The following is a 288,358-nucleotide window of genomic DNA, read 5'->3' on the forward strand; positions in this document are numbered from 1 at the left end:
ATTTTATATATCCCTGGTCTCCCCAGACTGATATTTTCTTTAATGGGACCCAGCATAGTTTGCAATCTTGCTGGAGAGTGGAAGACATTTCATTTGATGTTTCTTGAACAACCTGCCAATCTTGAAGAACACACCCCCAACATAAGGCAGAAAACCATCCTCATGGACTTCTCCATTTCTTCTGATTGTTCTTGAGCTTTAGTACATGTAGGTTGAAATGCATTACAGATCTGATATATCAGATTACGTGTTTTGTCAAACACTGACTGAAGATGGCTAAGCCCTGTTGATAAGCTCCATGCACCTAAAGTAACACTAACCCTATGATCAGGAGTCCGTAATATGCCATTCCATTGGGATGGGTGATGGCAGCTCAAAGCTTGTAGATACAGGTCAGTGAGAGTTGGTTTACAAAACACACTGTGACCCAAGGAAACATCATCTTTTCTGCAGACCAAGATGTGTAAGAACGGATGGTCTACATTTTTTCTCCACTTACATGGTGAAGCAAATGCTTGGATGGAAGGAGTTAAGGTGTTCCAGAAATGCAGGAACCATTACTGCTCCATAAGACCAAACTACAAGCATTTAGGTTTCAACACAGCTGACTGAAGTGCTTTTCCCTCAGTCTTCCATAATAAGGTTAGCTGCTATGGCAGACAAAGGGTTGCCCATAGCAACACTGACAATTTGCTCAAAATATTACTCATTGAATAAGTAGTAAGTCGAGATAAGCACATGTTGGAACAGATATAAGATGTCCTCTTCCAATTTTCTTCCTATAAGATGTAATGAATCCACCAGTAGTACTCATGTGAACAAAGAGACTACATAAAAAGTCACTAATATTTCAGCTGGTTTGAGATGCAAAGTCTTCAGTCATTGTACAAAATCGCCTGAGTTTTGAATGTCATGTTCACATTCTCCTACCACAGGGTTCAGAAGAGAAACCAGGTATTTTGCTAGATAATATATTGGGGCTCCAGTATTGCTCACGATGGGGCAAAGCAGAACCCCTTCCTTATGGAAATTGTGCAGCTCATAAAGTCACGGTGCTAGTGGCGCTTACACTCTTAAGCTCTTTTTAAGATGTTCAGGAAACTGACTGGATTTGAGGATTGCAGATGTATTCTGTTGTACCATATCAGATGGATCCTTCTGGACATGATGATATGCTGAGTCCTGCAGTAAATCGATCATCTTGCCAAAGTAAGATGTTGCAGGCAAAAGAACAGTAGGATTTCCCTTGTCAGCAGGTAAAATTACTATTTCCGTGCCTTATCTTAATGATCGACCCAGAGAGTTGTTTGCTCTATAGACAAGAGAACATAACGAAAGCTGTTAGAGGGGGAGAGAGGGCTGACAATGTTAGTATGAATATGCTGGAAATGCCCAGGAGGGATCAAAAAGGTGCCGAAGGGGGGGTGAAGTGTGCTTGCATACTTTGCAGCGTTGGCACGCGACGCAGGACTGTGCTCATTGCTGGCAGTCCTTGTTCATATTTCTCCACACAAAGCGCTCCGCTACGAGGCGGGTGGACGCACAAACACCGGGTTGGGCTAATTTATGTAATGCGTTGAAGACAGCTCAACAGAGTGTGGCTAGGATGAGGGGGCATAACATGCCCATACTGTCGTCGCACCAGACCTCAGCAGAAATGCCAGGGAAGGTGGTGCAGACGAAGTGTAGGGAAGAGGTAGAGTCTGAAATCAGGTTTTGTGTTTCCTCGTCGGCGGGTTGGAGGTTAGGCAGTTCAGAGAGGTCTAACAGTGAATGGACGGCGTCGACTCGTGAAAGGAAATTGGCAACTACATTGTCAGTACCCTTTATGTGTCTGACATCGGTGGTGAACTGAGACACAAAATCCATGTACCTGAAGCAGCGAGGAGGCGGGTCAGCTGGCGGGTTTGTAATGGTCGCTGCCAGGGGTTTGTGGTCTGGAAACACATAGAAAGGACGCCCCTCTACATCAGTCTTAAAATGCTTGATCACTTCGTAGACTGTGAGCAACTCCCTGTCAAACGCAGAATATTTCCATTGTGCATTGGTGAGCTTGCGTGAGAAGAACTGCAGAGGCGAAGTTTGGCCGTCGATTGTCTGGCTAAGGACAGCGCCAATGGCAGTATCGCTCGAATCCATGGTGATGAAAAGCTGCGCATTGGGATGAGAATGCACGATGGGCAGGTCTCAGCAAGAAGATTTTTGAGGGCAGTGAAAGAGTCAGTCATAGCAGGGGTCCATGGAATGGGCTGAGATCCAGAAGTGTTGGTGCCTGCCAAGGCATCCATCAGCAGAGCCTGAATCACCACAGCCCGAGGTAGATGTCGACAATAATAACTAACAGTCCCCAGAATGTGCCGGAGCTCTTTGAATGACGAAGGTCTGGGTAGGTTTAGTATTGTTTGTACTTTCTCAGGGGATGGTGAAATGCCGTCGGCAGAGACTCGAAAACCAAGAAAAGTGACAGTGGGTTGATGCAGCTGCAATTTCTCCTGGTTGGTTACGATGCCTGCTGCCGCAAGAGTGTTCATAACAGTTTGCACATGTTGAATGTTGTCCTAGATGGACGAGCTGAACACGAGAATGTCATCAAGATATGCAAAGCAGAATTTTTGTTCGAAAAGCACTTCATTGATGAAGTGTTGCCAGGTCTGGGTTGCGTTTTTCAGACAGGGGGCATGAATCAGAACTGAAATAACCCAATCGGGGTGGTGACTGATGTCTTCTTGATGTCTTCAGCTGCCATGGGGATCTGGTGGTAGGCCCGTTTGCAATCAGTGACAGTGAACGTGGTCGCACTCTGGGATGATGATGGCATTAAAACAGAGGATGACACGCGTAAAGCTGAAATACTGAACACCTTTTTCCAAAGCTGTTTCACAGAGGAAGACCTCACTACAGTTCCTTCTCTAAATCCTCGCACAAACGAATAAATGGCTGACATCGAAATAAGTGTCCAGGGAATAGAAAAGCAACTGAAATCACACTGGACCTGACGGGATACCAATTCGATTCTACACAGAGTACGCAATAGAACTTGCCTCCCTTCTAACAGCCGTGTACCGCAAGTCACTAGAGGAACAGAAGGTTCCAAATAGTTGGAAAAGATCACAGGTAGTCCCAGTGTTGAAGAAGGGTCATCGAGCAGATGCGCAAAACTATAGACCTATATCTCTGACATCGATCTGTTGTAGAAATTTAGAACATGTTTTTTGCTCGCGTATCATGTCATTTCTGGAAAGGCAGAATCTTCACCGTATGAATCAACATGGATTCCGGAAACAGCGATCGTGCGAGACCCAACTCGCTTTATTTGTTCACGAGACCCAGAAAATATTAGATACAGGCTCCCAGGTAGATGCCATTTTCCTTGACTTCTGGAAGGCATTCGATGCAGTTCTGCACTGTTGCCTGATAAACAAAGTAAGAGCCTACAGAATATTAGACCAGCCGTATGACTGGATTGAAGAGTTTTTAGCAAACAGAACACAGCATGTTGTTCTCAATGGAGAGATGTCTATAGATGTTAAAGTAACCTCTGTCGTGCCACAGGGGAGTGTTATGGGACCATTGCTTTTCACAATATATATAAATGACCTAGTAGATAGTGTCGGAAGTTCCATGCGGCTTTTCGCGAATTATGCTGTAGTATACAGAGAAGTTGGAGCATTAGAAAATTGTAGCGAAATGCAGGAAGATATGCAGTGGATAGGCACTTGGTGCAGGGAGTGGAAACTGACCCTTAACATAGACAAATGTAATGTATTGCGAATACATAGAAAGAAGGATCCTTTATTGTTTGATTATATGATAGCGGAACAAACACTAGTAGCAGTGACTTCTGTAAAATTTCTGGGAGTATGCATGCGGAACGATTTGAAATGGAATGATCACATAAAATTAATTGTTGGTAAGGCGGGTGCCAGGTTGAGATTCATTGGGAGAGTCCTCAGAAAATGTAGTCCATCAACAAAGGAGGTGGCTTACAAAACACTCGTTCAACCTATACTTGAGTATTGCTCATCAGTGTGGGATCCATACCAGATCGGGTTGACGGAGGAGATAGAGAAGATTCAAAGAAGAGCGGCACGTTTCGTCACAGGGTTATTTGGTAAGTGTGATAGTGTTACGGAGATGTTTAGCAAACTCAAGTGGCAGACTCTGCAAGAGAAGCACTCTGCATCGCAGTGTAGCTTGCTGTCCAGGTTCTGAGAGAGTGCGTTTCTGGATGAGGTATCGAATATATTGCTTCCCCCTGCTTATACCTCCCGAGGTGATCACGAATGTAAAACTGGAGAGATTTGAGTGCACACGGAAGCTTTCCAGCAGTCGTTCTTCCCGCAAAACATACGCAACTGGAACAGGAAAGGGAGGTAATGACAGTGGCACGTAAAGTGCCCTCCGCCACACACCGTTGGGTGGCTTGTGGACTATAAATGTAGATGTAGATGTAAATTTGGCAATGTTGGGTATGGGGTAGGTGTCCATAGTTGTTCGTGCGTTTAGTCGACGGTAGTCTCTGCACATGCGCCAGGACCCATCTTTCTTGGGTGTCATATGTATGGGCGTAGACCAGCTACTGGCAGAGGGTTCAATGACGCTGGAGCTTAGTTGCTCAGAAATCTGATTTTTAAGGTCGGAGAGACACTTGGGACAAAGTCGACGTGGTTTACTGGAGATTGGGGGACCTGGCGTGAGGCAAAGCTTGTGAACCGTGCCGTTGGTGACAACGGAAATGTTGCCGGCGGTGTGGGAGGTGGTTTGTTAACAATGCGTGGCGGACGAGGCGTGCTCGTGGTGATCGGAGCCACTCGGTGGATCCGACGGGAACCAAGATATCAAAGTGTCCCAGGAAGCAACGCGACAAGATGGCCGCTGGCCCGAAGAAGTGCCACCTTGGGCAGGTGAGCTCGGTAGAGCTCGTGAGCCGTTTGTGAGTCCATAGTCCGAGGACACAGCCTGTGGCAGCATGGTCCGGGCGAAACACTTGGCGTGAGTGCACTGTTTGTGTTGCCAGTGGCAGTCGCATGGCGCCATGCAGGAGCCGAAGTTGCATAGTTTCAAGTGCTGCCCGCAAGGGGTGGAGTAGGAGCCGTCGGTTCGGGAACACGTGATGCTCATCGGGCATGCATACTCATGTCCGGCCGAGTGCCAAATGCTGTCGTGTTAGGAGGGTGTGGTCCAGCGGATCTGTCAGTACATGTTATGGCAGTCTTGACAGCACAGTTGCGAGGGGTAGTAGGAGGTAAACACAAGGAGGCTCGATTGCTGGGACTGCAAGCAGATTCGGTGCACTTACTGACCTTGCTTTGTCCTTGCTGTAGTGTCTGTAATTCTTTTGCTGCATCGGAGAGCTGGATCTGAGTTTCATGGAGCCAGAGTGATAGCTCAAAGTTTTCCTTGCATTGGCGAGCGACGTTTTCGAGGCATTTGTGCCTTGTTTCTTGTAACATCGTCGACAGAAACAAGCATGTACAGATGAGATGAGCCCGGACCGATGTGTCACGGGGGAGGTTTGCTCGACGGAGCACAGGGGAAGTGAGTCTTGAACGGATGATGAAACACGGAGAGTGAGATGATGTGGGAAGTTGAACCCGAGCATTGTAGTTTAGTTGAATTCACGGCTTGCAATGAAGTATGATGAGGGCAGATGTTTGATGACGCTAAGGACGAAGGGAGCAGCGAAACATTGGCACCTGTGTCCACTAGGAAAAGGTATCCCAACGAAATGTCTTTAATGTAAAGTTGTCTGCAATTATCTGGTCATTCCCGATCAGAATGGAGCACTGGGGGGTGCCTGTCATGTTGTGCGCAGGAGGCCTGCGATTGGCGTTTGAGAAGCAGCAGGGTGGTCTGCAGTTCGGTGCCGCCTCACCAAACTGTGTGTGGAAATAACAGTACGGATGGTGCAGTTGCATTTCCTGCAGAAAGTTCGTTGCCAGTGGCGGCGGCCGAGGCTCTGTGGCCGCAACAGGTTTGGTTGCAGGAGGGGGCGTGACCGTGGGTGGAGCCGGTGGCGTCCAAGTTGCTTGCTTACGGCTTCCTGGAGCGAGTGGAATGATCCAGCACAGTACGGCCCCAGTCGCATCCGGCCGCAGTGCAATGACACTGAACTGGAAACTTGTCAGATAGGCAGTGGCTGGCGAAATAGAGCAGTGATGCATCATGCAGCTTGTCAGATATTGTCATTTGTTGCTCGATAGGGTTGAGAGACCTCTGGGTCAGAGCAAAGCGGATGTGAGGAGACAATTTATCTGACTAGATGGCGAGGAGAGCTGTGTCAGAGAGTAGATCGGCGTTGACCAGGGCACGTAGCTGTCTCCAGAGCTGGGGAGGTTTGTCGTTGCCGAGTTGCTCAACGTGGAGCACTTGCCGTATTGCTGCCTCAGTTGAGTGTGCAAGCCGACATAGAACTGTCTTTTTGGCTAGAGTGTACCAGGTAGCTGAGTCCGGGGTGTCGACCAGGTCAGCAATCAAGTCCTCCTGGTCGTGCAGGTGGGTGATGAGGCACAGAATCCTGGTTGACTCGTAGAGTTTGTAATGGTCGAACACTTTATCCACAATTTTGAACCAGGTTGTTGCTCTGTTGGGATTAAATGGCGGCAGCATCGGTAAGCATTGTAGAATGTTCGGAAGAACAGGTTGAGTTGAGTTCGTTGGGGCACTGCCCTAATCGAGCTGTTGTTGCTGTAGTATTCCAGGAGTGTGTGCCTCCAGGGGATGTGGCAACTATGGCTGTTCTGGTGGCAGCGAGAAGGTGACACATTGTGGTTGAGCGCGATCTGTTGCGACATGGAAGGCTGATGCGGGTGAGACACCGTAATGTGTCGATTGCGGATGCAGAAGCTCAACATGTTGCAGGTGTGTTCGCATTGATGCGTCGCGGAAGACCGACGTGGATGAGGCACCAAGATGTGCTGAGAACGGTAGTGGAAGCTCGACTGGAGCCGGTGCGGGGGCGACAGATGAGAAAAAGTTCAGAGTTTGAGAACGCGTGGTAGTCCGCATAAAGCTTGATGTATGATCAGAGCCAGGGCCACCTGTGTTGCAGGGGGGCTGTGGAGGTGCGGGCTGTGGAGGTGCGGGCTGTGGAGGTGCGGGCTGTGGAGGTGCAGGCTGTGCAGAAGCACAGTGTGGAAAATGATGTGGAACGTGGGACGGAATGTGTCAATGTTCACTGTTCATAGTCACTAAACTCAAAACGGTGTGCGGATAAGGTGAATGTCTTGGCACAAAACACTGAGGCATAGCAGTGGGACGGAGGTGGAGGTCAGGCACAGATAACAAGTTATTGTTCCTGTTGCAGGCCGAGGTACTGAAGTAGGAAGGCATGTGCAGATGCTGAATCGAGGCAGGCACAGGCGTGGTCGGATGCTGAGGAGGTAGACCTGTGAATGAAGCAGTTCCGGCCATTGTCAGGTATCCGCGTGGTACTGCACAGATTGCGGTGTGGCAATTCGTTGTCCTGGCGGAGGTTGGTTGCCCGATGAAGCATTTGCAGAAATCGGCATTGGTCACGCACTGCACAAAGATCCGTAAGAGGTAACTGCACAGTCAATGAGGGAAGGCACATGTGGCGGGAACAAAGGCTTTGGATAGACAGATTCATGCGCACTGCTAGCCTCACTTATTATTGCAGGCTCGAAAACATCCAGCGAAATCGGTGGAATCATCGAGTGAGAGGCATCATGTTGCAGTCCTGGCGGGTGTACATCGCCCGCAACACAATGCATGTCGATCAGAAGATACGGCGTTTGGCGCTGGGTCAAAGTCATTGTTCAAATGCTGTGTCAATGTAATACACGTGAAAATAACTGATGCGGAGGTCGTGGACACAGTAAAACGGCAAAAATGGAAGACGTTACTACTCGGGGTCACCAGTGAGCTGATTTTTCAGGTTTGGTTACACCAAACAACACCCATTTAGTAGTAGTTCATTTATTCACCTAAACATATGCAAGGCTCACAAAGAACTGAACATGGCAGAACAGCCCAAAGAAAATGCTCAGAGTCCAATGACAATGCTCAGAGTCCAAAGACGAATGCATATCGATGTTATTGTTAACCTCATCGGTGCCACACCCTCCTTCATTGTTGATATTCTGCTTGGGTGCAGGCATCCTGGTTATGGCCCTCCAAGCCTCTCACCTTATTTCTTCAGCAGTCTCAATCAGAAGTTTCAAGAAACCTTGGTCAGCATCACCAATAAAATACTTGATAGGCAAAGTCTTTGAAGTGGGTGCAAAATTTAGTCCCTTTTCCAACAGTGACATCCCAATGTCACTCAGTTGTTTGTCTGGGAAATTAAACACAATATGTCTACATGGTTGATGTTCTTGTGAATATTTCTGCTCAGATGAATGTAGGTTAATAGCAACAGTAGCAGAAAGTGGTATAGCAGAATTAAAATTTGTTATGAAATAGGAAGTAAGGTAGACAGTGAACTACTGTGTACAGTTCAGTGACAGGTTTGTACTCATCAGATATGAGAGCAAACCACCACTGACTATGATACTTTAGGTGTACATGCCTAAGTTGCAAGCAGCAGAAGAAGAGATTTTAACAGACCTCTTCCTAAAATTTCCACAGCCTATAAGTTGTCCTACTCCTTTGTCCACATGGTGACTTCAGGAACTACAGGAGATTCAAATTTATAGTCCGAGGTCATTAACAAATACAAACAGTCTGGCACTTAACTCATATCGATGGCTGCGTTGTTGTCTTCGTGAAGTCTAGAGGTGATTCCACTGTGAAGTTCCCACAGTTTTCTTTGTGTTTGGATGAGACTAACTGGTTTGTAGGGCGGCGTGGTATTTTGATTTTTAAAGAGGAAGCGTTACATTAGTTTTGTACATCACTATTTAATTCATTTATTCACATTTAACACTTCTACACTAATATGAAATAAGACATTGTTTTCCACCTCATCTGTATCACCACCTCCTCCAACCCACGATCCATATCAAAAGACTGCCAACCACCTCTTCCGAAGATCCACCTCCTTCCCACATGACCAAAGATAACAGTCTCTTAGTTATTAAACTCGCAGTCAAAGGCTATATTTACATAAAACATTACACGTAATGAAATTACAGACATGATTTTACATTCTGTTATAATAAACCCCCCCCCCCCCCCCCCCCCACACACACACACACACACACACACACACACACACACACACAAGTCCATGCATGGGATTTGTCACTATGGAATAAAATATATCTAATACACACATCATAATAAAATTTCCAGTTCCGAAAGTTAGTAATAAAATTGGTCTCCCAAGTGATCTTAGTTATATATATACTCTCTGTAATATACAATTTGAAGGTTACATTGGCAGTATTGAATAATAAGTGTAATGGACTTACAGCTAACAACAAAATATGGCACCTTATATTTGATTGATCATGGTAGCTGCAGAGCCATGTTAAGATGGGTACATAATTATATAGTATATGTATAAACTGAAGTTTACTTCAATACTGACTTAATGCATCTTAGTTAAACTCACTCTTCTGATAGCAGAAAACATTGTCAGTAGTTTCTTTAGAATATATTAAGTGAACTGTGGAATGAAGGCATCTCTCACAACCTTTTAATGTAAGTGTTTCAATAAAATACCTTATGGCATGGCTTGTGCCAAAACAACCATTAAATCTAAAGAAATCATTATTCTAAAATAAACAGTTTCTTTTAACCACATACATAAAATAGACATAGTTCAAAATGATGTAATACTTATACACAATGTTAAATGGTTGTCTCTTAGGGAAAATGCATGTATACGTGTTGAATGTATTCACATGGTGAATCCAGTGCAAATTCAATTATGTGTGATCAGCACTGTATTTTCAGAGTCAGACTGGTTTACATATTTATGATTTAATGTTTCGTTTATAATAAGGTAGCTGAGATGTTCCTTATATGATTGGGTCTCTATCATTGCAATATCCTCACATTGTACATCTATGTCAGCTTTATAGGTCAAATTATGACAAACTCTACACTTACATTGTGTACGATTGTTAGTATTTATACCTGAACTTTACATCATTATTAAACAGTGTTTCATTTTGATTTACTCTCCTGTGCTCGAACAGTATACTGCCATGAATAGAAATTATTTCAAATTGTGTAATGGAGCATGGGATAAATTCCTAACACTTTAACATTTAATTATCTAAACTATTACAAAATATTTTCCCACAATATAAACCTCAAAATTAGTATCACAAACCCTCAATCCATAACAAGAGTTTCAAATGTAACACATCAACAACCGTCTCCATAATGCTCTAAACCTCAATACATTCTTAATTCACATAATTAAATTTCATGACTACCCACCATATTTGTAACACACTACTACATACCTCGTCTTTCAAAGCACACTCTCATAATCTGACAAGTACCTCCAGTTTGCTTTATCCATTAAATAATGTTCCATCTGACATAGCTTACAAATGACAATGTTTTGTCTTCTTACACACAATCATTATTCATATCTTATTACTTTCAAAGTGTGCACATCATTAACTTTGGTTGCTCTTAAGAGACATTACTATGAAACAGTAGAATGGTTCGTAGTCTGACACACTGGTCTCATACCAAATTTAATGAATGGGTATATTGGAGAACAAAGAGAAATTAGTACAAACATAATTCACATTAACACAAAATCTACTTCAAACTTTTAGCTGACATATTACCACACTTTGACAGGAAGTTTTCCTTGAATGATAAAACAATAAAGTGATATAGTTGGGCCAGTCAACTAGTTCTTTACAAGCAGCATTTTACTTATTAATGATTATTTTATGGGTCATGTTTGTAGAGTTTTAACTCTATAACATTGCGCAGTCCAAATAACTTCTTGGATTTTGGGTAGATTAGCCTATAGGCATTAGGGTGCAGGTTTTCCTTGATTTCAAAGGGGCCTATATAGATCAAAAAATTGCTTTATTTCTTAAGTCATCAATTTAGATTTTTCCTGTGTTTTTACTAAAACTAGATTTCTTGTCCTGAACTTTACTCCTTTATTTCTTGCATCATATCTCCGTTTTCTTACCTCTCCTTGTCTTTTCATAGTGTTCCTAACAGCTGTCTCCCTTTCCTGGGGTGTCATAGTTTGACAAGGTGGGAAATCAATATTCTCATAAATCAAATTTGCAGGTCATCTATTAAACATTACTTCATAAGGTGAAAAACCAGTGGATGAATGCTGTAGGCTGTTCATTATATCCTCTAGGTCAGTAACATTTTCAATCCAATTAACATGATTTTTACTACAATATGTTCTGCAAAGCCTTCCAATTTCCCTCATGTACCTTTCTGCTGGGTTACTTGATGGGTGACAGACCGAAATCAAAATATGTGTTATTCCTGTATCTTCAATAAAATTTTTCCATAATTTAGATGTAAACTTTGACCCATTATCAGACATGATGGCTTGGGTTATACCAACATTTGTGAAATAATGATTTGTCAGCTTGATGACAATTTGTTTACTGGTTGCTCTCTTTAATGGATACAATTTTATAAATTTAGAGAAAACATCAACTATAACGAAGACGTAACTGTACCCTCCTCTTGATTTTGGTAGTAGTCCATATAAATCGATACCTGTCAATTCAAGGTTTTTATTTGGTAAAATGTTTTGCATCAATCCTTTAGATGTTTGGTTACTCACCTTTACTCTCTGACAATGATCACAGGTTTAAAGTTTTTTCTTCACTCCCCTACTGATATTATAGAAGTATACATTTTCCTGTATCTTCTGTATACATTTTGTTGCTCCGCAGTGTCCGAAGCTTTCATGTATGTAACTGATTACCGTAACGTGTCAATAATTGCTCATGCCAGCATAGTTTCCAATTGTCTAAGTCAGGTCTAGGTCTCCTAAACAAAATCCCTTTTTGTACTTTATAATACTGATATACCTTTTCTCCTCCCTTTTTCCCTATATAACTTTTAACCAACTTCCAATTTTCACCATGATTTTGGTTTCTACGAATATCATTACAGATTTTTAGTATTCCAGCTTCATCTTTTACACCCGTTTAGTACATAAGTTTGAACTCTTTCTCCTCTTTTCCATAAGTATTTTCAACATCTGCACCTACTGGTAGTCTGGAAAGGGCATCTGCAATGACATTATGTTTACCCTGAATAAATTTGATCTCATAGTCAAACTGCTGAAGGAATAAAACCCACCTTGTTATATGGTCATGACAGAGTCTGCACACCTGAATGTAAGATAGAGCTTTATGGTCAGAGAAGACAGTTACCTTGTGCCCTAGCAGATAATTTTTGAACTTATTGAATGCCCAGTGGATGGCAAGTAGGTCCTTCTCTGTGACGGTATATGATTTTTCACACTTTTGTAAAACACGGCTAGCAAAAGCGATAGAATGGTGTTCTAATTTTCCTTCTACTTCTATGTTTTGAAACAAGTGTGCTCCTAAACCTGTCTCATTACTATCTGTCATTATACAGAATGGTAACGACATAACAGGTCTATACAACATCTGACTTTGGGACAGTTGTTTTATTTCCACGAATGCATCCTGACATTCTCAAAATGGTTCAAATGGCTCTGAGCACTATGGGACTTAACAGCTGAGGTCATCAGTCTCCTAGAACTTAGAAATACTTAAACCTAACTAACCTAAGGACATCACACACATCCATGCCCGAGGCAGGATTCAAACCTGCGACCGTAGCAGTCGCGCGGTTCCGGACTATAGCTCCTAGAACCGCATGGCCACCGCGACCGGCCCTGACATTCTCGTGTCCAATCCCAAGCAGTATTCTTTTTTAGTAGGTTACATAAGAAGTTTGCATTTAAAGCTTGGGTACTAAGAAATTTTCTGTAGAATCCAGTGAGACCAAAAAAGGACTTTATTTGTTTTTTGTTCCTGGGAGTAGGGAAGTTTACAATGGCCTCAAGTTTATCCTTGTCAGGTAATATTCCTTTTCTGAAATATTATGCCCCAAAAATTTCAGTTCATTAACTCCAAAACAACATTTTTCCAATTTTACAATCATTCCTTCTTCCCTCAATTTTCAACAGACTTGTCTCAGAAGGTTTAGATGATCTTCCCACGTTTTTCCAGTTACAAGAATGTCATCCACATATACTATTAATTTTGAAGACAATTCATCACCTAATACAAAATCCAATGCTCTGATAAATTCAGCCACAGATACATTCAATCCAATAGGGACAACACAATATTGGTAACTTTTGCCGCCATACAAAAAGGCAGTATACTTCCTAGAATCAAGTTCAAGTGGTATTTGGTGAAAACCAGATGTCGTCTAGGCTACTCATAAATTTTAAATTATCAAATTTATGCAGAAGTTCATCCATATTGTCAGGATGGTGATTTTCTCTAATCAAAAACTTATTAAGGTGCCTAGAATCAAGTACAAGTCTAACCCCACCATTTCTCTTAGACACAACTACTAATGGGTTGTTGTATGCACTTCTACTTTTTTCTATAATCCCAAGTTTCCATTTTTTGGGTTTCCCTTTCTGCATCTTTTTTCCTGGAGAATGGAATGCCATATGGTTTTAGGAATAAAGGATGATGATGTCTGAGTTGAAGTCTGCACTGATAGTCTTTTACCTTCCCTGGTCTCTCACTAAATGTATCCTGAAATCCCCATAACACTTCTCTTAACTGATTTTTCTGACTTTCACTTAGATTTTCAGCTTCCTTCAATTTGACATTGATTAATTCTTCAAAATTTTGTTTATTTATAAGATCAAAGGATGTGTTACCACTTATGGCTTGGTTATCTACCTCACTTGCAACATCTTTGATATGGTTACAAGAATTTCTACAGCTATGGATGAACATTTCTGTTTTCAGAATACTATTTTTCTCAGGTTCAGTAATTATAACACTCTTATCTTACCAAGAGAAGCTCCCACCCATTTTTAAGACCCAATCCAGGCCTAAAATGATATTTTCTTCCAACCTAGGTACCACAAGGCAACCCTGCTCAAATTCCACATTTTCAATTCCAAATGTTAACAATACTTGACTCTTAACTACCTTACTTTGCTTAACAGTGGCACCTCTGATTTTTACCCCTACAACTGGCATTTCTACAAAGTTCTTACCGTCCCTAATTTTATCTCTAAATTTTTATGATATTGCACATATGGGGCTTCCTGTATCAATAAGACAATTTCCTTCCCACTGATTTACTCTTATTTTAATGTATGGACAGCCTAATTCCTTTTCATCTGCCTTCCCCTCAGGAACTTCATATAATAAATCTTTTTCAATTTCTTTATAATTTCCATCTACTTCCTCCCTTTCAGTCTTCATCAAGTTTACCTGAGTTTCAGATTCTAAATTACTAGTATCAAGTTTACACTTTGGCCGCACACAAAATAACTCACTACTGTTTATGTACCTTTCACTCAGACTCTTTCTTTTACTCTCCCACCAGCTTGGGCATAAAATTCTACTAATTATACCTAGATGATACCAAAACACTTTGCTACTACAACTCTCATTATACTAGTTCCACAGAATTTCTAAAAATTGGCTTCCTTTACTTTCAATAATATCACGCAAATCTAATTCTTTCACAATTTTTTCACTTTTGTTATCACCACTTTGATTAACCATGAACTGATCAGGACAGACATGTAACAATTGATTTTCAGCTGTCACTTCACTATTCTTATCATATTCCTTTGCTTTGTCACCACAACTATCATCAAGTTTCAACACTTCATTATTTATTTCAATAAAAAAATTGGTTTGTTTACCATACTTTTCACATCAAGAATACTAACATCATCATTATTATGGTATACTTTACTAGCAGTTTCATCTATTTCTCTCTGTTTCTCACTTTCTATAGTTGATTCTTTTTCCTGTAGCTTAGGTTTATCATCAGCTGACTCACTATTACCTTCTTGTGTGAACAACCCCCCAATTTCTGAACTAAAACATTTATTACTCTCTTCATTATTAGCTTGCTCTCCCCTTTTTGCCCAGCTGTAAAAATCACTTAACATCTCCTCATCCAGAATTGACTCAGAACTTTGATCTCTCCTATGTTTATTTTGTGGTAGTCTACTGTGCCATATAGCATCCCAAAATTTTTTATCAAAACTTATATAATTCAATTGATAGTCCTGGTTTTTAACCTGTTTGTTAATGGTACAGTTATTTACACTATTTGGTTTTGTGTGAAAGTTAGTGGTCCTATTATGTTTAAATCTGTTCGCCCCAAAGCTGTGGACCCTCATTGAGGCAGTTTGGAGTTTTCCGGATGGCTACCTCTATTGTCACTCCACCAATTTGTATTAATTCTGTTGTTACCTTCCCATCTGTTGTTCCTAGTGACACCATTGTTTTCCCAGTTTCTCCCTCTCCCATTACCATTGTACTCTCTTGTTCTATCATATTGGTGTTCATTCCGAAAATCTCTATCGTCCCTTCTAGGGTTCTCCCCCTGGTAATCAGAATTCCACCTCCCACTGTAATGGTTTCCATTACTAAACTGTTGCACATTTCTCTCCATTGCCCTGTCTAATTTGTCTATATATTTTAGAAACTGGTCTAAACAGTCGTCAGGTCCATGCACTAATTCCTACTGTATTCTTTCAGGTAACCTTCTTTTAAGGGCATCCATTTGCGCCATTTCATGAAAGGGTTTATCTAGATGCACAAATTTCCTAAGTTGATCACTGCAAAAGTCTTTCATTGAATGGTTTCTGCCCCTGAAACTAGGCCCATTTAAAAATTCACATTTTATCCTACCCTGTTTAGTCTCAGACCAAAACTTATTTAAGAAACTCTTCTTAAAATCATCAAACGTTTCCCACTCATCAAAATGTTGGTTTGCCCAAGACAAATTTAATCTTTAGATTATCAGACATACCAGGAACAAGACAGTCAGAGCAGTGTTGTAAGAAGTCTACAGGGTGTAAATTACCACAAGGAAAACTTTTTACAGGTGAATTACTCCACACACTTCCACCATTCGTACATAAATTTCTAGTCACAAAATTATCTTGTATTTCAGTGAATCTCTTGTCTATTACACTTAAATTACATCTTACAGACTCTTGTATCTTATTTAATTCAACATCTAAGGAATTGACTTTTGATTCTGTATCTAGACTTCATTTGTCTACCCTCTCCTCCACAGTTCTTTGAGCTGAGGTTAACCTTTCAATTTCTTTCCCTTGACTTTGAGCTACCTGTGGCCAATTTATTTTCTAAGCTCACAAACTTATTTTCTATAGCCTCAATTTTAGAGTTCATGCCCTTCAAACTTTCTCCTAACTGAAGTTTTAAATTTGAGATCTCTTCTTTCAGTACATCACCGTTGCTTTTCATTTTTGCTTCCAGCGATTCACTAGTTAAGTTTAATTTCGCTTCTAGCAATTCACTGGATGCATTTATTTTTGATTCTAGGAATTCACTATTTGAATTCATTGCCATTGTTAATTCGGACTGCATTTGTCCCATTCTGGGAAAGAGTAACCTTATCCAGTCCTCTTGATCCGGTTTTCTTTCAGTTTGTGAGTCATCTGGATCGTCACTTACACCACACACGTTTGAGTCTAACATTTCTTCCACTTCATTTTTAATTTCTTCTGATAGCTTCATTATGACACCACATGTTTGGACAGTCTTGACAAAAAGTTTAAAACAAAGAAGAATTGTACTTATCTTTTCACACCACGACGTCGATCACAGGTCCACCTCTCCAATAAGCCAGCACTTTGTTGGATCTCACACTACTTTTTTGGGTCCAGGAAACATGTACAATGTTATTCATGTTTTACAAATTATAAAGTTTATACTGTCCTGCAAACAAAGCACAATTAGTCTCATCGCACTTAACTGTAATATCCCGGACGAGCCCCCAAATTTAACAGACCTCTTCCTAAAATTTCCACACTCTGAGTTGTCCTACTCCTTTGTCCACATGGTGACTTCAGTAACTACAGGAGATTCAAATTTATAGTCCAAGGTCATTAGCAAGTACAAACAGTCTGGCACTTAACTCATATCGATGGCTGCGTTGTTGTCTTCGTGAAGTCTAGAGGTGATTCCACTGTGAAGTTCCCGCAGTTTTCTTTGTGTTTGGATGAGACTAACTGGTTTGTAGGGCGGCGTGGTATTTTGATTTTTAGAGAGGAAGCGTTACATTAGTTTTGTACATCACTATTTAATTCATTTATTCACATTTAACACTTCTACACTAATATGAAATAAGACATTGTTTTCTACCATATCTGTTTCACCACATTCTCCAACCCACGCTCCAGATCAAAAGACCGCCAACCACCTCTTCCAAAGATCTACCTCCTTCCCACATGGCCAAAGATAGCAGTATCTTAGTTGTTAAACTCACAGTCAAAGGCTATATTTACATAAAACATTACATGTAAAGAAATTACAGACTTATATGATTTTACATTCTGTTATAAGATGGAGAAAATATATGAGGATATTGAAAGGGTAATTCAGTATGCTAAGCGATATGAAAACCTAATAATCTGGGCAATTTGAATGCAGCTGTAGGGGAAGGAATAGAAAAAAGGGTTATGGAAGAAAATGGGCTTGGCAATAGGAATGAGAGAGGAGATAGACTGCGTTCTGCAATAAATTTGTATGGTTGTAGTGAATACCCTGTTTAACAATCACAATAGGGTGAGGTATATTTTGAAATGACTCAGAGACATGGGAAAATTGCAGCTGGATTACATCATGGTCTGGCAGAGGTTTTGAAATCAGATATGGATTATAAGGCATAACAAGGTGCAGATATAAACTCAGACCACAATTTAGTAATGATGAAGAGTAGACTGAAGTCCAAGAGAATTGTCTGGAGGAATCAATATGGAAGGAAGAGGGATACTGAGGAACTGATGAATGAGGAGATGCATTTGAAGAGTGCTAAGGATGTGGATAATGTGGTAAGCCATAGTAGGCAGTTCAGTTGAACAATTGTGGACATCTCTTAAAAAGGCAATCACAGATGTTGGACAGACAAACATATGTAGAAGGAACAAAGCTGTGAATAAACTGTGGGTAAAGATGAAATAATTCAATTTATCAACAAAAGGAGGATATACAAAAATGTTTGGCGAAAGACAGGAATACAGCTACATAAATTCCTTAGGAATGAAATAAATAGGGACTGCAGAGCAGTGAAGGAGAAATGGCTGCAGGAAAGGTGTGAAGAATTCAAAATGAAAACGACTGCTGAGAGGACTGACTCAGCATATAGAAAATTCAAAACTTCCTGTGGTGAAATCGAAAGGGAGGGTGGTAACTTTAAAATTACAATCAGAATTACACAGTTAAACACATAATGGAGAGCAGATAGGTAGAAAGAGTACACTGAAGACCTCTTTGAGGGGGAGAACTTGTCTGATGACTTGATGAAAGAGGAAACTGGACTCAATATGGATAATGTAGGGGATCCAGTATTACAGAATTTAATAGAGCACTAGAAGACTTGAGATCAAATAAAGCAGAAGGGATAGACAATATTTCCTCAGAATTTCAAAAATCACTGTGGGATTTGGCAACAAAACGACGATACACGTTAGTCTGTACAATCTTTGAGACACAGTATGCCATCAGATGTTCGGAAAAATGTCATCCACACAATTCTGAAGCTAGCAAGAGCAGATAAGTGCAGCAACTATCACACAATTGGATTAAAAGCCCTCGCATCCAAGCTTCTGAAAACAATAATATACCGAAGAAGGGAAAAGAAAATTCAGGATAAGTTTGATGACGATCAGTTTGGCATCAGGAAAGATAAAGATACCAGAAGGCAGTTCTCACATTGAGCTTGATAACACAAGCATGGCTGAAGGGAAATGAAAACATGCTCATACAATTTGGTGACCTACAGAAGGCATTTGACAATGTAAAATGATTCAAGTTGTTCAAAATTTTGGAAAAACAGGAATAAGCTATAGAGAAAGATGGGTAATATACAATATGCACAAGAACAAAGAGGAAACAATAAGTTTGGAAGACCAAAAATGAAGTGCTCGGATAAAAAATGATGTAAGACAGGGTGCAGTCTTTTGCCCCTACTGTTCAATCTATACATTAATGAAGCATTGAGAGAAAAAGAGCCAGCCGGTGTGGCCGAGTGGTTCTAGGTGCTTCAGTCTGGAACCACACGACCGCTACGGTCGCAGGTTCGAATCCTGCCTCGGGCATGGATGTGTGTGATGTCCTTAGGTTCATTAAGGTTTAAGTAGTTCTAAGTTCTAGGGGACTGATGACCTTGGATGTTAAGTCCCATAGTGCTCAGAGCCATTTGAGAAAGGTTCAAGAGTGGGACTAAAATTCACGGTGAAAGAACATCAAAGATAAGATTTGTTAGTAACATTGCTATCCTCAGTGAAAGTGATGAAGAATTGCAGTATCTGTTGGATGGAATGAACAGTCCAATGAATACAGAATATAGACTGAGAGTAAACCAGAAAAGACAATAGTAGTGAGATGTAGTAAAAATGAAGATAGTGAGAAACTTAACATCAAAATTGGTGGTCACAACGTTAAGGAATTCTGTTACCATGGAAGCAAAATAACCTATGACAGACAAAGCAAGGAAGACATAAAAGGCAGACTAGCACAGGTAAAGAGGGCATTCCAAGAGAAGTCTACTGGTAGCAAACACAAGTCTTAATTTGGGGAAGAGATTTCTGAGAATGCAGATCTGGAGCACAGCATTGTATGGTAGTGAATCATGGGCAGTGGGAGAAATGGAACAGAAGAGTGTCAAATCATTTGAGATGATTTTACATTGTCAAATGCTTTTCGTAGGTCACCAGATCCTATGCGCATGTTTTCATTTCCCTTTGGTCTTGCTTCTGTTATCAAGCTCTATATGAGAACTGCCCCTCTGGTGCCTTTATCTTTCCTAATGCCAAACTCACTGTCATCTAACTTATCCTGAATTTTCTTTTCCCTTCTTCTGTATATTATTGTTGTCAGAAGCTTGGATGCACGGGCTTTTAAGCTGATTGTGCTACAGAAGAATACTGAAACTTAGCTGGAAAGATTAAATAAATAATGAGGAATTTCTGTACAGAATTCATGAAGAATGGAACATATGGAAAACATTGATATGAAGAAGGGACAGATTCCACGGTTCTAAAAAGAGCTGTAGAGGGTAAAACTGTAGGAAAAGACAGAGATTGGAATATCTATAGGGTGCTAGTGCTACTCTAAGATGAAGAGGGTAGAGCAGGAGAGGAATTCGTGTTGGGCCACATCGAACCAGTCAGAAGACTGAATACTCAATAAATAAATAAATAAATCTTCGGCAATATATGGTAGACTGCTACTCACCATACAGTGGAGATATTGAGTCACAGATATGCACAACAAAAAAGACTGTCAAACAAGTAAGCTTTCAGCAAAAAAGTTCTTCATCGGCATTTCACACACACACACACACACACACACACACACACACACACACACACAGTGATCATGTGTGTGTAAATTGTATTTGTCTCATTACCATTAAAGCCTTTTCGGCCAAAAGTTTACTTGCTTGACAGACTTTTTGCTGTTCCTATCTGCGACTCAACATCTCCGCTATATGGTGAGTAGCAGTCCATTGTTTTCATAATATTGCCATTATTCCATCCTGGATCTTCCACTGTGTAAATAAATCTTCTTTGTCAATCATTTTGTCACTCTGCTCAAGGTACAAGTATCAGTGTGGCTCAGTATTGCTACTACGAAGGTGAGAATGCCTCCACCATGTCCTAGTACATCCTTAGGCCACTCCCAAACCCAACCCCTTACGACAAAGATCATATCCCTGTGGAAGTGACAGGTGCAAAACCTGCCCAATCCACCTACCCGGCACTTCCTATTCCAGTCCTGTCACAGGTTTATCCTACCCCATCAGGAGCTGGGCCACCTGTAAAAGCAGCCATGTCATTTACCAGTTCTGCTGCAGTCATTGCACAGATTTTTATCTTGGTACGATTACCAACCAACTGTCTGCAGGATGAATGGCCACTGCCAAACTGCACCCAAGAGCAAAGTAGACCACTCTATGGCACAACGTGCAGCTGAACATAACACACTTGATTTCAATGGCTGCTTCACTACCCAGCCATCTGGATCCTTCCCTCCACAATCAGCTTTTCTGAACTGCACAGATAGGAGTTACCCTTATAACACATTTACCGTTTCCGTAATTATCCTGGCCTCAATCTATGGTAATATACTGTCCCTGTACCCTCCATTCAACACTTTCCACCCCTTCTCTCTTATCTCCTTCTCCCCATTCTCATCTCTCACCTTGTTTATTTGTAGTCCTCTGCCAATGCATCCACCCATCTTTCCCCACGCTCTTTCTTTTTTGTTCTTTTTTCCCCATCTCTCCACTCCACAACCTCCTGACACTGTGCCTGTTGGCAGTCTAATCCCTGTGCACGCACCAGACAGCGTTTGTCTCTCTCCCCATCCGTACACCACTACTCTTCCCCTTCCCCAGACCCTCCAGATTGCTGCTTATGTCCCATGTGATAGTTGCATTCTGGCACATACTGTAGTTGGCAGCTTTATGTGAATGTCTTAATTGTGTCTGTCTGCATCTTGACATGTCTTCTTTATGGTAAGTAGCAATGTGTCTTTTCCTACACTGTTAATATTGTCACATAGAAAAAGGTGTAATCAGATGAATGACAAACACTAACTTCACTTAACGAAGGTTTTTTCAGCACTTGCACATACAAGAGTCCAGAGCGAACTGCCTTCGGCCAGAACACATACAGTATATATACAGTAACAGAATGTTCCAGTACAATCATTCTTGCCATTTGTGGATACTTTTAGAATGTACTCGAACCGAATACAGAAATTAAAATTGTACAGTCCAGGTGAGTATTGAGCTCATGACCCTCCACGCAACAGTTTACTAACACAACCACTACATCACGGTGCTACTCATCTTCTCTGTGACATTGCTCCCTCCATAAGTGTTATGTCCTCTTATTCCAGGAACGACCCCTGATGACTGATTCTCACCCTGGTGGTGAACTTCTTAGAACTTCTTTTGCCGATTTGCTCTTCATCACATTTCCGCTTGTTGCCTGTCACTGGAGCCTCAAATTTACCCTGAGTTGCAGGATTCTTATAGGACTTCATTCGATGGACGTGGACCGTATCTCTGAGTTTTCGTCATCTTGTGTCTAGATCGAAATCTTCAACTTCATAAGTAACATCAGACAATTGTTTTACAACCTTATAAGGTCCAAAGTATCGCCTGAGGAGCTTCTCAGAGAGCCCAACCTTCTGAACAGGAGTGAAAATCCAGACGAGGTCACCAGGATGGTAGACAACAGGGCGGTGGCTCATGTCATACCTTCAGCGATTGTTTTCTTGAGCATGCAGTGTGTGGAGTTGAGCGAACTGCTGAGCTTCCTCAACTCTGGTTAACACCTGGCTGATGTAGTTGTTGTCCATGTCATCAGGATGTAACGGAAACACAGTGTCCATCATCATAGCCACCTCACACCTATGCACCAGGAAAAATGGCGTAAATCCTGTGGGGTCTTGTTTGGCGTTGTTGTAGGCAAACGTCATGAAAGATAGCACCTCATACCAGTTGCTCTGCTCAACATTGACAAACATTGATAGTATGTCAGCCAAGGTCTTATTAAGGCATTCAGTAAGCCCGTTAGTTTGCAGATGGTAGGCAGTCGTCAAGTGATAATTAATGTTGCGCTGACAGTTTATCTCTGTCACAAGATTTGTTTGAAAAACTTTCCCTTGATCCATAACTAACAACCTTGGGGCACCATGTTTTAATACAATGTCTTCCACAATAAATTTGGCTACTGCAAATGCTTCGGCTGTTTTCACAGCTTTTGTAAAGGCATAGCATGTCAGATAATCAGTGCAAACAATAATCCATCTACTGCCACTAGCAGATGTTGGAAATCGTCCAAGGAGGTCAATCCCAACATACTGGAAAGGCGTTTGGGCTGGTGGAATTGGTATGAGTTGGCCAGGTGGTTTCCGAGGAACTGCCTTTCTCCTCTGGCACTCTCAACAGTGCGACACATAGTGACGGACACTCCTAAATACACCTGGTCAGAAAACTCTCTTGCAGACCCTATCATATGTCTTAATAAATTCTAAATGTCCTGCATCAGGTGTGTCATGAAATTTCTGTAGAACATCTAAGCGCATGTGTTTAGGAATCACTGGTACCCACCTCTTTCCAACACAGATCAAAGTTTTTCTTGCAAAGTAATGCATTAACTACCTTAATTGTTCTTTCACGTCCTTTAACCGATTTAAGGCAAGTATAAGTTGAGATATCTTGGCATCCTTCTTATGCTCAGCAGAGAGATCCTGCAGTGCAGCAAGACAGTCACTATCTTCATCAATGTCTTGATGGTTTTGCACAGGGTTTCTTGAGAGACAGTTGGCATCTTGGTATTTTCCTCCACTTTTGAACACTATGGTAATGTCATACTCTTGAAGACGTAGTGCCCACCTGGTGAATAGTCCTGTTTGATCCTTAAGACCTGTCAACCAACAAAGTGAATGATGGTCTGTAACAACTGTGAATGGCCTTCCATAGAGATATTGTCGAAATTTGCACGTGACCCAGATCACAGCAAGACATTCTCTTTCTGTAGTTGAGTAGTTTCTCTTGGCTTTTGTAAGTGTCCTAGAAGCATAGGCTATAATCTTCTCTTTCCCACCTCAAATCTGCACCAGAACAGCACTAATCCCATACCCACTGGCATCCACATGTAATTCTGTAGATGCTCCCTCCTCATACGGACCAAGTACAGGGTCAGTCGTCAGAGCTTTTCGCAGCACATCAAAAGAATCTTGTTGAGCTTCACTTCAGATAAATTTAGCATTGGCTTTTAACAACTCTTGGAGTGACCTGACTTTGATACATAAGTCTTTGATAAAACAACGGTAATAAGAACATAATCTGAGGAAGCTTCTCACATCTATAATACTTTTAGGAATAGGAAATTCCGTTATAGATCTCACCTTTTCTGGGTCTGACCTCACACCTTTGTTTGACACAAGGTGTCCAAGTATTTTGATTTCTTTTGCTCCAAAGAGGCACTTTTTTGGATTAAGTTCCAGTCTGCCTTGTTAGAGACACTTAAGAAAGGCCTTGGTCTTTTTGTATGGTCATCAGATGTATCTGAGAATACTATAATGTCATCTAAATAACAAAGACACATTGTCCACTTCAGGTGCCTTAGAAGATTATTCATCTTCCATTCAAAAGTTTCTGCTGCATTACACAAACTAAATGGCATTACCTTTAACTCATATAGGCCCTCAGGGGTGATGAACGCAGTTTTCTCATGATCAGCCTCATCTACTTCAATCTGCCAGTATCCTGAGTACATGTCCGTGGTTGAGAAAAACATAGCTCCTTTCAGACAATCTAGTGTATCGTCAGTTTGTGGAAGAGAGTAGACGTCCTTTTTAGTTAAGCTTCCTTTAATCAACACGTAAGTCCCAACTGCCATCCTCCTACCTGACGAGGATCACTGGTGATGACTGTGGGCTCTGCAAAGGCTGAATGATGTCATTCTTCATCATTTTCTCTACCTCATTGTGAATTATTCGACATTCCCTTGCTGACACATGGTATGCCCTCTGGCTTATTGGTTAATGGTCTCCAGTGCTAATCCGGTGCTTCACCATCAATTTGTCTAATTTGCTCTTCACCTGTGGCATGGGAGGTTTCTATGATGCTCAGCTGTTCTTCAATTAACAGCTCAGTGTTTGCTATGCACATGCGTCTTGGAAGGATCTGCGGTTCTCGGCGACAGTTAATTATCTAAAATTCCTCGAACCTGTTCTTAAACAAGAGGACAGAGCCTGGGATGACCATGTTATTCTTCAGTGGTATGCTTCTCTTACATTCCACTACAAGATCCATGGGTTGATGCATGGCATGACAAGTGACAGTTATCTTTCTAGTGCTGACTGCAGGAATGATCATTTCGTCCAGCACACAGTCTTCACACACTCGGATGCGCATCTTCCTGTCCACATTATCTCATCTTGTCTAGCATAATCTTCAAGCGACCATAATCTATAATTGCATGAGAATCTTTCACAAAGTTCCATCTGAGAATGACTTCATGACTACACTCTCGTAAGACGATGAATTCTAAGGGCTGTGTCTGGTGACCTATGTCGTCCTGCACCCACATCATCTTGTTCATCTTCGTTGTCCTGGAGTTGGCGTCAGCTAAGATCAGTCTTCTGGTATGGGCGTCATCAAATGTCCGCTCCCTTTCTCAACAATAGCGCACCACATGTCCCAGTCATCCACAGTGAAAACATACTGGTTTGTTAGCCTGGGTCCTCCAGATGTCAGTCTTCCTTGGTGCCCAAACAGGTTCCTCATGTGGCATTGTAGGAATGTAACTCTACCTGGGTCTCGTTTTTTTTCACTGTTTTAAAGGGAAATGAAGGACAAGAGATTGAGTTCAATGTCTTTTCCACTTCCTCCCTTATGACCTCTTGAAGCATCTCAGTTTTTTGCTCATCGTGCAATCCACGTACCTTCTGAGCTTCCTCTCTCACTATCTGATGATGAACACTTGTGAGATCAGTAGCTTCCTCAACCACAGACATCAATATGTTTGGAAGCCCTTAAAACTTCTTGCATGTAATTTTTGTTTATGCATTGTCTCAATATACTGGCACCATTTTATGAAGTTGTCTGCTGTCGAAACCTCCTTCAGGAGTAGGGCTTGATATATGTCCTCAGCAAACCCCTTCATGAGATGTGCAACCTTATCTTCCTCCTTCATTCTACAAACAACTATTTTACACAGCTCCAAGACGTCTTGAATGTAGGATGCTGTAGTTTCTCCTTTACGCTGTGCCCTGCTCTTTAATTTTTTATCTTCAGCCTTGCACTTCTTTCAGTCTGTGTCACCGAAATACTTGTGCAGTTCCACCTGGAATGCTTCCCAGCTTGTGAACTTCTCCTCATTGTTCTCATACCATCACTTGGCAGTGTCCTCCAAGTAGAAAAATATGTTAGCCAAACACACGGTGTCATCCCATTTGTTAAATTTGGCTATATGCTCATATACCTTCAGCCCCTTGTTTGGATCTTGGCCATCATCACCAGAGAACCTGGAAGGATGTCTCATGTGGTGGCACGCAGTTGTTGTCATCGTAATATCCTCCTCCTCTGTCTCCGAAAGACTGCGATATGTTGAATATTGCTCGAACTCAGGTTTCTTGCCACGTAAACAGCAGCTCTGTCATGACCTGATGGGAGCCAGTGTGTCGTCGATGATAATGTGCACTATCACAAGTTCCAATACCTGGCATCTCCACCAAAATAATGTCACGTAGAAGAAGGTGTAGCCAGATGAATGACTGAACACTAACTTCACTTAACAAAGGTTTATTCAGCACTTGCACTTACAAGAGCACGGAGCGAACTAACTCTGGCCAGAAGACATACAGTATATATACAGCAACAGAACATTCCTGTACAATGATTCTTGCCATTTGTGGATACTTGTAGAATGTACTAGAACCGAATATAGAAATTAAAATTGTACAGACCAGGTGATTTTTGAACTCACGACCCTCAATGCAACAGTTTAGTATCATAAACACTACACCACGGTGCTACTCAGCTTCTTCTGTGACACTATTCCTACTGGGAGTTTCCATTGCTTAATCCACAACAAGCAGTCAAATGAAAATCAGACAGATCAAGATGATTATTTCAAAAGGAATTGCATTTATCCCACTGTGAGAGAAGATAGTCAGTGCCTTTTTGGAAAACTGTTTTTGGCTGCCTATAGAATCATCCATGTACACACCTTTTTGTCCAAAGCAAATTGACTGCTATCCCTGTCTTCCTTCAGGACTCCAAAAATATGGAAAGTGCATGGGGAGAGATTGAGACTGTATGGAGGACGTGTGAGGATGTTCCAGTGAAACTTCGTCAAGATAATTGAAAAACCTTGACAACATGTGTGCTCAGTCTCTCCCCATGCAATTTCCATATTTTTGGAGCCCTGAGGAAAGTTTTTCATGGCGGTGAATTTGCTTTGACAAAGAGGTACACACCTGGGTACAATTATGGTCCACAGGCAACTGAAAACCTTTTTCCATTGACTGACCCTTGTACAAATCTCAACAAATGACCATTTCTCTGGACTTCCTTTTTGGTTACAGTGCTGGAAGAGGACTACTGAACAGAATCCCGACCTGTTATAAGACTTTGGTTTCAAATGCTAACGTGGAGACAAAACAGCAGCTAGTGGTGAGGGATCTTACTGCATTGCCCAGCAGAACAAAGAAAACATGCCGAACACTGTCAGGCAGGAACATTACAGCTACTATTTTTTGCAACTCTTAAAGTAAAGGAAACATGTTGTGGATTTTTTGGAATGTGGAAGGAAAATCACTTCTGAAGCCTATTGTGAGACTTTAAGAAAACTTTGAAGAATATTCAACTTTTAGTCTCTTGAAACTTCCTGGCAGATTAAAACTGTGTGCCAGACCAAGACTCGAACTCCGGACCTTTGCCTTTCACGGGCAAGTGCTCTACCAATTGAGCTACCCAAGCACGACTCACGCCCCGTCCTCACAGCTTTACTTCTGTCAGTACCTCGTCTCCTTTCTTTCAGGAGTACTAGTTTTGCAAGGTTCGCAGGAGAGCTTCTGTAAAGTTTGGAAGGTAGGAGACGAGGTCCTGGCAGAAGGGGGCGTGAGTTGTGCTTGGGTAGCTCAGTTGGTAGAGCACTTGCCCGCGAAACGCAAAGGTCCCGAGTTCGAGTCTCGGTCTGGCACACAGTTTTAATCTGCCAGGAAGTTTCATATCAGCACGCACTCTGCTGCAGAGTGAAAATCTCATTATGTAGTCTCTTGATTAACATTTTCATACTTTTGTATTAGAAAGCTCAACCATATGTTGTTCAGAAATCAAGAATTACTGCATCAATTCAAACATGACAGTTCTGAAGATTCATGCTATGATTTTCCTCCAGGTATTCCCACCTCATCATTCGCATGAAAAAGTGTCTTAGCTCCCAGCAAAGTCACCAGAAATTAATTTCAGTCATAGGATACCTGCAGTCTCAGTTAGCAGAATTTTGTGCAGTGTGACTGTCCTATTAAGACAGATATAAATGTTTAAATTTGAATGATGTTTTATTAGGGATGTTATACAGAAATGTAGTTTAAGATATTTATTATACATTTGCTTCAATTATTCCATTATTTAATTTATAACCTAATAGAGGCTACTTTCTTGACAGCCTTCATGTGATTCATCTCCAGCTGTGTCTTTTAGCAGGGCACAATTAATCAAGAAGTTTACCCCTTACGCTTCTAAAGGATTTTATTTTAATGTCACCATGTGAAACACATAATTTACAATCAAAACAGCATGTCAGACTATTTAAGTATGAAGTAGTGCATACAGTGTTACATTTCTCACCTTGTTTACTTATGTCACTTATGTATGACCACTTTGCGAATTTGTGTCCACATACAGTCACAAAAGCCACAATACACTGGTGTGAAAGGCTTATGGACAAAAGTAACTTTCATGTGATGCGTCACTGTCTAGTAACATAGCCCAATGAAATTTGGACCACACATACAATGAACTACTACAGTATAGTACAGAAGGTAACAGAATGAAAGAACAATGGGATGAACAGAAAAGACACTTTTATTTGAAGACAATAATTTCGCTGAAGGTATGTCCCCTGGACATGACAAAAAGGGGGGGGGGGGGTTAGATACTTAATAGTATGTATGATTGCCACACACAGCAGAGCATGCTCTGCAACATGCTCCAATGCTGGCCACAAGATTGGTAAGGAGTTCTTATAAGTAGGACATTCCATTCGTCCAGCAGTGCAGTTGACAACTATTCAGTGGTATTTAGTGCACGTTGGCATGCTGCAATATGTGTCCCAATGCATCCCACATGTGCTTCATGGGATTGACAGGCAGATCAGTTCAGTTTGCCGAAAACAATCTGGTTCCAAGAGCTGCCCCACTTGTGCAATTCAAAGCAGTTACGCATTGTCACCCATAAAAATAAAATCAGGGCCAAATGCACCTCTGACAGACACACAAAGAGAAGGAGCACAGTGTCACAATAACAGCCAGTGACTGTACTGTGTGCTAAGATTTGGAAGTCAGTATACCCAATCAATGTTATGCCTCCCCACACCACAGCATCAGCAGCACCAAAATGATTATGTCTCACAATGTTCTGTATTCATTATGTACCCGCACAAGGTGAGAGCTGGGAACACGTAACACAATGAGGAACTTAGTCAAACATGATTGTTTCAGTAGTCCAGATGTTATGGTCTGGGGAGGTATACTGTACTGACCATGTCTTCAAACACTGTACACTCACAGGTCAGTCTTATGACACTGTATGCCTTTCTTATGTACGTTTTATCAGAGGTGCATTTGGCTTCAATTTCATTTTTGTGATTGACAGTATGCAACCACATAAAACTGCACAAGTGGAGGAGCTCTTGGAACAAAAGAACATTTGGCAAATAGACTGGTGTGCCCATTTACCTGGCTTAAATCCTGTCTAGGATGGGTAGGTTTCATTGGGAGGGTATCCTGCAATATGTCCACACGCACCAATGACCATTTAGGAGTTGTCAACCTCATTGATGGAGGAATGAAATGCCCTGCCACAAGAACACCTTACCAACCTTATGGCCAGCATGGGAGCACATGGCAGAGCATGAATTGCCATGCCTGGTGGTCACACATCCTATTAAGAACAATGTTATACATTTTGTAATGCCCAGGGGACCATCATAAATGACAGTGACAGCAGTGTAATTATTGTGTTTGAATGAAAGTATTATTTCAGTTCATCTTATTGCATATTTGTTTCAGTTATTTTCTGTACTATACTGTAGCAGTTCTTTTTATGAGAGATCCAAATTTGATAAAGCAATGTTACTAGGCATGACACATGGTGTGAAAGTTAGTTTCATCCTTAAGTTTTGCGCACCAGTTTATATAATAGCATATCAGCTAATTTAGTTTTATTCATGTTCCTATGCATTTGGGGTCAAAATTATGTAGATTACAGAGGATCTTAAAACGGGTCCATTGAGGTAAGGGAATAACAGTCAGAAATCAATACTTAGTTTTTATTGACATAAAAAACTTAAACTTGATAGCAACAGCTTAAGTATTAATGAATACTCCAATTACTAATACGTTCTTTATTTTAGCTTATGACCGGCTTTTATGTTTCACCTATTTTGAAAGACACTAGAAAATAATTTAAATGAAAAGGCCAAAATAGGTTTTGGAATAAAATCTAGAATATATTAGCAACTACAGTGGCTCTTCATTAACTAGGAATACAGATGGAGAGCTCTCTCTAAACATGGAGAAAATAACTAAAGTTCTTAACAGCTGTTCAAAGTGACAATCTCTAGTCTCACTGCATGAATTACAATGCACACAATTTTCCTGCATTTTTTCAAGTATTCTTGTTGTCTGTTTATCAAATGATGAGTATACTGTATCTGTAGTTCAGGTCCTCATGAATAACAGTGTACCATATGGTTGCAACCATATCCTGTCATGGACAACAACAGGTACAGTCTCCAACAACTGTGGCAACACTTCTCAAACGAACACCAGGTAATGTGCTCCATTCAGACAGGTGGCAGAAAATCTGGTCCTGTTAGTTAATCTCTTAAATTACAACCCACAAATTGATATAGTCTCAATATTGGTAATTCAGAGAGGGGAGAATTCGACATACCTCTACATCTATGTCTACATCTACATCAATACTCTGCAAGCCACCATACACTGGTAAGGTGGAGGGTACCTTGTACCACTACTTGCCATTTCCTTTCTCTGTAACACTTACATGTTATTCGAATCTACTGGTAACAAATCTAGCAGCCTGTCTCTGAATTGCTTTGATGTCTTCCTTAAATCTGACCTGGTACGGATGCAAACCACTCAAGCAGTACTCAAGAATAGTTTGCACTAGCATGCTACAGTCTTCTTTACGGATGAACCACTCCTAAAATTTTCCCAATAAACTGAAGTCAACCATTTGCCTTCCCTACAACAGTTCTCAGATGCTCATTCCACCTCATATCGCTGTGCAACATTGCCTCCAAATATTTAAATGACTTGACTGTGTCAAGCAGGACACTAATAATACTGTATCTGAACATTAGAAGTTTGACTTTCCTACTCATCTGCACTAACTTATATTTTTCCACATTTAGGGCTAGCTGCCATTTATCACATCAACTGAAATTTTGTCTGATTCATGATTCTGAGAAGCTCAGAAGAGAAGGGTATCGCCTGAGCCTTCTCCACTCATTTCTGATAGAGGAAGGCAGATAGATAGTGGAAAGAGTTCGAAATTTCCGCAAAATGGTGATCCGAGGTGTTGGAGATAGCAATAGGGTCCACGATAACATCGTCTGCTACTTTCACGCCAGAAATTAGTGAATGGATCTAGGTCCCAGAGAGCCATTGGAAGTTGGTCCACACAACAGAGGAAGGGGTGGAACTGTTAAAAGAACTAGTGAATGAAATTCAGCTAGCTTTTTTTGCTTTCCCGAAGAACACAATGACATTTTGCACGCATGTGTTTATAATGAATGCAGTTTGCCATCATAGGACAACGGTTAAAAATGTGGAGATCATGTCTCCGTTTGTGAATTGCGTCATGGCAGGCCTCAGTCCACCAAGGAACTGAGAAGCGTCATCGTAAAGAGGAAGTGCAAAGAATGGAGTGTTCTGCAGCAGTAAGGATAATAGCAGCTGGTAAGCCTTTCAGGAAGTGAGGTCGTGGTCCATGTAACTCTTTCGTTCCTGGTGTTTCATCCAGGACTGTGCTAGGCATCTTCAGGGGTGCCCCTCCACTGAGTCTTGCTGACTGGTCAGACGTCCAAAGAGCGATGTATATACTGTAGGAAAGGGGGCGTGGTCAAAGTAACACGGGATAAGCGGAGATAATCCTTATCAAAGATAAAAATGTCTAGCGATTCTGCAGAGCTACTTTCCATAAGTTGCTAAGTTTCACTGCCTCCTCTTTTCTATTAAAATTATCCTGATGCTTATAAATTTCAATGGCTTCTCTACATCGTCATGGATAATAATTTGACGTTGTAGGTAAAATTTTGTTTCAGAAAACTTCACTTCATGGTTTCCTGACTGAAAAGCATGCTCTGCTACAGGTGATTTCTCTATTTTCCTAGTCAGCAAAGACTTTTGTGCTTTTTTTGCCATGTATTTACACTCCTCTTGGTAGTTCCAATATAAACTTTACCACACATACACAGAATTTTGTATATACTACATGTTGACAGAGGAGGGCGTTTATCTTCACAGATCGGAATATTTGACTTCTTTTCTTTGTTGGTCTAAAGGCTAGTCTGATGTCATGTTTCTGTAAAATCTTACCAATCTGATCCGTTACTTTTTTAATAAAAGGGAGAGAAACTGTATTTTTCCGTTGTTGTGATTCATCCCTGTCCTTCAGTCTTCTGTTCCTTGGTCATAAAATTCTCTTTACCTCTTTCCCTGAGTCGTCATTTTTATTGAAGGCTTGCTTCAAATGTTTTATTTCAGTGTCCAGGTGTTCTGACGTGCATATCTGCTCGGCTCTATTGACAATACTTTTCATGACACCCCTCTTTTGTTGTGGATGGTGATTGGAGTTTTTATGCAAATATCTGTCAGTATATGTTACTTTCCAAAAAACTTTATGTTCCAAACTTCCATCAGACTGTCGGCAAGACTCAGCAGAGGAGCACCTCTGAAGATGTCCAGTGCAGTCCTGGACATGATCAGAAGACTCTATGGGGAGGATTTCTCAAAATCAGTCACACGTCGAATTTTTACATAAGAACAGGGCACATCTAATATGTGCTTTAACCTTCTTGTTACACTGTAGAGACTCATCTTCTATATCGAACTTTTTAAAGCTGAAGAGGACGTTCTGGACAGCTCGGGTGCATTGGATTTGTGATTGTACAGAAAGAGCACTACTCCGAGAAAGGATACATTACACAAGATGAGAAATGGATTCTGTTGACTGTAAGTTACTGAAACTGCATTTATTCCTTGCTGGTAAGATACAGATAGATCTGTGGAATAAAATAAATTGCCTTACATTTACATCTATGGAAGCTATGATGGAAACGACTATGAGTAGACGTAAGAAAAAGTTACAAACTAATGTAGCGGCTACAAGCAATACGGTGATGTCTGATACTGTTGTTAACAATTTGGAGAGAGAGAGAGAGTTATCTCAAGACTAGATTTTCGTCCTTGCAAAAGGAGGAAACTATGCTGTAACACCTAACAGAGTACCAGTTGAAGATATTATAGCGATTATAAAAGTAGGTATATGAAATCTCCCCAAGGAATCTGCAAATGTGATTTGAATTGAAACCACTATGGTCTTATGCCACATTAAACCTTTGGAAAGTAATTTAACAAAAGGCGAGAGGAAGGCTCTCAGAGATTTAAATGCAGATGAGAAGATAGTAGTTCTTCCTGCTGATAAAGGGAATGTTACTGTTGTTATGAATACAGAGGATTATCGAAGTGAAATTCTGAACCTTTTAACCTCAGGACAGTACAAAAACTTACAAAGGACCCTACAGCCAGCATACTGAGGAAAATAAATTGTCTAAGTCATCTACCTCTATCCAAAAAGGAGATAAAAGAGCTTAGTTGAAGAGTGAAGCTATGTGTCCTAAGACTCTATGGTGTTCTCAAAATTCATAAAATAGATTTTCCTTCGAGACCAATAGTTAGTGCCATCAATTTCCCCACAAACAAAATAGCAAGATATCTAGCAACTCGTTTACAACCATATATTGGGAAAACTGACTAATATATAAAAGGCTGGCGTCATTTTATTGAGAAACTTGAAGGACTAATTCTGGCTCCTGAATACATTCTTGTAAGTTTTGACATAGTGTCATTATTCACTATGATTCCAGTTAACGTAGTTATGATTTTCATAATGGATATTTTTCCAGGAGATTTGACTGCTCTTTTTAGACATTGCTGTACATTGAGTCAATTCCAGTGGGACGATGAATTTTATGAGCAACTTGACAGAGTAGCAATGGGTAGCCATTAGGTCCGGTGATCACTAATTTCTATGTGGAGAAATTCGAACAATCAGCTCTGGACAAAGCAAATAAGAAACCATCTCACTGATATCAGTTTGCAGATGACACATTTGTGGTTTGGCGCCATGGTAGAAAGGCTTTGAACGAATTCTTTGATCATCTAAATAAAATTAATCCAAAAATCCAGTTCACCATGGAAATGGAAAATGATAACAAAATATCTTTCTTGGATGTTTTAGTTATGGGAAGATCCGATGGAAGTTTGGAACATGAAGTTTTTTGGAAAGTAACACATACCAACAGATATTTGCATAAAAACTCCAATCACCATCCACAACAAAAGAGAGCTGTCATTAAAAGTCTTGTCGATAGAGCCGAGCAGATATAAACGTCATAACACCTGGACACTGAAATAGAACATTGGAAGCAAGCCTCAGAGAAAAATGTCTACTCAGGATAAGAAGTAAAGAGAATCTTATGACCAAGGAACTGAACACTGAAGAACAAGGATGAACCACGACCATGGAAAAATACAGTTTCTCTCCCTTTTATTAAAAAAAGTAACGGATCAGATCGGTAAGATGTTACAGACACACGACATCAGACCGGTCCTTAGACCAACAAAGAAAATAAGTCAAATACTCCAATCTGTGAAGATAAACACCCTCCTCTGTCAACATGTAGTGTATACAAAATTCCGTGTACATATGGTAAAGTTTATATTGGAACTACCAAGAGGAGTGTAAATACATGGCTAAAGGAGTGCAAAAGTCTCTGCCAACTAGGAAAAATAGAGAAATCAACAGTAGCAGAGCATGGTCTTCAGTCAGGAAACCACAAAGTGAAGTTTTCTGAAACAAAATTTTTATCTACAACATCAAATTATTATCCATGACTATGTAGAGAAGTCATTGAAATTTATAAGCATCAGGATAATTTTAATAGAAAAGAGGAGGCAATGAAACTTAGCGACTTATGGAAAGTAGCTCTGCAGAATTGCTAGACAGTTTTACCTTTGACAAGATGACAATTTATAGTTAAGTTTTATCTTTGACAAGGATTATCTCTGCTTATCCCATGTTACTTCGACCATGCCCCCTTTCCTACAGTATATATGTCACTCCTTGGATGTCCGACCAGTCAGTCAGCAAGACTCAGCAGAGGAGTGCCTCTGAAGATGTGCAGCACAGTCCTGGATGAAACATCAGGAATGGAAGAGTTTCTTGGACCACAACCTCACATCCTGAAAGGTTTACCAGCAGTTATGTCATCCAGTCATGAAAGCCTTCATTCTATGATCAGTAAGGATAATGTTTGAGAGATATTCCACCTGGTCATCACAAATGTGGAAATCATGTTCTTTGAAGGTCGCCTGGGAGGAGTAAAGTTTCCAGTCAACTTTAGTAAGCTGCCATTTGGAAGTGCACACAGGTGGGGTAGGAGTCAGCAAATGGATACTACATGGGAGATGATAGATCAAGTATGTGTCAGAGAAAAGGGACCACTCAAGATGATGGGCAAGCTGGGCAGTGCAGAAGGATAGGTCCAAATGGGAATAGGTGTGTGAGGAGTCGGAAAGGAATGTGGGTGCCGCAGTGTTAAGGCAGAAGAGGCTGAGTAGATTAAGATGATCAGCCAAGAGGGCACCTCTGACACGTTCTGGTAGAACCCTAAAGGGGATGATGTGCATTAAAGTCACTGAGTAGCAGAAATGGGGTAGGTAGCTGCCCAATAGGCAGAAGGAAGTCTGCCATGGTGACATCAAATGATTGAGGGACATAAGCAGTACAGAGGAAAAAGTCAGATGAGGAAGGAAAAGGCAAACTATAACAGCTTGAAGATGGGTAGTCAGGGAGATGGGTTGACTATGAACATCATCCCATACGAGCAGCATGACACCCCCCATGAGATGGAATGCTGACCTCAGGGGGAAGGGCAAAACAAACCGGGAAGAAATATGAAAGCTCAAAGTGGTTGTGTTTGATGCAGTTTTGTACAAGAGGATGTTGTGATGCTAAAAGCAGCCATAAATCCTCTCTGTGGGAGTGGAGGTCACGAAGGTTCTGTTGGAGGAGAGTCATGACGAGGAAGAGATGAAGGGGTTTCACCTCGGCAGTTGTGTAGTGTTAGTCTGTGAAGAGTTGCTGCTACAGGGCACTGAAGCAGGAGAATTCTGCTCCATGGGGTCCACAGAAGCATTGATTTGCTTGTGCTGTTGGTCTGTGGAGTCCAACACAGAAAAACGGTTGGTGGTGTGCCCAAGTGACACGGAGGCTGGTTGGGCTAAGGTGTCATGTGCCAACACCGTCAAAGAGGATCTTTGAGGTAGCAAAGGAGACAAACATTTACCTTTGGTGGACTTCATTGAGCCCTTCCAGTTAGCAGAGGAAGACTCTGGTGTTGTTTAGCTGGAGGGACAGAGGAAGTTTTCACGGAGGTACTTTTTCTCTCCTTTCCGGCCTACCGCTTGTATAACTGGTAGTTTCGCCCATTGAGGCGAGAGTTCGATTGCTTGTTTCACAGCTGGACAGGGGGACAGTGATGCGACATTGACACTGGATGATTTCACAACCTCAGAGCTGAATTTGAGGTTCGTGTCTGCGTGGAGCAAGGGGTAACAAAAACAGAACTATAGGTGCCAGATGTGAGAACGCAGGGTCTGCCAATAACTTGTGAGTGACTGAGAAAGGCACTTTTTCCTCTACCTGGATCTCTTTGACAGCCCACTCATCAAGATACATGGGACAATCCCGAGAGCAGGCAGTGTGGCCGCCATTGCAGTTGATACAGAGGGGAGGAGGAGGTGGACAGTTGCCCTCATGTGCATCCCTACCACAGGTTACACAGTTGGTTGGGTGTCAACAAGACGTTCTATCTAGTGTGGTTGAAATAATGACATTGGTATCAGTGCAGCAGTTTGACTGTGATAATTTCATAGACTACTTTGATCTTGGACGGAAGCACACACTATCAGAAGTGAGAAAAAGAGTTCTGGTGGACACTAAGGAGGAATCTACCTTTTTCATCACCTGATGGTCAGCAATGACACCCTGATCAGAGAGGTAAGATTGGATTTCAGTGTCAGCCAGACCATTGAACGCCAAGTGTAAATAATGCCGTGGGAAGAATTCAAAGTTCTATGGGCCTCAACACGAACAGGGTAACCACGGAGGAGCGAGGCAGCAAGCAGTTGTGCTTGAGAATCAGCAGTAGTCTCCAAAGCCAAAGGGACATTCCATAAAAGAGAACAGGTTTTCACAGGGCCAGCAATTGCATCAATACCTTTGTATACAATAAATGGGCTTACCGTTGTGAAGGACTGACCGCCTTCAGTACGTGAGACCACAAGGAACCATGGTGTAGTTGGGAAGGTCTTTGAATTGTTAGTCTAATTCTGTTTATGTTTTGTAGACATGGATTGTGAAGATGTTTGACTCATTGCGAGAAAATCCCCATCATTGCCAGCAGTTCTGATGGCACTCTCCTTTCAAGTGGTGGCCCCCTTCACAAGGAGGCATACACCCACCTTAGGTGATTGTTCACATCTCAGGTCACACCTCCTGAGCACCTGACAGAGGGACCAATTGGCAATTTGGGAAGGTTGCAGCTCAGGCAATCACCCATCTTTGGGTCTGGCCTGTACCAGGAATAATGTGCGAACCCTATCTGTTGACCTGAGGCTGGAAATTGTGTGTTACTTAGTCACCTGTTACATGTCAGACATGTGGGCCGGCTTTCAGGAGTGCACACAGAGGAAGAAAAAGAGGAATCTCAAATGCCAAAGTGGAGGAACGATAGGGGGGGAACAGTGGTGAGACTTTTCTTTCAGTGACAGACAGTGCGGAACATTCCCAATAACACTGCAGACAGGTTCCCTAACAGAGGGGGAAAAGAATAGCAAGTGGATAGACATGCAGCATGGAAGGGAAAAGATGCTGCTAAGGCTGGGGCTCCAAGGTAACCAAACATGAACCCGCTGAAGAATGGCGAGGCCCCCCCCCCCCCCATACAGAAACATGACATCAGACTAGTCTTTAGACCAACAAAGAAAATAAGTCAAATACTCCAATCTGTGAAGATAAACGCCCTCCTCTGTCGACATGTAGTATATACAAAATTACGTGTACGTGTGGTAAAGCTTATATTAGAACTACCAAGAGGAGTGTAAATACATGGCAAAAAGAGCACAAAAGTCTTTGCCGACTAGAAAAAAATAGAGAAATCAGCTGTAGCAGAGATTGCTCTTCAGTCAGGAAACAATGAAGTCAAGTTTTCTAAACAAAATTTTACCTACAACGTGGGCGTGGTCAAAGTAACCTGGGATAAGCAGAGATAATTCTTGTCAAAGATAAAACTGTCTAGTGATTCTGCAGAGCTACTTTCCATAAGTTGCTAAGTTTCATTGCCTCCTCTTTTCTATTAAAATTATCCTGATGCTTATAAATTTCAATGGCTTCTCTACATAGTCATGGATAATAATTTCATTCACTAGTTCTTTTAACAGTTCCACCCCTTCCTCTGTTGGGTGGACCAACTTCCAATGGCTCTCTGGGACCAAGATCCTTTCACTAATTTCTGGTGTGAAAGAAGCAGATAATGTTATCGTGGACCCTATTCCTATCTCCAACAACTCGGATCACCATTTTGCTTAAATTTCGAACTCTTTCCACTATCAATCTGCCTACCTCCATCAGAAATGAGTGGAGAATGCTCAGTCAATACCCTTCTCTTCTGAGCTTCTCAGAATCATGAATCAGACAAAATTTCAGTTTATGTGATAAATGGCAGCTAGCCCTAAATGTGGAAAAATATAAGTTAGTGCAGACGAGTAGGAAAGTCAAACTTCTAATGTTCGGATACAGTATTATTAGTGTCCTGCTTGGCACAGTCAAGTCATTTAAATATTTGGAGGTAATGTTGCACAGCGATATGAGGTGGAATGAGCATCTGAGAACTGTTGTAGGGAAGGCGAATGGTTGACTTCAGTTTATTGAGAAAATTTTAGGAGTGGTTCATCTGTGCTAGTGCAACCTATTCTTGAGTGTTTTGTATCTGTACCAGGTCAGATTGACAGTTATATAATTAGTATTAGAGTCTTACAAAGTTATAATAGTAATTACCTTTTGGAAATTACAACTTTGTAAGACTAATACTAATTATATAAGTTGTCAGCTGTAGATTGTGTTTTCCTTCTGAATTTTCTGTCCACAAATATGAGGCACAAATATGAGGCACAAAAAGTGAACTGCTTATGATAGTGCACCTTGAATGGATACAAACTGCCTTCTTTTTCTCAAATAAGATTTGAGGATTGCCAGAATAGTACCTCCAATTCCATACAGAGTGAACTTGTTTAGAAGGAACTTAAAAAAAAGGAATGCAGTCAAACGCTTTACTGATGTCACAAAATGTCAGTGTTAGTCTTGCTCTTAAAACTTTTCCTTGTCCTATTCCCCAGATTCAGTGCTGCTATTGCTGTAGATTTGCCTTTCTGTAAACTATTTTGTCAATCTGTAACGAGTTCATTAATTGAAAAGTAATTTGGGATTGGTTTTTGTTATGGTGGGGACTGGAATTATTGAGATTGGTTTGAAGCTTCCCACTACTCAGGGCCACCCCTTTTATAACTTGTGCTGCCCTTGGAAGTTTCAGGAAAGTATGGAAACACCCCAGCAAGTAGACACTTATCACAGTTAATGGTTCAGCAATTTCATAGATAGTTTTTGAGATGACATTAGTGGACATCCCGTATACACTCTGACCATCAGAAAGATTTTAAGTTTATTATTATTATTTCCTTCACTTTCTCAGATGTTAAGTCCGGTTAAAAATGGAGTGACACGGACCTTGATCAAGCGTCACTTCCTTTTAACTGTACGGTATGTGTTATATTGCATTTAGGAACTTTCGGGTAATTGAACATGTATCAATAATTACGGATTTCTGTAGCTGTATATATATATATATATATATATATATATATATATATATATATATATATATACAGCTACAGAAATCCGTAATTATTGATACATGTTCAATTACCCGAAAGTTCCTAAATGCAATATAACACATACCGTACAGTTAAAAGGAAGTGACGCTTGATCAAGGTCCGTGTCACTCCATTTTTAACCGGACTTAACGTCTGAGAAAGTGAAGGAAATAATAATAATAATAAATAATATATATATAAATAATAAATAATATATATATATATATATATATATATATATATATATATATATATATATATATATATATATATATATATAGCTACAGAAATCCGTAATTATTGATACATGTTCATATATATATATATATATATATATATATATATATATATATATATATATAATGGAAGGAAACATTCCACGTGGGAAAAATTATATATAAAAACAAAGATGAGGTGACTTACCGAACAAAAGCGCTGGCAGGTCGATAGACACACAAACAAACACAAACACACACACAAAATTCAAGCTTTCGCAACAAACTGTTGCCTCATCAGGAAAGAGGGAAGGAGAGGGGAAGACGAAAGGAAGTGGGTTTTAAGGGAGAGGGTAAGGAGTCATTCCAATCCCGGGAGCGGAAAGACTTACCTTAGGGGGAAAAAAGGACAGGTATACACTCGCACACACGCACATATCCATCCACACATACAGACACAAGCAGACATATTTGTCTGCTTGTGTCTGTATGTGTGGATGGATATGTGCGTGTGTGCGAGTGTATACCTGTCCTTTTTTCCCCCTAAGGTAAGTCTTTCCGCTCCCGGGATTGGAATGACTCCTTACCCTCTCCCTTAAAACCCACTTCCTTTCGTCTTCCCCTCTCCTTCCCTCTTTCCTGATGAGGCAACAGTTTGTTGCGAAAGCTTGAATTTTGTGTGTGTGTTTGTGTTTGTTTGTGTGTCTATCGATCTGCCAGTGCTTTTGTTCGGTAAGTCACCTCATCTTTGTTTTTATATATATATATATATATATATGTTTGGATGTAGCTGTATTGCATTGATATACTGGTGGATATTGTGTGGTATGACTCCTGTAGTTGATAGTATAATTGGTATGATGTCAACTTTATCCTGATGCCACATGTCTTTGACTTCCTCAGCCAGTTGGATGTATTTTTCAATTTTTTCTCCTGTTTTCTTTTGTGTATTTGTTGTATTGGGTATAGATATTTCGATTAGTTGTGTTAATTTCTTCTTTTTATTGGTGAGTATGATGTCAGGTTTGTTATGTGGCATTGTTTTATCTGTTATAATGGTTCTGTTCCAGTATAATTTGTATTCATCATTCTCCAGTACATTTTGTGGTGTATACTTGTATGTAGGAACGTGTTGTTTTAAAAGTTTATGTTGTAAGGCAAGCTGTTGATTTATTATTTTTGCGACATTGTCATGTCTTCTGGGGTATTCTGTATTTGCTAGTATTGTACATCCGCTTGTGATGTGATCTACTGTTTCTATTTGTTGTTTACAAAGTCTGCATTTATCTGTTGTGGTATTGGGATCTTTAATAATATGCTTGCTGTAATACCTGGTGTTTATTGTTTGATCCTGTATTGCAATCATGAATCCTTCTGTCTCACTGTATATATTGCCTTTTCTTAGCCATGTGTTGGATGCGTCTTGATCGATGTGTGGCTGTGTTAGATGATACGGGTGCTTGCCATGTAGTGTTTTCTTTTTCCAATTTACTTTCTTCATGTCTGTTGATGTTATGTGATCTAAAGGGTTGTAGAAGTGGTTATGAAATTGCAGTGGTGTAGCCGATGTATTTATATGAGTGATTGCCTTGTGTATTTTGCTAGTTTCTGCTCGTTCTAGAAAGAATTTTCTTAAATTGTCTACCTGTCCATAATGTAGGTTTTTTATGTCGATAAATCCCCTTCCTCCTTCCTTTCTGCTTAATGTGAATCTTTCTGTTGCTGAATGTATGTGATGTATTCTATATTTGTGGCATTGTGATCGTGTAAATGTATCGAGTGCTTCTAGGTCTGTGTTACTCCATTTCACTACTCCAAATGAGTAGGTCAATATTGGTATGGCATAGGTATTTATAGCTTTTGTCTTGTTTCTTGCTGTCAATTCTGTTTTCAGTATTTTTGTTAGTCTTTGTCTATATTTTTCTTTTAGTTCTTCTTTGATATTTGTATTATCTATTCCTATTTTTTGCCTGTATCCTAGATATTTATAGGCATCCGTTTTTTCCATCGCTTCTATGCAGTCGCTGTGGTTCTTGTTTAGTATGTTTTCCCTTGACTATGCTATTTTTCTTACATTTGTCTGTTCCAAAAGCCATACTTATATCGTTGCTGAATCCTTCTGTTATCTTTAGTAATTGGTTGAGTTGTTGATTTGTTGCTGCCAGTAGTTTTAGATCATCCATGTATAGCAAATGTGTGATTTTGTGTGGGTATGTTCCAGTAATATTGTATCCATAATTTGTATTATTTAGCATGTTGGATAGTGGGTTCAGAGCAAGGCAGAACCAGGAAGGACTTAATGAGTCTCCTTGGTATATTCCACGCTTAATCTGTATTGGCTGTGATGTGATATTATTTGAATTTGTTTGGATATTAAGTGTGGTTTTCCAATTTTTCATTACTATGTTTAGGAACTGTATCAATTTAGGATCTACTTTGTATATTTCCAATATTTGTAGTAACCATGAGTGGGGTACACTATCAAAAGCTTTTTGGTAATCAATGTATGCGTAGTGTAGCGACCTTTGTTTAGTTTTAGCTTGATATGTCACCTCTGCATCTATTATCAGTTGCTCTTTACATCCTCGTGCTCCTTTGCAACAGCCTTTTTGTTCTTCATTTATAATTTTGTTCTGTGTTTGTATGTGTCATTAATTTCTGTTTAATGACTGAAGTTAATATTTTGTATATTGTTGGTAGGCATGTTATGGGGCGATATTTAGCTGGGTTCGCTGTGTCTGCTTGATCTTTAGGTTTCAGATATGTTATTCCATGTGTAAGTGTATCAGGGAATGTGTATGGGTCTGCAATGTAACTGTTAAATAATTTAGTTAGATGTGAATGTGTTGAGGTGAACTTCTTTAACCAGAAATTTGCTATTTTATCATTTCCAGGGGCTTTCCAATTGTGAGTAGAATTAATTGCTTGGGTGACTTCATGTTGCAAAATTATCACTTCAGGCATTTGTGGTATCATCTTGTATGTATCTGTTTCTGCTTGTATCCACCGTGCATGCCTGTTATGTTGTACCGGGTTTGACCATATGTTGCTCCAGAAGTGTTCCATGTCTGTTATGTTTGGTGGGTTGTTTATTTTAATGTGTGTGTTATCTATTGTCTGGTAAAATTTCTTTTGGTTTGTTTTGAATGTTTGGTTTTGTTTCCTTCTATTTTCACTTTTTTTGTATCTTCTGAGTTGTTTGGCTAATGCTTGTAATTTCTGCTTCTTTTCGTCTAATTGCTCTGTCGCTTCTTGTTGTGAGATTTTACCTAACTTTTTTCATTTTTTTTCCGAGATTTCATTTCTTATAAATTGTGTTAGCTGTCCGATGTCTTTTCTCAGTTTTTCTATTTTGATCTGTAGCCTGTGTTGCCATGCTGGTTTTGTGGGTTTCTTCTGTGTGTTGGTTGGTCCTGATCTCTGCCTAGTGTGTATATTTAGTGTAGCGCGTGCTCCTATATAAACCGGTAGTTGTAACTCTTCCATAGTTGTGTTTTCATTTATTTTGTTGTGTATGATTGTGTTGATAGTTTTTATTGTTGTTTCGACTTGTGGGTTATTTGGTGGTCTATGCAAGAATGGTCTAATGTCTGTATTTGTGTCTTTGTATTCTATATATGTTAGCTGAAATTTTTCTTCTGTATCTAACATCTGTGTCACTTCGTGTTCTATTTGTGCTTGTTCTGGTGGCTGTCTTAAGATTTCGTTTTCCTCTGATTGTTTAATTGGTGCATGTTGTTCTTTGTTTGTTTGCTCTGGGATGTTTGAGTCCATTACTGTATTTTCTTCTTCTTCTGATTGCACATTATTTCGTTCCAGTATTTGTTGTACTTGTTGTTTGATGTTTTCTAATTCTGACTGGGGTATCCTGTTATTTTTTATTATTACACGGATCTGATCAGCTAATCGTTGTTCTGTTAAAAATTTTAATTCTGGGTATCTGGTAATAAATGTTGTGTATACTTGTGATCTGTATCCAGTTGTGTTGGTTCCTAGGTTTGTTGCTTGGTAATAACAGAACATGAGGTGTCGATTAACTTCATCTGACCATCTCATCCTCTGTCTTTGTTTTCCTTCTAGGGTGGTTGCAGGAAGCATATCCTGCAAAACACCTCTATTTGGATTTAAATCATTTTCCAGTTGGCTAGCAGTGTCGTTACCATTGTGGGCGGGCATAGGGTTCAAGCGTCGTCCCAGACCATGACGGCGCTTGTCCGAGGCTTCTTTAGTTCTGTCCTGAACCAACTAATCACACTAAAAGGGGGGTTAGCCCTATTAGTGGTTTGTTCTTTTCGTCGCCTTTTACGACTGGCAGAACATACCGGAGGCCTATTCTTTTCCCGGGCCTCCACGGGATTTATTATTATTTATTATTTATTATTATTATTATTATTATTATTATATTATTATTATTATTATTATTATTATTATTAGTCCAATTCATCATGGTGCATCCTTTGGCATTTTATCTGCAGCGTCTATATTCAGGTCTGAGACTGCACTTAGAGTTTTCCACAATACCAAGAATATAGTTGTTAAAGCCGTTTGCACTATGCAAGCTTAATGAAGAGGAGAGGTTGCCTTGCTCAGGTTGTGAGCTTTTCTCATGGCTTCTTCTACATCCTTTCTGTAAAGTGTTTTTGCATGCAAATATTTACTACTAAACAATTTCTCTGAGTTGGATATTGTTGCTACTCTGAATAACTGTACAGTGCATTTTAATTTTTTTCAGTTCAACATGTTTTTCCCTTCCCACATTTTGCCTTTGTTTTGATAGTCTGAAAGAACTCTTTAAATGTGTCAGTTGCTGCCATTTTCTGTAATCCAGGCTGCCACTCTGCAGCAGACAGTGCTTCCTGAAAAGTACTCGGTGTTTTCTTACTCATGATCCTTTTTGTAAGTACATAATTAGAATGCCAGGAAACAGCTGGTTGATTAGTAACTCTTCCTATATACAATATTATGAAATGGAAAGTTGCCACTCACCATATAGCGAAGATGCTGAGTTGCAGATAGGCACAACAAAAAGATTGTCACAAATAAACCTTTCATCAAAAATTGACCACACACACACACACACACACACACACACACACACACACACACACACACACACACACAAACAAAATTCTCACACACTTGAGTCTCTGGCCACTCATTTCTCTTGGCAATCCAGCCTCTACTATGTGGAACAAGGAAGGGCAATCACTTCTGAAGCCTAATGTGTGACATTAAGAAAACTTTGAAGAACCATGCGAAATGCCATCTTATCATTAAGAGTGTCAAGTTTTTGTATCAAAGCTCAACCACACACTACCTGGTAAATACAAGAATTGTTGCATCAGTTCAAACAAGACAGCATTAAGCATTTACCCTACAGTCCAGGCTTGCTTCCAAGTATTTCCACCTTGACATGCATATAGGACACTGTCTCATGCAGTTTGTCTCCAATAACAAATTTCATGATGCTGTCATAGTATAGCTGCAATCTCAGGTGGCAGAAGTTTTTTGTAGTGTGAATTTATCAACTATTCAGGGAGACCAAAATATTTAAATCCTAATGATGATTTTTTTCTGAAGTAATACAAAATAGTAGTTTAAGATTTTCACAATACTTTTTTTAATTAATCCAGTTTTTTTCTTTAAGGCTACTTTCTTGTTAGTGTTCATATGTTTCATCTATGTCTTTTAGTATGAGCACAACTAATTTAAAAATTTACCCCTTACACTTCCGAGGAATTTGTTTTCATGTCACTAAGTGAATAACATAATTTAAACCAAAACAGCTCATCAGACCATTTGGATGTGAAGTACAAGTAACACATACAATGCAATGTAACATCAGTCACCATGTTTATTTATGTCATTAATCCTTCACAAATTTGCTGTTGACAAAGGATTTCAAATTGACTCCATAATTCTACATTTCCAGAAGGCTTTCGACACTGTACCTCACTAGCAACTTGTAATCAAAATTGTGTGCTTATGGAATATCATCTCAGTTATGCAAAGGATTTCCGATCCTTGTAATAACTGATGGGAAGTCATTAAAAAAAGCAGAAGTAATTTCTGGCATTCCCCAAGGTAGTGTTATAGGCCCTCTGCTGTTCCTTATCTATATAAATGATTTAGGAGACATTCTGAGTAGCTGTTTTAGGTTCTTTGCAGATGATGCTGTCATTCTTCATATAATAATGTAGTCAGAAGATCAAAACCCATTGCAAAATGATTTAGATAATATATCCGTTTGATGCAAAAATTGGCAATTGACCCTGAATAATGGAAAGTGTGAGGCCATCCACATGAACGTAAAAAGGAACCCGTTAAACTTGTTTCACAATAAATCAGTCAAATCTAAAGGTTGTAAATTCAACTAAATATCTAGGAACTATGATTACAAACAACTTCAATTGGAAAGAACACAGAAAATGTCATGGGGGAAGGCAAAAGAAAGAGTGCATTTTATTGGCAAAAAACTTACAAAATGCAACAGATCCACAGAAGAGACTGCCTACACTACGCTTCTCTGTCCTCCGAGTACTGCTGTGCAATGTGGGATCTTTACCAGATACGATTAACTGAGTATATTGAGAAAGTTCAAAGAGGGCAACACATTTCTTATTATTGTAAAGTAGGGTAGAGATTGTCATGGACATGATACAGGATTTGGTGTGGACATCTCATTAAAACAATGGTGTTTCTCAGTGTCACAGGATTTTCTCAGAAAATTTTAATCACCAACTTTCTCCTCCAAATGTGAAAATATTTTGTCACCACCAACCTACATAGGGAGTAATGATCATCATTATAAAGTAAGGGAAATCAGAGCTCACACAGAAAGATATAGGTCGTCTTTTTTCTGGGCACTGTTTGAGAGTGACAGCTGGTTCGATGAATGCCCTGTGAGGCACTTAAATGCGAATTTCAGAGTAGTCCTGTAGATGGAGATGCTCCTGCAGTGTTCTTGATGGGAAGTGTTTGATCACCCACAATACAACCTGTAAGTGGCTCCCTCTGAGTTTCAGCTATGCTCATATGAACTACTGGCCATGAAGACAGTACTTTGGCGCGCGCGCGCACACACACACACACACACACACACACACACACACACACACACACACACACACACACACACACACACACACCAGACATTTTTCTGATGGCATAACATTGTTCAAACTTTCCAGTACCCTTGTCATAGAAGGCAGTCACATGTGCTTTTCACCAGTTCTCTACAGCTCACTGTGTGTGTGTGTGTGTGTGTGTGTGTGTGTGTGTGTGTGTGTGTGTGTGTGTGTGTGTGTGTGTGCGCACACACACACACACACACACACACACACACACACACACACACACACACACACACACAGTGAGCTGTAGAGAACTGGTGAAAAGCACATGTGACTGCCTTCTATGACAAGGGTACTGGAAAGTTTGAACAATGTTATGCCAAATGTCTAAGTCAAAGCAGTTACTATTTAGAGAAATAGCTGGAAGGTGAAGCAAACTGTTGCAAATAAAATGCTTTTGATTTTCACAGTGGTTTCAATTTCGCAACCATCAGACCTTACTTTCCGAATAGCCCCCACATATGTACAAGTTCTGCACTAGTTGGTTGTGTTCTGCTCCTAAATATATAAGCAGATATGTAAATCACACACAAATGGAATTCATTAGTGCTTTCTATGTCTATAAATTCAGTAATTAAGTACTGAAAAACAAGAATCTGAAAAATGTATTTTTTTACTTGAAACACTGTAAGCAAAGTTACACCACAATTTAAAAATATCATTTCAGTGAAGTAGGAACATGAAAAATACATGAAGCACATTGTTATTTTGTACAATATGTTTGCATATATCACAGCAGCATTACATTAATGCAAAAGTCTGTAGTAATCTCCTAAGTCTTCATCTCTTTGGATTTCAAAAAAGAAAATAGTGTTGTTTTGAAACAATTTAGAAAATTAATAAAATTATATATGGTTAATGTATTTTTTTATTTTCCTCATATACAGTGTGTATAAGAAGAAAATTATACATCTGGCAGTGCATGCATTATTTCTATAGTTCTCTGCAAGGTAACTCATACAAGTGCTGAAGTGCATGGGCTTTTATTGTATTGCTTAACCCGCAATACATCCTAACTATTTCACATCAGTACAACAGATGAAAACTTTTTCCTTTAGGCTCATTTGACTAAAAATATCAAATTATCACAGACACTCTTAATAGTAACACCTCTTTCAAGTAATATTTTGTATGATTTTGGGCTCTTAATTCAGCATATTTACTGACATTTTGCAATGTAGCAGTTAATGATGCCATTCTGTTTTTCTTTTTCCTTCCTTCTCCTCCTGCTGACTATAAAAGTCATGTTAAATTTTTTTAATACTGCATAAGTGTTGGTTTTCTATCTTCATGTGTGTTGTCTTCTAGTGAATCATCATTGCATTTCAGCCTCCTCCATCCTTATGATATGTGCTACATATAAATTTTCTTTTTATATCTCTGGGAATAGACTAAATTCACTGTGCATGATTGTTGCATAATGGTTACACCACATGCTTTCAGTGGATCACTGATTTTTGTTTATAAATGTTTCCATTAGGTGGCAGCATCAGCAGAAAAAAAGCTGCTTACTGCAGTGTCAGAATGTCTTTGAGAAATAAAGGTAATTATTGTTCACGTTTAGTAATTTTGGGCCCGAATGTGTTCTGCATGTGCTCTAATATAGTAATAAAACCGATACCATTGAATAAATGCAGGAGGGAAGTTCTGGCAAAAGAACGTAAATAATTTAGGAGTAAAGGAGACTGATCACAGAATAACAAAAGCATTGATTTTCTGGCAGGTGCACACAAAAGAGAAAGAAAACCTGATGGATCTCTTAACTCTGAACAGATCCTTTCTGGTGAGCGCACGCGCACGCGCACACAGCCAGCCAAGGAATGTTGGAGGGAAAGGTGGCAAGTGCACAGGCTGGCCATGTGCTGTAGCTGCTGGTGAGCGGCACATCATGGAGGTGACATGGAGACTTGAATTGGGAGGTTCTGATTGGAGAAATGAAGGGGAAAATGGAGAGTGAAATGCATGGGGACTATGGGTTAATGGAGAAACAGGCCAGGAGGTTTACTGGAGCAAACAATGTGTTGCAAGGATAACTCCCAGCCATGTGATTCAGAAAACCAGGTGGTGGCCAATTGGATCCTTCCCTTAATCACCAGCTTTTCTGAAGTATGCATATGGTAGTTATCCTTGGGACACATCCTGCAGTCCAGTAACCCTTCTGGCCTCAATCACTGTTACCCTACTGTATCCACATTCTCCATCCAACAGCTTCCCATTCATTCCTCCAACCACCTTCTCCCAATTCATGTCTCCATATCACCAACATGAATGCTCCCCACCAGCCCTGGCAACTGTGCATCACATGCCTAGTCCTTGGATCTGCCACCTCTCCCTCCTACATTCCTTGCCACAAAACCAGCTGCCTCTCTCCAAGCCACTACCTACCAACCCCCAACTCCTTTTCCTGCCTGCTGCCAACCCCTCTTCTTGTCTACTGCGTCTCCCTCCCTCCATGCTTCCAAAAGCTAACACGGTTTCTCTCTCTTTTGTTTGTGCCTGTCGATGACTCAACACTTCTATTTGGAGATTGGTCTCCTTTACTCTTCAACTACACTGTTGAATAAGTGACTGTTTATTGCAGCACAATACAGTGATATATTTTTTCATTGTAGCATTGGGACTACATTTGACAATGACCTCTACCTTCACACTCCTGTGGCATTGTTCTCATCCTCCGTAAGTGTTTAATATTGGGTCCTCTGAGTATGCACTGATCATCAATATAAACTTTTCATTCACAAAATGTAAGCTCAGCACTGAGGAGGATAAGGCAGCTGAAGATATCTGTACTTCATATTTTCAGAAAACTCAGTGTAATTTGAAGAAATTGTAAACATATGTTGATGATAATATTATCCTTGAATGTTTATTGACTGGTTTCAGTGTTCAAGGTACATAGAGCCGTTCAGTGCAAATGATGTCCTAATTTATTGTGAATATGAGCAAATATGTAATTTCAAACTACTGTATATTGCAGTTGACTCTCCACTGGTAATAAAAAAGTATTATAATAGAAAGTTAACTAATTCATTTAGTTCATCATCTTGTGAATTTATCAATGCCATACCATCATTTTGGTGCTACTTTACTATACATTTCTGGCTTTGTCCAGACTCAATCTTTCACTCTACAGTGGAGTGTGCACTGTTCTGAAACTTTCTTGCTGATTAAAACTGTGTGCCAGACCAGGTCTGTAACCCAAAACCATTTCTTCTGCATGCAACGTTTTTACTCACGAGTTATCCAGGCAAGACACACAATATATCCTTCTGGCTACATTCTTATCATGACTGATGTAGTCTCATACTTTTATCATGAGATATAGTTATGCAAGATTTATGAATGTAGTTTAGAAAGGATTATCATCATGTTTTGGTGAATTGGTAGATGGTTTCACAATCATTCATGTTCTCAGCATCTGACAGTACAAATTTTCAGGAGTTACACCAATGGCATTTTTTCTTTTTTCTAAAATGGATCTCTTAATAAAATATAGTGCTTTTTCCAATGAAGTGCAGAGTTGTAGTGAAGCCCACAAAATTGATTAATCAGCATATAGGCTGTGCTTCAAACCGCCCCCCCCCCCCTTTTTTTTTTTTTTTTTTTTTTTTTTTTTTTTTTTAGGAAAATTCTTCAAGGGAGCCAAACAGTCTCCAAAATACACTGCATATGGCCACCTACAGGGCATCTTATAATTCAGGTATGCTGGGAAACTAAACGTTTCACAGGACTAGATGCCAAGGTTATTTAAGACTGCTGACCATTTTGTGGTTGAAGGCTTGGTCATAGCATCAGCTAAAATAAAATGACATGGTTAGGGGCCAATTTGTCACTCTGCGGAGATGTCTCTGATAGTAATTCTGAAAAGTGGTTGGTAAACATGGTCAAAATAAAACTGATAAACTGTAGTGTGTGCGTGTAAGTGTCATTACATCAATGATCACCACCAAAACTGTAGTCTACTGATCTTTCTTCTTTTTACCTTTTGTTTTGCTTTCTGTCTGTGGTTTTTGAAAACTGTGCCTAACAATGCGTGTACAGAATACAAGTATAACAAGAGACAGAACAGTACCAAGTAGCAAAAGTGCTGTTACATCAAGCAATAGGTACTGGTAACGGGGTAGATCAACTGCAGCTGAACGCAGGTAGGGTGCACCGTTGTGCCGTATGACATATTCTGACCAGAACACTGCAGTATCCAGAGGTGTCATTGGTGTATCTTTAAATGCCCGAGACAGTTTCATTGCCCGCTCTTTATATCTGTGGAAAGAGAACAAATCTCATGTAAAATATTGTAACAGGTACTTCGTATAACACAACAAATATTTGAATGATTAATGGAAAATCTCATATAAAGATGTGAAACAAATACTAACAAATAGGTAGAGGGGCTGGCCAGTACTTACCTCAGCTCAGTACAGCCGATAGATAGAACGTAAATTTTCGGTTCTGTTTTTTGTGTATATCGGCTGTACTGAGCTGAGGTAAGTACTGGCCAGCCCCTCTATCTCTTTGTTAGTATTTGTTTCACAACAAATATTTGAAAGAATATAATCTTATGCTGTTTGACACTTTCCCTGACATATTAACTTGTTTAGTAGTTCATGAGCATCACATCAGATAATGTTAGATTATGTTGTCAAAGCCACACAATATTTCAAAGACAGCTGTTGGTCATCATCAGGTGCTTAGTAACAAATAGCTGGCTCGCTAGAAAGGTGCAGGCACCAAGATGCGGGGTGGGAGCTGTATCATCATTGGACACAAATCATCGAGGATGTCAACATCCACAGCCCCCTGGCAGAGAAATGGGCCATAGTTTTCTCATTTGCAAAGTGGAAAAAATGGGGCTGCAAGTTGCAGACCCAGCATGCAAGTACGCAGTGTGTTGGCACTTCGCTTAAGTGTCCTGGCTTTGATTCACTGTCTGTGTTCAGCCATTGGTTTCTCTCATCTGTGGCCAACAAGTGCCTTAGTTATCACCAAGGCTGGTTCCCAAGCTTTGTTAAGTTGGAATCCCATGTGTCTGTTCATCACATGATTAGTTATATGTACTGTGACCACTTCTTTAGTAATGGACTCCCAGTATGCAGAGACAGACACAGGATCTTTCTCTCTCCATAGTTCATGCTATGTCCCACATCAGACAGTATTCAGCAACAGCAGATTTTTCTGGCTGATCTAATCTGGTGTGATGTGTGTGTTCACTGCAGCTATCTTTAACAGTGTGACACATCTAGCCAATATATGATTTCCCACATTGGCATAGGATTTTATTTATTCCTGGTCTCCTTGAACCTAGGTTGTCTATTACAGAACCTTGCAAGGTTTCCACTAGCACTGGGGAGCAGAAGAGACACTGTTTCTTGAATAGATTGCTGAGCTGAAAGGACACGCCACAAACACAGGTAGAAAAAACATCCTTTTGAGTTCTCCATCCATGTGAGGTCTGTGGCTCATTTCTCCAGCAGAGGGCTCTAGGTATCATCTACAATGGTATTATAGCCCCACACTTGGTGCTTGCACTTTTCTAGTGAACCACTAGATGTATTGGTGAGCCACAACAGCAGCACATTAGTAATCACTTGTAGGTGGCAAGCAGCTATCTCTCATTGAAATATTGTGCAGCTTTAACAACCTTATCTGACATATTTTCACGTAATTTAGTCTGCAGTAGTAAAATGTATCTTAACTACACAAACTGGAGGGAAAATGTACAGAATAGTTATGATTCTTCTTCTCAAGAGAAAAGTTGATATATACTAAATGTGTGTTATTAACATAAATTACAAAATTATGCTTAAACAATTAACAGAAAAAGCATGTTAAACAGTAATACTGAGAGCATTTAATTGTTTATACACACCCATGGTCATTCAACAGAGTTTTCAGGGCTGTCAGCAGTGATTCCTTTGTAATGTTTTGGTAGGGCACTACCACACTCACTCCTCGTTTCACACAGGCTGCAACATTATTTGGCTGATCTCCAAATAGAGGCATTGCTAGCATGGGAACACCATTGTATATAGCTTCCATAGTACCCATCAAGCCTCCATGTGTCATAAATACTCTTACATTTGGATGACCTACAGACCAAAATGGAAATTCAAATGATACTTAGTCATCAGTTTAAGTCTCATATACACACACACACACACACACACAGTGCACCATATGCAAAAGTTAAGAAAATGAATTTGAAGTGCTTTATGCTTAATAATAAATTTTCAGCACTTCGAAATTGCAACTTTCTGTAGACATATCAATTTTTTTTCCTTGACTAAAATATGGATAGTAACACATACTCTGCTCTGCATATTCAGTTTTCTTGCAGTTCTTCAGATGATAAAAGTTGAATTAAGACAATCGAGACAACAGTAGGATGGCAAATCCTCACTGTGTGCACGTGTGCGTTCACACTTAAGTACTAGGTTTTCTCTGTATAAGCACACAAGCCTCTAATCACATGCATAGAGCCTCCACTGCTCTATGTCTTTTCTATATAACAGTATACAAAAAGCAATAATGATGATAAAAAGAACTTCACTGCTTGGTGTTTCAAAGCAAATAATAATTTCATGCACCACTAGGTGATATGGATCACAGTGGAGCAGGAGACGAACGTTATTCTATAAAAGAACTGCCCAATTTCAAAAATTTGTGATAGATAGCACTGTAATAGTAACAAATATATGGCTCACAATTTTAGATGAACAGTTGGAAACAGGTAGGTTTTTTAAATTAAAATACAGAACGTAGGTACGTTTGAACATTTTATTTCAGTTGTTCCAATGTGATACGTGTACCTTTGTGAACTTACTTCCGAGACCGCATGCTGTTTCAGTGTGATTACCTGTAAATACCACATTAATGCAATAAATTCTCGAAATGATGTCTATCAACCTCAATGCATTTGGCAATACGTGTAACAACATTCCTTTCAACAGCGAGTAGTTCGCCTTCCGTAATGTTCGCACATGCACTGACGATGCGCCGACGCATGTTGTCAGGCATTTCCGGTGGATCACCATAGCAAATATCCTTCAACTTTCCCCACAGAAAGGAATCTGGATACATCAGATCCAGTGAACGTGCAGGCCATGGTATGGTGCTTCGACGACCAATCCACCTGTCATGAAATATGCTATTCAATACCGCTTCAACCACATGTGAGCTATGTGCCGGACATCCATCATGTTTGAAGTACATCGCCATTCTGTTATGCAGTGAAACATCTTGTAGTAACATCAGTAGAACATTACATAGGAAATCAGCACAGACTGCACTATTTAGATTGCCATCGATAAAATGGGAACCAATTATCCTTCCTCCCATAATGCCGCACCATACATTAACCCGCCAAGGTTGCTGATGTTCCACTTATTGCAGCCATCATGGATTTTCCATTGCCCAATACTGCATATTGCGCCAGTTTACATTACCGCTGTTGGCGAATAATGCTTAGTCGCTAAATAGAACTAGTGCAAAAAATCTGTCATCCCCTAATTTCTCGTGCCCAGTGGCAGAACTGTACACAACATTCAAAGTCGTTGCCATGCAATTCCTGGTGCATATAAATATGGTACAGGTGCAATCGTTGTTTATGTAGCATTCTCAACACCGACGTTTTTGAGATTCCTGATTCTCGTGCAATTTGGTCTGCTACTGATGTGCGGATTAGCCACGACAGCAGCTAAAACACCTACTTGGGCATAATAATTTGTTGCAGGTCATGGTTGACATTTCACGTGTGGCTGAACACTTCCTGTTTCCTTAAATAAAGTAACTATCCAGTGAACAGTCCGGACACTTTGATGATGATGTCCAGGATATCAAGCAGCATACATAGCATATGCTCGTTGGGCATTTTGATCACAATAGCCATACATCAACACTATATCGACCTTTTCTGCAATTGGTAAACAGTTCATTTTAACGCGGGTAATTTATCAGGAAGCAAATACCGTCCGCACTGGCGGAATGTTGGGTGATACAATGTCCTTATACATTTGTGACTATTACAGTGTCATCTATCACAAAGCGAAAAAGGTGGTCCAACTAAAACATTCATATTTCTTTACATACTACATGAGTATGTAATAAAAAGTGGGGGTTCCTATTTAAAAACAAAACGCAGTTTGTATCCGTTTGACCTATGGCAGCACCATCTAGCGGGCTAACCACAACGCCATCTGGTTTCCCCCTTCAAGCTAGATGAGCTTCGTTCTCTGTAGCTTTTTCATTTGATGCTTATTTCACGAGACATTTGGCCCAGTCACTATTAATGGACCACCCAGTACATGATTTCCAATTCATTTTTTGTTCTTTTAACTTTCTTTACTATTGCTGCTTTGTACTTATACTCCACGTTTTTCAATGTTCCCATAATTCATCTATTTCATTGTAGCTCCCTTTTGCCTTCAACTTGTGCCTGGATTTCTTTACTTCATATTTCTAACTGTTTTCTATATATCAACCAAAATAACCAGTTTTTGAGAACATAATGTAATTGGATGGATAAAAAATCTATTCACGAAGCAGCAGCAGGAGAAAATATATACAGAGGTACGGAAATATGCAAGCTTTCAGAGCCAGTGGGTCATCCTCTTAACAGAAAATATGAAGAGGAAGGAAGAGTGGTGAAGGAAAGAGATTGGTGAGGTTCAGGAAATTGGGAGCATTCAGGAAAGCTGCACAAAATCCCAGGTCAGGGGAGACTTACCAGATGGGATGAGAAGGAAGACTGATTATTTAGGACTGCTTCACATGAGATTTAAAAACCTTAGAGCTTAAACGTGAAAGATGTGGTAATAAACAAGACAGATTACTGACAAAACATTGTGCACAATTTAATAAGGTCAGAATGCTAAGTAAATTGTATGTGGTAGATATGGGGGTGTGGGGAAAAATATATCAGAAAATAAAAGATATAGAAAACTAAAGTGATGTGAAGGAAGGAATAGATACTCTGAAGAAATGCTGAGACTGAAGGAAAACTAAGGTTCCACATTCTGTTTCTTGAAACCTGATTGCCACTGGGAGTTACCCCCCAAAGGCCTAACACTGAAAGTCCCTATTTCTGAATGTAATCCTACTCTACACCACTTCCTTTTATAGTTTCCATACAGCCATCTGTACCACTTAACCAGCTAATGTGACCTACATGCCTCTTCTGTCATTTCCACTCCACCAGACTACTATCCTCCTACAAATCCAGCAGTTATCTGCCCCTCATATTTCCTTGGGTGGTATCAACCCCCCAGCTGAACTTCAGATTGCAACAATAGGCTAGACTTGACCTCAAAAAGCTATCCTACCTTCTAACTACCTTAACAGTGTTGTTTCCCTTCCCATATCTCTCCAGCTCTCTAGAACAACCACACCAACAACCACCACTCCTGTCCTACAAATCGAGCTTAACCAACCTTCTCATAATCGAAAGAACCAGTCACGACAGTGCAGTGCTCTCGGCCACTCATCTAAGGCACTGTCTCATTTTGAATTTCTTTATTATCTAAGGGCCTCATATTCATCCCTAAACTTCAATGTAACCATGCTTCTTTGGTGAAGGACCTACTTTCCTTCACATGTAATGTCAACTGGAAATATCACTTTGCAAACCCAATCCCAAAACATTTTGAGCAGTAAACCTGATATTGAACCCTGCCTTGAACAGTGCTGACCACGATCCTGACTTTATCCACCACCGCTACCTTACAATCCTTCCAGGAATTCCTAACATTTAGCACTACTTCACAGCCCTTCATCAGGTCCCTGCAAAATGACCCTAACAAGTCCTCTGCAGAACTTTAGGCTCTTCATTCCCTAAAAACTGACTCCCTCATTATCTTCCTGGTTGACAAGGGATCTACCACTGTGGTACTTGACTGAGGGAGTATGTAAGCGAGGATCTGTGCCAGCAGCCCGACATCTCTACATTCAATATCTGCCCTCATGATCCCATTCCTACAATACAAACTGACCTAGAGTCTCTCCTTAAGATCTCAGGCACCTCACAAGAATGTACACCTCAATCCATAGAAAGTCTTATCACACTCAAATCACAAACCCCCACCTTTTGCCTTCTTCCTAAGATCCACAAACTGAAACATCCTGGCCGTCCCAAAGTTGCTGGCTTCAAAGAACCCACTGAATGTATATCTGCTGTACTTGACCAACTCCTGCAACCTATTGTATAAAGACTTCCCTCTTATATTAAAGACACCAGCCAATTTTTAGATCATCCACAACGTGCACCACTCCCACCACACACCTTGCTTATCACCACTGATGCAACCTCCATTTGTACCAACATCCCAAATTGTATGTAGTATGTTTGCTGCTGAACATTTCTTCAATCAGCACCCACCTGATTCCAACCCTATAATGTCCATTAATCAACGTTATGCTTACCAACAACTACTTCACCTTCGAAGGGCAGACATACAAACAGTTCAGGCATGTGGCCACGGGAACCAGAATGGCTCCTTCCTAAGCCACCCCTTTCCTGAGTCACTGGGAGGGGGCTTTCCTGGGATCTATAAGCCATAGCCTCTAGTTTGGCTTAGATACATTCATGACATCTTTGCCATATGGACTCATGATGAGGTTGATCTGTTGAAATTCTTGGAATCTCTAAATACATTCTCCCAAATAAATTTCATATGGTCCTATTCTAAATCCTCTGCACTTTCCTTCATGTTGACCTCATCCTCACCGAGGGTAAGCTACATACTTTGCACATTAAACCTGTTAAGAACAGTACTTACATTTTGACAGTTGCCATCTTTCCCATTTCAAATTTTCCCTCCCAAACAACCTTGGCATTTGAGGCAAACATTTGCTCAGATGCAGACTCTTTACAGCAGAACAGCATCATTCTCACCTCAGCCTTCACTGGATGTAATTACCCCACCAGCCTAGTTCAAAAGCAGATTTCCTTGGCCATTGTGTCCAATCTTGATAGTGAAGATCCCTCCATAAATAACTTAGGAGTAGACCACTTGTTACTCAGTATTATGTATTAATCAGCTTCTTAAAATCATGTCCTGCAATGAGGTCCATCTGTGACATTTTGCCCACCGCAACTAGAATAGCTTTTCGTCACCCTCCCAATTTCTACGATATCCTTGTCAGTCCCTACACTACTCCTGCACCCAGTTCCCTACTCTATGGCTCCTACCTTGTGAAATGACACATTGTGTACCAGCTTTTATGTAAACTCTTGTTATGATGAATGGACATAGCCAGAGGGTGTATACTGACAAGACATTATGCTGTTGCAGAACATGCTCTACAACATGATCCAGATTCTGCCCCCAAGATACCATCTTCTTAGAGCTCCACAGTTGGGAACAGGTGTTGCAACAAGTCCTTGGTTCTCACCACCCATCTGGCCTTAATTTACATTAATTTCTTCGGTCTCTGAATTTTTTTCTCAGTAACTGTTCCCTTCTTCACTCCCCTTTAGTTTTCTATATTTGACCAGTATTTCTCTTTATCACTTTAATTTGGGTCAGAGTTCTCCCTAAAGTCTTGTTCTGACATGACACTGTGCACTGTTCCATAAATCAATACACTGCAGTAATGTTCATCATGTTCCCTTGAAGTCTTCTATTTCTCATACACTGTGAGCTGACGTTTAAGTTTTACTGTAGAAATCAGAAGTTTTTTTTTTACTTATGCCATAGGGCAGACATACACTATGTGATGAAAAGTATCCGGACACCTGGCAGAAAATGACTTAAAAGTTCGTGGGGTGCTCCATTAGTAATGCTGGAATTCAATATGGTGTTGGCCCATCCTTAGCTTTGATGACATCTTCCACTCTCACAGACATACATTCAATCAGGTGCTGAAAAGTTTCTCGGGGAATGGCAGCCTGTTCTTCACAGAGTGCAGCACTGAGGAGAGGTATCTATGTCTGTCAGTGAGGTCTGGCATGAAGTCGGCGTTCCAAAACATCCCAAAGGTGTTCTTTAGGGTTCAGGTCAGACTCTGCACTGTGCGTGTCCTTTCACATTTCCATTTCCCTATTACATAGGAGACAGTGGACCTATGGTTGTTTAGAAGTGTGGGAATCTCATGTACAGACATATGACAAGTGGCAATGACTACTGAGGTTGCTGATATGGAGTACCTGGCAGTAAGTGGCAGCACAATGCACCTTACATGAAAAATGTGTATTTTTCAGGGTGTCCAGATACTTTTGATCAAACAGCGTACATTCACTTATGTTCAGAAAAACTTAACACCTTGAATGACTAGAGATAGGATGTTCATATTCACAGGACATCTACATTAGTATATTTTGCAGAAATGATTAGCGTTTCAGTAACCTCGGTTCAGCAGGTGTCCTGTCACCTAGGCGGCACAGGGTCTGCCATGGCCCCTTATATACTACTGGCCATGAAAATTGAAAATTGCTACACCATGAAGATGTGCTACAGATGCGAAATTTAACAAACAGAAAGAAGATGCTGTGATATGCAAATGATTTGCTTTTCAGAGCATTCACACAAGGTTGGCACCGATGGCAACACCTACAGTGTGCTGACATGAGGAAAGTTTCCAGCCGATTTCTCATACACAAACAGCAGTTGACCAGCATTGCCAGGTGAAATGATGTTTTGAAGCCTCGTGTAAGGAGGAGAAATGCGTACCATCATGTTTCCAACTTTGATGGAGGTTGGATTGTAGCCTGTTGGGATTGCAGTTTATCATATCGCAACATTGCTGCTCGCGTTGGTTGAGATCCAATGACTGTTAACAGAAAATGGAATCGGTGGGTTCAGGAGGGTAATACGGAACACCATGCTGGGTCCCAACGGCCTCTTATCACTAGCAGTCGAGATGACAGGCATCTTATCTGCATGACTAACGGATCGTGCAGCCACGTCTCAATCCCTGAGTCAACAGACGGGGACTTTTGCAAGACAAGAACCATCTGCACCAACAGTTCAATGAAGTTTGCAGCAGCATGGACTATCAGCTCGGTAACCATGGCTTTGGTTAGCTTTGACGTTGCATCACAGACAGGAGCACCTGCAATGGTGTACTCAACGACGAAACTGGGTGCACGGATGGCAAAACGTCATTTTTTTGGATGAATCCATGTTCTGATCATGATGGTCGCATTCGTGTTTGGTGACATCATGGCGAATGCACATTGGAAGTGTGTATTCGTCATCGCCATACTGGCGTATCACCCGGCATGATGGTATGGGATGCCATTGGTTACACATCTCGGTCACCTCTTGTTCGCATTGACAGCACTTTGAACAGTGGAGGTTACATTTTAGATGTGTTAAGAGCTGTGACTCTACCCTTCATTTGATCCCTGCAAAACCCTACATTTCAGCAGGATAATGCACGACTGCATGTTGCATGTCCTGTATGGGCCTTTCTGGATACAGAAAATGTTTGACTGCTGCTCTGGCCAGCACATTCTCAAATCTCTTACCAATTGAAAACGTCTGGTCAATGGTGGCCAAGCAACTGGCTCATCACAATACACCAGTCACTACTCTTGATGAACTGTGGTATTGTGTTGAAGCTGCATGGGCAGCTGTACCTGTACACATCATCGAAGCTCTTTTTGACTCAATGCCCAGGCGTATCAAGGCCTTTATTATGGCCAGAGGTGGTTGGTCTGGGTACTGATTTCTCAGGATCTATGCACCCAAATTACGTGAAAATGAAATCACATGTGAGTTCTAGTATAATATATTTGTCCAATGAATACCCATTTATCATCTGCATTTCTTCTTGGTGTAGCAATTTTAATGGCCAGTAGTGTAACTTGTTCCATCTGTGATGCCATTCACATGTATGAGTCTAGTGCCATCCTGTGATATAGCCATCCATGTTTCATTCACCTGGTTCAAAATTTCATCTGTGGTATTTGGCATTGGGTCACAATGCTGCAACTGTCACTTCACTATATTCCACACATTTTAGATCAGTGACAAGCCTTGCCATCTGACAGGGCAGGAAAAAAAGACTGACATCTTGTGACATCAAGAAGGCATGTCTTGACATTAAGAAGGCACATCTTCATGCAGTAACACGTTGTCGTGCATTGTCTTGCTGAAAAATGGCATCTGGGGTGTTGTGTGGGAAGGGTATGGCTTTGAGTCGCAGGATGTCATTCACATATGTCACTGGTCACAGTACCTTGGACACACACCAATGGTTATTTGTGGTTGTACCCAATAGCACTCCACATCATAAGGCCTTGAGTTGCTGCTGTATGCCCTGTGCGAATACAGCCACTAATGACCCCCCCCCCCCCCCCCCCCCCGTCTGTGCCAAACCAAAGTAAGGCCATCATTTTTAAACAAACACAATGTGGATTCTTCCAAAAACACCATCTGGTGCCATTCCTGTTTCCAGTGACTGTTCCATATGCTACTGCCGTCTGGCATGTTTCTGCATGTTCGTCAAAGGTCGGCAGAGTAGTGGACGATGCACACACAACCCGTGCCATAATAAATGGCATGGACTGTCACCACTGATAATGTACAATGTGTTACACAGTTCTGCAGCTGTGCCAGAGCCAAGGAGGGTGCAGATCTGCTCTGCAATGTCATTCGGATGAGGTGTCAATCTTCTCCGGTGGGGGGGTTAGAAACCTAACCCATCTTGTCACGTTCTATGGCCCACTGTGAACCATTCTGTACACTCCTGTTGCACTACCAAAACACTTCATCCCACAAGAGCAGCAGCTTCCCAGATGGCTGCATCACATTCTCTCATGCCAATAATGCGCCCTCTTTCAAACTAACCGATTTGACTGTGCAGTTCATGCATACATCTACAAGACATCCTGCACATCTGTTCAAGTCACACTGATCCATTACTTTTGGTTTTAGAGTGGCAACGAGAGCTGCAGGCACATTTTACTGGTAGATGTTGTGCCATCATATTGATGTTGACCTTGAACCCACAGGCTAACATGGTTCAAATGCTGATCGTTTCTGCAGAACGTAGTAATGTACATATACTGTGCTTGTCTGTGGCTCAGCGATCATCTTCACAGTGAGCTGCTACCTATCCTCACATGAGTGGACTTCCACAATGGGCCAAAACCATGGGCCATTTCTGTGGCAGTCTCTAATGGATCAAGCCTGCTGATGTAAAGACCATAGTTTCCCAGCCTGCCCATCTGAAGTCCATAGTTTCCCACTAACATGCGGGCCCTGCCTGTCAGAGCTAGTCTCACCGATCTGCCCACAGGCTGGCTGTGTGGCTGTGTGTGTGTGTGTGTGTGTGTGTGTGTGTGTGTGTGTGTGTGTGTGTGTGTGTGGCAGATTTTCGTGATTTATCCATGGGCCCAGGACTGTGGTGCTCCTAGGCAGGCCAGAGGCCACGGATGATGGATTTCAGATTTCAGGAATTGCGAATGTCTCACTGCAAGTACATTGTTACAGTGTAGCATTTTATAGACATTTTATTTATTATAGTACATTTTGGCATTTCAGAAAGTAGTTTATACATTAAAAAGTATGGATAATAACATAGAAGAAAATTGTGGCAGTCGCTGGCAGTTTGTACACTGTCTACTCATGTATTTCTTGAAAGAAATAGATTAATTGATGTAACATAGTGGGTAATAACCAGCAATAATGAACACTGTAGAACCAACATTTTATTGGCGGTCACCTATTTTTTCTGAGGTTATTTCTGAAAGCAGTGAAGGTATTTTAAATCTGTCTTGTGACTCCAACAAAATGCATATTTTTGTCACCAAATGTGTTTCGCTTTGTTGAAATAAAATAACATCAGTGGTCTTAAGCAAACACATATACCATTTGGCTTGCTTTCTCCATATAAAAACAGTTCCTTGTTAAAGATGTTGATGTTAGTACTGAAGATTTTTGCTCACACGTTTAGGAAGTCAGAAGTCCTTTTTTTGTCAACTTATGTCTTTACTTACCCTTGAGATCTCAAAATTTGTCACAGAAAAATGCTAAAACTTGTCCGGAAATCAGGGAAATATCAAGGAATTTCATGTGGGGAAACTTGTGGCAACCCTGGGAGAACTGCTAAATTGATTTTCTCTACTTTTTATTTGGGATGTTCAAGTTGCAGTTGGTGCAGTTGGACATTGTTCTTGACTGTACTTTAGACCACAGTCATTGTAACAGAAACGCGAATAAAACTCATTGGCCTTACTGGATATTTCTGTTTCCAGGTCATACCATGGCAGCTGGTGACATTGTGTCTTTGAATGAGGAACTTCCTCAGTGCCAGCTAGCTCAAGAAACACATTGGCTGAGCAAACTTATTCTGCCTATCACTAGTCTAATGGAGAATTTGCAACATAATGTAATACATTTGGCAAATATTTAACCATCTTTTTGCTTCCAACAGGAACTGCAGCTTACTTCACCATTTACGTTGGGAATTCTCCATCTTAGCCATCACTGATACAATAAGGGAGCACTGTCTGAAGCAGTTGTATACCAGCTTAGTTGTAAAGTGTTTGCCCATCGAACAGAAGCCTGCAGTAGTTTTTGGTTCTAATCTTAATGGAAACAAGATTGATTCTGTACCCTGTAGATGAAAAGATGAAAAACTTGCTGAATTGCACACTTTATATATGATTTTTTTTCTTCTGTTGATTGTATTGACTTAATGATTTATTAACTTGGTTTTGTTATGTATTTACCCCTGTTGCCACATTTGCACAGTTCCACGGTAGTCCTGTAATGCTACTTTAGTGTGACTGGACTAAACACAGACACAGACTTTTGTGAAGCTTATAGTGAGTATTATCTTGCTAATATGTGAGAATTTAGGATACCTTGATTTAAGAAAGGCATTTTTGTAACATTATCGTAAGTTTTAATTCATTTGTATTAGTACAGTGCATACTAAATAGCATTTTTTCGTTAGTTTATTGAACACAGCAGATAAACTTATGAGATGAATTAATCAGCAGCAATACAGTCTCCCACATCATTTAGATCGTTGGTTCGGGGGGCGGACCAAACTGCTAGGTCATCAATCTCTTGTTCCAATTAAAATAACTCCACAAGGATTGGAGTAAAACCGTCAAGACATACAAAACAACTGTAAGAAAGGAGAAAACCACAAGAATGACAGAAGGGCAAACAAACACTAAACTGGACATAATCGGACAATAAAACTGCAGAGAGATCAAAACAAGAGCAGATTACCAAGGATGGGTGACCATGAGAATAAAAAGGAGCCAGCCACTCTCCAACACATTAAAACCTCCACCCTAAAAGCACTAGAGTGCAGAGGGACAATAGACATGTGCTAAAACAGATCAAATTATAAAACCCACCCTCACGAATAAAATGTAAAACTAAAGCTGCTGTTGAGGCATTGTCACCCAACGCCGAAGGTAGGGTGCTGGGAAAGTTAGAAGTCCGCTGCAGAGCAGCTAAAAGTGGGCAGTCCAGCAGGAGGTGCACAACCGTCATTTGTGAGCCACACCGATACTGAGGTGGGTCCCTGCGATGCAGGAGGTAACCATGCGTTAGCCAAGTATGGCCAATGCGGAACCGGCAGAGGATAACTTTATTCCTTGTGAGATGACCACAAGGAAGACTTCCACATTGCCTGGGATTCAAAAAGAGTCATGTGATCCACACAAACAACACTGAATGATGGGACCATTCCAGGGCAGAGATGGACTCTCGAATGGATGCCACCAAAGGATTTCGAGGGTAGCACTGGTAAATAATTTTACACTGCTTTAGTAGTCAGTACGCAGTAGAAATGACTCGCCAGGGCACGAGCGGATGTGCACAAGAGCATGAGATACGGTCACCAGCTCTGCTGTGAAAACACTGCAGCGATCTGGGAAGGAGTGCTGTTCAATATGTCCTCCAAGAACATACCCAAAGCCTATGGGACAATCAGCCATTGAGCCATCTGTGTAAACCACTTCATGGCCCCAGTACATGTTGAGAATTGAGAGGAAGTGATAGTGAAGAGCTGCAGGGTTAATGGAGTCCTTAGGGTGATGCATAATCTCCAGAAGGATCTGTGGCTTAGGTGTACAACATGGAGGTGTACATGAATGGGCCTTGAGGAGAGGTGGTAATGGGAAGGACTCCAGTTCAGAAAGAAGGGACCAGATGCAAACCACAATCTTAAGACAGTAAAGGCTTCCCAGTCTGCCTTGTTTAAAGCCCATCTGGGAAGACATCCATAGGCATGATGCCGGGGTAGTGATAGAAAGATGGAGAAGTGGTCACAACCACACAGGTTGTCATGTGCTCTCCAATGGGCAGATGGGAGAAGGCCAGGACTGCACACCTAGAGATCAATGGCCACGTATGTGCCATGTGCCACACTGAAATGTGTGGGGGTAGCCACACTGAAATGTATGGAGGCACCTGTATTTTAGAGGCAGAGGTTGAGTTGAGACAGTAAATTTACAACCTCCATACCTCAGCCAGTAAGCATGACACCATCCCACAAGGTGTTACGTGCATTAAAATCTCCCAAAGGTAGTAGAGGTTTAGGGAGTTGATCAATCAGTGCAGCCAATATATTCAGGGCTACTGCGCAATTTAGAGGAAGATATTCATTGCAGACAGTTGTTCCTGTGTTATCCTTATCCTGACAGCCATAGCTTCAGGAGGGAATTGAAGGGGCACAGGTTCACTACATACTGACTTCAGATCATAGACGCAAACTCATCTGACACTGTATTATAGTTGCTACGGTTCTTGTAATATCCACTGTAGCCACAGGGGGCAGGGGTTCGCATTGCCAGGAACAAGGTTTGCTGGAGGGAAATGCAGAAGACAGATGTAAAGCTTAACAGTTGCCATAGCTCAGCTAGGTGGTGGAAAAAACTGTCACAATTTCACTGGAGAATGACGAGATAGTGAGACTGGGAAGGCATGAAACACTCAATGAGGCAGTCTATGCCTCAGGGTCACCTGCTGCCACCAGATGGGTACCTGTGCGATCAATATCTAATGTGTCCGAGGGTCCAGCGAGATCTAGGTCCTCCGTGGATGCCAGAATCTCCACTTCATCCTCAGCCACAGAGCTTATAGGTAGTGGTGGTGTGGGTGCCATTGCAGTGCCTTGGTTCTTGTGGGTCTCTTTCTTTTTAGGTTTCTCTTGCTGCTCCTTAGGTTTGCCCAGTTGGGAGGACTTCACTGATCAGTCTCTCAGGGACTGGGGAGGACCGTGAAGCTCTACAACCAGCTGCCTGCTGCCTGCAGTTGCTTCAGCCACTGGCAGGTGTCAGCTTCGCCACTGGTAGGAACCTGGGAAGGGAGTGTCCCAAGGGATCCCTTCCTGGCGAGAGGAACTGAAGATGACTTACACTCCTCTGGCTGGGAAGTGGGGACTGATGTCCCTGATTAATTTTTTTTTTACTTCTTCTTTGGGGGGGGGGGGGGGGGGGTTGCTCCTGAAGTGGGTTGTGCAGGAGCAACAGAGAGGGAAGTGTCCCCCCACAATCAAGGGAGCAGATGGAGTCCAACGGCTCTGAGAGCCAAGTGTACGCGGCAGAACAGAAAATGGTAGAACCGTAGTCATAGCGGCGGCATAGGTTGACATCATATGCACAGGATGCAGCCTCTCATATTTTCTCTTAGACTCAGTAGGTCAGTTGGTCCAGGGTCTTATATTCCATTATTTTTCTTTCTTTCTGGAGAATCCTGCAGTCTGGCAAGCAAGGTGAATAGTGCTCTCTGCAGTTGACCCAGATCGGAGGCAGGGCACAGGGAGTATTTGGATGTGAAGAACATCCATAATCCTGGCAGGTGAACTGTAAGTGCAGCAGGAAGACATTTGTCTTAACTTCCAGCACTTAAAGCACTGCATCAGGGGAGGGATATATGGCGTGACATCACAGTGGTAGACCATCCATCACCTTGACCTTCTTGGGTAATGTGTCACCCTCGAAGGCCAAGATGAAGGCACCAATGGCAACCTGATTATCCCTCCGACCCCGGTGGATGTGCCAGATGAAATGGACACCTCACTGCTCTAAATTGGTGCGCAGCTCATCGTCAGACTGCAAAAGAAGATCCCTCTGAAATATCATACCCTGGACCATATTTAAGCTCTTATGGGACATTATTGAAACAGAAATATCCCCCAGGTTGTCACAGGTGAGTAGTGCCCATGACTGGGCAGAGGATGCTGTCTTTATCAAGACTGACCCTGACCGAATTTTGGACAAGCCCTCCACTTCCCCAAACTTGTCCTCTAAATGCTCCACAAAAAATGGAGGTTTCATTGACAAAGATTCCCAACAACTCTCATACATACGAGGTACCAGTGTGAGCAAGCTTCGCTGCCATCCTTAGCCTGTCATTCCTCCCATGGCCAAGGGGTGGGGAATGATTTGGGGTCATATTTCTTAGCATTGAAGTTAAACCTTGATTGTTTAGAGACTGCTGGTGTGTGACCACCAGCAAGAGATGATGTACTAAGCTTCGAGGTGTGTCATCCACCTTGATGCCACCCACTCTGACCAGGGGCCCTCTCCATGGACACCACCCAGCCACAGCAAAAGCCACCTTCCCGAATGGCCACTGCTGGGAGTCCCGATGCCCCAGGGGGATGGGCACCTCCTACTTGGCGTACGTCGGGAGTTAACAGTGCAGGCATCAGCAGTGCAATCCCTGTGGGGTCAGGGGGCTGCAAGCAACAGGATACATGGCAGCCCCACCACAATGGACTGCCTACTGTGCTGGATATCAGGTACAAAACAGTCCATTAGCACTGTCAGCGCAGAAAACGATAATGCACAGTGGATGGAGGAAAATGCACCCAGGAGGCTGACCCTGCCCAACAGCTGGAGAATGGGCAGAAGTGCAGATCCACATCAATGAAGGATGTGAGAGGTCTCAGTACATGATGGACATGATGCACCATGTAAGGTGCCCTTCTCAAATTGGAAGAATGGAGATCAAAACCTACACGGGACCATCACATAAAGGCCGAAGCATGTGAGACTCCTTTTAGTCACCTCTTATGACAGGCAGGAATACCTTGGGCCTATTCTAATCCCTGGACCCAGAGGGATCATCATTTAGAACTGACATTTCCCTGATAGTTTTCTTGACTTCATGCTTTTAGACAATATATTGGTGGCACTTCATCTCCTTGGATGTTGTGTTGTTTCAATAGACAGTAATGCTGGGCAGTTCAGTGTAATGAAGAGGCAAGGGGTCTCTCAAATTCTGTCACTGACTGTACCAACAGCCTTTCTGTGGTAGCTTCTCTTGACTTGATGAGTACAACATTGGTGCATAGTTTTGTAGTCTTTAAGAGAAATAACGTTTTAGGAGCTAAGAACAACTATATCACAAAATTCAAGAAATTTTAACAAAATGTGTCCAAATTATTTTGAGAGCATTTGTTTTATATAAAAGATAATACTTTATCTTTTTGGGAGTAAGTGATTTTAGATCAGTCAAATATCTCACAAAATTTCAAACACAATCAGGTCTAAATTGAGTTGCCAAAGAAAAAGTTTTGTCTGTACACATAAAATTATTCACAGAAGTGGCAGACAGAATGGGAAACCAGACAACAGAAAAAAATCATTAAGATGAAACTGAGTATGAGAAAATAAATGCTTAATGAGCAGCTCAAAGTTCGCTCTGTAAGTAAAATTACAACTACACTGGGAAAAACAAGTTCCACCATTCACTGTAATGTTTAAATTCTGCATGAATGAATTTATTACAATTTGGTTTTATATGTATAATGGTCCAAAAGAGATAAGTAGGTACAAGGTAGCTCGACCTTACAGTTGACAGAAGAAGCATACAATATGGTTTTACAATGGAAATTATGATTTGTTTCCCCCTAGTATTCAAGGAAAACTAGAACTCATAAAATTGCTGGCCTGCAGTTATGGAACTACATGATCCAGATGACTGAATGCACTACACTTTGCCTTGGTGTAATTAAAATTTAATTTGAGAAAAATGACCATTTTCTAATTTAACATTTTTTAATTTAGCCAAATGATACTATCATTACTGAAAATGATTTTGCATTTGGAGGAAAGAATTTGCTAATATGAGACAGCTAGATTCTGATTAAATTAAGTGCTCAGCTTTGTTAGGAAGTATCAGAACTTAGTCCTCCCAGTATCTGAGGCACAGAGCATGACAATAAAACATTGTCAAGAATCCTTGATTTTGGAAGTGTTAATTTCAAGTTTGGGTGTATGTGCTTGTGGGGCAATAATATTTGAAGTTTAGTAGCTGTTTCATCTATATTAATATGATTACTTTCTTTGCAAAATTCTCTTTCATTCATTCTAATTAATTGTCCTTCAAACCAAGCAGCATTACTATGAGGCTAGGTTTCAAACACTGATGGCCAATTCCTGATTTTCGATACCATGGGTATCCTAATATGTGACAGTATTGCATATTGGGACACACTATCTCTTATACCTTCAGCCTGTCATGCTAGTAGCTCATACTTTTACTAAATGGTTTGACAATTTTATGAATTTTTAGAAGCCATTTGTTGGTGATCTTGATGTGCTAATACTTTATAGGCATAGGACACAAAGCAAGAGAAAACCACGTCCACATCACCTCCACGTCCACATCATTACTCCATTCAGCACACAAAATGCAGCCTCTTGGGTGGAATTCTTGGTCCCCTTTAAAATGGGTCATCTCCAAGAAATGGAAACCTTGTGAATAAATAACCTAGGCAATCTCATTTATAATTACAAGGTTATTTGGAGTGGTCTACTTGAGAGCAAGAAAAATAAAAAAATGCTCTGAATGTACTTTTCCCCGATAACAGGGGTATACTTAAGAGGCAATGACTATTCAGTACCCCAGGAGTTTGACCTACAAGATGCAAACAACTGAGTAAATATGAGGGCAAAAGATATCCAGCCAGGTACAAAAATCAGCAAGTCACATGAAGAGCCATCAGCGATAGTAAATTAGCACAGTCAATCTGTTGAGTAGTTAATATATTCTCCATGACCTTTGAAATAATTCAAAGAAAACGCTGCTGTAGAATCAAGGGAGACTGAAGCGAAAGTTTTGTTCATGAAAAGAAAAAAAGGAGGAGGGGAGGCGAGGGGGGGGGGGGGGGGATTGGAGAGAGAGAGAGAGAGAGAGAGAGAGAGAGAGAGAGAGAGACAGGTAACAATCTTCCAGTCATTCGGAGTCTGATACGAACTTAACTGAGAACAATCCTTCAAGTGTGCCACCTGAAGACGATGCTGCATATTCTGCAGTGGTCGTGCCTCTGAAGACTGGTAGAGACATGGTCTAAGTATGTGGAATGCTATCCTTGGCCTCCTAAAGAATTTTGAATTGAAAAAGGGCTTTTGCATACCCTGACTGCATTTCTTTTACATAATAAACACAGAAAATGTTAGAGAGGCACTAAGCACAACAACATAATTACTTTATGGTTACCTGTTCTTATATTGGTCAATATTTAGTGTTTTCTCTGATGTTCCCATATTAGGACACCCATTATTTCCATTTGAATTAGCTTGTTTCTACTTTTTTCATATTTACATGTATTAAATAGTAGTAATCCATACATATTATGAGAGTGCGCATGTGTGTGCGTGTGGGGGGGACAGGCATTATGTTTAATACATTTATTATTAACTACTGAGACACCCCTACAACTGAGTCAACTCAAGAACATCTGACACCTGGCTGCACCTTTGACAGCTTTCAACTGTTAAGTGTAAATGGTTGTACAAAATCAAAGCTTTCTATTAGCTATGGAGAGGTGATACTATACAGATGTTTGTAAAAATTGTATTGTAGACACACGAAGCACCTGCACCAAGTGTACAGAAATTGTCTGGGATCATGTTTCCTTATTTGTATGCTGTACTTATACATTTGTACATTATGCCTATTTCTTTGTATGACTTTTTCTTTGTTTCAGAAGTGTTTTCATGAGCTCATGGAAATTTAATTTCTTCAGTACTTCACTACAAATGAAGTTCACTTTTTATTTTTGTGTCTAATAGAAAATTGGCAAAGAAATATTTGGGCAATGCTGGGTTTGTAAGCTAGTTCAATAAATAAAATGAAAAGTACAATGATTCCACAGATTTCCACTAACAAACACACAATTATGACAAAGACGAGTAATGCAAGACAAGGAAAGTTTCGCTTCAGGTATGAGGCTAGAATGATATCCAGCCACCATTAGCATAAATTGCCTGCCTCATTGAAGGTGGCATGCAGGTGGTCACACATGTCTCATCATCAAACACACTTCCATGTTTCCAACACCAGATCCCACAGTTGGTCAGGTGAGCATGGGGATGGTTCAAAAAATGGTTCAAATGGCTCTGAGCACTATGGGACTTAACTTCAGAGGTTATCAGTCCCCTAGAACTTAGAACTACTTAAACCTAACTAACCTAAGGACATCACACACATCCATGCCCGAGGCAGGATTTGAACCTGTGACCGTAGCGGTTGCGCGGTTCCGGACTGTAGCACCTAGAACCGCTTGGCCACCCTGGCCAGCCATGGGGATGGTGTCAGCCAGTCTAAGTTCATGTGACACTTCATTTTGGCCGACAAATTTTCAGTAGGATTCAAGTCTGGCACTCAAACAGGCTAGTCAATCAGATCAATGTCAGCTTGTTATGAAAACTATTGCTGAATGAGTCGACCCATATGAACTGATGAGTGGTCTTGCTGGAACTGGACGACTCTACTGAAATAGTACACTCTCAAGTTTGGCACCATTGTATGTTTCATGATGTGCACATACTGATCTGCAGTGATATGATCATAAATTCGATGAAGTATCCGTGCCCCATCTGATGACACCCCCTAATTGTCAACAAAACGGGAGCTGGAGGTATACATCGGGAGACAGGCCTCTATAGGGTTAATGTCAAAAGCAAGGAGGATGATGCTCAGGACGGAACACTGAGGCACACCACTTTCCTGAATAAAAGTGTCCGACGAGGCAGAACCCACATGCACCTTGAAAAACTCTGTCTTGTAAAAATGCCCAAAGGAAACAGGCAAGGCACCCCACAGAAGCCCCATGTGTAGAAAGTATGGAGGATACCAGTTCTCCAGCAGGTGTCATAGGCCTTCTCCATGTCGAAAAACCCGGCCACAGTCTGGGATTTCCACAGAAAACCGTTCATGACATGGGTGGACGAAGTAACAAGACGGGCAACTGCAGAACACTACGCTCTAAATGAACACTGTGCATTAATTAATAAATTGCAAGACTCGAGCCACCACACCAGATAGGCATAAATCATACATTCCATCACCTTGCAAATGCTGCTGGTAAGAGAGATGAGGCAGTAGCAAGAAGGAAGGTTTTTGTCCTTACCGGGCTTAGGTATGGGTATGATAGTGGCTTCACACCATCATCCGGTAAATGTGCCCTCTGTCCAGATACGCTTGTTTGTGTTAAGCAGAAAGTGCTTGACTGCAAGAGAATGGTGGAATATCAATGTGGATGGTGTCTGGCCCTGGGGCGGAGGATCGGGATGAACTGAGAGCATGATCTAGCTCCTCATAGTAAAAGTGGCATTGTAGCACTCACAATTCGAAGAAGCGAAGGGTATGACCCGAGCCTCCTCCACTTGTTTCCAATGGAGGAAGGCAGGGTGATAATGGGAAGATCTAGAAACTTCCACAAAATGGAAGCCCAAGGTATTGGAGATAGCAATAGGGTCCACAATGATATCGTCAGCTACTGTCAGGACGTAAATTGGGCAATGAATCTTGGTCCCGGAGAGCCGTTGGACATTGGCCCACACAACAGAGGAAGGTGTGAAACTGTTAAAAGAAATAGTGAATGAAATCCAGATAGCTCTTTTGCTATCCAGAAGAATGCAACGAGACTTTGCAAGCATTTGTTTATAATGAATGCAGTTTTCCATTGTAGGGTGTCGGTTAAAAACATGGAGAGGATGTGTCCATGCACGAACTGCATCGTGCCATGCCTCAGTCCACCAAGGGACTGGGACACGACGTGGTAATGATTAAGTGTGAGAAATGGAATGTTCTACAGCAGTAAGGATAACTTCGGTGTGGCAGTCCACTTGGTCATCACATGTGGGGAAATCTTGTTCTGCGTAGGTCGCCAGGGTAGAGTAAAGCTGCCAGTCAGCCCTTGTAAGCTGCCATTTGGGCATGCATGCTGATGGGGTAGTAGTCAGCAAATGGAGAGCATACAGGAAATGGTCGCTCGAGTAGGTGTCAGAAAGAACGGACTACTGAAGACAAAGGGCAAGCTGAGCAGTGCAAAATGGTAAGTCCAAATGGGAATAGGTATGCGAGGAATTAGAAAGGAAAGTGGGTGCTCCAGTGTTAAGGCAGAAAAGGTTAAGTTGGTTAAGATGGTCAGCCAAGAGGGCACCTCTCTGACAGGTCCTGGGAGAAACCCCAAAGAGGATGATGTGCATTAAAGTCACCCAGTAGCAAACATGGGTGAGGTAGCTGCCCAGTAAGCTGAAGGCAGCAATGACACTGGTAGCAGCACATCAGATTCAGAATGTACGGCTGGACTGTGTTAACTGCATAGCCTGTTTTGAGCTTGGACGGAAGCACCACTATCAAATGTGAGGAAGAGAGTGAGGGTGGGTACTAAATACACAATGGATGGCAATGACACCCTGGATCAAAGGGTTAAGATTGAATTTTAGCCTGGGTTAGACTGTCTAGCAGCTTTGTGTAAATTACATCATGGGAAAAATTCAAAGTTCTATGGGCCTTGACACGAACAGGGTAACTGTGGAGAAGCGAGGCAGCAAGCAGTAGTTGTGCTTGAGCATCAGAAGCCGTCTCCAAGAGCAAAGTGCCATTCAATAATCGAGAGCAGGATTTCACAGGGCCAGCAATTGCATCAACACCTTTGTTAATAATAAACAGATTTACTGTGGCGAAGGACTGACGGTCTTCAGTATGCAAGACCACGAGGAACCGTGGTGCAGTGGGAAGGTTCTTTGAATCATTAGCCTCATTACATTTACATTTTGTACACAGTGGGAAGATGATTAACTGATCGTGAGGAATTCCCCCACGACTGCCAGCATCTACGATGGTGTGCTGCTCCCAACTGGGGGCCCCCCTGCACAAGGGGGTGCACCCACCTTGGGTGATTGTTCACACCTCAGGTCACACCTCCGGAACACCTGACAGAGGGACTAATCAGCAATTGGGGAAGGTTGAAACTTAGGCAGTCACCCCTCCCTGGGTCTGGTCTGTACCATGGGGGGTACATGCGAACCCTACCTGTCGACCCGGGCTGGGAATTACGAATTACCCAGTCACCTGTTATACATCAGACAAGTGGGCCGGCCTTCGGGAGCACACACGGAGGAAAAAGAAAAAGGAGGATCCTGAAATGCTGAAGCAGAGGAACGAAAGGAGAAGGGAAAGCAAAGAAAGTAAAAGGGAAAGCAAAGAAAGTAAAAGGGAAAGCAAAGAAAGTAAAAGGGAAAGCAAAGAAAGTAAAAGGGAAAGCAAAGAAAGTAAAAGGGAAAGCAAAGAAAGTAAAAGGGAAAGCAAAGAAAGTAAAAGGGAAAGCAAAGAAAGTAAAAGGGAAAGTAAAAGGGAAAGCAAAGAAAGTAAAAGGGAAAGTAAAAGGGAAAGCAAAGAAAGTAAAAGGGAAAGCAAAGAAAGTAAAAGGGAAAGCAAAGAAAGTAAAAGGGAAAGCAAAGAAAGTAAAAGGGAAAGCAAAGAAAGTAAAAGGGAAAGCAAAGAAAGTAACAGGGAAAGCAAAGAAAGTAACAGGGAAAGCAAAGAAAGTAACAGGGAAAGCAAAGAAAGTAACAGGGAAAGCAAAGAAAGTAACAGGGAAAGCAAAGAAAGTAACAGGGAAAGCAAAGAAAGTAACAGGGAAAGCAAAGAAAGTAACAGGGAAAGCAAAGAAAGTAACAGGGAAAGCAAAGAAAGTAACAGGGAAAGCAAAGAAAGTAACAGGGAAAGCAAAGAAAGTAACAGGGAAAGCAAAGAAAGTAAAAGGAAGTGAATAACGAAGGTGAGACTGTTCATACGTCAGCGACAGAATGCAGAACATTCCCAATAATACACGAGACATGTTCCCCAAGGGAGGGGAAAAAGAATAGCAAGAGGATAGACCGGCAGCACGGAATGAAAAAAATGCTACGAAGGCTGGGGGGCCCGTGTTAGCCAAGCACGAACCTGCCGAAGTGTGCTGAGCCCCCTGGGGGAGGGAGGGGGGGGGGGGGTCTAATGCCAGCACTCCATAAGCAGTTGCTGGTGGTTTGCATGCATTCAGGAAGTTGGTCTCCTCCTCTAGTTTGACAGTGTTTAGAAACATACATTCCACAAAGGTGTCAACTAACATGCTGTCTTTCTGAGATGATACCTTCCCTAAGTGCAAAACTCAAAGCTGTCCAGTTACCTCTGTCCTGCACCACTGCTTCTGGGCACAGCAAGGTTGAAAGCTGCACCTGGCTGCTGTTTCACATGCACTGCAACCATCACACTGGATGAGTGCCAGGGCACTGTCTGTCTTGGGCCACATAAGCTGAGAAATTCTGGTAGTAAATGGCTGTTTGTCATACACCTGGCTGTGACATAGTGTTTTATCATGTCTAGCGTATCTCAGCTATATTAACAAAGTGAGGTGGCACAATGGATAGCACATAGGACAATGAGAGTTCAAATCCACATCCGACTATCCTGACTTAGGTTTTCTGTTGTTTCCCAAAATTGCCCCAGGCAAATGCCAGTATGGTTCCTTTGAAATGGGCATGGCCAGTTTCCTTCCCCAATCTTGAACCATTCCAAGCTTGTGCTGCTTCTCTAATGCTCAAATGCTGCCATGCCACTACCATGTAACTAAACATACATGCTCTTCTTTGTGTATTCAAGAGAAAAGCATCTCTGCCTCTCAAACAAATGAAAGTAAGTATTACAATTGTATATATAAAATAATATGTGGCAGTTACATGCAGTCACAAAGGATCCAAAAGGTCTATCAGGAAAATTGGTACAATAAGAAGGAAACAAAGACACTGCTGAAAGTGTGTGTTGCAGTACCACTTGTGTGAACTGTACATTGCTGAAAGTATCTGAACTTACTGAGATATGTAAACAGTTTTGTTTTGTTGACTGCATACCACCACCTGGAGTTGGTTATCCAGTGTTGCAATAGATTTTTGCTGTGAAGGTATGGCTTAGTACAGGTCATCTTGGTTGACCAGCTGCTATGAAGTGTGACTACTATGAATAGTAACTGCCACGAAAGACTGAAGTGATATCTTGTTTTCAGATATGTATTCCAACATGACAATGCACACAGTGTTATAGTATTTACTGTTTAATGGATTATATTTCCTCTCTGGCCTACCTGCTTACCCAGAATATCATCAACTAAGAAAGTGTTACAGGTTCAGTAGTTCATTCAATAGTTAACACAGTTGAAGTTTGAATTCTATTATAAACTATCAAGATTGTAATTTGAAAGCCACATATTTAATTTCTCTGTTTCAATGCAGTGATTGCACATTACAGAAGGCTTGTATGACTATGCTGGGAGCTTCAGGAAGTAATTTTTTTAATTGTGTAATGCTGTTCTGTTGTTCTGTACCTAAAATCATTAAGTAATATGTGAACTGAATTTTATTTGTATTTGATTCAGAGAGAGAGAGAGAGAGAGAGAGAGAGAGAGAGAGAGAGAGATATGAAACATTATTATTCAATAACCTACTCCATTGTAGTGGAAACAAGTACTTACTGAGAATGTCAAATTGCGGCAGCCAACTGCGGATCATTACATTGGGGGGCTTTCCTGGCAAATCCTCTGCTTCCCATTTCCATATAACATGTTGTGGCAGTTCTGCAAAAGCATCCAAAATAGCTTTTCTTTTGCTTTCAGGGAATGTCTCAGAACGAACAGTTGATCCATATGTAAAATAGATGACACCATGCTTTGCTTCAATAATGAATTGTTCTATGTCCTGGAACAACAATTGGATGCAAATATTCAGAGACAGTTCATAGAAGCAGAAACAATTTTGTTTGCAATTCTTGGCAAAAGTATTTCACAGAAGAAAATACTTTTATTGCATTGTAGACATAGATGAAGTAATGCCAAAAAGATTACTTACGATTTCAACAACAAGCAAAATTAAAAATTACATTTTCATTGGTTAAAATGGAGAATAGATCCATACTAAATGGCACATAGCTAGTTTATTATCAAGATGTGTTATATTGAAGTATATGTTGTTGTTGTGGTCATTAATTTAAAGACTGGTTAGATGCAGCTTCCACACAACTATCCTGTGCAGGCCTCCATCTCCAAATAACTACTGCAACCTACATCCATTTGAACCATAAATTTCTTATTTCCCCAGTTTGACTCATTTCAAATGCTTATATTCCTTTCTCGTCTAACTTTATCATCCATGTTTCACTTCTGTACATGGCTACTCTCCAGACAATCACCTTCAGAAAATACTTCTTAACACTTAAAATTTCCCATGCTTCCAAAAATGCCAACCTATATTTTATAACCAGTCTGCATTTTATAACCTCTCTACTCATCAGGTGTTTTGCAGCCAAAATAGAAAACTTCATCTGCTACATTTAGTATCATTTGCTGATCAAATTCCCTCATCATCTCCTGATTTAATTCAACTACATTTCATTCCACATTCTTTACTTATGTTGATGATCACCTTACAATTTATTTTCAAGATATTCATTCTATCCAACTGCTCTTCCAGTTTCCTTGCTGTTTCCGACAGCAAACAACAATGTTTTTATTTAGTCTCCCTGATGTTTTTGATTTCTTCTGCAAATTTTTCTTTTGTATCTTTTACTTCTTGCTCAATTTATGGATTGATCATCATAAGGGATAGGCTACAACCCTATCTCACTCCCTTGTAAACTACTGCTACCATTTCATGGCTTTCAGCTCATAAAAGCAGTGTTTCCTGTACAAGCTCTATATAACCTTTCACTACTTATAATTTATCCTTGCCATCTTCAGAATTTGAAATAGTGTATCCAATCAACATTGTAAGAAGATTAATCTACAGGTGCTATAAATATAGGCTTTAACCTATCCTCTAAGAATAAGTCATAGGGTCAATACGCCTCTTGTATTCATACCTTTCTCTGGAACCCACACTGATCTTCTGTGAGGCTGGCTTCAACCAGTTTTCCCAATCTGTAAATGTGTGTCAGCATTTTGCAGCCATTACTTATCAAACAGACAGTTCAGTAATGTTCACATTTGTCAGCACCTGCTTTCCTTGGTATTTTAATTATTACATTCTTCCTGAAGTCTGGGGGTATTCATCCTGTCTCATATAGCTTGCACACCAGGTGGAACCATTTTGTCATGGTTGGCTCTACTGAGAATTTGAAATTATATGAAATGAAATCCTTGATTTGATATAAAAGTGACCACTTTCAGTGTGCATTGGTGTGTGCACTATCCCAAAAGATCCCTGTCACTACTGGTGTCAGAGGGGATACCTTTCTTATATTAGAGTCAAGAATCATGTGTCCTGTTGTCACAAGAGTTAAACAAGGGAAGATCCAAACAATGTTGAAGGAATAAAAATGCTGAAGGAAGCACAGGAAAGTAAGGTTAGCTTATTTCATCAGAATATTAGAAGACTGAGTAATAAGATAGAAGAACTTTTTGTCCATCTGGAAAATGTAGAGAGCTCTGAAAAGATAGACATCCTGTGCCTATTTGCCACCACATAATCACAGGGTTAGAGAAGTTGCTCAATGTAGAACTAATATTGGGCAAATGACGAGCTGTTACATACTTTAAGACAAAACACAAGTTCATAGAATTTAAACAAGTAGACTTTGTAGTGATCTGTCTACAAAAGCTTGTGCTTGGGAATTAAAACTGAAAAATTGTTCATTTTAATAGTAACAATATTATGAAAAGGAAAGTTGCTGCTCGCCATACAGCATAGATGCTCAATCACAGATAGGCACAACAAAAAGATTGTCACAAATGAAGCTTTCGGTCAGTAAAAATAGGCCAAAAGTTTTATTTGTGACCATATATGTAAGCAAGCTTGCATCTTATGTACAACAAAGATAATTAGCCCTTTTGCCAATCAAACTAGTAATGTACAATCCATATATGCATATAGCAACAGAAAGAATGAGTAGCAATGTTCTTATAAATATTATTGAATTGTTTTCTGTAGATTCTCATTTTCAAAAAGGCAACATATTCAGTTCTGAACATCTAGAAGTACTACACAAGCAGTAAGTGTAACACCGAGAAGAAATAATAAACGAGGTGAAAACAATATATTTAGGTGCAATATTGATGGAATGTTTAACTGGGAAAAAATTTTTGAACTCTTAAAATAAGCCAGTTCTTCGTCTTAGGAAACAAGTGGAAGTCACTTCGTGCAAGACTGGGGCTGTAGGATGGATGAGGGAAAATCTCACATTTGAATAAATTAAGAAATACTTTAGTGCAGTTTGCCATTTGAGGTCAGGCATTGTCATGCAAAAACAAAATTTTAGATTTTAGATGTCGACGGGATCCGGCTGCATACCCAGAAATTATTAGAAGAAGAAATACGCCGGGAAAATTTCAGAAGTCACAAAATTTTAGATGTCTGCTTTCCTTGGCGTTTGTTTTCAACTGCTCTTCTAAGGCTGTACAAAGTTTAACAGTACTGGACAGAATTTTTGGTTTCTCCACATTTGAGAAAATCAATAAGAAGCACACCTTGCCTATCGCAAAACACTGTCACCAACTTCCTTGCTGACAAGGTTTGCAAACATTTTCTTGGTTTTTGTGGGGACCTTGTGTGCTCCCACTCCATGGACTGTAATTTTGTTTTGCAATTGGTGTGTTTCACCCAAGTCTCATCACTGGTTATGATTCGATCCATTAATCCCGCTGTTCTTTATGTTGCTCTGTAAGCATTTTGGGCACCCATCATGCACAAAATTTGCGGTAGCCTAGCTTTTGAGTGACAATTTTGAACAACAAAGTCCGCGAAACTTGTGGAAAAGAAAGTAAAAGCTCCATTATTGTGAAGTGACGGTTTTCAAGAATTGTTTCATCAACTTTAGTGACAAGATCATCAGTCACAATGCTTGGGCGTCCACTCTTCATCATGAACACTGGTTCAGCCATTTTTAAACCAAATGTACCATTTACAGATGGAACATTCACTCATTACGTTGTTTCTGTACACTTCACAGTTCATGATTAAATTTCTCTAGGTTATAGTTTTATTGCCAACAAAAACTTTATCACAGACTGCTACTCACAACTGGCAGGGTTTCCAATCACAGCACACATTTCAAACTTTAATATTGGAAACACCAGACACACATAGATGTTCCTGCTGTCACGGATGGATGCCAACTGAGCTGCTGAGAATTCACATACCAAAATATACATGTCAGTGCACACCTAGCAGCATCAGACAGAAATGTTCCCTACTTTCTGAATAGCCCTCATACTTCTCCTTTGAAGGCATTACCTACAAAGAAATCCGGGGTACCTCCACCCCACAGATGGCTACATCAGTACCTCCATCCATTTCACCAGCAATACCTCCACAATGACAGCTACCACCAATTCCATACCAAGAAGTCCCTTCCATACAGCCTAGCCACCCACACTCATCGCATCTACAGTGACAGGCGGTCCCTCACAATATATACCAAGGTTCTCACTGAAGTCTTCACACATTGTAATTATCTTCCCAATCTTGTACAAAAACAAATCTCCCATACCTTATCTTTCCAGTCTGCCACCATGTCCCAAAGTCCCACCATCCAGTCACAGACTTCATTCCTCTTGTGTCTCAGTACCACCCAGGACTGGAGCAACCCAATTATGTTATCTGCCAGGGTTTTGACTAACTCTCATCGTGTCCTGAAATGAGAAACGTCCTGCCCATTATCCTTTCCACCACTCCCACAGCGGTGTTTCACTGTCCATTGAACCTACACAACATGCTTATCCATCCCTACACAACCACTGCTCCCAGCCTCTTACCTCACAGCTCATACCTCTGTAATAGACCTCGATGCAAAACCTGTCCCATACATCCTCCCACCACCACCACCACCACCACCACCACCACCACCACCTACTCCAGTCTGGTCACAAACATTACCTATCCCATCAAAGGCAGGAATACTTGTGAAGCCAGTCATGTTATCTACAAGCTGTTTGTCAGCATGGAAGGCCACCGACAAACTGTGGCCAAGAAACAAGTGGACCATCCTGTTGCTCAGCATGGTGCCAAACATAACATCCTTCATTTCAATGACAGCTCCACAGCCTGTGCCTTATGGATCCTTTCTACCAACACCAGCTTTTCTAAATTGTGCAGGTGGGAACCTTCCTTGCAATATATCCTACATTCCTGTAACCCTCCTGGCCTCAACCTTTGTCACTCATTGTCCTCACCCATCCAGCCCCTTCCCTGTTCCCATTCCAGTACTACTATGCAGCCCTCATTCCACCATCTCACCCAGTTTTTTTACTTTTCTTTTCCACTCCCCCCCCCCCCCCCCCCCCCCCCCCGAATCCAATGGACCAGAGGGTGGACAGAATAAAGAGCTTGGAGACTGAGGAGAGAGCTGAGAGAATCTGAACAGATAACATACTGTACCCGCTGATGGCGACAGATGTATTGGACAGCCTGGAGAACAGCGTAAAGCTCCGCAGTATAAAACGAACACTGGTCCTTTCCATGTTTTGGAACAGGAACGACGATAGCGTCCCGCAATCATCTAGGAAAAGTACTGTCGGTCCAAATTCGATTATAAAGGCGAAGGAGGTAACGCAGACTATGGTATGATAAATGCAGCAGCATTTGGATGTGGATACCATCTGGTCCTGGGGCGGAGGAGCGAGAACAAGAGAGTGCATGTTGGAGTTCCCACATAGAGAAAACAGTATTGTAGCTTTCGCGATTTTGAGAGGAGAAAGCAAGAGGTCGCACCTCCGCTGCATGTTTCTTCAGGAGAAACGCTCGCTGGTGGGTAATTTGAAGAGCGTGAAATCTCAGTAAAGTGTTGACCCAATGAGTTAGAAATTGCGACGGGGTCCACTAATGTATCATGCGTGACAGCGAACCCAGAGACTGGGGAGAAACTAGGCGCGCCTGATAATCGTCGAATCCGACTCCAAACTTCCAAGGAGGGAGTGAAGGTGTTAAGTGAGCTAGTAAAGAAGTCCCAGCTTGCCTTCTTGCTATCGCAGATGACGCGACGACACCACCCACGGAACTGCTTATAGCGGTACAGTTGGCCAAGGTAGGATGGTGTCTGAAAACGCAAAGAGCACGTCGCCGCTCATGTATTGCGTCGCGGCATGCCTCGTGCCACCAAGGAACTGGGGGGCGCCGGGGCAATTCGGAGGTGCGAGGTATTGAACGTTCCGCAGCTGTAAGAATAAGTCTGTAATATGAGTGACCTCATCGTCGACTCTAGGAAAGTGACGGTCATCGAATGTCGCTAGAGACGAAAAGTGTCCAATCGGCTTGGGCAAACTTCCAGCGTCTCGGGCGCATATATGGCAGTTGTGGCTGCAATCGAAGGACACATGGAAAGTGGTCATTCAAGTGTGTATCAGCAAGGGCTAACCATTCGAAGTGCCGAGCTAGTGGAACAGTACCGACTGAAAGGTCCAAATGAGAGAAATTTGTCGTGGAGGCAGACAAAAATGTAGGGTCCACAGTGTTGAGGCAAACAAGATCCGCTTGGTGGAAGACGTCTGTCAATAGTGAGCCATGCGGACAAGGATGTGGAGATCCCCAAAGCAGGTCGTGGGTAATTGAAGTCCCCAACCAGCAAATAAAAGGGGGGGGGGGGGGGGGGGGGGGGGAGCTGACCAAGAAGATGAAGGAGATCAGCTCGTGTCGATGTGGACGATGGAATGTATACAGTACAAAGAGAGAAGGTGTATCCTGAAAGGGAAAGAAGGACAGCGAATGCTTGGAAGGAAGTGTTTAAGGGGATTGGGTGACAATGGAGAGTATTATGGAGAAGAATCATGAGTCCTCCATGTGCTGGAGTGCTTTCAACAGAGGGGAGATCAAATCGGACTGATTGAAAATGGGGGAAGACAAAGTGGTCGTGGGGACGCAGCTTTGTTTCCTGAAGACAGAAGATGACCGGCGAGTAGGATCATAAGAGGATCGTCAATTCATCCTGACTGGCTCGAATGCTGCAGATATTCCAATGGATAATGGACATAGGGTGGACAGAAAACGGAAGAATGTGACCAAGGCTGCCGTCAACTCAACGACTGCTCAGAGCTTGCGACCGACAGCGTGGAACGGCAGTCAGCCGAAAGCAGACGATCCTGATCCATAGGTTGTTCAGGACCAGCTCCGACCACCAGCGATCGGCCGGTTGATCGGCCGCCAGCAGTGCGCCTCGGCGACACGGAAGATGGCCGAGGGCGATTTCCGCCAGGTGGTGCTGTAGATGGGATGCCATGGCGGAGAAGGAGAGGAACTGGGTTTCTTACTAGCCTTCTTGGAAACATGATGTTTAGATGAAGGAGGAACCGATGGTTGTGAATTTGGGGCATGTAAAAAATCTTGACAAGTATGCTCTTTTTTGGAAGTCCGGGTGTCTGACTTTTGGGCTCGAGATTTAGCAGAATCCGATGAAGGGTGAGCCATTGAGTGAGCAGCAAGAGTGGGGAGGTTGAACGGGCGATCTTTGCGCTGGCTGATATGACGACCATGTCACTAAAGGTGAGATCACAAGTCTGCGTGGCCGCCTCCTTTGTTGGTCGAGGAGAGGCAAGGACAGTGCTGTATTTTCCTGCCTGAGGCACAGTGGGCTTTCGACTGGCGAATAATTTTCGAGCAGCAAAGGTCGACACCTTTTCCTTGACTCCGATTTCCTGAATGAGCTTTTCGTCTTTAAAAATGGGGCAATCACAAGAGGAAGCAGCGTGGTCACCCATACAGTTGATGCAACGTCACCGACTATGCATGAAAATGCGTGGGTCAGCCTTCAGACACGCACAGGGAGGAAGAAAGAGAAAGGGGAAAAACAAAGAAAGGGAAAGGAAAGAAGAGAGGTCTCAAACGCCACAGCGGAGAAAAGGGTAAAGAGAAGAGGTAAGGAAAAGAGAAGGACAAAGGAAGGATGAAGACATGCAAGCAGAGAAGGCAAAGAATGTGTTACATTTAGGAGGGTCCGTCTCCGGGCGTAGGCACAAACCATACTCCCAGAGGGGGAGAAGGGGGAGGAAAGAGGCGGCAGGGGGGGGGGGGGCAAAGATGGGGGATGGGGAAAGATGTGGAAAGCGAAGGTATGCAGCCTGGAAAGTAAGGAGGCCTACATTAGCTATTAGCTCGGGGTCCTGTGCTCGCTACGCACATATCCACAAAAGAGTTGTGGACCCCCCTGGTGTGGGGGGGGGGGGGGGGGGGTGCTGCAGGGGTGCATTGTGCTGCCACCTACTGCCAGGTACTCCATATCAACAACCTCAGTAGTCAGTAGTCGGACATCGTGAGAGCGAGCGGAATGGGGTGTCCTGCGGAACTCTGACTTCGAACGTGGTCAGGTGACTGGGTACACTTGTGTCATACATCTGTATGTGATATTTCCACACCCCTAAACATCCCTATGTCCCCTATTTCCATTGTGATAGAGAAGTGGAAATGCTAAGGGACACATGCAGTACAAAAGCATACAGGCCAACCTTGTCTGTTGACTGACAGATACTGCCCACAGTTGAAGAGGGTCATCTATCCAGACCATCACACAGGAATTCTGAACTGCATCAGGATTCACTGCAAGTACTATGACAGGTAGGCAGGAGCTGGTAAATGCCAAACAACGACTCACTTGGTGCAAGGAGCGTTAACATTGGATGATTGAACAGTGGAAAAACGTTGTATGGAATGACGAATCACAGTACACAATATGGTGATCTTATGGCTGGGTGTGGATATGGCGAATGCCCAGTGAATGTCATCGGCCAGTGTATGTAGTGCCAACAGTTAAATTCAGAGGCGGTGGTGTTATGGTGTGGTGGTTTTTTTTTTTTACATGGAGGGGGCTTGCACCTGTCATCGTTTTGCATGGCACTATTACAACACAGGCATACACTGATGTTTAAGCATAATCTTGCTTCCCACTGTTTAAGAGCAATTCGGGGATGGTGATTTCATCTTTCAACATGATCGAGCACCTGGTTCATAATGTGTGGCCTGTGGCAGAGTAGTTGCATGATAATAACATCCCTGTAATGAACTTTCCTGCACAGAGTTCTGTCCTGAATCCTATGGGACATCTTTGGGATGTTTTGGAACTTCAACTTCATGCCAGGTCTCACCAGTCAACATCATTACCTCTCCTCAGTGCAGCACCCCATGAAGAATTGGCTGCCATTCCCCAAGAAATCTTCCAGCACCTGATTGAATGTATGCCTGTGAGAGTGGAAGCTTTCATCAATGCTAAGGGTGGGCCAATAGCATATTGAATTGTAGCATTACCGATGGAGGGAGCCACGAACTTTTAAGTCATTTTCTGCCAGGTGTTCAGATACTTTTGATCACATAGTGTATGTGCCAAGGGAGTTAAATATGCTACAGTGGGGAAGTATTTTGAAGAATTTGGTCGGCAATGATTTGATATTATCTATGATAATGTGTCCCATAAATAAAAGGGGATCTCTCTAATATACTCACTACAACTGAACTGATAAGATCTGAATCCGTTGGACTGTGTCTGAATTTAGTAAATTTCTAAGTTCCTAACCTACCATCCAGAGTCACTCAGTTTGATTGTCCCCAGATACTAATTGTATTCAAGACTGTATCACACCAATAACATAAATTTGATCTTTTCTATCCATCAACAAACTATGATGAATCTTCATATTGACCATTAATTATTTTGCATTTTACTTCATTCTGTAGTGAAATTTCATCATTTTGTTACACTTCTGATAAAATAACTTAGTTTATGAAAACAAATACCTGGCTTCCTTCCTCTCATTAAGCACAAAGTTATGTTGCTCTGACCTTTAAGTTATTTGCTCTTGGCTACACCAAATGAATCCTTCCCGTTTCTTCCTAAATTTACAGTAACTGATTATGAATACATGGTACAGGGAATTATGGTTCTATTCAAACTGTCTGAAAATTAGTTCTGGCATTGAATTCCAAACTTTTAATGCTGTTTTCAGAAACAAATCAAATTTTATAGTACATTTCAATTACATTCTCTCATAAAACTAAAATTTCATCTTATAATACAAATCAATTGTATTGTAGACTATTCCGAAGCTTCTTATGCCCCATGTCAAAACCTTGCTGTTTTGTTGTTCATTTTATAATCTCTGTATGATGCCCTCAGTACTATCTGAATGAGACTTCTGAAAAGTAATTTGAACACAACAGGAACATAAATGACCTTTAGAGACTGCCCAAGTGTTATCCATTTTGATTTTGCCTTTGCAAAATTGTGAGCAGGCACGCCATGTATAGTTGTTGCCATTAACACTGCTCATAGAACATTCATGCTTAATGCAACTCTAGAAACACAGAATTTAACTAAGGATACATCCCACAGTATTGCACCCATAAAGTGCATACCACATTTTAAACAAGTGGTGATTAATGAATCATCATTAATTTTTCAACGTAAAATTTTTTTTCAAATCTTAGTACTTAATGTTACACTCAGAATATGATTAACATTTCTTTGGTAAAATTGCTGTACTAAATGACTGAGGTAGATGTTGCAGTACTTAATAAATTGATGTAGCCAGTCAGTCATTTGTATGGCATAGATTTCTACATCTAGGTACTACCCTGCAACGCACACCTGAGCATTTGCAGAGGGTTTATCAAAACACTTTCAGACTGTTCATCTACTGTTCCACGCTCTAATAAAATGTGGGAACAGCTGACACTTCAGTTTGCCATGTGAGCTCCAATTTCTCTTCTTTTATTATGATAATCATTTTTTCCCTATATTGGTGGTAGCCAGTGAAATATTTTCACATTTGGAGGAGAAAGCTGGTGATTAAAATTTCATGAAAAGATCTTCCCACAGCAAAAAGAACCTTTGTTTCAATCATTGCTACCCCAACTTGCTTATCAATCAATGAGGCACACTGCTAGTTTCTGAAATACAAAATAAGCTGACAGTTTATGATAACATCCTCTGCAAACTGTCTAAGAGAGCTTTCCTTGGGAAATGCCATATATCATTTCTGTTTCAATCTATTTCACATCAGTTACTATGAACTGTGCCTTTTTGATTTGAAATCATGAACCCAGTTGCACAACAGACAGCACTGTGGGTAAGCAGTTTGAGTAGAAGCTGCTTGTTAGCAAAGGTGCTGAAAGCCTTTTTTAAATCTATAGATATAGAATCAACTTGAGAGCTGATGTCTCATTACTTCGTGTGAATAAATCAGCAAGTTGTGTTTCAGAAGAATATTTTCTGAATCCATGCTGGCTAGGAGTCAATAAATCATTTACAATATATAATAATATTCAAACAAAGAAAATGTTCCAAATCCTACAGCAAATTGATAATGATATGGGTCTGTAATTCAGTGGATTACTTCTGTTACCTTTCTCATATATTGGTATGAACAGTTCAACTTTCCAGCCCTTAGGTATGGATCTTTTGTCAAGTGGTTGTATCTGACTGCTAAATACAGCGCTATTACATCAACATACTCCAAAAGGAACCTAACTGGTATACAAGACTCCCCTTTATCAAGTGATTTGAGCTGCTTTGCTAGACTGAGGGTATCTACTCGTACTAGCAGTTGTTATAGATTTGAATTCTGGAATATTTGCTGCATCATCTTTGATGAAGTAGTTTTAGAAAACTTTAGTAACTCAGTTTCAGTGGTACTGCCACCAGTAACATTACCACTGCCATCAATCAATGAAGCTATTGGCAGTGTATTGTCACTTGTGTACTTTACATACCACCAGAATCTTTGAATTTTCTGCCGAACTTGCTAGCCATTTCCTGGGCTGCTATTGGCACACATTGCTGGCTGCCCATATGCTGTGGGGCTGTGTTGACATCACCTGCCTCAACAAGGCTGCCTGCTGCTTCCAGCACTGCAGTTAACTGATGCCAGTGCCTCAGCAGTTCATGGCTCTGGTTGACTTTGCTGTATAGAATGCACTGTCAGTAACAGCTGTTTAACTTCTGCTTTCATGGTCCCCACCAAGACCTGGCATTACCCATTTCATGAAGTCATAATTATTGAACACCTTGATGGCCAGGCAGTGGTCCTGCAATCCTAGGGTGACTACATAGCAGTCTGCAACCCTTATCAATACACTTAGGAATGCATCAAGCAAATTTCTTTTGCTTTTTTTAAAAACAGATATAGTGGTCCTCAGTCTCACTACAATGACTTTGTGGGCACTAATGCCAGAATCTGCAAGATGCTCCCTATATATTCAGACTACTTGTTGCTAAGAGGTCAACTAAGTTATCAACTTGTTACATTATGTGTGGGTCCTGAACTAATTGCTCAAAATAATTTTCAGAGAAATCATTTATTACGATTTTGGACAATGTTTTATGCCTACCCCTGGATTTGAACATTTATTGTTATGAACATGTCAAGGGTAGACTGAAGTTACCAGCAACAATAAATTGTATGATTGGGGTACATTTTCTAAATGAGACTCAAATTTTCCTTGAACTTTTCAACAATTACATCATGTGAATCGTGTTGTCAGAAAATGGAATAAACTTTTAATTTATTCTGGTTGTCAAGTATAACCTCAACCCATATTCACAACTACTGTCTGCTTCAGTTTTACTATAAGTTTACTGCTTCTAACTGATACAAACCTGCCCACCACCAACAGGATAATGTATCCTAGTAAACACCCTTAGGTTCTTGGTAAAATGTTTGCCTGTACCTATCTCTGGTTTTAGCCAGCTTAGAGTACCTATAACAATTTGAGTTTCAGTGACATGCACCATGAACAAGTTGCCACAGATCTGGTAGATAATAGAAATTGAACTTGTGTTCTACTCAGGAAACTACTGCTCTGATACTGTGAGTACAGCAGCACTCTGCACAGACAATTTTGAGAAATATGATTATCTATGTCAGAGCAATTAGTGACTGTTTAATAATTTAAACAGCTGCTTAATAAATTGGCTTTAACATTCCTTGAATTAGGAAGCAACACCATTGCACTAAGAGTTCATGACATCCTTTCATAAGCAATGGAGTTTTCTTTAAGTGTTTAATCATATATAAACGTAACAATAATGTCTTGGAGACAGTTAGGAATATCATACTGTGATGAATAAACACAGTATTACAATCAGAAAGAAGGAAGTACAGGTAGTTAGCTACAGACTGGTTGAAGATGTCTGACAACTCAATGAGCTTTGGTTGACCACACAAAAAACATCTGGCAAGGAGGTGCAACCTGGGAAGCAAGAACTAGCAACAGCCACAGAGCCCACACACAGTGATCACTACTATGCCAAATGTGGTTTGCTTGATCAGTCAGCAATTTTTCTGTTCATATTTTATATGGATTTTGCCTTCGCTGAAGCTTTTTACTCATTCCACTACACCACTGTATTTAAACTTATCACAACAGACGAAGTATAGTGATTATATGACTATAATGGTGCATCAGAACCCATACAAAGTAAACTGACCCAGATGAGTCCCAAGTTAAATTAAACAATGCTAATGATATTTTCCCAAGAAACAAAAAATACAGTATTTACCTGATTATTGGAGGTGGTTTTCTCCCAAATTCACCATTCAAAAAATTTGGGGTGGCTGTACATTTGCAGGTTAAAGTGTTATTGCCGAGGTCAGCGTTTTCACATCGTGTAATAGATTACTACAGTGGTCAACATACATTTACTGATGTAGCTTTGGCTTGTGAGGTCACATGCAGATTTATTTTGAGGAATTCTGAAGGTTTGGAGGGGAACCAGTGACACCAGCTTGGCTGAGAAATAGGACGAATGTGAGGGAGAGGGGGGGGGGGGGGGCATGGAAATATTGGTGAGCAGGCAGCAAATTTCATTACTCTGCCAACCATGAGAATGTATTTGTGTACTTTGATTTTCATTAACATTTACCATGTTTAAACATCAGTTTGCCTGAATCCATTTACAGATGGAATGGAATTGACTTTAAAATTGGTTAAATACTTAACAGTAGTATAATTTCTGCAAGAGAGACTAAAAGTCTACGTAGGGGCAAATTGTGTACTTACATGTTTCGTGCAGCAGTGTTGTCAATGCTCACTATGAACAATGACAAAAACATAAGCAGTGTGTCAGCTGCTGGTTCTATGCAGTTAATGAGAGAGCAGTCAGTAGATGACATGTTTGGAAACAAGAGACTAAGGAATATTGTCAAATTATCCAGCCAGTTTAGATGAAAAATTTATTATATATTCAGGAAAAACAGCTATCTTAGATCCTACCATAATCAAAATGTTAAAAATTACAATGTATTCAGAAGAAACAGCCCAAGATTTGTAAGAACTAAGATTATAAATTTCATTGGTGCTCATAACAGAAATATATTGCCTCTCCCCTCACCTCTTATTCATCAGGTGAAAGTATCATCCCATATGTTGATACCAGAGATGACAAAAAGCAAAATAGCAAGTAGGGATAAAAATAAAGATAAGCCACCTGTTTATTTTATTTCTCCTTGTATTATCAAGATACGGATAGTAAATGTCTTAAGTTTTGAACAAGTACAATGTTAACTTTTATAGACAGATTCTTTGTTTCAATACGTGGTTCATAGTTTTGATTAGTCAGAATATGTTAAAAATAAAATTTTCGGGAAATGTCATATTCAGTGTCATCTTGTACTCAGCTAAACATGGTATCTGGTGCAACGTCAAGTGTGTGTATGTTAAGACTATATCATCAGCAGCAAAGAAGGGATAAGCTCAGAGTTACTTTACTTAGGATCAATTACATTAGTGTTCTTTCAGATGTGGCTGATTATTTTTGAATACTGAGACTCATGTGTTTCCGTGTGTACCCTTATGAACCATTTGTTAGTGAAAGAAAATGTTTATCTGATATATAACTGCACTGTCTTTTCTGAAATATCATTGAGAAAATGCTGCTGTGTCATCAAATTTGTGCTACAAAAGAACATTAACTTTATTATATGATTAGCATTGAAGACTACAAATGTTCTACAGAAAAAAGCCACTCTGTTCATTAAGTTTGTTGTTTTTATAATAAACTAGATTACTAATAATCAGAAGAACATAACACTACTAACCTTTGGCAATTTCTTGGCCGGTCGGATATGTATCCCTCCAACTTCAATGACAGCTGGTACCTGAGGCCTAGGAAGGTTAAGGACAGGACTTGTGTTGATAATAAGGAGGCTAGTATTTTTTGCAATTTCATGCAAAGGTGGAAGTGATTTCCCAAAGTATTTAGTAGCTATTGCATGTGTAGGTTGTTCCATGTATCTGTAATAGTACCACTTCTGCAGTTCAGAGTACACTGTATTCTTGAAACGCTCAGGGAGGTCCATCTGATCACTGTGGGGCAGAAAATGGTTTGGTATGTAAGAAGGGTTATCTGGATTTCCAAAACGGTCACCAAGCCAAGGCATAGGTATATGTGAGCAGAGAGCAATGTGCGGTGCCTGAAATTTGTAAACGAATGGTAACATGCAATCTGTATTAAATGCTTCTGTGAAAATTAAATCAAAATTCTCCTTTGAGTTTATAAGCTTTTGTACTGGTGGAAATGCTAAAACGTTTTCACAGTTTGTTATTGCCATTTCTTTCAGCTTGAAAACTGTTGAAAAACCTGAGCCAAATGAATCTTCTAATTTAATTGCATCAACTACTGTTGGAACAGACCCAACCAGACTGATGTCTATGTAGTTTGGTATGGGTGTTTTCTGTGGGAAATGACTGTACACAATAACTTCATGTCCTCTAAATGCAAGTCCTTTCATTAATGCTTCAAACATGATAAAATGACTTTTGCCAGGGTAAGGGAACAAACCCAGGATACGTGCAGAATTTGTGCCATCAATGGACACTGCTAACAATACAAGCAGCGACAGTATCTGCATCTGAAATAAATGAGAGATCCATCTAGTTTAGAATTTTTTCAGTTAATGTCGATACACTCAAAATTATTACTCTAAAAATAAAACTTTCATATCTTACTGAAGTAAGATAAAAGTTTTATACTGAAAAACTGTACAAGCTTAATAACATTGATAATCTTTTAAGTAAGCATTTAAAACACTAAGCATCTGTTTCAAGTAAGTATTTGTTTCGAAGATTTATGACAGAACAGGGTTAAATAAGAAAGAAAACTGAGAAATGCTATCAAAAAATTGACAAACAATCCAGTTCCAACAGTTAAATTAGAATTTTCTGAAATACCTGGACATCTTTATTTCTCACTAGTAGAGATAGAAATTAATGAGGCCACCAAAAGGCCAAAAAGAAACAAACCATGTGGTGAAGATTAACACAGCAGAATTACTAAAAGGGTCAGAGCCAGAGGTTACAAGAGATGTAACTTGCTTTCTGATAAATATGGTAACAGATAAGATTCTGAACAGAGCTGTGGAAACTTCATACAAACAGCTGGGAGGATATCACTGCAATGTTCATGCATGAACAGATTTGTGAGTTAAAATTAATAATTTAACAATGAAAATAATTTTTGACAATATAATGTAATTGGATGGATAAAAAATTATGTGGAGGCAGAAAACACACATACAAAAAGGTTTACTTATGCAAGCTTTTGGAGCAAGGGGCTCCTCCCAACAGAAGGGGAAGGAGAAGCGGCAAAGGGAAACGACTGTATAACTTTAGGAAAAGTGGTAGATTTCAGAAAAGTCACCCAGAACTGCAGGTCAGGGGAGGCTTACCGGACAGAATGAGAAGAAAAGACTTCTGCTGGCAGAAGGAGCCACTAGCTCTGAAAGTGAAGCTCCTTTTATGTGCTTGTTCTTCCTGCTTGGTGAGTAAAATTAATAGTTTACCACAGAATGTTAACCAGAAAACTGACAAAAGTATCATTTACTACTTTCAAAAAAGCATTTGGTTCTAGGGGGAGAAAGACGATAGATCATATCTTCAAAGAAATGTCGGTAGGTTTGGAGGCCATCTGCATGGGGAGGAAGGGGAGGGGAGGGGCCAGATGAAGGAACTCAAGGTGTTACATCCATCCCCTAACCAACAAATTTCATAGTGCTTCCACTGAAAGTGAACTTTAACCAGTGAAACATGCTTCACCCTTTGAGAAACCTGCTGTGCCCTCTGTCAAGGGAAGGTGAACAGAAAATGGTAATGGTATGGTAATCATCACCACTTCAAAAGTATGGCAAATAATGGTACAACTCAGAAATAGCAGCATGAGGTCACCTTGTGCATTCTGTGTGTTACTCTGGAGGCCTTATTCCACTCACCGAAGGTGTTCTGGCACCCACTCAGGGAACAAGGTACAGTCAACTGCAAGTTGTGATACACTTTGCAATGAATAAAGATTGTCATCTTATCAGAGGCCATATCATGCCAGTGATTGCCAGAAAAGGTCGAGACGACAAACGTTGCTCACTGAGTTTCAACAAAGCTCGCCGTCTGCAGCACTCTTCCCAAAAATAATTGGGGTGTTCTGGTTCTGAGCCATGTAGAAGGCTTGAACCAGAGACTTCAAAGGTTCTGTGTAGAGCTTTGCTGTGACTTCCTGGACTTGCACCATAGTGTTATTTTAGGGTCCCCCTAAATGTGTTAAGGATGAAGTGACCTACACATCAGAAGTAGCGATGGGGAAGAAATATTGATATACCTAAACGTCAAATTTTTTTCATTATAGTGTCAATATATCTTGTCAATATCTAGATTATCAATGTATCAATTAACTGATATTGAGTATCAAAAGTGATATTTTTTATTACCTGTCATTTCTTGATTCATAGACTATGCAGTTCTTATCTGCAGATTCCTTGCTACTGCCAATCTTTGCAATCTAACTGTAAATGTCTTACAAATGGCTTAATTTAATTTCATATTCAGTACTGAAAATGAGCACCAGACTTCAACCTGAAGGTATCTGTAATGCATATTATGGAAGTTTATTACTTTCATGTGTCCTTTTTACCATTGCAAATAATGGAAACAAGGTGCAAGATGAACTTGTTTGGTGGCAGCACTGTATGAAAATGGTGGAAATTCTACTCCCTGCTCCCAAATATAAGGCAGAATGTGTGCTCTCCTTATTCCATGAGTGCATCGATCAATGAAAGATAGATGCACCATAAAAGTAACGTACATCCAACACAAAAGTCACACACATTACTGCATTGGTATTTAATGGAAAACAGTTTCTTGTTGTCTGAAATGTGAATGTCACACATCAGAAGTGTTTCACTCCTGAGACACCTCTTGCATACGAATGGGCCAAAAATATTGATATATTAAAATGCTGGTATCTTTGTCTCAATAATGTCAATGTGTCCTTTAAATAATTGTATTTTTTAAAATTTGCCCCTCCCTAATCAGAGGCTGCTACCTACATAGCTAACTGTGTGTAGAGTATGCACAAGGTTTTTTCTTTCTTTATAGTTTGGATGAGTCTCCATCCATTGTACATAAAGGTAGCAGGAGGAGAGATCAAAGTATCAGTGTAAGGCTCAAATTATCCCCACAGATGAAACAATTAAAATTCCAAAGATCAAATGCTAAAGCAAATTTCAGAAAGTCCCAGAGTTTGAAGCAGTCCTAAAAAGCAGTGGAGCTCATATACATTATATTAGGTACTGAAAACTGGCTAAAATCAGAAACTGACAATAGAGATTTGTAGGGTAAATCTAAGTGTACACCCACATTGAATGGATAGGCTAATGGAAAAATGGAGGTTGTGTATGTGCCACAACAGTCAAGTAACTAATAAACCAAGATAGAATCTAGAGAAACCACAGGTCTGCAAATGAGCATTGTACAGCTTTGTGAGTTATTTTCTTACATCTACCAAAGGTATGATTGATTTGTGCTTCTATGTTAAGTCAGTGGGATGAAATGCCCAAATTGGTGGCATATGCCCTTTAAACTCACTCATTTGCCTTTATTGTGTTATTCTGGTGGGAATAAAAACTATCATGTTGAGACACTGTGTACGCAAATAGGTATCATCAGATAAATAGCCTGATGTTACAGGAGGAATTATGGCCACATGTCTTACATTTTGTAGTTAGTAAACAAAACCTTACAGATATTAAATATATGGTCCAGAAAATTTTAATGTTAAAGAGTAATACATAAGCAGTAGTTTTTACTTTTTTTGTTAAGAAAATAGGAAGTGAAAAACTTATTTGTTAAACAAGGTGTTCAAAGACAATTTGTGCGTTTAAAAAAATTCATTAAGTTTTTGTATAGTTACCATATCAACTACTTAAAAATTCTGAGTTATTCTGCTAACATTGCAGTAATTAAGTAAAAAAAAGACTATTAGCATGGGTCAAATGGAACCAGTATAAAAATGAAGGCAATGTACATGCCTTTATTAGACAAAGGAAGATCACAACCAGCAATAGAAGAGTGGCAAGTAGGAAGTACAACAACCAACTGATTCGGCAGGCAAAGGAGAAATTTCAAAGAAACATCTCTAGATGCTAATGCAAGGGCCTCGAACAATAAACAACCCCTTTTTTGTATCCTACTTTACATCTCCAGTGAGCAGATGGATCACTATATGTCAGTGACAGTGATGGCACAAAAACTCTAGATGACTACTTCTAGAAGCTTTTAAATGCTATAGCACCTACTCAGTGACTCTTCATTAGGGAACCCAGTAACTGAACGTCAAGCACTTCCCTCCTCCCACATAGGAGAAAGTCAAAGAGGTTGTAAATCTCAACCACAAAGCATCTAAGGGAAGATACTGAAATGCTGAAATTAGTCAGTGAAAAGACACACAACCATATAAATACAATACATATGGGCTACTGAGAAACTCAGATGACTGAACCTCAGCTGTTACCCACCCACTTAAAAGAAAGACCCCAGTAACTACAGAGGAACACCACTCCTTGCAGTCACATATTACATATTTTCCAAAATCCTTCAACGACACACTGGGGAAAAGCTGGACAATGAGATAGGAGAGTTTCACTTATCTTCAAAACAAAACCCAGAATTGGTTGACATAAAAGATTTCTTTTTATACACTAAGAATTCAGAAACTGTGCAAATAATGATTTTGCTATGAAGAGTTTCCAAATACCCCTACCAGTCACAGAACTTGTTCGCAACTAAATTATTTATTTAGCAACATGTCTCTAGGATTATACCTCATCATCAGGCTAAATTAACATTACAAAAGCATTTAACACATGTTTATACAGATATTAAAGTTTCTTTAACTGGCTGATATCATCCTGTGGAGAAGAGGAGGATAAACTAGTGAGAGGTGACTTCAATATGTGTATTTATGATCCGTTCACATGAAAATTTTATAGAACGATCACTCACTCTGTTCTTATGACATAGTTTTCTTGTGATGTGTTGAGGCATCATTATTTCCATGGTTCTTTACAGACTTCACCACATGCAGACTTCACAGCATTGTGTATTGTGCTTTAGAAGTACCATTGTGAAGTTTGTGTATGGTGAAGAGGTCCAAAAGAACCATGGAAATAACTATGCTTCAACACGTCACAAGAAAACTGCCGTGTCACAGGAACAGGGTGATCATTTTATGAAATTTTCATTTGAGCAGAAGATCAGTATGCAAAGTGACATTGCCTCTTACTAGGTCATCCTCACCCCCCCCCCCCCCCCCCCCTCACCACTCTCCCCATATCTTGAGTCCTTTTTGGTAGCGAGGACACAGCATGTTATCTGGGATGGAGAGTCATCATCAGATGCAGAAGTAACTTCAGGTGACCACTGGGAAGTGTTTTTTTTTGTTTTAGGGCGCAAAACTGCTATGGTCATTAGCGCCAGGTCCGTGACTTAGGAAACAGTAAAAATCCGAAATTGAAAACCAGCAGCAATGGGAACGAAAGTCATAAAATTGGAGAAACTAAAAGCAGAAGGAAGGCTTAAAAATCCACTACAGAAAGCGGTTGGTTGTCCCCAAAAAAGCTTCAAATGACTGACGTCATTTCACTGGCACTAATAAACTTGAGAATGCGGTCGGCTGAGCGCGTGTCATCTGCCAAAATCTACGATATATCAGGCGATAGCTGTAGACGGGAGCGTAACGGATTAAAATAGGGGCACTCAATTAAAACGTGTCTTACCGTCCACAGCTGAGAGCAGTGGGGACAGAGTGGGGGAGGATCGCCACTTAAAAGATGTCTATGGCTAAAAAGACAGTGCCCTGTCCGGAGTCTAGTTAAAATTACCTCCTCCCGACGACGCATTCGGGAGGAAGAGGTCCAAGCACAGGAAAGAGCTTTCACATCCCGCAATTTATTATAGGGAAGTGTCGACCAATGTGCGTACCATAAAAGAACAACTTGACGACATAAAACGCACCGTACATCGGTGAAGGGAATCTAATGAATAGCTGGCCGAAGAAGAGAGACTGCAGCCTTGGCCGCTGTATCGGCCGCCTCATTCCCACAGATACCAGCGTGTCCCGGGAGCCAGAGGAACGCCACCGGAACGCCACCGAAACGCCGCCCCCCCCCCCCCCCCCCCCCATGTGAAGCAAGCGCAGACAGTCCTGAATCCGGTGGACCAAAGGGTGGACAGGGTAAAGAGCTTGGAGACTGAGGAGAGAGCTGAGAGAACCTGAGCAAATAACATACTGTATCTGCTGATGGCGGCGGATGTACTGGACAGCCTGGAGAACAGCGTAAAGCTCCGCAGTATAAACCGAACACTGGTCGGGAAGCCGAAAGTGATTTGGGGTGTCGCCAACAATATAGGCACTCCCTACACCTAACGATGTTTTCGAGCCGTCGGTGTAAATAAATGTGGCGTCCGTCATTTGTGCACATAGAGCAGCAACTGCCCGACGATAAACAAGTGAAGGGGTACCATCCTTGGGAAATCGACAAAGGTCACGGAGCAGGCAGATCCGGGGACGGAGCCAAGGCGGTGCTGTACCCCACGTTGTCAAGAAGGTTTTAGGAAAGAGAATGGAGCAATTGACGGAAGCGGACTTCCGGTGGTAGTAGGGAGGAGGGGCGGCCTGCATACCCTACATCAAAGGAGGCGTCGAAAAAAGGGTCATGGGCTGGATTAGCAGGCATGGAAGACAGATGGCTAGTATAACGACTCAGAAGGACTGGTCGCCGATTGGACAGCGGAGTTTCAGCAGTCTCAGCATAAAGGCTTTCCACAGGGCTGGTGTAAAATGCTCCAGACACTAAACGTAATCCACGGTGGTGGATAGAGTCGAGACGTCGAAGAATAGACGGCCGAGCAGAGGAGTAGACTATGCTTCCATAGTCCAATTTCGAGCGCACTAAGGCGCGATAGAGGCGGAGAAGGACCACTCGGTCCGCTCCCCAGGAGGTACCATTAAGGACACGGAGGGTGTTAAGGGATCACAGACAGTGAGCCGAAAGATAGGAAACGTGGGAGGACCAGCACAGTTTTCTGTCAAACATAAGACCCAAGAATTAAGCGACGTTTGAAAACGGAAGGTTAACAGGATCTAGATGTAAGGAGGGCGGAAGAAACTCCTTACGTCGCCAAAAATTAACACAAACGGTCTCACTGGGAGAAAAACGGAAGCCGGTTTCGATGCTCCAAGAGTGGAGGCGATCGAGACTTCCTTGAAGACGTCGTTCAAGAAGGCTGGTCCGTTGAGAGCTGTAGTAGATCGCAAAATCGTCCACAAAGAGGGAGCCCGAGACATCATCAGGAAGGATACAATCCATAATTGGATTGATGGCAATGGCAAACAGTAGAACACTCAGCATGGAGCCCTGGGGTACCCCGTTTTCTTGGGAGAAAGGACGGGAGAGAGTAGTGTTCACCCGCACCCTAAATGTGCGCTCTGCCATAAATTCACGAAGAAAAAGGGGCAGCCGACCTCGAAAGCCCCAAGAGAACAGTGTGCGGAGGATGCCTGTCCTCCAACAGGTATCGTATGCTCTCTCCAGATAAAAAAATATTGCTACTGTTTGGCGTTTCCGGAGAAAATTGTTCATGATATAAGTGGAGAGAGCAACAAGATGGTCAACTGCAGAACGATGCTTTCGGAATCCGCATTGGGCAGGTGTTAAAAGACTGCAGGACTCCAGCCACCAAGCTAAACGGCAATTCACCATATGCTCCAAAACCTTACATACACTACTCGTGAGAGAAATGGGGCGATAGCTAGAGGGGAGATGTTTGTCCTTTCCAGGTTTCGGAACAGGAACGACAATAGCTTCCCACCATCGTCTGGGAAAAGTACTGTCGGTCCAAATTCGATTACAAAGGCGAAGGAGGTAACGCAGACTATGGTATGATAAATGCAGCAACATTTGGATGTGGATACCATCCCGTCCTGGGGCGGAGGAGCGAGAAGAAGAGAGTGCATGTTGGAGTTCCCGCAAGGAGAAAACAGTATTGTAGCTTTCGCGATTTTGAGAGGAGAAAGCAAGAGGTCGCACTTCCGCTGCACGTTTCTTTGGGAGAAACGCTGGCGGGTAATTTGAAGAGCTCGAAATCTCAGCAAAGTGGTGAGTCAACGAGTTAGAAATTGCGACGGGGTCCACTAATGTGTCATGCGCGACAGTGAGCCCGGAGACCGGGGAGAAACTAGGCGCGCCTGAGAACCGTCGAAGCCGACTCCAAACTTCCGAGGAGGGGGTGAAGGTGTTAAATGAGCTAATAAAGAATTTCCAGCTTGCCTTCTTGCTATCGCGGATGACACGACGGCATCGCGCTCGGAACTGCTTATAGCGGATACCGTTGGCCAAAGTAGGATGATGGCGGAAAACGCGGAGAGCACGTCGCCGCTCACGTATTGCATCACGGCATGCCTCGTTCCACCAAGGAACTGGGGGGCGCCGGGGCAATTCGGAGGTGCGTGGTATTGAATGTTCCGCAGCTGTAAGAATAACGTCGGTAATATGTGTGACCTCATCGTCGACGCTGGGAAAGTGATGGTCATCGAATGTCGCTAGAGACAAAAAAGTGTCCAATCAGCTTGGGCAAACTTCCAGCGTCGCGGGCGCATGTATGGCAGTTGAGGCTGCAGTCTAAGGACACATGGAAAGTGGTCACTCGAGTGTGTATCATCAAGGGCGAGCCATTCGAAGCGCCGAGCTAGCGGAAAAGTACCGACCGCAACATCCAAATGAGATAAATTTGTCGTGGAGGCAGACAAAAGTGTAGGGACCCCAGTGTTGAGGCAAACTAGATCCACTTGGTGGAAGACGTCTAGCAATAGTGAGCCACGTGGACAAGGATGTGGAGATCCCCAAAGCAGGTGGTGGGCATTGAAGTCCCCAACCAGCAAATATGGGGGTGGAAGCTGACCAAGAAGATGAAGGAGATCAGCTCGTGCCATTGGTGTGGCGATGGAATGTATACAGTACAAAGAGAGAATGTGTATCCGGAAAGGGAAAGACGGATGGCGACAGCTTGGAAGGAAGTGTTTAAATGGATTGGGTGATAATGGAGAGTTTCATGGAGAAGAATCATGAGTCCTCCATGTGCTGGAGTGCCTTCAACAGGGGGGAGATATCGGATGGACTGAAAATGAGGGAGAACAAAGCAGTCATGGGGACGCAGCTTTGTTTCCTGAAGACAGAAGATGACCAGCGAGTAGGATCGTAAGAGGATCGACAATTCATCCCGACTGGCTCGAATACCGCGGATATTCCAGTGGATAATGGACATAGGGTGAACAGAAAATGGAGGAATGTGATCAATGTCGCTGTCAACTCAACGACTGCTCAGAGCTTGCGACCGACAGCATGGAATGGCTTTCAGCCGAAGGCAGAAGATCCTGATCCATAGGTTGGTCAGGAGCAGCTCCGACCACCAGCGATCGGCCGGTTGATCGGCCGCCAGCAGTGCGCCTCGGAGACACAGAAGACGGCCGAGTGCGATTTCCGCCAGGTGGTGCTGTAGATGGGACACGCCGTGGTGGAGAAGGAGAGGAACTGGGTTTCTTTGTAGCCTTCTTGGAAGTATGATGTTTAGATGAAGGAGGAACCGATGGTTGGGAAGTTGCGGTACGTAAAAACTCTTCACGAGTATGCTCTTTTTTCGAAGCCGTGGTGTCTGACTTTCGGGCTCGAGATTTAGCAGAACCCGACGAAGGGTGAGCCAGAGAGTGGGCAGGCGAAAATGGTGAGGTTGAACGGGCGATCTTTGCGCTGGCCGATCTGACGACCGTGTCACTAAAGGTGAGGTCACAAGACTGCGTGGCCGCCTCCTTTGTTGGCCGAGGAGAAGCAAGGACAGTGCTGTATTTTCCTGTCTGAGGCATGGTGGGCTGTCGACTGGCGAGTAATTTTCGAGCAGCAAAGGTCGACACCTTTTCCTTCACCCTAATTTCCTGGATGAGCTTTTCGTCCTTAAAAACGGGGCAATCTCGAGAGGAAGCAGCGTGGTCACCCATACAGTTGATGCAGCGAGGGGATGGAGGTGGACAAGCACCCTCATGGGCATCCTTGCCACACGTAACACATTTGGCCGGATTGGAACAGGACTGGCTGGTGTGATTGAACCGCTGACACCGATAGCAACGGGTAGGGTTTGGGACATGAGGGCGAACGGAAATTATCTCATAGCCTGCTTTGATTTTCGATGGGAGTTGAACTTTGTCAAATGTCAAGAAGACGGTGCGGGTTGGCATGATGTTCGTGTCAAGCCTTTTCATAACCCTATGAACAGCCGTTACGTCCTGGTCAGACAGATAGTGCTGAATTTCTTCGTCAGACAATCCATCGAGGGAGCGTGTATAAACGACTCCACGTGAGGAGTTTAAGGTACGGTGCGGTTCCACCCGGACAGGGAAGGTGTGTAGTAAGGTACACAGCAATTTTTGTGCCTGGAGGGCACTGACTCTTTCAAACAACAGGGTGCCATTCCATAATCTGGAACAAGACTTTACAGGACCTGCAATTGCGTCGACACCTTTCTGAATAATGAAAGGGTTGACCGTGGAGAAGTCGTGACCTTCGTCAGACCGAGAAACAACAAGGAACTGTGGCAACGATGGAAGAACTGTCTGTGGCCGAGACTCAGTGAACTTACGCTTGTGAGCAGACATAGTGGAAGGTGAGGAAACCATTGCGGAAGAATCCCCCATGATTACCGGCGTCTCCGATGGCGCGCTCCTCCCTTGTGGGGGCCCTCTCTGAGGGCACTCCCGCCTTAGGTGATTGTTCACACCTCAGGTCACACCTTCCAACAAACGGACGGAGGGACCAATTGGCACTTTCGGAAGGTATCAGCTCGGGTAATCACCCGTCCCTGGGCCTGCCCGTTACCAGGGGGTACGTACGTGTCCTACCTGTCTACCCGGGGCGGGGAATTTCGCGTTACCCCATCACCGCCTACGCATGGAAGTGCGTGGGTCGGCCTTCAGACACACACAGGGAGGAAAAAAGAGAAAGGGAAAGGAAAGAAGAGGGGTCTCAAACGCCGCAGTGGAGAAAAGGGCAAAGAGAAGAGGGAAGGAAAAGAGGACAGATGAAGGACGAAGACTTGCAAGTGTAGAAAGCAAGGAATTTTTAACAGTTTCGAGTGTCCGTCTCCGGACGTAGGCACAAACCATACTCCCAGAGGGGGAGAAGGGGAAGGAAAGAGCCAGAGGTGGGGGGGGGGGGGGGCGAAGATGGGGGACGGGGAAGGATGCGGAAAGGGAAGGTATGCAGCCCGGAAAGGAAGGAGGGCCACATTAGCTCGGGGTCCCATACTCACTACACACGTATCCACAAAAGAGTTGTGGACCCCCTAGGGGGACTGGGAAGTGTGTTGGGATCCTTGCTGTTCATGTTGCATATTAAGGAACTTGCAGACAATATTAATAGTAAAATCAGGTTTTTGCAGACAATGAAGCTACCCACAATGAAGCTACCCACAATTAAGCTACCCACAATTAAGCTACCCACAATTAAGCTACCCACAATTAAGCTACCCACAATTAAGCTACCCACAATTAAGCTACCCACAATTAAGCTACCCACAATTAAGCTACCCACAATTAAGCTACCCACAATTAAGCTACCCACAATTAAGCTACCCACAATTAAGCTACCCACAATTAAGCTACCCACAATTAAGCTACCCACAATTAAGCTACCCACAATTAAGCTACCCACAATTAAGCTACCCACAATTAAGCTACCCACAATTAAGCTACCCACAATTAAGCTACCCACAATTAAGCTACCCACAATTAAGCTACCCACAATTAAGCTACCCACAATTAAGCTACCCACAATTAAGCTACCCACAATTAAGCTACCCACAATTAAGCTACCCAAAATTAAGCTACCCAAAATTAAGCTACCCACAATTAAGCTACCCACAATTAAGCTACCCACAATTAAGCTACCCACAATTAAGCTACCCACAATTAAGCTACCCACAATTAAGCTACCCACAATTAAGCTACCCACAATGAAGCACTATCTGAGAGAAGCTGCATAAACATTCAGTCAGATCTTGATAAGATTTCAACGTGTGCAGAAATTGACAACTTGCTCTAAATGTTCAGAAACTTAGAATTTTGCACTTCACAAAACGAAAAAACGTAGTATTGTGTGACTATAATACGAATGAGTCACTGCTGGAATCTGCCAACTCATACAAATACCTGTGTGGAACACTTTGTAGGGATATGAAATCGAATGATCACATACGTTCAGTCGTGGGTAAAGCAGGTAGCTTCATTGTAGCAGACTTCTGTTTATTGGTAGGACACTGGGGAAGTGCAATCAGTCTAAAAGAGGGACTACTTACAAATCACTCGTGTGACCAGTTCTAGAATATTGCTCGAATGTGTGGAACCGTGCCAGATAGTCCTAAAGGATAGTGAATGTATACGAAGGAGGTCAGTACGAATCGTCACATGTTTAATCCATGTGACACGACGGTCATTTGAAGAGAGAAATTTGATCGCGGGTTGCGCTTAAAGTGTGCCCACACGGCAACCAGTGAGGCCGGCTCAGCCAAACAGCGGGCGAGACGAGAAGGAAGACTGCGGCGAGCGAGTGATCAGCGATCGCTCCGCGTGGACCTGTCAGTTTCAAACGGCTGGCGGTTAAGTGACATCACGAGCACTTTTCCCGTTCCAGCACACGCTTTAAGACAATACTTTATCCAGTCCGGAGCTCGTGATCTCGTGCCTATTGTTGCTACCTCTGGATCACGGAGTCCTGGCTTCCATTCCCAGCCGGGTTGGAGATTTTCTCTGCCTGAGGACTGGGTGTTTGTGTTGTCATTTCTTCACCACCACCACCACCACTTGTGACAGTGGCTCGACTGGACTTTGTAAAAATTGGACTGAGTAAAAATTGGGACTTTGTACGGGCGCTGATGACCGCGCGGTTGAGCGCCCCCACAAACCATACATTATCATCCACGTTTGTGTTAATTATACGCAAATGCAAATTAGTACTACAATGTATGATATGACAAATGAAAGAGGAGTTTCAGACAAACGAGGCGGGACACCGATACGATTTATATTTTTCACTGATAAAATACCAATTTTATTAATTTCTTGTTAATAATTAAAAGAAATTATACAAGACACATACACGAGCATCAAGGTAGTGTATGACAGCGGGTGTTACACACATTTCAACACGATTAGTTTGTGATATTTGTAATCATTCTGATATGTTGTCGTTTATTAATATTTTTTGCTTGTTTTGCCCATATTGGTTTAATCTTTGTATCTACGTAAATTCTGATCAGTCCATCAGAGAGTGCTTCAAATCAGTACGGAAAGTGGTGCCTTATAAAGAACTGTGATGCTATTTAGTGGCACAAATGGGCAAACACTATTTTCGCACTCTGCACAGATTTGCAAAACATTGAAACATTAATTCGGGGCAAAGTACTGCAGCTACAAATTTGTGTAAAGTAAGTTTTTGATAAGAAGTTAAGCGCGCACATAATGGTGCAAACAGAATTAAGATTGCACTTCTATGTAAAAAGTTATGCGAAGAATTGGTGATCACTGAAAAGCAGTTACGTGACGTAGCTTCGGGAATTTCGGATCGATGGTATTTAAGCGGAGCTGACACAAAGCTCCAGGACAGAGTCCTGCGCGCCTTTGCCGACGGCGGACCTGCATTGTTCGTGCGCGCAAACGGAAGATAGGATATTTTCGGTGTGAAACACAACAGCGACTCTTATTCCATTCCGTCGACCGTCGCAGGTGGGAGTGTGACAGATACTGAAGGAACTCAACTGGCAGGCTCTTTAAGACAAACTATCCCGAGAATTCTATTGAAGTTTCAGGAACTGGTTTTAAATGATTCTCTAGGGATATACAACAACCCCCTACATATCGCTCACATAGGGACACTGAGGATAAGAATACTTACTGCACGCACAGAGGCACTCAATCATTCTTCTCGTGCTCCATACGTGAATGGTGCTGGAAGAAACCCTAGTAACTTGTACAATGGGATGTATCCTTTGCCACGCACCTCACGATGGTTTGGAGAATACAGATGTAGATGTAGACTCGCAACAGAAGGTCTACCACTCCTCTCTTGATCATGAATATTTGTTCCACCAGTTTAAAAAAAAATCTGACCCTTTGCCTCATAATACCTTCACTTATAACGTTAGGACCGTATAAAAGTACACAACTGACGATAAATGTCTGCTGCTGAAACCTTTTTTATTACAGCGCTGGTGTTTTGAGGTTTTAACAAGCCAATATGCGAAAGACCGAGATTCGTACAGTACTCCCACAGCTGGAAGTTTACTGAATCAGACAACGTGCAGATGTGACTATTACGGCGCTTCGCACGCAAATAGTAGTGCCACACTATTACGGTGGTTACTTTCCGAACTGCCCTCTACACCGAAATATGCACAAAATATTAACCATTTCTTCTTTTCTGACAGGCATCTCACCTAGAGGAAGTCTGTAGAATGTTGTAGTTATCAGAAAAGTATTCCGCAGTAACAGTTGCACTGTACTATAGTTTCCTGTATTATTCACTAGTAAGAGACAGTACTATATAGATGATTAGGGATTCCACTTTATATCACAAACATGCTGGATGCAGCAACAGCTTCATCTACCTCAACTTTTCCCCGTATAGGCCCATAGCCTCGAGTAGTTTTCGGTGTACCAGGAGCATTACGTAAGTAATGCAACGAATTTTTTCGTGAAAGCAGGTTCAACGAATTTTTTCGTGAAAGCAGGTTCAACGAATTTTTTCGTGAAAGCAGGTTCAACGAATTTTTTCGTGAAAGCAGGTTCAACGAATTTTTTCGTGAAAGCAGGTTCAACGAATTTTTTCGTGAAAGCAGGTTCAACGAATTTTTTTGTGAAAGCAGGTTTATTTTATTCAGGATTCCAATACACCATATTATTCCCTCTTTTGGCTACAAAACCCTATTTTTCATCGTAATCTCCGTTCAACACGACGGCATTACGCCACGTTACTCGAAGGGCCACGTGGTACCACTAACGATCAACGTCGGAGTCAATGTATTGCTGCATCAATAACCTCTCCATCATCCACATATGCTTCCCCCGAGTGCATCCTTCGTTGGGTGAAACAGATGGAAGTCTGAGAGTGCGAGATACGGTCTTTAGGGTGGATGAGGGAGAACAGTCCAATGAAGTTTTGTGGACGCTCTCGGGTGCGGAGACTTGTGAGACCTTGCGTTGACGGGAGATCGACAGGTTTGCGTGGCCTTGTTGAATTTGGAAGGCTACATACAGCGCCACATACTTAGACTATAGGGCTAGAGCGGTAATGTTTTATGTTCCATAACAAGTTCCTCATTTTTTTCAACCGAAGCTGCCCGAGAAAAAAATGTGTTGCATGACTAACTGAATGACCCTTGTATGAGTTCCCTGACATTGGACGTGTCAACTCATCAACCCAATCAATCATTTCCATGCTTCAGGCAATCAAAGGTGGTGGACTTGCGTCGGTGCTAGGCTGTGTGTACCAAGAGATTTGAAGAAGTGGTTACTGCGTCCCATAGTGGAGGGAACACTTTCGGGTGGTATGTCTGATCGATGACTGCTCTTGTCCAGCATTCAGTTGGTAAGTGACTTAAGTATTGTTTGTCCATTAGATGTTATAGTCTAAAACAATGAATTCGATCCCTTTCAACGATTTACTGTTGCCCATGACAGCTGACTGTCGCAGCGGCGATCTGCCCTAATTCACGATACTTACAGTATACTTTTTACGTGTTTGCACGCTCGTAGGAAGTCCAGAGTCTAAACAGCCTTGAAGACGGATTGTCCACTACATCGGGTACTCAGTATATGGCTGCAGTCTAATGTGCTGATGTGATGTAATGTCCATCCTGTGGCAGCTGACAATGTCCCAGTCATGTGACAATGAATTATTCGATTCGTATGGCGACGGCAGTGCTCTCAGCAACACAGCAGCAAACACTGTTCCTCATGATTGTATACTGCATAATGGCAAGTACTTGAGTATTGTCCGACTGTGAAAACTGATATCCATGCCGGAGGGACAGCACCGTTATTGTTTACAGCCACGAAAGAGATAACAGCAGCACACACTCCGATATTCTAACTTTAAGGTTATCAGGTATTAGAGTGCAACAGTTCAACGACAATAGGCTCACTCCTGATACACTGTCACAATCTATACAACCTCTGAATTAACTACAAGACTTTTCGAGTCTACTCTTTTTCGTAAGGATCTAATGTTCTGCTGGCAGGTTTTGTCACTGACGCAAAATCATTTGGTTAATTTGGCATCTTTTACAACAGAATAGCCTTGTCAGGATAACTGAGTTTCTTTGTTGAGTCTGAAGTCTAGTTTTGGTGACAGCAGCTGTGAACATTAGTTTCTTCTTAGATGTTTCATATTATTACAGCAATTTCTGCAGAACAGGGTATATTTGTGACTCATCAATGGATTAATTAGCGCAGCCACTTCGTTTCGTTTTCTTTGGGCTAGATATTCTTATATCTCATTCTAAGTATCATGCTACTCCTTCCCTTTTTGCACACAATAAAAAAAACCATGGAGTCATTCTCGACGGAATAGGAGCTCAGGACAAGGATGGGAAGGATATCAGGTCTGAAGTCCTGGTTTGGCAAAAATTTTCAGTCATCAATGCATATTTATTACAATGCAGTTTCAGCATATCTGAACAATTTGCACACATCCCCATCGATTCATTTGCCTCAATTCAGTGCTGATAATTTTTTGGTAGGACATGTTCTGAGGCATCAAGGGAACACCAATTTAGTACTGGAGGGCAGCGTGGAGGGTAAAAATCTTAGAGGGAGATCAAGAGATGAATACACTAAGCAGATTCAGAAGGATGTGGGTTGCAGTAGATACTTCAAGATGATGAAGCTTGCACAGGACAGTAGCATGGAGAGCTGCATGAAACCAGTCTCTGGACTGAAGACCACAACAACAGGGACAATTTTATATATGTATCTTCTGTGGCTGGGTAAGCCACGATACTACGCAGACTCTGTTCCCCAAGTGACCATATTCCCATGTGGTTTTGGCGGAGTAAAGGTGCTTCTGCTTATTGCACATGATCGCTGTCAGTAAGTCATATCTGTGAAACCATGTTGGCGCTAGAATATAATAGGCTAGTCATGGCGAAAGGCGAAAGGGATGAGGTAGGAAAGAGGCTATTCGTGGGCTAGCCGGCTTGTCAGTGATTGGCGACAGCCAGCTCTTGGTTTCTCGTGGGTGCGCGAAAATACACTGACAGGTTTCAAGGCCCGAAGCTTGTTGTCCGTAAGTGCAGCCCAATCGGCATGCCACAGCGATAAAATGCGCCGACAAATGACCCTGCTACAATCTGACGAAGGGACAACAAGAAGCTGTCCGATGCTGGAGGACCGCAGCCTTGGCCGCGGCATCTGCAGCTTCGTTCCCAGGGATACCGACATGGCCATGAACCCACATAAAGCTAACCGGAGAACCGTCGTTCACCAGCTGCTGAAGAGAGCGTAGGATCCGTTGCACGAAAGGGTGAACCGGATACGGATCACTGAGGCTCTGGATGGCGCTCAGGGAATCGGAGCATATGACATAAGCAGAATGTCGGTGGCGGAAGATGTAAAGAACAGCCTGGTAGAGGGCAAAGAGCTCAGCTGTGAAGACCGAACAATGGCCATGGAGCTGGTATTTGAAACTTTGTGCCCCGACAATGGAAGAACACCCGACCCCGTCATTGGTCTTAGAGCCATCTGTATAAATGAAGGTCATATTAATGAACTTCGAACGAAGTTTGACAAAACGGGAGTGGTATACCGAACCGGGGATAACCTCCTTTGGGAGCGAGCTGAGGTCAAGGTGAACGCGAACCTGAGCCTGGAGCCAATGTGGCGTGTGGCTCTCGCCCACTCGAAAGGTTGCAGGGAGTGAAAAATCAAGGTGTTGAAGGAGGGGATGAAAGCGAACTCCAGTGGCTAGCAGGGCAGAGACCTACAATCCGTACTGACGGTCGAGAGAGTCGTAAAAAAAGGAACGATAAGACGGGTGGTTGGGCATTGACAGTAGCCGACAGGCTTACCTACAAAGCAGTATATCCCGCCGGTAGGTGAGTGGCAATTCACCGGCTTCAGCATGAAGACTCTCGACGGGACTAGTATAAAACGCTCCGATCGCAAGACTTAAACCCCAATGTTGTATGGAGTTGAGGCGGCGTAAGATGGACGGCCGTGCAGAGGAGTATACGAAGCTCCCATAATCCAGCTTGGAGCGGACGATCGACCGATATAGGCGAAGTAGGACGGTTCGATCCGCTCCCCACGACATACCACTGGGAACACGGAGGACATTCAGAGAACGGGTACAACGGGCAGCCAAATATGACATGTGGAGACCAGCTAAGTTTCCTGTCAAATAGAAGACCTAAAAATTTTGTTGTCTCCACGAATGGGAGAGCAACTGGACCGAGTCGTAAGGACGGTGGGAGAAACTCTTTGCAGCATCAGAAGTTAATACAGACCGTCTTCTCGGCAGAAAAACGGAAGCCATTGGCGACACTCCAGGAGTAAAGACGGTCAAGAGAACGCTGAAGACAGCGCTCCAGGAAACCTGTACGCTACGCGCTGCAATAGATGGTAAAATCGTCCACGAAAAGGGAGCCTGATACATCAGCTGGGAGGCAATCCATTATTGGATTGATCGCTATGGCGAAGAGAGCGACGCTCAAAATTGAGCCCTGTGGCACCCCATTCTCCTGGCGAAAGGTGTGACAGGACAGAACCCACACGTACCCTGAACTGTCGATCCATTAAAAAGGAACGAATAAAAAGAAGGCCCCATGTATGCATGGTGCGGAGAATGCCCGCCCACCAACAGGTGTCTTAAGCCTTCTCCAAATCAAAGAACACAGCCGCGGTTGGGCGCTTCCGCAAGAAGTTATTCATAATGAAGGTCGACAAGGTAACCAGATGGTCAACAGCAGAGCGGCGCCTACGAAATCCACATTGTACATCAGTAAGTAGGCGTCGAGACTCGAGCAGCCAAACAAATCGAGAGTTAACCATTCGCTCCATCACTTTACAGACACAGCTGGTAAGCGAGATAGGTCGATAACTGGAAGGCAAGTGCTTGTCCTTCCCCAGCTTAGGAATCGGGACAACAATAGACTCGCGCCAGCATGCGGGAACATGTCCCTCAATCCAGATGCGATTGTAAGTACGAAGAAGAAAACCTTTACCCGCAGGAGAAAGGTTCTTCAGCATCTGAATATGAATAGAATCAGGCCCTGGAGCGGAGGACCGTGACCGGGCAAGTGCATTTTCGAGTTCCCGCATGGTGAATGGGGCATTATAACTTTCACGATTCGAGGAGCGGAAGTTAGGTGGCCTAGCCTCCTCTGTCTGTTTTCGGGGGAGGAAGGCAGGGTGGTAATGAGCGGAGCTCGAAATCTCTGCGAAAAAGCGGCCGAAGGCATTGGAGACATCCTCAGGGGCCACAAGGACGTCATTCGCGACCGTCAAGCCAGAAACTGGTGAGTGGACCTTAGTGTCAGATAGCCGGCGCAGGCTACCCCAGACAACAGAAGGAGTAAAACTGTTGAGGGTGCTTGTCAAAGCAGCCCAGCTGGCTTTCTTGCTTTCTTTAATAATACGACGACACTGCCCACGTAATCGTTTATAATTGATACAATTCGCCACTGTAGCGTGGCGTTTAAATGTGCGTAAAGCATGTCGACGAGCACGTAAAGCACCTCTACATGCTGCGGTCCACCAGGGGACCGGTACGCGACGTAGAGAAGAAATAGTGTGAGGGATGGAATATTCAGCAGCAGTGAGAACGACTTCCGTGAGGTGTGCGACCTGACTATCGCAGCTTGTGAAGGTTTGATCCTGAAAGGTCGCCCTGGAAGAGAAGAGCCCCCAGTCTGCTTTGGAGATGGTCCAACTAGATGAGCACGGAGAGGGGGTATGCTGCAGGAGATGGATAACACACGGGAAGTGGTAGCTCGAATATGTATCAGAAAGTGCATACCACTCAAACTGGCGTGCAAGTTGGGTAGTACATATAGAGAGGTCTAAATGGGGATAGGTGTGAGGTGTCCGAAAGGAAAGTAGGGGCGCCAGTATTGAGGCAGACAAGATTGAGCTGGTTGAAAAGGTCTGCTAATAGGGAGCCGCTCGGGCAGGATGCTGGAGAGCCCCAAAGGGGATGGTGGGCATTGAAGTCTCCAGTTAACAAAAATGGTGCAGGTAGCTGAGCAATAATCTGCATCATGTCTGCCCTGGTAACGGCAGACGACGATGGAGTGTAAACGGTACAAATGGAAAATGTAAAAGTGGGGAGAGTAATTCAGACGGCAACTGCCTACAGGTCGGTGTGCAATGTAATGGGATCGTAGTAAATATCATCCCGGACCAGCAACAAACCCCTCCATGAGCCAGAATACCTACCACAGGGGGTAGGTCAAAACGCACAGAGATGTGGTGTGCCAAGGCAATTTGATCGCATGGGCGTAGCATCGTTTCCTGGAGGGCTACAACGAGCGGACGGTGCAAGCGGAGCAGCAACTTCAAGTCCTCTCTGTTGGAGCGAATGCTGCGAATATTCCAGTGAATAAGTGCCATCGTGAGAAGAAAAGGAAGATGAAAGAAGGGTCACCTCAAAGGCCGCCGAGGGCCTGGCTTCGAGCGAGCACTGCCACCGCTATCAGTAGGCGGACAGTCATCGACCATTGGTTTTATAGGTTCATCGGCCATCTTGTTAAGATGGCCGGGAAGGGGAGCTTCCTCTGCAGGTGAATGGCCAGATGTTCGGCTACCAGCGGTGCAGCCTGGCGACATGGGTGACAGCCTGGGGCGGCAACCAAAAGCTGGGTGGCGCAGGAGAAGAAATGCGCCGTGGCGGAGAAGGAGAACGGTGCTTCCTCTGAGCCTTCTTGGAAGGTCGTTTAGTGGAAGTACTGGTCGATGGCTGGGAGTTCGAGGTACGTAGGAAGTCTGCACGGGACGGTTCCTTCTTGAAGGCTCATGCATCTGACTTCTGGGTCTTCGTCTTGGCAGAAGCTGATGAAGGTGCTTGTGTCTGAGGGGTGATGGGAGGAAGAGAAGACGTCGACCGCGCGATCTTAGCTCTGGCCGAACGGACGACCGTGGTGCTGAAGGTCAGATCGCATGTCTGCGTCGCCACCTCCCTGGTAGTCCAAGGAGAGGCGATTTTCTTTTTTTTAAGGGCGCTCAACTACTGAGGTCATTAGCGCCCAGTCACAATTGTTAGAGCACATAGAATCTAGTAAAACTCAAGGGGAGGGGGGGGGGGACCACCAGAAAGTTCTTACAAAGATGCAGATAAAATAAGTGAGTTAGATGCCAGTCAAACTAATAAAACGAAGAACACGAGCAGCTGCTCGAGCGTCATCAGCTAAAATATCCTTTAAAGTAGATGGCAGAGACAGGACAACACGAGATTGACTAAAACAGGGACACGACAATAAAACATGGCGCACAGTCAATGTATGACCACAAGGGCACTGCGGGGCTGGGTCACTGGAGTGCAGGTAGCGATGGCTAAACCGGCAATGCCCAATCCGCAACATGGTCAGAAGGACCTCTTCTCGCCGAGATTGTCAGGAGGAGGTTGTCCAAGCAGTTGGGAGCGGTTTTACTGCCCGGAGCTTGTTTCCTTGAAGTGATGACCAAGTATCCCACCACAATGACACAAGCCTATTACAAACAACCCCACTAATGTCACATGACGGGGAACAATGGGAGGCTGGCCGAGGCAGGAGGACGGCAGCCTTGGCTGCAGCATCAGCAGCCTCATTCCCAGGCACTCCTACATGGCCGGGAACCCACAGAAAGCTGACAGGAGAGCCATCATCAGCAAAAGAATGGAGGGACTGCTAGATCCGTTGCACCAAGGGATGGACCGGATATGGAGCTCCAAGGCTCTGAAGAGCACTGAGTGAATCAGAGCAGAGTACATACGATGAATGGCGGTGGCGGCGGGCATACTGAACGGCCTGATGGAGAGCAAAAAGCTCAGCCGTAAAGCTGGAACACTGGTCAAGGAGCCGGTATTTAAAGGTGACGGCCCCGACGACAAAGGCACAGCCGACACCATCGTCAGTTTTGGAGCCATCAGTGTAAATAAAGGTGTGACTGGCAAGTCGCGCATGAAGTTCGACAAACTGTGAGCAATACACTGCAGCCGGAGTACCCTCCTTCAGGAGCGAGCTGAGGTCGAGATAAATATGAACCGGAGTCTGGAGCCAAGGTGGTGTCGGGCTCTCAACCTCTCTGAAGGTGGTAGGGAGGGCAAAATCCAATTGTCGAAGCAGGCAACGAAAGCGGACTCCAGGGGGCAGCAGGGCAGACACATACAACCCATACTGACGGTCGAGAGAATCAGCGAAGAAAGACTGATAAGAGGGGTGGTCGGGCATTGACAACAGCTGGCAGGCATACCGACAAAACAGTACGTCGCCGGTAGGTCAATGGTAATTCGGCAGCTTCAGCATAAAGACTCTCGATGGGACTAGTGTAGAAGGCTCCGGTCGCAAGACGTATTCCCCGATGGTGGATGGAGTTGAGCTGGCGTAAGAGGGATGGCCGAGCGGACGAGTAGACGAGTAGACTAAGCTCCCATAATCCAGCTTCGATCGGACTATGGACTGATACAAGCGAAGCAGGACAGTGCGATCCGCTCCCCAAGATGAACAGCTAAGAACTCTGAGGACATTAAGGGAACGTGTACAACGGGCCACCAAATAAGAGACATGTGGAGACCAACACAGTTTCCTGTCCAACGTGAGCCCTAGAAACTTAGTTGTTTCCACGAATGGGAGAACAACAGGACCGAGACGTAAGGATGGCGGAAGGAACGCCAAAAGTTGATACAAACCGTCTTCTCTTCAGAGAACCGGAAGCCATTTGCCACGCTCCATGAGTAGAGGCTGTCTAGACAACGCTGAAGGCAGCGCTCCAGGAGGCATGTTCTCTGGGCACTGCAGTAGATCGCGAAGTCTTCAACAAAGAGAGAGCCTGAGACATTAGGTGGAATACAATCCATAATTGGATCGATAGCAATGGCAAAAAGTGCTACGCTCAAGACGGAGCCCTGAGGCACTCCGTTCTCCTGGAGGAAGACGTCGGACAATACGGAACCCACACGTACCTAAACTTTCGATCCGTTAAAAAGGAATCAATAGAAAGGGGCAGGCGACCGCGTAGACCCCACCTGTGCGTAGTGCACAGGATACCTCCTCTCTAACAGGTATCATAAGCCTTCTCCAAATCGAAGAACACGGCTACCATTTGGCGCTTTCGCAAAAGGGTGGTCATGATGAATGTCGACAAGGTCACAAGGTGGTCAACAGTGGAGCGGCGGCGACGAAAGCCGCATTGAACATTGGTAAGTAGCCATCGAGATTCAAGAATCCAGACTAACCGAGCATTAACCATGCACTCCATCACCTTACAGACACAGCTTGTAAGAGAAATGGGGCAGTAACTAGAAGGAAGGTGTCTATCCTTCCCGGGTTTGGGTATAGGAACAACGACGGCGTCACGCCAACGCATGGGGACTTTACCTTCGGTCCAGACACGATTGTAGGTATGAAGAAGGAAGCTTTTCCCTGCCGGATAAAGGTGTGCCAGCATGTGAATGGCATCTGGCCCCGGAGCAGAGGACCGGGACATTGCAAATGCATGTTCGAGTTCCCGCATAGTAAAGGGGGTATTATGATTTTCCAGATTCAGCGAGTGGAAGGAAGGTCGCCGAGCCTCTTCTGCCTCTTTCCTGCGAAGGAAGGCAGGGTGGTAATGGGCAGAGCTTGAAACCTCCGCGAAAAAGCGGCCGAAGGCGTTGGAGACATCCACAGGATCAACAAGGACCTCATTACCTGAGGTCAGGCCAGGTACCGAGGAGTGGGCCTTAATGCCCGACAGCCAGCGCAGGCCACCCCAGACGACAGAACAGGGAGTAAAACTGTTAAAGGAGCTGGTGAAAGAGGCCCAACAAGCTTTTTTGCTGTCTTTGATGACTCTACGGCATTGCGCTCGGAGTCGTTTGTATCCAATACAATTCGCCAACGTAGGATGGCGGCGAAAGGTGCGTAAAGCACGTCGTCGAGCACAGATAGCGTATCTACAAGCCTCATTCCACCAGGGGACGGAAATGCGACGTGAAGAAGAGGTAGTACGAGAAATGGAACGTTCGGCAGCATTGATGATAACAGCCGTGAGGTATTCGACCTGACTGTCACAACTGAGAAAATCGTGGTCCGGAAAGGTCGCCAGGGAGGTGTAAAGTCCCCAGTCAGATTTCGGTATGTTCCAGCTCGAAGGACGTGGACGTGGGGATGGGGTGTGGTGCAGGAGACGAACGACACAGGGGAAGTGGTCGCTCGAATAGGTGTCAGAAAAGACATACCACTCGAACCGACGGGCAAGAGTGGTAGAACAGATCGAGAGGTCCAAGTGGGAGTAGGTATGAGTAGAGTCCGAGAGGGAAGTCAGGGCGCCAGTATTGAGGCAGACAAGATTGAGATGGTTGAAGACATCCGCCAAGAGTGAGCCTCTTTGACAGGATGCAGGAGAGCCCCAAAGGGGATGATGGGCATTGTAGTCGCCAAACAATAAAAACGGCAGAGGAAGCTGAACAATCAGGTGCATCTTGTCAGCCCAACTAACTGCGGGTGACGATGGAGTGTAGACGGTACAAACAGAAAAAGTAAAGGCAGAAAGAGTAATACGGACAGCTATTGCTTTGAGTGGGGTGGTCAATGGGATGGGATGGTAATAGACATCGTCCCGAACGAGCAACATGACCCCACCGTGAGCTGGAATACCGTCCTCAGGGGTGAGGTCAGACTGCTCCGAGGTGTAGTGGGTAAAAGCAATACTGTCAGTTGGGCGCAACTTGGGTTTCCTGGAGACCAAGGACGAGCAGACAGTGCAGGCAGAGGAGCAGTTATAAATCCTCCAGATTAGATCGAATACCTCTTATTTTCCAATGTAACAAGGCCATCGCTAGTCAGAAAAAAGGGGAATGAAACGGGTGAAGAGCTGGTCACCTCGACGGCCGCGGAGGGCCAGGTTTCGAGGGAACAACGCTACAACCGGCGGGAGGCGGATCCTGTTCCATCGAGTCGTCGGCAGCTGCGGCCGCTTTCCCGGGTTGCGTAGGAGGGGCAGCATCATTTGCCGACGAGAGGCTAGCTGAGCACCTGGCAGCGGAGCGTCCCAGCGAAACTGAGGACGGCCGGGAGCAGCGACTCATGGATGGAGCGTCAGACGAAATGCGCCGGGGTGGAGAGGGGGATAAAGACTTTTTCTTGGAGGCCTTCTTGGAAGTCCGATGAGGCACGGTGATGGTGGGCTGGACCCGAAGAAGGTCCTCACACGCGGGGTACGTTTTGGAACGCCGGACCTCGGAAGCCAGGGTCCGGAACGTTTCCCTGATGGACGCCTGAGAAGAGGATCGCTTCTCAGGCGGTGGAGGAGGATGGTTGGTTGGTTGGTTCTTTGAGGTGTAAGGGGCCAAACAGCGAGGTCATCAGTCCCTTGTTTCAAATATACTCCATTCTGCTAACGAAACATCTCAGAAAAGTCAGAACAATAAAACGGAAAAAGGGAAAAACGTAAAAGGGCAGTCACGTTGTCATTGGTAAAAACAAATGAGAGAAGTTGGCAAGAGAAACGAACCCAACACTATGCTGAAACAGCATAGGCAAGACCACCTGTGACTTAAAAGGTACAACTGCCATAATGCAGAAAGTACGTATGGGAATAGAAAGACTAACCAAGCCTTAAAAAGAAGGGGTAAAAACAGAGTAAAAGGGGAAGAAAAGAGGATTCCAGTCAGGGAGGTGAATCGGGAATCTCTGAACACTGCCTACAGTGGGAGAAACCCAAACACTCACCGCCCTGCCCCAACACCAGAGAGAGATTAAAAACTTTAAAACTGAGAATAAAAACCACTCTCCCGGAGGAAACCGAGAACCAGAGAGACCATCCGTGAATCGTCAGCCAACATCAAAGGTAAAGTGTGGGGGAGTCTGTACTTAACACGCAGAGCTAAAAGAAGGGGGCATTCAACCAAAATGTTGGCCACTGACTGGAAGGCTCCACAAGCACAAAGCAGGGGTGGCTCATCACGCAAAAGAAAACCATGGGTCAGCCTTGTATGGCCAATGTGGAGACGACACAGTGTAGTCGAGTCCTTTCGGGAGAGGCGAAAGGAAGAACGCCATGGGCCTGGTGTCACCTTAATTGCACGAAGTTTATTAGACAGTGGAGTAGCCTCCCAAGAATTGGCCCATGACTGTGCGAAGTGGGATTTGATGTGAAGCCATAAATCCGCTGCAGGAGGGGTTACGGAAAACGGGGGGTAAGTAACTGCTCCCCCAGCCAAACGATCAGCGAGCTCATTACCCGGGATACCCACATGGCCAGGGACCCAAAGGAAGTCAATAGAACAAGCAGCACAGTGAATATCAGCGAGATGGTCATGGATGGCAGAGACCAAGGGATTGCGCGAAAAACACCGGTCAATAGCAAGAAGGCCACTCATCGAGTCCGTACATAACAGAACGCGATTGTGTTGGGATTGTTTAATAAAGGTAAGGGCCCGGAAAATTGCCATCAATTCCGCAGTAAACACCCCGCATGTAGGTGGCAGCAGATGATTTTCCGTTCCAACAGAGGACGTGAAGGCATACCCAGCATGATCAGCAGATTTAGAGCCATCAGTGTAAAAAACAACAGCATCCCGAAACTCCCATAAAATTTGGCGGAAAAAGGTAGGAACACCACCGGGGGGATGGAATCTTTCGGTCCGCGGCGGAGATCCATCCGAAGTCGAGGCCGAGGAACTAACCAAGGAGGAGTGGAGGGGAGGGAGCGAGGAAGACAGGACACAGAAGGAAGCTGAAAATGACGGTAAAGAGACGCAAGGCGCAGTCCAACCGGTAAACCCGCCCGAGGGCGGGAGTCGGGTGGGCGACGTCCATGGTCTGGGAACAGGATAGAATAGGAAGGGTGAGTGGGAGAAGAACGGATAGTGAGGGCATAAGACACCAGAAGCTGGGACCGCCGAACAGAAAGTGGGGGGATCCCAGCTTCAACCAGGAGACTATCAACAGGGCTAGTAGGGAAGGCACCGTTGGCCAAACGGATACCACGATGGTGGACTGGATCCAGCACGTGCAGTGTGGAAGGAGCAGCTGAACCATAAACTTGACAACCAAAGTCCAAACGAGACAGAACGAGAGCACGATAAAGAGGGAGGAGGAGGGAACGGTCCGCACCCCAAGAGGAGTGGGTAAGGAAGCAAAGGACATTGAGTTTACGGAGACATCCTACCTTCAGGAGTCTGATATGGGGCAGCCAAGTGAGCTTGTTGTCGAAAAGAAGACCCAGGAAACGAAACTGTGGGACCACAGGCAATCGTTGTGCGTCGAGATAGAGCTCTGGATCAGGGTGGACCGTAGTACGGCGACAGAAGTGGACCACCCGCGATTTTAAAGGAGAGAATTGAAACCCGTGTGAGTGGGTCCATGCAGAGGCACGCCGTATAGCCACCTGGAGCTGCCGTTCTGCAGATGCCATCGAGGAGGAACTAACCCAAATGCAGAAATCATTCACATACAGGGCAGGAGCGACCAAGGGACCGACAGAGGCCACAAGTCCATCGATAGCAATGAGGAAAAGAAGGACACTCAAGACAGAACCCTGTGGGATGCCCGTCTCCTGGGTCCGTGGAGAACTAAAAGCAGTACCAACTCGAACTCTGAATGACCAATGGAGCAGGAACTGGCGGATAAAAATCGGGAGTGGGCCCCGAAGACCCCACTGATGAAGGGTTAGTAAGATGTGATGGTGCCAGGCCGTGTCATAGGCCTTGCGAAGGTCAAAAAACACTGCAACCAAATGGCGGCGCTGGGAAAAAGCCTGCCGAATTGCGGATTCCAAGTGAAGTAAATGATCGATTGGAGATCGTCCCTCTCGAAAGCCACACTGGTAAGGGGACAATAGATCCCAAGATTCGAGGACCCAAGTGAGCCGATGGGCTACCATCCGTTCAAGTAACTTACAAACAACATTGGTCAAACTAATTGGCCGATAGCTGTCAACAGATAGGGGGTTCTTACCAGGCTTAAGGACAGGAACCACAATGCTATCCCTCCACTGAGAAGGGAAGTCACCCTGGAGCCAGATACGGTTAAACACCCGAAGAAGATGTTGCCGTTGTGGAGCACTGAGATGTTGAAGCAGTTGGTTATGAATGGAATCTGGGCCAGGGGCCGTATCATGAGAAGAAGATAGAGCAGAAAGAAATTCCCATTCAGTAAAAGGTTCATTGTAAGATTCTGGCTCACAAGTGGCGAAACATAAGGTGAGAGCTTCAGCCTGCTGTTTTTGATGAAGGAAAGCAGCTGGATAGGAGGCTGACGCTGATGCCACTGCAAAATGGGTCGCAAGATGTTCTGCGAGAACTAATGGGTCCGTACAAATGCCATCTGGGAGGTGAAGGCCTGGGAGGGTGGACTGCCGATGGCAACCTTGGAGAGAGCGAAGTGTAGCCCATACCCGTGACAGAGGGACAGTGGAACCAAGGGAAGAAACGAATCGTTCCCAACATATCCGCTTGCTCTGTTTGATTAAATAACAGGCTTTAGCGCGAAGGCGTTTAAAGGTAGTAAGGCCGGCTACGGATGGGTGCCTCTTGAAGTGTTGCAAAGCTCGACGGCGATCACGGATGGCAATGGCAATGGCCGTACTCCACCACGGGACTTGCCGGCGACGAAATGGTCCAGATGAGCGCGGGACAGCAAGGTTAGCAGCGCGAACAATCGCGTCAGACACGTCACGTAGGACGTCATCAATACAACCCGACAAAGAGGGAGAAAACTCGACCTGTGCAGTGTATAGAGGCCAATCGGCGCGGTGGAAAGACCAACGAGGTAATCTGTCCATCGGGGAGCGGGAAGGGAGCGTGATAATCAACGGGAAATGGTCACTATCACAAAGGTCGTCGTGTGGCGACCAGTTTAATGAAGGGAGGAGAGAGGGAGAAGAAAGAGGAAGATCAATGGCAGAAAAGGTACCATGACCAGCACTGAAATGAGTAGGGGAGCCATCATTAAGAAGGCACAGGTCGTGGTCTGCAATAAATTGGTCTATAAGAAGACCTCGTCGAGATGGAAGAGCACTGCCCCACAAAGGATGATGAGCATTAAAATCCCCAAGGAGGAGGAAGGGAGGAGGAAGTTGCTGAAGAAGGGTGGTTAAGGCAGCAGGTGTAAGTGTCCTGTCAGGAGGGAGATAAAGATTGCAAACTGTGACTGCAGGGTCTAAGTGGACCCTAACAGCAACCGCTTCCAATGTAGTTTGGAGAGGAATCCACGTGCTAGCAATGTCTGTACGGACCAACGTACAAACGCCACCAGAAGCCCGCAAGGGTCCGACCCGATTTCGACAGAAAACACGGAACCCACGGAGGGTCGGTGAGTGAGCATCAGTAAAATGAGATTCCTGGAGAACCACACAAGCTGCAGAGTAGGACGAAAGAAGGGATTTCAATTCCGGAAGGTGACGATAGTAGCCATTACAATTCCATTGGAGAACCACAGAATGATGGGTTAAATGAGTGCGGAACACGCTAAAACCAGTCATACCGCCGGGTCCCCACCCGTCACCGACAAGGAGGGGGCGACATCCATGAACGACAGGTCAGAATCCGGTTGTGAAGTCGGGGAAGGGACCTCCGGTGACACCAGAGGCTCTTTGTCCCGAGACTTATGTTTCTTCTTCTTTTCAGGCTGAGAACGAGGAGGGCTGTGTGGCATAAAGGAGCCAGCAGCAGCAATATCAGGAACAGAAAGAGACCGGGTGACCTGCGGGCCCACAGCCCGCGGCTCTCGCGGTCGCCGCGCGGCAGCAGACCTTTGACCTGGAAGGTGCCGGGAAGGGGCATCTCTGGAGTGGCGCCCTTGGCCGGCAGACGCCGAAGGAGTGGGACACTTCTCCGGCTGGGGAGGGGGAGCAGCGCCCAGAGGAGAAGGTGTGGGAGCCGCAGGGGAGTGCGGGAGGAGAGGGGTCCGGGATGGGGGTAAGGAAGGGGGAGGAAGGGGGGTGGAGGAGGAGGAAGAGGAAGGGTGGCCCCTGGGGCAGAGGGGGCAGGGGCCGCAAAGGAGGTGGATTTGGAAGGGAGGGATTTGGGAGGCGGAGGCATAGACCCCGGATGGGGTGAGTAGGTGGAAGGAGTGGACACGACTGAGGCAAACGAATTTGTCAACGTCACGGGATGGAGGCGGTCATACTTCTTCCTGGCCTCAGAATAAGAGAGCCGATCCAAAGTTTTTAATTCTTGAATCTTCTTCTCCTATTGATACGTGGGGCAGTCTAAAGATCTAGGCGAGTGGATGCCAGGACAATTAACGCACCGAGGTGGTGGGGTGCATGTATGTTCCTCACGAAGAGGACGTCCACAGTCGCCACAAAGGGGCTCAGCCTCACACCGTGACGACATGTGCCCAAAGCGCGAACACCGAAAGCAACGCATAGGAGGCGGGACGTAAGGTTGCACGTCGCACTGGTAGCACATCACCTTTACCTTCTCCGGGAGAACGTCCCCCTCGAACTCGAGGATAAAGGCCCCGGTGTCGATGCGACGGTCTTTAGGGCCGCACTGGACTCGCCGGACGAAATGCACGCCTCAGCGCTCCAGGTTGGCCCTGAGCTCCTCATCAGATTGCAGCAAGAGGTTCCGATGAAAAATAACCCCCTGCGTCCTACTCAGTGCCAGATGCGGGGCAATGGCCACTGGGATGTCTCCTAGTCGGTCGCACGCCTGGAGCGTGGCCTACTGTGTAGTGTAGGTGGTCTTTATAAGAACGGACCCCAAACGCATTTCACTGAGAGCCTCGATTTCCCCGAATATGTCCTCGATGTGCTGGACAAAGAACATGGGCTTGGAGGTGGCGAACGTCCCCCCATTGGTCCGAGAACAGACTAAATAGCAGGGGAAGTACTTCGCCCTAAGCCGGCGGGCCTGTCCTTCCTCCCATGGAGTGGCCAAGGGGGAAAGGGCAGGAGAACCAGAACCAGAGACAGTATATTTCTTTTGAAAAGACTCGGCCACAGATCGACCTGATACATGTTGATGTTTCATCTGCGAAACGTCCGCCCCGATACCACCCACTCCGACCAGGGGCTCTCCCCATGGGCGCCACCCAGCCTCAGCAAGGGCCACCTGGCAGGATGACCGTTGCCAGGAGTCCTGATGCCCCAAGGAGACGGGCATCTACTCCTTGGCCGACGTGGGGAGGGTGCAGCTCAGGTATCGGCAGTACGATCCCTGTGTTGTCAGGGGGCTACAACCTAGAGGATACATGACGACCCCACCACAATGGACTGGCTACCGTGCTGGATTTCGGGTGCCATGGAAAGTCCATCATGATCGTAGGTGCAGATGGGGATGCACTATGGGCGTAACGTGTGCAACCCATCAGGCGTTTAGGCCCAATTTGAGGAATAGTGGGTGTGGTTACAACGCCGTTACAATGCTGAGTGCCAAGGTCTTAGTGCACTGAGGACCAGTGATACACCACGTAAGGCGTCCTTCCCCAAAAGGCTCGTACTTCTGTAGAATTTGGAAAATGGAGGTCAAACCCCAAGGGGGACCATCACATGGAAGGCCGAAACGGTTGAAACTACTTTTAGTCGCCTCTTACGACAGGCAGGAATACCTCGGGCCTATTCTTACCCCGGACCCACAGGGAGGGGGGGGGGGGGGAGGGCAGGCGAGGACAGTACTGTATTTTCCTGCTGGGAGCAGCGTGGGATTCCTACTAGCAAATAGCTTGTGAGCAGCCGAGGTGGACACTTTCTCTTTGACCCGAATTTCTTGGATACAGTGTTCTTCCTTGTAGATGGGACAGTCGCAGGAGGATGCTGCATGGTCACCCTGACACTTCACTCAACGAGGAGACGGAGGTGGACAGTCACCCTCATGGGCATCCCTGCTGCAAGTGACACATTAGCCGCATTGGAACAAGACTGACGAGTGTGATTAAAACGCTGACACTGGTAGCAGCGCGTAGGTGTCAGGACATAGGGGCGAACAGAAATAACCTTGTAGCCCGCTTTGATGCGTGACGGCAGCTGAACACTATCAAAGGTCAAGAAAAGTGTCCGGGTTGGTACAAGGCCATTGTTGATCTTTTTCATGACCCTATGGACAGCCGTCACGCCCTGCTCAGCGAGGAAAGACTGAATCTCCTCGTCAGTCAATCCGTCGAGTCGTCTAGTATATACCACACCATGAGACAAATTCAAAGTGTGGTGAGCCTCCACCCGGACAGGGAACGTGTACAGCAGTGTGGCCCGAAGCAGTTTTTGTGCCTGAAAGGTGCTCTCAGTTTCTAGTAACAAGGTACCATTACGCAACCTGGTGCAAGACTTGACAGATCCGGCTATGGCATCTACGCCCTTCTAGATAACGAAAAGGTTGACAGAGGAAAAATCCTTTCCGTCCTCAGATCGAGAAACTACGAGGAACTGTGGGGCAGGCGGTAGTACTTTTGTCACTGGTGGCTGGTGACGTTTCCGTTTGTGGGCAGAAGTCTAGAGAGGAGGAGGAGAAGAAGAAGAAGAAGAAGAGAAATCGATTGCAGAGGAATCCCCCAAGATTGCCAGTGTCTCCGATGGCACTCTCTTTCCTTATGGGGAACCTCTCAGAGGGCACTCCCGCCTTAGGTGAATGTTTACACCTCAGCTCACACCTCCTGAGAAACAGATGGAGGGACCAATCGGCATGGTCGGAAGGTATCAGGTACCCCACCCTGGGCCTGGCCTTTACCAGGGGGTACGTGCGTGCCGTACTTGTCTACCCAGGATGGGGAATTACGTGTTACCCCGTCACCGGCTACGCGTGCGAACGCATGTGTCGGCGTTCAGGTGCTCACAGTGAGGAAGGAAGAAGAGGGAGAGAAGGGGGGGTGGGGCAAGGAGAAGGGGGGGTGGGGCAAGGAGAAGGGGGGGGGTGGGGCAAGGAGAAGGGGGGGGTGGGGCAAGGAGAAGGGGGGGGGGGTGGGGCAAGGAGAAGGGGGGGGGTGGGGCAAGGAGAAGGGGGGGCCGGGCAAGGAGAAGGGGGGGCGGGGCAAGGAGAAGGGGGGGCGGGGCAAGGAGAAGGGGGGGCGGGGCAAGGAGAAGGGGGGGCGGGGCAAGGAGAAGGGGGGGCGGGGCAAGGAGAAGGGGGGGCGGGGCAAGGAGAAGGGGGGGCGGGGCAAGGAGAAGGGGGGGGCGGGGCAAGGAGAAGGGGGGGCGGGGCAAGGAGAAGGGGGGGCGGGGCAAGGAGAAGGGGGGGCGGGGCAAGGAGAAGGGGGGGCGGGGCAAGGAGAAGGGGGGGCGGGGCAAGGAGAAGGGGGGGCGGGGCAAGGAGAAGGGGGGGCGGGGCAAGGAGAAGGGGGGGCGGGGCAAGGAGAAGGGGGGGCGGGGCAAGGAGAAGGGGGGGCGGGGCAAGGAGAAGGGGGGGCGGGGCAAGGAGAAGGGGGGGCGGGGCAAGGAGAAGGGGGGGCGGGGCAAGGAGAAAGGGGGGCGGGGCAAGGAGAAGGGGGGCGGGGCAAGGAGAAGGGGGGCGGGGCAAGGAGAAGGGGGGCGGGGCAAGGAGAAGGGGGGGTGGGGCAAGGAGAAGGGGGGGTGGGGCAAGGAGAAGGGGGGGTGGGGCAAGGAGAAGGGGGGGTGGGGCAAGGAGAAGGGGGGGTGGGGCAAGGAGAAGGGGGGGTGGGGCAAGGAGAAGGGGGGGTGGGGCAAGGAGAAGAGGGGGTGGGGCAAGGAGAAAGGGGGGTGGGGCAAGGAGAAAGGGGGGTGGGGCAATGAGAAGGGGGGTGGGGCAATGAGAAGGGGGGTGGGGCAATGAGAAGGGGGGTGGGGCAAGGAGAAGGGGGGTGGGGCAAGGAGAAGGGGGGTGGGGCAAGGAGAAGGGGGGTGGGGCAAGGAGAAGGGGGGTGGGGCAAGGAGAAGGGGGGTGGGGCAAGGAGAAGGGGGGTGGGGCAAGGAGAAGGGGGGTGGGGCAAGGAGAAGGGGGGTGGGGCAAGGAGAAGGGGGGTGGGGCAAGGAGAAGGGGGGTGGGGCAAGGAGAAGGGGGGTGGGGCAAGGAGAAGGGGGGTGGGGCAAGGAGAAGGGGGGTGGGGCAAGGAGAAGGGGGGTGGGGCAAGGAGAAGGGGGGTGGGGCAAGGAGAAGGGGGGTGGGGCAAGGAGAAGGGGGGTGGGGCAAGGAGAAGGGGGGTGGGGCAAGGAGAAGGGGGGTGGGGCAAGGAGAAGGGGGGTGGGGCAAGGAGAAGGGGGGTGGGGCAAGGAGAAGGGGGGTGGGGCAAGGAGAAGGGGGGTGGGGCAAGGAGAAGGGGGGTGGGGCAAGGAGAAGGGGGGTGGGGCAAGGAGAAGGGGGGTGGGGCAAGGAGAAGGGGGGTGGGGCAAGGAGAAGGGGGGTGGGGCAAGGAGAAGGGGGGTGGGGCAAGGAGAAGGGGGGTGGGGCAAGGAGAAGGGGGGTGGGGCAAGGAGAAGGGGGGTGGGGCAAGGAGAAGGGGGGTGGGGCAAGGAGAAGGGGGGTGGGGCAAGGAGAAGGGGGGTGGGGCAAGGAGAAGGGGGGTGGGGCAAGGAGAAGGGGGGTGGGGCAAGGAGAAGGGGGGTGGGGCAAGGAGAAGGGGGGTGGGGCAAGGAGAAGGGGGGTGGGGCAAGGAGAAGGGGGGTGGGGCAAGGAGAAGGGGGGTGGGGCAAGGAGAAGGGGGGTGGGGCAAGGAGAAGGGGTGTGGGGCAAGGAGAAGGGGTGTGGGGCAAGGAGAAGGGGTGTGGGGCAAGGAGAAGGGGTGTGGGGCAAGGAGAAGGGGTGTGGGGCAAGGAGAAGGGGGGTGGGGCAAGGAGAAGGGGGGTGGGGCAAGGAGAAGGGGGGTGGGGCAAGGAGAAGGGGGGTGGGGCAAGGAGAAGGGGGGTGGGGCAAGGAGAAGGGGGGTGGGGCAAGGAGAAGGGGGGTGGGGCAACGAGAAGGGGGGTGGGGCAACGAGAAGGGGGGTGGGGCAACGAGAAGGGGGGTGGGGCAACGAGAAGGGGGGTGGGGCAACGAGAAGGGGGGTGGGGCAACGAGAAGGGGGGTGGGGCAACGAGAAGGGGGGTGGGGCAAGGAGAAGGGGGGTGGGGCAAGGAGAAGGGGGGTGGGGCAAGGAGAAGGGGGGTGGGGCAAGGAGAAGGGGGGTGGGGCAAGGAGAAGGGGGGTGGGGCAAGGAGAAGGGGGGTGGGGCAAGGAGAAGGGGGGTGGGGCAAGGAGAAGGGGGGTGGGGCAAGGAGAAGGGGGGTGGGGCAAGGAGAAGGGGGGTGGGGCAAGGAGAAGGGGGGTGGGGCAAGGAGAAGGGGGGTGGGGCAAGGAGAAGGGGGGTGGGGCAAGGAGAAGGGGGGTGGGGCAAGGAGAAGGGGGGTGGGGCAAGGAGAAGGGGGGTGGGGCAAGGAGAAGGGGGGTGGGGCAAGGAGAAGGGGGGTGGGGCAAGGAGAAGGGGGGTGGGGCAAGGAGAAGGGGGGTGGGGCAAGGAGAAGGGGGGTGGGGCAAGGAGAAGGGGGGTGGGGCAAGGAGAAGGGGGGTGGGGCAAGGAGAAGGGGGGTGGGGCAAGGAGAAGGGGGGTGGGGCAAGGAGAAGGGGGGTGGGGCAAGGAGAAGGGGGGTGGGGCAAGGAGAAGGGGGGTGGGGCAAGGAGAAGGGGGGTGGGGCAAGGAGAAGGGGGGTGGGGCAAGGAGAAGGGGGGTGGGGCAAGGAGAAGGGGGGTGGGCAAGGAGAAGGGGGGTGGGGCAAGGAGAAGGGGGGTGGGGCAAGGAGAAGGGGGGTGGGGCAAGGAGAAGGGGGGTGGGGCACGGAGAAGGGGGGTGGGGCACGGAGAAGGGGGGTGGGGCACGGAGAAGGGGGGTGGGGCACGGAGAAGGGGGGTGGGGCACGGAGAAGGGGGGTGGGGCACGGAGAAGGGGGGTGGGGCACGGAGAAGGGGGGTGGGGCACGGAGAAGGGGGGTGGGGCACGGAGAAGGGGGGTGGGGCACGGAGAAGGGGGGTGGGGCACGGAGAAGGGGGGTGGGGCACGGAGAAGGGGGGTGGGGCACGGAGAAGGGGGGTGGGGCACGGAGAAGGGGGGTGGGGCACGGAGAAGGGGGGTGGGGCACGGAGAAGGGGGGTGGGGCACGGAGAAGGGGGGTGGGGCACGGAGAAGGGGGGTGGGGCACGGAGAAGGGGGGTGGGGCACGGAGAATTGGGGGTGGGGCACGGAGAATTGGGGTGGGGCACGGAGAAGGGGGGTGGGGCACGGAGAAGGGGGGTGGGGCACGGAGAAGGGGGGTGGGGCACGGAGAAGGGGGGTGGGGCACGGAGAAGGGGGGTGGGGCACGGAGAAGGGGGGTGGGGCACGGAGAAGGGGGGTGGGGCACGGAGAAGGGGGGTGGGGCACGGAGAAGGGGGGTGGGGCACGGAGAAGGGGGGTGGGGCACGGAGAAGGGGGGTGGGGCACGGAGAAGGGGGGGGGGGCACGGAGAAGGGGGGGGGGGCACGGAGAAGGGGGGGGGGGCACGGAGAAGGGGGGCACGGAGAAGGGGGGCACGGAGAAGGGGGGCACGGAGAAGGGGGGCACGGAGAAGGGGGGCACGGAGAAGGGGGGCACGGAGAAGGGGGGCACGGAGAAGGGGGGCACGGAGAAGGGGGGCACGGCGAAGGGGGGCACGGCGAAGGGGGGCACGGCGAAGGGGGGCACGGCGAAGGGGGGCACGGCGAAGGGGGGCACGGCGAAGGGGGGCACGGCGAAGGGGGGCACGGCGAAGGGGGGCACGGCGAAGGGGGGCACGGCGAAGGGGGGCACGGCGAAGGGGGGCACGGCGAAGGGGGGCACGGCGAAGGGGGGCACGGCGAAGGGGGGCACGGCGAAGGGGGGCACGGCGAAGGGGGGCACGGCGAAGGGGGGCACGGCGAAGGGGGGCACGGCGAAGGGGGGCACGGCGAAGGGGGGCACGGAGAAGAAGGCAAGGAGAAGAAGGCAAGGGAAAGAGTAAGGAAGACAGTGAGATGGAGAAGAACAGAGAAAGGAACCAACCAACGGAAGGAAGAAACGGGAAGAAATGAAAAACCAAAATGACCGCAAATATAGGTCGTGGAACCGTCTGTCTCCGGACGCAGGCGCTAACTACCCCCTTGAGGGGGAGGGACTCCTATTAGTCGCCTCTTACGACAGGCAGGAATACCTGTGGCCTATTCTAACCCCCGGACCCGCAGGGGGGTTCTTTGGTGGTGTTAGGGTCACGTATTCTGTATGCATGGGCACGCAGTGTGTGCAGAACCGTATACTTAAACGCTCTGCGGAAGAATTCACAGTTCACTCACGAAACCGACAACAACGATGCGTTACCATTTTTAGACATGAGGGCATATAGAACTGCGGTGGTACACAGGGACACAAAACGTACCGGAAGAAAACTCTCGCAGATTGGTATCTGCAGGCGGAAATTCACCGTCACCCAGGTAAGAAGTGCTCAGTACTGCACACGGTGACTGCCTGTACGTACCGATTAAATGACACTAATAACATCAAAGAAGTATTGAGGGAGCTGCATCACACGTTTCGCTCCATTGGTTGTGACTACAGCCTTATAAGAAAGGCGACCAAGGCCAACCGAAACGGAACAAGACAAGAAGACAATTAAGAGAAACTTCAGTTAGTGCACTTACCATGTGTGAAGGGCGTCAGTAAACGGTTAGGCAACGTCTTACCTAGACGAGGGTTCACGCCGATTTTCCGCACTAGCCGGATGCAATGAACCAACTAAATACAACAGAAATATATTAATTATGTTGTGAGGGCGGAGCTGTCTACAGAGGTGAGGCAGGGAGACCTGTTAGCACACGAGTAGCAGAGCGTGAACACGATGTGCGGTTAGCACAACTCAAGAAACCGGCGATAGCGGAACACCACAGTGAGCGTGGACAGTGCTCTTTGAAGCCCGTGTGCTGGCGAAAGAGTCGTGGATGCGCAAAGGCAAAATTCGAGATGCGATTGAAATTAAGCAGTAGAGAGGACGGCTACAAACTTCCGGCGTCCTGCTCTCGGCTATCACTGTCCAATGGGCCGCGAGCGTTCGGGAGGCTCAAGGCTCACCGGGCGACAGCCTACACAAACAGCTGTAAAAGGACTCAGTGTATTTTCTCGCACACCAGGAAGAAAACATGCCCACGAGAAACCAAACGCTGATTTGCAAACTGTCGCCAACCACTGACGAGCCGGCTAGTCCATAAATTGCTTCTTTGCTACCCTCTCTCTTTCGCCTTAACTAGCCTATTATATTCTAGGGCCAATACAGTTTCACAAATATGACATATTAACACCGATCGTCTGCAATAAATAGAGGGGCTTTTCTTGCTCCAAAACCAGCCTCGCACTGAAGAAGGCCGTTGTAATGTGATCGAAACATGGGTTTTACACCTTACAATTAAAACATTTTATATAATTACGCGGGTGAGCACCCATAAGAATTTTAATCATGACACTGACGACGGAAGCCTACGTACCTATATCAACAGGCAGCAGTGTACGGAAATCTCAAGTGGGAACATCAGTGAAAATGAAAGTATGATTCGTGCTCAGGTAGCCTAGGTTTGAGTCACAATCTGGCACAATGTTTAACTGTCACTACATATTGGGAATATCTATCTCCTAAGGTAGTTCAGTCGCCTCTTGATACTGTCGTATTATTCCCATCAGTAGCAAACAATTATGTTAACAGGAACCCGCTAAGCAAGGTGGCGCCATGAAACTCGCTGGACTTCTGTTCACGAGGAGCGAGGTCTCCCGGCCACCCACATTTAGGTGTTGCTTATTTCCCTAAATCCCTTACTGCAAATGCAGAGACTGACCCTTTCAAAAGGGTATGGCTGATTTCCCTCTCTATCCTTGTTCTATTCCATTTTGTATTCCGTTTCTGATGACCTCATCGTCGACAGAACGTTCAACCCAGTGTTGAATTTCTGAAATTTTAGGTGGCGGAACGCATCTCTTCCACCATACAAAAGACCCAAGCTCAATCCATGAAAATCACAAGTTTCGATTTTTGAAAACTTGTTATAAAAATTAGGAAATTTTTTTTACAAAATACTATTCTGAAATCCACGTTTTTAAAAAATAATTTCTTTTATCAGAACAATAAAACAACAAGATTTAACATAAATAACACGTGCTACGCTCTGTCCCCGTCGGAGTGTCACTTTGCTCCCTAGTTCTGTTCCATCATATCGGCTCAAGTCGGCAGCCTTCATGACTATGACGACATGTCTCCAACTTCAGAACGAAGTTCAACTTATCTTGCGTATACTGTCTACACACACACACACACACACACACACACACACACACACACACAGTACCTTGCCCCATGCTCCTGGCAATCGCATCACGTTGGTCAGCCAAGCCATGTTCAGTGGTGCCGGCGCAGCAGTGAATTACAGTTACTTTGCGATTTAACATGTGTGCTATTTTGAAGGTCCAGTGACAACCTGTTCCAGTGCGAAAAAAAAAAAAATCCTTGAGATGAGCCGGAACGCCATTGCGGCACTTCCGAGTTGAAATTAAGCCCAGCATCAATCCCAATCTTCCTTCCCTTCTCCCTTTAATACTAACCTGTCACCTGTGTCCGCAAATCCATTTTCCGCCATTACTTTTCTGCGTGCAGTGTGCATCACTTTGAACTGGAACTTTGCTATACCTACTCACGTAAGATAAAGCTGTCTGAACACACTACTTCGCTATGCCTGATGTTACTGGAGGTAGTTTTCCTTTGCCTTCCTCCAGACTTTGCGCTGACTCACCCAGTAAGTTATAAAACGACCTACCACTCAACGTGGACTCCAAAGCAAGGCGCAGCTTGGCATATTTCACATACTGGTACACAAATCATTGCCACAGGTGAAAGGATAAAAGCTAGTGCCGAGTTAGGATCAAACTCTGGCTCTTTGGATTTGTAGTTCGACACCTAGCCAATGTGACAGCACATAGTCACGTACCACGCTATATCCCGTTATGGCCAAGACAACAGCTGATTTTGGCGAGTAATCCTCTTTGCCATGCATGTCCCAATGCTCTAGGCCTACTCGTATATTTGTTGATGTAGTCTGGTATGATTATTGTGGAAATGGATTCAATAAACTCACGTTACTCCAGCCCAGCGTGTGCAGGCAGGCCTTATTGTTTGAGTTACAACTTAATCAACATACAGCCGGACCGAATCGATCATAAAGGCGAACTAGGTAGCTGCCTAGAACGCCCTGATGACGGGGAGAGGGAAGGCTGGCTGTTTAGATAGGGAGAGGGAGGGGAGTTTTATGGATGATATAATTTGTGCGTAAATAAAGAAAATTGGAACACACTTACGTCCGTTTAGCTTAACTGTGCCGGCTGATAGTGTAGTATAGGAGGTCCCTAAAACTATGGTCACATTCATACATACGGCGGAAAATGCTGAATGGCATATTTGGAAACATGGGATATGCTCAGGAATGAATATTTCAGGCAGTAAGATGTCTCTAACAATGCATGTAAGATTCGCATTGGTTTACTGCTTATCTTCCATTACAAACAACAACTAGCTGCACTGACTTTGGTAGCACCACTTTGAAGAACAATACATAATATTCTGTGTTGTATCCATGTTGCAGTTAATCATTTTTTACAGTTCTTGATTAGTTGAAGAATTGACAGACGATACCTGTGAGATTCAGCAAAGAGCGACGCGTTTCATCATGGCATAGTATGGTCGCCACGAGAGCGTGTTTGCGGAAATGTTCAACAATTTCTAGTGACAGATGCTACAAAACAGGCGTACGTTCGAAGAGTCTTATTTCCTTCCAAGCATGTCTCGTGAAATGACTACGGCAGGTAACTTTTCGAGGTTCACGGCAGTTTTTCTTCGGCACACCTTTCACGAATAGAGTGGATAATGAGGAGAGGGGAGGGGGGGGGGGGGGAGGGAGGGAGGGAAATGTCATTGGCACTGCCATACAAAATACGGTTCCTTGCAATGTACGAAAGTGGATGCAGCCAGCCAGATTACGTGCCGCTAGCAGGTATGTAATTTTGGCCCTTAAGGTTTGAGCAAAGTCCCAGATGATCCTACGGCCTTGACAGTACTGTCAAAGCTGCACCTCGCCCCTCTTCCTCTTTCCCTGTAAACCCAGCTTTCTGCAGTTTTTCTGTCTAAATTTAGAATTTTTTTCACAATTTTGTAAATGGGTTTAATAAAAATGAAGCATTACTGAAAAGTATTAGTGATATGGACCATATAGATGAAAAACATTGCACTCAACAAATTAAATGTATTTATGTAGTAAGTAAATTATAAATAGCATATACTTCCTAAATACCGCAAGTAAAACAATCTACACTCCTGGAAATGGAAAAAAGAACACATTGACACCGGTGTGTCAGACCCACCATACTTGCTCCGGACACTGCGAGAGGGCTGTACAAGCAATGATCACACGCACGGCACAGCGGACACACCAGAAACCGCGGTGTTGGCCGTCGAATGGCGCTAGCTGCGCAGCATTTGTGCACCGCCGCCGTCAGTGTCAGCCAGTTTGCCGTGGCATACGGAGCTCCATCGCAGTCTTTAACACTGGTAGCATGCCGCGACAGCGTGGACGTGAACCGTATGTGCAGTTGACGGACTTTGAGCGAGGGCGTATAGTGGGCATGCGGGAGGCCGGGTGGACGTACCGCCGAATTGCTCAACACGTGGGGCGTGAGGTCTCCACAGTACATCGATGTTGTCGCCAGTGGTCAGCGGAAGGTGCACGTGCTCGTCGACCTGGGACCGGACCGCAGCGACGCACGGATGCACGCCAAGACCGTAGGATCCTACGCAGTGCCGTAGGGGACCGCACCACCACTTCCCAGCAAATTAGGGACACTGTTGCTCCTGGGGTATCGGCGAGGACCATTCGCAACCGTCTCCATGAAGCTGGGCTACGGTCCCGCACACCGTTAGGCCGTCTTCCGCTCACGCCCCAACATCGTGCAGCCCGCCTCCAGTGGTGTCGCGACAGGCGTGAATGGAGGGACGAATGGAGACGTGTCGTCTTCAGCAATGAGAGTCGCTTCTGCCTTGGTGCCAATGATGGTCGTATGCGTGTTTGACGCCGTGCAGGTGAGCGCCACAATCAGGACTGCATACGACCGAGGCACACAGAGCCAACACCTGGCATCATGGTGTGGGGAGCGATCTCCTACACTGGCCGTACACCACTGGTGATCGTCGAGGGGACACTGAATAGTGCACGGTACATCCAAACCGTCATCGAACCCATCGTTCTACCATTCCTAGACCGGCAAGGGAACTTGCTGTTCCAACAGGACAATGCACGTCCACATGTATCCCGTGCCACCCAACGTGCTCTAGAAGGTGTAAGTCAACTACCATGGCCAGCAAGATCTCCGGATCTGTCCCCCATTGAGCATGTTTGGGACTGGATGAAGCGTCGTCTCACGCGGTCTGCACGTCCAGCACGAACGCTGGTCCAACTGAGGCGCCATGTGGAAATGGCATGGCAAGCCGTTCCACAGGACTACATCCAGCATCTCTACGATCGTCTCCATGGGAGAATAGCAGCCTGCATTGCTGCGAAAGGTAGATATGCACTGTACTAGTGCCGACATTGTGCATGCCCTGTTGCCTGTGTCTATGTGCCTGTGGTCCTGTGGTTCTGTCAGTGTGATCATGTGATGTATCTGACCCCAGGAATGTGTTAATAAAGTTTCCCCTTCCTGGGACAATGAATTCACGGTGTTCTTATTTCAATTTCCAGGAGTGTATATCATTGTTCATGGCAGTTACTGTACACAGGATTTAATACGATGTACAATAAAATACAGATTTTATTTGCTGGTCATGAATTATCAGCCCTCCGTCTTCAGGCCACAAGTGGCCCATCGGGACCATCCGACCGCCGTGTCATCCTCAGCTGAGGATGCGAATAGGAGGGGCGTGTGGTCAGCACACAGTTCTCCCGGTCATGATTTTCTTGGACCGGAGCTGCTACTATTCGGTCGAGTTGCTCCTCAGTTGGCATCACGAAGCTGAGTGCACCCCGAAAAAATGCAGCCCAGATGGTCACCCATCCAAGTGCCGGTCACGCCCGACATCGCGTAACTTCGGTAATCTGACGGGGCCGGTGTATCCACTGCTGTAAGGCTGTTGCCAACTATCAGAAGTGCATAAAATTTTTAATTATAATTTAAAGAATAAAATACTGAAAAAATTTTAGCAAACGGAAAACAGCATGTCATTCTCAACGGAGAAAAATCTTTAGGCGTAGAAGTCACCAGGCGTACACCAATGTGATTCTTTAACAGGGTATTCGCTATTACTAGCTGAACCTTGTTACAGAACTCAGTCTTTCTCCTCTCTCATTCCTTGTCCCAAGTCCATATTCTCCTGTAACCTTATCTTCTACTCCTTCCCCTACAACTGCATTCCAGTTCCCCATGACTATTAGATTTTCAATTCCCTTTACATACTGTATTACCCCTTCAATATCCTCATATTTTCTCTCTTCATCTTCCGCTGGCGACGTCGGCATGAATACCTGAACTATCGTTGTCGGTGTTGGTTTGCTTTCGATTCTGATAAGAACGACCCTGTCACTGAGCGATTCACACCTTCCTATTCATAACGAATCCTACTCCCGTTGCACCATTTTCTGCTGCTGTTGATATTATCCTATACTCATCTGACCAGAAATCTGTCTTCTTTCCACTTCACTTCACTGACCCCTACTATATCTAGATTGATATTTTGCATTTCCCTTTTCAGATTTTCTAGTTTCCCTACCACATTCAAGCTTCTGATATTCCTCGCCCCGACTCTTAGAACGTTATCCTTCCGTTGATTATTCAATCTTTTTCTCATGGTAATCTCTCCCTTGGCAATCCCCTCCCGGAGATCCGAATGGAGCACTATTCCGGAATTTTTTGCCAGTGGAGAGATCATGATACTTCAATTACAGGCCACATGTCCTGTGGATACACGTTATGTGCCTTTGTGCAGTGGTTTCCATTGCCTTCTGCATCATCAAGCCGTTGTTCTTTGCTGATTCTTCCACCTTTAGGTGCAATTTCCCACCCCTAGGACAAGAGAGTGCCCTGAACTTGTGTCCGCTCCTCCGCCCTCTTTGACAAGGCCATTGGCAGAGTGACTTCTTATGCCGGAAGTCTTCGGCTACCAATGCTAATTTCTAATCAAAATTTAAGCAGCGTCGGGATTCGAACCTGGGACTGAAGATGTTTTGATTATGAATGATAGACGCTACATAGACGGATGCAAAAAAAGAAATGTAATGGTAATAGTATAATGGTTACAGCATAGAGAAATCACAAGGCTGGCCAGCTATTAGTCGCTTTGCGCCTTTTTTATTCATTTCCTTTTCGATGCTCTCGACATTGCACTTTCTAGGTCTTTTGAATTCCTTCCGACGCGAGATTTCCTGGACTTGCGTTATCTACAATTTCGAAAATATTTACGAATCATACGGGAAGACCATTTTCCTTTTCGTCATTTCAATTTAATACAGATTTCGAATTATATTCCAACGAATAATTTCATTGACTCTCTTTGGGTCCTGGTAGTGTTTCGCAAGCTCTTCACAATGAACCCTGAATTAATGTGCTGGCCAAACGCGTTTCCAGCCTACACAAACTTTAGAAGTTAGACTAAGTTAACGTAAGTCATGGGATACCTCCTGGTATCTTGTCGGGCCTCCTTTTACCCGGCGTAGTGCAGCATCTCGACGTCTTTGATAGTCCCCTGCAGAAATACTGAGCCATGCTACCGTCTATAGCAGTCCACAATTACGAAAGTGTTGTCGGTGCAGGATTTTGTGCACCAACTGATCTCTCGATTATGTCCCGTAAATGTTCGATGGGATTCATGTCTGGCATTCTGGGTGGCCAAATCATTCGCTCCAACAGTCCAGAACGGTCTTTAAACCAATCGCTAACAAGTGTGGCCAGGTGACATGTAGCATTGTCATCCATGGTAAGTCCATCGTCGTTTTGGAACATGTAGTCCATGAATAACTGCATATGGTCTCGAAGTAGCCGAACAATCATTGACAGTCAATGATCGGTTCATCTGAACCAGAGAACCCAGTCCATTCTATGTAAACTCAGCCCACACCATTATGGAGCTACCACCAGCTTGCACAGTGCCTTGTTCCCATGGCTTATTGGGGTCTGCGCGACACTCTAATCCTATGAACTCTTAGCACCTGGAATCTGAAGTCATCTGACCAGGTCAAAGCTTTCCACTTTTCTAGCGCCCAACCGATATGGTCACGAGCCCAAGAGAGGCACTGCGGGCGATGTACACGTTCGTCATAGGTCGCACATTGATTTCTGCGGTTATTTCATGCACTGTTTATCTGTTAGCACTGACAACTAAGCCACTGCTCTACGTCGTTAAGTGAAGGCCGTCGACCACTGCGTAATCCGTGATGAGAGATAGTGCCTGAAATTTGATATTCTCGGCACACTTGGAATATTTAATTCCATAACAATTTCCGAAATGGAATATAGCACGCGTCTAGATGCAACTACCATTCTGCGTTTAAAGAATGTTAATCCGCGTCGTGCGGAAGTTATCACGTAGGAAATCTTTTCATGTGAATCTAGCTACCCCGTGACTTGTCACCTCAGTATAAATCGTAAGAATCACGCGCATCGCCTGCAGTGGTACGATGACGTCACAGGCAAAACAAATATTGCGCAAGAAATACGTGAAGACATGATCCTTTATAGGCTCAACAACTTTTTATGCATTATTAGTCTCAGTTATTAGCTAAGTAAATCAGATGGTGTTCTTTCACGCAAAAAAGTTCAGTCGACGAATAGACGTTTTCGCGTCTAAAAGCCGTTAGCACCAAACCTGAAACGTCCGAGAGGATTGCTTAAACAGAGCGATGTGTATAATAGCGAGCGCTACGAGATTGTCTACACGAGTCGCTCCACAATGAGTCGGCGAGCCGCGGCCTGAGAACAGCTGGCCGCGCCGGCTCAGTGCTCGTGGATCTGCCAGCGGCGGAAGCGGCCGCCTCGGCAGACTTCTCCCCCTCCCCGCCCACCGATAGTTTTTTTTCTGACGTCTTTTTGCTGTGGCTGCCTTGTAGGCGTCCGCCGCGCTCTGGCTTCCCTCGCGCTCGACCGCTCCCGTCACAGCTGCGGATCGCTGGTGCCGGTCGCACACGGCATACCGTGCCAGTTGTCCACAGACGTACAACACTAGACTGGCAATACCGTATACAGTATCAATGGTGCCACTGAAGCCAGCAGTTTAGAACTGCAATATGACGGCGAGCGAAAAGAACGTATAAACAGCTATTTATTTACTTATATAACACTCGTCAGAAATCAGAATAAACATACAATTACGTTATCTTTAGAGTTTTCACATGATGGTCAATGCATGCGTTGTCTTTCGCTGTAATTTTTCGTACAACATACGGAAGATACGAGGAAAGAAACATTTCTCAATGCAACCGTAACTAGAAACCTCTTGGGTATTTTTTATTTTGTACTGTATGTATGCCTAAATAATTACATTACAGTTTGTCATACCCGAAATACCGGCTGTGTTTAAGTAGTTATGTATAGTTTAAGGGGTCTAATAATCTAGTATTAAGAGACGTAGTTTAATGAGATGCTTTTAGTCAGTTTTGATCAACATCAGCTTTTCTTGGAATAGTTCCTATAAGTAGAACGCGCTATTTGTCGTTGATAATACGGGTCTTCATTCATTTGAGTGTTCTTACGAAAACTCGTCTGATTTAAACTTGTATATACGTATTAGTGGTGGTGGTGGTGGTAGTAGTAGTAGCAGTAGTAGCAGTAGTAGTAGCTTTATTCATCCGTAGATTTCTTTTTACAAGGATATAGGACATGTTAAAGTATCTACAAATTTAGATCAATTTAAAATAAGCTAATTCGTATACACATATTTACAGACTTCTAGTTAGAGACAATCATTAGATTTACTCCTGGTATACAATACTTTTCTTACAAATAACTTATAATGTAATGACACACACACACACACACACACACACACACACACACACACACACACACACACTAAATGATGGGCCATTTTCTGTACCGCAACTTCCCATTTGCTATCCTGAAAAATGGAGTCAGCATCCCTCCATAATGAGTGAGATGTTGAGCTGAATTTGATGCTCTTCTCGTAACACGATTCTGCATTGTTTGTGTTAAACTCAACTAGCACGCAAATATTTGCTCAACTGCAGAAATTCTTTAAAACACCTAGTAAAGCTTACAACGGCATTTCGTTTCAGAAAATGGTGATACTACCACACAAAAACTTTGACACCGCCATCTTTCCTCACCAAACATCAAGCTTCAGTAAAAGCTACGTCTTTGCCAGTCTAGTAATGTATGTCTGTGCAGGTGCTACACCACCTAACGTAGACGTGTCGTGCGTTTTCACTTCCACAGTGGAAATCTCAATGGAGGATCATGATTTTTCCGTGAATTCCAATTACAAAGCAGGTAGACGCTGACAGGTGTGCGTATTACTGAACCAACAGTCTGATATGTCACGGTTGCAAAATACTGACGTATGATTTAAAGAATGGAAAATTTGTAGTAGCCCATCTCGGGGCAGATCTGTTTGATTTCCAGAAAAGTGTAGGAACACGCAGGGTAATGCCGATCCTACGACTTACAAGATTGGTTAAAGAAAGGCAAACCTACGTTAAGAGACATCTTCTGATAACATTGACTGGAATACGCTCTCTGAAATATTGATGGCAGCAGGGATAAAAAATAAAAGGCGAAAGGTTATCTTCAGTTTTTACAGGAACCACACTGCACTAATAAGAGTCGAAGTCGTGAAAAGAAGGCAGTGGTGAGACTGGTTGTATCGTATCCTCGATGCTATTTAATCTATCTACACACTGATCACATTAAAGGAACCAAGGAGAAAAATGGAAAGCGAACTAAACTTTGCGGAGACGAAATAAAGACTGTGACGTTTGCCGATCACACTGTAATGCGCCACGTAAGGCAAAAGGATTTAAGACAGTTTCGCAGAATGGAAATTGCCTGGCGACGAAGTTATAAGATGCACATCGACAAAAGTAATACGAAGGAACCCATAATGGAATGTCGTCTAATTCATGTTGGCTGGGGGAATTAAGCTTGGAAATGAGACACAGAATGGTAGATGAGTTTTGCTGTTCTAGTAGCATGATTACTGACGATGGCCGAACTCAAGAAATCGTGAATTTGGTAATAGATGGATGTCAGGGGGAGGGGGCAGAGTAAAACCAAGAGCAAATGTCAGTTACAACAAGTAGTTCAAGTGGGTGTGAGTTAGATCAGGAGACTTGTACGGGATAGGATAACTACATAAAGCCAGTCTTTCGACTGAAGACAGCAGTAAAGAATCCATTTAGCTTTGCGGAAAGCAAACTGTCACATCGTCTTTAAGTAATGAGTCTTTACAAGTTGATTGCCAGATAGGGCGGTTTTATGCAAAACTATGAATTAGCCATATTTCTTGCTTCAATTATTGACTGAGCATCAGGAACGTTCGCGTTACGCTAACTTCTCTCTGTCAATTAAGATCTGTTTGTTTTCGAATTACATACAGAATAATGATCTTTCTTTTAAATCCGTTAAGTGACCCGGTGAAAGAACAATGATTTTTCAGAGAATCTAAATCGTTTTTGATATTTTCTATAAACTACGAAAGGAACTAGAACGATCGGGGCTAGTGATATTTTACTATTTCAACAGTATAATTACAAACTCTAGCGCCACCGAATTATTTTTGACATTTGACACAATATCACTCATCATTCGCCAGGGTAACCTGCGTCCATCTGATGGCCAGGTGATTTCCTTTCGATTGGTTTGAAAGCTTCGTGAGGCTTTATTGCTTCTGCAAATCTCTGCATGCAATACTCCGCAGTCTCTCACACATATTCCAGTTAAGCATTTGTTGATGTGACCATTTACCATGGTAGCTACTAAAATTTATTCATCTCTTAAATACACTAACGAAAACTGAAAATTTTACACCTCGATTACCTTCACCGAACGCTATCAAACTAATACTCCATGTCTATGGGATATGTTTATTAGACACTCATCTACGCCAGCTTATTTTCGGTACTGAAAAGAAAGCTATTCCTCCACATATTGATGGGAGTACATGATGGATTTAGTTATATCTAACGTTAGGGGAACTTTTCATGAGGAGTACACAATCAATCATGACTAAAGAACACTGTTTCCGTCAGTGTATACGGAATTGCCCTCTGAATCCTCCTCAACACAAAAGTATGTAAGGTAAAGTTGTCTTCAATGCCAAGTTTGGTTTGACCACCTCAGTCGTTTACTATGTTTGGTCCTATTGGATGTGGTAGAGATTTGCCTCCCTCAGATCTTTGACTGAATTGAGTTTTAAGTAGATACACAGTTTAATCTGGTCGCCGAACTAGGGTACCACTTGGTTGTTTTCACATTAACAAATCATTACCAGAGGTGAAAGAAGCGACAACTTTCAGAAAACATCCTAGGACTGACTTAATATAATCTCTAACTTTTTAGATTTTTAGTCTGTCACTTATTCACTACGTCATTAAGGCACACTGCCAAAGCCGAAATAAAAATATTAAAAGTAGGTACACTACCCTCATCCTGGTGTATTTGGAAACCTTGTATCATGTGACCATATTTGTCGTCATATTCCGTCAATTACGTTCTGTGGTAGTACGTAGGTTATATCCAGTTTACAGTATTTCAAAGACTTGACGCCAACAATATCTGCTACATTTCTGCGGCAAATCTTACAGCATTAGGGTAGTCCATTACTTCATTTGTTTTTTCATGCCTTACCACATATCCATATGTTGTAAAATAGCTACACCAGCTCATAAATTGAACTCTGGCGCACAAGAAGACATTACATGGTACAGAGAGACTAATAGTTCCAAAGCTTCTTGATTTCAAAAGGAATTTTCTTACGCGCAGGATTAACGTGACCTTACAGTTTATATGTCCACTGTCTCTCTTGGGCACCACACTAAAAGTTATCTTTAACTTCTGTTAATCTTGCAGTCAGTTGAAGGCGAAAAACCTGTAACAGATGTTAACAGCTGCTGCGCAAAATAACCACACCAACGAATCTAACTGCTTGTTGCTTAGCTTCAGTGAACTAATTTTTATCTGTAAACCCTTATTTCTGTCGTTAAGCGCCTGTAACTGTCTTTTCATTGATAGGATGTTTTAAAAGTTTATATTTCATAAATTAGTTATAAAAGCTACTTTTCTAAAAAAAAAAAAACATTGACTTTGAACTTTGTGCGTGCAACAACAGTCACTTCGTTCTCATCGGAAATCAATATGCGTTCCGTAGAAAGCGATTTTATTTCAGTAAAATAACTAACAAACTGGGTAACTGTCAGACGCACGGAGCGTTACGGAAACTGCAACACGGGGAAAGATTGATGGTTAACTGGATAACGTTATTAATTACATAATGGATATAGAAAGAGGCAAGCTATCTTATTTCATCCTCTCCATCACCTCTAAATTCACACCGAGCGCAGCGGTTAGCACACTGGACTCTCATTCGGGAGGACGACGGTTCAAATACACATTCGCCCATCCAGATTTAGGTTTTCCGTCATTTCCCTAAATCGCTTCAGCCAATGCCGGGTTGTTCCTTTGAAACGGCACGGCTGATTTCCTTCCCCAACATTTAAGCAATCCGAGAATCTACTCGGTCTCTAATGACTTCGATGACGACGGGACGTTAAACCCTTTTCTCCTATCTTTCCTTCTTACATTTACGATAAGAGAGCTATATGAAGACCCGAAGGAAGCTCGTTTCGCACTCGTGACGCGACGAAGAAGAGTAAAAACTGGGTTTAGTACAGTTGAGCAAAATTTATAGGAACTCTTTAATGTCTTTACTTCAACATGCGCGTGTTCACAACCCGCCAAGACCCATCTATCTATTTATATATCTATCTATCTCTCTCTCACACATCATAATCACGTGACTCAATGTGAGAACGCGCGCGCCCAGTTAATCATTCCGGATTGCTGTTTTACACTGACCAAAAGGCCACCGAGTTAGACGTAGCCACGATGACGCACTACTCTGCGACCTACGTAATACTACTCGGGCGACGCTTACATCACAAGAGGAAAGAGAACGCTGACACAGAACACCAAGAATTGAGAGAGATGCTGTGAAGCAGACCAGCTCGTTTGCCTACTGCCTGGAGTTAATGTGACGTCCACCCCGAAGACTCATTGACTGTTGCACAAGCGAGATCGATGGTGAAACTTAACATCCTATTTGCAGTGTTTCCTATTTGCAGTGTTTTCATCCACATAATCGCCAATTTTCAACATCAAACAAAATACTGCTATTGTTCTTGTTACCCATAGTGGTCAACTACAGCAGTAAATGACCGCTACATTGTGCAACAGACAAGAAGGGACCCACATCGAACAGCAGCTACAGTCACAACCATATTTAACAGGAGGACCGCAGGTCTCACCCTCTACAGTGGCACGGCGACTGCGGGGGCGTTGTCGCTTTGCCAAACGACCAATACGTCGTGCTCCTTTGACATCAGCGGCACCGTCTGCAATGGTGACAAGAGCGTAGGGGTTGGGCCAACGAGGAGTGGGGTCGCGTGCTCTTCCGGATGAGAGCGGAATCAGCGTGAATAATGATTGTGGATGCACTCTCACACGGCGAGAGGTAGGAACACACAATACACCACAGACACGTCGAACATTGTTTTGGTGGTCCAGGTGTGTACGTGCGCGAAGGCCTGATGTTGCATGGGCGTACCGACATCCAAATTTACGTTTGTGAATTCTTTTTTTAAATTACCGTTACCAGTCACAATCTACGTCAACTATTGTATTATTTATTTAGTGACATGGTTCAAATGGCTCTGAGCACTATGGGACTTAACATCTGTGGTCATCAGTGCCCTAGAACTTAGAACTACTTAAACCTAACTAACCTAAGGACATCACATACATCCATGCCCGAGGCAGGATTCGAACCTGCGACCGTAGCGGTCACGCGGTTCCGGACTGAAGCGCCTAGAACCACACGGCCACACCGGCCGGCTTTAGTGACATGTTTCGAGGGTTAAACCTGATCTTCATGCTAAATGACATTACAAAAACAACTTCACAATAAGGTCATACTGATATTACATAGTCTTTTCGTAAATGCTGTGGTCATACTGTGAAAGAAGATAAAACTTAGTAAGAGGCGATGTCACTTTGGAAACTGGACTGATGTTTGCACGAAAATGTCGTGTAACTGTCACTCTGTTCTGGCGTGGCAGTCTCGTTGTGATGTGTTGCGGTGTATCCATTTCCGTGGCTCCCTTGGTCACTGTTCACAAGTTGTCACTAACGTAGCAGTAACTTGGAAACCAGCTGTATTTCGATCGACATCTTGTCCACTGCTCTACAGAACTGTTTGTGATCGTGTTCCCAAGTTACTGCTAAGTTAGTGAACAGTGACCAAGAGAGCCACGGAAATGGATACACCGCAACACACCACAACGAGACTGCCACAGCAGAATAACAAAGTGAGTGACCGTTACAATATTTTCGTGCAAACATCAGTCCAGCTTCACAGCATTTACAAAAGGACTATGTAATATCAGTAGGACCTTATTGTAAAGTTGTTTTTGTAATGCCATTTAGCCTGAAGATGAGGTTTAAACCTCGAAACATGTCGCTAAATAAATAAGTAATACAACAGCTGACAAAGTTTGTGACTGGTAGCGGTAATTTAAAAAACCTTTACATATTTCTTGAGACAGTCACGGTCGAAAAATAGTCGAAACGGCTTCAAATTCAAATTGATCTTGCCAGGTCAACGCTATACTGACACTGTTCTCCTCCCTCACGTGCGCCTTTTCAGAGGTGCATTCGCTATTGACTTCATTTTTATGGATGGCAATGCGAAACTGCATCGAACAGCGAAGGTGGAGCAGACCTTCGGAAGAGAGAATATTAGGCGAATGCCCTCGTCTACCTCACTTATAATATTCGAACAGCGTTATGAGGGTTGGCTATCGAAATTCGCACCATGGAAGATCTTATCAACCGAGATTGCGGCTACAATCCCAACAAGGCTTGGGACCCGGCATTGAATGTAATTAAGAAGACTCTCAGCAAGAAGTACGAACTGGCGGCCAGGGCGGACGTAGCAAGCACATCGACGCTACGACAGATTCCGACGCCCACGTCTTCGCGACCGCCGGCGCGCGGGCGCGGACGGCGAAGAGAGCGACCCGCGGGGAGAGGGGATTTAAATCGGCCGCCAGCCCTCAGGAGCTATTGTTTTAATGTCAATTTTTATTATTGAAGGCGTAGCCGCATGGCTTGAACTATTTTCAGACTAGGCAATCCTAGATGGCCCAATATATTCTGCAGTGGCGGCTCAGGAGCTCAGTCAGCGCACCTGACGATGGCGACATGTCTGATCGCCGAAATATTGTGCGCGTTGGACACTATGAACCGGCAGTATACCCGTGGACTGTTCGAGCAACAAATACGCCGGGAGAAACTGAAGAATCACATACACACGCTATTAAGAATCATGAACCGATTTGTAATGTCCAGCGCACCATCAGAAATCGCAGTGACTTTAGTGTAATTATTGTCTTTGAATGAAAATGTTATTTCTGTTTGTCTCGCTGCGCATGTCTTTCACTTATCTTCTGTACTATAATGTAGCAATTCTTTCTGTACATGGCCCAAGTTCCATCAAGTTAAGTTACTTGGCAGTGACGTTGTGGGGCGGCGGGTGGAATAATTGTATATATAAAATGTAGAAAAGATGCATTTCCCAGCCGATGCACCATAGGTGGGGCGGCAGGTGGAAGTATTTGTTATAATAAATTTTCCTATTATTTTTTAATGCTGTTTGCCATTCTCAACACTGTCTCTCTAAATACAATATTGGCAACCAGAAAGTGATTAGCAAAACGTGAAGCCTGTAATTAGAATTCCTAGTGCCCACTTCATATGAAAAATACACTTATAGCTACAGCTTATAGCTCTGAGGAATTAGGAGATTGTCTGGGATTCATAATCAAAAACGATTCTCTCTAAAATGTTCACTATATTCTGAAAGTCACAGACCAAAAGGAATCCACACAATCCAACGACCAGAGCAGTTCAGAGTCTAATGCGCTGATGCAACTATAACTGTTCAAATTAAATGTTTAAGTGAATGCTCGCCATAATTTGATGATAATGTTCATCAAACGCCACGCTAAATAATGGTAAAATGTGTCCCGCGACGGCACGTGAAAATACGACATACGCAAACTGAAGATAGATCGTTAAAGTCATCCCAGAGTTAACACTTCACTCGAAAACGATTTCATGGTTACGCGTATCCCAGTAACTTATTACTGCATCCGAGGCTGTTTATAGCAATGATACCGATGCGACGCGACTCCCTGCACAGATGGTGCGCTAATCAGCGTCTGGAGAGAACTGGGGCCTTCCTCTCTCGCGCAGCGTTCTTATATATAAAGCCGCGGTGCGGACGGCTAAGGGGAACGCGTGATCAAATCGGGTCTCCCGACTAGCCGCTGGGCTACTAATGCACCACTTTTAAGTTATTGAATAAATCATTGCTTCCTTTGCTGATGGCCGATGAAGCTCTCAATTTAAATGTGCAATCAGCACACAGGTAAGTAATCACAATAAAAGTCTGACGTGGCTAAGTCAAATATTTTGGGCGAGAGAATTAATTTAATTGCACTACACGCAGTAGACGAGCTCTGAACTTGCCCTTTGGAGGACGCTATCGCTATGTTTTATAGTTATTCAGTTGAAACTTCTCATATAGTTATTATTATAGCGGATCTCCCTTCTACTTAAATTTAAACATCCTAGCCTTATTTGATTCACCTACTTAATCTATCTTGCTTCCTTAATTTCTAAGACAAAAACCAGAAAATCATGAATTTCAACTAAAATTTTAATTTGTGAGATCCAGAATACTGTTTCTACTAAATTATTATGAAAAAGGAATCTAAATATAAATTTTTAAGTTTCTAGCTCTTTTCTGTTGCGCCAATGATTTTTACAGAAAAACTTCCAAATTTCGAAAATGGTTAAAGTTATTGAACTGATATTCAACACATATTGATTTAGTATTACTCCTGGCATGCTAGAAACGTTTCAGGTTATTTACTTGATTTTTAAAGTATTGCGCAACATTTATGACGTAAGAGCTAGTTACAGTGGACTGGCTGGCACACAATGGAAAGACTGATGTGAATTTTATACGGCGTGAGTACGCTGCTTCCCTACAACGTGCTAATGTTACTTCCGTCCTTGAGTTTTGCACAACGGGGTCTAATCGAATATAAACTAAACAAAGCAATGTAGGCACAAAGTTTCCCAGCAGGTGATAGCAATCCCAATGACAAGCGTTCAGGACGTCTCAAACAGCACTGGCGGTAGAGGCTACGCATTGCAACCCTCTAACACTAGCAACATGGACCCGCTCCCGTCCGCCAGTATCGCAAAGGATGGCACCAAGCGACGGACCAACCAACAGCGCAAATAAGGACACCATACTTAGCACTTTATTTAAGCAGTCTCTGTACTGGCTTGTTTTAGAATTCGTACATCCGTAGGTAGTAATGTTGCTGTTCTAGTTAACTGTATGCGCAGCAGTAGCATTGTGCAAGATACAGGTAGTACACGGGGTGTACCACAATTCTGCAACTACCTTCTGGAGACGGCGGGGCACATCATAACGAGCCGGCCGCTGTGCCCGAGCGGTTCTAGGCTCTTCAGTCTGGAACCGCGCGATCGCTACGGTCGCAGGTTCGAATCCTGCCTCGGGCATGGATGTGTGTGATGTCCTTAGGTTAATTAGGTTTAAGTAGTTCCAAGTTCTAGGGGACTGATGCCCTCAGATGTTAAGTCCCATAGTGCTCAGAGCCATTTGAACCATTTTGATCATCATAACGGTTGAGTGACATGTAGCAGCCCATGGCAGCAAACGTCAGGAGTAAGTGGTAGCAGAGATCGAAGATTGAGAAAGAAATACGAGAATGATTGATTTGAAACATTTTTTGGAGGTAATGAGTACACATGATGTACGACATTAATACAGCTCTAATGCTACAAAAGGTGCTCAAAGTTTGCACTATCAGTCGACATGCATGTCTGACACCGACGGAGCATTGACTGTGACACGCTCGAACACACCGAGAGCTTCTTTGATTTTAGCTGTTGCGCCGACGATTCTTGCGACAAGGTGCCTTTCAGACTCCACAGGATCGCGGTAAGTGAGATTTCATGGCTCCCCACAGAAAGAAGTCAAGGCTCGATAAACCCGATGAACATGGTGGCCAGGGAACTGGTCCATCGCGCCCAATCCGTCGATGTAGCAGATGTTCAAATGCCTACGATCGTCCAGTCAAAACTAAACAATCCTCTAATATATCACGTCTGCGCAGTAGCTATAATCAAAGAAACCGCCAGTGTCCGAGTGTGTGTGGCAGTCAATACTCCGGCGATATCAGGCAAGCATGACATTTGATGTTGCAGATTTCTAGCATCTATTGTGATCTTAGATGCTGTACTCATGTCGTACACCATGTCTACTCACTATGTCCAATACATGTTTCAAATGAGTCGCTCCCTTGTTATCTTTCAGATCTTCGACATCCGCTACCACTTCCCATTAACATTTGCGGCCATGGGTTGCCATGCAGTTATCAGTCCTTCCCTAGAAGTTTGTCGCAACGTTTCTGGGACACACTGTAGAATGGTGTAACATATAATGCTACAGTAGGAATAGCGTCCAGTTTTCAAGAGACAAATTTGATTTCTGTTTTGTTGCGTCATGCTTAGTGCTAATACTGACAGTTTAGACAACCTATGGCAGCATGTGAGTAAGTTTTAAACACCACCTCGAAGAAAAGTTGCGCTATTAATTTTTTTGTCTGTCGCACATATCTATAGTCCAGGCTCACTCTGAAATTCATGCGTGATAGTACCGTAGCACGGCGCTAGAGAAGACAGCGGCGCAGCCATGTAATAAAACGGAATAGCAGGCAGTAATTGGTTCCCTGCATTTGAAGGGGAACAATGCGCACACGCAGCCAGCGTGGTTAAAGAAGTGCGACTGACAAAAGACGAAATGAAAGACCATCACTATGTGAAGAACTGGGAAGCGCAACAAATGCCGAGGCCATGGTGCTCGTAGATGTGTATCAGAACTAATGCGATAGTGCAACATCAGCTAGGGATCAGTTTCCATCTTGCACAACATTCTGAACGTGACAAAGATCGCCACCCACTGGGTTCCACGATTGCTTACAGTGATTGATAAAGCCCATCAAACTGAGGCGGGAGTGGAAATTCTGCCGCTACGTCAGGCCACTCAGATGATTTTTTTATCCGCGTAATCACCAGGGAGGCTTGCCGGGCTTATCATTATGACCCTGAGGCAAAGGAGCAAAGCAGGCAGTGGAAACACGGAGTAACCACCGCTGAAAAAGGCGCATACTCAAGCATCGGAAAGCTTTTTCTTTTTGGGGGGGAGGGGACTGCCATAGTGTGTTTCTGACATATTAAAATTGTAAAGGCAAAATTTCACGGGAACATACCAGCCAAATCTTCCAACAATGTTACGGGAGGACGTGAAGAAGCAACGTCGCAGGAAGCTGTCCAAGAGGATGATTTTGCTCCGCCGGTCGCGGTGGCCGAGCGGATCTAGGCGATTCAGTCCGGAACCGCGCTGCTGCTACGGTCGCTGGTTCGAATCCTGCCTCGGGCATGGATGTGTGTGACGTCCTTAGGTTAGTTAGGTTTAAGTAGTTCTAAGGTCTAGGGGACTGCTGACCTCAGATGTTAAGTCCCATAGTACTCAGAGCCATTTGAACAATTTTTTTTTTATTTTGCTCCGCAACAACGCCCCGGCTTATTCTTCACAGTACATGGTCAATACGTCATCGGGCTGTCAATTTTTGCTTCGCGCGCGCGCGCGCGTGTGTGTGTGTGTGTGTGTGTGTGTGTGTGTGTGTGTGTGTGTGTGTGTGTGTGTGTGTGTGTGTGTGTGTGTGATGAGCAAACCTACAGAATTACATTCACTCGTTCATAACCCCCATTCGCGGTGTCACCCCCTCCCCCCACTAACATTGTCCCATATCCCTTGTAAATAATCCACTCCAGTTCGTAAAGGAACAATGATGTACATAATTACAATAATAGAAGGAAAAATGACACTCATTATGCCACGTTAAGGTTGTCTTTAGCACAGAAACGAGTACACAACGTAGCGACTTAAGTTTCTGATAACTTGCCCGGTAATATAAACGTCTCAGAGACAACAAATTAAAATTGGAAAACAAACTGAAAAAGTTTCTCCTTGACATCTCTGTAAAAGAATGTTTATTATTATTATTATAGTGTGTAAAAGGTGGTGTACAGGAATGATTAACTCACAGCTGTAGATTTAATAATAAATAAAACAAATATTCACCATTTTTACAAATTTGCAACATGAATATGAAATGACTCGTTCCATATCACTACGATTCATCGTACAAATGGTTCGTTGAACGTGATACTAACAGACATTACTTAAAACCGCCAAAATGTGCTAAAACTGTGATAAAAACATAAGCAGTGCAAGAGAAGAGCCAAAATAACTACACATGACATGTGACTGGCTGAGCACTTACAAGAAACATGGATGAACCAGCCACCCTGATAACACATTACAAACTTCTTCCTAAAATTTTAGGAAATAAGTGACAGTTCACAGAACATTAAAAGTCTTACCACATTCGTATGACTGTCAAAATAGAGAGCGCACCTGTCGGCAAATGAGCTGCCGTCCTCTGATTTGAAAATAAGATACCGTCCACAGGCACCACACATTGGAGGGTCCTCTGACTGTAGAAGACATGCGTCATAGGGATGCGTCCTGTGCCAAGAAGAGTGAGAAGTACCTCATCCGCCTGCGTGGCAGGAAGGAGGCACGCCACGGGTGCGTTGTGGGATTTTCCAGAAGCTGCCTATTGTCTGTTACTTCCAGCCATTCTTCTTCCCATCGGCGCATGATTGTACCTCAGCACCGAGGTAATTAGCATGTAGAGGGATGGCACACTATCTGATAACTGCAACATGCCTCCTAGGCTGCAACGTCACACATTTCGTTCTACGTACTACTCACGCGTCCACGCACACCACCTTCCCCTGAATTTGTAAGTGAAGGTGGGTGTTGCGGTCATTCTAGACTACTTTATCTGCTGGGTACTAACGTTGTAGAGAGTTAAGGGCACACAGGGTGTAGGAAGAGACGAGAAATTTAGCACTTGCAACTCATCTGCTCCAGTACTCGCAAGATCGCGTATAATTCCGCATTAAAGACTGTCAGATGTGGATCCCAAACGGCCTTGTTGCTCTTGGACGATTGCAGAGAAAGGGCGTTCAATAACTGGACCAGCAAAGAACGGTATGCCGTTGAAACGGGAGCAGCGAGGAACTTATGTGCCTGACACACCATGAGGAGTTTCCACCACATTGTGGGCGGCGGTTCCCCAGCTTAACACAGATTTGTATGGGGTTGGTCCTGTAAGCGCCCACAAGGTCTCAATGAAGATGGGAGATGGCCACGAAAGCCTCATAGGTAGAGCTGCCGTGTTTCCAAGTAGTGTCATACACTTTACTGATGTCAAAAAATGTATTTATGCAGTGCTGTTTATGCAGGAAAGGCTGCTGGATAACCACCTCTCGCTAGGTCATACTGTCGACAGTGTATCAACATCTCGTGATTCCACACTGAGAATGGCAAAGGAATTGCCTCGTCTCTAACATTCCGACTAGACGACAGTCAACCATTCGCTTAAAGGTCTTTCCTACACAGCTTGGCGACATCTTAACTAATGGGACACTTTTGACCCTTTCTGGGTTTAAAGAGAGAGCTATCAAAATTGTCTTCCTCCACGTGTTGGGAAATTGGGCTTTCTGTCATATCGACTTAAAAGAGGACTTCCTTTGACGCCGTTTGCAAGTTTCGCATAATGCCGAATCGGATATTACGATTCTCTGACAGTGGTAAATCCAGACCCGTATGGAAAGTGAGCACTTGAAGGACTCCTAAATGTTGGATCTGAAGTCCAACTCACCCCTTTCCATGATGGCACAGTAACGACGGAATCTGAATATTGGCTAGCAATGGCAGTAATCATCACTGAATGCTCTTCCATTGTTTAGGCGATGTCTTCAGGCGTTGTTTGGCGACACCCACTGCTTCAGCACTGTTGCTATAGATGACTACATTTACCGGAAATATTCATGGTGCTTTCCCATTCTTTTGTAGAACAAGTGGATTGATTATGCGTGGAGCTTTGGCTTTTGCTAATCTAAAAGCTGCAAGACTTTCTGCCGTTGGGAGGCACTTAAATCATCGCAGAGCAACACACCTGACCCTGACTGCTGAGCGGCACTCACTCATCAGTCCGCCAAGGTACAAGTTGCCTCCTAAGATGGCCTGAGGAATGTAGGATGGGCGAGTCAGCACCATGGTGATGCATTCGTGTAATGTGGTCCACTCATTCCTGGATGCTGCCTTGGTGTTGAAACACAACCAGCTAACTGAACAGCCTCCAGTTGGTTCTGCTGATCACCCATTTTGGCGGCATCCTTTCTAGGAGTATTCCATCTGGTACGTGAATTCTGAATGGGAAGTGGTCAGTGAAATAAGATTTGTCAGTAATTCATCACTGAGCCATAAATGCGAGGATCGTGGAACAGAACGAGAGTTTCGCTGGCTGAGGATGACCCAGTAGCAGCATTGAAATTAGTAGGATTGCACATGTTTAGGATCCACAGGTAATGAGCCATCACGAGGCCTCAAACTCGAGTCCTGGGGCAAGTAATGTGGGAGCCCTATAATACATCATGGTTATTGAAGTTTCGCAGTAGGACAAAAAGTTGGAGAAGTTTTAGAAGATTTATGAGCGCCTAAGTATCTACCGCTCCCTGAGATGATAAATATGGAGAGCAGATAGGAATTTGTTGACCCACATGAACTAACAGCAACTGCCTACAGGTCAGTAACAAGGGATAGAGCGGAGTATGGTATGTGTTACTGACAAACACAGTGAACCCTCTCTTGGCTGTTTCCTCTTTCAGGTCATCCTTGTGATGGAGAGTACAGCCCTACAGCACAAGAGCACCACTAGCTGAAAATATGTCTTGTAAACACAAGCACAGGGGGAAACTCGTTTACTAGGAGTTTCACTTTCTCCATGTGCATCCTCAACCCATGGATTTACCACTAGTATGGGAGCCATTCATCAGGAAGGTGGTACTTTCACCTTATCTCTCTGCCAGGGTGGGGAGCCTGCAACAGGTGGAGACTCAGTCTTGGGGCGACTTTATATTCAATTGGATCTGAAGACAAATCTTGAGAAGCATCAGATAGATTGACATCGACAGACTGTTTACTACCTGTGTGTTAGGAGCTTCTGTTTTTTTTTCTGGAAAGGCTTTTTTTTGGTGGGGTTTAAGGGCGCTCAACTACTGAGGTCATTAGCGCCCAGTCACTGTTGTTAGAGCACATGGAATCTAGTAAAACTCAAGGGGATGGGGGGGGACACCAGAAGGACCTGACAAAGATGCAAATAAAATAAGTAAAAAGGTTAGATGTCTTTGGACAAGCCAGTCAAAGTTATAAAACGCAGAATACGAGCAGCTGCTCGAGCGTCATCAGCTAAAACATCTGGTAAAGTAGATGGCAGGGACAGGACAACACGAAATTGACTAAAACGGGGACACGACAATAAACCATGGTGCACTGTTAATGCGTTACCACAAGGGCACAGCGGGGCTGGGTCACCGGAGAGCATGTAGCGGTGGCTAAACTGGCAATGCCCAATCCGCAACCTGGTCAGAAGGACCTCCTCTCACCGAGATGGTCGGGAGGAGGTTGTCCAAGCAGTTGGGAGCGGTTTTACTGCCGGAACTTGTTTCCTTGGAGGGATGACCAAGCATCCCACCACAACGACACAAGCCTCTTACATACATCCCCACGAACGTCAGATGACGGGACACAATGGGAGGCTGGCTGAGGCAGGAGGACTGCAGCCTTGGCTGCAGCATCCGCAGCCTCATTCCCAGGCACTCCTACATGTCTGGGAACCCACAGAAAGCTGACAGGAGAACCATTATCAGCGAAAGAATGGAGGGACTGCTGTATCCGTTGAATCAAGGGATGGACCGGATAGGGAGCTCCAAGGCTCTGAAGAGCACTCAGTGAGTCAGAGCAGAGTATATACGATGAATGGCGGTGGCGGCGGGCATACTGAACGGCCTGATGGAGAGCAAAAAGCTCGGTCGTAAAGCTCGAACATTGGTCGAGGAGCTGGTATTTAAAGGTGGCGGCCCCGACGACAAAGGCACAGCTGACACCATCGTCAGTTTTGGAGCCATCGGTGTAAATAAAGGTGTGACCGGCAAGTCGAGCACGAAGTTCGACAAACCGTGAGCAATACACTGCAGCCGGAGTACCCTCCTTCGGGAGTGAGCTTAGGTCGAGATAAATATGAACCGGAGCCTGGAGCCAAGGTGGTGTCGGGCTCTCACCCTCTCTGAAGGTGGTAGGGAGGGCAAAATCCAATTGTCGAAGCAGGCGACGGAAGCGGACTCCGGGGGGCAGCAGGGCAGACACATACAACCCGTACTGACGGTCGAGAGATTCGGCGAAGAAGGACTGGTAAGAGGGGTGGTCGGGCATAGACAACAGCCGGCAGGCATACCGACACAGCAGTACGTTGCGCCGGTAGGTCAATGGTAATTCGGCAGCTTCAGCATAAAGACTCTCGATGGGACTAGTGTAGAAGGCTCCGGTCGCAAGACGTATTCCCCGATGGTGGATGGAGTTGAGCTGGCGTAAGAGGGATGGCTGAGCGGACGAGTAGACGAGTAGACTAAGCTCCCATAATCCAGCTTCGATCGGACTATGGACCGATACAAGCGAAGCAGGACAGTGCGATCCGCTCCCCAAGATGAACAGCTAAGAACTCTGATGACATTAAGGGAACGTGTACAACAGGCCGCCAAATAAGAGACATGTGGAGACCAACACAGTTTCCTGTCCAATGTGAGCCCTAGAAACTTAGTTGTTTCCACGAATGGGAGAACAACAGGACCGAGACGTAAGGATGGCGGAAGGAACGCCAAAAGTTGATACAAACCGTCTTCTCTTCAGAGAACCGAAAGCCATTTGCCACGCTCCATGAGTAGAGGCTGTCTAGACAACGCTGAAGGCAGCGCTCCAGGAGGCATGTTCTCTGGGCACTGCAGTTGATCGCGAAGTCATCGACAAAAAGAGAGCCTGAGACATTAGGTGGAATGCAATCCATAATTGGATTGATCGCTATGGCAAAAAGGGCTACGCTCAAGATGGAGCCCTGAGGCACTCCGTTCTCCTGGGGGAAGACGTTGGACAATACGGAACCCACACATACCCTAAACTTTCGATCCGTTAAAAAGGAATCAATAAAAATGGGCGGGCGACCGTGTAGGCCCCACCTGTGCACAGTGCGGAGGATACCTCCTCTCCAACAGGTATCATAAGCCTTCTCCAAGTCGAAGAACACGGCTACCGTTTGGCGCCTTCGCAAAAAGTTGTTCATGATGAATGTCGACAAGGTCACAAGGTGGTCAACAGCGGAGCGGCGGCGACGAAAGCCGCATTGGACATTAGTAAGTAGCCATCGAGATTCAAGAATCCAGACTAACCGAGCATTAACCATGCGCTCCATCACCTTACAGACACAGCTTGTAAGAGAAATGGGGCGGTAACTAGAAGTAAGGTGTCTATCCTTCCCGGGTTTGGGTATAGGAACAACGACTGCGTCACGCCAACGCTTGGGGACCTGACCTTCGGTCCAGATGCGATTGTAGGTACGAAGAAGGAAGCTTTTGCCCGCCAGAGAAAGGTGTGCTAGCATCTGAACGTGAATGGCATCTGGCCCCGGAGCAGAGGACCGGGACAGTGCAAGCGCACGTTCGAGTTCCCGCTTAGTAAAGGGGGCATTATAAGTTTCCAGATTCAGCGAGTGGAAGGAAGGTCGCCGAGCCTCTTCTGCCTCTTTCCTGGGAAGGAAGGCAGGGTGGTAATGGGCGGAGCTTGAAACCTCCGCGAAAAAGCGGCCAAAGGCGTTGGAGACATCCACAGGATCAACAAGGACCTCATTACCTGAGGCCAGGCCAGGTACCGAGGAGTGGGCCTTAATGCCCGACAGCCGTCGCAGGCCACCCCAAACGACGGAAGAGGGAGTAAAACTGTTAAAGGACCTGGTGAAAGAGGCCCAACAAGCTTTTTTGCTGTCTTTGATGACTCGACGGCATTGCGCTCGGAGTCGTTTGTATTCAATACAATTCGCCAACGTAGGATGGCGGCGAAAGGTGCGTAAAGCACGTCGTCGAGCACGGATAGCGTCCCTACAAGCCTCGTTCCACCAGGGGACGGAAACGCGACGTGAAGAAGAGGTAGTACGAGGAATGGAACGTTCGGCAGCATTGATGATAACAGCCGTGAGGTATTCGACCTGACTGTCACAACTGAGAAAATCGTGGTCCGAAAAGGTCGCCAGGAAGGAGTAAAGTCCCCAGTCAGATTTCGGTATGTTCCAGCTTGAAGGACGTGGGGATGGGGTGTTATGCAGGAGACGAACGACACAGGGGAAGTGGTCGCTCGAATAGGTGTCAGAAATGACATACCACTCGAACCGACGGGCAAGAGTGGTAGAACAGATCGAGAGGTCCAAGTGGGAGTAGGTATGAGTAGAGTCCGAGAGGAAAGTCGGGGCGCCGGTATTGAGGCAGACAAGATTGGGATGGTTGAAGACATCCGCCAAGAGTGAGCCTCTTTGACAGGATGCAGGAGAGCCCAAAAGGGGATGATGGGCATTGAAGTCGCCAAACAATAAAAACGGCGGGGGAAGCTGAACGATCAGGTGCATCATGTCAGCCCGACTAACAGCAGATGACGGTGGAGTGTAGATGGTACAAACTGAAAAAGTAAAAGCAGAAAGAGTAATACGGGCAGCTATTGCTTGGAGTGGGGTGGTCAATGGGATGGGATGGTAATAGACATCGTCCCGAACGAGCAACATGACCCCACCATGAGCTGGGATACCGTCCACAGGGGTGAGATCATACCGCTCCGAGGTATAGTGGGTAAAGGCAATACGGTCAGTCGGGCGGAACTTGGTTTCCTGGAGATCAAGGACGAGCGGACAGTGCAGGCGGAGCAGCAGTTGTAATTCCTCCCGATTAGATCGAATACCTCTTATTTTCCAATGTAACAAGGCCATCGCTAGTCAAAAAGTTGGGGGAACGAGATGGGGGAAGAGCTGGTCACCTCGACGGCTGCGGAGCGCCAGGTTGCGAGGGAACAATGCTACAACTGGCAGGAGGCGGATCCGGTTCCATGGAGTCGTCGCCAGCTGCGGCCGCTGTCCCTGGTTGTGTAGGAGGGGCAGCATCATTTGCCAACGAGAGGCCAGCTGAGCGCCTGGCAGCAGAGCGTCCCGGCGAAACTGAGGACGGCCGGGAGCAGCGACTAACGGATGGAGCGTCAGACGAAACGCGCCGGGGTGGAGAGGGGGATAGAGACTACTTCTTGGAGGCCTTCTTGGAAGGCTGAGGAGGCACACGGATGGTGGGCTCGACCCGAAGAAGGTCCTCACGCACGGGGCCCGTTTTGGAACGCCGGACCTCGGAAGTTGGGGTCCGGAACGTTTCCCCGATGGATGCCTGAGAAGAGGATCGCTTCTAAGGTGGCGGGGGGAAAGGAGGAGGAAGGGTGGCCCCTGGGGCAGAGGGGGCGGGGGCCACGGGGGAGGAGGATTTGGAAGGGAGGGATTTGGGAGGCGGAGGCAGAGCCCCCTGATGGGCGGAGGAGGTGGAGGGGGAACGGGATAGGGGTGAGGATACCGCGGAAGGAGTGGACACAACTGAGGCAAACAAAGTGGTCAACGGCATGGGATGGAGGCGGTCATACTTCTTCCTGGCCTCAGAATAAGAGAGCCGATCCAAAGTTTTGAGTTCTTGTATCTTCTGATATGCGGGGCAGTCTGAGGATCTAGGCGAGTGGATCCCAGGACAATTAATGCACCGAGGTGGTGGGGTGCATGTATGTTCCTCATGAAGAGGACGTCCACAATCGCCACAAAGGGGCTCAGCCTCACACCGTGACGACATGTGCCCAAAGCGCAAACACCGAAAACAGCGCATAGGAGGCAGGACGTAAGGTCGCACGTCGCACCGGTAGCACATCACCTTTACCTTCTCATGGGAGAACATCCCCCTCGAAGGTGAGGATAAAGGCCCCGGTGTCGATGCGACGGTCTTTGTGGCCGCACTGGACTCGCTGGACGAAATGCACACCTCGGCGCTCCAGGTTGGCCCTGAGCTCCTCATCAGATTGTAGCAGGAGGTCACGATGAAAAATAACCCCCTGCGCCCTATTTAGTGCCAGATGTGGGACAATGGCCAGTGGGATGTCCCCTAGGCGGTCGCACCAAACAAAAACCTGTCTTCACCAAACCTGTAACCAGCAAACGAATGTTGAGCTCCCTCTGGTTCTCGCCACTTAGCCCAACTCGGGACGGCTCGTGTGGCTTACCAAACACCACAAACGCTGCGAGCAGCAACCCCAATTTTGCTGCTTCCTCCTCCTCTCTCTCTCTCTCTCTCTCTCTCTCTCTCAACCCCAATTTTGCTGCTTCCTCCTCCTCTCTCTCTCTCTCTCTCTCTCTCTCTCTCTCTCTCTCTCTCTCTCTCTCTCTCTCTCTCTCCCCCCCTCCCCCTCCCCCATCCATGTTCTCCTGACGTATCACCAATAGACTTTTCTCTGAAGGATAAACAACGGTGAGAGAAATTTTTCCAGAATGATAAAGTGATTTTCGAGGTGGAACGTTTTCCCAACAACCAAATGACAGACTTCGACAAACTACATCTCTGCAAATTCATCCATTAACGACTATTCTTTTATGAGCATTTGCCATGGTACAAGACCTCTTTCTCTTCGTAACTTTACATCTTCCAGTGCTAAAGACATCAGATCCTATAAAGACTCCAAGCAGTAATAATCTCAATCAAGCGCAGCCAGTCCTACTGTCCAAAATAGCGTAGTCACAAATATATTTTCTCAGACTATCATAAGAAGTTTGTGCTATCGTTTGACGCTTACAATGAGGCATTGGGGTGTCTATTAAGGCAGGTGCTAGATGGTGAATAGTATCCTATGACTTACGCTTCATGGTAACTGCATGAAGTGGAAAGGAACTATTCCACGGTAGAAAAAGAATGCTCAGCTTAATACAGTAAGTGGAATAACATAATATCGATGCTATTTGTATGGGAAGAAATTCAAGGTGGAAACCGATCATGCAGCTATAAAATGACTATTAGGGTTGAAGGACCCTTCTAGCACGCGCAGATGTAGTCATTGAAACTGTTATGAAGTTGAGCATAAGTGAAGCAAGAAGCACAAGCTGGGATAGTTTCAGCAGGAAGGTAAGAGTACTGCAAGTATTGGGTGATGACGTAGCAGAGCTACAGACAGCTCTGCTGATGCAGACTGCAAGCTGTATATAATGCAGATGCAGTTCAACATGTCTGACCACCTGTTATGTAAATCAACTTAGTGGGGCCATGTCTGGTAGTACCAGAGCAGTTCAAAGAGGCAGTGTTAAAGGAAACATGATCACATGCTATTTGGGGATGGAGGTCATAGGGCAACGAACCACTGGGTAGCGGAACGATATAGTGGGAAACGAGGAAGGAAGATTTAGACCAATACATGAAGGATTGTCTGCAGTATGCAGAGTGACCAGACACGAAAAATGTGCAAGCAGCGTCGCTAAGGTTACCAGGTGCGACTAAACCTTGGAATAGGAATGGATACTCCAGGACTTCAATAGGAAACCATTTTGTTTAAACGAATACTGACAACTTCTCACGGTACATGAGAATGATCACCATTCTGAATCAGCAAGACAGTATGGTGGCAGACCAAGGGACAAATTTCATGTCGCATTTGATGAAATAATGTCATTGTCTACAGGTTCGGAAATTAAGTAACAATCCGCTGCACCCTGCACTAACGGTAGAACAGAGCATATAAACCGCACTATTAGTAGAATGTTGAGTTGCTACGTAAACTCTCACATCAATTATTGGGATACATACTAGTCAGTTGCCTTAGAGGCCTACGATTCGAATGTTCACATCAGTACTGGGCTATTCCCTTATGAGGTGGTGTATGTGGGACGATGCCTTCATTGTTTGGTACGGTCAGACCAAAAATCGGCAAGGACGGAGAGTCAGTTCGGAATTTCGCCAAGGAACTAAGTAGCATAGAGATTTGAGGAGGGACACTCTCCAAGATCCTGGAACGCCAGGAGTTAGTAGCAAATTGCACAGTGAAATTATTGCAGTATAGGATAGGGCAATAGTAGATGTTATACCCACTAAGTAAAACCAAATAACTGTTACAAGGAACCAGGGACGATGCCAAGCAATGGAGGCGACATTACCAGTAAATGTCAAGCTGCAGTTGCAACTAGAATGACGATAGTTCACGTGGGATGCCTATGACTATTTCATTGCCGCAAGTATCGGCATCCAGAGCTAAGAGATGGTGAAATGAAGGGAAGGGGAAAAAAAAAAAAAAAAACAACAACTGTGACACAGAAGTGGTCCAGGGCGAGGAGCTATTTCTGGGCAGGGTTAGGTTGAGGCAGTGGGTTGTGGCGTGGGTGCAGGTCGTTGGTAGCTTAGGAAAACACTATCACAAAGGCTTCTCGAGATTCATGCTACTCTACTGGTAGTGCGGAGGCCACGACCCCTCATAGCGTACGGCGTGGATGACTTCTTGTGTGCTGTGGTGGACAGGCCAGGATGGCGGGCGTGACGTCCATGGCTGCAGGCCTGCTCAATGGCATGGTCCCCAGTTACGTGCGGCGTGGCTTCTTATAAAAAGTGCTAGTACTGTAGAAGATTGCCGGAATTATTATAGGGGCGATAGCCTCTGGAAGTAGAACCCACCCCTAAGAGCAGTGACGTGTGGCGCCAGAACGCCCGGACCTGCAAAGGAGGCCAAGCAGCTGTACAGCCTTTGTCTCAAACTGCTGTGCCTCCCTCTTCATCATCCCCCCCTCCCCCCACAAAGTCGGAATCTGGGTTGCTGTTGAAGCGAAGCTGGAGGCGGACCGACAGAAAGGCACCAAGCCGAGGAAGGACTTAGTACTGAAGGTTGGTCCGGCAGTGGTGGAGGCTAAATCTTTAGGTAGCTGCTTGCTGATCCATAATGCTGTGGCATCAGGAGTAGGCCTCTCGTCATAGCAGGTGCTGCTGCACTGCAAATACCTAGCTGCTAGAACTGACGGGTATTTATAATTGTTAGAAGCCTACTTGTTGTGCCAATATACTACTTCCAGCCACGAACGGTGGAAACAAATCCGTGGCTCGATGGTGTAGAAACCACTCTGCCTGTCTTTCGACTGCAGCGGTCCTCAGCTGGTTCGCCTCACAATGCATACGCAAGACCACCTACAATAAATTTTCGGTGGTCTTGGCATACACAACCCTACTAAGACACCCAACTAAGATACATCGACGCTCATGCTGAATTCGCAAAAAAGCCCTAACACAATTCTTCATCTTCAAATTCAAATAAAGACTTAACGTGTCGTCACGTACCTCTCACAACAAAATGGAAAATTCCGACCTAACCGAGATACGGATCGTCTACAATGGAGTGGCTTTCAAGCTTCATTCACCAATTGTTTTGGCATTGTACCGATACGCGATACAAAATATTAAATCGTGCCACTACAACTCTGACACAAAGCAAAGTAAAATTAAAATTGTAAAGCTCTGAAAATGTGCGTGTAATTAACTGTCAGAACAGTAATTTGTAACGAAACGAAATGATAATCAAGCAAAAGACACTAAGGTAACTATAGAATCAATGTAGTAATGTAATTGTTCTTTTACTCGCTGGCGCAAGAAAGCATAAAGACAAGCGTTATTACTCACTATGTTCTAGTCTTGAAGATAACGCACGCTACGGCGGCCACTTCGCATTGTAAGTGGTGAATTTCAAATAACATATTGTAATTTATGCTTATCGTGCATATTTCTTTCATGGTGTAGTAAACTTCCTGCAGGAGTAAGAATAAGGTTTATTTTCAAGATTTTCATTACACTGGATAAACAACAAGAACGGCCGAACAATCGACCATGCTTGGCAGACATCTTGCATAGGAATAATTTCATTGCGTTCCGTAATCAAAGGACACTAAAAGACTTGCATCATAATTAGTAAAGAAAAGAAAGTGAATACATTAATTTATTTCGTATTAAAGTAAAAACTAAGAATATTCAGTTCAGTACAGAGACTGGGCGCTCCTCGGCAAAACTAATTATTCCGTTTAAAAAAGGAAATAATTTATTTAATTAAAAGGTTCCTTAAGATAAATTTCGCTACGGTAAAGATATCCTGCAGCGATTTTTAATGTGAAAACACGAAATACAACCCCTGAAATTACGTTTATTTTTGGCACCATGAACGCTCCCCGTAGACATCAGTTTCAACAAATTCTAAAAGCATCTCGCGCAATCCTATATTAACAAGGCGGTGAGTCGCGTGCTGTTAAATAAGAGCTCAGAGAATTATTTTACGAAATTATAGATTCCTGTCCCCCACTTCATGATTTTTCTTGTGCCCTCTCCGCAAAATAAGTGCTCTATTCACCCTCTTGCCGGGCGTAAATATCAAAGTTAGCCGATAAGTTTTCTTACACTTTTCGTCACAATCGTTTAGTATACCTTAAGTAGACTTGAGCCTGTGTGCGGACCTGGGCGGTAGCGTTACAGCGTTAAATCACCGAACACGAGAAACCAATCCTGAACTACAATGCACCGTAGCCACTATTGCTACATCACCCAAAGTTCTAGATTCCCACACAAAATCAATCACTTGGCGCTTTTCACCCCACAAAGTGAAATCCAAATTCACAGATCGGAGTAAATATCTTTCAAACAAGACGATACCAATCTCACGGAATTATTCTAAACTACTGTAGCGTTTGACTAAAACACTCCCGAGTCTAACCCCGATTCGGACCGATGTTAGACCGGCTACCAACGAAAACTATCTGAATTTCTCACGGGACAAAACTAGAACCATTAACGATGAACAAACTTACCACGCTAATTCTCCCTTTTAACAATAGTTGGATTTTCTTTGAGGCTGCCTGAGTCTTGTGCCGTAGACGTTATCTTTGCCGCAAGCTGCACCTCTGCAGTCGTCCGTACGTAGTAAACTCGCTGACTGGATTCTGCTGCTCAGATATTTTCAGACCACAATCTACACATTGTACAAAACTAAATGGACACCCTCCAAACAGCTAATTAAATCCTTGTTTCTTTTCACAACAAAATTTTGTGAAGATGAGGAGACACCTTCTAGCACTGCCGATTTAACGCAACACAGATTTTGGCGCATTACAGCTTGTAATGTACTGCAGAGATGCCTGTCTCTAAATGTGGGAAGGGCACGTAGAACACCACCTTCAACAGGTACGAGTGTACAGTAAACATTAACCTGTACGTACTGAACTATTTCTTGTTAAGGATGAAATTCGAGCCCAGTTAGACTGGGAGTTAATCGAAAATTTTACATTTCAAATACATTTATACTAACTAGAACAATACCAGTACTTGATACACATTCGCAATTCGTTTGCAGACACGTTTACTGGAACGATTTTGCTTCCGTTATCTATTTTCACCCTAATAATTTTCGCTACTGGTTATGATGCACCCTGTATACAAATTTTGCTCTTGGGCGTATGTGGCGCTCCTCTCGAATTGGCCTCCAACCGGCCGCTTCTGTTCGTTGGGCCTTAAACCGGACCCTGGGTACACATACACATACTGGAGCTCAGTTACCATCGTAATCTACTGCAGTCGGTAGGCTGAAACTAGAGCTCTGCATTCTGTGAAACATCCTCGTTCCAAAGCAGTATAAGACCGAGACACTGGTGAAATACAGAAACTTCCTTCTCCTTATGGTACATTCCTTCGAGCGCTGAATAGGTCGTGACAAATGAACATTTGTGCCAGACCGGGAAGCGAACCCATGTTTCCTGATTTCCGCGAGCAGTCACTTATAGCATGAGGCCACCTGACCACATCTACAGTCCTAATACAAATTTTCGTTACCATTATGTCTCCTACTATTATTTCTCAACAAACAGTTCTTTTCCATTCTGGAATAGAACCGCCAGAGAAACGGACATGAAGGATAGTGGCTGAACTTGCCTAATTGAATTAAATTCACTAACACTAAAAGAGTGGAATCTATGAGGATTAATTTGTATAAAATGCAATGACAGGAAATTAAATCAGTACAGTTTCGGAAAATAACTGGAAGAAACCTGACAATGGAAGGCTATTTCATACCTGTAGACATATTCACATAGCGTAGCAGTACAGCACTACCCGCACACCGATAATGTTACTGCCGGCCGGTGTGCCCGAGCAGTTCTAGGTGCTACAGTCTGGAACCGCGCGATCACTACGGTCGCAGGTTCGAATCCTGCCTCGGGCATGGATGTGTGTGATGTCCTTAGGTTAGTTAGGTTTAATTGGTTTTAAGTTCTATGGGACTGATGACCTTAGACGTTAAGTCCCATAGTGCTCAGAGCCATTTTTGATAATGTTACTCCTGCGAAAAGAATTTAAAATAGCCGTAGCTGTGTGTAGAGGCTAAGGTATAGGACTGAATTTCGTTTCTCAAAAGATGAGTATTGAAAGGAAGCAGCAGCAGACCAAACGGGATTCGAACCAAAATTCTATTGGTTGTAGAGTAAACTGCAGTTAAGTAAGTGAAAACGGTCGCTAATCTAAGTAGGCAAATTTGTATGGAGTGCTTGCACTGATCTTAAAAGAAAGTGAACTGTTGGTATTTACTTTATTTGATACAGAAATTGTGTTTTGCAAATGGAATAAGAGACAACATACTTTAGCTAAGAATGCACCTGTGGTTTGACGTGAACAACACAGAAGTAATACTAAACGTTTTGACAATAACTGGCTCTCAGTAACACTATCTGTATATTGAAGTAGGAAAGCTAATGGCCATTACATGCAATAGATTACCGAAAGTGAGTTATGAATTACCGATGGTGGAGCACTATTAACTTTGACACGAGGTTTCCTTATCACCGTAATTATTGGGAAATACTGTTATTGAAACGGTTTCCAGTACTTATTATAGCACAAATGTTATAAGAATGATAGTTGCACTTCATTAGTACAGCAACTATAACATGGAATGCAAAGCTGGCTAACAATTAGCATGGGAAGGGGGGGGGGGGTGATGAGTAGGAACTATTCTCTTAATAACTAAGATAAAGTTTGACTAGTTTTGTTACAACACAATATGAAAAACACCTGTAAACACAAAGAATACAAATATTATTACAAACCTGTACAGTAACTTTCCTTGTGCTGGCCCTTTCAATTTACTACCCAGTAGCTACTCTGAATAATCAGAGTTGTGTGCAAATAACTTTAGTAATATAATGAGATTTCAACAAGAATGACATCCAAATAAAATACTTAAGATCTTTCCTTTGTAATTATGCTTTGGTAAAACTAACTATCTCACGAAGAACATGTGTACTTCATAACCAAGAATTACTAAATGTTAAAGAACTATTACTCCGTAAAAGTTACTCAATTTTATTAAAGAAAGCAACTACTTTTTAGTGCAATAAAATAGGATACTCGGAAACAATGCAGCACTTGAGAAAGGACTCTACCTGGGGAAATGACTAAGGATTAAACAAGACGTCTCAACAAAGTGTAATGAAAATACGGCTATTTTTTGGATAAGAAACCAAATAACTGGTCCATGCAATTACACAGTACTCAACCGATTACTTGAGACGAAGGTGGCGATCTCTTGTTGCTACTAAAATGGAGCCAGAAGTATTCATGGCCCTTGCTGTATAACAGACTCTTGAAAATTCTCTTCTTAGCGCTGGTTTTTGTAGTTCAGAGCAGATCAATGTGTCATGAACAATGAACCAAAATTCTTCCACATCCGAAGAAATGTTCACTAATCTTGCTGCTGTTCTTCCCTTATTCAGCACACAAGGTGCTAACATTTTGCATGCTAGCCACTGACCGTGTGTGCTACTAAAGAGTGCTTGCTGTCCTATCACCAAATTTACTTATTCCATTCCCGCCAAACCAGTTTCGTTGTGGAGAGACTTTCCTCCAAGTTTTACGTCATTACAATTTTACGTGCCCTATGCATGAACCAGATCTTCAAGAATAGCTTTAACATTCCAAAACTTTTACAGAACATCGCTTTTGAAATGACATAGATCAATTATAGTAACAAATTATTAACAAAACGTTTACATAGACGTATCGAAGAACATGTTGATTCAAAGGTCACATTAACATAAGCAGACAAACAAGCTGTACGAGAAAGGGAGGTGATGTCGATATTAGCGTTACATTGGTTAAGGCGGCTGTTCACGAAAAGTTATTTACGGTCTACTCCTGGGGTGCCGCAAATTTTCAGTTTTCACCACATATTCACTACATTTTAAGCTCGGCATTTCCGCCCAGTTAGCACTGATACCCAATTTACGTCACTGTATCTCCGCCGATTTCATCACCATTGATACATTCATACCATTTCAGTGTACGTAATTTGTAACAATCTCGAGCGTTGATCGCGTACTGAGCGCTATCAGTCTCGACCGCTCCTGCGTTCGATATCGTTTCGCCCAGAGGTGCTTACCTTTTGGATAGATCAAGAACGTAATCTGTAACAGCGTATTAAAAATATTTCAAAGAATTATGTAGTTTGTAAACATATTACATGACAATGTAAATCAAGACTGTACTCAGGACGTGGGCTACATGGGAGGGAGGGGGTGAAGGCGTGAAACTCTTTCTAGTTTTGCAGTAAATTGTCAGCTTTCGCGACACTAAGCACTAGGCACAAAAGCAGGATTTTAGAAGGCATCACAGGTGTCAATTTTGAAAAAGAGATGCATTGGTTGGGAACGTAATAAGTGACGCAACAAAAACTTTGAGGCTGTGCTGTGCTCTACATGTGAAATCATTTCCAGTTATAAATCAACTACATCAGGAATAGACGGTACTAGGAAAGCAACTGTGGGAACACCTAAGTCAGCAGAAAGTACGATGGTTGGCATAATTATTAATGTCTGGAGTAGTTCAGTAACCTTCAAACGTTTGCAATATCTGAATTTGAGATCTACTCGTATGAGCACGTCAACATAGGTGCAATGAACGAAAAATTGACCTTTGCATAATATATAACACGATCATTCCGAAAGTCATGGCAACTAGTGTATACCTTACGATAAAGCGACAACGTGATAAGGTGTGTTGAACCGCTAAGACAGTTTGCATCTGAATGATAACTTTTTTTTGTGGTTTTAGGGCGCACAACTTCAATGGTCATTAGCGCCCTGACTACGTTAAGAATGCACCGCGAGGCACAAGTTTAAAACAACAACTAAAAGGGAAAACACGATAAAAGACAGACTGACAGGCATAGGATTAAAAAACAGCATCATCAAATGTCCTTAGAGAGGTTTGTCAAATTGATAAAAAGAAGAACACGAGCAGCTGCTCGTGGGTCATCCGCTAAAATGGCATCTAAAGTACATGGCAGGTTAAGATCTAGACGCAGTGTGTTGAAATCCGGACAGGACATTAAAATGTGGCGGACCGTCAGCAATTGCCCACATGGGCAGAACGGCGCCGGCGCAGCCGTCAGCAGATGGCGATGGCTGAACCGGCAGTGTCCAATGCGTAACCGGGCCAAAACGACCTCCTCCCGCCGAGAAGGGCGGGAGGAGGACGTCCAAGCCGCGGGAAGAGGTTTCAAGGCCCGAAGCTTGTTGTCTGTAAGTGCAGCCCAATCGGCATGCCACAGCGATAAAATGCGCCGACAAATGACCCTGCTACAGTCTGATGAAGGGACACAACAAGAAGCTGTCTGAGGCTGGAGGACCGCAGCCTTGGCCGCGGCATCTGCAGCTTCGTTCCCAGGGATACCGACATGGCCAGGGACCCACATAAAGCTAACCGGAGAACCGACGTCCACCAGCTGCTGAAGAGAGCGTTGGATCCGGTGCACGAAAGGGTGAACCGGATACGGATCACTGAGGCTCTGGATGGCGCTCAGGGAATCGGAGCAGATGACATAAGCAGAATGTCGGTGGCGGCGGATGTAAAGAACAGCCTGGTAGAGGGCAAAGAGCTCAGCTGTGAAGACCGAACAATGGCCATGGAGCCGGTATTTGAAACTTTGTGCCCCGACAAGAAAAGAACACCCGACCCCGTCATTGGTCTTGGAGCCATCTGTATAAATGAAGGTCATATTGATGAACTTCGAACGAAGTTCAACAAAACGGGAATGGTAGACCGAACCGGGGGTAACCTCTTTTGGGAGCGAGCTGAGGTCAAGGTGAACGCGGACCTGAGCCTGGAGCCAAGGTGGCGTGTGGCTCTCGCCCACTCGAGAGGTTGCAGGGAGTGAAAAATTAAGGTGTAGAAGGAGGCGACGAAAGCGAACTCCAGGGGGTAGCAGGGCAGAGACATACAACCCGTATTGGCGGTCGAGAGAGTCGTCAAAAAAGGAACGATAAGACGGGTGGTTGGGCATTGACAGTAGCCGACAGGCATACCGACAAAGCAGTATATCGCGCCGGTAGGTGAGTGGCAATTCGCCAGCGTCAGCATGAAGACTCTCTACGGGACTAGTATAAAACGCTCCAATCGCAAGTCGTAAACCCCGATGTTGTATGGAGTTGAGGCGGCGTAAGATGGATGGCCGTGCAGAGGAGTATACGAAGCTCCCATAATCCAGCTTGGAGCGGACGATCGACCGATATAGACGAAGCAGGAATGATAACATAAAATTGGGTTCCAGTACAGGAGGTCGCGGCAGAGGATGAAATGAAATACACGCATTGGAACTATGAGTAAATTTATTGTGCACAGGTACAAATGTAATAGTCAATCAAAATCAACTATTGTCCTTCAAAGTAGTCTCCCTGTGGGTCCACACAGCGTTACCAAAGATAGGGAAGGCTTTGAATGCCATAAAAGTGCCATCAATGTGTGCCAGATGTCACCGAAAAGCCGTGAGGACATACACCCTATTTGCAAAGCGCCTCCCGCACAATGGTTTCCTCGGTTGTGGAATGAGATCAAAGTCGCATGGATTAAGGTCTGGGGGGTAGGGTTGGCGCGGGAGGATATCCCACCACAACGTTGTACACAATTCTCGATGACATCTGCTGTGTGGGCTATACCGTTGTCATGCAGTATGACCGCATTATCCAGCAGTGACAAATGTTTTCGCAGTCACCAACAGCTACTCGTAGTTCCGCATGGTACTGAGTAGCAGTTCTGCCAGTGAGAAAGGTAATTTTGGCTAATACTCGCTGTTACACTCTCCTTACATCCACCTTGTAACACGCCAAGCCCACAAATGTTTCAGGCTCTGATACTGAACTATCCTCGCTTGCGGTAGCTATGTGTCGGTTGCTTTCGATACTGTTTGCCGCAGGCATTCGAACGTATACTGCGATTACAACAACGCCACGTGTTTGCACGATGTTCTATAGTTGCCATGACTGACGGAATGACCCTCGCAGAAGACATCTCGCTAATATGAAACTTCCTGGCAGATGGTAGAGCACTTGCCCGCGAAAGGCGAAGGTCCCGAGTTCCGGCCTCGGTCTGACATACAATTTTAATCTGCCAGGAAGTTTCATATCAGCGCACACTCCTCTGCAAAGTGAAAATCTCATTCTGGGAACTCAGACTTTGTTGAGGATTCCATGATACTGGATCTCCACAAATAAAGAACGTGAGTTCAGCTAATATTATCTCAAGCTGCGTGAGAGGTGGGAGTAAGAGTGTGGGGGTACAAATCATGTATTTTCCCTAATTACTGTATAAAACCCTGTTACATGCTGCTGAAGGATTTCCGAGGATAGTGTCTTTGTTGGTGACACCCCCCCCCCCCCCACACACACACACACATACACACACACACACACACACACACACACACACACACACACAATTACGTAACTAATCCTGTCTGCTGAAAATATGTGGTTGCTTCAAAACCAATTTGTGGTTACGCCTACTGTGGAGAGCTTTGCGTGACTGCTGATCATACAAGCCACACTGTCTCTCCGTGGGACAATTGAAGTCAGAAAAGCACTGTTGTGACTGCAACGTCATACTTACACAGATAAGCTCCTCGTAGTATCGCAGAATATTACGCATTGTGTCATAAAGCTAATACCTACGTCAAATTCCAGCAGACCGCAATGAATTTCTTAAAATTCTGGAATAAACTCCACGATTGGTATATCAGTTATGAAACTTGCAGCTAAATATTAACGAAGGTGGTGAAGCCATTGAGATAGGATAAAAAAAGATGCTGTACAGATACTTTAACAAATACGTCACGGAATTCTTGCCGCGTCAGTTTTGAGTACCTAAAGGCCAACTGAAAAACAGGGGGTGGACAAAAATATGGGACAACGCGAGAAATACATTCTTGAACGTAAATGCAGATGCTACTCAAGACTGCTGGTCGCTATGTTTTATTTGAAAACTAAGCGTACCTGTGAAATGTTCTCAATACATTGGAAATGTCAGTCATGGTCAGAACAGTGTTCTGTGTAGCTTTGGGTACATTATGTTAGAGCTAAATGAGTGAACGAGGGCGTATTTTTTGGTGCCCTTATGGTGGATGCTTCCGTAACCAAGGTAAGCAAAGTGTTTGGTGTTTAAAGAAGAACTGTATCGAACATTTACACCGCATACAGGAAAAGCGGGAAAACGTCATCCGCTAAGACACAACGCCGACGGAGGTTTATGTTGAGTGATCGTGACAGACGGCCATCGAAGAGGATTTTGACTAAAACTAGTACGGCAGCTGCAAAAGCTACTGATGGACTGAACGTCGCACTCGCGATTCTTGTCAGTACAAAAACACGAAGTGAGGTCCGTAAGCGAGGAACTGCAGGGCGAGCTGGAATTCCAAAACCAATCAGTGATGCAAAAGCCTGTAAAAGGAAAAGGTGGTGCCGAAGCCGTAAAACGTGGACTGTGAAACAATGGAAGAAAATAATTTGGCGGACGAGTCTTATTTCACATTTTTTCCAACTTATGGCGGAGTTTACATCTCAAGAATGAAATACCGTATGGCGAGGATTCGGAGGCGATCTGAGCAGCCGTGGGCCCCATGGTTACTCTGCAAGCTCGCATTACTGCCAAAGATTGAAAGACCATTTTGACTGATCAGGTCCAGCCCACGGAGGAAATCGACAGCTCGTTAGTGGCACATCTGACCGGCAAGAACTTCGTAAAGTATTTATTAATGACTGTCACCGTGAAAAGCTCTGCATAGTACTGATTGGCCCTCAAACTGCTTGCACGTAACCTCTAATAGTGCATTCACTATTACTCGTTGCATCCCTGCAGTGTCTTAACCGAAGTATCATAGCCGTGAATGTACCATATACTAATAATATATCTATACCGCGAGCTACTACAATCTGGTTGCTCAAGGTACATGTCTTGGAAACATAACATTGCTTTCCCAACCAGATGGTCGGAATTGTTCTAGGAATATATATAAGTTCAGCGAACTACGTAACAAAATTCGCTAAACCGTCGTTGAGGAGACACTGTTGGTAGCCATTGGTTCATCTGACCGGTCAGTCGCTCAAGTTTCCAAGTCTATTCGCCTGTACAAACGTCCGCAGCCACCGCTCACCCCTGTCGTATGTAGGGCTTATTTCAATAGTGGTACGAGTCCATTTTTGTTCATTCTGCGATACAGAGTTAAATGAGCGCTGAAAAATCTGCACTTGAAAAAAAAATGGTTCAAATGGCTCTGAGAACTATGGGACTTAACAGCTGAGGTCACCAGTCACTTAGAACTACTTAAACCTAACTAACCGAAGGACATCACACACATCCATGCCCGAGGTAGGATTCAAACCTGCGACCGTAGCGGTCGCACGGTTCCAGACTGAAGCGCCTAGAGCTACTCGTCCACACCAGCCGGCGCTCCGCAGTTGAGATACCAGAAATACTCAAGTGTATGTACTTTAATATTTCTGGTATCTCAACTGCAGATTTTTCAGCGCTTATTTAACTTCCGTACTCTGTACCTCAGAATGAACAAAAATGGACTTTTACCACTATTGAAAAGCCCTTCATATGGCCTCCGCATCGGTTTTTGATAGTCCCATTTTGCCATACACAGGACACTTTTACAGCAGCGGTACGAAAAAAGGTCACGAACATAGCCTTTTTGGAAATGCCAGTGATCATGCCCGCTGGCACGTCAGATAAATCTCTCCATTTCAGCACTGTTTTCTGCTTCCCCCCGATTATACAGGGTGTTACAAAAAGGTACGGCCAAACTTTCAGGAAACATTCCTTACACACAAAGAAAGAAAATATGTTATGTGGACATGTGTCCGGAAACTCTTACTTTCCATGTTAGAGTTCATTTTATTACTTCTCTTCAAATCACATTAATCATGGAATGGAAACACACAGCAACAGAACTTACCAGCGTGACTTCAAACACTTTGTTACAGGAAATGATCAAAATGTCCTCCGTTAGAGAGGATACATGCATCCACCCTCCGTCGCACGGAATCCCTGATGCGCTGATGCAGCCCTGGAGAATGGCGTATTGTATCACAGCCGTCCACAATACGAGCACGAAGAGTCTCTACATTTGGTACCGGGGTTGCGTAGACAAGAGCTTTCAAATGCCCCCATAAATGAAAGTCAAGAGGGTTGAGGTCAGGAGAGCGTGGAGGCGATGGAATTGGTCCGCCTCTACCAATCCGTCGGTCACCGAATCTGTTGTTGAGAAGCGTACGAACACTTCGACTGAAATGTGCAGGAGCTCCATCGTGCATGAACCTCATGTTGTGTCGTACTTGTAAAGGCACATGTTCTAGCAGCACAGGTAGAGTATCCCGTACGAAATGATGATAACGTGCTCCATTGAGCGTATGTGGAAGAACATGGGGCCCAATCAAGACATCAAAAATGCCAGCCTAAACGTTCACTGAAAATCTGTGTTGATGACGTGATTGCACAATTGCGTTCGGATTCTCGTCAGCCCACACATGATTGTGAAAATTTATAATTTGATCACGTTGGAATGAAGCCTCATCCGTAAAGAGAACATTCGCACTGAAACGAGGATTGACATTGTTGGATGAACCATTCGCAGAAGTGTATCCGTGGAGGCCAGTCAGCTGCTGATGGTGCCTGCACACGCTGTACATGGTACGAAAACAACTGGTTCTCCCGCAGCACTCTCCATACAGTGACGTGGTCAACGTTACCTTGTATAGCAGCAACTTCTCTGACGCTGACATTAGGGTTATAGTCAACTGCACGAAGAATTGCCTCGTCTATTGCAGGTATCCCCAGTCGCGAGTCATAGGCTGGAATGTTCCGTGCTCCCTAAGACGCCGATCAATTGCTTCGAACGTCTTCCCGTCGGGACACCTTCGTTCTGGAAATCTGTTTCGATACAAACTTACTGCGCCACGGCTATTGCCCCTTACTAATCCATACATCAAATGGGAATCTGCCAACTCCGCATTTGTACACATTGCACTGACTGCAAAACCACGTTCGTGATGAACACTAACCTGTTGATGTTACGTACTGATGTGCTTGATGCTAGTACTGTAGAGCAATGAGTCGCATGTCAACCCAAGCACCGAAGTCAACATTACCTTCATTCAATTGGGCCAACTGGCGATGAATCGAGGAAGTGTAGTACATACTGACGAAGATAAAATGAGCTCTAACATGGAAATTAAGCGTTTCCGGACACCTGTCCACATAACATCTTTTCTTTATTTGTGTGGGAGGAATGTTTCCTTAAAGTTTGGCCGTACCTTTTTGTAACACCCTGTATAGCCTCCACTGCTGCTGCCGCCACCCGCCGTCTGAATGGTTGTAGTACGCTCACGTCTAACAAAGGCAGTGATCACAATGTGACTGGACTGCCTCAATCGAAATAGCCGGACGTGCATTTCAGTCGTCGTCGTTGTGAATGCGAGTGTAGCTTAAGGAGAGCAATTACAGAAGCGTTCCATGATTTTGAAATTAAGACGTTGCCAACCGACCTGAGAAATAACCCTAAGATTTTGGTCGTATGTAAAATCAGTAAGTAGGTCAAAATAATTTATTCATTCTCTCAGCTATCACACCGGCGCAGAAATGGAAGATAAAGAGAAGACCGAAATACTGAATCCGGTCTTCCGAAGTTGTTTCACCGTTTAAGATCCTTACACTATCCTTGCTTTCAATCGTCGTACGAACGTCAAAACGGCAAATATTGAGATAACCAATCGCGGAATTGAAAAGCAGCTACAATCGCTTAGTAGTGGAAAGGTGTCAGGACCAGATGAAATGCCTATAGGATTCTATCAAGATTATGCGGAAGAACTTGCTTCCCTTCTAGCAGTAATTTATCTAAGATCGCTTGAGTAACGAAGGGTACCGAACGACTGGAAAAAAGCGCAGATCATTCCCGTTTTTAATGAAGGCCGCGAGAGAGATCTACACAGTTATAGACCCAAGAGGTACGACAAAGTAATGAGACTGATGTGAAAAAAATGTTGCTTACCGTCTTAGTCAAGTTTAGTGTTGTCTCCTTCAAAGTAGTTACCTTCTGATTGCACACACTTTTTCCAGCGCTTCTGCCATTGATGGTAACATTTCTGGAACTCATTTCCTTTACTATCATCCAAGATCCTCGTCAGAGCTTTTTGGACATCTTGTGTTTGAAAACTGTGTTCCTTGACCGCCGTTTTGACTCTTGGAAATAGAAAAAAGTCGCATGGAGCGATATATGATGAATAAAGTGGCTGTGGTAGTACTGAAATTTGTCTTGAGGTGAAAAATTTCTGTATGTAGAATTATGGAACATGTCTTATGCCCAAGAATTATGTTTTTGGAAAATGAACAGCTCTATAAAAATCAACATGGATTCCGCAAACAGAGATCCTGCAAAACTCAGATCGCTCTGTTTCTCCAAGAGATCTGCAGCACAGTGGACAACAGCGCTCAGGTTGATGCCGTGTTCCTTTATTCCAGTAAGACATTTGACACCGTTCCGCACTGCCGTTTAATGAAAAAAATACGAGCTTACGGAATATCTGAGCAGACCTGCGATTGGATTCAAGACTTTCTTGCAGATAGAACTCAACACGTCGTTCTTAACTGAACTATATCGACAGATGTAAAGGTAATACCCGGAGTACCACGGGGATGTGTGATACGACCGTCGCTTTTTATAGTATATATAAATGATGTAATACAAAGCGTCGGATGCTCTTTAAGGCTATTCGCAGATGATGCTGTTGTCCACACCAAAGTAGCAACGCCAGAAGATAGTAAGACTTTGCAGAACGACCTGCAAAGAACTGACGAATGGTGCAGCCTCTGGCAGTTAACCCTGAAAGTAAGTAAATGTAACATATTGCGCATACTTAGGAAAAGGAATCCACTACTGTACAGCTACACTATTGATGAGAAACAGCTGGAGACAGCGACTGCCGTAAAATATCTAAGTGTAACTATCCATAGCTACCTTAAGTGGAATGACCACATAAAATAGACAGTGGGAAAAGCAGACACCAGACTCAGATTCATCAAAAGAATCTTAAGGAAATGTAACACATTCACAAAAGACGTGGCTTATAAGGCGCTTATTCGCCCGATTCTTGAGTATTGTTCATCTACCTGGGATCCCTATCGGTTAGGACTCAAAGGAGATATTGTTGAGTGGTAATTAGGTAAATAAATTAGTGAAATCAAAGTGAACTAGAAATTAGAATATAAATCGAAAACTTGGTTTAGTTTAGAGAGTTACATACTCGCATTCAGTGGGCAGAACAGAAGAGACAATGACCGTGAAGTCAGCAAGTTCCACATAAGCGGGCGCTGTCGATTCAGCCATCAGGGCATCGCCCGACCGGTTCACGTGTTTCTCAGTTGTCGCATGTGAGCAAAGGCCCTCGCCTACATTCCAAGAGCCAATGACCGACGTTAAGAAGATTCTTCGAGAAGCTTTTCAACATGACAGAAGAGGCAATGGCCGTGAAGTCGTTCACCTCCAGTGAACTGAAGTGAATAAATACGCGAGACGCGGTGGGCCCGAGAGATGAAGACAGATGAAGACAGATGAAGACGGGGACGAAGACGAGGGACGAAGGAAGAAAAGAAGAGTAGCAGTAGTGTTCAGTCAGTTTCGCTGCTGAAGGCCGTCATGCAAGAAGAGACTGCATCATGCACAGACGCACCAAGTCCGCCGCTGTAATGGAATAGCAAGCAGCAGCCGCGGCGCCAGAAGACAGAAGTTAAAAGGTATTTGAAGTCTGATTTTACGCACCCGGGTGACTTGTGAGGACGAGAAGGAGACGGCCTCACATCAGCAGTCACCTGTGAGCTGGGATGAAGATCTCACAGCCGAAGACTGGCAAGCGGGAGTCCGTGGTTCGAGTCCGCGACACCGGCCTTCCCCCGCCGCACCGCTCCGCTGGCCGACGCACAACACACGCGGCCGCTTAGAGAAGAGAAACACTGGGACGCCACACCCAAGGTATCATCCGATGCATGACTTCGCTCGCAATAGTTAAACCGGCCACCTCGCGCTGCGAGTCTCCGGTCAGCTGGGCGAGACGGCGACACGAGATACACACCGCTACGCGTAATCAGACGCCGCCGCCGCCGCCGCCGCCGCCGCCGCAACAGCAGCAGAAGACTTCACAAACAACACAGCTGCCGCTCTCCGAACCAGAACATCCCGTAAGATACAGTTGTACAAATCTTCAATAAAAGTTATCTTATGTAAAAATGATGTTTCATTCGACCTCATACCCGAGCCAAGGGAGAACCCACCCTGCCCACATGTTGTTAAGAGAGTAAAGTTAATTTATTTAATATTTTCACCCTGACAGAATGCTTTAGAATGCTCATTCTGACAATTGACAGCATCAAAAGAGAAAACCCAGTTACATTGAGTGACAGAAGTGTCACATTTAGTAACACAACTGTTACATTTGGGTGTCAGAAGCTGTTTTAGTTGTTACAATATGGGAGATCCAACTAAGAGCGCCGCGTTTCGTCACGGGATCGTTTTGCTGGCGAGAGAGCGTTACGGAGATGCTAAACAAACTCCACTGGCAGACGTTACAAGAGAGGCGTTTTGCATCACAGATTTACAATTGAAATATCGGGACAGCACTTTTCAGGAGGAATCTGACAACGTATTACTTCCCCCCCCATATACATCTCGAGTATTGACAACGAGGAGACAATTCGAGAAATTGGAGCCAATACAGAGGCTTACCGACTATGATTCTTCCCACGCACTATTCCCGAGTGGAACAGGGTTGGAGGGATCAGATAGTGGTACCGAAAGTACCATCCGCCATACACCATTAGGTGGCTTGCGGAGTATGCTGTAGATGTGGTGCGCTAGCCACTGCACCACCTCACTCAGTCCCAACAGTCAGAGGGGAGCATACTATTTAAGCCTGGGCTGAGATTATGGGAGACTTAAGAAGAAGCATTGCTGGAAGCTGAGCAAGGGGATGGTTTTGGGTCACGACAAAGCCTCAGATAATTCTGCACAGGACACCGTCACACAAGCTGCTCCTTTGCGCCAACGTATTTTGCCTTCTAACCTGCCCCTCCACCCCCCCCCCCCCCCCCCCCGCTCTTACTATCCTATACGGCACACTAGACTGAGGCTGAACGTTTCCAGGACAGCCAAAATTCATGCTTCTACATCCAACGTCTCTGTCAAGTCATCCAACGTCGGAAAAAATGTATCGCATTGAGGAGTGAGTATGTAGAGAAGTTTCACAGTCGCAGCTTAATTTGCCAGAGGTGAAAAAATGAAAATGAGCAGTATCTGTCGTGTGTTGAGGGTGGAGAACATGGATATAATACAGACTCGTTAATATCAGTGTGTCTTTTTGAGAATCTATTGTAATTATGGCGACTTGTGCATAAAAAACTTTCCTCATCCACAATTAATAAGGAAATTGAGCTATTAGTGCATATCCGGTGTGTATCTAAGATTACTACGTTTCAGATTAGTCGTAAAATTGATGACAAATTAATGAATGAGAACGAGTTCGACTTCTCGTACGACATAATACTTTTGTTGGTACTGTTTCACTTAAGTCGTTTAGTTGAAATCCTCGGGTTTGAACTTTAGTGTATAATATCATTGTCTTTGCAGTCTTTTGTTTGGTCGCCAACAAATACTCTTGAGCAAGAAAGCTCTGTCCTGTGGAGTACATGTTAAAAGTTGCCTCGGTTTAGATCAGGTATGAGGAACTTTATTTTGTTTTGGTTTTAGGGCGCAAAACTGCTATGGTCATTAGCGCCCGGTATGTGACTTAGGAAAAGGTAAAAAAGAAAATGGAAACCAGCAGCAATGGGAACGAAACTCAAAAAATTGGAGAAACAAAGCAGAAGGGAAGCTTAAAAAACCACTACAGAAAGGGGTTGGTTGTCCCCAAAAAGAGCTTCAAATGACTGACGTCATCTCACTGGCACTAATAAACTCGAGAACGCGATCGGCTGAGCGCGTGTCATCTGCTAAAATGAACGATATTTCAGGCGACAGCTGTAGACGGGCGCGTAACGGAGTAAAATAGGGGCACTCAATTAAAAGGTGTCTTACCGTCCACAGCTGAGAGCAGTGGGGACAGAGTGGGTGAGGATCGCCGTTTAAAAGATGTCGATGGCTAAAAAGACAGTGCCCTATACGGAGTCTAGTTAAAATTACCTCCTTCCGACGACGCGTTCGGGATGAAATGGTCCAAGCACAGGGAAGAGCTTTCACGTCCCGCAATTTATTATGGGGAAGTGTCGACCAATGTGCATGCCATAAAAGTACAACACTACGATATAACACTCCGTAGATCGGCGAAGGGAACCGTGCGAATAGCTGGCTGAAGAAGAGAGACTGCGGTCTTCACCGCTGTATCGGCCGCCTCATTTCCACAGATACCAACGTGTCCTGGGATCAAGAGGAACGCCACCGAGACGCCCCAAAGTGGAGCAATCGTAGGCAGTCCTGAATCCGGTGGACCAGAGGGTGGACAGGGTAGAGAGCTTGGAGACTGAGGAGAGAGCTGAGAGAATCTGAACAGATAACATACTGTATCCGCTGATGGCGATGGATGTATTGGACAGCCTGGAGAACAGCGTGAAGCTCGACGGTATAAACCGAACACTGGTCGGGAAGCCGAAATCAATTTGGGGTGTCGCCAACAATATAGGCACTCCCTACACCAAATGATGTTTTTGAGCCATCAGTGTAAATAAATGTGGCATCCTTCATTTGTGTGCATAGAGCAGAAAATGCCCGACAATAAACAAGTGAAGGGGTACCATCCTTGGGAAACTGAGAAAGGTCACGGAGCAGGCAGATCCGGGGACGGAGCCAAGGCAGTGCTGTACCCCAAGTTGTCAAGAAGGTTTTAGGAAAGTGGAAGGAAAGAGAATGGAGCAGTTGACGGAAGCGGACTCCCGGTGGTAGTAGGGAGGAAGGGCGGCCTGCATACCCTACATTCAAGGAGGCATCGAAAAAAATGTCATGGGCCGGATTAGCAGGCATGGAAGACAAATGGCTAGCACAACGACCCAGATGGACAGCTCGCCAATTGGACAGCGGAGGTTCTGCAGTCTCAGCATAAAGGCTTTCCACAGGCCTGGTGTAAAAAGCTCCAGACCCTAAACGTAATCCACGGTGTTGGATAGAGTCGAGACGCCAAAGAATAGACGGCCGAGCAGAGGATTGGTTGGTTGTTTGAGGATTAAGGGACCGAACAGCAAGGTCATCAGTCCCTTGTTTCAAACATGGTCCTTTCCGCTAATGGGACATCTCAGGAAAGTCAGAACAATAAAAGAGAAAAAGGTATAAACGTAAAAGGGCAGTCATGTTGTCAATGGTAAAAACAAAATGAGGGAAGTCGGCAATAGAACGAACCCAACACTATGCTGAAGCAGCATAGGCAAGACCACCTGTGACTTAAAAGGTGCAACCACTAGAATGTAGAAATACATATGGGAAAAGGAGACTAACCAATCCTTAAAAAAGAAAAAAGCTAAACACAGAGTAAAAGGGGAAGAAAAGAGGATCTCTGTCAGGGAGGTGAATTGGGAATCTCCAAACATGGCTTACAGTGGGAGACACCCAAACACTCACCACCCTGCCCCAACACCAGAGAGAGATTTAAAAACCTTAAAACCGAGAATAAAAACCACTTTCCCGGAGGAAACCGAGAACCAGAGAGACCATCTGGGAATCGTCAGCCAACATCAAAGGTAAAGTGTGGGGGAGTCTGTACTTAGCACGCAGAGCCAAAAGAAGGGGGCATTCAACCAAAATGTGGGCTACTGACTGGAAGGCTCCACAACCACAAAGTGGGGGTGGCTCATCATGCAAAAGAAATCCATGTGTCAGCCTGGTATGGCCAATGCGGAGACGACACAGTGTGGTCGAGTCCTTTCGGGAGAGGCGGAAGGAAGAACGCCACGGGCCTGGTGTCACCTTAATTGCACGAAGTTTATTAGACAGGGGAGTAGCCTCCCAAGAATTGGCCCATGACTGTGCGAAGTGGGATTTGATGTGAAGCCGTAAATCCGCTGCAGGAGGGGTTACAGAAAACGGGGAGTAAGTGACTGCTCCCCCAGCCAAACGATCAGCGAGCTCATTACCCGGGATACCCACATGGCCAGGAAGGCAATGGAACAAGCAGCACGGTGAATATCAGCGAGATGGTCATGGATGGCAGAGACCAAGGGATGGCGCGAGAAACACTGGTCAATAGCAAGAAGACCAGTCATCGAGTCCGTACATAACAAAACGCGGTTGTGTTGGGACTGTTTTATAAAGGTAAGGGCGTGGGAAATTGCCATCAATTCCGCAGTAAACACCACTTATGCAGGTGGCAGCAGATGATTTTCCGTTCCAACAGAGTACGTGAAGGCATACCCAACATGATCAGCAGATTTAGAGCCTTCAGTGCAAGAAACAACAGCATCCCGAAACTCCAGTAAAATTTGGCGGAAAAAGGAACAGAACACCACCGGGGGATGGAATCTTTCAGACCTCGGCGGAGATCCATCCAAATTCGAGGTCAAGGAACTAACCAAGGGGGGGGTGGAGGGGAGGGAGAGAGGAAGACAGGACAAAGAAGGAAGCTGAAAATCACGACAAGGAGACGCAAGGCAGAGCCCAACCGGTAAACCCGCCCGTGGGTGGGAGTCGGGTGGGCAACGTCCATGGTCTGGGAACAGGATAGAATAGGAAGGATGAGTGGGAGAGGAACGGATAGCCAGTGCATAAGACAGCAGAAGCTGGGACCGCCGAACAGAAAGGGGGGGGGGGGGGATCCCAGCTTCAACCAGGAGACTATCAACAGGGCTAGTAGGGAAGGCACCGGTGGCCATACGGATACCACGATGGTGGACTGGATCCAGCACGTGCAGTGTGGAAGGAGCAGCTGAACCATAAACTTGACAACCATAGTCCAAGCGAGACAGAACTATAGCACGATAAAGACAGAGAAGGAGGGAACGATCCGCACCCCAAGAGGAGTGGGCAAGGAAGCAAAGGACATTGAGTTTACGGAAACATCTTACCTTCAGGAGTCTGATATGGGGCAGCCAAGTGAGCTTGTTGTCGAAAAGAAGACCCAGGAAACGGAACTGTGGGACCACAGGCAATCGTTGTGCATCGAGATAGAGCTCTGGATCAGGGTGGATCGGAGTACGGCGACAGAAGTGGACTACCCGCGATTTTGATGGAGAGAATTGAAACCCGTGTGAGAGGGTCCATGCAGAGGCACGCCGTATAGCTACCTGGAGCTGCCGTTCTGCAGATGCCCTTGAGGAGGAACTAACCCAAATGCAGAAATCATCCACATACAGGGCAGGACGACCAAAGGACCGACAGAGGCCACAAGTCCATCGATAGCAATGAGTAAAAGAAGGACACTCAAGACAGAACCCTGTGGGATGCCCGTCTCCTGGGTCCGTGAAGAACTAAAAACAGTACCAACTCGCACTCTGAATGACCGATGGAACAGGAAATGGCGGATAAATATCGGGAGTGGGCCCCGAAGACCCCACTGATGAAGGGTAAGTAAGAAGTGATGGCGCCAGGCCGTGTCATAGGCCTTGAGAAGTTCAAAAAACACTGCAACCAAATGGCGGCGCTAGGAAAAAGCCTGCCAAACTGCGGATTCCAAGCGAAGTAAATGATCGATTGAAGACCGTCCCTCTCGAAGGCCACACTGGTAAGGGGACAATAGATCCCAAGATTCGAGGCCCCAATTGAGCCGACGGGCTACCATCAAGTAACTTACAAACAACATTGGTCAAACTAATTGGCCCATAGCTGTCAACAGATAAGGAGTTCTTACCAGGCAAGGACAGGAACCACAGTGCTATCCCTCGACTGAGAAGGGAAGTCACCCTGGAGCCAGATACGGTTAAACACCCGAAGAAGATGTTGCCGTTGTGGAGCACTGAGATGTTGAAGCAGTTGGTTATGAATGGAATCTGGGCCAGGGGCGGTATCATGAGAAGAAGTGCAGAAAGAAATTCCCATTCAGTAAAAGTTCGTTGTAAGATTCTGACTCACAAGGGGTGAAACATAAGGTGGAAGCTTCAGCCCGCTGTTTCAGGTGAAGGAAAGCAGCTGGATAGGGCTCTGACGCTGATGCCACTGCAAAATGGGTCGCAAGATGTTCTGCAAGAACTAATAGGTCCGTACAAAGGCCATCTGGCAGGTGAAGGCCTGGGAGGGTGGACTGCCGATGGCAACCTTGGAGAGAGCGAAGTGTAGCCCATACCCGTGACAGAGGGACAGTAGAACCAAGGGAAGAAACGAATCGTTCCCAACATAACCGCTTGCTCTGTTTGATTACATAACGGGCTTTAGCGCAGAGGCGTTTAAAAGTAGTAAGGCTGGCTACAGATGGGTGCCTCTTAAAGTGTTTTAAAGCTCGACGGCGATCACAGATGGCAATGGCAATGGCTGTACACCATGGGACTTGCCAGCGACGAAATGGCCCAGATGAGCGCGGGACAGCAAGGCAAGCAGCGCGAACAATCGCGTCAGACACGTCACGTAGGACGTCATCAATACAACCCGACAAAGAGTGAGAAAAAACGACCTGTACTGTGGATAGGGGCCAATCGGCACGTTGGAAAGACCAACGAGGTAACCTGTCCATCAGGGAGCGGGAAGGGAGCGTGATAATCAACGAAATGGTCACTATCACAAAGGTCGTCGTGTGGCGACCATTGTAATGAAGGGAGGAGAGAGGGAGAAGAAAGAGAAAGATCAATGGCAGAAAAGGTACCATGACTGGCACTGAAATGAGTAGGGGAGCCATCATTAAGAAGGCACAGGTCGTGGTCTGCAATAAATTGGTCTATAAGAAGACCTCGTCTAGATGGAAAGGCACTGCCCCACAAGGGATGATGAGCATTAAAATTCCCAAGGAGGAGGAAGGGAGGAGGAAGTTGCTGAAGAAGGGCAGTTAAGGCAGCAGGTGTAACAGTCCTGTCAGGAGGGAGATAAAGATTGCAAACTGTGACCGCAGAGTCTAAGTGGACCCTAACAGCAACCGCTTCCAATGTAGTTTGAAGAGGAATCCACGTGCTAGCAATGTCTGTACGGACCAACGTACAAATGCCACCAGAAGCCCGCAAGGGTCTGACCCGATTTCGACAGAAAACACGGAACCCACAGAGGGTCAATGAGTGAGCATCAGTAAAATGAGATTCCTGGAGAACCACACAAGCTGTATAGTAGGATGGAAGAAGGAATTTCAAATCCAGAAGGTGATTATAGTATCCATTACAATTCCATTGGAGAACCACAGAACGATGGTTTAAATGGGGGTGAACACGCTAAATCCAGTCATACCGCTGGGTCCCCACCCGTCACCGACAAGGAGGGGGCGACATCCATGAACGACAGGTCAGAATCCGGTTGTGAAGTCGGGGAAGGGACCTCCGGTGACACCAGAGGCTCTTTGTCCCGGGACTAATGTTTCTTCTTCTTTTCAGGCTGAGATCGAGGAGGGCTGTGTGGCATAAAGGAGCCAGCTGCAGCAAGATCAGGAACAGAAAGACACCGGGCGACCTGGGGGCCGACAGACCGCGGCTCTCGTGGTCGTCGTGCGGCAGCAGACCTTTGGCCTGGAAGGTGCCGGGAAGGGGCATCCCGGGAGAGACGCCCTTGACCGGCAGACGCCGAAGAAATGGGACACTTCTCCGGCTGGGGAGGGGGAGCAGCGCCCAGAGGAGAAGGTGTGGGAGCCACAGGGGGGGGGGGGAGAGGGGTCCGGGATGGGGGTAAGGAAGGGGGAGGAAGGGGTGAAGATGTAACCAAGGCGTAACTAGATGTCATGGACACAGGGTGAAGTCATGTATATTTCTTACGGGCCTCTGTGTAGGTTAAATGATCGAGGGACTTATACTCCTGTATCTTTTTTTTTCCGTCTTATATACTGGGCAATCTGGTGAACGTGGAGAATGACTACCATGACAATTTACACACACAGGAGGGGGAACACAGGGACTCCCCTCATGGAATGGACGTTCACAGTCACCACAGAGAGGGGCCTGTGAACAGTGGGAAGACGTGTCCAAAACGTAAGCACTTAAAACACCTCATAGGAGGTGGGATGTATGGCTTCACATCACATCGATAGACCATAATCTTAACTTTCTCAGGGAGGGTATCACCTTCAAAGTCCAGGATAAAGGCACCAGTATCAATACGATTGTCTTTACGACCCTTCTGAACATGCCGAACAAAGTGAACACCCCACCGTCCGAGATTGTCCCAAAGTTCCTCATCAATTTGAAGGATGAGGTCCCTGTGAAAAATCACACCTTCTACCATATTTAGAGACTGGTGGGGGGAAATGGACACAGGAATTGTGCCAAGAAGGGTACAAGCACGAAGGGCCGCAGATTGGGCAGCTGACGCAGTTTTTATCAGCAACGAACCCGACCGCATCTTGCTCAGGGAGTCCACTTCGCCAAACTGGTCTTCAATGTGTTCCACAAAGAATAAAGGTTTGGTATTGGTGAAAGTATCTCCATCAGTCCTGGTGCAAACTAGGTAACGGGGGAAAGGTTTCGCCCCTAGCCGACTGGCCTGACCCTCTTCCCAGGTGGTAGCCATGGAAGGGAAGGCCGAAGGGGCAAGAGAAGCAGCACTTGAGGAATCAGTTCCACGCAGAGAGACGGCCGCAGAAGAATGGCCAGAGTTCTGGACCCGTACGCGTTTCATTTGCATAGCGTCCGCCCTGATACCACCCACTCCGATCAGGGACTCTCCTCACAGGCACCACCCAGCCACAGCAACGGTTGTCTGGCACGGTGGCCATTGCCGGGAGTTCTGATGCTCCAGGATGACGAGCAACCACTCCAAGGCATGCATGTGGAGGTCACAGCTCAGGTATCAGAAGTGTGATCCCTGTGTGTTCAGGGGGCTCAACCAAAAGGGTACATAGCGACCCCACCAATGGGCTGGCTACCGTGCTGGCTATGCACCCTGGTATCAGACAACGACGTGAAAGGAAAGGTGGAATGTACTAGGAGGGCGCACGTCGGAGACACTAGTTAAGGTGCTCTTCCCCAAATGGCTCACGCTATGGAGGAGAAATTTTGTAATGGAGGTCAAACCCCAGAGGCGGACCAAGGAATGCCAAGAGGAGGAGATGATTATGCAACAAAGCCGAATTGTAAAACCAACAGAACGAGGAGGATAGCGGGGGCCAACACAAGCAAGGACACCAAGAGAGGGAGAGGAGAGGGCGAGGGTAAAGGAGCGAGGAGGGGAAAGGAGGGGAAGGGGAAGGAAATGCAGTCCTGGAGAGAAAGAAGGCTGCAATAGCTCGGGGCCCCGTGCTTGCCACGCACGTATCCACAAAAGAGTTGTGGACCCCCTGGAGGGCCGAGCAGAGGAGTAAATCATGCTTCCCTAGTCCAATTTCGAGCGCACTAAGGCGCGATAGAGGCGGAGGAGGACCACTCGGTCCACTCCCCAGGAGGTACCATTCAGGTCATGGAGAATGTTGAGGGATCACAGACAGCGAGCCGAAAGATAGGAAACATGGGAGGACCAGCACAGTTTCCTGTCAAATAGAAGAACCAAGAATATAGCGACGTCCGAAAACGGAAGGTTGACAGGTCCTAGATGTAAGGAAGGTGGAAGAAACTCCGTACGACGCCAAAAATTAACACAAACGGTCTTACTGGGAGAAAAGCGGAAGCCTGTTTCGATACTCCAAGAGTGGAGGCGATCGAGACAGCCTTGAAGACGTTCAAGAAGTCTTGTCCGTTGAGAGCTGTAGTAGATCGCAAAATCGTCCACACAGAGGGAGCCCGAGACATCAGGAAGGAGACAATCCATAATTGGATTTATGGTAATGGCAAACAGTACAACACTTAGCACGGAGCCCTGGGGTACCCCGTTATCTTGGGAGAAAGTACGGGAGAGTAGTGTTCACCCGCAATTTAAATGTGTGCTCTGTCAAATTCGCGAAGAAAAAGGGGCAGCCGACCTCGAAAGCGCCAAGAGAACAGCGTGCGGAGGATGCCTGTCCTCCAACAGGTCAAAAAATTTCGCTACTGTTTGGCGTTTCTGGAGAAAATTTTTCATGATGTAAGTGGAGAGAGCAACAAGATGGTCAACTGCAGAACGATGCTTTCGGAAACCGCATTGGGCAGGTGTTAAAAGACTGCAGGACTCCAGCCACCAAGCTAAACGGCAATTCACCATATGCTCCAAAACCTTACATACACTACTCGTGAGAGAAATGGGGCGATAGCTAGAGGGGAGATGTTTGTCCTTTCCAGGTTTCGGAACAGGAACGACAATAGCTTCCCACCATCGTCTGGGAAAAGTACTGTCGGTCCAAATTCGATTACAAAGGCGAAGGAGGTAACGCAGACTATGGTATGATAAATGCAGCAACATTTGGATGTGGATACCATCCCGTCCTGGGGCGGAGGAGCGGGAAGAAGAGAGTGCATGTTGGAGTTCCCGCATGGAGAAACTAGTATTGCAGCTTTCGCGATTTTGAGAGGAGAAAGCAACAGGTCGCACTTCCGCTGCACGTTTCTTCGGGAGAAATGCTGGCGGGTAATTTGAGGAGCTCGAAATCTCAGCAAAGTGTTGACCCAATGAGTTAGAAATTGCTACGGGGTCCACTAATGTATCATGCGCGACAGTGAGCCCAGAGACTGGGGAGAAACTAGGTGCGCCAGATAACCGTCGAATCAGACTCCAAACTTCCGAGGAGGGAGTGAAGGTGTTAAATGAGCTAGTAAAGAAGTCCCAGCTTGCCTTCTTGCAATCGCGGATGACGCGACGATACGGCGCACGGAACTGCTTATAGCGAATACAGTTGGCCAATGTAGGATGGAGTCTGAAAACGCGAAGAGCACGTCGCCGCTCACGTATTGCGTCACGGCTTGCCTCGTTCCACCAAGGAACTGGGGGGCGACGGGGCAATTCGGAGGTGCGAGGTATTTAACGTTCCGCAGCTGTAAGAATAATGTCTGTAATATGAGTGACCTCATCGTCGACGCCAGGAAAGTGACGGTCATCGAATGTCGCTAGAGACAAAAAAGTGTCCAATCGGCTTGGGCAAACTTCCAGCGTCTCGGGCGCATGTATGGCAGTTGTGGCTGCAATCAAAGGACACATGGAAAGTGGTCACTCGAGTGTGTATCAGCAAGGGCGAACCATTCGAAGCGCCGAGCTAGCGGAACAGTAACGACCGAAAGGTCCAAATGAGAGAGATTTGTCGTGGAGGCAGACAAAAATGTAGGGTTCCCAGTGTTGAGGGGAAACAAGATCCGCTTGGTGGAAGACGTCTATCAATAGTGAGCCACGCTGACAAGGATGTGGAGATCCCCAAAGTGGGTGGTGGGCATTGAAGTCCCCAACCAGCAAATAGGGGGGTGGAAGCTGACCAAGAAGTTGAAGGAGATCAGCTAGTGCCATTGATGTGGACGATGGAATGTATACAGTACAAAGAGAGACGGTGTATCCAGAAAGAGAAAGACGGACAGCGACTGCTTGGAAGGAAGTGTTTAAGGGGATTGGGTGATAATGGAGAGTATTATGGAGAAGAATCATGAGTCCTCCATGTGCTGGAGTGCCTTCAACAGAGGGGAGATCAAATCGGACTGACTGAAAATGGGGGAAAACAAAGCGGTCGTGAGGACGCAGCTTTGTTTCCTGAAGACAGAAGATGACCGGCGATTAGGATCGTAAGAGGATCGTCAATTCATCCCGATTGGCTCGAATGCTGCGGATATTCCAATGGATAATGGACATAGGGTGGACAGAAAATAGAAGAATGTGACCAACGTTGCCGTCAACTCTACGACTGCTCAGAGCTTGCGACCGACAGCGTGGAATGGCACTCAGCCGAAGGCAGAAGATCCTGATCCATAGGTTGTTCAGGAGCAGCTCCTGCCACCAGCGATCGGCCGGTTGATCGGCCGTCAGCAGTGCGCCTCGGCGACACAGAAGACGGCCGAGGGCGGTTACCGCGAGGTGGTGCTGTAGATGAGACACGCCATGGCGGAGAAGGAGAGGAACTGGGTTTCTTATTAGCCTTCTTCGAAACATGATGTTTAGATGAAGGAGGAACCGATGGTTGTGAAGTTGGGGTACATAAAAGATCTTCACAAGTATGCTCTTTTTTGGAAGTCCGGGTGTCTGACTTTTGGCCTCGAGATTTAGCAAAACCCGATGAAGGGTGAGCCATAGAGTGGGCAGGCGAAAGTGGTGAGGTTGAATGGGCGATCTTTGCGCTGGCCGATCTGACGGCCGTGTCCACTAAAGGTGAGATCACAAGTTCGTGTGGCCGCTTCTGGCCGCTTCCTTTGTTGGCTGAGGAGAGGCAAGGACAGTGCTGTATTTTCCAGTCTGAGACACAGTGGGCTTTCGACTGGCAAATAATTTTCGAGCAGCAAAGGTCGACACCTTTTCCTTTACTCTGATTTCCTCAATGAGCTTTTCGTCTTTAAAAATGGGGCAATCTCGAGAGGAAGCAGCATGGTCACCCATGCAGTTGATGCAACGAGGGGATGGAGGTGGACAAGCACCCTCATGGGCATCCTTGCCACACGTAACATTTGGCTGGATTGGAACAGGATTGGCTGGTGTGATTGAACCGCTGGCACCGATAGCAATGCATAGGGTTTGGAACGTAGGGGCAAACGGAAATTATCTCATAGCCCGCTTGTATTTTCGATGGGAGTTGAACTCTGTCAAATGTCAAGAAGACAGTACGGGTTGGAACTATGTTCGTGTCAACCCTTTTCATGAGTATGAACAGCTGTTACGCCCTGGTCAGACAGGTAGTGTTGAATGTCCTCGTCAGACAGTACGTCGAGGGAGCGTGTATGAACGACTCCACGTGAGGAATTTAAAGTGTGGTGTGCCTCCACCCAGATAGGGAAGGTGTGTAGTAAGGTACGCAGCAATTTTTGTGCCTGGAGGGGACTGACTGTTTCTAACAACAAGGTGCCATTCCCTAATCTGGAACAAGACTTTACAGGACCTGCAATTGCGTCGACACCTTTCTGAATAATGAAAGGGTTGACCGTGGGTAAGTCGTGACCTTCGTCAGACCGAGAAACAACAAGGAACTGTGGCAACGATGGAAGAACTGACTGTGGCTGAGACTCAGTGAACTTACGTTTGTGAGCAGACATAGTGGAAGATGAGGAAACCATTGCAGAAGAATCCCCTATGATTACCGGCGTCTCCGATGGCGCGCTCCTCCCTTGTGGGGGCCCTCTCTGAGGGCACTCCTGCCTTAGGTGATTGTTCACACCTCAGGTCACACCTCCCAAGAAACGGACAGAGGGACCAATCGGCACTTTCGGAAGGTATCAGCTCGGGTAATCATCCCTCCCTGGGCCTGGCCGTTACCAGGGGGTACGTACGTGTCCTACCTGTCTACCTGGGGTGGGGAATTACGCGTTATCCCGTCACCGAATACGCATTAAAATGTGTGGATCGGCCTTCAGACACGCACAGGGAGGAAGAAAGAGAAAGGGAAAAACAAAGAAAGGGAAAGGAAAGAAGAGAGGTCTCAAACGCCGCAGCAGAGAAAATAGTAAAGAGAAGAGGTAAGGAAAGGAGAAGGACAAACGAAGGATGAAGACATGCAAGCAGAGAAAGCGAAGAATGTGTTACATTTTCGAGCGTTGGTCTCCGGATGTAGGAACAAAACACACTCCCAGAGGGGGAGAAAGGGAAGGAAAGAGCCAGAGGTGAAGTGAGGGGAGGGGGGCGAAAATGGGGGATGGGGAAGGATGCAGAAAACGAAGGTATGCAGCCCGGAAAGGAAGGAGGGCCACATTAGCTCGGGGTCCCGGGCACGTATCCACAAAAGAGTTGTGGACCCCCTGGGGGGAGGTACGAGTAACTAACTGCAGCGTTCCTTATAACACGAACCTTTGATTGCAAGAAATGAGCAGCTGTAATGCTCATTCTTTTCTCAGATTTCTTAATATAACTGATCGTTGAGTTCGGCCACAGAGATGTCACAGAGAGAACAAGAGTAGGTGAGCAACAGGTTATATTTATTATTTGACGGTCACCTATCCACGGAAAAGTTGTACTATAATATAAAGAATCTCTGAACCTAAGTTCTCCAAGGACTGACAGAAACTAGAGTAAAGCTGTATAGGGGAAAAAGTCCTCAAACACAAATTTTATTGAGAAAGCGGAACAAGATTTGCATATCTCAGCACCTCAAAGGCAATGTCAGTGGAAGAGAAAGAAGACAAATTGTAACAGAAAAAGCAGCACAAGCTGCGTGTCAAGGTAAGCAATTAGCGAACTGCTCAAAATAGGGATCGTGATGTCGCTATTGCAACACTTACCTTTCCCCAAGATCAGCAAACTGGATGCCAGTCAGCACCAGACAGAAGCCAGGAGCTGGGAGACGAGTGACCCTTACAGCGGCGACTATCTAGTACCACGAACCGTATGTCTCCCTCCACAACTCCCCACTTCCAAAAATTATGTGGAGGGGTCAAATCAACCCTGTTGCCAATGAGATGGCCAAGAATATCGCTTATTTAAAAAAGTGGGGGAACAAGTTTAGAAACTTCCCACTCTTGGTGTACAATACACAACAGGTGAGAGGTTGTTACTGGGATGGAACAGTGTCCCATCGATTCGTCTGCTACTTCGCGCTGTGAGGTAACGGGCAAGGTGTGGCGCCCTGAAAATATTCTTAGTTCGGAATTGGCGTGGCCTCGGCTTATCGGAGGCCGCGTGGTGCCGGACATTGGCCAGAACAAGAGGGGTAGCCCCAGCGCGTGGTCCAGGCCAACCGCGTGGCTGTGAATCCCATGATGAGACGCTGTCTAGGACTCTTGTGTGTCGAAGGAGATGCGTATGCCGTGAGTGCCAAAGATGGCGGAATTTGTGAAACCGTCATAGCAGACATTTCACAGCTCATGTAAAAATTAATAATAGCCAGAGGAATCATGATACCTTAAAAAGAAACATGTACATTACCATTATTTGCACGAAGATTCTAATAGTGTAATCAAATTTTCAATATATTTATTAGTTTAAAGTTTAGTATCTAACTGTAAATTATACAAGTAACACTAAGCAAAGAATTTCCAAAATCTAAACGGTTCATCCGATTTTGTCGATCGACATGCCTTTAGAAAGCTATTTTGGTATGAATTACAGGCATGTAACTTTAATAGTACATGAGTTATTGTAGGTCAAAGTGGCCGATTACTATTAATCACGTCACGCCCTAAGCACTCCACAATTTACACGAAAAAACGGCAGCAGCGTGCTTATAAATATATTTATTCGTCTACGTCTTTTTGTTTATATCCGATGTATACTATTCATGAAGAAATTTGTCAAATATTTACTGTGTTTTAGAAAGCACAGAGACATCAGGCTATTGGCCTACTTTTGGTTCCTATTTCTTTGATATATGTTTATTTGATTTGTTTATGTATTTAGTAATGTGTGTTAGAGTGTTTATGGTCCAGCTATAGGAATATTTATTTAATTTCAAGTTATTTAAATGTATATCCAGTATTTCGTATGTGTTTCAATATGTTTGTGAGTATGCGTTGGCTTTGAGAAATGGCGGGAGCACTCTAGCCAATCACAGCACACGTTAATGGGGAGACTGTATGGAAGTGGGGGAGGAGCATCGGGTGGCGAAGGACACGGTTGGGGGGGGGGGGTGCTGGACGGGGAGGGGCGACAGACGGGTCGTAGAAAAGACAGAGTGGAGCAATTTTGCATATGGTCGCGGGAGATGGAAATATTTCGTAGTGCCGTCTTGTAAACTTTTGCACTTTTGAGATTTCCGTGGCTTCTGCAGTGAAGGCACAGTATGTATTTAGAGGTGAGTATCTCGGGAGCTATGTTGTTCCTAACTAATTAAATCAAGTGGGAATCTATTGTTCCCCTGTTATTCAACTTAGATTTTATTTAGTTGCTGGACCAATAAGTGTTTTGCAGTACTTCTGCTATCGTTATCATTTAAAGTCGTTAAAATAGTACTTGGATATTTTATTCAATTGCAATCTTTCATTTGTAAATTTCTATGTTACATTCAAAATTCGCAGTTGCCGAGTGATAGGAACCTTCGACCACTCGATTCATGCGTGTATTCCTGTATACTGTGGACTCAGCAGTATTTGGCTTGTAATGCGGCAACTACGTATCCCAGCCCATAGACAACGAAACCAGACAAAACTTTTAATACTTCAACTCAGAGTCTGAGGGTACGTAGTTGAGGGTAACATTTCATTTTATTTTATTTTTCGAAAGCCCGCAGCGCCAAGTCAGGTGGGAGGCGGCTAAATTCGACTGGCTACGTAAAATTTTTGGAGGTAAAGCAACAGACCTTCCCACACTGGTCGTGTGGTATCTCATCCTTACATGGTTGAACACAAGCAAAAATGTAATTCAGTTATTTTCTGGGGATGGTAACAGTGGCACAGCGCCTTCCGCTCAGGGCTGGGAGACGCAAAGTCTCTGCCGCCAAAACCACAGCCTTACTTCTGTAGACACTGCTCAGCTCCCAGGCGACCTTCACCCTTCCTAATGATTTTCACTGACTACTTCCTGCCAACAAAGACGACCCAGAGACCATACCAGGATGTAAGCTTCCCTTCTAGCAAATATGACTACTACATCCTAAATAAAATTAACGATGAAATCGCGGCCAAATGAATCAATAGTGTGTAGCGATATACGGCAGTAGAGTCAAAATGTGAAGGATAAAACGACCTCGACATTGCGTAACTCTGATAAAGTCAGCAAGACACACTAAGACAAAGGAGTTGCGCGAGTTACTCAAATACCGATATTCAAATAGGTATCGAAGGCATATGAAAAATTGTACACTTTGACGAACAATGGATGAATGTGTGACGCTGCAGCGCAGTTTCACCGTGCAGCTGGCAAGGACAGTAAACAGGAGACATGTCGACACCATGCGAATTTGATTCTGTGTATTCAACTGGACAGTAACTATGTCTCGCAGACACGCACATTAACGACATGCGTAGATATGAGTATTTAAAAAGAGGACATGTAGTTGTGCTCAAAGAAATCGGTTGGAGTAATCGGCGAATAACTCTACATTTGAATAGGAACGATGCCAGTATGGAACAATGTTGGCAGGTATGGGTGAAAGTCAAGAAGAAAGTGGTGGATCTAGAGAGGCGAAGAACGTGAGGAACGAGCAATCGTCAGAGGCACTCGGAGCGCCGGATTCATCATGATCATCGATCCGACATGCAACTGGTGCTTCAGTGACCACAAGGACCGTTGATAAGCAGCTGACAAAAAGTGGACTGAGCTCATGGTGCCCCTTGCACCGACTACCATTGACCCCTGCACACCAACAAGCCCATTTGCAGTGGTGTCAGGCACATCCGCCTGGAATGTCATTGTCTGGAGAATAATTATCTTCAGTGATGAATCCTGCTTCGAACTACGCCCCGATGACCAGCTAAGACGTTTCTGGAAATGCCCCGAGAGCCATGGGATGCAAACCCGTCGCCCACCATATGGCCGTCAGCCAGGTGCGATGATCTGGGGAGCCATTTCATTTCACAGCATGGTCCCTTACAACGCAACGTACGTCGATATTCTACGCTCCGCTTCTTTGCCGTTCATGGGAAGTCATCCTGGGCTTACATTTCAGCAGGATAATTCCTGCTTGTCTTCATGCTTGCCAGACTAACTTGGCCTGCAAGGTCGTTAGATCTCTCTGCAGTTGAGAATGTTTGGAGAATTATGGGCAGGGCCCTCCAACTTGCTCTGGATTTTGAAAATCTCACGCACCAACTGGACAGAATAATGCACGTTATCCCTCAGGACGACAACTCAGTCAACGCCAAGCCGAATAACTGTTTGTTTAAAGGGCAGAGGTTAAACAACGCTTTACTGGCTCCCTCAATTTGTGAAGCTGCTCCTCTTTATTATATCATCCAATTTTCAGAAGGTGTCATTTGATTTGTCTCTACATGTACATGGCATCTAACGATTTCCATACCATAGGGATAATTGCTTCGTGATGTGTCGTTTTGTCAGAGTATATTTCGAAACCGGTGAGGGTTAACTTCGCAGTCAGAGGCACAGATTAAATTTTATACGTGAGTGTAGCACATATCCCCTCTTTCCAGTAAATGATCAGGGTATACGAAGTGCATATGCATACCACACCCCAAGTCAGAGTTAGGAAGTGCTTATGTTACATTCCCAACCACATAGTTGTGCTCATCCTTTGGCTTCTGTGGACACCCTACTAACCCTACCAAATGAAATCTGGACTCATCTACCTAGGCCACGGTTTTCCAGTCATCTAGGGTCCATCCAACATAGTTACGAACCCTGGAGAGACGCTGCAGGCAATGTCGCCCTATTAGCAACAACATTCGCGTCGGCTGTCTGCTGTCACAGCCATCTGGCGCAAAATTTCGCCACACTTTTCTAATGGATACGTTCGCCGTACATTCCAGTTCGATATCTGCGGTTCTTTCACGCGGTTCTTTCTTGCCTGTGTCAACACTGACAACTATACAAACGCCGCTGTTCGGTCGTCAAGTAAGACTATCGGGTACTGTGTCGTCCGTGGTGAGACGTAATGCTTGATAGGTGGCATTCTCGACACTCTTGAAACTTTGAATCTTGGAATATTGAATTCCCAAGCGATTTCGAAATGGAATGTGCCACGTGTTCGAAGTCTTAATTCCCGTCCACAATCACGTTGATAACCTTTTCTCATGAATCGCCTGAGTACAAATGACTGCTCCGCCAATGCATTGCCCTTTTATACCTCGTGAACGCGATATATCACCATATGTATATGTGCGCATCGTTATCCCATGACTTGTCACCTCAGTGTAAACTGTATGAGTATTGATTGGTGAAACTGAAGTCGAACTGATCCTTCTCAATGTTCTAATGAAGCCAAAAGTGAGATTGTGTGTTTTTCTACGTGTTACTTGGCGAACACAATCCATTTCCAGGGAAGTTTTACTTCACTGAGCGAGGTTAGGTGTTTCTCTTCTACGAGCAATGTGCGTCATTTCCCTTTACCAGAGAACTTTCCGATTTACTATCATACATTAATTACTTAAAACAGCACGACTGGTTGAATTCCGCATCGCCTGCCACGATCTTCCTTTCCTTCAAAAGCTTAATGAATCACAATAGCGATGTGATTTACGAAGCTGCTGAGACAGTCCAGGAAAAGCTGCTCAGCTTGAAGGACAGACTGTCGCTGAGAGTACTATTCGGCAATCAGGGATGGACAGTTCTGACACTGTCCAAATCCAGGTTTTGCAACAATGTATTAGCAAGAACAAAATTTTATAGAATGACTGATAGAAAGATGATCTGAACTTTAGGGATCGCTTCCCAATTTGGATTCGTCTACTTTACGAAGCTTTGGTCTTACGTAAAATCAGTAATCTGTTTGAAATCCTCTGTTCATTCACTCAGTGACCATTCTGGTACCGAAGCGGAAAAAACAGAAGGCGAAATACTGGGTTCGCCCTTCTGAAATTGTTTCACCGTGGAAGGACATAACACGGTCTGGAAGTTGGTTTCAATCCTTGTACGAACGTCGAAATGGCAGATATTAAGAAAACCAATCGTGGAATATAAAAGTAATCCAATCATTTATCAGTGAAAAGGCAGTAGTATCAGATTAGATACCTTTAAGATTATCCGCAAGAATTCGCTCCCCTTCTAGCAGAAGTTTATCGTATGTCGCTGGAGCAACGAAGGATACCTAGCGACTGGAAAAAGGCGGAGGTCAATCCCGTCTTCAAGAAGGGTCGTGGGACAGATGCACATAATTATATACCTTTATCAGTGACGGCAATATTTTAGAATTGTGGGATATGTTTCATGCTCAAGAATTATATCTGTTTTGGAGAACGAAAATCACTTCTATAAAGATCAACATGAATTCCACAAACAGATCTTGCGAAACTCAGCTCGCTCCTTTACTTCATGAAAGGAGGAGAAATATTTTCACGAAATTTTACTCACCATCTTTCTCTCTACATAGACATGATCATAACAAAATAAGAGAACTCAGAGCTCATACAGAAAGATTTAAGTGTTAATTTTTCCCACGCCCTGTTAGAGTGTAGAACTGTAGAGAAACAGTCTGAAGATGGTTGACAGAACCTTCTTCCAGCCACTTAAATGTGAATTGCAGAGTAGGCGAGGAGCTGTAGAAGATGTAGACATATGAACTCCAAGAGTATCCTGAGGTTGAAGAGGGATCCCGAACAGAATGACCTACTCCAAGCCAACCAGAAAGGATTTCGAAAGGTCCTGTCATTTGAAACAAATCCTAAACGCCATGGCAAAAGGTGATCAGGTAGGTGCAGTATTTCTGTATCTGTGAAAGCAAAAAAAATGGTTCAAATGGCCCTGAACACTATGGGACTTAAATTCTGAGGTCATCAGTCCTCCTCCTCCCTCCCCCCCCCCCCCCCTTCCCCGCTGTAAAAGCATTTGCCTAAGTATTACGTCAAAGCTTGCTAACTAAAGTACGATCATTTGTGAACGAAACCAAATGTGAGACTGGACTGGATTTCTTGGTAGGGAGGACACAACAAGTTATCTTTGATGGAGTCATCGACAGATGAAGTGTGTTGGAAACATTGCCATTCGTTTCGTAAATAAAAAGGCTCTTTTCCAATTTTAGTTGTTCCAGACGCGTTTCGCCTTTGACTAAGGCATATTCATTCGAATGTAGAAGATAGTTTTGATATGCGATATTTGCAGATTACGAAACAGTTCATTTTTTTTTTTTTTTTTTTTTTTTACGTAAGTGAGTGATTACTTACAGTTATTCCAGTTTTTGGCTGGCGTCTGCATATGCTCTCATCCGCGCACATGCTGGAGGTCTTACTGTAACTTCACTTACGAAACAAGCAAATTTTTACATTACAAACCTTTTTCTGCACAATTCTCATATTCTTTGTGCCAATTGATGTAGTGCACTATTATTATTCTGTCACCAGCTGTACAGTTTACCGAAATTGTGATTTAAGGTATTGAGTTGTAGAAAGTTGGATATGAATGTAATGGTTATCAGAGAGTGATTGCAGGTTTTGGTGTTTAGATGATTTGAGTTTTTGTTTAAATGTTTTGTGGAGGGATTAATGGACGAGTGAGGGGAAGGGGTTGGGCGGTATTATCACGATGATCATCTGTTGGAGTGGTGGTCTATTATTTCATCTATTCATGTGGACAGTGACTTGTTTATTCTGTATATTCTATCATGCAACAGAGTTTTCTGTTTTGGTTTTTGTATGTGGTAATTTTCTGGCAGCCTTAGAAGGTGTCTTATTGTTTATTTTTATGTCTTCTTTAGAGGTTGGTCTGTGACTGTTTTCTTAGGTGTTCTGCATATGTGGAATGGTTTGTCCCATACTTCCAGGCTCACGTGTTCTATGTATCTGACATCAAACATTCTGGCTATTTGTCCTACGTATCTGCCATTAGAAGTGTTGCACTGCAATTTATACATACCTGCTTTTAACCAGTGTTTCGTAATGAAATAACAGTTCGACCTCAAGCATGTGAGAAGACAAGAGGAATCGCAGATACCAGCCAAAAGCTCGAATAAGTAAGTAATCACTTATTTACGTACAAAAATAAGACTTATAATCTACGAATATTGCATATCAAAACAAAACTATCATTCTAGATTCGACTGAAGATGCCTTAAAGGCCGAAACGCGTCGAACAAATGAAAGTATAAAACAAATTGCAGTAAGAAAAAACTTTTTATTTACGGAACGAATGAGCAGCAAGGTTTCCAGCAGTTTCCTGGGCACACCCGAAGTTACTTCTACATCTGTCGACGCCTCCTCATCAAAGATAACTTGCGTCCTTCCTACTAAGAAACCCTCAACCCAGTCACAAAGTTGGTTTCATAAGCAAGCTTTGATGTTATACTGAGGCAAATGCCTTTTGGGAGTCACGAAATATTGCATCTGATTGCTTTTTACCATGGGTTTTAGGATTTCGTGAGAAAAACGAGAGTTGTTTCACATGGCAGAGGTTTTTTTTAATCCTTCCTGGTTGGCACGGAGTAGGTCATTCTGTTCGAGATCTCTCTGAGCTCGGGATATTCTTAAGAGTCCTTGTATAGTTCTATTTACAAAACGAATATTTTTATGCTTGCTGCGGATGATGGACGCACAAACTTGTTTGCCATTCATTTGACCTTGCAAACAAGGTTAATAGTAGCCTCAGACGTTTTGCAGATGTAGTTATCTATAATAAATTATTATCTGATAGTAGCTGCACAGATATTCAATCCGATTTTAGTAAAATTTCGAAATGGTTCAGAGATTGGCAACTTGCTTTAAATGTTCAGAAATACAAAACTGCGCACTTCGGAACATTTAAATACCTAGTACCCTATGGCTAAAATATCAATGAGTCACAAGCGGAATCAGTGAACTCATAGCAAAACATTTCTCCAACAGTCTGTGGGAACATGAAATAGATCGGACAGACTCAATCCTAGGTAAACAATCGGTAGGCTTCAGTTCGGTGGTAAGATATCGGGATAATGCAATCAGTCTGCAAAAGAGACTGCTTGCAAAACATTCGTGGAGTCTAACGCAGAATATTTTTCCAGCGCGTGGCGACCGCACACTTAATACTACAATAAGAAAGACAGGACGGATGGTCACAGGTTTGTTTGCCCCAGGGAGTGCGACATGGAGGTGCCGAAAAATCTGAACTGGTAGGCGCTTCAACAAAGGCGCCCCTACCCCGCAAAGATTCAAGAACCAGTACTGCGTGAAGAGTCTAATAACACGAATTTCAACCCCCTATGTATCTCTCACGCAGGAACCGTAAAGACAAGGTTACACTAATTACAGCGCACACAGAGGCAGTTAAGTAATCATTATTCCCTCGTTCAATCCGCTAATGGAAAAGTGCTATGCCTCAAAAAGTGCTGCAATGAATAGTATCCTCTATCGTGCAGTTTAGTGATTTGCAGAATATACAGGTAGATCACTCGGTTTCAGTGGCTTAGGTTGTGCCGGTTAAAAAAGTTTTATTTTTCAATATTTCGCAAAATTCTATCGAAGGACGCGCTTTTGGACAGAAGCATTGAATGACAGGTGTTTCAACATGTAGCCCGGAGAATATGCGCGAGTCGCGACCACACGTAATACAACCAAGGCTTTGCCACACGACCTTGCGGGTAGGCAACCCGTCGTAAGTCTGGCATGCGGTTCCGCGGAGGGGCGACGACCTAGCCGCTCCAGTCAGCTGCAGTACAGTCGGAGGAACAAAGCTATAAAGCTCTCCCAAGGCGACTGCTGCAGGTGCAACAGTGAAGTCTTACGAATGTTCCACCCCGCGGCTGACCTTTATCGCTAAAGAGCATAGACTGCTTCCGAGGGGATTCGCATGTTGACCTAATATTTTACTTTGGTTGGTTGTCATCACTCAAGTAACGAGTCTTGAGAACAGTATCAACAAAGAGGGTTGATTCTTATCAGAACTTATTTAATCTGCTTATAGGTTACAAGGTAAACCCGACTCCAATAACATTTCGGAGCTTGTTCAGGGATATTTTCTGAATGTTATGGTAATAGGGACTCGCTGTCTGCACTCGGTAGTTACAGAGTAATTGCGTTTCTTTGGTTTCTTACCCCCCTTTATATTTGTATTGAACTGATAGTACCAACACAGTAGTGGTATTATAGTGTGTGGGACCCATAAGGCATCTTATATTTAAATAGGCATGTAGTCCACTTCGTAGCAGCAGCAGTAATAGTAGTTTTTCAGTTCGGAGAATGGTTTGTCCAGCTATCCATGCTAATCTATCCTACACAAGACTTCATATCTGCACAACTACTGAATTCTACAACCATTTGAAACCGTTTGTAGTGAAGCCTTGATCTCAGTGCCTGCCCTCCACAATTTCCTACATTTCTCATTGTCTCAGGATGTGTCCTTAACCGATTTCTTCCGTTAATCAAGTTGTTTTATAAATTTCTTTCCTCCCCGATTTGATTCAGAACTTCCACATTAGGTATCCAATACATCCATTTAATATATCATTATCCTGTTGCAGAACATCTCAATGTCTTCCATTTTCTTTTAGTCTCAGCTGTTTATCATTGACGTCTCTCCAGTACAAGGTCCACACTCAAGACAAATAACATTCAAAAAGGGCTTAATTTTAGATATGTTAAATTTAACTTTCAGAAATGCTTTTCTTGCTATTGCGAATACTCCTATCAATTCCACTTCAGGCAGTCATTTTTCTGATAAATAACAACGCTTCTACTCCTATTAACTTTGTTTCGCTTACAACCTATTTTCAAGACGCTATCCATTCCGTTCAACTGCTCTTAAGTCCATCGTAATCTGACAATTACGATGTCAGCGCCAGACCTCGAAAATTTTATTTCTTCTCACTGAATTTTAATTCCTTTTCCAAATTCCTTTTTCTTTTGATTTACTTGGCTGCTCGGTCAATCAACAGACTGAAAATCGTGGAGATAGGCTACAGCCCTGTCCCACTCCCTTCTCAATCACTGGCTCTCATGCCTCGATCCGTGTAACTGCAGTGTGCTTTCTATATAACTTAAAAACAAGTTGCTCTCCCTGTATTTTGCCCCTCCTACTTTCAGAATTTCAGTGAGTATATTTCAATCAATTTAGTTAAAAGATTTCTCTAAATTTATAAGGGAAAATCAAAGTTTCCGTTCAAAGGCCATGCAGTCCAGAATCTGTGTGCTAATCAGTGTGAAGATACCACTTTGGTAAAATACCGTGAAGAAGTCCGGAACTGCCAGCTGCATTTCCTCGTTAGACAGGAATCATCGACCCTTCAACACCTCTTTTTAAGGGACCGAAGGTGTGATAATCGCATGGGGAGAGATCAAGTATAGGGCGGGTGCTCGACTGTATCGCACTTGAGTTGGGATAACTTCTGCGTTACAAATGCAATATGGGAACGTGCGTTACCATGAAGCAGCAGCACCCTTAGTCGCAGTTTTCTCGGCCGTGTCGCGTTAACTGCATACACAATATTCACTATCCGAAGGACGTCTGGCGGTATTCGTCCTTCGGCAGCCAAGGAAAGAACAGCACGTTGGTCCTGTTTGGATGCATTTGGTTATAACGTCACCATAGTTCACGTTTCTGCATTTATCGCAGGCATGTTAGAAAGACACGAATTCCATACGAATACCCTGCCTACATGTCGATGCTTTTTAATCTGGATCGGAGTCGCGCTACGTTGCTTATGCTCTGTAGAAACGCCCTCAAACGGGAACTTTTTGATCACCCCTTATACAGATGCTATAAACACAAATTGTCTTTCTCCAGTCAATCTTCTGAAGTAAATCAAAGTGTGAATACTGCCGCCAATGTTCGTACATTTCTCCAGAACCCAAATCTTCCCCAAGATCTGCTTCTACCAGTTTTTCCGTTCTTCTGTAAATAATTTGCGACATTATTTTGCAACCATGACTTATTGAACTGATGGCTCGTTAATATTCACACCTATTAGCTCCTGCCTTAGAATTTGAGTTGTTGCGGTCTCTTTGAAGTCATGCCGACGAATTCTGATTACAGACACTGTACGCCTGTACCAGTGTTCCAACGTTGCTTCAGTGTTTCGAGAGGATACTGCACCACCCATCACTAACACGCGGATTAGGTGTGTAATGTCTTGCCGACTTTGCATATCGTGGTCCCCTCCGTAGTTATGTCAAGTGACAATTATTTTCGACCATTTTCTTCTCGAATTATTACTGGAACAGAATTACTAGCAGACATGGTTTCAGTTTTACCACACGACATATCACTCATAACCAGCCATCAGTGCCCATTCAAACCTTTAACTTTGTAATATAGCTTTCTTTGTCGCTGATGGGATGTACTAAAATCCCACACCATTTATTTTGAAATGTCCTTTTGCGGACCACTTCTACTACCCTTCTTGTAAACGAGTGTGACTGTTTTAGAATCTCAGACAAGGTTCTGAGCTCAAATGAAATGACGTTCCTCTAACAGTTATTTCCTCCGTGTCAACCAGCATTAATTCCCATAAAGTATAAAGGACGACATTTGTGACCAGATAGAGGATTTCTTGGTAGGAGTACGTAAGATGTTATCTTGGATGAAAAGTCAGACAGAAACTATGATCTTGAGGTGTACAATAGGGAGGTGTATTGAGACCCTAGCTGTTCATCTTTTATGTCAGATTCTTTTTAGACGACACTAATAACCTCTCGCTTTTTGCAGATGAAAGTACTATCTGGAATAGGCTGCATAAATATTCAGACAGACGTTGATAAAGTTTCAGAGTTGTGGGAGGTCGGTAGCTTTATTTAAATGTTTAGAAATATAAAACTGAACACTTCTAAAAGTGCAAAAACATACCTACAAGTGCAATACCATTGACTCAAAAACAATCAGTCAAGGTTGAATTTTGTAGCGGTATGAACTGATCTGGTCACATGGGCTTAGTTGTAGGTAAGCAGATGGTGGACGGGTTTGGTCCATTTACAGGTTACTGAAAAATGCACTCAGTTTATAAAATACTCGAGTAACTCATCCTAGAACATTATCGCAGTGTCTGGGACCCATATCTAATAGGACTAACCGGTGAAATCGTATTAAAGAACGAAGGGCAGGACGAATGGTCAGAGGTGTGATCAACGGGAGATGATGTAAACCCTAAACTGGCGTAAGCTTGGAGAAAGAATCATCCCACGAAGCCTGAACAAAGGTTTCAAAAATCAGTATTTAGTGAGAAGTCTAGGAATACACTACACTCTCTAGGTACTGCTGCTGTAGGTGTCGCGAATATACACTCCTGGAAATGGAAAAAAGAACACATTGACACCGGTGTGTCAGACCCACCATACTTGCTCCGGACACTGCGAGAGGGCTGTACAAGCAATGATCACACGCATGGCACAGCGGACACACCAGGAACCGCGGTGTTGGCCGTCGAATGGCGCTAGCTGCGCAGCATTTGTGCACCGCCGCCGTCAGTGTCAGCCAGTTTGCCGTGGCATACGGAGCTCCATCGCAGTCTTTAACACTGGTAGCATGCCGCGACAGCGTGGACGTGAACCGTATGTGCAGTTGACGGACTTTGAGCGAGGGCGTATAGTGGGCATGCGGGAGGCCGGGTGGACGTACCGCCGAATTGCTCAACACGTGGGGCCTGAGGTCTCCACAGTACATCGATGTTGTCGCCAGTGGTCGGCGGAAGGTGCACGTGCCCGTCGACCTGGGACCGGACCGCAGCGACGCACGGATGCACGCCAAGACCGTAGGATCCTACGCAGTGCTGTAGGGGACCGCACCGCCACTTCCCAGCAAATTAGGGACACTGTTGCTCCTGGGGTATCGGCGAGGACCATTCGCAACCGTCTCCATGAAGCTGGGCTACCGTCCCGCACACCGTTAGGCCGTCTTCCGCTCACGCCCCAACATCGTGCAGCCCGCCTCCAGTGGTGTCGCGACAGGCGTGAATGGAGGGACGAATGGAGACGTGTCGTCTTCAGCGATGAGAGTCGCTTCTGCCTTGGTGCCAATAATGGTCGTATGCGTGTTTGGCGCCGTGCAGGTGAGCGCCACAATCAGGACTGCATACGACCGAGGCACACAGGGTCAACACCCGGCATCATGGTGTGGGGAGCGATCTCCTACACTGGCCGTACACCACTGGTGATCGTCGAGGGGACACTGAATAGTGCACGGTACATCCAAACCGTCATCGAACCCATCGTTCTACCATTCCTAGACCGGCAAGGGAACTTGCTGTTCCAACAGGACAATGCACGTCCGCATGTATCCCGTGCCACCCAACGTGCTCTAGAAGGTGTAAGTCAACTACCCTGGCCAGCAAGATCTCCGGATCTGTCCCCCATTGAGCATGTTTGGGACTGGATGAAGCGTCGTCTCACGCGGTCTGCACGTCCAGCACGAACGCTGGTCCAACTGAGGCGCCAGGTGGAAATGGCATGGCAAGCCGTTCCACAGGACTACATCCAGCAACTCTACGATCGTCTCCATGGGAGAATAGCAGCCTGCATTGCTGCGAAAGGTGGATATACACTGTACTAGTGCCGACATTGTGCATGCTCTGTTGCCTGTGTCTATGTGCCTGTGGTTCTGTCAGTGTGATCATGTGATGTATCTGACCCCAGGAATGTGTCAATAAAGTTTCCCCTTCCTGGGACAATGAATTCACGGTGTTCTTATTTCAATTTCCAGGAGTGTAATATTTGAATATTCGTAATTAGAGAGCGGGAGAGGTATTTACTTAGTCAATCTCCTGTGTTCCATACGCAGTCAAAGGGAGAAACCCTATTTCGTCGTACAGTGGGACGTCACTTCCACGCACTTCAGTGATTTGCACAGTGTAAATATAGTTACCACCACCCTTCTAGATTCCCCAACTCTTAAAAATGTAGTCTTTTCTGTACAAGTTGGAGACAACCTTTCACTCCCTATATTTTTTTTCCCTGTGACTTTAGGATTTCGAAGTGTGTTTTCTAACCAACACTTTCAAACTTTTTTCTAAATCTACAGATATATGTGTGGCATGCAGTGTTATATTGAATGTGAAGAATTCATCTGGGTTTAAACCCATGAATCTGAATTTGTGAGGCCAACACTATCCATTGCTCTACCAGCGCTGGTAAGACTAGTAAAAATCACAGCCCAGTCATTAATGTGACAACCTGTCAAAAGCCTGAATACTCACCTTATGCAGCAGGAAGAAAGTCATTGAGATTCTGGAAGGCACCAACAGGGATGTGGGGCCATGTCAACTTCAGCGCCATGGCCTGCTGGGCTAGGTTTGTCTGTCGAGCATCCATGACACGTAAAGTACTATCGAAGTGGTCTCTCAGATTCTCTATTGGGTTTAATGTGGGGAGTTTGGTGGCAAGGGGAGTACATTCCTCTTCAATCCACGCATGTACTCTGAAGTGTGAGACACGTTGGCACTGACCTACTGGTAGATGCCATAGCGATGAGGAGAAACGAATTGGATGTGAGGGTGGACATATGTACATCCTCGCGCAGATCCTGTGTGCCTTTCGGAATGATGAGATCACCCAGGGAAAACATCACGAGGATTGTAACGCTCCCTCCTCCGACCTCGCCCTTCGAACGATTGTTGCAGGGTGTTTGCTTTCAGACATTTCAAGCCGAACGAGCCAATGGCCATCTGGCCGATGGTCCATAAAACGTGATTCATCTGAAAAGATCCCCTGTAGCCACTCAGTGGAGGTCCAGTTGCGGTACTGGATGCCTTCGCCTTCGGCGCCGACGAACAGCAGTCATGCGTGCACGAATCAGGCGCCTGCTGCGGAGGTTCATATGTAGCAACTGAACAGTCGTCTAAGAGACACTACTGGTAGCCCCTTGGCTCACCTGAGCGGGCAGTTGCTAAACAGTTACACGTCAGTTCTCCCGCACACGTCTCCGCAGTCTTCCCCTCCTGTCATCTGTGGCCTGTAGTGCGCCACAGTTGCCCCGGCACCGGTTTTGAATAGCGCCATACTGTCATGCGTGATATACACTACTGGCCATTAAAATTGCTACATCAAGAAGAAATGCAGATGATAAACGGAAATTCATTGGATAAATATGTTATACTAGAACTGACATGTTATTACATTTTCACGCAATTTGAGTGCGTAGATCCTGAGAAATCAGTACCCAGAACAACCACCTCTGGCCGTAATAACGGCCTTGATACGCCTGGGCATTGAGTCAAACAGAGCTTGGATGGCGTGTACAGGTACAGCTGCCCATGCAGCTTCAACACGATACCGCAGTTCATCTAGAGTAGTGACTGGCGTATTGTGACGAGCCAGTTGCTCGGCCACCATTGACTGGACGTTTTCAGTTGGTGAGAGATCTGGAGAATGTTCTGGCCAGGGCAACAGTCGAACATTTTCTGTATCCAGAAACGCCCGTACAGGACCTGCAACATGCGGTCGTGCATTATCCTGCTGAAATGTAGGGTTTCGCAGGGATCGAATGAACGGTAGAGCCACGGATCGCAACACGTCTGAAATGTAACGTCCACTGTTCAAAGTGCCGTAAATGCGAACAAGAGGGGACCGAGACGTGTAACCAATGGCACCCCATTCCATCACGCCGGGTGATACGTCAGAATGGCGATGAACGAATACACACTTCAAATGTGCGTTCTCTCCGATGTCGCCAAACACGGATGCGACCATCACGATGCTGTAAAGAGAACCTGGATTCATCCGAAAAAATGACGTTTTGCCATTGTGCACCCAGGTTCGTCGTTGAGTACACCATCGCAGGCGCTCCTGTCTGTGATGCAGCATCAAGGATAACCGCAGCCGTGGACTCCGAGCTGATAGTCCATGCTGCTGCAAACGAACTGTTCGTGCAGATGGTTGTCTTGCAAACGTCCCTATCTGTTGACTCAGGGATCGGGACGTGACTGCACGATCCGTTACAGCCATGCGGATAAGATTCCTGTCATCTCGACTGCTAGTGATACGAGGCCGTTGATCCATCACGGCGTTCCGTATTACCCTCCTGAACTCACCAATTCCATATTCTGCTAATAGTCATTGGATCTCGACCAACGCGAGCAGCAATGTCGCAACACTATAAACCGCCATCGCGATAGGCTACAATCCGACCTTTATCAAAGCCGGAAACCTGACGGTACGCATTTCTCCTCCTTACACGAGGCATCACAACCACGTTTCACCAGGCAACGCCGGTCAACTGTTGTTTGTGTATGAGAAATCGGCTGGAAATTTTCCTCATGTCAGCACGTTGTAGGTGTCGCCACCGGCGCCATCCTTGTGTGAATTCTCTGAAAAGCTTATTTGCTTATCACAGCATCTTCTACCTGTCGGTTAAATTTCGTTTCTGTAGCACGTCATCTTCGTGGTGTAGCAATTTTAATACCCAGTGGTGTACTTTAACCACGGCGGCACGCGGACAGCCTCCAGACTTAGCCGTTTTGGGAATGCTTCCTCCGTTGGCCCTAAACCCAATGATGATGCCTTTTGGTCTCATAAATCTACGATAACGACTTCACTGTATTCTGGGTCCCTCAATACGCTGTATATACCCTCTGGCCTCCATTGCTAGTGCTGTCGCCTATCGTCTGTGAGTGGTTATTGTGTGTTGACGACGAACATGGACGGTGGTCACAATGTGGCTGGACCGCACAGGAACTAATAATCCATTATATGACCTGAACAACTTCTAGATATGAATTAAAGAAAACAGAAGTGAGAAGCTAGAATCAGTTCATTTAACTCGTTACAACTCATATCTACATGGTATTTTCGTATTCTATTGAAAGCTCCGCTCTAACTAGCAGTAATTTAAGCTTATCGAGTTTAGTATGCTCTTTCACAGTCAATTCAAGACAGAAACTGTTGATATTTCCAACACTATTTTCTCATCGAGAGTGAGATAATTCTAAACACTTTCCTGCCAGATGAGTAAAGTCCCATGTAATACGAGACTCAAACAGCATGGAGTGGAGTTTATGCCTGCTCTCTTCCTGTCGGAACGTCTGCGTACCTTTGCTGTAGCACAGGAAACCCTTTGGCGCTGACGGTTCAATATTTCTGCTCACAGCGGACAGAAAACGATAGACTGTTTTACTGCTGCGTTGTTCATTACGTAATGAGTTTAAGGGCCCTTCTATTTGGAAGCACATTGTGTTTTGATGTTTATAATCTTCTTTCGTTTTGTTTCGGTTAATATAAACTGATACTACTAATGTCAAAAGTAAATAACCGGATCAGGTATAATATATGCTAACGAGGCTGGTAAGTCCTCACTTGTTTTGTTCATAAACTGAAATGAGTATATCTAAATACTCTAATCTCTTTTTAGTTTCTTTTAGTATATTCTCTCCAAATATTAAATCCGTACAGTTTTCCACAGTTTGGACACGAAAAGGTTAATCATCCAAGTTCGAAAAGCTTCTCTATGCACCAGCAAGTGATGTGGACACAGTCAAATGCTAAGGCGGAAGAAGGTAAATCACGAAACCCAATGTCGATTTTACAATACCTATTCAGGAGTGGAATTTTTTGTGCAGCGTCTTTTTACTCATTAAAAGCTGCACCTAACAATTTTATTTAAAAGACTGAAGAAAGAATCTATCTTTGTAACATTTGTAGATTTAGAAAAAAGCTCTTGACAATCTTGACTAGAATATTCCCTTTGACATTTTGAAATTAGAAGGTTAATATACTGGGGACAAAAGTTTACCTATAACTTGAGTAGAAGCGTCTAGGAGCACGAGAGTGAGGCAACAGTTAAGAAGGGAGCGAGACAAAAGATGTTTTCCACTTGCAGCAAACGATGAAGAAAACCAAGGAAATCGGTACGTAATTGTCGTGGAACTGCTGTAAGACATTTTCAGTATGCTATCTACCGTTTTCTGCCTCGAGGGGAAATCGATAAATAGCATGTTCCACAACAAATCTGAGTGTATCAGGGGTCACGTTCAGGACGTTTTGTGTAACATTAGCCTTCAGTTCAGCTACGTTTGTAATCGGAGCACTGAAGACAGTATCATTAAGATAACCCGACAGCCAGAAGTCGCACGGATGAAGATCAGGTGATCCGGACGGCCAGACTGAAGGGACATGACGGCAGGTAATTCTAGTGTTTCCACAATGCCTCTACAGCAGCTGCTTCACTGGCTGTGCAATGTGCGAAGGAAAGCTACCTTGCTTCAAAATGATCCTGTCCATACTTCCACGCAGCTCAACGATTGGAACGACGTCGGTGGGAAGAAGACCCACAGCCTTTACCAGTGACGGTACAAGTAACAGGACTCTCAGGATCAATCTCCTCTATAAAATTACGATAAAAGATGTCGTCCACCCGCACCACAAAGTTATCTTCGCAGAAAGTAGCTATGCCGGTTAAAATGCGAGCTGATTTTCCGTTGCCCATATTCTGCAATTCTGTGTAGACATGTCCTTTGAGATGGAGATGGTCTCATCTGTCCACAGAATGTTTCATAGCCATTCATTGACCACTTCCATACGAGCAAAAATTCTAGAGCAAACGAGTCTTACTGGCAGGTCACCTTGAAGCACCTCCTGAACACAGGTAATCTTGCGTGGGTAGCAACGCAGTATGTTTAGTACGTACAATTTTATGCGCCATGTTCAGACATGTCCAAAGTTCGGGCAATTCACCGCGCGCTGTGTGTTCGCAGTCCACCGTTCAAATCCTCCTGCAAACAAGTGGCCTCGTCTTCGACATACATCGAATCAACTTCTTCCCTCTGCCAAACCGCGTTTCAAAGGAACTTACCTTTCAAATGTCGTAATCATTTTCTCCGGACCCTCCGCAGAACAATAAAAAGTGTGACGTCCTCCACATGAGAATAAAAAATCCGTTAAGTTTGATTACATGATAAATAATACAAAATTTAAACGTTGTCGAGTCAGTTACAATTACAGTTACGAACAGCTTAAATTGGAAACATCACTTACGATGTGTTGTGGGGAAAACGAACCAAAGACTGCGTTTTATTGGCAGCACACGTACGAGATGCAACAAGTCTTCTACAGAGAATGCCTAAATTAGGCTTGTCCGCTCTCTTCTGGAGTATAGCTACGCGGTATATGTTTTACCATATAGAATTGACGGAGCACACCGAAGAAGTTAAAAAAGGACAGCTCGTTTTGTATTATCGCGAACTAACAGTGTCACGGATATGATACGGGAGCCGGGATGACAATTATTAAAACAAAGGCGTTTTCGTTGCGACGAGATCATTCCACAAAATTTCTATCACCAACTCTTCCTCCGAATGCGAAAATATTTTGTTGACTCAGAGCTACATAGGGAGTAATGACTATCGTAATAAAATAAGAAGCAGAACTTACACGGAAATATTTAGGCTTTCATTTTTCCCACGTGCTATTAAAGTGGGGCGATCGATAAAGAGTGGTCCAGTACACCCTCTGCTATGCATCTGGATGTGAATTGCAGAGCAGTGATGTAGATAGTAGTATTAAATTAACCTTTGTAGAGAGGATCCAAGGAAGGACATGCGCCTTGTCACAAATTATATCAGTGAACACAGGAACGTCACAGTGATGCTCTCCGAACTCTAGTGACAGGCCTTACAACAAAGGTGTTGTAAAAATCAAGTGTCCTACAGTCTTCATGAAGATGAATGGCTGGCATTTCTAAGAAAACAGGTTCAAATCCTGCCTCGGGCATGGATGCGTGTGATGTTTTTAGGTTAGTTAGGTTTAAGTAGTTCTAAGTCTAGGGGACTGATGACCTCAGAGCCATTTGAACTATTTTGAAATAAATTACACGTAAGTACAGAACTTTTAACACGAAACTGAACACGTCCTAAATCCCAGAGTCTATAGTATTACGTATTTTATTATTGCGTGTCTTCAGTTCGACCGCGGGAGGTGGGCCTGTAGCCCCGGTACTCCTGCGTCAAAAATAAAAACAAATAGCCCTGTATATAGTGTGTCGTCCATCAAAGGTGCATTGCGTCGCAGAGACGTTTACCGTTAAAATTTTGGGAAATACGGAAGCGTCCGATCCCACCCGTCTGCTTTGACCCATGACGTCACAAATATGGCGGAAATAAAAACAAACACACACACACACTTTCCACAAGAAGCCTAATGACACTAACGGGACAAACGCGGGAAATGGGGTGTTTTGGGTGGAGGGCAAACTAAATATAAACAAATTTAGACGCCTTGCGTAGCTACAACGTGTAAGTGAAGACAGCCATGCATGAATACCCACCCACCTCCCCAGGGGTCGTAACCCCTGCAACCCATAGAAGATAAAGATGCTTCAGTAGCTGATTAGTGTTTTTTGTCTTTTTAAAAAAATCTCACGGGATAGAACGAACAGATCAGAAAGATAAATATAATAAACAAACAGAAATTCGAGGAAACATAATTAAAATAAATAATACGCGTTTTTAAATTTTAAAAAAATATCTCACGAGATAGAACGAACAGATCAGAAAAGTAAATAAAATAAGATAAAACAGAACTGAAGACAGCCACACACAAACCGAACTCCGCGCCGTCATGACGTCACACACGACAACACCCTTACGTCACGGGTCAAAGCCGAGGCGCTGGATCGGACGCTTCTGTCGACCCATTGTCTTACTATTACGAAGACCCCCATGGCAACTGACAAGGAATAAGCAGGTAACAAATCAGATGCAAAGAAGTAACTTTTCATTACAATGATAAAAGAAAACTACCGTAATCGAATGGGTCGACAGAAGCGTCCGATCCCACGCGTCGTCTTTGACCCGTGACGTAAGGGTGTTGTGTGTGACGTCATGACGGCACGGAGTTTGGTTTGAGTGTCGCTGTCTCCAGTTCTGTTTTATCTTATTTTATTTACTTTTCTGATCTGTTCATTCTACCTCGTGAGATTTTTTAAATTTAAAAACACTTATTACTTATTTTAATTATCTGCTTCCTCGAATTTCTGTTTTAGTTTATTATATTTATCTTTCTGATCTGTTGGTTCTATCCCGTGAGATTTTTTTTTAAAAAGACAAAAAACACTAATCAGCTACTGAAGCATCTTTATCTTCTATGGGTTGCAGGGGTTACGACCCCTGGGGAGGTGGGTGGGTATTCATGCATGGCTGTCTTCACTTACACGTTGTAGCTACGCAAGGCGTCTAAATTTGTTTATATTTAGTTTGCCCCCCACCCAAAACACCCCATTTCCCGCCCTTGTCCCGTTAGTGTCATTAGGCTTCTTGTGGTAAGTGTGTGTGTTTTTGTTTCCGCCATATTTGTGACGTCATGGGTCAAAGCAGACGGGTGGGATCGGACGCTTCCGTACATCGCATAGAATATTGCATGTCATAGGAGAAAATTAACGACAAGAACTGAAGTTCTGTAAACCACAAGGAAAAAATCCAGGGCTAGAACTAAGCCTCCAACAATCCTTCACTCTGTCTACAACGCAGAAAACCATATTTCTCTAACTGAACTACCAATTACTAAATAATAAAAGAATACCACAATACCTCCTCTTCGCCAACAGGAAAAAAATGAAGTTTTGTACAACTGCATATAGGATACTGTATATGACAGTTACGTCCATAGTTCGTAATCTGCACAGATAACATAGCTTCTTTACATCCAGTCCTATTACTTCTTCCTCACATTGCCGCTAAACTTGAAAACTCTGCCACCTGTTTGTCACCCAATTGCCGTTTCGCTGTTGCTCTGCATTGCCTTTACCAATTAATCTAAATACCTGCAGACTTCGTACTTAAATCTCTCGTTTTACTTTAATTTACAGGGAGAGCACGTCACTCTCATCTCTTCATTTTTGTGAGACGTTTCTTAGCCGTTTTCTTAGAGAAGATCTTTTGACACTGCGCGAGTCCATGCTCCTTACAGTGACACCATTTTACAACCAACTGAAGTTACAAATTCCAACAGTCTTATCACTTTCGCTAAATACGTATAGGCCCTATGTATCTCACTGGAGCTGTTACTCGTTCGTTCATACAACTTAAACTATTTTAATTCTACCATTAATGAAGCCACGTGATAGTTTGAAGTATATAAAAGGCATAAATGGAAAGAAATATACCGTACAACATTTTTACAAATATAAAGTTAACATCGCTGTAGATTTTATCTCACAGCTCCGAGTACGGTAACACGAAAACACACTGCCGGCCGCCTGAATGTTTCTTACGTCACAATAAACTGTTCATTACGACATTGTTTTTATAAAATTACTTGGTTATCAAATGTAACGCCTACCTTTCAAGCTTCGTTCTGTGTTGGTTCGGGAAACTATACAAATCCAATTCTATACAATGCACATACATCCACAGCCTCACTGTCCGCGCCTCCCGCTGAGTACTGACGTTCTCGCTGTCAAAGCAGGCAGCGGTTAATCGGAGAAGATACAACCTCTGGAGCATTCGTTCACGGCCGCCTGTACAGGCGGCCGTGATTCATTCCACGCTCCTCATGCCGTTGCATGTAGAATCTCTGACCTAGGTCTGCAGACTGCAGAGTACAGATGTGGTAATACAGGCATGCGTGATTGAATTGACTGGGCTAATCTCAACGACACATTTTCCTTTCGCCCCTCAGAGCTATTAATCTTAAGATAAATTTAATGTTTCAATGCTTGTGAAGTCAGTGAAGACTCGGAATTTTTTCCTGGACACTTGAGCGCTTAAAGCTGTCGTACATTCTGGGCGCTGTTAACGATAACAGCTAGCTCTAAACTGTGTGAATACAAAGCGTGGTGAGGTAATTTACTACCGCGAGTACTTTGTTGTCGACGCGCATGTTGAACTGACAACTTCGTGGTCACAATTTCTCACAGAAACCGAGCGTTAGAACGTAGATATAAATTCCGAGTTTGTTACAGAAAAAAATTGATAGGCCTGCTAGAATAAAAGGTTTTTGAAGGAAATGAAAATTTAAAACGTTAAAAATACATTGCTTTCATCATTACAGCTTCCAGAGAAACAAATTAGCAAACGCTATCTACAGGAAAAGGGGCTACACTCCAATTTAGTCGATTTTCCCAAAATTAGATGATTGCAACTGCTTGTGGCTGTGAATGATGCCATGGGAACCGGTTTTCTGTGGATTCTCTCAGTCGATTAAGACAAATACCAGGGTGGTTTACACCCCCCCCCCCCCCCCCCACACACACACACACACACAAACCATGAAAAATTACCTTCTCCGTCTGAGCTTGTGCTCCTTCCAAAATGGTGACACTTGGGGCCCTCCCATTATGTGAAGCAGAATAAGTGACACTAAGACAGTATCATAATATTCTTATGTGTGTCATTTTTATGATTGCAGTATGCATGAAAACATTGTAGGCTCTTTGCAAGGAGCAATGGAATAAGATGTTTTGTCAGATGGGCCACTCTTCCTATAAAGTTATAGTTATTCCATCATTTCTTCTAATGTGGAAGGAATACATGACTGATGGTTCAGGATTATGCTGTGCTAGTCCTATGACTTACAGAAGGTAGATGGTTTCAAGAAGGCACCATGCCAGTATTGAGTATGACAGTTGCACTTGCAAAAAGTTAATATTTTTATGGCCGGCCAGAGTGGCCGAGCGGTTCTAGGCGCTGCAGTCTGGAACCGCGCGACCGCTACGGTTGCAGGTTCGAATCCTGCCTCGGGCATGGACGTATGTGATGTCCTTAGGTTAGTTAGGTTTAAGTAGTTCTAAGTTCTAGGGGACTGATGACCTCAGCTGTTAAGTCCCATAGTGCTCAGAGCCATTTGAACCATTTAATATTTTATGCAATTTTTCAGGAACATAATAATGAATCCTAATTGATATTCTTGATCTCCCAATTTCTTGAATATTTACCTTATCCAACATGTCTAGGATGTTACCATAGATCACAAACCATTAAATGATAATCTTCCATCCTTCCCTGCTTCATAAAGCTTGCATCTCCCAGCCTTTTATCGATCATGGACCGTTTGAGTAATCAGTTTTGTGCCTGGGTTGATGCGGCGCACCACAAATCTCTCTCCTGCTTTGATCCCTTTATCTCAGATAGCACTTAGACCTAAGTATCACATTAACATGAAAGGCTCTCACTCAAATGAAATTCATTGAGTTGCATGCGAAGCTACTGACAACAAAATCTGGAAGTAACTTCTAGACAGAGAAATTGTCATCTCTAGGTTTTTTTATACCTCTCATAATCAAATGATACAACATATGGAATGCAGTCCCTCTCCTGTACCTCTGCACAACTTTTTTTTTCCATTCCTTCCCAAGTTTTCGATTGTTAAATACATGGGCATGCTGAAAAGTGATGCCCCTGAGTTTTTTTTATAAGAAAACTCTTAAAGCTTCTTGAATAAAACAAGCATCAACATTCAACATCATTATTCTCTATGTCTAAATATTTGTTTCTCAACATGCTCGCCCTGGCAACAAAACCATTTCTCCCAATAAGAGACCAGTTTGTTGATACCATCACTGTAGAATGTTTGACTTTGTTGACAGAGCCAGAACCTCACTTCTTGCATCATTTCATCACTTTCAAAAAGAAGTTTTCAAAAGTTTCTTTAAGTTTTGGAAAGAGATGAAAATCAGATGGAGTAAATTGGGACCTTGTGGAGTATGATAGGTGACAGTGAACCTGAAGCATCAGATGGTTGCAGATGTCACAGCATTTGTGTGTGGTCTGACATTGTCATACTGAAGGAGAGGGTGCTCCATGTGTGGATAAACTCTTCAAATTCGAAACTCCATTACAGTACGCTCTTTCTCGTGCACTGACATAGTTACACTACACATCACCAAGTTACACGATACAATTCGGAGCCCTCTAATGGCAGAGGGCAGCACATATTTAGACATGAAGGATAAAGATGTAGAATTTTAGTAACGTTTATTTTGTTTAAAAAAACTTTAAGAGTTTTTTCATATAAAAAATTCAGAGGCATTGCTTTTCAGCATGCCTTCAAATTTAAATGGAAGAGCAGCAGTCCTTTGGTGCACATAAGGCAGAGGAAATGCTCACTATTTTCCATCATTCTTTGATTTTGGCTCTCATTATTTTGTGCTTCATGTTTTAGCCTTTTTCAGTGAAGAGGTTATATTTTTCTTTCATCTTTGACTTCTTAATGCTACAGCTGAAAACTGTTGGTAACAATTTGCAGGTTTTTCTTGTGGCAACTCCCATTTCCTTCAGGCATTGATTTCTGTGTCAGTACCACACAGATAATGCAGATCTAGGGGGAGGAGAAAATTTAGTATTCATGCCCCCCCCCCCCCCCCCCCCACCTGCTGACAACATTTTACTAAACGCAACTATCTTTTTACTGTTAGAGTATAAAGCAGCCTGAAAACTCTTATCAGTACCCACTCTAACTACTTAAGAGAGTATAAAATATTTGCAGATGGGGGGAGGGGGGGGGGGGGGGCTTAAGTTTAAGTAAATGCAATCAACAATATAAAATAGGAATCAACTTAATTTTTCAAGGAACTCCCTGACAGAATAGAAGGAGTGACCCATGAGGAAACTCTTCAATTTCAATTTGAAAGCACATGGATTACACTAAGATTTTTGAATTCTTGTGGTAGCTTCTTGAAAATGGATGCAGCAGTATACTGCACACCTTCCTGCACGATAGTTAAGAAAGTGCAATCCAAATGCATGTTGGATTTCTGCCTAGTATCAACTGAGTGAAAGCTGCAAATTCTTGGGAATAAGCTGATATTGCTAACAAGAAACGACAGTGAAGAATATATTTATTGAAAAGCCAATGTCAGAATACCCAGACTAGTGAACAGAGGTCAACAGGAGGTTTATGAACTTACACTGCTTATTGATCGAACTGTCCATTTCTGAGTAAAAAATGTCCTTTGAGAATGAGAAGAGGTACTCCAAAATAAAATACTGTATGACATAAGCAAATCAAAATAAGCAAAGTAGGCTAATTTTCATGTCAAATGATCACTTACTTCAGATACTGTTCAAATAGTAAAAATGGCAGCATTAAGTCTGTGAACAGGATCCTGAATGTGGGCTTGCCACAGCAGTTTACTATGTATCTGAACATCTAGAAATTTGAACTGTTCAGTTACATTAATCATACACCTATTCTATGAAATTAAAACATCGGGTTTTGTTGAATTGTGTGTTAGAAACTGTAAAAACTGAGTCTTACTGTGATTTAGTGCTAGTTTATTTTCTACAAGCCATGAACTGCACTATGTGAAACAGGGCCAAACTAGTGTCATCAGCTAACAGAAATGTTTTAGAATTACCTGTAATACTAGAGAGCATATCATTTACATAAATAAGGAACAGGAGTCGCCCAACACTAATCCCTGGGGTACCCCCCACCATACCCCACTCACACATCACATCGTAGCCATTCTCAACACTGTCAATAATGACCTTTTGCTGTCTGTTGTTAAAGGACGAGGTGAACCAACTGTGAGCTATTCCCTGTATTCCGTAATGGTCCAGCTTCTGGAGCAATATTTTGTGATCAACACAATCAAATGCCTTAGTTAAATCAAAAAATATGCCTGGCGTTCAAAACCTTTTGTTTAATCCCTCCAGTACCTCACAGAGCAAAGAGAATATAGCATTTACAATTGTTAAAGGACTTCTAAAGCCGAATTGAACATTTGATAGCAAATTATGTGATACAGAATGATCAATTACCCTTACATACACAGCCTTTTCAATAACTTCTCAAACACCAATGACAAAGAAATAGGTCTAAAATTATCTACATTATTCCTTTCTCCCCATTTTATAAAGCAGCTTTGCTGCTGTTTACTTTAATCATTCAGGAAACTGGCCATTCTTAAAGGAAAAGTTCCAAATATGCCTAAGCAGGGGTACCATGTGTAGCACAGTACTTAAATATTCTGCTGGGCACTCCATGATATCTATGAGAGTTCTTAGTCTTCAGTGATTTAATTATTGGCTCAGTCTCCCCCTTGTTAGTATCACAGAGGAGTATTTCAGACATCAGTCTCAGAAAGGCATTTTCCAAGAGAGTTAGATGACTCCCTGTAGAAACAGTTTTTATTTAATTCACCAGCGATGCTCAGAAAATGGTTGTTAGATACTGTACATATATCTGACGTATCATTAACACAAATATTTTTACTATGAACAGACCTTATATTATTGGCCTTGCGCTGCTGACCAGACACTTCCTTCACAACTGACCATATTGTTTTAATGTTATCCTGTGAATTAGCTATTGTATTTGTATACCACATACTCTTAGCCTTCCTGATAATATTTTTAAGTGCCTTGAAATACTGTTTGTAATGGGCTACTGTAGCCTGATCATGACTGCTTCTAACATTCGGATATAACTCCCACTTTGTTCTATATGATAACCTTATACCACTAGTCAGACTTTTACTACTAGTACGCTGTTTAGAATATTCTAATGGAAAGCAACTCTCAAAGAGCATGAGAAATGTGTTAAGTAAAGCATTATATTTGTCATCTATGTTATCGGCACTATAAACATCCTGCCACTCTTGTTCCATAAGGAGGTTTAAAAAGCTCTCTATTTGCCACGGGATTACCTTTCCTACATAGCTTGTAATTATATGTGACACTTCTTTGAGTACAAAAGCCTTTTAGTGTTCCAATTTATGCATCATGGTCTGAAAGGCCATTCACCCTTTTACTAACAGAATGCCCATCTAGTAATGAAGAATGAATAAAAATTTTGTCCATGGCTGTGCTACTGTTCCCCTGCATCCTGGATTGAAAAAAAAAACACAGTCTGCAACATTTCATATGAGACAGGAGATGTACCAACATCTTTTTTCTTGCACAATCATATACAAAATTAATATGAAGTCACCATATACATATAACTGATTTTTGGTACATCCTATAAAGTGAACCAAGAACCCTCTCTAGCTTGAGCAGAAATGCTCTGAAGTCAGGAATTAAGGGTCCTATAAACAACAACAATTAGAAGTTTGGTTTCACTAAATTCAACTCTCTCTGCACAACATTCAAATATCTGTTCTGTGCAGTGCCCTGATATGTCTATGGACTCAAATGCAAAACTGTTTTTAATGTACATGGCCACTCCCCCCTCCACAAGGAACTCCATGAAAAACAACCAACTAATCAGTGTCCTGGTAAAGGAAGCCTCTGAACTGACAAATTATTTAAGTGATACTCCGATATACCAGTAATGTCAGTCAACATCTATAAGCAGTTCACTAACTTTATCTCTAATACCTCATATATTTTGATGAAATTCTCTCCTTGGATACCTGACCACCTCTGAAGGTGATTCCTTTGTTAGATCAACATCCTTTAGGCAAGTATACCTGTCAGCTGACTTCAAGCTAAAAAATGTGCACCTCTAGCACCAACTACTACAGGAATTTTTCCACGAGTGATTCCACTACCATCCATTACACTGTCACCTATATGCTTTGCCAGCCACCTCTTCCCATAACAAAAATGAAGATTAAAATTTTATAACTGCCCCCTGTACCATTCACACACAAGTCTTGAGGTCAGGGTCAGCTTATCTTTGAAGTTTTCTTTATGTAATAAGATTATAAATAGCCTTATTCAGCTCAGGATCTTCCACAAAAGAAATTTGATGTGTTTATATAGTCAGACCACCTCCTCCCTAGTGTGAGATAGGTCATATGTATACCATTTTACCCATTTCCTTGTTTGTTTATGCTTAGTGCTGAGTAGCATGAAACAGTGAGCTTATTAAGAAAATGGTTAAAAATTGTTTCAACAGCACCATCCTCAGTATGTATGTTTGTTTTATTTATTTATTTATTTCTTACACCATGGGTCTGACTGTGATAATCTCATAAGCTCAAATTTTTACAATGTCAATGACAAGTACTTATTCACTATTTTTGCAAGTAAAGATTAGAATTTGTGTAATATGGAGAATTAAATGCAAACAGGACAACACTGAGAGAGTTATATAACTATTAAACTGTCCCATAATAAAAGTTCACAAAAACAAGAAACTGACAGACTACAAAGTATAGAACATAGAGAATTAAATATAAAAGGACATATAACAAAGAAAAATAAATATAAGCTGGACAAAACAGAAAAAAATAATGGACATGAAATGATATACAACTTAATGATAATACATCTCACAGGTTTTTGGAGGTCTTATAGTAATTTTCCACTGTGTTCCACAAACTCTTATGAACTGTAGAATGACATGACTAAAAAAATTGCCTCAGTAATTCTTTAAATATAGATCTGTCACCTATTTCATATTTAATTTCTGGAGAAGAGCATTAAATATCTTTGTACAAGAGTATTGTACACCCTTCTGTACTACTTTCATATTTTTACATTCAGTGTGGAAATCTTGCTTCCTCCTTGTGTTGTACTGGTGGTGCAAAATTAGATGGGAGGATACACCAACATAGTAATTCATATTAAGTCCAACAAACATAAAGCTGTACTCCAGATTAGCATCATCTTGGAAAAGTACAGTCTTAAGAAAAAGGATGTGGCAATTGCAGATGACAACACAAATACTAGTTATGGAAGAAAAGAAAAGGAAAGGTAAAAACAATTTTCATTCAAGTTTTAAGAAAAGAGTGAAAAAATTTAATACATGTAAGATATTGTGGTCAAATTGCGAACAATACTGTCAAAGCTGTCACAGATATACAGCTCAAAATTGGTAAAATCTACCAACATTTCCATATTTATGCTGCATGTTGTTGTTGTTGTGGTCTTCAGTCCTGAGACTGGTTTGATGCAGCTCTCCATGCTACTCTATCCTGTGCAAGCTTCTTCATCTCCCAGTACCTACTGCAACCTACATCCTTCTGTATCTGTTTAGTGTATTCATCTCTTGGTCTCCCTCTACGATTATTACCTTCCACGCTGCCCTCCAATGCTAAATTTGTGATCCCTTGATGCCACAGAACATGTCCTACCAACCGGTCCCTTCTTCTTGTCAAGTTGTGCCACAAACTCCTCTTCTCCCCAATTTTATTCAATACCTCCTCATTAGTTACGTGATCTACCCATCTAACCTTCAGCATTCTTCTGTAGCACCACATTTCGAAAGCTTCTATTCTCTTCTTGTCCAAACTATTTATCGTTCATGTTTCACTTCCATACATGGCTACACTCCATTCAAATACCTTCAGAAATGGCTTCCTGACACTTAAATCTGTACTCAGTGTTAACAAATTTCTCTTCTTCAGAAACGCTTTCCTTGCCATTGCCAGTCTACATTTTATATCCTCTCTACTTTGACCATCATCAGATATTTTGCTCCCCAAATAGCAAAACTCCTTTACTACTTTTGTTGATGTTCATCTTATATCCTCCTTTCAAGACACTGTCCATTCCATTCAACTGCTCTTCCAAGTCCTTTGGTGTCTCTGACAGAATTACAATGTCATCGGCGAACCTCAAAGTTTTTTTTTTCTTCTCCATGGATTTTAATACCTACGTCAAATTTTTCTTTTGTTTCCTTTACTGCTTGCTCAATATACAGATTGAATAACATCGGAGAGAGGCTACAACCCTGTCTCACTCCCTTCCCAACCGCTGCTTCCCTTTCATGCCCCTCGACTCTTATAACTGCCATCTGGTTTCTGTACAAATTGTAAATAGCCTTTCACTCCCCGTATTTTACCCCTGCCACCTTTAGAATTTGAAAGAGAGTATTCCAGTCAACATTGTCAAAAGCGTTCTCTAAGTCTGCAAATGCTAGAAATGTAGGTTTGCCTTTCCTTAATCTTTCTTCTAAGATAAGTCATAAGATCAGTATTGCCTCACGTGTTCCAATATTTCTACAGAATCCAAACTGATCTACCCCAAGGTCGGCTTCTACTAGTTTTTCCATTCGCCTGTAAAGAATTCGCGTTAGTATTTTGCAGCTGTGGCTTATTAAACTGATTGTTCGGTAATTTTCACATCTGTCAACACCTGCTTTCTTTGGGATTGGAATTATTATATTCTTCTTGAAGTCTGAGGGTATTTCGTCTGTCTCATACAGCTTGCTCACCAGATGGTAGAGTTTTGTCAGGACTGGCTCTCCCAAGGCCATCAGTAGTTCTAATGGAATGTTGTCTACTCCCGGGGCCTTGTTTCAACTCAGGTCTTTCAGTGCTCTGTCAAACTCTTCACGCAGTATTGTATCTCCCATTTCGTCTTCGTCTACATTCTCTTCCATTTCCAGAATATTGTCCTCAAGTACATGGCCCTTGTATGGACCCTCTATATACTTCTTCCACCTTTCTGCTTTTCCTTCTTTGCTTAGAACTGGGTTTCCATCTGTGCGTTTGATATTCATACAAGTGGTTCTCTTTTCTCCAAAGGTCTCTTTAATTTTCCTGTAGGCAGTATCTATCTTAACCCTAGTGATATAAGCCTCTACATCCTTACATTTGTCCTCTAGCCATCCCTGCTTAGCCATTTTGCACTTCCTGTCAATCTCATTTTTGAGACGTTTGTATTCCTTTTTGCCTGCTTCATTTACTGCATTTTTATATTTTCCCCTTTCATCAATTAAATTCAATATTTCTTCTGTTACCCAAAGATTTCTACTAGCCCTCGTCTTTTTACCTACTTGATCCTCTGCTGCCTTCATTACTTCATCCCTCATTCTTCTTCTACTGTATTTCTTTCCCCCATTTGTGACAATTGTTCCCTTATGTGCTCCCTGAAACTCTGTACAACCTCTGGTTTAATCAGTTTATCCAGGTCCCATCTCCTTAAATTCCCACCTTTTTGCAGTTTCTTCAGTTTTAATCTACAGCTCATAACCAATAGATTGTGGTCAGAGTCCACATCTGCCCCTGGAAATGTCTTACAATTTAATACCTAGTTCCTAAATCTCTGTCTTACCATTATATGATCTATCTGATACCTTCTAGTATTTCCAGGATTCTTCCATGTGTACAACCTTCTTTTATGATTCTTGGACCAAGTGTTAGCTATGATTATGTTATGCTCTGTGCAAAATTCTACCAGACAGCTTCCTCTTTCATTTCTTTCCCCCAATCGATATTCACCTACTATGTTTCCTTCTCTCCCTTTTCCTACTCTTGAATTCCAGTCACCCATGACTATTAAATTTTCATCTCCCTTCACTGCCTGAATAATTTCTTTTATCTCATCATACATTTCATCAATTTCTTCAACATCTGCAGAGCTAGTTGGCATATAAACTTGTACTATTGTAGTAGGTGTGGGCTTCGTGTCTATCTTGGCCACAATAATGCGCTCACTATGCTGTTTGTAGTAGCTTACCCACACTCCTATTTTTTTATTCATTATTAAACCTACTCCTGCATTACCCCTATTTGATTTTGTATTTATAACGCTGTATTCAGCTGACCAAAAGTCTTGTTCCTCCTGCCACCGAACTTCACTAATTCCCACTATATCTAACTTTAACCTATCCATTTCCCTTTTTAAATTTTCTAACCTACCTGCCAGATTAAGGGATCTGACATTCCACGCTCCGATCCGCGGAACGCCAGTTTTCTTCCTCCTGATAACGACGTCCTCTTGAGTAGTCCCCGCCTGGAAATCTGAATGGGGGACTACTTTACCTCTGGAAGATTTTACCCAAGAGGACGCCATCATCATTTAACCATACAGTAAAGCTGCATGCCCTCGGGAAAAATTACGGCCGTAGTTTCCCCTTGCTTTCAGCCGTTCGCACTACCAGCACAGCAAGGCCATTTTGGTTAGGGTTACAAGGCCAGATCAGTCAATCATCCAGACTGTTGCCCCTGCAACTACTGAAAAGGCTGCTGCCCCTCTTCAGGAACCACACGTTTGTCTGGCCTCTCAACAGATACCCCTCCGTTGTGGTTGCACCTACGGTATGGCCAACTGTATCGCTGAGGCATGCAAGCCTCCCCACCAAAAGCAAGGTCCATGGTTCATGGGGGGGGGGGGGGGGGGGGGTCTTATGCTGCATATGTTGAAAAATTAAAATCATTCTGTGAGTTTACTGAAATAGAATACAAGAAATTAATAAGTTATTTTAAAAACAGATGGTCATCCCTTCTACTGGCTATTTAAAGAGTCATTAATATTTTTGAAGCATTAAAATACTAACTCCTGTTCCCTGACAAGTGTCCTATTAAAGTGAATAATTTCTTCAAAAATCCATTCTCCTTAATTACCCTTCAGTTCCTTTCAAGCCAATTATTTTCTCCAACAGTATTTTTGCACTGAAAAAGAAAATGTAATTACAGTCAAAGTTGCAAGAAAAATAAAAGTAATGGTCAACAAATCAGAAGCCAAAAAATTCAAAACATTATTGACATCTGCAAGAAAACAGTAGTTACATAAGTTGGAAAGTAAGGAGCTAGTGACACCTGATCAATTTTACAGTCTCACAACAACTTTCTATAAACCTTCACAGAATATATTTGTGAATGATATGAACTGTTTCTAGAACCTCTTCAGCTAATGGAGTGGATTGTCCTAAACAAAACCATTATCAGGAATAGTGTTGAACAATCATATAGTTTTGTAAAAATCTAACGTTGTGAACTTCACTGTGGATGAGGGAGAGCTGTTTCACAAATACCGTTGTTTAAGCAAATAATGTGAAGATAAACTGCTAGATTGAAATATAAAAGCAAAGGTTAGTGACAGTGTAAAATGGTAGGAATTTTTTACGTTTTTCACAGTGAGTAAGTGTGTCCAAAATATATTAGAAGCTTGGTTGAATTTCACCAGCTGTTCCAGGTTTAAATGCCTCTATCTAAAGAGTGTTTCCAGGAATTAAATTTGTGTTTATATTTGCATCCAAATTGTACCTCTCATCAGTGCTATGGTAGATTATGTGAAAACAAATTATTATTAAGCCTGTACTTACAGTAATTCTGTCAGGTCCTCATTTGTCCTGAACTTTTGTGTATTATGTTGAAAATGTCCTAAATATGGTCAAAAATAATACAGGAGACCTAAGTGTGAACCATACTGGCATTTGCCTCAAGTATCTTAGGCAATCCATAGAAAATCTAAATCAGAATGGCTGTATGGAGATTAGAGTCATCATCCTCCTGCAAACTCAATTGTATGGTCCTTCTTTACAGTACTGTATTGTGTACATATTTTTTTGCAAATGAACTATTTAATAATACAAAAGCTAGTGCAACACTGTTTATTCATTTCTCAACACTGTTCACTACACATACTTTACACATTATTTCATAATGTATCACTACAAACACTGTCAGCTGTCATTAGGTCCATTATAGCAAAGTTTGATTTCCATTTAGTATACTGTAATTTCCCATTTCCTATCTGAAATATTTAGGCAGCATGCCTCTATAATGAATGAAATGCTGAGCTCAGGAAAAGGATAAGATATTAATATTATCAGCTGCTGAGCAGTGGTGTAATGTTTGAAAAAGTGTATTGTGAAATGACAGAGATGTTTTATTATTATTTCCTTATGTTGCAGTTTTTGTCAAACACCTGCTCTGTGTTGTATAAGAACTCCATCACTATGTACAATATGTTTCTAAACAGATACTTTTTAACTACCTTTTCAAATAGGTTTGTTTTAGTAATCATTTTAATGTCCTTAGAATATGATGCCAGAAAATTAGTCCATTTTTAAGCAGGGGGACTAGGCATTTTCAGATAGGCCTACACTACAAGAAATACTACATTGTTAATTAGTGTGCCATTAAAGAAATGAAACCATCCCCTATAAACAAAAAAGTTAAAAACTCTTTAGCTGCAGTGCAAATGAATTAGGTCCTGCAACTCTCCCATGCCATTAGTAAAAACGTACCTGCAGATGCACACATCCAAACTATGAGACAGCTACACTGCATGCCAAAAAGCCAGCTAGATGTGTACTCAGCTGAAGCTGGTTTGATGCCATCACTATGTAGCATCATGTGAGAGCATGAGCTGAGGTCCTTTTCATTCCTGGATGGCTATAAGGGGCATATTTTCTGGATGTGCTCTCCGAGATGCCCAATGAGCTTAAAGGATCCACTTGTCTTGGAGCTGCTTCTACAAAATTACAGGGTATCTCAGCACTTCCCCATATACTAGCTCAGCCAAAAACCACCCAGGTCAGATCTATATGTGCTTTGGAGTCTGAGTAGGACAACTGGTAAAGCCTCAGTCCACCCAGTCACATGGCATATCAGGGCTGCTTTTAGGGAGGGAAGCCATCATTCCACCATTCCACTGTTTGCCAGGTGGTAGCTGGTTGTCCAAAGATGGTTCATGCCACAAAATACTGACAGTTTTGCAAAGAATTCAGACTTGAATTGTCTGCCTCTATTGGTGGTGACATGGAGTGGGTAGCTAATCCTCGATATCCAATGTGACACAAAGGCATGCGTCAAGGTTTTGGCCGAGATATTATCTATTGGTACTGTTTCCACCAGTGAGTGAATCTGTCGATGATGGTGAGCAGATAGCATTGGCTGTTTGAAGGTGGCAGTGGTCCGATGATGTCAACATGAACATGTGTGAATCACACTGTGATGTCGGGGAAGTTACCTGCTGGCTCATGTACATGTCTGCTGACTTGATTGCATTGGCACTGCAAACAAACTTTTGTCCATTCTCTATAATCCTTCTCTACTCCTGGCCACACCAAGTGATCAAGAACCAGACAGAGTGTAGATACCATACCTGAATGGCTCAGACTGTGTAGGGATTCAAATGCTTGCTGTTGGAAGATCAGAGGCAAGTATGGACGTGGCTTGACCGTGGAAACATCACAATACAGTTGCACATTGGTGCCAGGAATGTCTATGAGCTGTAGTTTTGATGAAGTCCATGCATCTTGTAATAGGTCTCACAGCTCTTGATCTGACTTCTGTGCTTCTGTGAGTGCTGCGTAGTCCAGTGTAGAGATGCTGCTGATGTGAGAGAGACAGTCTGCCATGATGTTGTCGATCCTGGAGACGTGTTGAAAGCCCATGGTGAATTGGACAACATATAGCAGGTGATTGTGTTGCCTCAGTGAACAGTTCAGATTATTTTAAGAGAAGATAAATGTCAGTGGCTTGTGGTCTATAAATATTGTGAAGGCACTATCCTTGACATGAGGATGAAAGTATTTGACAGCCTTGTACTTCGCCAGCAGTTCACAGTCACACATGCTCCATTTCTTTTGCGAGGTGGTCAGCTTTATAGAGAAGAAAGTTAGCAGTTGTCAGGCCTCATCAACATGTTGTTGAAGCATGCCACTTATCGCTGTCTGGCTTGCATCTACAACCACAGCCAAAAGTGCATTTGGTTTGGGATGTGCCAACAGTGCCATGTCCGCTATCACTTGTTTTGTTTTCTCAGATGCTGTGATAATGTCGTCCTTCCATGTAATTGTCAAATTGCCATTAGCCTTTGAGCCCACCAGCATGGCTGTCAGCGGCTGTTGAACTTCAGCTGCATCCGGAGGATGTCGCCAATAAAAGTTCAGCATGCCTATGTAGTGTCTTAATTCCTTGCATGTATCCTGCCCGGGCAGCTGGCCGATAGACTCTATTTTCTCCAGCAATGGGAGCAAGTCTGAAGGAGTAATGCAGTGGCCTAGGAAGTCAACTTGCGACTGTCCGAAGATACACTTTGCCATGTTCAGCACAATTCCGTACTCACTTAGTCATTGAAAAACCTCAACGAGATGCTGGCAAGGCTGAGAAGACCAAAACGTCATTGAGGTAAGCAAAACAGAATGACAGGCCTCATAGAATTGAATCAACGAACCTTTGCCACAATTGTGCCGCATCCTGGAGACTGAAAGTCACAAATTTGCTTTCAAATGGCGTAATAATGGCTGTCTTTGATCTATCTTTGTTGGCCGCTGAAATCTGTGCATAGGCTTTGGCACAATCTAGTACACTATACACACAAGCACCACTCAATGTTTAGTTGAAGTCATGGAGCAGAGATATCGGGTACCTGTGAGATATTGTGCTGGCATTCAGTGCTCTGTGATCACCACTAGGCCCCCAGACACCACCCTTTTTGGGGACAAGGTGTAATGGTGCAGGCCAATGGCTGTCAGATGGATGCATGATGCCCTCTTTGATCATGTTATCAAACTCGGCCTTGGCTATCTTCAAATCATCCCTCATCAGTTGTCATGGTCGGAAGGAGATTGGTGGCCCTTTAGTTGTCTTGATATAGTGCACAGTGTTGTTTCTGATGTCCTTCAGTATGCCCAGTGGTTTTGTTAATGCTGGAAAGTCCTTCAATAGCGTGGCATACTCATTGCAAGTGGTGGTAATCATCCGTCATCCGGGCAGATTGGATGGATGTCTGGCACCAGAAACCCACAGCCATAGACCCGGTGGTCTGGTCTACTAGGTGGGTGTTGGTCATATCTGGCAAAAGGTTATAGTACACTAAGAAATCAGCTCCTATTATTGGCTTTGCCACATCTGCCACCATGAAATTCCAAAGGAATGTGTGGCAGAGGCCAAAGTCCAGCTGTATTCTGTGCAAGCCCTTTGTTGCAATAGGTGAGTTATTTGTGGTCACCAGGTAGAATGACGTATGTGGTCAGCACTGATGTAGCATTGTATGTGCATAAATACACAAGTCAGAGCCAGTATCAATCAGGTACTTACAGCTGGTGTATTGATCGCTGATGAATAAGTGCTGTGATGGCCAGCAATTGGATGAAGTGCCCACATTCAATTGCCGTTGGTGTTTGGGAGTGTACATGGTTTGGTGCAGCATTGTGCACATTCCCCAAAACATCTCCTGTATCTTGTCTGGCTGTGATCTCCACTGACGGTGCAGCATGTTACCAGCTGGCTAATCTGTTGCACCAGCTGATCAACTTTCACTGCTAATGCATCATACTCAGTATGTGCTACTATGGTGGCTGTACTCACACACTGTGTGGCTGATACCATAATAGGTGTGGGTCAGACAGCATCCAGCACCTTGTCGCCCAGTTGTGCCAGGGCGTCTAATGACTTCTCCCACTATATCGTGATAATCGCCTTGACAGATGGAGGTAAGCGACTGCTCCAGATTGCATGCAGCAGATAACTGGGTATGGTACTGCATCAGTTTTACTTTTCTGATGCCACAGGAACTGTGATGGTCTTCAGTCCCCAATATCTTCTTGAGTTTGTACCTGAGAGATGCGCTTTTCTTGTGATGCAGATACGCAGCAGATCAGTTCCGTCTTCAACCATTCGTGTGCTTTCCCTTCAGGTGGTGCAACCCATTGGAGTATTATTAGGCATTAAATGAATAACTTTGATAAGACAATTAGTTAATGTCCATTTCACTGATGACAATAGCTGCAAGACAGAGGATGTTATATTCAAATAATTGGCCCCTAAATTCAGTAATTTTGTTCTGACAGTTTCTGGAAAATAAGGTTAAAATGGACAATTAAAGAAAAAATCTCAGGCCTTCATACTCTACCAGCAAACATAACTTTTTCTAACCTATCATCGAGATTATAAAAGTCATTAGATAATTGAAAAACAGTAACTTGTATGGTTATAATGGTATTTCAACACATCTACTGAAATATTGTGTTCACTTAATATAAGTGTGGAACTCCAGTACATAATGGTGATGAATAATAGAAAATACTGTTGTTCCACTTTCCTCCAAAGTCTTCAGGTCTCACATGTACAACCAGCTAAGTATCCATTTTGAAAAGCATGATCAACTCTTCAGCTGACAATTTGGATTCCCACATATTCATAGGATTACTAGAACTGTCACTTAATTTGTTAAAAAAACCGCTAACTGCATTTGAATATAATGGTCTAGCATCTGTTAAACTTTTTGATCTCAATATAGGCTTCAACTGTACCCATTTTAAGAGCCTCCTTGCAAGAATGGAATTTTATGACTTGTACAACTAATTTTTAGCTGTAATTTAGTTCTGTTTAAGCAACAGGAGACAGTTCAGCTTTATTAAAAATCTTTATTATTGGAATTAATGATTTACAGAATCAAGATTAGAATTTTATTTTCTCATAACAAGTTGAAGTTGAGTCATTGATTTATACAGGAGAGTCATCAGCTTATAACTACAACATATTTTACACAGAACACAATATCTACTACTGTATAACTCCAAAACATTTAAATATTTATCCTGCTTAAATGAACAGCTCGTCATTAAAAAATTTCTCAACAGAGTGGTATATAATATGTTACTTATAACCCATTTTCCTTATGAGAATGAACAATAAATTAACTGCAAACTATACATATGCCCCACAGTGCAACTATTTTATTGCTGTTTCATATACTTAATGTTAATTATCTGTTTGATCATTCATTTGCTATTCACTGAACTATGTAGTTCATTTATCTTGTAATTGATCTGTTAGGAAACTTTTTGTTGTTATTGACATTTGCAAAAATATATACTGTATCCATCTTGAATTATTATATTGTAGTTAATGACATTTCTCCAAGTTTATATTACTATTATTATTATTGTTATTATTATTATTATTATTATTATGTTAACAGTGGTGAGACCAGTTGTAAGTAAATATGCTCAAAGCTTGAATAAAACATTTGTATTTGTATTTTAATCAACTTAATTTCAACGTTTCAAAAATTTGAGACTTTTTAGCTGTCACATATTTTCATTCACACATATCTACATCTACATCTATGTACCACTATTAAGTGCATGGCAGAGGGTACATTCCACTGTATCAGTTGATAGGGCTCCTTCTCATTCCATTCACATATGGAGTGAGGGAAGAATGTTGTTCGAATGCCTCAGTGTGTGCTGTAATTATTCTGATGTTTTCTTCATGATCGCAATGTGAGCAATGTGTAGGGTGTTGTACTGTATTACTACAGTTTTCATACAAAGCCAGTTCTTGAAACTTTCCTAGTAGACTTTCTCAGCATAGTATCCATCTATCTTCAAGAGCCTGCAGTTAAATTTTTTCAGTATCTCTGAGACTCTCTCACACTGGTCAAACAAACCTGTCACCATTTGTGCTGCTCTTCTCCCTATACATTCAGCATCCTCTGTTAGTCCTATTTGGTATGGGTCCCATACACTTGAGCACTATTATAGAATGGGCTTTGTGAATGATTTGAAGGCAGTCTTCTTTGTAGACTGATGGCATTTCCCGAGTATTCTACCATTAAACTTGCTTTACCCACAACTGAGCCTATGTCATTAGTCAATTTCATGTATGTATAAAGTGTTACACTCAATTACTTTCATGAATTGGCCAATTACCATTGTCACTCATTGATATTGTAGCCATTTTGGATACTATGTTTCTTCATTTAGGGAAATGCACAATTTTATGTTACTGAACATTTAGAGCAAGTTGCCAATCTTTGTACCACTTTGAATTCTTATCAAGATCTGATGGAATATTTATTATGCAGCTTCTTTCATTATCAATAACTGCTTCTATTGTGGGGCCCATGTGAAAAGATGAAGTTTGTGTGTAGAAAGCACAAAACTTCCTTTGTTCCTGGTTTAATACCTGTGTCACAATTTGTTTGGAAGTAGCAGTTCAGGATTATATTTTGTGTGAAAAGAGTTATTTCATACAAGTGCAACAAGGGAACACTTAGTACATTTAGATCCCTTAATAATAGCAAAAAGTTTCTCTTGGCCTTACGTTGCACATTTTTCTGATCATTTTTATCTGCAAGGTTACTATTTTTGTCATGCTGCTAGCATTTCCACAAAAGATAATAATGCATAAATTTTCATACTAAAGCAACAAATAATCCAGTACAATGCAAAATCAGAATTTATGCCCCTCTGTTGCTCTCCATTTTACAGGTAGCATGTGAAAATACTGCTGAAGGCCTTTTAGCTGCTGAAGAAGTAGTCTCATAGACTTCAAAGCAAGTGATGAAAACAAAAGACAATTTAGTAATAAACTGGTCTATGAATTTTAGGCAGGTTGGATTTATGAGTTTTCTGAACTGAAAACAAGAGCTTTTTGTATACTATTACCATTTACTACATCCTGCCTTTGCAAAACCAGATTTTCTGCATTTTCTGCTTTGAAGACAAAATAATAATTTCAGCTACACATAGAAAAAGAACTGAAGGGTGTCTTTTTCTAAAATTAAACCTCCTTTGAAAAACTTTGTTGTGCAAGCTAGACACAAGGGAGTTGCTAATATTTGCCAAAGTCGTTTTTAATTTAATATCGAAAAGTTAATTGTTAAATGGATTGTGCAGTACTAATGCTGCCCTATTTATAAGTTCCTTATATCACTGTAAATATGAATTTTAATTTTTTGTTATTTCGGAATGTATTTTACTTTCCTCTTCTTTCTATAAAATTATCAGTTTTTTATACATATTTTTTTTACTTTCCAATAAGCTTACACCCCCATTTAGTGTAATCAGTCTCCCTGGGGACGGTATCAGAGTACCAAATTTCGTGTGTCTGTTTGGCCATGAATGGCATAAAAAATGTTATGCTTTCTCTGGTTCCTGATTTCTCTGCATAAAAAAATTATCCTATTATTCCTTGCCAACATGCAATGTATTTCGAGCAGACAGAATGGATTGTAGGCACACCAATAAAGATATCTTTCTGAAATTTGGCTGAATTACTCTCCTCAGGAATGTCCACAGGTAGCAATAGGCTACTTTTTATTTTAATTTATTCATCAGTTATTGCAAAAAACATGACCAAAAACACACAACAAAACCATGTTAATTTCAGATGTCCACCATTTTGCTTTTTTGTCAAATTAAGAAAAAAGCCTGTGCTATTACAACAAGTGCAGTATTCCATAAATTAAGAAAAGTGTATGTTTTTTTATTTCAGGTTTGCAGACTGTAGGGCTTTTATTGCACCTCATTTTGAACAAAGCAACTTTTCTCCTAAGGTGGGGGTCTTATTGATGACTGAATTTTTAATAGATTCTGAAAATGTTGTCCAAGAATCAAGAACTAATATCCAAAAAGTTTAAGTTGATTGCTTAATTAGTTAAAACTACTTCTAATTTGTGTTGCAAGGACAATTCTCAGCTTCATCATTCAAAGAGGGTAGTGGTGAGTGGAAGGTTCCAAATGGCATGGGTTTGAAGCAACCATTGAAACAGAGGATTCTGCCAATAGTTTTCAATTCTGCTCTTGGCAATCATTTGGTGGTTACCATTCATTTTGGTGGCTAACTGGCAGCTGGTTAGTGGTCATGCCCTCATAAAATGACTTTCAGATGTTAAAGCAGAGTTTATTTTGCTGCAGCAGATGCTTAGAGTGTAGGGGTAATAACACTATGTAAAAGAAAAAGCTTGTGTGGATTTTATACTGGAAATAATCACTTTTCTTATACCACAAGAACACAATACAAACATATGTTAATGCAGGAAATGAAACACTGCCATTTTCCCCAAAGAACCTCATTCACAAAGAGAGCGTTTCAGTGTCCTGTCGACTATCAACTTCTTACTCCCACACAGCCCCCCCCCCCCCCCCCCTGAAGTGTGGTGGAGCATCAGGTATGGTGGGGTACTTAAACTTCACCTCTCGGCCTTTCTGAGTGCAGATAGTGTTGGTGTGGGTGCTGCTCAATGGTTCCACTGATGCATTAGGTCCCATGGTGTGGAGCTTCAGTGGGTCACAGCCATCTGGCTCTGTGAAGGGTGTGGGTTTGTTATGAGGTGTGTCAAGTTGTCTGTGAGATTTCAGTCGGTGCTGTCATTCTCCAAGCAAGTTTTACCCGCTCAATGGAAACCTTGGTCGAATTTCCCTGTAGGAGGATGGCCATTGTGTGTGTGCCCAATCCTAGCACTTGGTATGGTCCAGTGTACAGTGGCTGCAAAGAATGATGTACCAGGTCTGTGCAGAGCATGATGTGAGAACAAGTATTGAGGGACTTGTGTATGAACACTGGGTGCATGCCATGCTGAAATGTCGGGGCTGCACGCAGCATCTCTGCCTGTTTCCTCACTTGTTACAAGAGGTGGGGTAGTTGTGTCTCATTTGGGAGAGGAACTGGTGCAAGGAATTCCACTGGAAGACATAGTGGTTCTCCATATACAAACTCTGCCGAGGAACACCTGATCTCTTTTTTTAATGTGGTCCATAATCCCAGCAAAACCAATGGCAACGCTTGAGTTCATGAGTCCTTGTGGCACATCAGGGTAGCCTTTAAAGTCCGGTGCCACCTTTCCACCAAACCATTGCTGGCTGGGTGGTAGCTGGTTGTCCGATTTCGTTGGAAGCCACAACACTTCGACAGTTATTGGAACAGTGTCAACTCGAATTGGCATCCTTGGTTGGTGGTAATGAAAAATGGACACCCAAAATGAGCTACCCAAGTTTCCAATAATGCCTGCACAGTAGTCTCTGCAGAAATGTCTCTGATTGGTATAGTCTCTGCCCACCGTGTGCAACGATCCATTGCTGTAAACAAGTACCTGTAACCTTCCAAAGGAGGGAGAGATCCAACCAAGTCAATGTGTATGTGCCCAAAACGTGCTGCTGGAATCGGGAATTGTCCTACTGGAGCATGAAAATGGAGTCCCACTTTCCTATGTTGACACTGATAGCAGCTGCAGGCCCACTCCCGTGTATCTTTCTTGATCTAAGGCCACACAAAACAGTCTGTCACTAACTTCACTGAGGCATTGGTTCCTGGGTGTGCCAAGTTGTGAGTGCCATTGAATACCTTTCATTTGAACTGGGGAGTGATGTATAGGCGTGGTCTAACCACAGAGGTGTCACACCATACCTTAAATTGGCTGCAGGAGGCGCCCACAGGTTGTAAATGCAGGCCAGTGGATGAGTCCACCAACAAGGACTGCAGCTGTGCATCTGAAGCTTGAGCCCTTGCCAATTCAGAATAATCCAACATTGGAATTATCCCATTAATGTGCAAGAAATAGTCTGCCACATTGTTGTTGGCTCCATGGATGTGACGTAAGTCTGTCATAAACTCAATATGGAGGGCCTGGTGGGGAGAACATGAATCACTGATTTTTCAGAAAGCTGCCACGAGAGCTTTGTGGTCAGTGTATATGGTGAACGGCCTGCCCTCAATGAAAGGGTGGAATTGCCTGACACTTTCATAAATTGTGAGGAGTTCCCTGTCATATGCACTCCAATGAGTTGGACCCATCTGTAGCTTTTGTGAGAAAAGACTTAGTGGCTGCCAAAGACCCTTCACTCTCTTGTGAAGTGCTGTACCTATTACAACTTAGCTTGCATCCACTACTAAGGGTAGATGAGCTCCTGGTGTGGGATGTGAAAGTTCCACTGCATCATGCAGGCTGTTTCTCAGTGCCTTGAAAGCAGAGATCTCAAGTGTCCATGGGAGTGGGAGCTTGCCAATTTTGTTGTGTCTGGACAAGGCATTGTTCTGGACAGCTGCTGTTCCGAGGAGTTGGTGGCGATAGAAATTTATCATTCCTAGGAATTGTTGGAGATCGTGGTAGTTTTGAGGCCATGGTGGGGTATGCAACAACTCCAGCCTCTCTGACAGTGGGAAAATGCCATGAGCTGACACTTTGTAACCCAGGAATGCCACCACGGGTTCCCCAGGCACACACTTGTCTTTATTAAGTGTCATTCCATGAGCGCTAAGCCTGTTTTGCACCTCATTTACGTGTTTTTGATGGTCAGAAATGCTCTCAGAAAACATCAGAATATCTACTAGATAAGCAAAACAATGTGGTAGCCCTCTTAGCATGCTGTGCAGAAACCATTGCCATGTTTGGGCAGCATTTTTCAGCCTAAATGGCATCACCAAAAATTCAAAAAGCCCGAATGGGGTTGTCACTGCAGTCTTTGGTATGTCCTGCTCTGTCATTGGGATCTGATTATAAGCCTTACGGCAATCTAAAACACTGAATATGGTCGCCCCAGCCCATGAATGGGTGAAATGCTGTGTATGTGGCACAGGGTATCTGTCCAGAACAGTTCGAGCACTCAAAGCTTGATAATCACCTCATGGGCACCATGACCCATCCTTTCTATGGGCAAGGTGCAGAGAAGAGGACCATGGACTGTCGGATGGTCGTATAGTCCCTTCTTGTAGCATCTCATTGAAAATGGTCTTGGTTTCCTGCAAGCGATCAGGTGCAAGCCTGCGAACACGTGAGGAAACTGGTGGGCCTGGAGTTGTAGGTATGTGGTGCACCATCTCATGCTTCGCCCTCTTCTTTCTTGTTCCATGTTATGGCTTTGGTGTTGCCTTTGTGGTTGAAACAGCTGGAGCCTGTTGTTGTGCAGTCAACTGTTTTGATGTCATTTGGGCTATCTGCAGGTCATATTCCTTCATTGCTATGCTGTCCCCCCAGGTGGGTGCACGGAGGTTGTCTACTCTTGGGCATGCATGAGAGATCAGACGTCCTTGTGCTCCCAGGTTAACCCATCCATTGGCAGAATGGATGAGGTGTGGCTTGTGTAAATCCATGGACAATGCATGTTTTGCCAGGAAACCAGCACCTAGTATATACTGGTCAATATCATCCATAATGAAGGTCCTGTTGCATTTTTCTCGTAGCCCAATGTCCACTTTCAGTGTTCTCTGTCCATGTGTGTGGATGACTGAATCATTGACTGCTTTCAAAGTGGTCTCTTCAGCACGTTTGTCTGAAGAAAAGAAATTTACAGGCAAAGTGCTGACATCTGAGCCGGTGTCAACCAAAAACATCCATCCCATAGAGTGATCAGGAACAAAAAGTCTTTGTGAAGCTGCATACCTGACAGCTGTGGGAGAAGACAATCCGCATAATGAAGGCTTGCACTGAAACAGGGGTGTCCTCCTCCCCTGCATCTATGAGTTTAGGTGCAGCTGCTTGTTGTCACGGTCGACTGCATTTGAAGCAGGCCATGGGACATATTTGGATGTGAGCACAGCACCTTACACTTCATAGCTTGCGCACCGAAATGCTGATAGCAGCATGGAGAGATCAGAAATCTTTGGTCATGTCCAGCACTCATCATGCAGTCATGGCAGCACAAGCTGGAGGTGCCGTGTCAATTGTCTCTGGCAGTGCTCGGCAGGGGTCATTAGCTGAGATGGTTGCAGCGTCGGCCCCAGTGGTGTGCAAGTTGAGCACGGAGTGTGCTCTATCAGCCACTTGCAGCAACTCACCTAATGGCTGGGCCTCATATGCAATTAAGGTTAAGCGCACCTGTGGAGGTAACCGCTGTTGCCAGATGCGCGCAAGTAATATGTCTGAGAACACAGGAGGGTCCACCATAGCACATAAATCCTGATAAAAGTTTGAAGGCGACCTGTCACCACATTTCCTATGGTACAGGAGCTGTGGTATCCACTGATCCACAGGTTTTGTGCAACGCAAAATTAACACTATCTTGAGGGTGGCATAAGCTTGTTGTGGTGGGGGTTGCATAATTATATCCAATACCACTGACAAAGCACATTGGTCCAGGTTGCATATCACTAGTGTTAACTGTTCAAAATCATCAACTATTTGTTGCTGCATGAAAATGTTCTCCATAGTAGTGAACCAAATCTCTGGACATTTGGGAACAAAAGGCAGGGGCTGAAATTGTAATCACAACACAGGTGGTCCATGAGAGCTGTCGAATGGAAAGTTTGAAGCTCGTGGGAGCAGCACCAATGTGGGTGATGAAAACACGAGCACATTTGGCTTGATATAGTTGTGTCCTGCACGCTGGTTGTGCAAGGCAATATCCTGTGGCAGCAGTGTGGGAACTGCTGGTACACGCAGCATGGTTGGAAATTTAATGTAGTGGATGAACTCGATATGAGAAGTAGGAATCCATGGCACTGTAACTGAGGGGTTTGCTGCATCATGTCAAGCTCATTCTTGATATTCTGGATGACACCATTGATGTCGCAGAACAGGTTTTGTGCAGACAACAAGTTGATATGAGATGGCACATAAAATATGTAAAGAAACTTGTCTACTGCCATACAACTGTAGTTACAGGGTCACCACTTATGTAGGGGAAATTACACTACATAAAAGAACATACTTGCATGGATTTTATACTGGAAATAATCACTTTTATTATACCACACAAACACAATACAAACATATGTGAATGCAGGAAATGAAACACTGTTGTTTTCCCCAAAGCACCTCATTCAAAAAGAGAGTGTTTCAGTGTCCTGTCAACTATCGACTTGTCGCTCCCACAAGAGAAACACTTTCTTAATGGGAAGTTTTTGATAGGCTCTTAGAGTTAATTTAATTTCATTTACTGAAAGTCTGCAGGTGTTACATCTTCATAAAACTATTGTTTTAAGATAAAAAAGAATACATTATTGAAGTTAGGAAAATGTGAACAAGAAAACTGGCATACTTAGTTTACCAGATGACATGTCAACACAGGTTCAAGAGTTTCAGGCTATTACATGCAGATATGAACAATATTTATACTGTTCTGGAAAGTGGAGAACAGGCTAAGAGAAATGATGGAAAAGTTCTATGAATATGATATAGATCTGCATTTCCTGTTCATTGACTTCAAAAAAGCCTTTGACAGCATAAATTGGCAAGGATTATACAGAGTACTGGAAGAGGTTGGTATATGTGCTAAACAAGGTCCTTAGCAGAACAAGTGAAAGCTTTGACTTTAATAAAGGTGTGAAGCAAGGTGATAATCTCTCCACTGTCCTATTCAATAGACCCCTGCATAGTGTAGTAAATAAAATCCACAAAAGAGGCACCGTATTTATGAAAACTAGTCAGATATGTGCATACACTGATGACATTGCTATAGTAGGAAGAAATATCAATACATACAGGGCAATGGAAACAGAAGCCTTAAAAATTGAAAACAAAACGAAATATATGGTAATGTCACAATCTGAGGCCAAGAAGAACCCCTAAAAACCTAAACATCAATGGGAAATGCTTCAAAGGAGTGTCCTCTTTTAACTATTTGGGAGCCCTAATAACAAATGATAACAGTATTGGAAAGGCTATAAGGGAAAGAATACAAGCAGAAAACAGAGCTTACTTTACAAATACGCACCTTTTCAGAAATAGTCTTGTTACAAGAAAAACAAAACTGCTAATATTTAATTCCCTAGTCTGCCCAGTTATCACATATGAGTCAGAGGTAAGGAAATTGACAGAACATGATAAAAATGCTTTAAGAACCACTGAGCAGAAAATACTATGCAAAATCTATGGGCCAATAAGGGAGGAAGAAGGCTGGAGAATACACTACAATGCTGAATTACAAGAGTTAAAACAAAGTAGGGACATAGCAAGATTTGTGAAATCACAGTGAGTACAATGGTAGGACACTTGGAGAGAATGACAGAGGATAGAATTCCAAAGAAAATGATGAAAGGTGTGATCCATTCAGCTAGACAAAAATGGAGAGCTAGAAGAAGATGGATCGACGATGAAGTAATAATGGATCTCACCAGTATGGGAGTGGGAAAGAGTAGCAAATAACCGAGAAGTGTGGAGGAAGATCGTTGAAGAAGCCAAGGCTCACCAAGGGCTGTAGCGCTACCAAAAAAGAGATTGGGATCAGAAGATTGCAGGATCAAAGGATATGTTGTAAGGACAATTTCTAACTACACACTTTTGACAACCTGTTATTGAGACAGGGTTGAGGTTGGATACAGAGGGGATGGATTTTAAGCAAACCTTTGAAGGTGAGAATATTGTGTCCAGTGGATTGTTCAGCTGCTGGGTTGCCAAATTTGCATTTCACCAGTCCAATGATGGGCAGCAGTTTGGTGGTCTTCCCCACAAAACGGTTGTGCAGAAGATGCAGCAGAGTTGATGTTTTTCATGGCTGCTTTTGCAGGTGACTGGGGTAAGATATGTCCATGAAAGAATGAAACAGAATGTGCCAAATGAGAGCATGGAAAAGGTCATGTACATAGGTCTCCATGTGGCAAGTTGCTGGTGACAGATGTGACATAAGGATGGGCCAGGATATTTAATAGATTGGTTGGGCTGCAGAATAGCACTTTGGGTGAGGTAGGAATATTGCGGGAAAGATAATTCTCATTTCATTGGCATGATAATGGACATAAAATGCCTGTATGAGGATGTGGCTATGCTGTTCCAATCTGGGAATGATTTTGGTAATAGTGTGGTGCTCTTTTGCAGTTCGTGAGGTTGGCTGGAGTATTAGTAGTATCTTTGGATGTGGCATGGAAGATCTTTTTGTGGACTTGGTTTGGGCAGGTATCACCTCTGTGGTGGACTTAGTATGACCTGCAGCATGCGGACAAGAAATTGTTCATCATTGCAAGTACACTGCCTGCAAGTGGTCAGACAACATACACGATAGTTTTTTATGCAGAAAAGCTACTATCTGTCGAAGTGGAGGAAATGCTGCTGTTGAGAGGGGAGGGGGTTTAGTCTACAAGGTGGTGACAAAGTAATCAGGTGGTAATGCGCAACAAATAGTATTACTTTGCAAGGGTCATATACATGTGGACATACACTGGAGAGCCAAAGAAACTGGTACACCTGTCTAATATTGTGTAGGTCCCCTGCGAGCATGCAGAAGTGGTGCAACATGATGTGGCATGGACTTTACTAATGTCTGAAGTAGTGCTGGAGGAATCTGACACCATGAATCCTGCAGGGCTGTCCATAAATCTCTAAGAGTATGAAGTGGTGGAGATCTCTTCTGAACAGCACTTTGCAAGGCATCCCAGATACGCACAATAATGTTCGTATCTGGGGAGTTTGGTGGGGACCAATGACCTCAGCAGTTTAGTCCGTAAGGTATTCATGCAATGTTTGGTGGCCAGTGGAAGTGTTTAAACTCAGAAGAGCTTTCCTGGAGCCACTCTGTGGTAGCTCTGCATGTGTGGAGTGTTGTATTGTTCTGCTGGAATTGTCCAAGTCTGCCAGTATGCACAAGGGACATGAATGAATGCAGGTGATCAGACAGGATGCTTATGTATGTGTCACTGTCAGAGCCAAATCTAAATGTATCAGGGTTGACGTATCACTCCAACGGCACAAGCCCCGCACCATTACAGAAGCTCCACAAGCTTGAACACTCTCCTACTGACATGCTGGGTCCATGGATTCATGAGGTTGTCTCCATACCCATACATGTCCATCCACTCAATACAGTTTGAAATGAGACTCATCTGACCAGGCAACATGTTTCCAGTCATCAACAGTCCAATGGTGGTGTTGACGGTCCCAGCCGAGGTGTAAAGCTTTGTCTTGTGTGGTCATCAAGGGTACATGAGTGGGCCTTCAGTTTCAAAAGCCCATATCGATGATGTTTCATTGAATGGTTCACACGTTGACACTTGTTGATGGCCCAGCATTGAAGTCTGCAGCAATTTGAGGAAGGGCTGCACTTCTGTCATGTTGAACAATTCTCTTCAGTCATCATTGGTCCTGTTCTTGCAGGATCTTTTTTTTTTTCAGCTGCAGCAATGTCAGAGATCTGATGTTTTACCAGATTCCTGACACTCACGGTACACTCGTGAAATGGTCATTTGGGAAAATCCCTTCTTCATCGCTACCTCAGAGATGCTGTGTCCCATTGCTCATGCACTGACTATAATATAATGTTCAAACCCACTTAAATCTTGATAACCCGCCATTATAGTAGCAGTAACCAATCTAACAACTGCACCAGACACTTTTTGCCTTATATAGGCACTGCTGACCACAGCACCATATTCTGCCTATTTACATATTTCTGCATTTGAATATGCATACCTGTACCAGTTTCTTCGCTGCTTCAATGTATTGCCTACATCACATGACACAAATTATGTTTCTTAGAGTAAGAAATAGCCATCAGCAGAGAGGTGGTGCAAAAACTACATTCGTTAGCCGAAACACTATATTAAATTTGGTAAGATTTTGTTACGATTTACCTCTCCCCTTATGTGGATAGGAGTCACAAAGTATTCTGACACTCACAGAAGAGATTCATAGATCTGGCACTCTGCCCTCTATTTTGAAACAAGATACCCCTTTGTTGGACCTATGGGTTAAGGACCATGAGCAAATCTCTAGGTGGCCTCTTTCTAGGCATTTCGTAACTCTTCCTCTTTCATTAACCAACCCTCTCTGCAACATTGTCTCCAACTTATTTTGGAACTGACCAGAAGTAGCAAGATACTATATCCACTACATTCGATGTCTTGTGATGGAACAGAACAATCTGAGTTCCACATAACCAATAAACTTCAATATTTTGCTTTCACAAAGAGTATAACACATGTTTCAGACTTGGACAGACCAACACTAGTGATATGGACTGGTATTCCCATTCCAGTATGGTAACTGTTGTTCTGCGAAGACTTTTTCCCTGCCTATATTACTCATGTCACCTGTACAGTTACACATGATCTCTCTAGAAGCTTGTGTGCTGAGGAGTTTAGCACTCCTTATTGCTGTATAGTAGATATGAGCCTGATATATTTGAGAGTTCTGTGATGATAGAATAGATGATGAGGAAGAAGAGGGAAAAGAAACAAATGATTTATGCACAATGGAGCTCCAGACAGAAGGAATTTGTAACATTTTACATTAATCTTTTGTGCTATCCATTCTGTAGAATTGTTGTAGTGTTTGGATTCCATACCAAGAAGGTAATGAGAAGAAAGAAATGATCAGAGAACATAAGCACACATTTCTAAGACTACACAGTCCTGCACTTAAGCATGTTACAACATTAAAGCAGTGTAGTTTCTGATATATTATTCAGGTGGAATGAAATATGAAATGCTATTAACACTCCAGTGCAGGAAATATATTTGCAGCACATGACATACAGTGACCCTGCATGTTTTCTATCCACTCACTAAGGTGAGAAACTTTTATCATCTTAAACTACTACCTTCTACACCAAAGGAAAAAGAAAAAAAATACATCTCTGTGATTCACACACTGTTTCATTTTCCAGAGGTATTGTTCACATCCGATTATGGTTCAGAAATTGTGCTATGCTTGCATCAGTCCTATAAAATGATTGTCAGGAATGGAAAATGCATAAACAATGACATCTTACAAGGAAACAGACAAACACATAGCAGTGGTGTTTGATGTGTGAAATTACACACCATGCTGCTCTAATTCCAAGATCAGAACACAGTCTCTTTGACACATGACATCTGTCAAGCAAATGCATACACAGGGATTGCACTACCTCGCACACCCCAGTGATTAACTTAGAATCACTGCAGTAATGAAAAGGAAGAATTGATTTATGTCCAAGATGCGTCAGGGAATGGAGTACTTCACATACATCTTTGCTTGTCTAGAAGAGGGTGCTGAAATAGATCTTCCATAAGTCTTGTAGACATGATTCATCACACATGCATTGGAAGTCCTCTGCTGGCTGTGGTATGGAGAGGTTTGCTGCTAATGATCACAGGTACATAGCACTGTAAGTCACACACAGAACACGCCACTGTATACAAGTCAAACGAAGCTTATACCACACAACTGATACATCCTGAGCTAACAATGGAAAAAAGTGATTAAATGTATGTTAAATGACCTGCTGCAACATATCTATCTCTCTCTCTCTCTCTCTCTCTCTACAATGCATCATCACCAAGCTACCATTCAATCACCTCATTACAACCCCTCTCACCTGATTCTATCATCCACTCTCTATCATCCTTTAATGCAGATCCATATCATCTTAGAGGCAGATGGTTCTCTTCTCCAGGAAAGCTTCAAAGATGGCAGTCAACTTACATGTATCCCTATTACCTCAATAGACATAGAGCAGAATAATGTTAAAAATCATGGAGCAACCATTCTGTAAGGTATTTTTTAGCTGACAGCCCATGGTTGTGATTGGTGGAGAGTGCAGAGAAGCACATTGTAAATACTGTTTGTTAGGGTTTCTGAAGAAGAGAAATTTGTTAACATCGAGTAGAGAAATAAGTGTTGGGAAGTCGTTTCTGAAAGTATTTGTATGGAGTGTAGCGATGTTTGGAAGTGAAACGTGGACAATAAATAGTTTAGACAAGAAGAGAATAGAAGCTTTCAGAATGTGATGCTACATAGGAATGCTGAAGATTAGATGGGTAGATCACATAACTAATGAGGAGGTGTTGAATAGAATTGGAGAGAAGAGAAATTTGTGGCACAACTTGACTAGAAGAAGGGATCGGTTGGTAGGGCATATTCTGAGGCATCAAGGGATCACCAATTTGATATTGGAGGGCAGCGTGGAGGGTAAAAATCGTAGAGGGAGACCAAGAGATGAATACACTAAACAGATTCAGAAGGATGTAGGTTGCAGTAGGTACTTGGAGATGAAGAAGCTTGCACAGGATAGAGTAGCATGGAGAGCTGCATCAAACCAGTCTCTGGACTGAAGACCACAACAACAACAGGGTTTAAAACAGGTGATTCCTTGTGTAGCTGTATATTACTGGACCCCTCCCTCCCAACCAGCTGGTAATACAATGCTCTTTAGCCAAGGACACTTTATAAAAATTTATAAGATGACTGTCAATAACTTCGGTATCACACCTGCGCTTCTGATCCAACATACATAAATTTATTCCTCTACATTTGTTGGTCATCCATGTTAAATCATCCATGTTAAGCAATCAGTTCCAGCCATCCTATCACTGTCCGTGAAAAATGACTTTTTATTATATTTCTCTTGCTGTCACATACTCGTTCCCATGTACAAGAATTTTCCAGCACCAAGCAGACATGTAAGCACTCCCTCATCCCCCTCAGTTTCCGCACATTTTGGCGTATTCCTCCCCCCCCCCCCCCCTTAGTTATACATATTTAACGACAGTTTTTGTGATTTTGCTGATTTTGTGTCTTCTGCTCTTGCGATCATGGCATCACTTCTCGCCACGTATCCTAAAATTGCTTGCAAATGTAGAACAATTGTTAACAGCTAGTGTATGTATGTGTGCCAGTATCAGTTGCATGTGGGCCACTCTGACTGTTCTTCAGGAAACAAGCTCTTTAATGTTAACCAATCAGCATATTGTTGAATGTTCAGTTCTCAATGTAAATTAACTATGTTGGTGCATTCTTGAGCCCCTGGTTCTTGATGTATACTGAGAAGACTTAGCTGATGTGCCAATCTGCATTTCAGGTACCCTCCCCCCCCCCCCCTTCCCCCCAAGATTGCACTCCAAACCTACCACCAGTGAATCCATCTTTGGACATCACCATGAATATGTATAGCAAGTGGATTCACCTTCAAATCCTACCCTGGCAGCAGCACATGGTGGATTCACCACCAAACCATATTCCGGGCCTAAAGCATGGTGGATCCACTTTCAAACGCTATCCCAGCTGTAATCTGTGATAGATCCATCCCCAAACCCTGCCCCAACCATAACATATGGTGGATCTACCCTGAGACCCTATCCCCACCATAACACATAGTGGACCCACTGTCGAATGCTGCCTCTGACATAACACATTGTGGATCCACCTACAAGCTCTAACTTGATTCTATCTTGAAACTATTCTGTGCCATGGGGTCCACCACCTCAAAGTGAGTGACTGAGTAAAATGCATTGAAATTATGGAAAACCTGGTAAAATTACAAAAATTTAGGGACAGTACATAAAATCTATGAAAATATAACAAAAATTGTGTGTGGAGGGATGAAGGTACTTACAAACTCATCTGGGTGTAGGAAAATCATTCCATTCCCCCAGCAGTGGGACTGACAACTAATGGCGTGTACATCCATGCTCTGTGAGTTTTGAGTTCTGCAAAATACACCCCCCCCCCCCCCCTCCCGTTCCACTTGGGGTTATGCACTTAAGTCATAAAAATGAAAGATGTAATGTGCAAAGATTTGGAGGTCAGGATGGCTATCGTCTAGAACACTGAAACAGTGATCGCGTACCTGGGTGCAATATACACCAGCAATATGAGGAATCAGTGCTCTGGGTTTCTTCAAAAACCGAACACAAAGACATCTGCTACTCCATCACTGTGGAAGATGAGATTAAATGTAGAGGTCATAACCTTTGGATAGCTGTTTGGAAGCACTCCACAATGCTGCACACTCTTCCAGTTTACATATACTGAGAAGCCTTTCACATTTTTATCAATAAGGAACAACACCTCTGTCTTTTAGTTTACCCATTCTGTATGTTGTCAGAACAGCTTAACTTACACATTGTGATCTTCAGCTTTCTGTGAGAGCCAATGCATCGAAACATGTTAATGCCGGTTCAGCACCTGACACAGATCTCAAAGTTGTGGTAGAAAAACAAAATGTATGTTGGTGTAAAAACCTGTAGTCATACACAGTTTGGATGTGTTACAGCAGAAAAACAATGTATCAAACTGCTTCTGAAAGAATAACACAGGAACCCTCTCTAGTGAGCATAGTCTGTGGGGCATGGTCCTCTTACAGGATGGTCAACAAAACTGTACACTGGTCTGCGCAAGCTGCTTTGATCACTGGCCACCTGCTCCAGTGGAACAATATGAGTTTATTTAATATGCTTGGCGTCAAAATACAGATGTCATTTGTTTTTGATATACAGAAGACAGAGACGAAGTAATATCTTATCAATTTCTCTACCAGATGACATTAGCGAAGTTTTTTTAGTTTTGTGCCGTCAGCAAAAACTGACACAATTATACTGTCATACTTTTAATGTAGTAATCACAGGAATTATGATAAAGGTGATCAGGATATGTAGAAGGTGATATTTGTAGACCATCATTCGATATCAATGAATTATAGGTGTTACGCTTCTGGATTTCTTAGTGCAGTCCACCTATAATCACTATGGTTGTGAATTTCCTCCTGTACATTAGCATGCTATTTTTCTTGTTGTGATAGCCCTCTACCTAGACAGTGATGGATTGGGGACTAGAAAACCTTCTAACTAATGGAACACTGTTGTCAGAATGTGAAGGGATTTTGTGAGAATTAGCAGGGGTCTGTAACTTTGTGGGGAACATCTCTTACTCATTGAAATTGTGTGGATTCAAATGCTATATATCTAGGACTGAAAGATTCATGAGAATATGGCAAGTAAGCAATACTCTGATGAAAGGGGGATTGAGAGGTGAGCTCTGTACCACCTTTTTAACTGTTGTGATTAAACATATTACTACTTCTCACATCAGCCTCTTGGAGTAACTGCATCAAGAAAATTAGGAGTCTATATGAAGGTTTTTACTGAGACACAATAGCAGCTGAAGTTCCATCTTTTGCTATTTTCGGTAAATAAGAGACAACATTCTTCTGTGAGTTTTTTCTGCCTGTGAATATAAGGAGACACATCTTAATAGGTAGACTAAATTTACATTTAAATCTATATGCTTAATTCACAAGCCATCATACGGTGTGTGCAGATGGTACCCTGTACCACTACTAGTCATTCCCTTTCCTATTCCTCTAACAAATAGAGAAAGGGAAAACAACTGCCCATATGCCTCCTTATGAGTGCTAATTTCTTGTATCTTATCTTCATGATCCTCCTATGAAACATGGACCTTGCCATTGGTGGGGGGGGGGGGGGGGGGGGGGGGGGGGGAGGGGGGGGCATTGCATGCCTCAGCAATACAGATAGCCATACCTTAGGTGCAACCACAATGGAGGGGTATCTGTTGAGAGGCCAGACAAACATGTGGTTCCTGAAGAGGAGCAGCAGCTTTTTCAGTAGTTGAAAGGGCAACAGACTGGATGATTGACTGATTTAGCCTTGTAACATCAACCAAAACAGCATTGCTGTGCTGTTATTGCAAACAGCTGAAAGCAAGGGGAAACTACAGCTGTAATTTTTCTTGAGGACATGCAGCTTTACTATATGATTAAGCAATAACGGTGTCCTCTCAGGTAAAATATTCTGAAGGTAAAATAGGCCCCACTCGATTCTATGGGTGATGACTACTGAGGAGTATGTCATCATCAGGAGAAACAAAACTGACAGTCTACAGATCACAGCCTGAATGTTAAGAGTCCTTAATTGGGCAGGTAGGTCAGGAAATTTAAAAAGGGAAATGGATAGGTTAAAGTTAGATATAGTGTGAATTAGTGAAGTTCGTTGGTAGGAGGAACAAGACTTCTGGGCAGGTGAATACAGGGTTATAAATACAAAATCAAATAGGAGTAATGCCGGAGTAATGCAGGAGTTTAATAATGAATTTAAAAAAAGGAGTGTGAATAAGCTACTGTGAACAGCATAGTGAAAGCATTATTGTATCCAAGATAGACATGAAGCCCATCCTTACCACAGTAGTACAAGTTTATATGACAGCTAGCTCCACAGGTGATGAAGAGATTGAAGAAATGTATGATGAGATAAAATAAATTGTTCAGATAGTTAAGGGAGATGAAAATTTAATAGTCGTGGGGGACTGGAATTCAATAGCAAGAAAAGGAACATAAGGAAAAGTGGTAGGCGAATATAGACTGGGGCAAGGAATAAAAGAGGAAGCTGCCTGTTACAGATTTGCACAGAGTGTAACTTAATCACTGCTAACACTTGCTTTAAGAATCATGAAAGAACATTGTATATGTGGAAGAGACATGGAGACACCAGAAGGTTTCAGATTGATTATATAATGGTAAGATAGAAATTTGGGAACCAGGTTTTAAATTGTAAGACATTTCCAGTGGCAGATGTGAACTCTGAGTACAATTTATTGGTTATGAACTTTAGGTTGAGGAACCCACAAAAAGGTAGGAATTTAAGGAGATGTAACCTAGATAAACTGAAAGAACCAGAGGTTGTAGAGAGTTTCATAGGGAGCCTTAGGAAATTATTCACAACAATAAGGGAAGGAAACAGCAGGAGGAAAATGGGTTGCTTCGAGAGACAAAAATAGTAAAGCTAGCAGAGGATCAAGTAGGTAAAAAGATGAGGGCTAGTAGAAATCCTTGGGCAACACAAGAAATATTGAAATTAATTGATGAAAGGAGAAAATATAAAAATGCAGTAAATGAAGCAGGCAAAAAGGAATACAAATGTCTCGAAAATGAGATGGACAGGAAGTGCAAAATGGCTAAGCAGGGATGGCTACAGGACAAATGCAAGGATGTAGAAACATATTTCACTAGGGGGAGAGGTAGATGCTGCCTACAGCAAAATTAAAGAAACCTTTGAAGGAAAGAGAACCACCTGTATGAATATCAAGAGCTCAGATGGAAAACGAGTCCTGAACAAAGATGGTAAAGCAGAAAGGCAGAAGGAGTGTATAGAGGGTCTTTACATGGGTGATGTATTTGAGGGCAATATTATGGAAATGGAAAAGGATATAGATAAAGATGAGAAGCGAGATATGATACTGAGTGAAGAATTTGACAGAGCATTGAAAGACCTATGTTGAAACAAGGCACCGGGATTAGACAACATTCCTTTAGAACTACTGATAGCCTTGGGAGAGCCAGCCATAACAAAACTCTTCCACCTGGTTTGCAAGATGTATGAGACAGGCAAAATACCCTAAGACTTCAAAAAGAATATAATAATTACAATTCCAAAGAAAGCAGGTACTGTCTGGTGTGAAAATTACTGAACTATCAGTTTAAAAAGTCATGGTTGCAAAATGCTAGCATGAATTGCTTACAAATGAATGGAAAAGCTGGTGAAAGCTGATCTCAAGGAAGTTTGAATCCATAGAAACATGGGAACATGAGAGGCAATACTGACTCTATGACTTATATTAGATTATAGCATTTGTAGACTTAGAAAGAGATGAAGAGGCTTACACAGGATAGAGTAGCATGGATAGCTGCATCAAATCAGTCTTTAGACTGATAACCACAACAACAACATCTTCAAGGTCCTCCTGTGAAATTTCATCATCATCATCATCATCATCATTTAAGACTGATTATGCCTTTCAGCGTTCGGTCTGGAGCATAGCCCCCCTTATAAAATTCCTCCATGATCCCCTATTCAGTGCTAACATTGGTGCCTCTTCTGATGTTAAACCTATTACTTCAAAATCATTCTTAACCGAATCCAGGTACCTTCTCCTTGGTCTGCCCCGACTCCTCCTACCCTCTACTGCTGAACCCATGAGTCTCTTGGGTAACCTTGCTTCTCCCATGCGTGTAACATGACCCCACGATCTAAGCCTGTTCGCCCTGACTGCTACATCTATAGAGTTCATTCCCAGTTTTTCTTTGATTTCCTCATTGTGGACACCCTCCTGCCATTGTTCCCATCTACTAGAACCTGCAATCATCCTAGCTACTTTCATATCCGTAACCTCAACCTTATTGATAAGGTAACCTGAATCCACCCAGCTTTCGCTCCCATACAACAAAGTTGGTCGAAAGATTGAACGGTGCACAGATAACTTAGTCTTGGTACTGACTTCCTTCTTGCAGAAGAGAGTAGATCGTAGCTGAGCGCTCACTGCATTAGCCTTGCTACACCTCGCTTCCAGTTCTGTGAAATTTATACTGGTGAAATAGAATCCTTCTTTGATCAGCTTCAAATATCAGTTCTCAATAGTGTTCCTCAAAAAAGAACATCGGCTTCCCTCTAGGGATTCCCAGTTGAGTTACCTGGAGAGAGTAATCCAACTTTTGGAAAAAAATTACTCACCACGCAAAGTGACTCTCATGATCAATTTAATTAATTAGTCTATCAGTTGATATCAATAGGGCAGGTGGAAGCATGGGCTAGAGTACCATGGATATGATTTGGCAGTTGGTGCAGTAATCAGGCGTTTTGTCATTGCGGCGATATCTTTTAATGACGTTTCAACCTCCCACCTACACAATGAGACACGACCATTGTAATCAGAAGTATTACTGATTTTATAAAGTGATATATAGTGTAAACCTGATATCTACAACTTCCTCTGAACTGTTACCTTAAGAGTCTTTGTGTGTGACTAAGTGTCATGTGACAGAGGCATGTTGGTTCTTGCCCACAGCAGTGTTCTTTGTATGAATGACTAGCAAAGTGACCACTATGCTGGATGAGTGGCGACAGAAGTGGCCATGTGTATTGCATGAGAAGTGTCAATATGATGGGTGTTTGCCATGGACGATTAGTCCCGTGTGTAAATTCATTAGTTGGCTACTTGGTGGCTACCTCTCTGACCTCTGAGTGTTCACTGGGGCCAGTGCATGGGTGTCGGGTATGGGCGTGCAGCTGCTGATGCGTATGCAGGTCTCACTTGCTCGGTCGCAGCTCTCAGCAGTTGGTGGATGGTGCACTCTTTGCCATCGCGAGTGTGTCTGATCGTTAGGATTTTTTCCACCAGATATGTTTAGTGGAAACATTGTGGTGGAGGAGGGTGCTTGTGTTGTGAAATGTTGGAGAGTACAAGACCTCGAATATATTTAGTACTATGATCTATTTGTGGCATAAATTTAATTACTTGATTTGCAAAATGTGTGCATGTGATTCTCAAATGCTTTTATTATAAAGAAGTATCATTGCAAGGAGGTGGTGAGTGTTTTAAGTGATCAATTTGACGCCTGTAAAAAGTTAAACAATTAATTTGATATGGTAGTGCAAATGGACTATTTCCCCCATTTTTGCTGTCAAAATTGCGTACACTCAGATGCTTTGTCTGATAGAAACTAAATGGAGGGGCAAGGGAAAGGGGGAGGGAGAGGTGGAGGGGGAGGAGGAGGGGATTGGAGGAGGAAGGGTGGTGAGCTGGCTTCTCCCAGCATCCTCTGTCAGTCGTATTGTGAACTATGTCAGTCAGTATCTGCACAGCAGGGCGAGCACATAGAACAGTTGCTTCCACTGACCTGCTATGAAGGTGCGTATTTGGGGGCAAAAGAGGGGGGCAGGGGTCTGATATCAAGGAGGTGCCAAAACCTGATCCTCATTTGGGGATTAAGTACCAAGTGACCAGGATCTGCTACTGGTGGAAGTCTTTCACTCCTGCAACTGCAGCCTGGTGTTTAGTGTGGGTCTGTCCGTGAAGACATCATTACCCAGTACTCTGGGGATGGTGAGTGTGGAGAAGCAAGTGTGTGCAACCAGGAAGTTATTTCTTCACCAGATATGTTTAGTGCTATCTGTAAAATTTTAATTACATGCAGTGAGTGTTTTATGTTGATGGTATTCCTTCTACAATGTATTTTACAAGAACTGCCTCTTCCAAAATTAAATTAACAGCAGAGCATGATGTGCTTTTCCTGCCAAATAAAGAGTTCAAACCCCTGCAAATTGAGTTTTATAAATAAACAATATATTATAAGTATTCATCAGTATATACTCTCCACTGTAATTTAATTTCCTGTCGTGGGATCCTTCCAGTCCACCAGCTCAGTGATTTTCCCTGCCAGCTGTTTCTGGGAGGGGTGGGGACGCATCCTCTGGTGGTGGCATTGTGCACTAGCTCAGTCGATCCCTGTACATTAATGCGTGCACACAAGCCAACATTTTTCAACAAGAAACACCTCCAATCTGCAGTAGTGGAATTACATAATTAGGACAAGTAGCTGATTGACAGGTTAATACTTACATCTTCCACACCAACGGCTCTAAATATACCAAGCGATTTTCTTGCCAATATTTTGGTGGGTGTGGAGGGGGAAGGGGTAATTAATTGATTAATTTAATTAATTACTCAATTAATTTAATATAAAAAGTGTGCCTGTATTGGCAAGGAGGAGGGGGAGGGTTGGGGATTTCTCAGGGAGGGTGGGAAGGAGGAGGGAGAGGGAGAGGAATTGACAGTTTCCCAGAAGGACAGATTATCCCCAGGAGGCTGTAAACAATTAGCATAACAATGTGTTTGCCCCTGAATGTACGCAATCTGCACAAACAAAATACACCACAGAAAACTCCACCCTACTACTCACTACCCTCGATTTAAGGTGAGAGAATTGAAAGTCATGTGAGAGTGCCCATGTGGAAGGGTGCCAGATGGCACCCTGGAGCTGTCATTCCACAGAAGTACCAAGTGGTAGCTAACCAAATACAGAAATCATCTACATACAGAGCAGGGGTGACCAACTGCCCATTAATAAGAATGAGGAAAAGAAGGAAACTTCATATGAGCCCTGAGGAATGCCATTCTCCTAGGTCTGCAGAGAGCTGAGAACTGTGGCAACCCAAACTCTGAATGACCAGTGGTACAGGAACTGGCAAATAAAAATCTGAAGGGGGCTCTGAAGACCCCACTCGTGGAATGTAAGTGGGATGTGATGACACCAAGTTGTGTTGAAGGCCTTACAAGGATTGAAGATATCTGCAACAAGATGGTGGCACTTAGAAAAGACCTGCTGAACTGCAGTTTCCAATCAAAGCAGATTATCAACAGAAACCGTCCCTTCTGAAAGTCGCACTGATAAGGAGACAGGTGCCAAGATTCAAGGACCCAACTGAGCTGATAAGTCACCAGTGTGGATTATGCCTGACAAGGAGTAGACCATAAGTGAGAAGTCTGAGCCTACTGTTTCTGGAGGAGGAAGGTGGCTAGATAGGAGGCTGACATCAATGCTGTAGTAAATAAATAATGAGGTGTTCACAAGAACTGATGGATCTATACAAAGACCACCTGGAGGGGTAAGGCCCAATGTGGGAGACAGCCACTGACAACCTTGGAGGGTTTGGAGTGTGGCCCACATCCATGATGAATGGACAGAAGAACCTAGGGAGGAGACAGATTCTCAATACACCCACTTCCTCAGTTTTTTAATTTAGGGGGGCTGGCACAAAGATGTTTAAAGGTAATAAGACTGGTGGAGCATGGGTGCTACTTAAGATGTTGCAAGGCATGATGACAATCGAGGATGGCTGTGACAATGGCTGTACTCCTCTGTGGAGCTGGCTGATGGTGAATGGGGCCCACTGAGTGGGGAATGAGAATGCTGGCAGTGCAAATTGTCTTATCAGACAGATCATGTATGACTTCTTCAATACAACCTGACAAATAATGTGGAAACATGACCTGAGAGATATAGATGGGCCGAACAGCATGATGTAAAGTCCCATGTGTTAACCTGGCCACTGGGAAGTGGGAAGGGAATGAGAGAATCAATGCAAAGTGGTCACTATCACAGAGGTCATCATGTCACAAGCAGTGTAAGGAAGGAAAAAGGAGAGGCAAGTGACCAACAGATCAATAACAGAGAAAGGTCCACAAGTGGCACTAAAATGGGTAGAGGTATCATCATTAAGAACACACAGGTCAAGGACCACAAGAAATTAATATATGAGGAGCTCCCAGCTAGACGAAAAAGCACTGTCCCACAAAGGGAGATGGGAATTAAAATCCACAAGGAGCAGGAAGGGAGGGAGGATGGAGCTGGTGAAGGAGGGCAGTTAGTGCAGCTGGAGAAGGTGGCCTGACAGGAGGGAGATAGAGATTGCAAACCATGATTGCAGAGTCCAAGTGGACCCAGATGGCAACTGCTTCTGATGTGGTACGAAGGGGGATCCTTGTACTAACAATGTCCATATAGACCGATTGGCAAACGCCACTAGAAGCCCTCAAAGGGCTGACCTGGTTATAACAAAGCGCGGAACCCATGAAGGGTTGGTGAGTGATCATCAGTAAAATTGTCTCTATCAGGTATTTGTGATTAATTTGATCAAATGTCATAAGGAAATCTATGAAAAACAGTCCACATTTTTGTTACTTGTCTGTATTAGCGCAATGACATCGCGGTATAAAGCTGCAGTTTGTAAACTCATCTTTCTGAAAGCACAAGTCAGCTGTTGGCCTATGATGTCAGCGCTGTATGGTATAAAGCACTTATTTACTCGAACTATAATTTTATAATCCGAGTTTAAAAGCAAAATCGGCCTTAGGTTGTTTACTTTTTTTGTAGCCTCTTCTTCGGGAGCAACATGATTTTCTCCTATTAGGGGCCAAATATGGAATTCAACGGGATGACCATCAGGCCCTTGGCATTTCCTGGGGGGGGAGGAGCTGCGCACGATTTCCAATAGATCTTCTGGGGTGATGTCGGAAGAAATTTTATTATCATCTCGCTATACTCCTGGAGGATATGTACCAAAGAGCTCATCGTATTCTTCTTCGTTTGTTTCCCCTGATGCATACACACGTTCATAGTATGCTGAGATCTCAAAATATTCCCTTCTGGGTGGTGATTATGGTACAATCATCGATTTGAAGTTCATCCCTGAAACTACTTCTATTCTTAGCGTCTCTGACAACATGGTACATTGCAACAGTCTCATCTTCAATGACTGACTGTGTTGGATTTTACCTTAAGGCCCTCCATTTCCTTAGGTTTCAGAGATAATAACTTTGCTTTTATTTGCTAGATGTCTTTTAATCTTGTAGGAACTGCATCTGTCTGATCGTAGAGGTCCCTTAGCACGCTATAGTAGAATTCTACAGTCTGTTTCCTTTCTCTGGCTATATATATACTAAAAGAGATTAAAACTTTCCTTAGCTTCTGTTTCGCTTGTTGGATCCACCATTCTGGCATACTTGGAAAGTTATTCAGTAAAAGGAGATACATTTCCCAAGCACTTGTTAGGGCATCTTCTAAGCCTCTTCTGATAATAACGATATATTTAGATTCCACTGGCTTCTTACTCTTCGGGTAGGTTCTGGTGTTAAATTTACGCAGGTTAGCAATGCACTGTGATCAGAAAAACTAACGGGAACAGTTTCTGTTTTGAGTACTGTGTCTGCTAAATATTCCGACACGTAATTCTGTCAGTTCTAATACAGGAATTTGCAACAATATGAGTGCCGTTCACCATTGTTGGGTACTTTATTTCTCACTCAACTGTTAATTTTAAATCAACAACAAGACATCTCAAGTCAATTGAGTAATTGAAGGTGGGAATTTGGTCCTTACGACTCAATACACAATTAAAATCTCCCCCCGATTATAAGTTGCAGGGGGTTTTTCCTCAGTAAATAAATTACACTTTCTTTAAAGAATGTGGCTCTTGCAGCTCTATTACTGCTGCCAGAAGGCACATATAAATTGACAATAGTAATTCCTGGTACGTTTATTCCAGTACTTCGCCCTGATTCTAATTTATCAACGTTTAGTTTAGTTTAGTTTAGTTTATTGAGCACCCGTTTTATCATGTACAATGATATGGGATTTGTCATATGTTACATACAGAAAAAATATGAATAACAACATATTATGTAAAAACTATCAGTGAATAATCTGAATTAAATATCTAGGCAAAACAATTATAGCTTACATGATATAAATTTGTAACAATATAGGACACAAATAAGTTACATATATTCTGTGTATAATGGACAGCAACAAGAAACAATGATTATAACACTCTATATTGACAGATTAATTAATTTTTGTGTGTACATAAAAGAGTCTACCCCACAACACAAGTTTGTATATGAGTAACTTATAAGATAGGTGAAGGCACGCTATCTTTCTGAAGAATTCATATATTCACTAACACTGTAAAAACTATTACTGATTAACATTCTTTTGAGTTCACTTTTAAAACTGCTCAGCTGCTGAATCCTTTTTATTTTTAAGGGAAGAGCACTATAGAGAATTTTTGGGTGGTATATTGCACTCTTGTTGTATTGGGCTTTCTTATGCACTTCTCTGTGAAATTCATTACTCTGTCTTGTTGTATAGTCATGGAACTCACTGTTTAAAGAAGAAAACTGGGGGTGAGACTTCAGAAAGCATATACTTTCATAGATGTAAATGGATGGAAGAGTCATGATTTTATATTCCTTGAAAATTTCCCTACATGGATCTCTAGGTGCAGCTCCTTTTATGATTCTTATCGCTCGTTTTTGAATAATAAAGGAGCGTTTTGCCTGACTTGAATTGCCCCAAAATATGACACCATATCGCAAAAGACTATGCATAAATGCATAATATGTACACAATACTGTTTGATCACTGCAGCAATTTTTGAGCATTCTAAATACATAGCAACATTTACTTAACTTTTTATTGAGCACATCTATATGCTTGTCCCATTTTAGATGCTCATCTAACCAAATTCCTAAGAATTTTGTATTTGGCGTTTGTAGTATGTTCTGTTGGCCTAGCTTCACAGTTATATTGGGCTTCATATTATTTGAAACATGTCTGTAATTCATCCATAATGTTTTCCCCTCATTCACAAATAAACTGTTGTCCCTGAACCATTTACTTGCTTCAACTGCCGTTGTTTCAATTTTGCTGTTAAGGTCAGTCTCATTCTGAGCTTTAATAAAGAGACTTGTATCATCAGCAAAAAGTACACAATCAGCTTGTGTTAAATAGTTTGGCAAGTCATCTATAAAGATCAAGAACAACAGGGGTCCCAACACCGATCCTTGGGGCACCCCATAACTAACTTCCTTATAACCAGAAAAGTATGACTTTCCATCATGAACTATTTCTACTTTCTGGGATCTGCCAGATAAATATGACTTGAACCATGCATGAGCATTACCACGGAGTCCATAGCAACTAAGTTTTTCGAGCAGTAGTTTATGATCAATAACGTCAAAAGCCTTTGATAAATCTAAAAAGACCCCACAATTTACTTCATTATTATCAATGGAATTTAGTACAAGTTTTAGAAAGTTGTATATAGCTGTTTCAGTTGATCTATTCTTTCGAAAGCCATTTTGTTCATCGACCAATATTCCACTTTTTTTTAGGAAAGTAGAGAGTCTTCCATACATTACTCTTTCTATAATTTTTGAAAAACAAGATAACATTGATAAAGGCCTGTAGTTTTTTACATCATAATGATCCCCATTTTTGTATAATGGTTTTATAATTGATTGTTTCAGCTTTCTAGGGAAAGTGCCAGTACTGAAAGATGCATTAATTATATCTACAAGAAGAGGAGAAATATATCTGCTGTGTTTAATGATTTTGTCTGGAATGCCATCGGTGCCACAGGATAATTTATTTTTTAGTTTGCTGATGGCATTCTCTACCTCATGTACTGTTACAGGATACAAAAACATAGTTTCGGAATTCAATGTGATGTTATGACTGATGTCTGTACTACTTTGGGTTTGTATGAGGTTTTGAACTACACTTGTAAACTGGCAGTTGAATATATTGGCAATTTGTAATGGATCATTTATAGTTTTGTCCTCAGTTTTAATAACAATGTTGTTTCTTACTTTGCTTCTTCCTAATTTACTATTGATCACTTTCCAAACTGATTTCATTTTTTTGTTGCCATTATTTCTACTGATATATGAATCATTATTTAACTTTTTTGCTGCAGTGATTACTTTCTTATATAATTTCCTATAACACTTAACACGTTGTTTCAAAGCAGGATTTTGCCTTGCTGATTTACTTAACATTCTGAGTTGCTCTCCAGATTTTCTTATGCCCTGTGTTATCCATGTGTTAATTTTGCCTTTTACTTTTATTTTCTTAAGGGGAAAAGCAATTTCAAAGTTATGTTTGTAATCAGCTAGAAATGACTCAAACTTCATGTCTATACTATCATGTTTATCTAGATCCCAACTTGTATTTTTTAACAAGGAATTAAAAATCCTAATGTTGTCCTCATTAATACATCTCCTGTGGATGTGTTTCTCACTTGGCCTAGAGTTTTTACAGAGTACATTATTTATACTAAGTTTTAGTGCTTTATGATCAGAGAATCCAGTGTCAATCACTTCTACAACATTGTCTAGTTTATGTAAGTCAAGAAATATTTGGTCTATTATTGTTTCAGAGTTCTTTCCATGTCTAGTGTATTCAAAGATAGTTGGTGCTAAATTATGCGAACAAAAGACATTGGTCAATTTTGTAACATTTAAACAGTTGATTTTGAAGTTGACATTGAAATCTCCAAGTACAATAATGCTTTCTGTAGAATGTCTTAACTCACTAAAAAGACTTTCAACACTGTCCAAAAATTCCATAAAATTACCTGATAGGGAACGGTATACACACACAATAATTATTTTAAGGTCTGTTAGTTTGCAAACGCAATATTCAAATACTTTTTCTATGTTTTTTATCTTATTAAACTTGATTTCTTTATATTCAATTCCTTGTCTGACATAAATGCATGTTCCTCCCCCTTTAAAAGTTTCTCTACTGAAGCTACTAACCATTTCATATCCTGTTATTCTGGCAGCAAAAGCTTGATTTTCTTTTAACCAATGTTCACATACACACAAAACTGAAACATCCTTTAGTTCATCAAGCAATAGTACTTCTAATTCTGGAATCTTACTAATTATACCCTGTACATTTTGATACAAAACTACTAATTTTTTTTGATTGGCATCTGTTGCAGTGCTCACCGCATTGGCTGATTGGTGCCTGCCTCCAATAAAAAATCTTTGAGATGGCCTGGTGGTGACACTTTTCTTTTGCTTAAGGAGCGGGTGGTTTTCATTGCTTCTGCTCGGGTAGTTGGTACTGTTGTTGAACCTGTTAGTGATGTAAGTTGATCTGCTTCTACTGAAGATGGTGATTGTAGAACTGGAGAAGATGCTGTAGACTGGGCTACTGGAGGCAGAAGAATAGTGGGCTCACTTTCCTTAGTAGGTACTGTTGTTGAAGCTGCCAGCAGTGTAGGCTGATCTGCTTCTGTTGAAGATGGTGATTGTTGTCCTACACACGATGCTGTAGAGTGGGTTACTGGAGGTGGAAGAATAATGTGCTCACTTTTCTTGCATCTGCCTAGTGAACAAAGGAAGTCTCGGATTTTTTGTCCTAATACAATCTTTCCCCTGTTGTTTAAATGCAGGCCATGTTGGGTATAATGTTCTCTCTCCAGTGAATCTACACTAATGAAATGTGAGTTCTGAAATGCTTTGCATATCTTCTTGAACTGTCTGTTAGCCTTAATAATTTCTTTATTTACAATTGAAGTAGTCATAAGATCGTGTCTATGGGGAATACCAACGACAATTACAGGTGTTCTAGCAAAGCTCAAAATTTCTTTCAAATTGTTAGTGGATTTGTAAAGTTCATTCCTGTAAACATCATTAGCTCCACCTATTATAATTGTACACTGAGTTGAGCTGGGGCGATTTCCGACTTTTATGTTCGTTGTGATTTCAGACATGGGTGCCCTCGGTTTTACAATGGCGGTTGCATTTACACGATAATTATCACGTAAGATTTCAGCAAGACCACGTCCGTGGCTGTCAGAATATATACACACATTTGATTCAGACACTGTATTAATTTGCGCATGTTCCTTTGTGTGGTTTACAGTACCGGTAGGCCTACATGTTGTTATTTCACTCTGCGTATTTATCGCTGTGTTTACAGCTGTATGAAACATATTTTTACAATGTTTACGACGCACTGCACTAGAGATAACATATTCTTCCCCGTACGTGGTTTTACCTGTATTCACACCTGCCTCAGGTGCACTGATACGTACGTTTATTGCTGAGTGAAGCATGTTTTCACACTGTTTACGATGCACTGGATTAGGTGTAACATATACACTGTTATCGTCGTTAATACTATCCGAGTTGCTAAGAAGGCTTCTCATCATTTTCTTAAGTAGATTTGTATACTGTTCGCACATTTCCACATCACGCTGTAGAGAACATAATACACTTTCGTCTTGTCCATCGGCAAACATTTTGGCTGCAGTCTGTCGGCCGTTACACGTTGTTACCCCGCACTCACAGCTTGGATTATTAAAGTTAGTAACACCAAAACATTCTGTGTGGTACCATTTTTGCAATGTAGAACAAATTTTTATTCCTTTACGTACTATTTCACTACATAATACACACTTTATAGAAACTACGTAATTAATTTTCATGGAGCGATTCATTAGTCCTACTACACCAGACGCCATGATTTCGGCTATGCCTTCTCTACCTATAAGAGCCGTGTCAACAATCGCTTCAGTGGAAAAAACAACATAACTGGAAAAATTTAATTGTGGGGATACCACTTCCTGTAGGAGAGGAATGTCGCTGACTCATACAGAAACTGTTTTAAAACAGCTATTTTAACATGGAACCGTATACTATTAAGGTTTAACTAACATAAGGGAGCGACTTTTTTCACCTTAGCCTACTATTTCATGCCATTCCATGCCTAATACGTCCTGAGAAACTGATGGGAGACTTCTGTCCCAGTTTGCATTTGAACTTTCTTTTTACTTTTCTCGTAAGACACTGACCTTCACCGAAAGTCTACTCCGCCCACTCCCGAGCAGTTTTCTGTCGAGGGCGGCATTGGTGAATCTGAGAGGCAGTCGTGTGCCACCATCTCATCTGCCACAGGCGGCGCAGACGCAGTTTGCAAACATTCTTCCAAAACCCGGTCACTTCTGCGTTCACTTTCGTTTGCTGTTTGTTTGTTATTGCTGTAAAACTCCGCTTGTTCATCGTGGGCTTTGGGCGGTGACTTCACCTATTGTTGACAATCACTCGCTACCTCATCATGTTCGCTTTCAGCTGTATCTTGGATGAGTCTGTCTGCATTGCTTTGACGTATCGGTATTGCAGCACAGGGTTGTGACGTCAATGAGACCTGCACATTGCCGCCTACTAGCGCATCCTGAACTACAAATGGGACTTTGACGTTACCTCGACCTGTTCGGTTGATGGTCGCGTATTTGATTTGTCTATTGATATACTTGACTCAGAGTTTGAATGTATGCTGACAACATTGTCTGAAACTGTAGTGTCCAGTACTGTTTCCTGAGTGTCACCTACAGCATTCAGTAACAGATTGATTTCCTCTTCATCTGTGCTACTGCAATAATAAGTTGGACATCTCTCGTTAATGGCTGTACTACTTTTCGCAGCCGGATTGTCTACAGTGTATTTCCTAAGTAAAGGTGGAAATGCTTTAAGATTATTTTGTGGCCTATCCACATTTCATGTAATGCTGGAACCCAAATCTTAGGGTAAGCTTTCTGGAAAACATGGTAGCCATGCAACAGTTAACAGCTCATGAAAACAAACTAAAGTACTGTATCACCACAATTACATTTTACACACCACTGTAACGCAGAGACTGATCATAAAGTTGCAACATCGAAACAGAAGCATCAAAACGCGTCCCTCAGGATGGCCACAGAAGGCCGCAATTCTGGTCCCAGACTAACGTAACTTTTGTTTAATTGCTTGTGTGGCATCGCAACTAGTGCGCGATCGCCCATTTGTCTATTAAAAGCTTTACTTCAGAATGTATGTGGGCTGCAATGTAAGCCGGTAGAGTTGCGTCCTGCAGACTGACGTCACGACAATCTGTTGCAGCTGCGCGTGTGAAAGCAGTGGAGTAGCGCTGGCAGGCCACTTACATTATACGAAACTAAAAATATTAATAACTAATAAAGGAATAACCTGAGGAATGTCATATTTGATGTACATCCTTCTGTTGTGAAAACAAACAATATTTCAAAGTCTGTGATCAAAAATAGTTGTATTTTGGAAGTTGGTAAAATTCCAAAAAAAACGTAATTTTCCGACAGTCAAGAATTTAAATAAATACAGTGATGTAATAGTTCACCTTCAGTGACTATGTACGATGATCTGATAACACCTTCAGTGTTCATATATAAATTTGGAAAGTTTTTAGTTTCAGAAAACCTCTGTGACTTTTATATAATAATAATTTCAAGAATTCTAAGTAAATATGTGTATTGTGTGTTAGGGTGCGTGTGAATGAGAATGCGCGCGTGACAGTATGTGGGACATTCGGCATTATTAAAAAATCATTCATGTAATTCTCTACAGGAACTGGCAAGTGTTCCAACTCTGTAACGTGGGAATGAATCCACTACTGGTTCCCCTACTAGTGAATGTCGGATGTCCAAGTATGTATGTTTATGTATAAGACAGCCAGAACATTCGTGACTACATAATAAATTTCCAGGTGTAGAGTAAAGCTTATAGTTCATTTTGTTTTCTTTATTTATTTAATTAGGGAGTTATGTGTTACTTAATTTGATGACATCAATGAGCCTAGAGAAGTGGTTGGTGCTTGCTAGATTTTGGCGCGAGCCGCGCCCTAGAAGTGAGTTCTCTTGGTCGTAAGTGGTGACAGCCAATGAGAAGCGAGATGGTTGGCCGCCTAGTGAGGAGATATAGTTTTGAGTATGGGTGAGTGAGAGGGGAGTCACGAGCTAACTTTGATTGGAGGCGGTTATGCTGGATGTGACTTTTCGCATTATGTGTAAGATGAAGTCTTGGGATGACTTCCGCGTTATGGTCCAGTGTTAATGATATCTGGTAGTGACCAGAAACTGTTTATGAAAACTGTAGAGTGTTGTGATAATTCGTTCCAACGAAAATCACGAGTGAACTTTGAATTATACAGCGTGGCGGTAATGAGTATATTCTTACCGAGTATTTTATGACGAGCATAAACTTTGACTAAAGACAACCACTGAATATCGTGTGCAGAAGTAAGTGGCCGATCATTGACTGTGTTACAAGTAATTGGTTTCGGAATTTGGGAAGGTAAAAGTTCTGGCTGGTTTAGGTATGGTGATAACTGTGAGCAGAAACTTTAGTAATTTTCGTAAATGTGGGCTGATGATCTTGCTTAACGGCAATAAAGATCTATTGAAGGTTTAAATTTGAGCTTCATGTTTAAAGTATGAGTGACATCCCCTTTCCGAATCATTTCTTTAAAGTACATAGCCAATTTTCAGCAGATTTTACTTACAGCGGCCTCCGGCGTGTAGCTACGAGGTTACAGTTTCCTCAACACTGCTCTTCTGTGATCTCGTAAGTAGCCGCAGTCAGGAGTTTACGTGCGAAAATCTACTGCTGTAAAGAGGTAGGTGAACAAAAATTATAAATGAAATTGCATTGCAGCAGCAACGTATAATGCGTCGCAATTGGTGCATCGCACGTACGTAAAAACCTGTCGCAATTGCTGCATCGCAAGCACGCACGTAAAAAAATAAGATGCGTCGCAATTGGTGCATCGGCCAGGAAAGATAATAAAACATTTCATTAAAAGCAGTAGTGTATGTGTGTGTAACTGGACGATAAAAAAGTGCTCGCGAATAAATAGGAACTGGGGAAAGGACAAATATTAAGAGTGAACTATCGCCACGTGGACAGAAAGACAGTGATAGCCCTTGAACTGTGAGTGTGTTTGATGTGCTTGGCGGATGAATTTTGCGGTTATATCGCGCCGACTGAAGTAGTTGATAATGGTGACATCTGACAGTCTACGAGCTACGAGACAATGCGACGGCGGCAGCGGAAGCAGTTCGCAGCGCTGACCGGAGTGGTGGCCCGTAAACTGGTACAGAGGCCCAGTGCATGGTGATTGAACCCGCAGCCTCAGCTAGCCGTGTTGGAGACATCAGAAGCGCAAAGTTAAGTAGTGTGTTTTTTTTTTAAACTTTGTGTGTGTGTGTGTGTGTGTGTGTGTGTGTGTGTGTGTGTGTGTGTGTGTGTGTATGAAAACTGAATAAAATGGCTGAGTGTAACAAACAAATGTAGTGGACGAACTGAGGGTAGATAGGGGGAAAGAACAAGGGGAAGAGATTTATGATCCCACGAACTTTAGTTTGGATGTGTCCCAACCCAATTTCAGTAGTAGTTTGACAGAGTCATTAAGTGTTAATTATGGATCGGAGGTGGAACAGAATGTATCAGATCTCAGTGGGTCAGATCTACCTGTGGCAGTTGCTAATATTAATCGAGACATTGTATCAGTAACTGATGGGGCGATACATAGCGTGGCAGGTATGTTAATGAGTCTATTGGCAAAATTGAATAGTTTAGATGCTAATATGACGAAAATGGGTACTTCATTAAGTGAGGAGATGGAAGCTAATATGACCAAATTAGGATCTGATATGACAAAAATGGGTTCTGATATAGATTATAAAATGAGTGGGTTAGAGTCAAAAATGAGTAATATGGGTGAGGAAATAGAATCTAAGCTGGATTCAAAAATTTCAGTTCTAAGAGATTGTTGGAAGCATAACATGGCAGTGCTTAGTAATAATGTAAAAATTGAAATAAATCAGGTTAAACAGGAATGTACGCAAACTATTGTTCAAGTAAAAAGTGAATTAACTACACAAATCGAACAAGTTACTGATGACCAACAGCAATTTAAAGTGCATGTAAATACAGAAATAGTCAAGGCTCGTGAATATATCAAAGGGGTAGAAAATTATAGTGAAATAATTCACGCTGCCTTAGAATGTAAATTGAAGGAAAATAAAAACAAGTGTGACAAACTTGGGGCTCAGGTATTAAATAAAGTCACTGGCTTGGAAACTCATATTAATCAATTCCGTGAAAGTATGAATGAGCAATTGTGTGAGCATGACTGTCGGCTAACAAAAGTAGAACAGTGTGTTACTAACAATAGTGGTAGCATTATGTCTAGTGGAATAGTAGAATCCACTGAGATTGCTTATGTCACCCATCGACAGTTTCTCAAGTTTGATCCCAATAAAACTGTACATCCACGTGAGTTTTGGAATGACTTTGAGGATATCTTGCCTAAAGTGTGGAGTGATAAGCAGAAGATCGGATTTATTACTTCAAACTTAATGGGGGAGGCAAGAATCTGGGGGAACTTGGCCTCAGAAAAATATACTAAATTACAGGAATTTAAACACGCTTTCTTTGAGGAGTACTGGGGTAAGCGAAAGAAAATGGATGTACTTAACCGTTTCTGGTCTGGGGAAAAATTTGACCCCAGGGAAGAAGGAATAAAAAGATTTGTGCAAAGGTGGGTAACTACTCTATCCTATCTTAGTAATAAAGTAGAAACAGAGCAAATCATTTTGGGAGTAGAAAATAAGTTACCTTGGAATTGGAAGAATAAAATAATATTTGCACCTAGAGACAATGTAGATAAATTTGTACAATATCTAGAACGCGTTGAATCAGTACTCAAAGAGGAGGAAAGCGCGAGAAGAAAGTATCGCCCTCCTGTCAGGCAGAATGACAATCGCACTGATGTAAACATAAGCAGAATGAGTGTGTAGAGAGGAGGCGGATATCGAGGCAGGTCACGAGGGAGAGGCAGGACATATGATAATCGGGTCAGTGACCAGGGGCAGTACATAGACGGCCGACAGATGTCAGGAGGTGATGCAACCAGCTGTCGAAGGACGTCAGTTAGCGGTGACGCACCGCGGTCGGAAAACTTGTAGCTGTCTACGATTATGCTAGCATTTGTAGACAACGGCATTCCCAGTTAAACCCGCTGGCAAAACCATCCATAAGAAAGGCACCAGTAAAACCTCCTAGCATTAATACAGTTGCTACGAAAGAAGGGAAGAATAAGGGGGAGCAACAAGAGACAGCAGAATTAATTAAAGTAGAGTTAATGGGACACAGTTATATTAGCAATAAGAAAAAGAACACGCTTGTCGAAGAAGTAAGTACTGATAATAAGGTTTAGAATCAGGAGGTGAAGGTAAATCTGCACAGCGAAACAGATGAGGATCTGTCTGACAGTGATGGAAACAGGAATGGAGCAGAGGTCAAAGATCTGCATAATAGGCTATTTGAAGTAGTTGAGGGTTGTGAAGAAGAGAAGAAGGTAGAAGTGGAGGATATATATATTGCTGACGACACCTGGGTTAGGGTCGCTGAAACAGAGGTGAGTAAAGGAAGAGAAACACTAGAGAGATGTTTCGATTTAGCACTAGTGGACAGACTGGTAGGAGCTGCCACTAATAATAGGGGTAATATTAAGCATGAGGGAGACCCTGTAAGCGTGAATGTGATATCCACAAAGAAGACAGGTTTTGACAGAAGGGAAACGGTGCAGGATTTATTAGATGAAGTAAAACCTGAAATCAAAAAAGAGTTCTTAGGACAGCCAATAATAGAGTTAAGTGTATTAAATGAAAAGGTAAAGTGTTTAATAGATACAGGATCAGAGGTGTGTGCTGTGTCACAAAATTTTGTGAATGGGCTCCCAGATAATAAATAAGTAGTAAAGATGCCAGTAAGTGGCTTAAATATAATTGTAGCAACAGGAAAAACCAAGAAGGTGGTAAAGCAAGAAGTATTCCTACCTATAGTTGTAAAGGGGGTAGTAATTAAGCAGAACTTATTAGTAATAAGTGGGCTAAGCGTAGACATGCTGGTGGGTGTTGATTTTCTTAGTAAACATGAAGGATGGGTAAATTTCGGGACAAATGACGTAATGGTCAGAATTAATGGTAACCTCATAACAATACCCTTTATAGGTAAGAGACCATGTGATGATACAGAACTGAATGACTTTCCAATCCATATTTGCAAGACCACAAAACTGATGGAAGGCTACAATGAGTACGGTGGAGGTAAAGAAGTAGATCCGTCTGAGCTGGATAGCGTCAGAGATGAGAAAACCTCAGAGGGCTTTGCACTCTTTGCAGAGCTAAGTACTTGACGATCACTAGGTCTTGAGTCGTATGACAATACTATTTCCTTTCATTCGTATTGTCAACTTTCCCCTTCATTTCATTCAGAACTTTTTACTATCTTCTTTCTTTCTTCACTATCTAGCGTTAGAGAGAGTACCAGGAGGTTGTTTTTGGAAGAGAGGCAGGATGTGGCCTGCATAATGTCAGTAAAGGAGTGAGAGGTTAGGTGTTGCCTGCTCAATCGTAGTATTAAGTATGTGAATAAACTGCGTGAGAACCTCAGGAGGTTATTTTGATAAGGGAGGTTAAGGTATGATACAGAGCAGCAAGGCTGTCTGTAAAATAATGGTAACATGTTGTAAGAAGAATATTTGTGCAAGGTAATGAGAAAAAGTTTCAATAAGAATGTATGTGAGAAAATAATTACAGAGCAGCAAGGCTGGCTGTACAACAATGGTAATGTGTAACAGAGCACTAAAAGTGTTGCCTGCTAAATAATAATAAACAAAGGAGTGAGAGGCAAGGTGTTGCCTGCTCATGTTGGTAAAAGAAGGAGAGGCTATGTTTGTAAACAGACTGAGATAATGTAAGTAAACGAAAACGGGATCAAAGCTTAAAAACAGGTGGATGTACAAATGAGAGAAGTGAGAAGGAACCTGACGTAACACAGAATAAATTGAGATGTTATTAACCATTACTAACCTGAGTGAGTGTAGTATGGATATGACTATGTAACAAATACTGAATGTGACTAGAAAAAACCTGATGTTGAATTTTGTGAAACCTGAGTTGGAGATTATTGTAACAGGGCAGCAAAAGGCTGGCTTGAGAAACCCTAAGTTGACTTTAGTCAAGAGGAACCCATATATGAATCTGAACCATTCAAGTGCCCCAGAAGTCAACAGAACAATTTTAAGAGTAGTAGTTTTAAGGAATGTGTAGTGTTTATATGTGTTTTCAGATGTTGTTTTTCTTGTACAGGACTGCAGGAGATTGCCTGAAAAAAAATTTATATATATATATATATATATATATATATATATATATATATATATATATATATATATATATAATTTTGTGTTTTGTAAAGTTACGTGGTGTACCGGATTTGGAGAGCCATAAGTACTGGCTGAAATTTGAAGTGTATTTATGTACTATTTGTTAGAAATAATTTGTATATATTTATATGTAACAGTAACTTGTTTGATTCATTGTGAAAAAAAATTGAAGAAAAATTAATAGTAAATGTGCCACTTTGGAACTGCTTGTAGGAAAGTTAGTTCACTTTTAACTAAAAAAAGGGTATTTGTAAATGGAAATATTGGAAAGAAAATTTTGCATGATGTCTTGGAAAAGTAGAGTTATTCAGTAAGAGTCATGAAAACTATAATTAAAATAATTTTGAGAGGGTTATTGTGTTAGGTTAAGACGTAGCATTTAAGGATGGAAACTAAGGCCAGCTGAATTTTTCAGGTGCGCTGGCATAAGGTTGTAGTAGCACGAGACTCATATGGACCTCCAAAGCAGGACCGAGTCGTACAATGAGTGCTAGCAGAAGTGGAAAGTGTAAGTGTTCAGAGGTGACGCTCACCAAAGCGATTATGTTGTTACTGTGCGTGTGATATAAAAAGAGTGTATTGTACGTTTGTTTCTTTTTCAGCAACTTGTAAAAAAAATATAATAAAAAAAACATATGAAGATTGTAACTTTTTTATTTCGCTATTGATGATTTAACATATATGTCTAGAGTTAACTGATTGTAGGTCATCAGCCCTAGATATTGATGAATGAAATATATACAGAACCAGAAATGACAAATAATAAAGGTTAAAGTAAATCTTTAATAGAAAAATATTAAGAAACAGAAATTTGTTAAGAAATTAAAAATTTTAGTTCCGCAGGAGGTGTGTGGCGTCGCAATTAGTGGGTGATCGCCCATTTGTCTATTAAAAGCTTTACTTCAGAATGTATGTGGGCTGCAACGTAAGCCGGTAGAGTATTATACGGTCAGTAACGGATGAGTTTTGTCCTCCAGACTGACGTCACAACCATCTGTTGCAGCTGCACGTGTGAAAGCAGTGGAGTAGCGCTGGCAGGCCACTTAACATTATACGAAACTAAAAATATTAATAACTAATAAAGGAATAACCTGAGTAATGTCATATTTGATGTACATCATTCTGTTGTGAAAACAAACAATATTTCAAAGTCTGAGATCAAAAATAGTTGTATTTTGGAAGTTAGTAAATTTCCAAAAAAAACAAAAACGTAATTTTCCGACAGTCAAGAATTTAAATAAATACAGTGATGTAAGAGTTCACCTTCAGTGACTATGTACGATGATCTGATAACACTTTCAGTGTTCATGTATAAATTTGGAAAGTTTTTAGTTTCAGAAAACCTCTGTGACTTTTCTATAATAATAATTTCAAGAATTCTAAGTAAATATGTGTATTGTGTGTTAGTGTGCGTGTGAATGGGAATACGTGCATGAGAGTATGTGGGACGTTCGGCATTATTAAAAAATCATTTATGTAATTCTCTACAGGAACTGGCAAGTGTTCCAACTCTGTAATGTGGGAATGAATCCACGGATGTCCAAGTATGTATGTTTATGTATAAGACAGCCAGAACATTCGTCACTACATAATAAATTTCCAGATGTAGAGTAAAGCTTATAGTTCATTTTGTTTTATTTATTTAATTAGAGAGTTTTGTGTTACTTAATTTGATGACGTCAATGAGCCTAGAGAAGTGGTTGGTGCTTGCTAGATTTTGGCGCGAGGCGCACCCTAGAAGCGAGTTCTCATTGGTCGTAAGTGCTGACAGCCAATGAGAAGCGAGACGGTTGGCCGCCTAGCGAGGAGATATAGTTTTGAGTGTGGGAGAGTGAGAGGGGAGTCACGAGCTAACTTTGAGTGGAGGCGGTTATGCAGGATGTGACTTTCCGCATTATGTGTAAGATAAAGTCTTGGGATGACTTCCGCGTTATGGTCCAGTGTTAATGGTATCTGGTATTGACCAGAAACTGTTTATGAAAACTTTAAGAGTGTTGTGATAATTCGTTCCAACGAAAATCACGAGTGAACTTTGAATTATACAGCGTGGCAGTACTGAGTATATTCTTACCGAGCATTTTATGACGAGCATAAACTTTGACTAAAGACAACCACTGAATATTGTGTGCAGAAGTAATTGGCCGATCATTGACTGTGTTACAAGTAATTGGTTTCGGAATTTGGGAAGGTAAAAGTTCTGGCTGGTTTAGGTATGGTGATAGCTGTGAGCAGAAACTTTAGTAATTTTCGTAAATGTGGGCTGATGATCTTTCTTAACGGCAATAAAGATCTGTTGAAGGTTTAAATTTGAGCTTCATGTTTAAAGTACGAGTGACATCACCTTTCCGAATCATTTCTTTAAAGTACATAGACAATTTTCAGCAAATTTTACTTATAGCGGCCTCCAGCGTGTAGCTATGAGGTTACAGTTTCCTCAACACTGCTTTTCTGTGATCTCGTAAGTAGCCGCAGTCAGGAGTTTACGTCCGAAGATCTACTGCTGTAAATTGCATTGCAGCAGCAACGTATAATCCGTCACAATTGGTGCATCGCACACACGCACGTAAAAATCCGTCGCACTTGTACAAATACTATGAAGGATAATGGACACCGCTTAAAGTTGAACTGTCTGTAATATAACTATATTTTTAAATTATTTCTCAAAGCGAACCAAACTGTGATTTCTGTTTACGTTGCTAAGCAGATATACTGAAGCATCTGCCTTGTTACCACCCATTCTGATTAGAGGCTCTCCCCACGGGCGCCACTCAGACACAACAAGGACTGTCTGACACAATGGCTGTTGCCAGGAGTTCCGAAGCTCCAGAATGACAAGCAGCCACTCCTAGGCGTACATAGAGAGGCAACAGCTCAGGTATTAGAAGTGTGATCCCTGTGTTGTCAGGAGCTCAGCCATATGGATACATAACAGCCCCACCAACAAGGACTGGCTACATAGCAGACACAGGGGGCCACAGGGGGGAAGGAAAAGGGAAGAGGTAACCACGCCATAGATGCTAAGACAGGAGTTCTTCCCAAAGTGGCTCACACTATGGAGAGAAAATTTATAAGCGGGGATCAAGCCCAAAAGGGGGGCGAAAACAAAAAGGAAGGATGTAAAAGGAAAGGCAAGAGGAACAAAACTGGAAGGAATACAGGAAACCAGGTGGATAGACATGTCGACATACTTAAGAACAGAAAGAGAGGGCAAGGAGGGGTCAGAGGGGAAGGAATGAGGACAGGGAGTGAGGGGCCCAGGGAGGGAAATGCAGCCCAAAAAGGAAAAATGGATCGCAATAGCTCGGAGCCCTGTGTGTGTGTGTGTGTGTGTGTGCCATGCACGAACTCACAGAAGAACTGTGAGCCCCTGGCAGAGTACATAAAGGAAAACAAAATATCGTCGAATATCGAGAAGTCGTGCTTTCCGACATGCCATGATCACGATGTATGAGTCAAAACAAGCAGTTTTGAAAGCACTTCCATTTATTGTTCGAAAAATAACATTTATGTGGTAAATAAATTTGTTGGGATGCAGACTTTGTGAAATACGACGAAACTCGATAAACAGTTAATGCCCTTCAGTTGCTTCAGTTCCAATATTAAGTTCGACAGTTTTTTTCAGTATTATCTTAAATATTTATATTTATTGATTATGGCTTCAATGCCGAGAAAGAAAAATGGAGGAAGAGGTTACAGCCAAAGTCGAAAAAATTAATTTGAAGGGCCATGGGAAGAGCAATGTAGATGGTATTAACGGCAGATCCAATGAAGAGAAAGTGTTGGTGGGGTGGGGTGGGGTGGAGGAGGGAGGAGGGAGAAGTATGCCACAAATCTTTCTACATATAAACGCCCCTTAATCACAGCGTCTGGATTCAAAAGGCAGTGGCATGTGATGGGCAGTGCATGGCTTACTTACACTGAGGTGAAAGAGTCATGGGATAGCGATATGCACATACACAGGAGGCGGTAGTATAGCGTACACGATGAATAAAAGGGCAGTGCATTGGTACCGGTACTCAGGTATTTAATGTGAAAACGTCTCCGACGTTAATTAACGGACTTCGAACGTGGAGTGGACGTTGGAACTAGACCCACGAGTCATTCCATTTCGGAAATTGTTAGGGAATTCAATATTTCAAGATCACAGTGTTAAGAGCGTACCGAGAAAACCACAATTCAGCCATTACCTGTCACCATGGACAATGCAGCAGCCGATAGCCTTCTCATACAGACCGAGAGCAGCGGAGTTTGCATAGAGTTGTCAGTGCAGACAGATAAGAGGCATTGCGTGAAATAACAGCAGAAACCAACGTGGGACGTATGATGAACGTATCAATTATGACAGTGCGTCGAAACTTGTCACTAATGGGCTATGACAGCAGACGACCGACACGAGTGCACTTGCTAACAGCACGATATAGCCTGCAGCGGTTCTTCTGGGCTTATGATGATATTGGTTGGACCCTAGACGACTGGAAAACCGTGGACTGGTCAGATGATATTCGATTTCAGTTGGTAAGAGATGATGGTACGGTTCGAGTGTGGCACTGATCCCACGAAGCCATGGACCCAAGTTGCCAGCAAGGCACTGTGCAGTCTGGTGGTAGCTCCATACTGGTGTAGGCTGGGTTTACTTGTAAAAGACTGAATCCTCTGGTCCAGCTGAACCGATCATTAACTCCATGTTGTTATTTTGTCTATTTAGAAACCATCTGCAGCCATTCATGGGCTGCGTGTTCCTAAACAACCGTGCACTATATCACCAGGCCACAACTGTTCACGACAATTCGAGCGAGTGATTTGGCCACCCAGATCGTCCAACATCAGTCCCGTTCAACATTTATGGGACTTAAATAAGAGGTCAGTTCGTGCACAACGTCCTGCACTGGCAACACTTCTGCAGTTATGGATGGCTACTGTGGCAGCATGGCTCAATTTTTCTGCAGGGGATTTCCAACAACTTGTTGAGCTATACCACGTCAAGCTGTTGCACTCTGCTGGGCCAAAGGAGGTCCGACACGATTTTAGGAGGTACCCCATGACTTGTCACCTAAACGTAGTCTTTCTCTATATACTACAAAGTGTTTTTCTCAGTGATACCCTTATAGATATTAAAGGATTTGTTAGGGTATCCATTTATCTTTCTTTATTATGAAGTTTCTGGCTTCTGTAGGAGTTTTCAACCTGGCATAGGTACATTTCAAATGTTGCGTAGTTGCATGGTAGAAACAGAGTTACCAGCACTTCCATTAGCAATCTTCGCTATTTTACAAGATGCGACCAGAGTGACTAACTTCACCAGCGCATTCTTTATCATCTGTTTCATAATACCATTGACAATTTCCAGTAAGACACCAGATTTTATGAATTTATTTATTTAATCGTATGGCTAGGGCCTCCCGTCGGGCAGACGGTTCGCCAGGTGCCGGTCTTTCAATTTGACGCCACTACGGCGACATGCAGTCGATGATGATGATGATGATGACAGCACAATACCCAGTCCCTGGCCGGAGAAAATTCCCCGACACATCCGGGAATCGAACGCGGGCCCGGAGGATTGACAATCCGTCATGCTGACCATTCAGCTCCCGGGGGTGGACATTTTATGAATGATTTGTATTTGCAACTTATTTATCACACCTTCATTTACACAAAACTTCTATCGTCCTTTTGGAAACATGTTAAAGAATTTTGCTGCTCCCACAAAACTTGACATCGTAGGTGGTGGAATGGTTCACCCCCCCGCCCCACCGCTCTGTAACAGGAGCGTGCTTATATCGGCACAAATGTGTGTGGTAATACTGACTTTTGCCTTCAGAATGGTTAACGTTTACTTGCTATCATGTGCCATACCCAAATAGAACAGAAATGTGGCATTTCATAAAATTGTATACGGTATTTACAGTTCCCATATCTTATGTAGGAATTATCGACTGAGCAATATCACAAGTTTTTCACCCTTAGCCTATGGGGACTGAAAGCATAGAGACTACTTTTGATGCAGAAGGTTTCTGGAGATTACCTTACCGATTTTCGATCTGGCTGCTCGTAGCTTTGTCACATAAAGGCTAACAATCTAACCTTCAGCGAGATTGGAACTGCAAGCCAAGTAGCCCTCACTTTACAGGCGACAATGTTACCTCAGAGCTAGCGAAGAGCTACTATATTTATATCCCCGTTACTCTCCAAGTGGTGGCTACTACAGATGAATCAGAACGTAAAGACGAGATTAGTCGCCATTTTAGTGTGGAACAACTTTCCTGGACTCAGAACTGTAAATTGATAATCGTGTGTCACACCTTTACTGAAAATCACTGATCATTCAATGGAAGTATCACAGAAAGACAAGTGAATTTAGCAGGATAACTGTGTTAACCAGGATGTAACTCATCGATCAGAGTTATCGAACATAGCCTGCTTTGTTGCCAAGATTCGGTTGCACTAGTAGCAGGAGGAATAGCAGCTGACGAGTTCCCTGAGTGGGACAGATGGTGACTGCATCTTATATCTTAAAGACGTAGCTTTTGAGGGCTCGAATATCCAAGGTATAAATCAATGAGACTTACTCTCAATTTTGTAAACAAGTTCCGCTACCAGAGCGTTGTTACTAATAATATGCAGATACACAGACTGCAAAATAAGCATCATAAATAAATCAATGTCATTATTTGTGTTTCTTCTGTCTTAAGCGTATTGAAAACGAAAATGCTCATTCATCAGACAGAATTCACGTTTTTTTTTGGGCGTTTCAGTAGTTATACTGTATACATTACGAGCAGTCTACATGTCATATCATCGTTATAGACTGAAATAATTGCCGGCCGCGGTGGTCTCGCGGTTCTAAGCGCGCAGTCCGAAGAAACAACAGCAGCAACATTGATTGGAAAACGTAAACGACCACAGAGATACTTTTTGGGCTACCAGTAACAAATAAGAAAATTAACTGGACGCAGAAAACCATATGCAATGACCACGAAAGCAGGCTCAAAGGGGAGTGGAGAAAGTCAAAACAGTTAACATGAAAGGAGTAGTAGTTATCACCAGAACGTGGAAGAAGGAACACAACTCTGACAGTATTGTCTAAAATAAGTCACTCTTAAGCAAAACTGTCGTTCTGTCTACAAAAACTGAAAACAACAAAAATATACTTTTAATGAATACAATATTACCACTTCTGACACTCAGTCAATAAAAGCGAAAATCGTCTATGCTGAAGAGCTTTTCAACTAGCAGAACGTTTGAAACAGAGAGAACCAAGCTGAGATTCATGCTAGTTTTCTATGCTGCTCTTCATAGTCGGTATAGAGCAGTATTAATTTTTGTCCCTGATGGGTTGATATGAGAGACGCCTCTGGGGTACCACAATATTCATATGAGAATTATCGAGGTGTAATAAGACGGCTGTGATAGTAGGTGTCTCCCTCTCACGTATCGTTGGGAGCAGGAACATATTAGGGCTGGCGACCCTGCCCTGTACGCACTTTTTCTTCGTTACCTGCGTGTCCTGAGGGAAACATACCCTAAAACCCTTATGCATCCAAACCTCTTAACTCTTATACAACCCTCCACCCCTTCTCAATCAACACTGGACCAGCATGAGAAGATGTGGTCCAAACCTTCCTGAACGAAAATGTCGAACTTCGAAACAAGCACGTCCCTCATAAGTAGAGCTGGCGACTCGTAATCCCGCACTGAAAATGTCAGTCTGCCTCATGAATGCTGGTTGGAGGAGGGGCGGTGGCGAAAGTCGACTAATCAATTTAAACAACAAAATAAACACGAAGGAAATTAGATCAACTAGATTAAATCTTTCTAAGCATCCAAGTGTACTATTCGCACCATGCAACCTTGAAATCTCGGATGTTTGGAATGTGTATTGCAGAACATCAAATGGGACATGCTCGGAGTCAGTGAATCGAGGCTCAAAAACGAAGCGATTTCTATCCTAAAGTCTGGAAATCTCCGTTTTCAGGATAGCTCAGAAGTAAATTAATATATTGGAGGAGTAGCTCTGTTAATTCACAACAGGAGGAAACACATTCCCACCAAAACCACATCTATTTCAGAATAAGTGATTTACGTGATCCTCGAGGTGAATACAAAGATACTAAGGTGCGCGTCTTCAAATCGTTTGCCCCTACTTCCACCTCAACCAGCGAAGAATTAGAAGTTTTTTTAAGACCAGAAAACAGCAAAAATTCCGAAATAACCCATTTTTCTTGATGATTGGCCAGGTTAACTCTAAAATATGAGTGAAATCCACGGAAGACCATACCTTCACTGGAGATGTGGGACTTGCAACGCGAAACCAGAGAGAACATATGAAGAATTTTCTTAACCACCAAGAGAAAAGAAAAGAGGAATTGAACTGAACGATCTTGCGACGAAACTACCAGGAGTGTTTGAAAAGCGATAAAGAAAGTCAGTGCAGTTCAATAACAGAAAAACACGAGTTTCAACCTCGAAACAGAATAGCTAAGGAGAAAGGCAAAACAGTGACGGACTCAGAAAAAGCGCAAGGAGGGAGGCACTAAAGGTATCTTGAGCTACCTTTAATTTTACCGTAACAAAAATTAATTAAGTCGCATGCAAAGTTTGAGAAAGCTTTATTTAAACTGATTACACACATATACAACACAATGCCCTCTTATAATATAAAAAGTTGCAGTTGTGGTTCTCTTCCTTAAATGATGAATTTTACAAGCCTATTCTTCCTGGCCAATTGGTTAATTACATCGTCAATCGAACAATCAATGTAAGGGTGAGTGTTCAACAGAGCTAAGCCATTAAGCAGATCCTCCTCCATTGTCGACCTCAGCCATGTCTTTGCACGTTGCAATGTTGAAAAACTTCTTTCTACCGTAGCAATAGATACAGGTAGACAAGCAAATATTTTGCACAGCGTATGCAAAGTAGAATAGTTACATCTAGGACAGACAGACAATGCTTGCATAACAGAATCACGATCACTAAGGGTGTTAATGCTCGTTTGCTTGTATTGAAGAATTTCTCCCATTACTCTCTTTTTAATCACAAAGTGTGATCCTTCTTCAAAGAACGGTTGTTCATTGGAATAAAAACAGTTGTCTTCCAATATGCCATAGCGTCATCATTATGATCGCAGTTTTTCCTGTGTCTTTGTCTGCCTGTGAGACGAGGAACACTCATCTCCACGTTTAACTCTTCCACAGCTGCCTTCGCCTCTTCAACAATACGAGCAAAGTGGCTATCAGCATTAGCTCTCATGCCGTCGTTCACCTTGAGCATCGAATCTAATTTTGCTTTTGCCATGGCGACGTCCAAGCTAGGATCTTTTAAGATTTTTTCTGACTGTATGTGTTATGCTCATATTGTCACTCAGCATGGGCGTACCCAGCGAGGGGCAGGGGGGGCAGCTTCCCCCCCCCCCCCCTCCCCCCACCCCAGAAGATATTCGCAGTTTTTCACTAGTTTACTGTTTTATTTAATAAGAAATGCTGCATGTTTTCTCGGATTGTACAAGTGCATTCTTGTATTTAAAATGTTTATTAAAAGCAGTTTTTCACTGGTTAACTGTTTTATTTAATAAGAAGTGCTGTATGTTGTCTCGAGTCCTTGTTTCCTGAGACTAGTATGATCTGCCTCCCCCCCTCCCCCTCCCAGTTCAGATCCTGGGTACGCCTTTGTCACTCAGTGTAAAAACAGTGATGATAAACTCGCTATTAGAGAGAGCTCGAAGGAGAATATCGGCTTTGGCAGCGTAACACTACACTTGGCAACTCCGCGTATTTCTAGTATCACTAAGCACAACACTGACTGAAGTCCGTGGTAATAGCCAATAATCGCAGTTGTTCACTTTTTATCACTTTCAAGTTATCGCGACGATTGTAGCTTTCAAACTGGCTTACTGGCTGCGACTCTGCTTCTCATACTTCAGTTGTTTCGAAAACATTCGCTGCCAGAATGTTCGCTTCCAGACTTTTATGGCGTATGAACAAATACCTACTATGAAAGCGACAAGCCAATATGTACCTTACGACGTATAATATATGGGCGAGTTTCGAATGACGACGTCAGCCGGCAATTTATGTGTGGAACTTTTATTGTCGATTCCGTTCCTTTCTAGTGCATTCGATAGAGGGCCTATACAATAACAATGCGTTTTTAGGAATCTTCTCGAAAGTCGTTATTACCGGAGACATACACATCAAAATTTTCCCATTCCTAACTCGTATTACGAGTTACTTATGGGGAAACTATTGTTACATTATTAGTAAAAATATTATTACGAGTCTCGTGACAATATTTTTACTGAGAAATTACTGTCATTAATACTTCAGAATCAACTGATCATTCTCACTCTTGACTAATCTTCACACTTGCACTTGCTACAACTACGACTTTTTACTTATTCATTCTTCAGTCTTAATATTTCTGCTTCTTAATGTAAACTAGCTTCTTATTCAGAGAAAAATCCGTATTTAGAACACTACGTATCGAAGGTTCTCTGTACATGTAAACAGAATATTCGCGACTTTTCTCGAACAAATGCCACACAGAATAACCTAACGAGATCACTAGAATAGCCGCGACTTTTCTCGTAGGTATGTGTTAGCTATCTATGTGCCAGACAGAAACGTTTAAAATACGATGACACGGACGCGCATGCTACATAGGAAAGTACAACTACTGGATAACTCGAAAGACACTAACGAATAGCGTGCTGACAGACTGGCGGGGGCGGCGCGGGTGGCAATGTGGGCGGCCCCGCAAAGAAGGCGATCAGGAGAGATCAGTGAACGAAAAACACAGGACTAATCGAGTAGACGATCAAAACCAGTGTGAACAGTGGATTCCGTTGCTCTAGACAGTGAAAATGCAATCTTATTATCCACAACATTCGGCCGAGGAGATGATGTTACTGAAAACAGAAAAACAAAAAAACAAAAAAAAAAACTGTCGATAACTTTCATCGGAAGCTCTACAGTCAAGCATTATCAAGCCAAAGCCTATATGACGACTCACGAAGATTAGTACCGAATATCGAATCTGAAGAAGTGGAACCAATAAACAAAAATAAAATGGAAACTGAAGAATTGTAAGCCTTCAGGAGATCAGATCACGTGCGAGATGCTTAAAATTTGGCGGAGAGATGAAAAAGCATTCCCAGTTCCATTAAAACAAATGTTTCGCGGAAGGAAGGGTCCCAGAGTCACACTTCTTATGTATGACAGCAAGCAAAGAAACCGTTTCGATGTCAAAAGGGAGTAATATCTGACTAATTCGTGCCCGTAATGGCAGGTTTCTGTTGCAGATATTTATGTCTGATTATAATAGACTTTTGTCGTAAGGTTACCGTGGTAAGTTGTTTTTGTGTCTGTTATTGTAGTGCGTATTTAATAGCTTTTTACCTTAGTTTATTCACCACAGCAGTAAACACCATAGAGTAATTATCAACAAAACAGGATGTCCGTGAGGAATGATCAATATTCAGTTGTATGACAAGAACGGTCATTCGATGCAGAAAGTAGTCATGAGGTGCTTTAAAATGCATACCTTAAGGACCATGAGCACTTAATCTTCGTTAATGTGAAATAAATCTCTTCTACTGCAAGCCTATATTTTGGGATGGCATAGTGTCGGCAAAAGTAAGGAAAAATATCTAGTACACATGGGCTCTAAAATGCATACCTTCAGACCTTTGAGCTCTTGTTCAGTAGAAGAGATGTGTTTCACAGTAGCGGAGATGAAGTGATCATACCTCTTAAGTTATGCATGTTAGATCCCATCTTTAGTAGACTTTTTTGCATAGAATGATCGTTCCTGTCATATCCCTGAATGTTGATCATTCCTCCTGGGACATTCTGCATATTCTTTCACATTACCTAAAACAGTGTGACAATTCCCAGGTGGTCTACCGATTTCACATCTGTAGAAACCTACTGATTCCGAGTTAAAGGTGTCGTCAGACCGGGTTTTCGTCCGGAAAAGAATTTTCCTGACGGTTGTTCCATAAAGAGTAGGGAACGTAACCTTTTGAGGGCATAAGATCAGAAGTAAAAGTGCTTGAGAGATGACTTTCCAGCCACTCTTAGTTTGTGACATCAACAGAGTGCGTTATCGCGTAATAGCAAGACGTGATGAAGTTTTGTCGCCCATATTTCTAACACTGCTACCGAAAGATGTCAGTTTTTTTGGGCAACGAATACCAGCTGTGATGGACACACCTCAAGGGAGGAGTTTGGAGAGCACAACAGCTTTTTTTAAGACGCAGAGGAATGAATGACATTTAGCTGCTAGTGGGGACTGATTTACATCAATGACGAAGGTTGAAAATTTGTGCCAGACCGGGATTAGAACCCAGGTCTCCTGCTTACTAGATGACTGCTCTACCATTAAGCCATCTGGACACTGGTCATAGCAACTGGACGGACTACCCCTGCACGCCTCCTGTCACACATATTCTTAACTTATCCACTTACTGCTGCCATTATCTTCATTACTGGCAAGGTGTTTCACCGATTCCCGTGAGAGTTCAAGCGTGGTGCGCATCTGCACTGACCATTGGCCAGCCTGCCTTCACGTTTCTTAAACCCAGAGGGAACCATGTCACAAGTGTTACCTTTCTTCCCTCCCCCCTACCCCCCACTTGTGGCTATTTTACAACGCTTAAACAACGTTCGTAAGTTTCATGTCATGTTCATAAATGAAAGATAAGTACAACGTCAAAACAACTACAGCTGATAAATACACTAACAGCGCGGTGCCGCAGTCGCCTGCTCGGACGACACTTGACTGTATGCGGCGGATGACGTTGAAAGGTGGCTACACTGAGCCACAGCGCCAGAGATTGCGCCAAAGAGTATTATTCAGCCGCCTCCACTGGCAGTGCTTGGGGAGAGCTCGTAGTAGGCAGTGCCTGTAGAGGACTCGTAGTAGTCAGTTCGTGTTGAGATGTGCTAGTGGGCAGTGCTTGGGGAGAACTCGTAGTAGTCAGTGCTTGTTGAGATGTGCTAGTGAAAAGTGCTTGGGGAGAACTCGTAGCAGTGAGTGCTTGCTGAGATGTGATACTGAAAAGTTCTTGTTGAGATGTGATAGTAACGAGTCGGTGTGGAAATATTGTGATGATCAGAGTGCTTTTCGTCAATATATGAAGGTAAAAGAAAAAAATTTTTCCTTTTCTTTTTATTATCTCAATGTCTTAAATAGTGCAGCATTACAGGTTCAGTCAACAAAGCATCTGGCTTGTGTTCTTGTATTAGAGTGTAATTCTGCTTTCCTTACGCAATTATAGTATTTCTATTTTTTAATTACTTCAGTATAAATGATATTTAAATTTCTTGTCTTATTGAAGAAGAACCGTGCCAGATGTGTACGTTGAGTCATACTTCCACACAAAGAACAGTTACACTTGTGTTTTGGTTTCGTAGGTTTTATAGTTGCTGGGGACTTAATTAATTAATTGTGTTAACGAAAATTTTCATTTCATTCTTTGTTGTTGTTCTATGCAGTCATATTGCGTAATAATACTAGTCAGGGCCAACCGTTTACGAGACACAGCGTAATCGGACATACGGTTTAACTAAAAAATATTTGCATTTTATTTAATTAAGCCCCCATGCACGTGGCGACCACTGCTTCGGATCGTCCCTTGGAATCTTCTGATTGTAAAAATAGTAGTCAGTAGTATTGTTGTAGTAATTTGTAGTTTAGTAATTGTAGTCTATATTGCATGTGTAGATTTGGTAATTGTCATTCTTCTAATGTTATTTCAGAATTTAATTTTGTTGTCTTGTCTACGGGTTTGACAATTTAGTGCAATTATTTCAATTGTTCGATTAATCGTGTTTGAGGGAAACATTTCGTGTAAATGGTATTGTTGGAGATAAAGAGTCATTGTGTGTAATTTTCGTACAGTGACGAGTTTTTTATGTTTTGTAAATGATTATGCGGTCAATGAAACAGGCAAAAATGATGAATAGTCAGAATAACGAATTTGTTGACATGGCGAACTCGCCAACACAGGATAACAGTATGATGAATAATGGTGTTGAAAACAATTTAATAAGCAGGGAAAATAGTCCGGAAACAGTTCAAAATTTTTCTCAATCAGAAAATTCACAGATTACGTGGTTAACGACAGAAGAAATGGAGCAGTTAATGGGTGCAATATTAAATTTGGGATCACGGCTAGACTCACTGGGATCACAGTTACGATCTGAATTAAAAACATATAGGGAAACAATGGGAACACGATTAGACTCACTGGAATCACAGTTACAATCTGAATTAAAAACAGAAATAGGAACAATTAAAACCGAGATGAAAGCAGTGGGATCACAGTTACGATCTGAATTAGAAACTGATATGGGAACAATGGAAACACAGTTAGGCTCACGAACAGGGACATGTTTCAAATACATGAAAGACGAATCAAATAACGAAATTAGAGAAGAAGTACAACCGATTTTGAATGCTCACAATAATAGTTTAATTTCAACAGAAATCAGACAAGAGGAACAGGGCAGGGAACAGGAAGAAAAAGATCGCGTGATAGTACAAAAATTTTCAGAATTATATTTACAACGTGTACACGATAAGGAAGAAATAATTGAAAGAATCGAGGAATCCGTACCAAATGACAGAATAAATAACTTAACGCAACAGTGTGAACAGTTAACTACTAAATGTGAGAATACCGAAACCCGAGTCGCGACACTTGCGGAAGACGTAAATAAACAGAAGGAACAAATAGGTGATTTATCGGAAAGAGTTGAGGAGATTTCAGATAAATTGACAAGTCTTAGTTTAAATGGGGATAGAGATTCAGATGATACAGCTCCATTACCATTTGCAGAAACCGAAGAGTACCAGAATATAAATAAGCATGTTGAAAATCAGGGAAAATTTAATGAACACGTCAAAAGGGAATTTGAGGCATTAAAAAAGCAAGTCAATCAAATTGAAGGCGAAATTGTAGGAAGAGACAGCAAAAGAAATTTAGAATCACAGATACCAGAGGGGTTTGAAGAAAATAATTTGTTTCATTTACGAGAAGCAATAAGAGAGCGCCAGGCACGCGAACTTGACACAATAATCAACATTGGGACTGGGACAGACGCGGTAGGTCTTTGTCGCCACGAGGAGAAAACTTTGACTATAAACACTTCTTGGCTGTTCGGAAATTTAAGATCTTTCGTAATTCTAAGAATGACATACATCCACGTTCATGGTTAGATCAATTTATGTACGCACTTCCACCGAATTGGCCACAAAGACACAAACTGGAAATTATGTGCGGCTATTAATGTCCTCAGGGGATTCACTACACTAAGTGAATATGTGCCGTAGCATGCATAGGGCCTCGAGCTGTAGTGGTGCTATTTCCCTTTTAGTTTTCTGCACCGCTGCCTACTCTTTTACTATTCTTTGCATCTGTCAAAACAACTCTTCGACTATCAATCTATCTAGAGAGTAAGTAAACAATAACCGGATATGACTATATTACCCAAAAGTGATTTCGGAAATTACCATTTGGACTTAATGTATCTTCATCAGCATTCATTCGTAGCTTAAACGAAATTTTGCCTGTTTATCTTCGTGGCAATATTACTTCATATGTTGACGATATTCTTATTGCTAAACGTTCTTGGAGTGAGCACAACAAAATTTTGGATTCATTATTACGTATTTTTGCAAAAGTTGGCATTACAGTGAACTAAGAAAAAACTGAATTTGGTCGTTCTCAGGTGAAATTTCTCGGTCACATTATTTCTACAGAAGGTATTCTTCCTGATCCAGAGAAACTAGACGCTATTCGTAATTATGCTGTTCCTACCACAAAACGTGACGTTTGTAGTTTCCTTGGTGTCTGTAATTTTCTTAGACGCCTTGTTAGATTGGACGATTTGGCCACACCTCGTTTTTGCGATCTATCTGGAAAGTTCTTTTTAAACGAAAATCGCTCGACAACTCTGTTTGGTTAGTTTGTATTCCTGATGAGTGGGTTAATAAGCTGATTTGGTATATGCATTTCAGTTATGCACACTTTGGTCCCAGAAAATGCTTTCATAAATTACGGGAAAATTGCTACTTCGGTAATATGGAAAAACGTATTTGATCTGTTCTGGCCAAATGCAAATTATGTCAAAAGGCTAAGCCGCCAACAATTTCTCACAGAGCACCGTTGTTTCCTATCATTCCAGCGAAATTAAAGGAGATGGCTGCAGTTGATTTGTTCGGTCCAGTGGTTCGTTCTACTAATGGTTTTGCGTACATTTTCGTAGCAGTGGAGTTGACATCAAAATATGTGTGTTTTACACCTTTACGCAAAGCAACAGCTCGTTCAGTATCTAACGCTTTCATCAAACATTTTCTTAAAGAAGTTGGTCATGTTGATAAGGTTATATCAGATAATGGATCACAGTTTCGTTCTAAAATTTGGCTTCGTACTCTACGGCGTCGTAAGATTAAACCAATTTTCATTTCACTTTTTCACCCTCAATCTAACGCTTCAGAGAGATGGATGAAGGAAATCAATAAATTATGTCGTCTTTATCGTCATCAGAATCACGGAACGTGGGATCAGTATCTTCATATTTTTCAAAACATTCTGAATGAACTTCCTAATGACTCAACTTCTTTACCACCTATACTGATATTAAAAAACAAAGCTCTGACAAATCGCATATCTGAAATCGTTCCTTTTCCGCCTTCACGGAAACTGCGACATTCTGAAATTGTGAACATGGCTCTGCAAAATATTGCATCTGCGGCTGCTAGAAGAGAGAAATCAGCTAAGCGTCCTGGTCGTTTAAAAACTTTTTCAGTTGGTCAAAAAGTGTTAATTAAGTCTCATCGTTTGTCTCACAAAGGAAAGGGTTTGTGTCGCAAATTTTTTCTGCTTTATAACGGTCCATATAGAATTCGCAAAATTATACATGATAACACTGTTGAAGAAGAAACTCTTAAATCACGACGCTCTTAGGGAATACATCATATATCTAACGTTAAAATTTTTGTGGAATGACATACTTTAGAGAAACTAACAGCTACATGTAAACATGCAGAGAATACAAGGATACCGCGCTGTGTTTTGGCGGCGGCATATACTCAAAGCAACAGTCAAGTCTGCGCGCCGCACAAGGCAGTCGTTGACCGCAAACAATTGCTTCCTACGTCACGCGCCTATAGCTGATCGAGCGCTCAGTGCGAATGCACTGACAGCCATAAACAAATACACAGTCTAATTTCTCCGACTAAATTCAGTATAAAGCTATAGTGACTTGGTGAATTATGTTATTAACGTTCAGTATTTTTCAGGATACAGTTGTATAAAATATTTAAGAACTTCAGGTAAATTCTGTGTGTCTCCGACGTTAAGAGGACTTGCTATCAGGAAATTTCAGAAAGAATGTAATTTCCAAGAAGAAACTAATATACTAAAAAGGTAACTATTAATTGAGTTTATTTTTCAGGTAACATATTTCCACTTAGGTACGTACTTTAGACGTAATTTGCTACTCGCAATTACGTGATTCATACTTTGTGCTAATTTCATGTTCTATGAAATTACTTGTGAAGCGACGTGCTTGCGTACATTTGCTGATTTTTGTCAATGTTTTATTAATGAACAGGGTTGTTATTTGTATATATTATGCATCGCTTGGCTGCACTGCTTTTTCACTGATGTCATATTTTTATTATGTGCCTGCTGTGCTTATTTATTTAAATTATAATTGTCACCTGATTAGTTGTGCTGATATGTATGTAAGTTATACTTTGTGATTTATCTGCTTGCGCCTTCATGTTTACTTATTAAGATTACATATGAACATTTATTTGCTTATGCTGATATGATGCTAATGACCTTTTTATTATGTTAGATAACATATTTGCTGCTATGCATACGAATTGCATATTTATACATTTCTGTTTGTTGTCATAACTACTCTTTAATTTGGTATATAGAAATGCTAATATACTGTGAATGAACATAGAGTTTAGGTCACATTATTGTATTAATTATAGATTATTCGCTTGGCAGAGCTTCGTTGTAAGAATTGTGCTGCATCCACTTGTTGACATTCTGTTCTCTACTGGTATATTTACTCGCTATTGCACGTTTTGCTTACGCTCAGTGCCTTATATTTTTAAAATAAGAAAATGAACTGCTATAATTCGACGAACGACATTAGTACAAGAAACTTCATAGAAGTCACATGAGGTGAGGTTTTATGGAAGCTGTAAAAATTTATGCTAATAGGAAGGAAGCTAACGACATGACATACCAAAACTAGGTTTAGACCATTGACAGTTATTACACTGCATTTTTCGTGAGCAATTGAAATAGGAAGTGACACTTGACACAAGAAATACTCCACATGTTTGCTTCTGTTTGCCATAATTCTTGAAGTGGTGTATACACTGTGAAATATTATCATTCACACTCCGTAATCGTACTTAATTACTGAGAGTTATTCGAACTAAGTCTGTTAGAGGTCAAGTATGCATTTCTTTGTTTATAATTCATAATGAGAAGAAGATTTGGCTCAGATGGATTACACAGAGGTTGTGTGTTGACTGTGTCTTCGGATTGTATGGGATGATGAGGTTTGCATTAGGATTTTATCTGTACTTGTTCGAGGAGACTGAGGAAAGAGTTGTTATGGAAGTGAAATGATATTGGTAATAAGGTTTATATGTATCGACGTATTGAAGAGGTATTATTGAGATTATGTGAAGTTGATGATTATTGGAGTTTTGGTGGACAAGAGGTAAGGTAAATGCTATTAATGATAAGGTTTATATGTATCGACGTAAGAGGTATTATTGAAGTATTGAGATTATGTGATGCTGATGTTTATTGGAGTTTTGGTGGATAAGAGGTGAAGTAAGTGAGGTGCATATTTTTTTTTTTGTTGGTCTATATGGAACAAGGAGGATGAAGATAGCAGACTAGAACACTCAAGTAGAAGGAAGTTAGTCTATACACACACTTTGTTAAATCAATAAGCAGTACATATTTTTTTTTTTTTTTGGAGAGAGGAAGTATTTGCATATCTTGGCACACTGACAGTTGTTCAGCAACAGTACATTTGATCTGGCTTGGCAAACATTGGTCTTGACGTAATGACTATGACATTGACTTAACTATTATTGACTGTTATACATTGCTGCCACTACTACTTGATACACATGATGAACATCAAATTTTGACAGAATTGCATTTACACAGTTAACACTATTCAGTTACACAGTAGTACTTAATGTGGATGAAAGATGAGTGTGTTTTGTGTGTTTTCCTTTCCTAATCCCAAATAATTAGTCCCAACCTATCTCCTAAATATTATTTTACTTGTTTGTTGTGGCTTGCACTGACACCCATAAATATTATAGGTTTACTGATATTTGAGTATTTGTAATAGTTAATATGACAATTATCTGATATCATTTGTGTGTTTATTAGAATTTGTATGTTTAGTGTAAGAGCATTGAGAATAAATTAGTAAAAGCATTTGTATGTGCATACAAACTATTGTTCATGCCTGAACTGTCTGATTAGTGATGGTGAATATTATGAACTGTTACCTGCACTTGTTCAACATAATGGGTGCCACT

The 288,358-nt window shown here is 43.3% G+C and overlaps 1 protein-coding gene across 1 annotated transcript; it reads right to left on the minus strand.

Moving 5' to 3' along the window:
• Positions 1-48,114: 48,114 nt before the first annotated feature.
• Positions 48,115-214,008, minus strand: LOC126482315 (UDP-glycosyltransferase UGT5-like). Its single transcript, XM_050106354.1, has 5 exons — positions 213,884-214,008; positions 91,780-92,592; positions 77,248-77,470; positions 53,402-53,621; positions 48,115-51,795 (listed from the first exon to the last, which is right to left on the minus strand). The coding sequence occupies exons 2-5, from the start codon at positions 92,590-92,592 to the stop codon at positions 51,495-51,497; spliced, it is 1,557 nt and encodes a 518-aa protein (XP_049962311.1). The 5' UTR covers positions 213,884-214,008; the 3' UTR covers positions 48,115-51,494.
• Positions 214,009-288,358: the final 74,350 nt, after the last annotated feature.

The sequence above is a fragment of the Schistocerca serialis genome, chromosome 5, assembly GCF_023864345.2.
Source record: "Schistocerca serialis cubense isolate TAMUIC-IGC-003099 chromosome 5, iqSchSeri2.2, whole genome shotgun sequence".
NCBI classification, from domain to species: domain Eukaryota; kingdom Metazoa; phylum Arthropoda; class Insecta; order Orthoptera; family Acrididae; genus Schistocerca; species Schistocerca serialis.

Excerpts from the sequence above, each read along its gene's own strand:
- LOC126482315 (XM_050106354.1), bottom strand. The coding sequence starts at position 92,592 with ATGCAGATACTGTCGCTGCTTGTATTGTTAGCAGTGTCCATTGATGGC. Across the intron at positions 77,471-91,779 it reads CGGCCAAGAAATTGCCAAAG|GACATAGAACAATTCATTAT; the intron begins GTTAGTAGTGTT and ends TTGTTGTTCCAG. Across the intron at positions 53,622-77,247 it reads GCCGCAATTTGACATTCTCA|GTCATCCAAATGTAAGAGTA; the intron begins GTAAGTACTTGT and ends TTTGGTCTGTAG.